General features: G+C 35.5%; 17 protein-coding genes and 2 long non-coding RNA genes across 22 annotated transcripts; 8 read left to right on the top strand and 11 right to left on the bottom strand.

The window, feature by feature from the left end:
* Positions 1 to 449: 449 nt before the first annotated feature.
* Positions 450 to 11,826, bottom strand: Fa2h (Fatty acid 2-hydroxylase). Its single transcript, XM_090101730.1, has 6 exons — positions 11,543 to 11,826; positions 5,360 to 5,582; positions 2,533 to 2,708; positions 2,168 to 2,294; positions 940 to 1,059; positions 450 to 621 (listed from the first exon to the last, which is right to left on the bottom strand). Exons 1-6 carry the CDS (start codon positions 11,816 to 11,818, stop codon positions 536 to 538), a joined length of 1,008 nt encoding a protein of 335 aa, XP_089957856.1. The 5' UTR covers positions 11,819 to 11,826; the 3' UTR covers positions 450 to 535.
* A 6,899-nt stretch (positions 11,827 to 18,725) lies between these two features.
* On the top strand, positions 18,726 to 20,081 carry LOC149908314 (DNA primase large subunit-like). Its single transcript, XM_090102254.1, has one exon. The coding sequence runs from the start codon at positions 18,805 to 18,807 to the stop codon at positions 20,059 to 20,061; it is 1,257 nt and encodes a 418-aa protein (XP_089958380.1). The 5' UTR covers positions 18,726 to 18,804; the 3' UTR covers positions 20,062 to 20,081.
* Positions 20,082 to 20,642: 561 nt separating this feature from the next.
* LOC149908313 (receptor protein serine/threonine kinase put-like) lies at positions 20,643 to 30,234 on the top strand. The gene is made up of 5 exons (XM_090101727.1): positions 20,643 to 20,983; positions 22,970 to 23,865; positions 24,148 to 24,515; positions 24,844 to 24,994; positions 25,916 to 30,234. Exons 1-5 carry the CDS (start codon positions 20,941 to 20,943, stop codon positions 26,081 to 26,083), a joined length of 1,626 nt encoding a protein of 541 aa, XP_089957853.1. The 5' UTR covers positions 20,643 to 20,940; the 3' UTR covers positions 26,084 to 30,234.
* Positions 30,235 to 30,432: 198 nt separating this feature from the next.
* eIF4EHP (eukaryotic translation initiation factor 4E homologous protein) lies at positions 30,433 to 33,899 on the bottom strand. Its single transcript, XM_090101726.1, has 4 exons — positions 33,418 to 33,899; positions 32,470 to 32,634; positions 31,777 to 31,899; positions 30,433 to 31,075 (listed from the first exon to the last, which is right to left on the bottom strand). The coding sequence occupies exons 1-4, from the start codon at positions 33,649 to 33,651 to the stop codon at positions 30,896 to 30,898; spliced, it is 702 nt and encodes a 233-aa protein (XP_089957852.1). The 5' UTR covers positions 33,652 to 33,899; the 3' UTR covers positions 30,433 to 30,895.
* A 429-nt stretch (positions 33,900 to 34,328) lies between these two features.
* Cdc16 (cell division cycle protein 16) lies at positions 34,329 to 42,037 on the top strand. Its single transcript, XM_090102253.1, has 11 exons — positions 34,329 to 34,640; positions 34,848 to 35,008; positions 35,452 to 35,584; positions 36,468 to 36,630; positions 37,303 to 37,436; positions 37,897 to 38,164; positions 38,533 to 38,669; positions 39,217 to 39,345; positions 40,019 to 40,207; positions 40,578 to 40,851; positions 41,244 to 42,037. Exons 1-11 carry the CDS (start codon positions 34,551 to 34,553, stop codon positions 41,369 to 41,371), a joined length of 1,806 nt encoding a protein of 601 aa, XP_089958379.1. The 5' UTR covers positions 34,329 to 34,550; the 3' UTR covers positions 41,372 to 42,037.
* Positions 42,038 to 45,161: 3,124 nt separating this feature from the next.
* orb (polyadenylation element binding protein orb) lies at positions 45,162 to 57,110 on the bottom strand. The gene is made up of 13 exons (XM_090102251.1): positions 57,093 to 57,110; positions 56,282 to 56,398; positions 53,650 to 53,768; positions 52,849 to 52,921; positions 52,118 to 52,213; positions 51,554 to 51,632; positions 50,587 to 50,755; positions 49,860 to 50,025; positions 47,677 to 47,842; positions 47,066 to 47,193; positions 46,610 to 46,701; positions 46,087 to 46,307; positions 45,162 to 45,792 (listed from the first exon to the last, which is right to left on the bottom strand). Exons 1-13 carry the CDS (start codon positions 57,108 to 57,110, stop codon positions 45,710 to 45,712), a joined length of 1,527 nt encoding a protein of 508 aa, XP_089958377.1. The 3' UTR covers positions 45,162 to 45,709.
* Positions 57,111 to 58,861: 1,751 nt separating this feature from the next.
* LOC149908309 (nonsense-mediated mRNA decay factor SMG8) lies at positions 58,862 to 69,763 on the bottom strand. Its single transcript, XM_090101729.1, has 14 exons — positions 69,713 to 69,763; positions 67,193 to 67,430; positions 66,765 to 67,060; positions 66,190 to 66,411; positions 65,488 to 65,737; positions 64,979 to 65,134; positions 64,822 to 64,896; positions 64,148 to 64,305; positions 63,298 to 63,501; positions 62,771 to 62,994; positions 62,020 to 62,236; positions 61,130 to 61,249; positions 60,420 to 60,636; positions 58,862 to 59,059 (listed from the first exon to the last, which is right to left on the bottom strand). The coding sequence occupies exons 2-14, from the start codon at positions 67,328 to 67,330 to the stop codon at positions 58,862 to 58,864; spliced, it is 2,475 nt and encodes an 824-aa protein (XP_089957855.1). The 5' UTR covers positions 67,331 to 67,430; positions 69,713 to 69,763.
* An 840-nt stretch (positions 69,764 to 70,603) lies between these two features.
* LOC149908308 (peroxisomal membrane protein 11C-like) lies at positions 70,604 to 75,742 on the top strand. The gene is made up of 4 exons (XM_090101725.1): positions 70,604 to 70,937; positions 71,352 to 71,516; positions 72,275 to 72,462; positions 73,485 to 75,742. The coding sequence occupies exons 1-4, from the start codon at positions 70,878 to 70,880 to the stop codon at positions 73,759 to 73,761; spliced, it is 690 nt and encodes a 229-aa protein (XP_089957851.1). The 5' UTR covers positions 70,604 to 70,877; the 3' UTR covers positions 73,762 to 75,742.
* Positions 75,743 to 76,894: 1,152 nt separating this feature from the next.
* On the top strand, positions 76,895 to 79,216 carry LOC149908307 (peroxisomal membrane protein 11C-like). The gene is made up of 4 exons (XM_090101630.1): positions 76,895 to 76,951; positions 77,660 to 77,824; positions 78,451 to 78,635; positions 78,863 to 79,216. The coding sequence occupies exons 1-4, from the start codon at positions 76,895 to 76,897 to the stop codon at positions 79,116 to 79,118; spliced, it is 663 nt and encodes a 220-aa protein (XP_089957756.1). The 3' UTR covers positions 79,119 to 79,216.
* A 766-nt stretch (positions 79,217 to 79,982) lies between these two features.
* On the bottom strand, positions 79,983 to 120,966 carry Epg5 (ectopic P-granules autophagy protein 5). The gene is made up of 39 exons (XM_090101724.1): positions 120,770 to 120,966; positions 119,597 to 120,354; positions 118,187 to 118,469; positions 117,567 to 117,772; positions 117,155 to 117,294; positions 116,552 to 116,697; positions 115,296 to 115,483; positions 114,229 to 114,392; positions 111,426 to 111,571; positions 110,805 to 110,940; positions 110,267 to 110,417; positions 109,620 to 109,839; positions 108,816 to 108,943; positions 108,003 to 108,131; positions 106,534 to 106,684; positions 106,017 to 106,205; positions 105,531 to 105,673; positions 104,763 to 105,101; positions 104,471 to 104,564; positions 103,938 to 104,083; positions 102,781 to 102,891; positions 102,343 to 102,487; positions 102,091 to 102,143; positions 101,749 to 101,835; positions 101,356 to 101,479; positions 100,373 to 100,567; positions 99,832 to 99,957; positions 89,937 to 90,098; positions 87,534 to 87,702; positions 86,253 to 86,414; positions 85,746 to 85,927; positions 85,168 to 85,332; positions 84,465 to 84,592; positions 83,837 to 84,015; positions 83,177 to 83,274; positions 82,685 to 82,811; positions 81,926 to 82,109; positions 80,893 to 81,168; positions 79,983 to 80,420 (listed from the first exon to the last, which is right to left on the bottom strand). The coding sequence occupies exons 1-39, from the start codon at positions 120,800 to 120,802 to the stop codon at positions 80,192 to 80,194; spliced, it is 6,792 nt and encodes a 2,263-aa protein (XP_089957850.1). The 5' UTR covers positions 120,803 to 120,966; the 3' UTR covers positions 79,983 to 80,191.
* Positions 120,967 to 121,429: 463 nt separating this feature from the next.
* On the bottom strand, positions 121,430 to 123,221 carry LOC149908305 (uncharacterized). Its single transcript, XM_090102250.1, has 2 exons — positions 122,792 to 123,221; positions 121,430 to 121,984 (listed from the first exon to the last, which is right to left on the bottom strand). Exons 1-2 carry the CDS (start codon positions 123,113 to 123,115, stop codon positions 121,514 to 121,516), a joined length of 795 nt encoding a protein of 264 aa, XP_089958376.1. The 5' UTR covers positions 123,116 to 123,221; the 3' UTR covers positions 121,430 to 121,513.
* Positions 123,222 to 126,512: 3,291 nt separating this feature from the next.
* Positions 126,513 to 128,221, bottom strand: LOC149908304 (uncharacterized). The gene is made up of 3 exons (XR_016456714.1): positions 127,877 to 128,221; positions 127,402 to 127,577; positions 126,513 to 126,997 (listed from the first exon to the last, which is right to left on the bottom strand). It is a non-coding gene; the product is annotated as an uncharacterized LOC149908304 (long non-coding RNA).
* Positions 128,222 to 130,072: 1,851 nt separating this feature from the next.
* Lsd-2 (Lipid storage droplet-2) lies at positions 130,073 to 138,946 on the top strand. Its single transcript, XM_090101723.1, has 6 exons — positions 130,073 to 130,200; positions 130,613 to 130,733; positions 131,434 to 131,666; positions 137,277 to 137,463; positions 137,772 to 137,906; positions 138,512 to 138,946. The coding sequence occupies exons 2-6, from the start codon at positions 130,613 to 130,615 to the stop codon at positions 138,742 to 138,744; spliced, it is 909 nt and encodes a 302-aa protein (XP_089957849.1). The 5' UTR covers positions 130,073 to 130,200; the 3' UTR covers positions 138,745 to 138,946.
* Positions 138,947 to 140,039: 1,093 nt separating this feature from the next.
* On the bottom strand, positions 140,040 to 146,149 carry AP-1sigma (AP-1 complex subunit sigma-2). Of its 2 annotated transcripts, none has more exons than XM_090101720.1 (5): positions 146,046 to 146,149; positions 145,624 to 145,802; positions 145,180 to 145,288; positions 144,719 to 144,856; positions 140,040 to 140,407 (listed from the first exon to the last, which is right to left on the bottom strand). In XM_090101720.1, exons 2-5 carry the CDS (start codon positions 145,800 to 145,802, stop codon positions 140,363 to 140,365), a joined length of 471 nt encoding a protein of 156 aa, XP_089957846.1. In that variant the 5' UTR covers positions 146,046 to 146,149; the 3' UTR covers positions 140,040 to 140,362. The 2 variants fall into 2 exon arrangements, with proteins under 2 accessions (XP_089957846.1, XP_089957848.1); XM_090101722.1 differs by lacking the exon at positions 140,040 to 140,407 and adding an exon at positions 141,256 to 141,965.
* Positions 146,150 to 148,237: 2,088 nt separating this feature from the next.
* On the top strand, positions 148,238 to 165,261 carry LOC149908301 (F-box only protein 9). Of its 3 annotated transcripts, none has more exons than XR_016456712.1 (11): positions 148,238 to 148,386; positions 148,463 to 148,603; positions 149,091 to 149,222; positions 149,648 to 149,798; positions 150,228 to 150,376; positions 151,207 to 151,370; positions 151,960 to 152,154; positions 152,620 to 152,755; positions 153,059 to 153,175; positions 153,498 to 153,738; positions 165,082 to 165,261. XR_016456712.1 is itself a non-coding variant. In XM_090101719.1 (11 exons), the coding sequence occupies exons 1-10, from the start codon at positions 148,384 to 148,386 to the stop codon at positions 153,684 to 153,686; spliced, it is 1,377 nt and encodes a 458-aa protein (XP_089957845.1). In that variant the 5' UTR covers positions 148,238 to 148,383; the 3' UTR covers positions 153,687 to 153,708; positions 165,082 to 165,261. The 3 variants fall into 3 exon arrangements, 1 of the variants encoding a protein (XP_089957845.1); XR_016456713.1 differs by having other exon boundaries at positions 153,498 to 153,768; XM_090101719.1 differs by having other exon boundaries at positions 153,498 to 153,708.
* An 18,967-nt stretch (positions 165,262 to 184,228) lies between these two features.
* Positions 184,229 to 187,629, top strand: LOC149908300 (uncharacterized). Its single transcript, XM_090102192.1, has one exon. It carries the CDS (start codon positions 184,244 to 184,246, stop codon positions 187,331 to 187,333), a length of 3,090 nt encoding a protein of 1,029 aa, XP_089958318.1. The 5' UTR covers positions 184,229 to 184,243; the 3' UTR covers positions 187,334 to 187,629.
* A 5,379-nt stretch (positions 187,630 to 193,008) lies between these two features.
* LOC149908299 (diacylglycerol kinase theta) lies at positions 193,009 to 226,982 on the bottom strand. Its single transcript, XM_090101718.1, has 18 exons — positions 226,830 to 226,982; positions 209,710 to 209,789; positions 207,596 to 207,698; positions 206,320 to 206,531; positions 205,411 to 205,579; positions 203,243 to 203,386; positions 201,939 to 202,191; positions 201,413 to 201,612; positions 200,902 to 201,114; positions 200,441 to 200,575; positions 199,896 to 200,070; positions 198,799 to 198,947; positions 197,956 to 198,138; positions 196,863 to 197,010; positions 196,306 to 196,461; positions 195,646 to 195,802; positions 194,997 to 195,104; positions 193,009 to 193,095 (listed from the first exon to the last, which is right to left on the bottom strand). The coding sequence occupies exons 1-18, from the start codon at positions 226,954 to 226,956 to the stop codon at positions 193,036 to 193,038; spliced, it is 2,772 nt and encodes a 923-aa protein (XP_089957844.1). The 5' UTR covers positions 226,957 to 226,982; the 3' UTR covers positions 193,009 to 193,035.
* A 6-nt stretch (positions 226,983 to 226,988) lies between these two features.
* Positions 226,989 to 234,858, bottom strand: LOC149908298 (uncharacterized). The gene is made up of 4 exons (XM_090102191.1): positions 233,803 to 234,858; positions 232,708 to 233,583; positions 229,644 to 232,590; positions 226,989 to 227,155 (listed from the first exon to the last, which is right to left on the bottom strand). The coding sequence occupies exons 1-4, from the start codon at positions 234,715 to 234,717 to the stop codon at positions 226,989 to 226,991; spliced, it is 4,905 nt and encodes a 1,634-aa protein (XP_089958317.1). The 5' UTR covers positions 234,718 to 234,858.
* An 8,085-nt stretch (positions 234,859 to 242,943) lies between these two features.
* LOC149908297 (uncharacterized) lies at positions 242,944 to 243,535 on the bottom strand. Its single transcript, XR_016456737.1, has 3 exons — positions 243,401 to 243,535; positions 243,213 to 243,274; positions 242,944 to 243,138 (listed from the first exon to the last, which is right to left on the bottom strand). It is a non-coding gene; the product is annotated as an uncharacterized LOC149908297 (long non-coding RNA).
* Between the last annotated feature and the right edge of the window lie 258 nt (positions 243,536 to 243,793).

Raw genomic sequence — 243,793 nt, 5'->3', positions numbered from 1 at the left:
ATGACTAGCGTTTGTGTGCTTTGACATAATGTTTTATTACCAATAAAAATAGATAATTGCAGCGTATTTTATAAACTACCAAAACTAATTTATTTTTTTCTGCAACAGTGCATTATAATACTTACTTATATGTAATATGTCCAAAATATAAGCAAATCAAATATAATATCCTTTGCAACGCGTTAAGTGGATTCCAAGAGTAAATATTTTTATAAGTTAAAAAATTTCAGCTCAAAAAATATTTTTGGTCACAACTTTTTTGATCACACAGTGTTCGGACTTTTTCTCTGTATACATTTTTTTCGGGTTCCTACCACATTTCAATATTAAGACTATGTAACTACATTAATTATAAAGTGCATTGAATTCTAAAAGCAGGTGATAGACGTACACGGTACAAACTTTACAAGACGTACAACAAAAAAATACTTTAATTGGCAACCCTTTAAAATACATTTATCGTTTATAAAAAAATAAACTCTAGGTACTGTTAAAATATTATAACCATTCGCTAAAAATACCTTCATAATACAAACTACCACCTTAAACTTATGCCTAATTTCTTCACTTGAACAAATGTGTTGAACGCCAGATCCCATATTTTACTGCTGATTCCAAATGCTGAAAAGACAAAACAACTATTTATATTGTGTTTTATAGTAGATATTCAAATGTTACAATATTCGAACACTTAAAAGAATACAAAAAAAATTAGTGCGTGTACCTACTAGTGTACACACGTGAGAAGTGAAACTTCTTTATAACCTTATATTTTCAAAAATAATTTACTATATGCAACTTGACAGAAATACGTCGAATCACGCGTAGAACGAAAAAATGTTACACTAAATTTTTTTCCAACCGATAAAGAAGTTTCACTTCAATAATTTTGGGTTGTATGAAAGTAACTATTTCGTTTACAAAACTAACGAATAATACCTTTATCGTGGTTAACAAAATGGTGATTGGAGTGGTATCGCTTCATCGCGTACAGATAACTGCCAGCCCTTGGCGTGCCTTGGTGAACGTAAAAATGAATCATATCGTACGTCAGGTAGCCTGAAAATAGTGAATATTAGTTTATTAGGTACTCATTAGTCAATGATATTTTAAAAAGGGGTAGGTTACTATCACAACATTCTTTACAATGGGCAGCGTTGGCCACAAAAATGATCATCGATACGTATATTTACATGATTTTAAAAGAGCAACTATGGAGTTTCTTGCCGGTTCTTCTCCATAGATACTGCTCTCCGAATCGGTGTTAAATGTTAAAAATATCTAGGTAATGACGATTCGAAGGTGCTTCTAAAAGAAGTCTAACTGAATAAATAAATGTTTGAGTTTGAGTTCGATGTTTGCCGTCATTACGGCGATTATGAATAAACATATGTATACAATCACGGCCGATCATCTAAATTCTAAGACAATTGAGCCCTCTTTACTATCGTGATTGCCTCTACTCGCCCAACGCTGCTTATTTTGAAGAGGGCCCATTCCATCGTCTAAACGGCATACGGCATGATTTAACTATCACGGGTGAAAGAGTAAACTGATGTAAAATGTGGCTAATTATTATCATTCCACTCCCGGAGCACTAATAATCTATTTTAAAAACTCAACATCTACACTCCACTAGACATCTTTTAGAAGCGCAGATCAATCATCAAAATGCAGTAAAATAATAATTTACCACCAGTTTGAAAAGCAGTTTCTACAGAGGAGTTTACAAGAACCCTGTAGTTTTTTTTAATCATGTCCATGTAATATGCTACATTAAAAATCTATATATTAAATAAAACTCGAAGGTGACTGATATAGTGATCTATCAACGCACAGCCCAAACCACTGGACGCATCGAGCTGAAATTTGGCATGCACGTAGATGTCATAACGTAGGCGTCCCCTAAGAAAGGATTTTAGAAATATCATCCCCCAAGGGGATCAAATAGGGGATGAGAGTTTGTACCATGAAAATTTATCTATTCCACGCAGGCGAAGCTGCGGGCAACAGCTAGTATTTAATAATTGCGCTGATATTTTAGCGAGTGATGCCTCTTTACTATATGTGCGTGGTGGTTTACAGAAATTCAGCTTGCGATTTTTCCTTTTCATTAAATGGTGTAAATTCAGGTAGTTACAAGATAAATATTTCTTTGATTTCTTACCTAATAGAACTCCAGGTAATTTAACCAATGGATACGCAAGCAGTAACTTAGCTGGCGCGTATAAGATACACGTGATCACAAACGCAGGAATTGGGGGGAAAACTTGACGTAACTCGTCAAATGGCACCTGAGAAAAAAAAATCTTCTAAAAATGGTATGTATAACGAAACTGATAGTAATGGAGCTATACTCGCTAGAGTTAAGGATATTTTAAATAATCTAATATTTTTACAAAAACGCTATTAGACAGAAGGAGTCCGTAAAGGTTTTGCCAGGATATTTACTCTTATAACATAGGGGCGTACAAAATACAAAACGGTCTCAAATAACGCGCAAAAATCATTAAAATTTGTGACATTAGTTACCTTGTGATGCATTCCATGTATCAGAAAATGTATCTGTATCATTGTGATGGACGACCCTGGGTCATAATGGAACACCCATCTGTGTAGAGAATATTCGAGAAGCGTCCAAATTATGAAACCAAATGCCATGTGCCAGAGAAACTGCATTGTAGTCAGTTTATTTGCAGGACATTGATCTGGAAATTAGATTAAAGAAAGAAGTTAATTATAGGTATATTAATTGATACGATAAATAAATAGCTACACCTACATAAATTTAATTGACATTAACTATAATGTTTCATAGGCTGGTAATATTTCATTCAGTGTTTCCCGACGATTAGTGTCTTTAAAAATGATTTACGAAACGATAAAAGAATTTCGATGAAAAAAAATGTCACGCGTACGGCGTAGGGCAAAAATATTACACTAAATTTTTGTCCAACCCCGATAAAGAAGTTTCACTTCAAAAATGCAATTAGTGATCAGTCAACAAAGATTCGACGTACATACAGATAGATTATGTGTAAATAATAGGGGCATACTTGGGGCTTACTGTGGGGCTTACCCATTACACATAACTTATGTAGGTAATTGTTTTCTGTAATCCATATCTCGATTACTTTCAAAGAGATACATTTTGCTTTTAGCATGGCCTGTGGCATGGCTTTACACGTGAGTCTCAGGTGGTTAAGAGAATCTTATCAAGGTAATGAAATAATCATTTATACTTTTTACAACGATAACTCTTCTACGAAACCATCCACGATTTACAAATCCCCTTCGACACATTTTATAAATGATAAAACTCAAACCGAAGACTTACTACGTGATATTTATATCTTGCATATTGATTATTGATATATATTATATACCTATCATATAATAAATGTTCCGAATATTTCAGAGGGTGTGTAAGTACAGAAACTTAATTTTAAACTACCTACTTATGATTTTAATCAGATTCAATATTTACTTTAGGATGTTAACCTTCAATAAACATATAATTTTTATTTATATTTAAATATTTCTAATTTAAGATAATTATTTAGTCTGTGTCCTACAGATAAAAAAAAATGATAAAAGCCATGTTAAGTATAATAATATTATTCTATACAATTTTTTTTTTAATTTTATAATTAATTGATTAATTGATTATTAAAGTTTTATTATATTACTAGCGGTCCGCCCCGGCTTCGCCCGTGGTACATATTTACGTTTTCTCTACATAAAAACCATCCTCGTACTTCAAGGAATATAATAAAAAAAGAATTATCGAAATCGGTTCAGCCGTTCTCGAGTTATGCGCTTACCAACACATTTTGCGATTCATTTTTATATATAAGAATAACATGGGCATTGCTACCCTATCCCTAGTACAATTACCTATGTAGGTACAATTTTAAAAAGGCAGATTTCTCTTGCCCTGCATTTATTTCAACGTAGGCAAAATTGACTACAAGTTAAAAATGTCCCTAATTTTATTTACAGGAAAGTATTTATCATAATTTCTAAAACATTACGCAAACTATTTCCTACCTTTCCTACCTATGTAACACATGGTAACACCTACATAAGCCTATGTAAATAACAGTCTTTGCGTAAATGTTACAAATTTCACATACGCTCTTATCTTAGATAAAATATCGATAACGGGTGACTAACTGTTAAATATTTGTTGTAGACTGATTCATTCGACACATGGATTGATAATATTGATTTGAGACACGAAAATTCAAGGTAAGAGATAAAGAAGTCAGTTGAAGTCTCTCAAACCGTAAAATGTAGGTAGAGATAAACTACGATAACATGGCGCGCCCCTCCAAAATTCAAAACGTTTGAAAGTATTTGTGAAAGTATTTACAATGCACCACCAAGATTCACAACGCATGTGTGCGTAATGAGACGGCCGTCAAACAAAAACAAATCCACGGATTTGTTGCTCGACTAGTCACGCTCTAATCGCTCATTATTATTAGTAATGGCGCTGCACTGACGTATTCTATGAAAACGACACGTGCGTTGTCTTGGGCGCTCGGCAACTTATGATTAGTTGACCAACAAATCTGGACGTAGTACTAAAGACGAATACATACAACTACATACAAACTCCTTCGTAAGGATGTCACTACACACATTGAAACAGTAATTTGGAGGGGCGCGCCATGTTACCGTAGTTTATCTCTACGCAAATTTCACTTGCAATCAATAAATCATATCAAATACTAGCTGTGCTCCGCGGTTTTACCTGCGTGGCTCTGCACCTGTTGGTCTTAGCGTGATGATTATTATTAGCCTTATTTTATTACTATTAGCCTATAATAGCCTTCCTCGATGAATGGGCTATCTAACACCGAAATAATTTTTCAAATAGGACCAGTAGTTCCTGAGATTAGCGCGTTCAAACAAACAAACAAACTGTTCAGCTTTATAATATTAGTATATAATATAGATAAACAAAAAATATAGTGTTTACTTTTCGCCGGAACTTCCCTTTACTCTATGATTGTACGATTAAGTTTATGATTGATAGTACAAATGCAACAGAATGATAAATGATCCTAGAATAACTGTGATTTAATTTCATATGTGCTGTTAATAAATCAAGCACCTATTATTCTATTGAATAGGGTGAAAAAATTAAAACACTAGAACTTGATTGTTCGACTAAATTTCTGTCAAAACTGCATTATACAATTTTCAACAAACGAACAACGAACAACAATATTCGTATTGCTTGAGAACATCTTCTCCCCAAAAAAGAAGACACCCATAACATTAAACTAGATGTATTTCTTATTTTGTGAATAAACTTTAATAATATAACAATAAAAAGCCCATACTTTACCTCCACAAAAAACATATTCGAAGTACTGCGTACATATCAGGTACAATATGATCGGTACCCAAAAAGCAGGTACCAGGTACCATGGAGTATACGTCATACTCTCAAGGATAGGGCTGGAGAAGAGTCTGCATTTTCTGTACACTGCGCTGTTTACCCATATCTCGTAGTGTGGCGCTATTTTAGGCAGTTGAGACAGTAAGGGTTTTGACCAATCCAATCTGTTCTGAAACAAGGGGTAATGGTTAGAAGCTTACTTATTTAGTTTTGTTGTAGTTACAGTTTCTAAAATACGTAGTAAGTATTAAGTAATATCTATACATACATATAATAAATCTGTAGAAGGGTCAATTCTGTACATTGAAAATATTGAAAAAATAAATAGCAGGGGGTGTTACTGGATCGATACCAAACCCAAATATGTGATTAAAAAATTTTTTGTCTGTCTGTCTGTCTGTATGTGAAGACATCACGTGAAAACTAACGGTTCGATTTCGATGAAACTTGGTATAATTATACCTTATCATCCTGGGCGTAAAATAGGATACTTTTTATCCTGAAAAAATACGAAGAAAAAAAATAATCTTAATTTTTCAGTTTTATCCATAGACGTTGTTCTGTAGAACAGTGAACACACGTTGGGTATTATTATAGGCCTAGCCGTATTTGAGTCCAATAGATATTTATAAGATGTTATTGTCAGAGTTACTCAAAATGGAGATACATATAAACCATCCACGCGAAGACCGACATCCGCGCGGACGGAGTCGCGGGCGGAAGCTAGTGTGATAATAAGTTTATTGTTATCTGAACTGCGACTTCTAACTTCCTGAGTACGGAGCGCAAAGTAAAACTTCACTGTACCTACTGATTGTTTTACAAAGAATTGAAAGAAAATATATAAATATATTATGTATGGAGTCCATAATATTATGCACACAATTTATTTTGAAATAAGTAGTTACAGTTCAATCCAATGATATTCTTATTGCTCTGAAAGATACAAGTGGTTTTTAAATAATAATTTAATACTACCATTTCCTATATTTATTTAGTAATATGTGTCAAGAGCAATCGAAGACAGTGAGAAAGTAGCAGGTGAACAATATGCATTAAGTTCGATTTCTTGATTCATTTGTGGCATTTTCAATCGATATTAATTTGAATTTATTATCAAGTTGTGTTAGTTACTTAAGGTAGGTAATAAAAAGTATCAAGATTTTATGGTCTTCTTATGAAGACTGTATAAAAAGCTGATGAATATATGCTTGTATGTTTTTTATTATTTGAAGCTAGGTTAAAACTTGTCTCCTGTCCCTCGTATTAGAAAATCGTGAAGGTTAGTAAGGCTGAAAGACAAAAATTACCTCCTAGAAAACAAATGTCAAATGGCATCTACATACCTATACCCATCCTATATCCCCTAAAAGGATACCTACAAGACAAACACAGTGTAATTTATGTCAAAGAGCTTTCAACATTTTCAGCAATTGAACCTATCATTAGCCCCGTCAAATCAAGTGTGGCTTATCGTTTTTCCAATGACAAACTTCTCGGTCTTCTCTTCTAACTTCGGTTCAAATAACTATAATTAATATTGTTTGAATTACTGTACTTAAAAGTGAACAGTTAAATCGTACATTCCCCGATGACTGATAAGATCATTGGATAAGATACGGACAGTAAAATAATTGGGTAAACACATGGTAAACATTAAGTATTAACGTATATTTGCCTATAATTATACCTATAATTATAGATTTTATTTTCACGTTATGATACTTAACTAGGTACCTAAGTATCATAACGTGAAAATAAAATCTGATATGCATTTAATATTTATTGAATTAAATAAAGATTTAGAATAATTTCTTAACAGTTTGCTTAAAAAAATTCTTTCACTTGGCAAATTCAATATTAAAGATTAAAGAATAAATGTATCTTCCTGAAACTTGTTGTTTACTTTAGAATTTAGATTATGAGCGTAATGTTCTATTTATAGTAACATTTCCAATTTTAGGAATTACCTAGATATAATATCAAAGCATCGTCTTTGTTTAAATCATGCATAAGTTTTATGGACACGGGTTATAAATAATTTTAAATTGTATTATGCTTTTATGAATAGCGACTCTGATTTTATTGTAGGTATACCTAGAAAATACAATTTATAATTTCAACTTAAATATCTACGTTTTTATTCTTAAAAATCTCTCTATCTTTGGTTGGGAAACTGTTCTGAGTTCTGACTAAACTTCAGTTCTGACTTTGCTTCAAAAATAATAAGTAAGTACCTACCAATAGCCACTTTAAAACATATCCGACAACGAAAAACGTAACCTGACAATAATTTTCTGACCTTACTAAATTTTCTTCCTTTTAAGAAACTGAAATTAGTCTCAAAAGTCAACCTGCACTTATGTAGGTATTAACTACGGTATTAGTAAAATTCATGAACATTGAAAAAGTCCTTGAAACAATAATAATTATAAAAACGATAAGTCAACGATTACGAGACTATTTCATGATTATTCAGAAATAATGGTCTCATAAAACACGTCACTTTCTAGATAACTGGAGTAAAGAATATCAAGTCACTTAATAGTTAAAAATTATTTGTAACACGGTTAAACCAAAATAATAGTTTTTCCCGGAGTTCATTTTGGTAATAGGTATCTTAGCATTGTTCTGTGCAAAGTGTTATATGCGTAAATTGTTTGTTGGGTCTAAATTTACTTATAAATAAATTGTATTTACATAATAAACTAGCGGTCTGCCCCGGCTTCGCCCGTGGTACATGTTTACGTTTTCTCTACATAAGAACCATCCTCGTACTTCAAGGAATATAATAAAAAAAGAATTATCGAAATCGGTTCAGCCGTTCTCGAGTTATGCGCTTACCAACACATTTTGCGATTCATTTTTATATATAAGAAAGAAGAAGATAACCACGTCCATTTTAACACTCTTAATATAATTCCTCTTTTTCGAATTAAGCTCCATAATATAATTGAAACGTAATAAGCATGAGTAAAAATGCACATAACCCAGACCTAAGTATCTGTTGACACACAAAATGAAGATACGCAAAACAATGACAATGAACGTGGAAATTCTTTTATAATCAACAACAAATCCAAAACAGGGTCGACATTCAAGGGCCAGTCAATTCCGTTTTATAGAGATTGTGATCGGGAAAATTAATGATATCTTCGTGCGTTCATACGATGTGTAAATATGTCTGAACTAATTGTAATTAATTGATTTAATCGAGATTGAACACTGCTACCGTATCGTTATCGTTTTTTATATGTATAGATAGACCGTGGATAGACCTATAGTCTAGAAATATTTTGGATTGGTATGGTAAAACTATTTTACCAACAAGGTAGGTACTTTCAAAAGTTCAAAACCTACAAAAAATTATCACCTCTTAATAAAGTTAAACCTTACGAACTTATCACTTTTCAATGTTCATTTACTTTCACCACAAATTTGTTTTCCATGTTCATTTACTTTCGCCACAAAACAGTTGTTGCTCAACAAATGTTTGCTATGAATGGCTTAAGACTATGGTACCAATCAATCAATAATCCAATATGAGTTTTATGTGATATCTGTATTTGGTGACTTATCAGGTGACCCAAATGAAAATAACGTTCGGGTATCATATATAATCGAATTCCATAGATACGTGGTTTATGAGACTTTTGTGCAGTCAGAAAGATCTCTTAAAAATTATTATATTTACTTATGCCAATTTTGGCATCTCAGCATAGTCCTTTGCTAAATAATATTAGATCCAACTACATACAGTGTTCGGTGCGGTGTGTCCCTTAGACACATAAAACTGAAAGAATATAATAAATTCGATTGCTCTGGCGGTTCACGACTCACGAGTGGCTGAGTTGGTCAGGCATCGATGCGGGTTCGAGTCCCGCCTCGTATTTATATTTTATACAACAACATACAGTTTACAATAGCATACTAATTTATTATCATACTATTTGTCACCTGATTAGATCAGTATTATAAAAATACCCTAAAACTTTCTTCGAGGTGATGCAATACTTGATTAACGAAAAAAGAGCCAATTAGTCAGATAATCACAAATACCGTGTAAGTAGCGATAAAAGATCTAGATAGAACCCTAAATATTATGGCTCTAACTGATACTGAAACATATAGAGCCATAGATGTTGATTAACTTGTAGAGGCGTAGCCGCGTAGGTCGTTTTTAGTTTTGCAAATGTTCATAGCCGGTGGTAGCGCTTACCATTCGATGCTCCATCAGCTCCTTTCCAAACAACGACTTAAAAAATTGAGTACCTATATGTAGAGATTTTTTAATCACCGTTTTGAATAATTCAAACTCAAACTCAAACATTTATTTATTCAATTAGACTTCTTCTAGAAGCACTTTGGAATCGTCATTACATTTTTTAAATTTACCTAACTACAACCGATTCGGAAAGCAGTATTTATGGAGAAGAAAAAAATTAATTCTGAATAACCCTGGAACGCCATCACTTACACACATAAATATCTGAGATTTTATAACATTTTACGACTAATATAATATCTATTGTTAATTTTCTTTAGGCTTCTAAAGACGTAATAGCTCGAACTAAAATCGATGACCATTAAATCAAAGCTCGACCGAGAGCCGTAAATACGAGTAATTATGTTAATGGCAAAGTGGAGGAATAACTAATAGACGACTGTCGACCTAATAATTTATTAGGAGCCTCTTGATTAGTATTTTCCTTCGTATTTATGCGCGTTAACTTTTAAGTGAATTAATTGGAAGTGTTCTTATTAATAACTACTAGAACAACTGAAAGCTTCCTTAGTACAGTGCGTAATGCGTAGGTAAGCGTAGACGCTAGAACATTGAGTTTCTGAGTTCGATTCTCAAAAGAAGCAATTAAAGATTTTTCTGCTGGGGTACTAGAATAAGGGTTTATCTATGTTTTTATTTAGCCTGCATACAAAATAAATGATAAATTTAGTGATACCTATGCACTATGCAACGGAGCTATCAGCTACGATAGTGCTACATAAATATCTGGTCCTGAAAATATTTCACGCAACCTACTCGCAAGTTCAGCAAAGCTCTTATATTTCGCAAATAAGCATACTTCACTATCACTACATAGTATAAAACAAAGTCGCTTTCTCTGTCCCTATGTCCCTTTGTATGCTTAAATCTTTAAAACTACGCAACGGATTTTGATGCGGTTTTTTTAATAGATAGGAAGGTTTTTGTATATAATTTATTAGGTTTTAGACAAAGCGGGCGAAGCCGCGGGGGGTAAGCTAGTTTTATATAATCAAATACTATAAAGCATAATACAACACTTTCTATTTGTTTTCAGCTGTGGGGTTCGAACCCGCACCCTCTGGTGCAAAATCCCCTCTAATTTCGCTGATCGTTATCAAATACAACCAGCTCATACATAGTTTTATTTTAAGCAGGTCATCAATAAAAATTTAATTCCGAAACTGCTATGGGGCAGGTAGATTTTTTTATATTTTTTATAGGTAAATTTAAAAGTGACTAGCAAACCGGGCGAACACCGTTCGCCACCAGAGATACCTTTTCTTTGCTATAAACCTCACGGAGCCCGAGACCTTTCCAACGAATGCAAAACCGTGGAGATTGGTTCGTGCGTTCTGGAGATAAAGCGTCAGGAAGGAAAACCCGACTTATTTTTTTATATACATAGTAGATAAAGTTGTTCGTCGAACTAGACTAGCTTTGCGGAAAATGTGGTATGTGCCTACAATATTATAGGGAAATAATGAACACTTCTGACTTAAAACTACTTTTAAAACTAGTTACATTGTTTTGATGAAACTTGCAATAATTCAGTTAAACTATCTGATTAACTGTTGTGTGTAAATTGATAATTTTCAAAATTACTCACAGACATTCTCTTATAAGTATTTGTAAATAGCTACTACTAACTAACAATAATTCTATAAAAAGTGAAAAAACTAACTACATATGTGTATAATTATCTCCTCTACCTTAGGTGGCCTGGAAGAAATCGCTTTTAAGCGATAAGGTCACCTTTTGTACTTTACTTCGCATCTATACAACTATATAATATATACTGTACATTGTAATGTAAAATGGTGTGGTAAATGGTTAAATAAATAAATAAATAAAACTCCTCCTACCTCCAATTCTTCTAAAAACAAGATCTCCTTCTCATCTCTGCCACTATCCTCCTTAGTAATAATCCTACCATTTTCACTAACACTACCAATTAAATTGCCATCAACTTTAAAATCACTTAACATGTGATATGCACTGACACTATGCCCATATTTTACCATAACATCGTTTATAGACCGCCCCTTAAACTTTTCCAATGTGTTCACACCCCCGGGATGATCGTGTAAAAAGTTCTTTATGTCATAATTTTTCCCGCCAAAGCGTACGTTGAAAGCCATGGTGCCGGCTACGGCGTCACACGACGACTGAATTCATGAATATTATCAGTTCACTTTTTGTGAGATATCTGACATGTGTTGTTACCTGAGAATTGAATATAACAATAGTTCGTGTCAATGTTGGAGAAATATTGATGTATTTTTTTATTTTCATAAAAAAATAATTACACGATAAAATTTGAGACAACATTCCGCCCATCCTTGAGAATTTTTTCAGGAAAGTACGGAAAAATGTTTAAGGCAGGGGTTCCCAAACTGTGCGCCGTAGAAAGTTAGAGGAGCGCCGTAAGTCGATTCGCGAGTACTTACCTTTTTTGAACGTTCGAATCGGTAAGAAAAATAGAGTCGTAAAAAGACATACGAGATTTGAAAACTTGCTACGACGATAGGTACCTACTTAAGTCGTCTCTTTAAATTCTTTTAGAATAAAGAAATTGAGTAAATATTTTTTAATTTTTGTTCTTCTCTGCCTAACCTAATTTCTGTTCTTGTATTGTAGGTACCTGTATCTGACTATTTGACTGACCTTTTCAAATAGCTAGGTTGGGTGGGTAGGGCGCCGCGCCGTGACCGTGACAAAAAACTTAACATGAAACTGCGCCGCGAGCTGAAAAAGATTGAGAATCCCTGTAAAGGTTTTCTTTCCTAGCTGGCGGGTCGCTGAAAAATAATGACTCGACTAATAAGTATGATGAGTAGTGTAGGTGTGTTGCAAGGTACAACTTCCATCAAAGTTTGGAAGCCTCATTAAACGATAATATGTTTTTTTTTTATTTTTTAAACGACCTTCCGTAGAATGTTCTAGATGCCAATTTATTATTATCTACCTACCTACTTACGTTTTTCAATTTTCTTGTTTTTATTGTCATTATAAAACTTAATTTATATACGTAGATAAAGGTAAGTAATTTACCTAATACCTAATTGAGGTCGTAATTAATTTTTAAGTTTTAATTTATATGTATAACGTTTTGAAAGTCGTTAAATGTTTTGTTTTGGATTGTTTTTTTATTTATTATTATATGATAATAATAAAAAAAACAATCCGCCCGCGGCTTCGCCCGCATTTTCAAAGATAAACCCGCATAGTTCCCGTTCCCGTGGGATTTCCGGGATAAAAACTAACCCATGTGTTAATCCAAGTTACCCTCTATATGTGTGCTAAAATTCATTGTAATCGGTTCAGTAGTTTTTGCGTGAAAGAGTAACAAACATCCATACAAACTTTCACATTTATAATATTAATAGGATATGTATATGATTAGGTATTACACACATTTAAACATAAATATTTGATTCTTATCAATGTACCCATTGTTAAAAAGTTACAGGAAATTATTTTAATATGTATCAGTAATCCTAATCCATACTAATATTATAAATGCGAAAGTAACTCTGTCTGTCTGTCTGTTACTGAATCACGCCTAAACTACTGAACCAATTTGCATGAAATTTGGTATGGAGATATTTCGATACCCGAGAAAGGACATAGGCTACCTTTTATTGCGAAATATGTACCACGGGCGAAGCCGGGGACCTCTAGTATTATTATAAATGCAAAAGTTTGTGAGGATGATATCGCGAAAAAGGTAATGAACGGATTTGAATGAAACTTAATGTGATAGCATAGACCTACTAAAATAGTAGTCGGCAGTCGCTACATAGGCATATGTAGTATACTATCTGTGCTTCGCGGTTTTACCCGCAGTGCTCCACTCCTGTTGAGATGATATATAGCCTATAGCCTTCCTCGATAAATAGGCTACCTAACACCGAAAGAATTTTTCAAATAGGACTAGTTCCCGAGATTAGCGCGTTCAAACAAGCAAACTCTTCAGCTTTATAATATTTTCAAACTCAGACTCAAACATTTATTTATTCAATTAGACTTCTTCTAAAAGCACTTTTGAAACGTCATTAGGTACATATTTTTAACATTCACCATTTTATTAGGATAGATAAGCGGTTTTTGAATAGATAGGTAGAGCAATTTTGGAGAAAGTTTTTATTGAATATAAGAAGTAGCGTTAGCTACTATTATTCGGTATTCTGTGGACAACGGGTTATGTCGGATCTTTGGAAGATTTCCCCACTTTAAAAAAACGGTATAAAGTAGCATAATATTATAATAAGAACCTAACAACCAAATTTCATACAGATACAATCAGCTTGCGAAAAGTTCGTTTTATCCATTGAGTTAATATGTACTAAGATTTAATCTAAACTCATTAAAGTTTTTCTGTGCACCTTATGCCCACAAACCGCTACAATATGTTTTCACTAGGGATGTAACGATACCGATACCGATACCGATATATCGGTATCGCCGATAATAAATCAACCGATACCGATATTTTTTTATTAAATTCTTTCTTTTCTTTTATGTTTTTGCATTGTATTCATTCATATTGTTTTATTTCTGTTTCTGTAATAGTGTTAAGGAAGAGCGGAACCTCCTGACACAAGCATTTTATTTGCTTACTAGGAGTGTTCTAATCACAAATTTGTTTATGTAAAGGAAAGAAATAAATAATTTTGAATTTTTTTTAATTTTTAACGTGATAACGTTTTTAAAATCGTTTTAGTCGGGTGACATGTTCATAAACTTGTGTCACACCAAAACCTCACGAGCGCGATCGCAGGTATAACGAGAGAGAGACGGACCGATCTCCCGTTTCATCTCGAGCGCTGCCACTGCATTATGTTATCACGTAAACATCTCGATCGTAAACCTACTTTACAAACAACCAATTTTTTTGATATCAAATAATTCAAAAATCCGCGCCCAATGAACGATGCGGGAGGCCGCCCGCGCGTGCGCACTTTGTTTTCTGAAAAAACTCTACCAATTATAGTAAACTTTTATTAGGTACTGATTGTATGTGTATTACTTAAAGTTTAACTTCGTAAAATAATAATACTAAAATAAATGGTTTTGTTGTTTTTTGATTTGGCATTTTTATTTAAAAGAATACGATTAACAGTTGTCTCTGTAAAATGTTGGTAACTTTTTATGCATAATTCACTATTTATTTTTCTACCAAGCCATCGATATCGGTATCGGTATCGGTATCGCCGATACATTACTACAAATATCGGTATCGGTATCGTATCGGCAAAATCATGTATCGTTACATCCCTAGTTTTCACTTTTCATACCTACTTAATGCCTACTTATTGTTAGTTTATAATCCTAATGAGGGACGAGGGTACATATAAAACTTTTAGTAACGAGCGAGTTAATCTAGTATGATTTATCGGCAAATTTATAAACAGCAATGTCGCAGCAAATTTATTGAATACGTGACTCTGCCCACAATTAATAATGGCCGTTACTAGATTGCAGCCAGGCGCCACACTTAGCTAATTGATACAGCTAAATAATTAGCATTCTGCTTCGTTCAATTAAAACACGCTTCACTGATTTCATTGTCATGTAGGTACAAATACGAAGTTGGTTAATAAAAATATAATTCCTTTAAAGTTTTTTATTAGATATATTTAAAGTGAAACTTTTATTACATCGTCTCAAACTTTTTGGTCTGTGTAGCGCATGTCGCGTGACGGTCGGCTGCCGAGTAGGTATAAAGCAGTGTTCGGAAAGTTTCACTTTTACCGTGGTTTCATAAAACCACACAACTTTTTTATTCAATTTTCAAAATACTATGTAGGTATATCATCGTGATATCATCAGATTTCGATAGGTAATCAAAATAGAAGAGTTACATAATATATGATACATATTATATGCATGATATATGATTTTGATGTGCTTAAATTGTATTCTCTAAACTCTAAAGCAATAACTTCATTTGTCCCTAAAAATCGTTACTTAGTAGCTTAAAAATAAAAAAAATGTGTGCGTGTACTAGAGTACTGAGTACACACGTAAGAAGTGAAACTTCTTTTCACCTTATTTTTCAAAAAATAATTTACTAGATATATGCAACTTTACAGAAATATGTCGAATCACGCGTGGTAGGGATAAGAAAAAGATGGCGCGTAACGGAAAAATGTCACGCGTAACGAAAAAATGTTACACTTAATTTTTTTCCAACCCCGATAGAGAAGTTTCATTTCAAAATACATCTATACTTAATATTATAAATGCGAAAGTAACTCTGTCTGTCTGTCTGTTACTCAATCACGCCTTAAAACTACTGAACCAATTTGCATGAAATTTGGTTTAGAGATATTTTGATATCCGAGAAAGGACATAGGCTACTTTTTATCCCGGGAAATAGGATAGGTTTAATCCCGGAAATCCCACGGGAACGGGAACTATGCGGGTTTTTCTTTGACTGCGCGGGCGAAGCTGCGGGTGGAAAGCTAGTAATATTATATAATCTGACGTAGAAGCTGTATATGCGAACAGACAAGCAAATAAAGCCGTTCCCACAGAACAAGTAATTGGCCGTTCCGCGTTAGACAAAGAAAGAATATTATACATCGCAGATTTAAATCCAAAGCCGAAGAGAGTTAGCAATGTGACCGACAACGTAAGCAAACTAAATTAGCTGACTTGAAACGGAACGTTTTTTACGCGTATGCCGCTTCAGCCTCTGTGTATATAATAATTATTATGTATTTTAAGTTTAGTAGTTACTAGTTAGTATGTAAACAATTAACAACCTCGTTTTAATATCCGCCGTTTAATCGATAGGCTATATTATATCGAATAAGAAAAAAAGATAATTAAACGAGCAAGGTCTAAGTTAAATACATTTTGTTTTTTCAGGAAATAAGGAAATTAATGAAATAATTACATATTGTTATATTGCTTAAATTTGTGCAAATCCAAGGTTATTCCTAAAATATAATATGTAGGGACTTTATCTGTCTGAATGTGAATATCCATAACGAGCTGTGATAACGAGTATACCAATATTAATTTATTTCCTTATAAATATTTTTTACAACAAACTACCTATGGTGCCTCCTATTCTCAATGAACTATTAATAGGATGTTCAAATGTTCAATGCATATTCAATGTAACTTTGCTATAAACCAAATATCATCAAATTCAAATTATTAAGTACTCAAAAGTGTAACAAATATGAAATAACCTACTCAAAACAATAGTTTACTATTGATTTACTAAAGGTAATTATTGCACGCCTCATAAGCGAAGCGTTGAGGTGGGTACTACTGTCACTTCGCGCAAAACATCTGATTTTTCAAACTTAAAATGTCTTTATGTATCATACATTGCACTTGTAAGATAATACATACACACACATATTAAGAAAAAACACTATTTTTAACGTTCATGATATTTTTGATGTCATTTTTGTTATTTAAACTAGTTAAAAAACAGTTTAAAAAAGTTCTGTCTTGGACGTCCGTGTGTCTGTATGTGCGGATCCTTTTTCTTGTTAACACGATAGCGACCGAAATACTTTACTAATCGAGTCTTTTTTTTTCTCTTACGCTTGAGTATGCTCAGGAATAGAACCCTTTCATTTTTCAGGGTCTGATTCGATGTGGTTTAATTGTTATTAAATAAACAAAAATAATAATTAATAAATATTTATTAAAAAAAAATTATGAGGCGTGCACTTTTGGATTTTCCAAATTATTTAAAAGAATAGTATACGACGTCTTAATATTACTATTTTTGCGTTTACTCGTCAAAATATTATCGAAACAACATATAGAGCAGGCTCCAAGGAGATGTTCGTTTGCAAAAATCGCGGACCTAAATCTGACTTCTGATATATATTGTATAGATCCCAGACATCCTATAGACAGATGTTGCCAACCAGTTTTGTGGTCCCCCTGCCCGCACCCCGGTAATTAAATATGGCATACAAAGAAAAAAATAAAAATTTCCAAAACATGCCGTGTGGGGTATCAAATGAAAGAACTTATTGAGTAGATCACGAATATATAGCATACTATATACATTTCTTACACTTTCTCTAAGATTTTTTAGAAAATTTACGATAATGGTCCATTTTTGAGTTAACTTTAAACCACTATAGATTGAAAACTCATGAATATATTTTTTAAATTATTATTTTAAATAATTAACAATAGTCCATTGTTTATGATTCAATAGTTCGTAATATAATATAAGTGAGCTATGTGGTGGATTTGATGAAAATAACTATATACTATATGAACTTGAAAATATACTCGCCATCTTTGAATGCTCCCCCCACTACCCCATGCAACTATTTCACTGTACGAAATATTGAATCGTAAACAATGGACTATTGTTAATTATTTAAAATAATAATTTAAAAAATATATTCATGAGTTTTCAATCTATAGTGGTTTAAAGTTAACTCAAAAATGGACCATTTTCGTAAATTTTCTAAAAAATCTTAGAGAAAGTGTAAGAAATGTATATAGTATGCTATATATTCGTGATCTTCTCAATAAGCTCTTTCATTTGATACCCCACACGGCATGTTTTGGAAATTTTTATTTTTTTCTTTGTATGCCATATTTCATTACCGGGGTGCGGGCAGGGGGACCACAAAACTGGTTGGCAACATCTGTCTATAGGATGTCTGGGATCTATACAATATATATCAGAAGTCAGATTTAGGTCCGCGATTTTTGCAAACGAAACTCCACTGAGAGTCCGGTCTAATAATTATTGTGCAGTCGTTGGGTGTGAAAGTCATAAAACAAAAGAAAAGTGTTTTCCAAATGATAATTTATTAAATTTACGCGATTAAGAATATTTTCAACGATATAATTTAGTAACCTAGAATTTGTTATTGTAGCGAAGGTATTTTCAAGGAACTGTATTTGCTAGTATCTAATCTGTGATATAGCATAGTTCTCATTGTCAACGTCATTTGTCATCTTGATTTATTTATGTCACAAAAATGAAGTATTTCAACCATTGTTTACATATTAATATTATTTACTGTCTTTTTACCTCAGCTTTTTACTGTTTACTTTACATTTGTAGATTCTAATTGTTTGTAGTTAATTTATTTGGAATAGAACATGAAATTATTTTAATGAAATGTCTTTTTTTTATTTGTCACCAATAAAAGGGTCAATACCTTTTCATGAATTGGAAGTTATTGTCACAAACAGGTTAGAGTACTTAAATACTATCTTCAGGAATACACCAGTTGAATACAATGAATATGTGATCGAAGGAAGCGTTTATGACAATGTTGGTCATTTTACGTTATGTATAGCAGCTATCCTTGAACGAAATAATGACATAAACAACTTTTTATTGAAGACTGAAGTAGCTCTGTTCAAACACCGACTGTATTCCCTTTCCACTTCTTACGATATCAGATGTTTTGCAAGAAAATTATTGAAAAATATAAGAAAACTCGACAATGCATTCGTAAGCTTTATAAAGCCATTACAAGTTGTATGTCAACATATTTATTTAAAACACATATCACATCATCTTAGCTGCGAATGTAATGAAGATTGTAAATCCTACACTATAGAATTAAGATTTCTTCACTGTTTGGAATTTATATCTAAAAGAACAGTAGAACTAATTAATGGTGTGGCTAAAATACCATGCAGTCAATGGAAAGAATATTTAATTGTATTATTTAGTAGAAATTTAAAACATAAATTGTATGACATTAAATTAAACAATATGACCTGTGATCCAAGAATAAATGAAATTGTAGCAAAAGTAAGAAATATATGTAGAGGCAAGTTATCGTCACCAAATGCTTTATCTAGTCAAGAAGTTGATTTTGCATCCAAAAAGTTTCCACCGTGCATGTTAAACCTGCATTTGCAGCTTAGAAAACGGCATAGACTATCCCATGAACAAAGATTTAATTATAGTTTATTCCTCAAAGATATTGGAATGCCTGTGAATGAGTCTATAGAGTTTTGGAAGATGGAGTACAGTAAAGAAGCTCATGCTCACAGTTGTTGTCATAATTGGGAGAGAGACGAAAAAAAGCTCCTCTATGGTATAAGACATATGTATGGGTTAGAAGGGGGCAGGAAGAATTATTCATGTCGGAACTGTGACCAAATACAGAATATTGGAAATTCATGCTCAGAGGGCGGATGTCCATTTAAATCGTTTGGAGATGCACAAATGCGACAACTTTTAGACTTAAATGAAAATGATTCCCTCTTGTCACAAATTACTGAACTGAAAAATAAAAATCAATATTCAAAAGCATGTGTAATATATTTAGAAAATAAACTCAAAGATTCCATGGACTGTGATAAAGTTAGATTAAATTTAACACCAGTGAGGTATTTTTTGATTGCTTCTGGTAAATAAATCATGAATTCCTATCTAAATTTTATCTTTGTTTCATTTTACCTTTACATAATAATTATGTTATGTTAGGTATTAATACTTGTAAATTGTTAATAATTTATTTGTACAAAAGTATTTGAACTGGTGCCCTTATAATGAGTTGATACAGTTTTTAAATATTATGTGTTCAGTATTATACATTTGTAATCACAAGCTACAACTACAGGTTTTCCTGTCTACGAAGGTATACGGTTATCATACTGCAGGTTATTGTATTCCTTGTTACAAGTACTTCACCCTTAGTTATAATATATTTATTATGCTTTACCTGTTGCATAAAATCTGTGTTGGTCATGCTCACAGGTCATGCTCATGTATAAAAGAGTTTTGTGTATCAGCAGCATTATGAAAATGCCACACAACATTTAGCATAAGCCTTTTATTATCCTTCTTATTATTTTGAAAATAATATACAGTATATAAAACACAATTTATTACAATTACCTTTCTTCATTATTAACAGATTTCTTTTTATAAAAATCGGTAATTATAGAAACCGTTTTAGGTTAGGAATGTGGCACATCTCTTTAAACGTCAAAAAGGGAAGCTTTGGCTTGTGACTTGATTGCTTGTTTGATAAATTATTTTTAAAAAACAAATTGAATCACAGTCAATAACTTAATTAAGAGCTACAGATTCAAGTGTTTAATAGTGCTATTGTAAATTGTGTGGACATTTTGTCTTTTTATGGTTGGGATGTGCGTTGTTTGGTTGACGAATTGACATGTACTTATGTAGGAATCTTAAATAGACTTTTGATGTCGGGGCCGTGTTTAAAAATAACATTGGATTGTCGCGACGAGTCGGGCGGCGGTGATCCCGTCTGCGCCACAAAACACAATGGCTTCTAACATTATATTTTGTATATCACTGATTGTCTTAGGTAAGTGAGCATCTCTGTTTTATTGCATTTTGGTAACTCATCAGATAAATCCTTCGATATAAATAAATGAACGTAAAAAACACATTAATAATTATATGTTTTTGCATGTTATTTACATTAGAATGTCTAGATAAACAATCTGTCAAGTACTGTTTATTCATTCTACAGTCTATCAAAGATTGAAGATTAATAACTCTTATCTGTATATATTGTATGTATCTGTATAAATTTGATGAATTATTCTTTACAGGATACTTATTATTACATTAAACTTAAAAAAGTTGTACATGCATACATTTTTACTGTAAATAGTAATAACAATAATATTTTTTAATCTATTTTTTACAAACCAAACAAAATACACAATGATTGTAACGGTTTTCAGTTTTGGTTTTACTAATAATTTTTTTATATAAAATATTACATTTTGTAATCAATACTCTGTCATTAAAAAACAACTTTGACTGACCGGTTGACACTACCTGCCAAGCCACTGGTCGTGGATTTGATTCCCACCCGGGACAAATATTTGTGTGATGAACATAGATGTTTGCTCTGTGTCTGGGTGTTAATTATCTATATAAGTATTTATAATTATATCTGTATGTTTATCAGCCATCTGGTTTCCATAACACAAGCGGAAGCTTAGCATGGGATCAGATTGTGACGTGTGTGAAAATTGTCCCCAAAAAAAAAACTATATTACTTACAACAATTTCATTTATTGTTTACTAAATACTCTATTATTTACTGCTGACTCAAAACATGTGCAACATGCTCAAATAACAATCCGTGTTTATGTCATCAATTTCAAAGGATAGTCTTATATTACAATAAGAGATAATAATATCACAGGGATAATAATGTATCTGATACAGTAATTTTGTATTTATTTTTAACTATGGTAGAACATTTTACAGAAAATCAGTTTATAAAATAAGTTTATATTGTAGTTCAATTCTCGATGATTTATTAGCATGGAAAAACTAATTATTATAAATTAGTTTCTATTATAAATTCAATTTATTCTAGAACAGTGTCATGCTTTCTGTAGTGCAAGTATTATTTTTCCCTTAAACTGCTACTCTGGATAGTATTGTTGCTAAAGATTATAAAAATTATTAAAGGATTAAAGATTATTAAAGGACTAGCTTTCCGCCCGCGGCTTCGCCCGCTTTGTCTAAAACCTAATAAATTATATACTAAAACCTTCCTCTTGAATTCACTCTATCTATTACAAAAAACCACATCCTAATCCGGTGCGTAGTTTTAAAGATTTAAGCATGCATAGGGACATAGGGACAGAAAAAGCGATAGCATATTAAACTAAAAGGATGCCTTAGCTCTGCTTATGGATATTAAGGAAACAGTTTAAAACAAAAAAATATTTCTGTAATTTAAGTTCTTTGTTCAAAGTATGTTCAGTTTTTATTTATGTAAACTTCTACTTGTATTTATACTTTGTCAAATATAAAAAAAAAATATATGTAGGTATAACCAATTTGTCTTGAACAAGCTTGCATGAGTTTATTAATACTATTTTGTATGCCTTTTATATATTATAGTTTATTAATACCTTGCATTATTGGAACTAATATTATACAAGGTCTCTCAAAAGAAAGTTTATATTTTGTGGATGAATAAAAAAAAGTAAGCGGTGTATTGAAAAAAATGTTTATTAATTATTCAAGTGCATAATATGGGAATTTATTTCTTAAAAATAATATTGTCCAAATGCAGTCCATTGCGTTCACGGCAATCATCCATCCACTGTTTGTCCATTTTACTGTTCGATTAAATGAGTGCCTTGAACGCAATGGACTGCATTTGGACGATATTAATTTTATGAAATAAATTCCCATATTATGCACTTTAATAATTAATAAACATTTTTTTCAATACACCGCTTACTTTTTTTTATTCACTCACAAAATATAAACTTTCTTTTGAGACACCCTGTATTTCCAATATCTTTTAATTCTGTAGGTATCCATGCAGTACCACCAAGCGAGGAAAACCTGCCACCTCGGCCCAAAGAAGGAGGTGTCACTACACGTTATTGTGAATTCTACAATAACACTTTACCTGAACCTTGCGATAGGTCCAAAGACGCGACATGTGTCCCAACAAATATCGTCAAAGAGGAGTGTCAGCCCATAGAGGCTGATAAGAGCAATCACTGCTTTACACTATGGCAGTTTGACAATATAACAAACACGGCAACCGTAAAAGTCAAAGGATGTTTCCTTGACACTGTAGCGTGCAACGACCGTGCGGCAAACTGTCGCCTTCACAACATGAAACTACCTCTTCTCCACTGCTGCTGTGAAGGTGATATGTGCAATGAGAACGCCACTTTCCCGGGACTAGAAGCCGGTATGCCTCTACAAACTGAGATTCCACCACAACGAGTACCTGCGTCACCTCTGCCAACAGCGGAGGATGACACGAAAGCAGTCATCGCGTACACCTTGACACCGTTATTCCTGCTGTTTGCAGTACTTGTTGGTTGCTATTTGTTGTACAGAAGACGTAAAGGTGGATCTTTTGATGAGCTCGGAAATGGCGAGGCGTCGCTATCTCGACCGCCGTCAGCGAGCGCTGGTATGGAAAATGAAGGCGTGAGCTTACTAGGGCAAGTGACGCTTTGTGAGGTTCGGGCAAGAGGCAGGTTCGGAGCAGTGTGGAGAGCGAAGTTAGGCCAACGTGACGTCGCCGTCAAAGTCTTCCCCTTACAGGACAAGCAATCGTGGGTTGCGGAACAGGAAATATATCGGCTGCCGCGAATGGATCATCCAGATATATTGCACTATATAGGAGTCGATAAGAAAGGTGATAATTTGCAAGCGGAGTATTGGTTGATCACTGAATATCATGAAAGGGTGAGTTATATTTCATTTTCTATTTTTGACTTAATTCCAGGTTATACCTACTACGTAAATATACTATATAGGCGTAGTTGAAAGATCTGTTCATAAATGTTGTGAAAGAGCCTGATGAATTACAAATCTTTTCTATTTTCCTTAAACACGTATTTCGCTCATATTTGTATGAATGTTTAGCAACAAAAAACGCATAAACTATAAGCAACAAAAAATACATGCATCTTATAATTTTATTACTATTTTTCGTACTATCCAAATTAATTCCCATAAAATTTTTAGGGCTCCCTATGCGACTACCTCAAAGCGCACACGCTAACCTGGTCAGAAGCGTGGCGCATAGCAGCGTGCGTTGCCCGCGGGCTCGCTCACTTGCACGAAGAGGGCGGCGGGAAACCGGCCATTGCACATCGAGACTTTAAATCCAAGAATGTGTTATTAAAAGCGGATTTAAGCGCTTGCATCGCTGACTTCGGTCTAGCGTTGATATTTGTCTCTGGGCACGGGTGTGGTGATGCGCATGGGCAAGTTGGTACAAGGCGGTATATGGCACCTGAAGTGCTAGATGGCGCTATTAACTTTACCAAGGACGCGTTCTTGAGGATAGATATGTATGCGTGCGCGCTCGTGCTGTGGGAGATTGCTTCGAGGTGAGTGTTTTTATTATTAATTTTAATAATATTATTCATTGTCATAAGGACTTTTCTAACAAAATATGGATGTATAATCCGAATTGAAATAAAAATTATCAATGGCCTTATTTCTCTTCTAAAATTTCTTCCTTAAAAAAACATAGCAATAATTGGCATATTTTACGTATATTTCATAAGCATTAATATTGAACTTGATAACGATTTAAAAATGACGAAAAATATGGCTTTAACTCTGGAATCAAATCTCAATGCTAACAATAATTATTACGGTTATTCTGTTCTATATTTTAAATTAAGCTAATAATAATAAAAATATCCCCTTCAGATGCGAAGAAGGTCGTATCGATCCGACGGCGCAGTACCGTCTCCCACTAGAAGAGGAAGTGGGTTCGCATCCCGGCTTAGAAGAGATGCAAGAAACGGTTGTGCAAAGAAAGATGAGACCACATATCCCGCCGCAGTGGAGAGATCATCCCGTGAGTATTTTGCAGTAAACTAAACAAGTAAAAAAAGTAAACTTCTTTAGGCACATTGGGAGCATAATTTCAAGGTCGCGTATCACAATACCGTCACGTCATGGAGTAAGGCGATGATTTTGGTATCTTTGAATCTTTCCAAAGAAGTTTCACTTCTGACACGTGTGCTCGGCACACATGCATTTTTTCATTATTTGGTTATTTGATTATTTCTAAACCAAATTCCAAATGATTTAATTACTTGCCAATCATACTAATGAGTAATGACCAACTGTAAAAACTTACATTCTGGCAAATAAATGATGATTTGATAATTTGCTCCTTGCGAAAATAGCAAAATCGATATTTAAAATACTTTACAGTCATTGCAGTTCATTTACGATTTTAAACAGTCCATAGCAATAATGTTAATAAATGAAACTATTCGACCCAGTTCAAGTTCTATTGTTATCCAATCGGGTTAACTCGATGCATTTAGAGCATCTATTTGAGACTATTTTAGCGTAAAAATATTACGTGAAGTTTCTAAAAATGATATGAATTTTTGCCCGACTATATTTTGCTAGATGAATTTTTACCGTCTCTTGTCCATAGTAATCATATTCTAAATTTATCAGAATTCGCGTACGAGGTTTTCGCTTCCATATATTTTCTCAGAATCATTGTGAAATTAATATTACTAAAAAATTACCAACCGTTCGCAATAACAGTAATTCTATTCAATCGTATAGCACATACATTTAGACATACAATGAATGATTTTCACGTTAACGATTCACGTGAAGAATTGCCTTGTCTTTATCCCATAACTATTATAGATAGCTGCAAATGTCCATGGGCGTTGGTGATAGCTTACCATCAAGCAACCCTCCTTCGTCATATTTACCAAGAAAACATACCTTTATCAACAAATAATTCCAGGGTATGTCTGTCCTCTGCGACACAATGGAAGAGTGTTGGGATCACGATGCCGAAGCCCGGCTCTCAGCCTCTTGTGTGCTTGAACGAATCGCGGCACAAAGACCAACCACAAACTTTACAGACACCACACCACTTCTTATACACGAACTGAATGAACAGAACTGCTGACCGCTGCTAAATGTGGAGGATCTACCGCTGATCACGCTCTGATGGTGAGTCTGGGAGAAATGATTTAGGGTTAGGTTTCGGAGTATGTAGGGTAGAGGTATGGGGATAATCTTTATAGGGATCAGATGCAGGCAGTATAAAGCAGCCAAAATCTCTCTACTGAAGCGTGAATGCCAGTTCAAAGTAGAAAATTGAGTTTTAAATTGATTGCTGTATTCAAACTTTTGCCTGACCTGTCAATAAGACCACTATTTATGCAAGATATGTATTATGTTTATTTAATTAAACAACTGACGGGAAAACTTTATGACCAAGCAGAAGAGGAAATCCATAATAATTATGGCATTCTTTTATAAAATTACCTCTACAGTAGAGCTTAATATATCAATTATCCTCAAAAACTTCTAAAAGAGATTGTCCTTCTTTCCTCTATTCTACATATTTTTGAAATAAGGTACAAACAGTTGGCGACAGTGATACAAAGAGTACACAAAGTCCTTTCATAAGTTGGGAACACATCTACTAATGTGGATAAATATCATAAGAAAATATATAGCATAAGAGTTGTTCTCAAAAATATTAAATTCAAGGCCTAAGCATTGCTATGGCCAAATAGCAATTGAAATTTCTATGTTAACAATTCATAATTTCACAAAATTAGATAGTCACTTTGGAACCTTAATTTTAAAAGAGAACATAAAATTATTTTAAAATTAATGTTTCAGTTTTACTGTATCACTGGACAATTGGAAAAATGTTTGTTTTGTTTTAATTCTCTAGGAAATTTCAATTAAATATCAAATCTTTGGCAATGTTTACAAAATTTTGGTGTGTAGGTGTGATTGTGATGTAAATTGTCGTAAAATAACATTTCCCTGTAGTTTCGATAAAATAAATATTGGGGCACTGTATTGTACACTAAAAAGAATATGATTTAACTTAGAAAAGTTGCGGTATATTGTTACCTACTATAGTTTTTTGTTTAAAATAATTATTGACTTTAAAATATACAGTGCCCAGATCAACAACGATAAAATTGTATTTAATTTTAAAATATGAGTATGAATGACAGTGTACAAAGTATTGACCCAATTTATCATCTGATGTTGTTTAGATATTGTGGATAAAAAGATCGTTCACAATTAAAGTGATGAAAAGACGCGAAAGGATAAAAATGTTTGCAATATCGTAGGAATTTTAATATCATTGGTATTGAATAAGGTGGAATCAAATATCATAAGTAGGTTTAAAGCAGAGAAAAATCATTTCAAACCTCGATTTATAGAGATAAAATGTAGGCATAATTATAAGTGAGGCATTTTCTGAGGGGAGGGGAGAACGTAAGAAAATGATACAATATTTGAGGGTAATTTTAGAAACTTCTATAATCTTTTATTTTTCGTAGTAAAATTATTTAATTATTCTTTTTGTAAATATCTTTAAATGTTTACTGTATAATAACATAATAATGAAATATTTTATAAAGATTTTGTCCCCCTATACATTTATTTTACATTTTTAAGTGAAATTTATATCATTTACTCCAATATTTAATTTTGTTTACATACTTTTGTAAATATTTTTATTGACGTAACTCCTGCGCATTCAGATTTGTTTTATTAATATTATAACATTTAGTTAAATGTGTTGTAATTATTATTATGTATTTAGTTTTGAAAATAAAGACATTTATTGTGTTTTGGGTCAATTACGAATTCAGAAATGTGATAACTGATAAATCCTTTTTTTGTCTTGTAACCTGATTTTGAATTTTGCGATTATGTATGTCTACAAATATATGAAATAATATATTTTTTTTATTAACAATAAGTTCGTAAATACCCCACTGCACTTATAACATAAAAACAAAATAAAATAGATTATTTTATATTTTTTAGTTGAAAAATGTATCACACTAAACATGTTTGTTATATCGATCTGTTTCTACATTTAACTAAAACAAATGTCCAATTTTACACCTTGTTAGATTTAAGTTTCGAGTATTTATAAACAAGTTAAATGTAAGTTTAAATAATTATACTATCATAATTTATTTTTAGTTGTTGCTTTTTTAATGAAAATTAACGTTGGTGCCAATTATGTTGTCACGAATATTACAAGTTATTTTTACTCATTTTTACATATTTTCATGGAAAAAAATTATAAAAATTGTTTTTCTCAAATATGTTTTGCAATAGATCAAGTATAGAAACGTTATTATTTTGCTACGAACAACATAATTACATTTCAGCTTTATTAAAAGACAGTGGCGGAAAAAATATTAAACACAAAATTATCGGAAAATATATGCATGTTAGAAGCTATTTGATTTTTTCTTTATAACAGGACATGTTGAGATCATGGGTGAAAAATACTAAAATAATTGTATTGTTAAAATGTTATATTAATAATTAATATAACATTTTAACAATACAATTACAATACAATACAACTTTTTTTTTTTGACAGAATAATTATTATTCTGTCAAAAAAAAAAGGTTTTTGCTCCTGCTTATTGATTGTTGGTTTTTTTTGAAAAAATAAATCGTATTTGGAAATAATTAAAATCATATTATACTTTAAATCGAATTTTGCAAGATCGATAATTGTTTTATATATTTTAACATGGGGTTAGTATAAATAATAATCAGCAATAAATGACAATAAAGTTAATTTTCTTGCCTAGTTTTCATAACCCCAGACATAGAAAGACTGTATTTTATTCAAACAGCTTTCATGTACTATTCCTTAAATAGTACAGTAATAAATTGTTGGTAAGATGTTAAATATTTGTTGCCATATAAAGCCTAGTCTTGCTTAAATTATATTTGAAATAGCAATATTTTTTAACTAGTGTCTTTGCATTTGTGCCTTTTACGTTGTGTACAAAATATGTTTATATACTCGTTGTGTTAGTTACGTTTTATTAGCTAATCTGTTGTTACTTCGAGAGTTATACGCTAGATGGAATTGAGGGGGCGGTGTAAATGAAGAGTTCTATAGTAGGTTTCACTTCTGAATGTATAGTATTGAATTGGGCTATAGCCCAGCGCGTGTTTCGTGTATCTCGCTTCTGTCATAATATTTGTAAATTATTATGTCAGTATAATTTTTTTTAGCAATTATTGCCATACTGCAAAAAGACCATAATGAAATATAATGATTATCTATGGCCCGTTTATCGGTATTTTATATAATGTTAATTTCTGCTAACTTGCGGTCGTAAAGATTTATTTATGACTATAATATGTAAATTCCTCCATTAACTTCCACGACGTATATTTAAGGCACCATATATCTAAAACGAACTACAATGTGATTTGAAGCATATGTTTGTAATATATCAACACGGAAATCCAGACTATTTGGTTTCCAACGCCGTGCGCATATCACCATGAATAAATTAAGTTTTGCCAAATGTAAATAGCGTATTTGTAAGTGTAGAAATTTCGATGTCGAATGTAGGTTGTGGACGTGCTGTTAAATTTATTATAACCATACATTACAGTATGGGACATTTATTTTCAAGAATTGTTCCACCTGTTGTATTTAAAAAAACGGCCTACAGTTTCAATACAAGATTCAGAGAAGGTTGATCATTGATGTTTATAAAGATCACTGTGTCCTAAAGGTTATATCACAAGTTTCTCTTCTGTTCTAAAATATTAATAAGGGAGAAGGAATGCCTTGAAGGATACGCATCATTTAAGATGTAGACTACCTGGCAAACTTTCCTGCTTAATGGACGCTGATAAAAGTAGAAAGCGATAGTCTATATTTGATACAAAGCTTGTTTCACAATACTGAGTATTACGAAGCAATAATGAATCTTATCTCTTTCGACATAAAGTTTACATTCCCTGACACTTGTATTGAAATGAAAGTTTACTTCAAGACACGATTCCTATTTTGTAAAATATAGCTGTATATTCTGTGCTCAGTTTTATTTTTATATCATAGGGTAAGTGTCCACAACTCTAGTGGTGTAAGATTTTTAGAATTCTAGAATATTCTATAGCTATTAGGTATTTGAGATTCTTCGTAGTCATATGTGAAGTGTGACGTCAACGATGTTTATCATGTATTTTTATTTTTAATTAACAAACATGGATGTCTGTTGAGAATTGATGTATTAAAATATATTTTCTAGATATGTGCGTTTTTTTATATTGAACCTTAAACATTGATTACTATTGCTATATGAATTGAAATATTTAGTTTCTTATCAATATCAGTAATTACTAATAATATAGTGTAATAATGACTTTACACAATGACACAATAATTATTTATCTCTATATGACTGTCAATTCAACATACAACACTGGGGAAGGCCATAAAAACAAACATTAAAGTATGAAAAATCTGATTTATTATCTGTATAGCAGTTCTTTTCACTGTACAAGTTGTCAGCGGGGTATGGCAATATCTCACAATCTCTGCGTTACTATCTGAACACTTTATGTACACTAATCCTTGTGAGAATCGTACGTCGTACACGGCGCTACCTCACTCAATTTTACACGCATTTTGGAAACGAAACTACCGAAAAAAAATCGCAAATGAAACAACAAATATTTGTGCTATATATCAATCACATAAATGCATCGGACTTAAAACTTTAATACTTTGGTATCGACTACCCTCATTAACAATTTCATGGCGACAACACTTGATCACAAACTCAAAAACTAACCAATACAACGATAAAATGCATAAAGAAAACTGACAAACAAGAAATGTACACTGAAAAACAACAACAGGGTGTTACAAAGAGCACTTGATGTAAAACTGAGTGAGGCGTTCAATGGGCTACGTGCGTTCGGTTGTTTCCTCTGCCCTTGAGGCGGTGGCTCTCAGGCAGTCACCGTGGGCCTTGTATTCTATGGGCACGGTCGCGGGCAGTTGGAGGATACGACGTAAGGCATCTCGTACCCGACCCGCGGCGGCTATGTCAGATGCCGTCCGGTGCCAGACGGCTAGGTGGTCCTCCTGTATTAGATGTAAAACTGTGTTATGAAGGATTTTTTATGTTGTGTACGTAGGTAAGTATACTATAAGCAGGTTTTCAAATATACCGTGTTAATTTGAAATCTAGGTCCTAGTGCCCTAGTTCTTCTTATGAACATTTCTTCATTTTCTCCATAAGAACATTTCATCATAATTTATTTTTATTCAGTACACAGGTACAATTTGTTATTAGCAATTATTAATTGAATTTTACGATTATGATTTTTTAAGAACTGTGGTGGTTGGCTATTTCTTATTAAATGAAAAACTATGTGTATTAACAATTTGAAACACTTTATATGAACATATTATTTAATACTAGCTTTCCACCCGCGGCTTCGCCCGCTATAAATTATAAACTAAAACCTTCTTCTTGAACCACTCTATCTTTTAACAAAAACAGCATCAAAATCCGTTGCATAGTTTAAAAGATTTATAAGCATACATAGGGACATAGGGACAGAGAAAGCGACTTTGTTTTATACTATGTAGTGAAATAAATTAATATATGTTTTAATTAAGAAATATTGTGATTTGCCTGTAATAAAAATACAAATTTGTATGGGTTGCCCAAAACAAAATTATTATCAAAGTTGAAGTTGTCTAAAGTAGTGAATTTTTACTTCTTATTCTGCTCAGTTCCGTCTAAATTCACCACCTATTATTATATGTAGTAGACTCACCTGAAAGCGAACAGAGAGCACTACCCCACAGAGCTCTGCACCAACCATGAACTGTTCCCCCAGCATTGCCATACACAAATCCTCCCAGGCTCTACCAGTTTGCGACTTTCTTAGCCTCACCACCTGCAATTATTTTTTATATCTTTTACACTATAATAAGTAGTAGCCTGAAATGTTTTTAGGGTAATGTACAATAATTAGTTGAGCAAACTAGGTTGTATAGCATATCATCAAGAGAGAGCTTTGGCTTTCAAAAAGTCTTGTAATAGGGTCAGTCTTCAACAGGTGGTTTTAAAGTTAAAATGTGGTTTAAATTGAATACAATGTAACTATATTTCATTTTATGTTCAATCACAAATTTAAAACATCTAGTTTGACAATAAAAGGGGGTGAAAGATTTTCTTTACATTTCCATGAATCAAATTTTATAAAATACTAGCGGTCCGCCCCGGCTTCGCCCGTGGTACATATGAAAAATAGATGTAGGCCGATTCTCAGACTTACCCGATATGCACAGAAAATTTCATGAGAATCGGTCCACCCGTTTCGGAGGAGTATGCAGACTAACATTGTGACACGAGAATTTTATATATAAGATCTAAATCTTATATATAAAATTCTCGTTTTACAAAAATAAAAGATATAATATTACACTTTATTAACAATTCCATATTTTTATTTTAATTAACTTACCCATTTACCACCATTAACATTAGCCGGGTCCTCCCACATGGGTTTGATGCCCAGTTTGAACAGGTGCAGGTCGGAGAGAGGCGGCAGCTCGTGGGGCCTCGCTAAGTGCGTGTACAGACCCCACCATTGTTCCACTGAACCAACACAACCTACCATTCTTAAAGCCTGGAAAAAATGTTTTAATTATTTTAAATGTGAAATTGTATAATAAAAAAAAAACGGGTTGCACTCTGGGAGTGCCGACAGAAGTGAAAATGAGTAGTAGAGAGGGGATAGCTGTCTACTCTCCATCCGTCTTACGCTTTTTCGATCAGGTCACATGTCCTGACGCGAGTTTAAGATTTTATATCCATTACAGAAAAAGTGCTCAACGCCGCTAAAGAAGTTTTCACTTCAAAAATTGTTTAGAGCAATTCATATGCTATGAAATCAAAATTAAACCTATGCAAGTTTAAGTTGTTTTTGTATCTACTTCTATTGGAAACATCATTTATCAAGAAATATAACTTTCTATATGGGCAATTAAATAGTTTTTAGCTTTAATGCATTCTATTATTATGGGCATTGTTACATATCTTATCTGAAAAAATCCCTGTTGTATTTAGTATATTTTTTTTGACTTTTATATTTTTACTAAGCTCAAAAAATAAAAAATTTATGCTTCTTAAAGTTTAATTTAATAAAACTCTGTATTTAATTTAATTAATAGAAATATGTGGATTGCCTTAAAGTTAAAATAGTTGTTTAACATTTATGGTATCCAAAGTTGATTTTTTGATGAAATTAACACAATCTTTAAGTTATTTACAAACAAGATAACTTCTACATTAATTTAAATTTAAAATAACGAACAACAAACAATAATAAACCGGAATACAATCAAAAAGACATAACAAATATGTACATTGCAAGGCTTGGTTTAAATGTATTGCCTTATGTTCAGTTTACCTGTCCATAACCAGTAGTTGTATTCGATAGCTCTCTGGCGGGCGGCCGCCTCGAGAACCACATCCAATAACTATATTCCAACTTATGCTCATTTGGGGGCACGTAAGGCTGCATAGGGTCATCTTGGTTCCTATCATCCTCCTCGTTGCCCCCGTGGTTTTGAAGTCCAATGTCACCAGCGCGTCGTTCAGGCACGTTTAAATTATAGAATTTGCACATTTTCCTTTCTGTCATGTTACGCCAGTAATAACATGATTCCTATAACGGCCTAACCTAGGACACGTTGCTCACTAGTTTAGGTTTCAATTAAAAGGACTGTATTTATAAATTTAACTAATACAATTCGCAATATAATTATACTATTTTAGGAATTATTTAATTAACTTATTCTCTCAATTAATCATAATCAGCCTATTCCCTCTTTTTCTGTATTTAACCTTTTTCTTTCCGTCATCAAAATTCAAACTGTCAGATGACAGCATGGGAAAAATGATTTAAGGCCTAGGGTGTCCCATTTTAGGGACGTTCTATTATTATATTCATGATAGAAATGTAGTTACTGTTAGTCGGTTTTTTTTATATTTAGAGTAAAAATGAAAAACTATATCATAGATTAGTTTCATTTAAAGTTTAGTTCGCGAACTGATTAAATATAAATTACACTTTTTAAGCATACACGTATAAAAATAATATGTAAAATATTATAAGTTCTTTTTGTTATGTACAGTACATACCTATTTTTAATAAAAAATATATTTAAATTATATTTCTATTAACATTATAAAACTTTGTTAAAATAATTAAAAGTAATAGATCGAAGGAACTATTACGAAAATCGATTTTATTTTTTTCATTATGCATCTCTTTATGTCAAAAAAATGTCAGTGTACAAAACAAATCTGAATTGTCAAATAAATCAATTTTTGTCCCAACGAATTTATTTTAGCGCGATAAACAAATTCCATAACTAATCATTTTTGCCCTTTTTTGTGTTAAATTAAAAAGCGTACAAATTATAAAATAGTGGAATAGAGACAGTGTATTTTTAATATAGATAGACCACAGAGAGATAGACTAATAGTTAGGTAGTGGATTAGTGATTGCAGATTTAAGACTATATTACTTTACAAAACATGGCTAAGGCAGAATCGTGTACAAGAAATAATGTAGATTGTTTGAATGTGGACTTTATGCGCTCCCTTGTAAAGCAATACTCTGAATTGGTAAGACAATCCTGTGTCCATAGTTGTAACTTATTACAATTATAAGAATAAACGTAGTATCCTTATTAAAATTATACTTAAAATTCAATTTTATTCAACTGGTATCTATTTGAAATCATAATAATACGTAAGACGTTTGTTAAGTAACTAAAATATCCTTTTCCCACTCCTATTTTCTTATTGTATGTTAACAAATTTTTTTTTCAGGGGCAATGGACGAGTGCGTTCTTCTGGGCAGATGCTGCTGCAGCTTCCAGTGGATTGGATACACCTAGTGGTGATGATATATGGCTGCTGGCCAGTACCTTGTTAGCTAAAGGAGAACTGCATAGAGCAGCACATGCTATCACTTCAAGGGGATTACATACGTAATATTCTATTTAGTTCTTCTATAGCTTAGGGCAAGAGATATTAAGGCCAATAGCATCTCTTGCCTTATGAAGTAATCAAAATGTGAAAACAACTGATAGACAGAGTATTTTACTGTGATAATGTAACATTCCAATTTCCGATTTGAAAAATTCCGATATAAAAAATTCTTTCGGTGTTAGATAGCCCATTTATCGAGGAAGGCTATAGGCTATATATCATTACGCTAAGACCAACAGGAGCAGAGCACTGCGGGTAAAACCGCAGGGCACAGCTAGTGTAGACATAAACCCAGATTATAATAATTTCAAACAACACTTAAATATACTTGTCTAATATACAAATGCTATAAGTTCATTACACTATTTTTTATATTAAGAATTTTGAGTTATTTTAACTTTATATTGACATGTTGGACTTAACCATGGACTTATTTTTGCAGAAATCATTTATTATGCCTCGGAGTGGCGATGAGAGCCTTTATTACAGCCAAAGAACCATCTACGGCACTCAATCTCATGGAGGAATGCTTTCCAGCACTTTTGGAGCCCAGAAACATGGATCAAACTCATAATGTAGGTATAGGTATACATGCAATGGTTTGATGGCTGATTTTTCAATTATTGGTTAAAACTTATTTGATAAATATCTTTTAAACCACCATTTGAAAAATGTGGTACTTTACCTCCTTTTGAAAAAACCGGCCAAGTGCGAGTCGGACTCGCGCACCGAGGGTTCCGTATGTGATGTAACTAAAAATTTATGGTTTTCGTAATTTTTCCTTTATCTATAAGACGTTGCTTCGTACCAAATTTCAAGATTCTGAGTTCACGGGAAGCACCCTGTAGGTTTTGATTCCCTTGCAAGTGTCGAAAATTTGCGGCATAAACGGCTATATCTTTTGATTGCGTTGGCTTAGAAGTTTGATTTTTTCTCAGCTTCAAGGGACAGTAGACCTGAGTAATTGATATAAATTTCAGCTTCATACCTCCACGCGTTCCTGAGAAAAAGGGTCTTGACAGACGGACGGACGGACGGACGGACAGACGGACAACAAAGTGATCCTATAAGGGTTCCGTTTTTTCCTTTTGAGGTACGGAACCCTAAAAAAGGAAAAATCGTCCCAAAACTATGTTGAACTTTCGTTAGTCTAGTTCCTTGTTTTAATAGAAAATATTTTTTTAATATTCTCGAAATCTATACTAATATTATAAAGCTGAAGAGTTTGTTTGTTTGATAGCGCTAATTTCATTTGATTTGAAAAATTCTTTCAAAGTAAGTAGGCCCATTTATCGAGGAAGGCTATATATCATCACGCTAAGACCAACAGAAGCAGAGCCATGCGGGTGAAACCGCGAAGCGCAGCTAGTTAATAATATACAAGGCTCACAATCAGGGTCTTTAATATATATGTGTCAAAAAAATACCCCCAATCAATGAAATATATTATGTTTCCAGAGAGCCCTTGCCGGAGTACTTGTATGGCAGGCAAAAGCACTAACATGTCTAGAAAGGCGAGAAGCTGCTATAGAAGCATTAACATCTGCCCTTCGAGCTGATGTAGCTTGCTTTGAAGCTCTGGATCTGTTGCTGGAACAACATGCGCTTACACCTAGTCAGGGTGAGTTAAATTTATGGTTAATACCTCATATTCTAATGAAATTATGGATATAAAAGAGTATAATATGTACTACGCACTGTATTTCAATAAAAGGATATCACAGTAATTAAATATGTTAACTGTTTTCGCTTTCTTGTGACAGTTATCTGGCATATACATCTTTTAGAGATCTTCCATCTAGAAACAGATAATTTTTTCATTTTATCTAATACAATTTACTTTTAATACTATTAACAGGGAACTCAGTAAAAAAGACATTTTACACAAATTGCAAAACAATGCGAATTTTGTCTATAAACCTGCATCTAAATAGTTGAGTTACTCAGAACAGAGCTCATAAGCATAATACGTACTTGGAATTACGTGTGGAATTTGTGGGTTGAATAAGAATGAGTAAACAAACAATGTTATCTCAGTTACAGAGGTTTATGCATATAAAATTTACTCGCTGTCACAGTTATAGAGGTAACTATGATGATAAATCGAAAGAACAAATCCCAGATATAGAGGTTTACCTCGTCCCACTAACAGAGGTAATTCAGTGCCAAAGTGTTGGGACCTCAGCATGAGTTCCAGTTATGGAGGTTTCTCACTTATCCAGGTCCCACTTAACCAAGTTTCACTGTACTACAACCAAAAAGTCAAATTTTTGTTCAATTTAAAATATTCCAGAGAATGAACTAATAGAATCTCTGCCTATAAACAACCAACTGAACGCAGCGGAGGCAGCGTTGTTGCGAGTCGCGTATCGGGAGCGACTCTTGCGATATGCGCCTATAAAGAATACGCCGACAGAGGGAGACAGTGTGAGTCAATTTTATCTTTTATAGTCTTTAATTCATTGTGATTATTATTTCTTTAGAGATAATAGATAATTATTTGCTAAAAATAAGAGGCTCGAGGCTAACAGAGATATTTTTAAAATCTTTTTTTGATGGTAAACTAATCTTTATCTATCCTAGAAGTGTTTGTTTGTTTGAACGCGCTAATCTCAAGAACTACTGGTCTGATTTGAAAAATTCTTTCGGTGTTGGATAGCCCATTGATTGAGAAAGGCTATAGGCTATATATCATCACGCTAAGACCAACAGAAGCGGAGCCATGCGGGTGAAACCGCGGAGCGCAGCTAGTCGATTAATAACTTAGGCCCCGGAATCACAGACACAATAAAAAATCTATTGTGTCGCGAACCGATCGGACCGTTCGGGGCTCAATGGGTTAATAAAATTGTCAAGTAGAGATTTAACTCCCATAATATGTATTTAGTCACGCACCGTGGTCGAACTGGCCCGTGCCCGCAGTATAACCGGACTAGAAGCTCGTGGGCGTCGTTTAGCCGCGTGTGGGGAGTGGGAACAAGCGCTCAAAGTGTTAGACGGCGCCGGGCCGTGGGCGTGTGCGGACGTGCGTGTCGCGTGTCTCGTGGAGCTCAAGCGCGCGGCCGAACTGTTCGCGTTCGCGCACACGCTTGTGGACGCGTACCCGCTTGTGTGGACCTCGTGGTTCGCGGTCGGCTGCTATTATTATTTGATTGGTGAGTTGTTTTATTGTTATGTTGCATTTTTTACTGGTATTATAAATTTCGATTTGTTATTGAATTGAATTTTGAATTGAAAAATAAAGATGAACCTAATTGAATAAATATTTTGGTTTTATTCATAAATGGTTCATGGACTTGACTCAAACTGAAAGTGAAAGTATCAATTATTGTAGTATCAGTCTATGTCGTTTCCCATTTGTAATCTTAGAATGGTGACATTCTTACTTGTTATTATTGTATTACAAAATGAAATAATATTAATTGCCCCCCGTTTCAAGTAATGAAGTTTTATTTTTTTCCGTCAATTTTGCCAAAATAAATTATTGTATATTGTAATGAGTACAATCTTTTTTAAATAACAGGTAAGAACGAATTCGCCCGTCGCTACCTCAGCAAAGCGTGTTCTTTGGAGCCGAGCGCAGGCTGCGTCTGGCTCACGTACGGACATAGTTTTGCTGCCGATAACGAACATGATCAAGCTATTGCGGCTTATTTTAAGGTATAACCTTTTATAAATATTTAAGGTTTTTCTCTACACACAACTGGTAAATAATTTATTTTTGAAGAGAAAACTTCTTTAGCGGCGTTGAGCACTTTTTCTGTAATGGGTATAAAATCTTAAACTCGCGTCAGGACACGTGACCTGATCGAAAAAGCGTAAGACGGATACCATTCCAAAATATCAAACATGCTCAACGTTAATAATCAAGTTTTCACTTCTGCCGGCACTCCCGGAGTGCGACCCGTCTTTTTTTTTCTATTTTTATCTCCACTTCTTTCTGTTATACTTTTGTTCAAAGCATTCTGCAGTTTAATATTTAGTTTTGTACCATTGAAATGCTTTATAAATGACATTTTTTAAGAAAAGAAAAAATTAATTCGCGAGGCGGGATTCGAGCTCGCGTCTTTTTGCCAATCCGGGGCAACGTCTAGCCTCTAGGCGTCGTGATGGATTTTTTCTATTCTTTAAAAGTCTCATTATTTCAGTTATTTCTTTGCTTTAATAATTATTAGAGGTTTTAATTAAAAAAAATGTTTTGTTTAAGGCGAGTCAACTAATGCCGGGCAGTTATCTACCACCGCTATATGTCGGTGTGGAGTGTTCCTTACTCAATAATATTAACATGTGTGAGCGGTTCTTAACGAGAGCGGCCATATTGCATAGCAATGCTGAAGTGAGTATTATTATGTTTTCTATTTTAAATAAGTATTTATTTATGCACTACCTGTGCCCTGTGATTTTGTCCGCAATTCTCTGCTATAAATAAATATCTTCTCATTCGCCTTCCTCAACAAATGGGCTATCGAATACTGAAAGAATTTTTCAATTGGACCTGATCTGTGTGATGATCTGATCTGATATTATATATTAAATATAATGTAGATTAATAGGTATATATACGCTATTACCTACAATATGAATTAAAATTATATCCATATTTAAATTCACTTATGGTCCTTCGAGCCGGATTCGTTATTCATCAATAACGAATGAGGTTCAAAATAAACGTCCCATTTTTTAATTCAACTCATGGTCCTTCGAGTCAGGTAGTTATTTAACAATAATAAAATGTCTATAGAAATTACATGGACCTTCGAGCCGGATCTGTTATTCACTTCATATAAAAAAATATTATCTTTATTCATAAAAAATTTTTCAATAATGGCCCTATATGCCGGTTCCATGTTTTTTTATCCGCTTCCATTATTTACTTTTTGATCCTTCGAGCCGGATCTATAATTTAATTTTTGTTCCTTTGAGCTGGATCCTTACACATTTCTATCTTTATTTATATTGTTTTTATATTTATATTACTTTGTTATCTACGTTTTTTCTATGTTTTTTAGACCCCCGGTGAGACCGCAATGGACGACTCACAAGTGGACAAAAAGTGTCGTTGGGAGCGGATAAAGCGTTGTGTGACCAGCGCGGCCATCGCGCACGAGGCGGGCGCGGGGGCCTACGCCGCGGGGGACTGCGAGGCCGCGAAGGCCCTGTGGCTGCGGGCCCTGCACCTCGCGGGGCCCGCTGACCAGGTGAGTGTACAGTCTGCACAAGTGTGTTAAATTAAAAATATTTACTTTTATGTTTAAAATTAAAACTAATTTATGTATTCAATCATTTATGTGACAAATTAGGCACATTTTGAGATGACATTTGTAGTATCATTGGTTACAACAGTGCAGTGTTGGATTTGTAGACATCTCGCATTGAATCGCGCAAGCGAAATATTTTCGTTACCGAGCATATAACTTTACAACATCATTCATTCGGGCCTCAACTGGTCTAGGATCCTTCCTTTTCTTTTGGAGAAATTCCACCTTATTTCCTCCATATATTCATATTTTATACATAACACACTTGTTTTTATTTATTTCATTTTATTGCCTACACATTTATTTCCAGCTAAAACCCTGTTGGGCAGCGACCCTCGATGCAATAGGGCACGCAGTCCGAGCACTGGGCTCCCCCAGCGAAGCGGCCACGTGGCACGCGCGAGCCCTAGCGCTCCGTCCCGCTCGGGGGGCTTCGCTTGCGGCTCGGGGGCTCTGCCTCGCGCTCTCTGGGCAAACTGCGCCTGCTGCTGATGCTTTACATGCGGCTTTGGCGAAGGAACCAGATAATGTGGTAGCCGCTGCACTACTAGATGCAGTGGTGGAAAGATTGGATCTGCTTAGTGGTAAGTTAGTAGCTTTTAGTCGAATCTTTGCGTTGCGGTCATGCGGCACTAATTTGCGGTTTGAAGCAGTTACAAATTTATTGTGGCTATGTACGACTAGTTAGTACCGTCAATCAATCTTTAACAGACACTCGCTTCAATTGACACGTTAAATTCATTAAAATATTAATTTTAGCCTATATCGCACAGTAATAATGAAACTATAATTGTTAAAAAAATTTCAAATTCGATCCAAAAGTTTGAGCGTTATTTCGCTACAAAAATTGAAAAAAGAAACATTCCTCTCAATTACATATTTTCTCTCTTTACAACATACACCTACCTCGTTTATTACAATACGAAAATATTAAGTAATAAATTTTTATTTAATATTATATACAATTTTCTTGCAGAGGAGGAAGTCCCCCAATTCCCTTTCCCCCCGGTGACCCTCTCCCTCCCCCCTCCCTCCACCCCGGTGGCCCTCACATCACAGCATGACGTCACCAATACATCCGATATGAGCATGAGCTTCGACTGATCTAATAAGACACGTAAATTGATGGCAACACTGAACGAGAAAAGGCAAGATGTGGCAAGACTGACAGGATTTCATAGACAATTTATTCGTTTTTAGTGAAGTTAAATTTAATATAAACAGTGTTATTTATGTGTACTAAGTATAATTAAACAGTAAGGCAGTATTGATGTGTCCATTCAGTTTTATGTAGCTTGGGTATTGATTACTGAAATCTAAAGAAATTGTAATTTAAATGATCTGATATTGGAATTTTATTATATTCAAATTACCAACTATTTTTGCCAAATATTCTCTTAATTTGTAACAGTTTTTTTACGTTTAAAAATATAAATTATTATGGACTATTTTCACTTTTCATTACTCCACAAACCATCTTATTACAAAACACTTGTTTGTATCTTTCAAAGTAGCAAAAAGAGTGTTCAATTCAATCAATTATTTAAAATCTTTCGTGTATGTATCTTGTCATCAAGTCTTCATATATCATAGTATGGTTGTCTATACTCTATGGTTATATTAACTTAAGTATAGACAACTCTATGATCATTATTAAATGTAACTATCTAGTATAAAAATTCGAAATTGAATTTCGGATTACCTTACACAATCTCAATGTAAATGTTGTATATAAGTACCGTGTATCTGTATTAAGTATGCAATATAAGGTTATATTGAAAAGTGTAGTTTTATTTTTATTATAGATTCCTGTTTTTTTAAGTTTATAATTCCATAATCATTCAAAATGCATTGAATCTTAATAAAACTCGTCAGCATTTTAGACTCAATGAACAAATCTGTGTAATAGGCCCTCATAATAAATCTTCTCTTCTTTATATATAAAAAGTATGTGTCGTTTGTCCGCGATGGACTCCAAAACTACTGAACTGATTTTTAATTTGACTTGCACCACGGGTGCGGATTGATCTAACTTGAAAGATAGGATAGGTTACAGGTTATAGGTTACATCTCAGTTTAAAGTCGCATTGTAATTTCATTTGTCTATTATTTGATACTAGCTGCGCTTCGGTTTCACCCTTGTTGCTTCGCTCCTGTTGATCTTAGCGTAATGTTATATAGCCTATAGACTTCCTCGATAAATGGGCTATCTAACACTGAAAGAATGTTAATCGGACCAATAATAGTTCCTGAGAATAGCGCGTTCAAACAAACAAACTCTTCAGCTTTATAATATTAGTTTTAAGATTAGTTTAGATTCATAGTCGTAACTAAGATGCACGGACAAAGACTGATGGGTCAGCAAATTTGTAAGTATAGTTACTACAAATTTTTGTCAATGGCTCCATAAATAAATAGCATGTAAATATGACATTACGTAGGTAAAATATTACGTAGTAAAAGTATCACTATCCGATATAATAGCTTTGGAAATATGATACATTGAAACACAGTCGACTATAAGTTAGAACATAAGCTGTTCGTCAGAGTGATGATAATATGTAGCCTTCCTCGATGAATGGGCTATCTAACACTGAAATATTTTTTCATTCCCCTCAGTAATTTGAGAATCTTTTAAGAAACTTAACGTGGACACAACATTGACACCCTAACATGTTTGATATTTAGTTTTGGGTTCTTCCTTAGATACATAAAACCGAAAGAGTAGAAGAAATTCGATTGCTCAGTTCACGGGTAGCTCAAGTCAGGCCTCGCCCAAGTATGGCGAAAATGCGAATTCTAATCCGAATAATACTTTTTTTTATTCTTTAAAAATTTCTCATAACAAGGCATGAACCTAAATTCATCCATATAATATGTTTCCCTCAACCATCTTAATTATAATTTATAACAAAACACAGAGAAACTAAGATTCACTATGTAAATGTCTACAAAAAATATTTTCGCGTTTAACCATAGACAAGGACAATAGATAAGGTCAAGTTTAAATCTCTGTACTATAGTTAAACCATGATTTTAAAGCCTCAAGCTTAACCTGGGCTATTTAAGTATTGTAATAAGATGAAGAGTTCAGTTGAATCAGAAAATGCTCATTAGCCGGGTCCACACCGGACGATTCATCGCACATGGAGCGCGCGCTCCAATACGTGCGCATGGATCGCGCGTGGCACGTCCACACCGCCTGCAATCCTGCATCTTTGGATCACGCTCTTATCACGCTCCTGCCGCGTGCAATCGGAGCGCGATGGATCGTCCGGTGTGGACCTGGCTTCTTTGGGCAAATATTACTCATAAGTCATAAGCTATGCTTTAAAAATATGAACATAGAGAAAATTATTAGTCCATTGAATGAGTCCCTCCAAGGGGGGTCTAGAGTGCGTGAGTTAGTAACGTAAGATGTTTCTTCGGAAACATGTCAAGAGTCCCTAGGTAATAAACATACTAAAACCCCGGGACACTAGGAGGAGCCCCGGAGTGGGGGGACGGGGGGAAATGGGTCCATTTTTTCATTTTTCGCTTAAATCTCAAAAACGGTACATGTTAGAGAAAAACTTTCAAGGAAAAATTGAAAGGCCATAAAATTATCTACAAGTTGTACCTCAATCATTTTTTCCTATATCCTACCGTTTCTGAGTTATACACAGTAAAAAATGATTTTGGCTCAAACGATTTCCCCATACTACACATCAATTGATCAAAAAATATTTCTTTCTTCCAAAAAACTCAAATGTGCTACTTGTGACCGGTACTGATAGATTGCTCATAATTAGGTCTATAATTGGTAAAATAAACACATTCCTCCATGGAAGCCTTTAGGAGGAATCGATTGTCAAAATATTATATTAGGGTAGTTTCAGTTACTGAACTTGATCTTTTTATTTTTTTCTTCCAAAAAACTCAAAAGTGCAACTTGTGACCGGTACAGATAAATTGCTCATAATTAGGTCTATCATTGATAAAAATACTAGATTCCACCACGGAGGCGTTTACGGGGAATTGAATTTTATTAGGGTAGTTACGATACTTGAACTTTTTATTTTTTTTCTTCGAAAAAACTCAAAAGTGCAACTTGTGACCGACACCGATAGATTGCTCATAATTAGGTCTATCATTGATAAAAAAACCAGATTCCACCATGGAGGCGTTTAGGAGGTATTGAATTTTATTAGGGTAGTTACGATACTTGAACTTTTTAACTAACTACACTAATAAAATTCAATTCCCCGTAAACGCCTCCATGGTGGAATCTGGTTTTTTTATCAATGATAGACCTAATTATGAGCAATCTATCGGTACCGGTCACAAGTTGCACTTTTGAGTTTTTTGGAAGAAAAAAAATAAAAAGTTCAAGTATCGTAACTTTTCCCTATAGGTTAACCAAATATTTTTGATAGCGAATTTGCAATTCCAATTATGATGATAAAATTTACACGCTTCTACAGTCTGGGAAAGTAAAAAAGTGACTAAATGAGGGATAGTAAATAAAATATACATATTTATCCGGTAATACATTTATTTCTAGAATCATTTTTATGCATTATACATTTATCTTAATAAACAACAACAGATATAAACCAAGGTTGTGAGTTGCATTAGTTAGCAATTTAAATTCTTTTTAGTCCTTTAGATCCACATAAAATTTCTTAAAAATTTCAGATTTACAATGTTATCTATATAATATCTAACTAACAAAAAAAATATAAAGATAAGATGAGATGTTTTTAACATAGCTTGTGTAATATATTTACCATAATTTGTCCGTTTAGACAGCCGTTATTAAAACAAAACTAAAAGACTTTCCCATTGATAAGGTAGGCCTGATAAAGGATAGTAAATAAAAGATGCATATTTTTCATAATATTTATTTGCAGTAACATTTTTATACATAATAAAAAAAGCACTTTAAAATCAGCATATTCGTATAGATCTAAAATTCTATAAAAATCACAATTTATTAAAAGCCATTAAAACTTTAAAACGTTTCAACTGCCTAAACCGATAGGCACCTTAAAATTGTTTAAAATTGCCAAGTTTAGGCAACGCTACGAACGCATGTGCAAATCACTATTCGATACCTGATTGGTACAATTAAAAATCAACAATAATCATTTTTATAACAATAAACAAATAATAATTAATATGTTTAACAAATAAATAATTAACAACGACGTGCGGTTACTAGTGGAATGCATTTGCACGTCAAAACATGGAATCAACCTTAAATCTAAGTTAAAAGCGGATGCTGGCGAAGCGCCCAACTTAATAGCGGCTCGACAACGTGCAACACTGAGTGTCGCGACAAGCTGTGATGGGTTGCGTCGGGTGGTCTGTGACGCCTGTCACTGTCATCTGTCAACATGTCAAACTGACAGGTGTCAAATTTGACAGATGACAGGTGTCTAAGTGACGTCAGTGTGCGAGCTAGTGCAGCGGCCACTCGCCTGCCTCTTCAGTGGCGGGCTCGCTGGAACCGCTCGCTGCACTTGTGGATGGTGATGGCGTCACTGGAATAAAAATTTTCAATTATAGGCTATGTTAACTATTTTGACTTACCTAACATTTTAAAGGACACTTAACATGCTACTACTTAACATTACAATGTAATAACCTATAATACACTCACAATAAATAATTCACAATAAATAATTTTTGAATTTGAAAAGGATAATTTTTCAAGAATAGTCGCCTCGATTTAGTTATTTTACGGATCAACAGAATTTTTTAAAGTGCTAAAATGTTACTAAGTAAGTGCATAAGAATAACCAAACTAAGTACTTATTTTTTAATAATGTACTTACAATCATTAGGAGCCCCGAACCCCCCACTGATGCTGCTATGGTCACTGTGCGGGGATTGCCTTTGTCCGTTTCCGTTATTGCAGTGCATATTTCCGTTGTTCCCATTTCCGTTTCCGTTGCCAATGGTCGCGGTAACGGGTTGATTAGTCTTGAAACTGCGCATCAGGGGCTTGTGGTTGTCTGTCGGATGTTGCCAGGCCCAGCAGGAACGGCAGAAGTATCTGGAATAGGAAAAAAATTACTTACATGATCACTATGTAACAAATAGTCTAAGATCCCACAGCAGAATGAGTTCATTTTTTGCTGAAACTAAAATTTTATGTAGGTATATTTGAGAATATACATCGTCATTAGTTGCCAGTCAAATTTTGGCCGCAAGCATTTTTACCGACTGGCAACCTAGTCGATATATATTCGAACTATAAATATACATAAAATTTTGGTTTTAACAAAAATAACTAATTTTGCTGTGGGATCTCTTACTAAAATTACACACATCAAGTTTTAGCTCTATATCGCTCACCTAAAGCATGAAGGGTCTCTGCAGAAGTAGGGCCCTTGGTGCACATTGCACAGTGAACACATCGAGTCCTCTAGATATGGGTCCACTTGTACCTGCAAAAAAAAAATACATAAGATAAGTCGTCCCACTGCAAAAAGATTACCCAAAATCATTGGTTAGTGGTCTCTACACTTCTAAATTTTATATAGCAGAAAAGTGTATGGAGAATATTAAAGAACGGTCGCTATGAAATTGTAAAAAACATTTTACTTTACACGTATTTATTTATGGATTTAGTTCTATCTTTTTTGAAGGAGAAAAATTACCTTTCAATATAAAATGTTGCCTGGAAGAGACCACTCTTAAGTGATAAGACCGCCTTCTGTGCTGGACTAGTTTTTTAATTTTAAGAATTTATTTGTATGCCAGCACAATAAAGTGTTAATAAATAAATGTTATTTACGACTATTTCCTCACCTTTTTAGTAAACTTGTCTGTGCGTATCTCCACATAGCCCGCAGAGATGGCTCGCACGTACGAGCGCACGTTGTTGAACGTCACGCGACCCGAACCGATCGGGTACTTGTTCTTGTCCGTGTCTAGGCCTGGGGACAGATACGTTTTGTATTTCTGAATCTAGACTATCGCTTCTAGTTTACATACATTTTAGAAAATTGTAAAAAAAATAGGATCTTTTTATTTCTATCATTTTTTGTCCACTTACGATAAAGATCTTACTGTGGTATGTTAAAAGAATTCCCAGCATTCATATTTGTCTAAAATCGGTCAATTCAGCCGGTTACATTTGTATCTGGTCAATGAATTGAATGGGAAACGTTTGTGTGTGTAACTCACCAGCATTAATAACTCCGATGCGAACAGATTGTTCTAGCGGACTCGAACCGCAACCTATGGGTAAAATTTGGGTTTTTTCACGTGTATATGTATGTGTGTGCAAAACTCGCAGACTCGTACGTGTGTACCCATTTATGTATGTATGCTAGATGTGTGTTCAATTGTTTATATGTGTATGTAGACGTGTATGTTGTGCACATGCATGTATGTATATGTGTGTGTATGTAACTTACCCGCATAAACAACTCCCGCGAACAGATCATTCATAATAGTGGCCAGCGCATGCGCAGACAGCATCCCGTGTAGGGCTCCCACGAATACTGTCCTGGTTGGTTCCAACCGCGCTGACCCCCCCCGCACCCAGCTGCTGTCGTGTATACTCCAGGGAATTACTTCTGCCTGTAAAAATTTCATACGTTTAAGAATTTTAAAGGAATGCATGCCTATATCTATGCCTATTAAAAAATTCATAGGTTTAAGAATTAAAAATCCATTTCAGACTGCATCACCCGTATATGAATAATACTTCACAAGAAATCTATAGAGAAAGGGATCACCTTCCCCTGGATATTCCCATTACCTTATGTGATTATTCATAGGTTAGATATTTAAATAAGGCGGGGATTTTCACCTGCGCACAAATATAGCACGATATTTCATTTTTTTATGGAAAAATGCCTACATGCCTCTCCTCGTTGGAGAATTGAGCCATCAACTGAATACAGTTTACTATCTGAACGTCTTAACACGTTCGCTGCATTACGAGATCTATCAGATCCCTTGCAGGACTTTTGTTTTGTGCGTTGAATATAATCGTGTTGTTTCACTCCTTGCGGGAGGATCTAATTTGTAAAGTTCTTTAAGTATGAGTAGGATAAATATACATATTTGCTTCCTACTTAAAGCTGAGTTCAATAACATTAAAAAATAAATTAGAGATGGATTAGGTCCCTAACGCACAGTACTGTAATTATATTCATTCCTTGCGTTAGGAGATATGTTGGTACTCATGGAATCGTAGGCCTCGTAGACGCAAGAGAGGGAGGGTAGGCGGCGCGGGCGCTGCGTGATTCGGCTTAGTGTTGTCCTAGCATCGATGTGGGAGCTCGCTCGTTTTGGAAATAATACTCGCGTATCTAGGTGTTGATTATTTTTTATAAACTAATGAGTTCTTTTAAAAGAAAAAAGTGTAAAAAATCTATTTATTTTGGTGAGATTTCTAACAAACTCAAACTCAAACATTTATTTATTCAATTAGACTTCTTCTAAAAGCACTTTTGAAACGTCATTATACAGGGTGTCCCACTATTGGTATACTAAGCGCGAAGGGACTTGTAGTCTTGCATACACTGATCATGTAAAAAATACTTAAACAACAAAATTAAGTCAAAAAAATTTCGATAAATTATTCCTGAAAATTCATATTTTCTTCTCTAACTTCGCGCAGCCGGCATATACTGCTTCTCTAATGTGAGCATTTTCTCTATGAAAACATAATCTTAATCGATAGCTCACGTGCTGGTGGCAAAGTTGGGCGGGTTGCTTGTTATGGGTGTAGAAATAGAGTTTTAAAAATTCATCTATTTGAAAAAAAATGCGTCTGGAATTTTATAAGTATTTTTTACGTACTCAGCGTATGCAAAAATATGACCTCCTTTGTGCTTAGTATACCAACAGTGGGACACCCTGTATATTTTTAACATTTACCACCGATTCGGAAAGCAGTGCCTATCTACGGAGAAGAACAAAAAATCAAAGCCGGATTATACTGCTGCATCGTCCAGTATAATAAAAATTTTAGAAAATGTTCGGAAAACGAATTGTTACCATATGCGCGCAATGCAAGCAATCAATGTGCTTACCATGTTTTAATGAAAAACACTTTACATAATAATTAATAGCACTATTTCAATCGACAACTGGTATATTATTTTATTCCCATCACTACTTACTACACATATTGAACTATCTTCGGATGCGGTACGAGATACAATCGATATCTAATTTTTTTTTGGTATTTGAAGTTTATTCAAATGTCATAACTGCGTGCGAACCTAGCAAAATATAAAACAATAGACTATCTTTCATCCACAAAAACTTCAAAGTATATGTCATTGTTTTCTGGAAGATATAAATTATTTTCAAAACTGTATCTTTAGGAGACTGATTAGGTCTCAAACGCACCAAAGGGTTGGTAAGTTTCGAGATCTTTTAGGTCTCCAAAGCACCAGCTGAAAGTTCTTTGATAATGATGGCGCAGTGAACGTGTTAAAAAAGATTACTCGTACAATGCGTATTTAACTGGTTTCATTCAATTTTTTTAAGTTAAGCATTCAAATCTACAATTCGACACCGTAGTTACCGCGACAGCAACCTGAAGTCAATATTTTAAAATTATTAAACTGACGTTACACACCTCTTTGGACTTGCACGTCCTGGACGAGATGCGATAGTTCCACTTGTTCCCGTTCCTGCGGGAAGCTGCAAGTAACGCGTGAACACATCTCTCGCTCTCGAACGTGACGTACGCGAACCCGCGCGGCCCGTCCGATACTGTGCCCGTGCGGCCCGGCCATTCCACGCTGGAAAACATTGGAATATTTTGGAAATTAGATGGAAAATATGTAGGAAAAAGAGGTATATTTAGGAATATTAAGGGAAGTTATTAAAAAAATGTTTCTGTATTACATAATTTGGTGTATATCTATCAGATTTTGCTGGAGGTTTCTCGATTCGATACTTCTGAGTTAGTAAATTATTGCCAGGATTATGAGCGATATTATATTGTTCCACGTGATCCAGCGAGTTTTACTTCGGAAATAAATAATTTATGATTATAACTATTTGTGAATCAATACAAAAATAAAACAATTCCACTAGTAGATTCCCTGCTCTACACTAGCAATAGCCAAATATCCAGTCCAGGATATTGCCGCCTTCCAAACTTAAAAAAAGACGGGTTGCCGGCAGAAGTGAAAACTTGATTGTTAACGTTGAGCATGTTTGATATTTTGGAATGGTCTTACGCTTTTTCGATTAGGTCACTTGTCCTGACGCGAGTTTAAGATTTTATACCCATTACAGAAATAGTGCTCAACGCCGCTAAAGAAGTTTTCACTTCAAAAATTGTCCAAAATACCCACCGCACAGGATGAAAGTTCCTCAGCGCTTGCATCAGCGTATGCTCCGAGATATCCCAGGGCAAGCCTCCCAGGAACACTTTGGGCGAATATCCGCCTCCATCCAACGCTCGAGCAGGTAACGGTCCACTCCATACTAGAGCAGTTTCTTCACTACCCCCTACTGCACCACCTGAGGAAGAAAATTTTAATTTAGGGCCGATTTTTCAATGCTTGGATAAAACTTATTCGTCGAATAATGTATAAAACTACCATTTTAAAAACTTATTTTAATTGCCCGTATTTGACAGTTTACGTGACATTTTAAGTATTACGTGTAATACTTTCAGCCCTAAAGAGATTGAAGTTTACAGAAAACATTTTGTTTTATCATGACATTCGAATAAGGTGCCTCTTATGTAATAAAGTTAATCTCGCATATCGATACCGTCGATATCTTAGGCCATGCGCAGACGACAGACTATCCGTGACGCACTTTTTAGTCTGTGAAAATAGAACCTATGAAATTATATGCAGTAACGCACACGACGCGCAAAAAGTCCGGCGCACAAAAAATCCGTGTAATTCGGGCAGACCGCACCGCGCCGCTCCGCACAAAAGTGTGTGAAAAGAATTGAACGTTTGCTTCAACGCGCGCTAACGCAGACGGCGCACACTTTACACGATTTCCATAGCGTCTACGTCCCTACAGCTCTGCCGACAAAATGATCGAAGATGTGCGTCGTGTGCGTTGAGTCTGTGAAAAATCCGCGACCGACTTTTTGCGCGCCATGCAGACTTTTTGTGCGCCGCAGACTCGATCGCACAAAAAGTGTGCCGTCTGCGCAGGGCCTTATGCTTTCAGCCTAAACCGATTTTGAAACAAACAATTTTATAATTCATTACAAATAAGGAAAATTAAATTGAAATTGCTCTATTGATAAGTTTTAATATGGTCACATACTATATACTAAACAGAATCAAAACTTACAAAAAGATGACCGGCGAGGTAGCAGCTCTTTTTTTCGATTAACCGTTTGATTTTGTTCCGAGGACCAATGCGATTCGACCTGTAACAAAATACAATTGAGATTTGGTGAATAAAAACTTATTTTATAAAATATAAAATAGCATGAAAACCGTTTTAGTTTAAGCAAAAGTGGACCCTAGAGCTGATTATCCACAACCCTTTAATTTTTTTTCTTCAAGCCCAATAATTCCTTAAAGTTCTTTTTCTAAGCTAGTGTACTTTTACCTATCCCTGAAACTAACACTGCACCTATCCCTGAGAACACTACACCTAACACTATAAAATTATGTTTTTACGCGCTTTATATTAGCTTCACCTGTATGTTTGTTTGTATCCGACTTCTTTGGGCGCGATTTTGACCCACTTACGGCCAGATTTCTTTCAAACTTTGTAGATTTATTGAGGACCGATGACAATACACTAATTTGATAAAATTTTCTATTTTTTAGTTCGGTTTTCTATAAAAAAGCGTGTTTTTTAGTTTTTTAACTATTATTATTTATATAATAGCTCAAATACACATACCGTAGCATGATACGAAGTAGTAACAGAGGTGTGCAGCGAGTCGCAGCTCCGGCCCGGCGTGTGCGATATGTTCTTGGGGGGCAGCGTCAGAGCCTTCTAGAACATTCCAATCATTTTACCGTTCTTCCTAGCAAATGGTTCAATTTAAACTTACCAACTACACTTTTCAATTTTATGTATTCATTTTCTTACATGTACAATAAATAAAAATAACTTTGCCAACTGACAGACATGGACAAAATTTAAATGGGACCAACCGGGAGGCACTAATAGAAGCTTACAAATGAAAAAAAATGATAAAAATCGATTCAACAGTCCGAGAAAAAAAACAGTAATTGAGAATCATTTTTTGAAGTCATGTTGAAAATATCCAGTTGGAATACATTTCAGAATTGTTTCATGACCTATATTTGGCTTTGCGGAAAAAAAGACCTTCCGGTTTTATAGTGGTCTCCAGGATTGAACCAGAGATTAATTCCATATTAAAAAAATAATGCTAAATAGGGATTTAGCGGTAAACAACTGCATCACTTAAAAAATGAAAATGGAAATAAATACCAGCTTGGAAAATTGACCTGTCGTGTACGTATACCAATTTCACCTTGACTCCTAACTTACTGGCCTAAACAGTAAGATTTTAAAACTTACTAAAGAAGTCTCTCGGGACAGAACTAAGGTAATCAAAACATTAAGAATTATGAACAAATTTGCTATAGGAAATTGGTACTTACCAAGCTAGCGACAAGGTCGGTAATGCCCTGGCTGGAGGGCTCCTCCGCCCAACTGCCGGGCCGCGCACGCTCACTACAACAATTAAACAGAGTAATTCATTTTCAGGTACATGTTATATCACTTAATGTACAAATTAGAGATGTGTGAACTTATTTGAATGTACTGAAACATTTTTAAAATGTAAAGAAAGTTAAGCTGTTTAATGTTAAATTGATTAAAATCAAAAAACTAATGTATAAAATTCTCGTATCGAAGTGTTTGAAGTTAAACTTCTCCGAAACGGCTTGACTGATTTTCATGAAATATTGTATGCTTGTGCACATATGGTTGTTCTCAGAACCAAGACAACGTCTATTTTTCATGACCCTAAATTATATGAATAAGGCAGAACAACGTACTCTGACTAGCATAAATATAAAATTACTATAGTTATTTATAACCTAATTAGTACAGGTAAGCAAAAGTAAACATCAATACATTCCAAGTAAGCCCACTGTCAAAAAAGTGTGGGAGTGGATGTATCCAATGAACAATGTATTGTTACTATACTCTGCCCACGGCTCTGCACGCGTGACGACCTTTAATCCTGATAGAATATTCTTTAGTAATTTTAAATTCATGGAATAGCTTTTTTATAAAAAGCAACATTACAATAAAATTCGTAGCTCTACATAATATAGAGCAACTTACATGGCTCGATTGGCAAGACGAACGTAATACTTTTTTATTAAAACTTTTAATAATACTTTTAATACTTTTTTATTATGTTTATTGTTAATTAGTACAAATAACGTAGTCACCTGTAGCTAGTAAATGCCGTGGGGTGTCGCGGCGGGAAGCAAGCCGACGGCACCAACGAGCGAGGGGTCGGCGCAGCCTCCGGGCTCGCCGGCGTGTCCCAGTGCCATTCTTCGCTTTCCTATATAAACTAGACCTTAGAAACGTTTCCTATGTAGACTTTAGAAATTCTAGACGAATAATGTATTGTTTACAGAATAGAAATATCCTTATGTAAATACTAGCGGTCCGCCCCGGCTTCGCCCGTGGTACCTACATCTATTCTATCTCTCAAGTTGGATCGAACTGCACATGGTGTGCGAATTTTATTATAATCGGTTAAGTGGTTTAGGAGTCCATTGAGGACAAACATTGTGACACGAGATTTATATATATTAAGATAGTGTTGTAAAAATGTTTAATCAATTACGGATGTAGACAAAACAGGAAAAGGAAAAATAGGTTCAAAGTTTTATCGAAATCAAAATATTGCCTTTCGATTACACTAATTTATGATCATTACAAGTATCTACCATTTGCTCTTTGTCAAATGTATAATAATTATTAAAAATTTAGGATGAACTATTATCTTATGATTCCAAACAAAGTTACACGATAAAAACAGCTCAAGATTCGCGTCTAGGAAAATATTTCTTGTTCATAATGATAGTGCGTATGGAAATGAACTGGAGGCCTAGATATTTGAGATTGACATGAAAATCTACGGCCAAGGATCGAGACTAGACGATATACGTTATTGACGTCATTACTAACGATAGAATAGGAAAGACGTTTACGGTAAAATAGATATGGATATAAAATAAAATCCCCATGAAATCCAAGTAAGCTGAAAATATACCAAGACTTGAAATACGCCATAAAATAGAGCTACAAATTCAAATGGAATAATAAAATTTAATGAATGGCGACAACATTTATCATATCGAACATTTTTAGATCGTATTTAAAGCGGCGATGCACCCGACAAGGTCCAAGGAGACATTTTTCCGGGTCGCGTATTCGCGATTAAAACTGCTTCTGCTTGGCATAAGCCTATACAAATAATATTAAATTGCTAGCCCCATGCCAATAGCCGGCGATACTCAGACGTCTGCCAAGTGCACGATTGCGAACTTTTGTAACCGAAAACAGACTATTGTAACGAAAATACACGCTCTATATTATATTCTTAATAGTGCTTAACGTTTAGCCGTTCTTTGAAATGCAATAATTCCAAATTGGGCCCTAAACTATGGGGAGGGCAATCGCGATAATTTATTACATTTATTCAAATTGCTTTCGCGAAACTGAACATACAAAATAAATGTTTATTTTTCCGACAAACTTTACAGAGTTTAGAAAAGCTAAATTTTGATAAAGCACAGGGTTACTCAGAATCTGCGGTTGCGCCAAAAACGAAAAGTTACGATTGCATACATCAGCAAGTAAAATCAGGTAATACGCAAGATTATAAAACTAATTTAACAATTTCAAGAATAGCAGGAAAATTCGCGCATGTTGCAATGTAAAAATTATCCAATTGAATATTTTCTAAGCTAAATCTATTTTATTCATAATCCAAACTACAACGCTATTAAAAATGTATTGGGTCCATTAAATTAAGGCGTCACTGCATTTCAGCCTTAAATGGTGCCGAACATTAAGCGCAGTGCAACTATTTTTAAACTGATTATTGCGGAGTAAATTTAGCACTCCAGCTTTGATATTGATCTGGCTTAAATTTAACCTGCTGAATATTTAACATTTGACCCTATGCGAATGATTTTAATAAAACTAGTATTTCAGGATTGCTAAGTAAAGTTATTTTGTTCTACAGACTAGATAACTGATAAGTAAATTTTGAAACGGACGTTACTAGTTCATTTTACAACGTCCGTTAATTTTTTCATTTTTATATTTTTACGATCTCATTAATTTGAAAGTACCTACATATTATAACTATTATAATTGATATGATATCTTAAATATTTTAATCACGTCAAACGGTGGTTCGTCAAATATACATAAGACTATTCTTGCCCCTTTCATTCTTTACACATGTGATTCGATCAAAACGATACAAGACTAATTTGAAGATAATCCGAAATCTCAAGCTAATGCAAGTGCATAGCTTGGGCCTGCATTATTTGGCACAGGCGAGCCATTAATACGGGCTGCCAGCCACCCTCCTACATTAACTGGCATCAAAACGGATGTCGTACGGTATATTATGAACGGACAATAAAACTACAGTGCTTTGTACTCAAATATTGAGAGTTGAGCCACTGCAGAATGCATTAGGGTGCGCCGTTTTATGATGCACGCGTAGCTTTTCAAATAAACGGCCAACGAATGGGGCAAAGTTAAAAAATATTGCCAATTGCGGGGAAGTTGGCGGTAGTTCGCGGAATACTGCGTTAGTCACGACATTTAAATGCAAAGCGAGATTGAAAATATTTGGCGCCCAACGGTGGCCTTTTGGTTTATCTCGTGTATTGGAAAAAATTTATTTCAATTTATAGAGCAGTTGCAGAAAGTTCACGAAACTGTACAAAATTTACTAAAATATAAGAATAATACGCGCTTTTATCTTTTTAAAAAAATTACCCTCAATAATGTAATAAAATTGGAAAATATATAAAAAAAACTACGTACATTACTGCGCGAGGCCCTTGGGGCCGCTGCTGGTTCTGTGAGCTGAGACGCATCGAATCCCAAAAACTCCGCAAAAGAGCGGCGGTTCTCTCTCGAACCGCCGCCACGACCATTATCCTATAGAAAGTAGAATATTAACGAGAGAACATCTTTGTATGTAGGTTTATGCGGTGTTTACACGGGTGACTAAAGCCGCACGATTTCCGCCGCACGGCGAAAATCGACCGTCTAAATGGCAATTTGGCTTGGCCGCAAGTGACTTAAATCGCAAGCCCCAAAGTAGACTAGCATCCGACTTTTGCCGCGCGGAGACCGGCCGCATGCGGCTGGTGACTAAAATCGACCATGAAAATGCTCATTCGCAGGCGACCGCTTGGTCAGACTGGTTGTCTGCTGATCGACATTTTGATGTCAAATGAACTAGTCACCCGCAATTTTCATCGACTTGTGTAAATCGGGTAGCGATTCGGCTAGGACAGGCGATGCGACTGGTGACTTGCCGCACGGCTAAAATCGACCCGTGTAAATCCCGCATTATATTTGGAAAAAATAAAATAATTTGTAAATTGTTCAAAGATGAACAATTATCGTTCATCTACAATATAAAGCTTCAATAGAAAATTCTGAAATTGGAAGAATAAGGGTAGACGGAAAAATTAAAATAAACGAAGGTAGAAAAAATAAATGAAGCGTTTATTTAAATACGCGCGCGAAATTTAAATTAATTTATAGAATTTAAACTAACCAGACGAAAAAGAAAAGATTCAAGAACGAAAACTATAACTGCCGAACACTTGTAAAAATTACCAACCTGTTGCAGAAGCGGCATGGCGCCGCCGAAAAGTTTCAATTGCCGATGAGTATCAAAACTAGCAGAGTTTCCTGCTGACTTGTTCACGCGTTGGTTCCACTCCGACAACTGCCGGTGACACAGAGCGCAGCGCAGCACGAAGCGCACCCCCCCACCACGCTCCCCACCAATCGTGAAAGGGGTGGTAAACCACGCCTACTTTCATATCAAGTTGATATTTTTTAATTCAAACAAACAAAAACAATACCAAAATTGATTTTATTATTATTAAAAAATCTTTTTATTATAATTTATCAAAACTTGAAAAAAAAAATAACACATATCGAAGATGAAAAATTTGAAAACATTCGAATTGAGTTTCCCGCGCATTTTGTTCTAAAATTTGCCAGCAGAGAGCGCATGCGTCAACATCGCGAAGTTATTTTGGATAGTTCAAATATTGATGAAATCTAATTTTAACTTAGATAATTGGGTGGAATTTTAAATATTATGCTTCTCATGAATACAAAAATAATAATTATCAATGATGAATGAAAAAAAGTAGAAGTGGAGACATCTGTGGAATAAAACTGAAAGGTCGCGCAGTTTAAAAAAAATATACCTTTTTATTGTAAACAAATATAATTATATTATGTTGAATATTATTTGCAAATAATTTTTCTAAACGTTAAAAAAATCATGGGAAATTAAAAAAAAATACACTTCGAAATTCGAACTTATAGCTATCTGTATACCACCTGTATAGTGTATACCTATGTAGGTTTCTGTTTTTGTAAATTCGCGTTATAAACAAGATTTTTATTTGTGTTAAATAAACATAAAATTACCTATTTTTTTTATTTCATAGGTATATGATACACTATACCAATTATGCTGGATTAAGTTGTGTGAACCGGCGGTTAAAGCGAACGAATTCTACTGATAAAAGGTAAATTTATAAATAACTAGCGGTCCGCCCCGGCTTCGCCCGTGGTACATATTTTCGTTTTCTCTACATAAAAACCATCCTCGTACTTCAAGGAATATAATAAAAAAAGAATTATCGAAATCGGTTCAGCCGTTCTCGAGTTATGCGCTTACCAACACATTTTGCGATTCATTTTTATATATAAGATTTCGTAAGAATTGTATTGTCGATTTGCAAAAAGACACAATAATTAAATATGAAACAATGTATTTTTGCTTATTTAAAAAGTTCAAGGTGGTACCTACACAATTAATAGAAAGATACCACGAGCTCCATAACAATCAAATTTATAAAATAAATTAAGCAATTAAAAAAAATGTTTATTCCCACTACAAGCCGATAATCTTTTTGGAGCCGATAAGTTGGCGAATCAAACTACATATGTAGGATTGTAGTTAGGTGAGTTAAAATAAAATTTATTTAAAGTAGTAACTTCCTAGGCTAGCTTGGTATGTTCATTAAAACTTGTATAATACTAGCGGTCCTCCCCGGCTTCGCCCGTGGTACCTACATGTTTAAACTATCCTATCTCTTAAGTTGGATCGAACTGCACATGGTGTGCGAATTTTATTATAATCGGTTAAGTGGTTTAGGAGTCCATTGAAGACAAACATTGTGACACGAGATTCATATATATATTATAAGATTATCTTCTCATACACAACACTAACAGTACCATTTAAAATGAAAGGATAAACATACATTCAAACATCCTTACAAACCTTCTTTAGCGGTAGGATTGAGTGAAACATGTTAAAAATTAGAATATCAGTGAAATAAAACAACCACTATTATTATATTTTTATTCTTGCAACCCAAACAAGGGTGTAAGCATAGTCCCCATGTGGCCAGAAGCTGTCCTAGGCCGTTGTATGGGGCCTCTTTCATCCGCGTATATATAGGGCAGGCGTAGGATCCAGTAAGCTGAAGCACTGAGTTTTATGGGCCCTTCTGAATCTGGCTGAGGTATGAATATCGGCCCAAGGGGTACTGGTTGCACCTGAAATGAAGACTTGTTAATTCACAGTGTTTTAATAACTCAGGCCCCGGAATCACAGACACAATAGAAAATCTATTAGACCGGGAGATACTGACACAAAATTTCGAGTCATTTGTAACAGGATGGCGGTTCTACAGGGGTCTTAGTACGCAATGACAAAAAGAAAAACGATGGTGTGAACAATGGCACCGGCGGCTTAGTCGCGTGGGCGTTAGTCGAACTCGTCGTAAAAATAGCGAAAGTCAAAGGATTTGTAACACAAAAATTTTAGAATTTACCGATAGCCCATAAAAAAGGAGTAGGCGGTAGTGTCATGCCATACTTTTCCGGTGTGACTTACAGCCCGCCATACCGACGCAAATGTGTTGATTTAAAAAAAAACAATTCAACCATTTGTACCAGGCTAACTTTTGCACAGGTAACCATCGTCGTGTAGCCATTTACGAAAATCACCATACCATACTTTTCGGACGATTCCAAATGGTCGCCATACCGCCGAAAATCTGCAAACATTTTTTTTTTCAGGATGGCTCCTGTTACAAATGACTCGAAATTTTGTGTCAGTATCTCCCGGTCTATATTGTGTCGTGGACCGATCGGGCCGTTCGGGGCTCAATGGGTTAAAGGCGTGTTTGAGAAAAGGTATCGTAGTGCGTAGAAATAAATTATATTGCTACGTTTTGTGGTCGTCGAATATGTCGTCCATTACACGAATTTCACTGTGTTCTTTCTATGATAGTCGTAAGTCATAAGACGAACTTCGTGATATTGGTAGATCATATACAATGGATACATAACCAATATGGATCAAGGCTCGAATGTTACATATTTCTTCCCTTTACATGGACACATTTCCAGCCAGCCAGAATTAATCACTTGTAACGATAATTTTGCTTGTTTACCTTTTACCGTGGTTGCCTGGAAGAGATCACTATTAAGTAATAAGGCCGCCAAAATACTTGGACTCTGTCCTATGTGTAAGTAGTTATAAGGTTTCTTAACTGTACAACTATTAAATAAATAAATAATCATATTGGCCAAGAGTAGAGATCCCCAATTACCTTCGGCTGCAGCGTCACATGCACGCTCGCTTTCAGCGTGACCACGTGCAAGTGCATAAGCTGTGCTAGCATGGCACTAGGGCGGCATATGCACGGTGCGAATAGCGGCATGGCACTAGCATCTAGCCGTGCCCCCACCTCCATGGTACATATTACCTATCCCTATGCAATAAGCCCCCCCCCCATAAAAATTTCCTGAGGATTGCACTGGCAGCTAACCCCCGCCGTGCCCCCGCCCCCATGTGACATAGGTAAGCACTATATAGGGCTATCCCCCCCTCCCTCCACCAATAAATTACCTTTGGCTGCAGCGTGACATGCACGCTAGCTTTCGGCGTGACAACATGCAGGCGCATCAATTGTGCCAACATGGCACTGGGGCGGCATATGCACGGTGCGAACAGCGGCATGGCACTAGCAGCGAGTCGTGCCCCCGCCCCCACGCCCGTGGCCCCGGGACCGCCCCACGCTGTACCGCCCCCGTTTACGACTGTGTCCGGGGACGACATCATGAACCTGGGAGGACAAATAAGTATAAATCAAAAATATTAATTCCATATAAAATAAGTTTACAATTTTAACAGTCATTGAGACATCCTTTTAAGCATTTAAATGCTTGTGTTAGAACATCTCGCTCTTCCGAAATTACATTATCTTTTATTGTTACACAAATATAAATACCGGATATAAGAGTATGGAGTGACAAACGCGCATCATAATAGAGAAATTTCATTTGCTTTTGTCATATAAAGATATCGTGTATGCAAAAAATTTGAAATGAAAATAGTTCAAGATCTGCTATCAAGTTTTCGCTACTGTTCTGAAAATAATAATACTTAAATCATTGATGTCATTAACAGATTGATGCTCGCAAGTGTATCCAATTTTATAAATATCACCAGAATATTATGCATTACTGATTAACAAAAAAGATCAAAGACCAAAAAAGAAACCTAATTTTAAATTAAAACTAAAGTTCAATCAATTCCAAAAAATTAAAAATCCTTACCTGTGTCCTCTAGGGCATTCATACTCAAAGCCAATAAATATCTTGACAGTAAGGTTATGAGGTGCGCCGCCCTTACCGCGCCCTCTAGTGGACGTGCGCCATACATTCGCTTGTTCCATGCTGTAAAACAAATGTTATTTAGAAAACTTGTTACTACAGTAATGAAAATAAAATTAACAAATTGATATTTGAACAATGACGAGATATAGATGGAAACTTGAATAAATAGTCAACTGTTTTGTTACCTCAAACCGATGATTTACTAAATAAATAAAGGATTGGAAACATTTAGGGTGCACTCACACACATCAGTCACCGTCACGGCACGTCACCGGACAGGATTAAAAAAAAATATGTATCAATAGTTCTAGTATGACTCTGTGCCCACACGACAGTCGCCGGCACGAAATCTATCAGTGACGTCCCCGGTCAGGCACGTCAAATAATCTTTCCATACATGTATCATACTTTTATCCCCACTCACCCGGTGCCGTCACGTCTCAGTTCAGTCAGCGTCGTGCTACCGTCAATTGCTACATGTTCTCTAGCGTGACACACGTCTAATCACTCACTAACCTGATGTATGTGTTCAATGATTCAGTCAAACCGGCGACGTGACTGACGGACAACATGACGGTGACTGGTGCTTGTGGATACGTACACAAACCGTCACCGATCAGTCATCGGTGACTTGACGGTGACTGATGTGTGTGAGTGCACCCTTAGTGGCAAAACACATATTTTACGAGGCAGTGACCAGGTTTATTATAAAGGTATTAAAAAGTTTATATTCAAGATAAAAATTATGGGTTACTTTCAATAATCTCAGTATAAACATGCAAAAATAAACATTTTTTGGCCACTTCACTAGTTTTCGTCTAGCCACTCACCGCACAGTACAATCCCAGGGTAACAAATAATTAGTATGTGGCAGGAACCCAGGCTGCAAGTGTTCAGGCAGACCCAAGCTATGGGAGTATAGAGACGAAGCTCCCAAACACACCAGAGACCAGCTCGGGAAGGGCGGCAATAGACCAGCCGGGCTTGTCATGTGCAACATGCCGGGTAAGTACTCTGTTGTTGATGGCTGCCGGCTTATTGCTTTCTCTGTGAAAGCGTTTAAAAATAATTGGTTGTCTGTAAAGTCGATTTACTGACGATAGTTGAACGTGACAACGTCTGATTGTGCTTCTTTGTCGCTCGTTCCGCGCTCTCGCTTGCACTTCAAGCCTTACATGGAACGCCTCAGAGCGAGGTAACGCCACATGAATCATGTTTTTTCGTGCGTGCAGCCGGCTCTATCGAATTATAAGACGTTGTCACGTCAAAGATTAAGTATTTTTTAGTTGTATAATTTTAATGGCTTGTTTACTAAATAATACACTGATTATTTAAATTTAATTCACATCAAATAATGTGATATTGGTTTATCTTGCAGTTACACCTATAAGCTATATTTTAGTTAATTTAAAATATCCAGCACTTGGAATGACGCAGCAAATATAAAATAAGACAATTTTAATTAAAATTATATCCAAAGAATGCCAAAAAATTACTTACAATGCTAGTTACACAGTAAAAATGTAGGAGCATTACAATTGCCGGAAGATATCCGACTCGAAGGACCATCAGTAAACCAACCTTTAGCTGTATCTTCTCTGACCGGCATCACATCAATAGCGTCATCACTTTGCAGTTCAACTTCCTCCTCCTCATCTTTTTCAGACCCTGGAGACAGTTCATCCGGTGGAGACCAGCCTTCGGAACGCGGGGGCGAAGCACCCGGTGACTCTGCGGAGTCTTCGTCCACTTGGGACTCCAGTCTTTCTTGGGTTTCTTGTGAAGATCCTTTTAGTGATGCCGCTCTGGAAAATGGTTGAAATAGGCGGTGGAAGTTTATGATAACATTTCGAAGGTAACGTGAATGAAATTTCTTTGTTGAACTCTGTAGCAAAATTAAAATATTAACATAAAATTTATTACTAGTCACCTAACTTCCAATGAGAATGACTAATTTTAAGTGTAATAACGATACAGCTAATTGTATTCTGCTAATAATTTGCTAGTATTCTATCGTTATTTACAATTTATTCGGTGTTTTTGGTACACCAAAAACAAAAACCCTATAATACAAAGCACAGATAATTTGCTTATAACTATCAACTAACCTAAAACTCGGCGTAGACGGTTGGAACACAGGAAATTCCACACTTTGCAGCGTGTTACACACACCACACTCTTCCGCCGCGTAAGTATAGAATGTGTAGTTCGCCATTTTGACCGTGTAAGGGTCGTCCCGGGAACATTTACTGCGACCGCAGTTGCACACGCTTATGTAGCGGACGCCGGATGAGTGGTCTTTGGAACTGTCACTGTGAAATAAATTTTTAGTATGTATAGAGAGGTGTGAATAAGAAGTAAATTTGATAAAAAGTAAAATAGAGGTGTTAAAAGGGGAGTGAATTTCGATGTGAATATTTTCGTGTGTAAAAGATTTCAACCGCCTTCAAAAAAGGAGAAGGTTCTCATTTCGACTGTATTTTTTGGGTTTGTTAACATACCACATACTGTTATATGTGTTGTTTTTTATATTATTTTTATCTACATATGGACAACGCTAAAACACAATATTTCACAGTTTTAATAGATGTTTGGCCAGTAATTATATCCAACTTTTTCGTAATTTGTTCCCGAATATTTTATGGTCCCTAAAGCCTATTTTCCTATATACTCACTGGTCAGGGTTGATACAGGGGTGCGATGTGAGCGAGGGTGCTTCCCACAAGCTCCTCGTCCGCCAGGTGGCAGCACACGCGGTACTCGAGCGATCCTACCTATTGACCCACTTTTTTTTTGGGTTCCTTTTCATTTCCCCATCCTTCCAGAGTTTTACCCAATACAAAAGTCCCTACGACTTTTGTATTTGGCAAAAGTGATTTTTTTTTCAATTTTTTTTTTTTGGATGGATTAGACCCACTTGTGGTAGTATTTGAACCCCCCACATATCTACATACTCACTGGTCAGGGTTGATACAGGGGTGCGAAGTGAGTGAGGGTGCTTCACACAAGCGCCTCGTCCGCCAGGTGGCAGCACACGCGGCACGCAGGCGGGCCCGGGCGCCGCGCGCTAGCGGCCCGCGGGCCATTGCCGCTACTACTCCTAGTGCTACTGTTACCTGGGATATTAAATTGAAACTTTTATTACATCGTCTCAAACTTTTTGGTCTGTGTAGCGCATGTCGCGTGACGGTTGAACCGTACGATAATTATCTGTGTGTGTATCTGAATGTAATATGTGCCTAAGTTTCACTTTTACCGTGGTTTCATAAAACCACACAACATTTTTTTAGTAGTGTTTTACTATTAGCCAACGTACCTTCGAATATTAAGAAAAACGATTCTTTTTTTGCAATTTTTGGTAACTCAATTCCAACTAAAAAGGTTAAGCGGATGGACGTGTAGGCGTAAAATAACTGAACGCGAATTACAACACGAAACGCGAAGGAAACAAGTTGAAAAACAGCATTAAAATATTTAAACCTACATAAATTCGAATTTTAACATGAAAAACGCAAAAATAAATATGAATTAAATAAATTTCCAGTCACCCTCTTACAACTTGAATATGTAATGGTAACTTATACCAACACAAGGATATGTTTAAATTTTAAAACTAATATATTATCACTTGCCTTATGAGCATGATGTTGGCTTGAATAGTGAGATGGTAGACCTTCAGCATAAGATGCTTGAGCTATAGGCAATACCTGTAATAAATAATTAAAATTGATTTCATTCAAATTTCAAATGAAAAGCAACCTTAGTACATACTAATAGAGCACAATTTACCTTGGCACACCTAGCTTGCGAGAATCTAACATCTGTTGCTAAAGCATCAAAGAGGGCTCCGCTTGCTTCCTGGTCTTCGTCGACTTTTGGAGACTCCTTCAAGTAGACTTGAGTTAGAGCTTGAGCGGCCGAACGCCATGAACTTGCGCTTGGAAGCTAGAAGAGAAAATCTATTTATACAATTTTCTACCCCCAAATAAAGTATTAATTTAACTCTCAACCCGCCTAAAGAAGTTTCACTTCAAAAAGTATGGGATAAATGTTTGTTGCTACATACATTTATAAAATACATACATCGATAAAACTAAAATTTTGCTTTAACAATAGGTTTTTTTTCCTTTTTTTGATTGTTAAATCAAAAATCTTGTTTTTGAATTGAAATCACTCAATAAATCATTGTTTATTACACTCTAAGGTATAATAGCAAATGATTTTTCTATTGCCCACCATCAAATAACATGTGAAAACTCGATTCAGCTAAATTCAAATTAAATATCTATTCCAAATACCTCAAAAAACGACGTGCTCATAGCATATTTCCCGACATTATCATCGAAACCTTCTCCAAATGCCACATCGAGGTGTGTCTGTAGAAATTGCCCAAAAGTTGGTCGAGCTGTGTCTTCAGTTTGTGTGCCTGAACATAATTGTACAAGCCCTCGCACTAGAGAACTCATGTCTCTAGCGTTTCCATTGTTTTCTTCAGCACTTATGTATACAAATTCCTCATTTTTGGGTATTGCAAAAAGTGATTTGGCACTGAAATATAAAATTAATAAAGATATTAACATAATTCTTTGTATTGACATGTGTCAAGTAATATTTTCGAAATTTTTAATTTTGATAAATTAAAAAATGTCTGCAAAATTCATTATGTCCTGTGAGCAAGTCAGTCCAAATACTGCTCTAGCAATTTTAATGAATATAAGTACAATATTTTAGGGAAAAAAAAGACGGGTTGCACTCCGGGAGTGCCGGCAGAAGTGAAACTTGACTATTAACATTCAGCATGTTTGATATTTTGGAATGGTATCCGTCTTACACATGGAATATAAGGGCTAAAAAAAAATCCGTCTTACGCTTTTTCGATCAGGCCACGTGTCCTGACGCGAGTTTAAAATTTTATACCCAACGCCGCTAAAGAAGTTTTCACTTCAAAAAATTATTTCAATCATTTATAACTTAATTTAATAACAATCTATAATCCTTACCACACATTCGTTATGATCCTAGCTTTCCTCAAAATAAAGTATATCTGGTCCTCCACAGCATGCTCCAGCCGTTTCAAGCCAGCTGGGTTCTTGCGCAGTGGTGTCGGGGCTCTTCTGAAGTGGAACAGGAGGCGAGGACAGCAGGACCTACCATGGGCCTCCCAAGCTCCAGATACACCAGCATCCAGTAAGGCTGTTGTTGTTAGACCGGTTAACTCATTTCTGTGCATAGAGTGTTAAATTAAAATGTAAGTTTTGCAATTGTGTTTTGTAATTAACTGCTTATTAATTTAATGAATTGAAATATTTACATACAAAATATATGAATAATATCAGAAATTTAATTAAATTGAATATCTATATAATACAGGTGGTAAATGGCAAAAATATGTTATGACATTTCAAAAGTGCTTCTAGAGATAGATTGAATAAATAATATTGAATGTTATTCTTATGTCTTATTGAATAAATAATATTTGAATGTTATTGTATATTTAGTATATTTTAAGCAAAATAAGTTTACTTTACAATTAGATTAATCTTTAATATTAAAATATTTATTCCCAGTAACTTACCTATAAGCATCCACAGCTTTAAACAACTGCAAGTAACCCAAATCAAACACTGGAGTGGGCGACGACAATATAACAATATGACACAAATGAAAAAGCAAGGCTATTGCTTTACAAGAGTCAATCGCCAGTTCGCCAGATGCGACAAGCCAGTGTGCCGCGTCTGCATCTTTGACTGTACTAGTTGAGTTATCATTTAAATCCTCTGCGAGGGCTGTTAACTGTTTCGTGTCGAGATATGTGACTGCGTGAAGGTAGAGTATGCTTTGCCTTTCATCCCAGTGACATTGGATACCATTCTGAAAGTAATTGTGTATGAATCGGGGGCAGTAAACATAAAAGTAACAACATATAACCAAACTTTAAATCAATACAAAAGAGACCGAATATATATAGATGGATTTCAGGAAGATAGTATAAATATGCCTTACTTCTTCCCAAGCAGGTACAGTTACAAGAGGACTAGCTTTATTTGGATATCGATAGGGAGATTTTCCTATTATTCCGACTACAACTATGCGGTCCTTATTGGAAAATTCTGGTATGTCGCTTATAGAAAACGCTTTCATTGTTTGCTTTTTTACGTTCTATATTATATGCCTAACTTAATTGATAGCATTAGTCTTATTGCTAACTAGTATTTATTTAAATAAAAAAGATTTTACAAATGTGTGCGTTACCCAGGCAAAATGTTTTGCTTTAGAGAGATGAGACTTAAACAAATAATTAGTGTATCATGAGGAGCAATTTGTTTACTAATAGCAAAATTTGTTTGAATTGTAGTTTTTAAGTTATTTAAGAAAAACAAATTTTGCTGGAGTAACGTTTGAAACGTTACCCAGGCAAAATCGTCTTTCAAAAATTAGTTTCAGCACGGAACCAAATACATGAATAGGTAGCTTTTGTTGCGTAGTAAATGTTTATAAATAGCAAAATTTGTGTGTGGTATAGTTCTTTAGTTATTTAAGATTTTGCTGCGGTAACGTTTTGGGATTTCCCAGATCTCGAAAACGGCTCAACGCAGAAGTTTGAAAAAAATACCAATAAAAGACCTCAATTTGTTTAAATTTGTTTAATCATTAGTTTTTGTTTTGGTTGACGTAAACCAATGTAATTAAATGGTTTCAAAAATCAGAAGAAACGGGTTTGCAAGTAAACCAATACACTTATAACCAAATAAACAGCTGTAAAAAATACCCGTGGTTCGACGCTTGTTTACATCAGAAATATTAGATTTCATACTTTACACATTAAGAAGATAAAAACAAATTTGATTTATTTTAGACTGGTCGTACTTTAGCGATCAAATACGCAGTTCCCATAACATTAAGAAACATGGCATACTTTAAACAAATTAAAATGATTCCTGAAAATTCCTTCCTGTTAATTGCAGCTTTGAATTACGGCTCTAATGAAAGTTATCTCAAAAACAAGATTTTGTCAGCAATTCTCTAATGAGCCGACCAAATTGAAAAGGTCACATAAAAGCGACCGCACCATACATAAGCGCAACCATCTGAAATGAACAGGATAATATAGATGTTTTGTTAGTACAGTTGAATACAAAAGTTTTCTGGTCAGGTTAGTTAAAATAATAAAATGGTTAAGATTCATTATTTTTATTTAAAAAATCAGTCTCATACAAATTATATGTATTGCTTTGCCTTAGCATCAACATTTTTGAGTTTTGTTACGTGTTACTTAGAGTGAATATTTTAACATTACATGTGACTGCCACAGGTGGATAACCCGTGAACCAATCATTGTCAAAGCGTCGTAACCTTCTTTTAACTTAATGTTGAAATATCCACTCTAAGTAACACGACATAAAGCTCATATTTCAATACCACAGTGTGACTTGAGTTGGAATTGAGTCGGCGTTGTGTGTGTAATGTGCAAATATAGCTACATGTATATATGTTTGTATTGTTTTAAATCACACTATAAATTATACACTATGATATTACACTTTTATTAACTAGTAAAAATTGTGTAATATGGTACTGCACTTAAAAAATATTAAAAAATCGGCTTCACGAATAACGTTTTTCTGCTTAACTGTACAAAACATCGGTTACCAAGCTGCTAATTTGCGAAGATTACCCGTACGTACGGTGCAGTCGCTTTTACGTGACCTTTTCAATTTGGTCGGCTTATTAGAGAATTGCTGACATATTCTTGTTTTTGAGATAACTTTCATTAGAGCCGTAATTCAAGGCTGAAATTAACAGGAAAGAATTTTCATGAATCATTTTAATTTGTTTAAAGTATGCCATGTTTCTTAATGTTATGGGAACTGCGTATTCGATCGCTAAAGTACGACCTGTCTAAAATAAATCAAATTTGTTTTTATCTTCTTAACGTGTAAAGTATGAAATCTAAAATGTCTGCTGTAAACAAGCGTCGAACCACGGGTATTTTTTACAGCTGTTTATTTGGTTATAAGTGTATTGGTTTACATGTAAACCCGCTTCTTCTGATTTTTGAAACCATTTAATTACATTGGTTTACGTCAACCAAATCAAAAACTAATGATTAAACAAATTTAAACAAATTAAGGTCTTTTATTGGTATTTTTTTCAAACTTCTGCGTTGAGCCGTTTTCGAGATCTGGGAAATCCCAAAACGTTACCGCAGCAAAATCTTAAATAACTAAAGAACTATACCACACACAAATTTTGCTATTTATAAACATTTACTACTCAACAAAAGCTATCTATTCATGTATTTGGTTCCGTGCTGAAACTAATTTTTGAAAGACGATTTTGCCTGGGTAACGTTTCAAACGTTACTCCAGCAAAATTTGTTTTTCTTAAATAACTTAAAAACTACAATTCAAACAAATTTTGCTATTAGTAAACAAATTGCTCCTCATGATACACTAATTATTTGTTTAAGTCTCATCTCTCTAAAGCAAAACATTTTGCCTGGGTAACGCACACTTTACAAATTGAACAACTTTTGTGATTGTCAAAATCGTAAACAAAATATGTCAATTGTCAATGCCAAATTGACGTTTTAAAGAATATACAGTATATATAGAAAAGATAAATACCTATTTATCTAGAGATAAATAAGAATTTACCAACCTATGTTAGATCATGATTTTAACTCGACTTCTACAAGAAAATAGATTTTACAAGTATTTTTCTTATTTTTATTAAGGGGTATATGCATAGGCTGTTTTCCAATTACAGAGCAGAATGCGACTCAGTGCCGCACAATGCCGAATTATGCTCATGCTTAATTGGAACGTGAAACGCACCAGCAGGTTGCGCTCGTTCGCACGTTCAGTGTTGAAAAAAAAAATTCATAGAGTTAGCAAGTTTTGCGTCGTGCATTGTGTATGACCTTGTCGGGACGTACGTCAAGATGGACCGTGAATACGACGCTTAACCTCATTAATGTGTAATTAAAGTGGTATACATAATAATTGGTTGAAAAATGTTTACGGTTATTTTAAGTAATTTGGATTGTTTGTTTTTACCTTCATCCATACTTATATTTATTTATTTAACACAATTTGAATTAGCTTTGATTATTTCGAAAAAACTACAATGAAACGAAAGCTTTAATTTTTTTTCCAACAATTAATAATTATATCGATAAATCGATTGCACGCATCAATTCACGCGCATTACTTTTTCTAGTGCTCGATTGTGCGAAGCGTTGCTGTAGTTGGAACATTCAACGTTAAGCGTCATTATGCCGCATAATGCGCTCTAGTGCTGTAATTGGAAAACGGGGATATTTTTCATTTAAAAACGTCGTGTCAGTGCTACGTCATACCAATGTCAAAAATGTCATTTCGCAAAGGCATTTTGACATTTTTCTAATTTGGATTTTGGTATTTGGTGAATGTTGCGGTCGGTTGTATAAATTGTGTTTCTACTGACGACATCGCGTAACATATGTTTGATTGGTTCAATTAGAATGTCGTTCACGTTGAACTTATAATTGAACTCGCGCACCTTTCGAAATCAAGGTCTCGCTTCCACGTGGAGTATGGGAAAATGTTTTATTTATCAAACAGAAGCTCTTATCAATAGACGTGTGCGATTTTTCGCAGGCGATACGTTATCAGTGAATTGATATATCAAATCATATGTTTTAAAAATGTCGACTGTGTTAGAAGATGTGTGCGAACTTTTGGATAGTTACAATGGAAGAGACAAGGTAAAGTATGCGGATATCTTAACTTGTTCACCCTTGATATTTGCAAATTAAACAGGAAATAGTTGTCCCATAGTTCAAACTAGTATCTGCGGTATTATTAGATTTTTACATGCTAAAATGTATGCAACACCTTTACAATTTAAGTTATTCATGTACATATTTAAAAATTTAATTTTATAGTTACTGCAGATTTTTTTTGAACCTGTATATTTTTATTACACACATAAATCAAGGAAAAAAGTTTTGGCCTAGTATGTTAATTAATAAGATAAAAATTATAATTACTAATTATTTAGTAATTACCTATGCTCATTATTAAATATAAGGAACTAATTACAAATTTTATACTTAAGACATTCTAAGCCTAAAGAACTTAAAATTAGAATTAAAGTTGGTATTTCTTTTAAATTTCAGGTAGTCCGTCTAGCATGTTACACATTCAAGTTATATGGATGCATCAAGGGAGACAAGCCATGGCAAACCGCTGGGTCTCGCCTCTCCAATGCAAGGATGATGTTAAGGCTGTTTGACGATATCCCTATGATGAGACACACTTATAACTATGGCTTTGGCAAACATGTAAGTAATAAATTAAAAAACTAAAGTTAAAGTCTAGTATTTTTTTTAATGATATAATTAACATATAATTATTTTAAATTTTTAGTCTAGTATTAATTTGTTAAATGATGGAATTTATGTATAATTATTGTAGATTTAAATTTATATTACAAAAGCAAACATTTACTATCAATAGAATTATACTTTATCATTTAACCGTAATACCGTGTAACTACATATTCGCATAAAACGGTAGCGTAAGTCGGGGTATTATAATAAATAAATATTTCAGGACAATTTTCACACACGGCACAATCTGATCTCATACTAAGCTTTCGCTTGTGTTATGGAAACCAGATGGCTGATAAACAAGCAAACATCTATGTTCATCACACAAATATTTGCCCCGGGTGGGAATCGAACCCACAACCTCTGGCTTGGAAGGCAGGGCCAGTGCCAACCAAGCCAACCAGTCAGTCATATTACTGTGTATTTCTTCTTTATAAATTAAATTTTCTTCCATTATTTAATAAGTCTAGTCACAATAGAATATTAATTATTTAAAACTCCCTAAAAATAAGAGAAACAGAATCATACAGGTCCATATTACGTTGACTTTCATTCATTTGCAAATGCTATAAATAACTGTAATAGTAAAATTTTATTACTTATATTTAATTTTTTATTTATAAATTATCTAACCTTTGCCTCTAATACTGATATTATCATGTTGCAATTACACCTTTGACATCGATAAAAATGATAAAAATTTATTACAGGAGTCATCAAAAATAGCAGCGACTCTTGGGGTGTTAGCAAATTGTGTGGACCAAATGTTTCTCCCAGTGGAGAAAGCGTGTTGGTTACATGATGTGGGGATTCTTAAGCTGACTCCTGATGTAGCGAATAAATTAGAAGTGTTCAGCACGGCTCTGTGGGCTGCTAGCTTGTATATTTCACTAATACAGTAAGTAGTTTTACAAGAAATTTTGAATTGAAACTTCTTTATCGGGGTTGGACAAAAATTCAGTTTAACATTTTTGCGTTACGCCGTACGCGTGACATTTTTGCGTTACGCCATACTCGTGACATTTTTAAGGTCATAAAGTCACGCATACATTTTTTTAATATATTTTGAATTTTTTCTATGGATTACTTAGTAGGTGAGATTGTTGATCGCATGGCAGTATAAGGTGAAAGTTCGACTCGTTCGAATCCTCTCTTGTGTATTTTAAAATTGCATTTAATGCTTAACTTGAAATAATGTATATGTTTTTAGCATGGTATTGAAAAGAATACCTAGTGCATTACACTATGAAGTGTGTAATAAAAATTAAAAACTATTATGTGAATGCATGATTAAATTCGAAAATTATCTTGTTTTTAAAACGATAATATCAGTTTACATTCAGTTTTTTTTTAAGGTTATATTATCTTCTAATTAGTAGTTTTTTATTTGATTATTTCATAAAAGATAATTAGATAATATTTTGATTACTAAAAAGCAATTCATACAATTCTGCAGTTTTGCATTATATCTATTAAGTATTAACATTAATCTAAATAAGCCAAAATGTAACTGTGTTAACTGTGTTCATAATAATTTGAATATTTATAAATGTGGTTTCATAATTGACATGTAATAAACAACTACTTTCAATCATGCTCAAATTTGTCCAAAGCAAAACTCTGCCTACCCGTGTATGAGGAAGAGTTTTTGTTATGTGTTATAAATCCTGCAATAGACTTTGAACATTACTGCCTGGAAATAAGGTTTTAATTTCAGTAAAATATGGTACCAATTTTACAATACCGGTCACCCCTTTTTATGGCGAGATTATGCGATTGTAAGTATTTGTTATTGTGATTCATGCTACAAATCATCTGCTATACCATCTGCTAATTCCGAGATACCGATTTTTCTATCCTTAAAATTTATCAAAAATTCATAAATTGTAAACGAATGAAACACAATATACATTATTTCAGAAACTTCCGTTCACTCCGACATCTCTGGTGGTCTCGGGATTGCCTCCAAAGTACGGAAGACGTCAGCGAAGCGATGCGGAAAGTTGATATACGCCTAGCCCTACAAATAATTACAGCTGGGAAGTTGTTCCTGGATATAACCCATGCGGTTAGCTGTTTACCCGCTGGGTGGTTGTGGGGAGAAAAAATTGGTTCGACTAAAGTAGCAGCAATCGCTACCACCTCTTCTGTGATCGGTATTGCGATGTATTTCGCGAGGAAACGACTGCTCAAATAAATAATTAAAATAGTGAGTGACTGTGAATAGTGAAGTGATAATAATGGTTCTTGCCAGAAAGTGGGGGTTGTAAAGGAGGTTATGACATGAGATTTTAATGTTTAGTTTCTTTGTTTACCAATTCATGGCGGTAACAGGGTTGAGTATTTGCGCACACAAATTTTATTTTGTAAATAGTTTGTGATTATGTTTTGGTGTCATAGTGACAATAAACTGATAATTAATCTGAGTTAAACCTTAAAGTTTTAAATAATTTGAAATTGTATAAATGTTTGAATTGTTTATTTGAAACAAAGAATTTGAGCATTTTGCACTTGTATATACAATTTTATCTGAAAAAGGTATTACGAGGTTGTTATATTTGTAAATATTATATTTATTTGTATCTGTTTTTCAATACATTTAAAAATGACGAAATTATTTTTTTAATGGGCAAATGTTATTGATTTTTACGATTATAGATTAAAAAAACGCTTTTCATCAAACAAACTGGCCTGCATCATTTTCAGCATTGAAACTATTAATAAACTAGACTCATAATCGACTATTAAAACGTCGTCAAAAAATGTACGATCGGCGTTATATAGATATCAATAGTACATTAATTTAAATAAACACTTTATTATGTTGAAAGTCTACGCCTAGGCCGTAGGCAGAGTTTTGCTTGTCGCGGAAGAATTCCAACCAATACCCGCGGCCATCAATAATCATCAGGCCCCGGAATCACAGACACAATAGAAAATCTATTGTGTCGTGGCCCGATCGGGCCGTTCGGGGCTCAATGGGTTAAAGCGGCTCGACGGAACACAGTGGGGTTTTAGTCGGTAAAAATCCTATATAACCCACGGCTTCTTCCCCGGGAGCCGTGGGTACCTGGAAGATTTCCCCACTTATAATAAAAGGCAGAGTTTTGCTTGTCGCGGAAGAATTGCAACCAATACCCGCGGCCCCATCATTAAAGCGGCTCGACGGAACACGGTGTGGGGTTTTAGTCAGTAAGAATCCGACATAACCCACGGCTCCTTCCCCGGGGGCCGTGGGTATCTGGAAGATTTCCCCACTTAAAAAAAGGCAGAGTTTTGCTTGTCGCGGAAGAATTGCAACCAATACCCGCGGCCCCATCATTAAAGCGGCTCGACGGAACACGGTGGGGTTTTAGTCAGTAAGAATCCGACATAACCCACGGCTTCTTCCCCGGGAGCCGTGGGTACCTGGAAGATTTCCCCACTTAAAAAAAAGGCAGAGTTTTGCTTGTCGCGGAAGAATTGCAACCAATACCCGCGGCCTCATCATTAAAGCGGCTCGACGGAACACGGTGGGGTTTTAGTCAGTAAGAATCCGACATAACCCATGGCTCCTTCCCCTGGGGCCGTGGGTATCTGGAAGATTTCCCCACTTAAAAAAAAAGGCAGAGTTTTGCTTCGGATGACTTTTTAATGTGATTGTGAGTCTAGTTGTTTATAGTATGTCAAATCTTTAAAGAATATAAGTGCTGATAGTGATTCAGGTTTGGGATCGTTAGGCATAGTAATCTGCTGGTGTCAGGATAGGAAAAATTTGGGTATAGGAAAGTTCGAGCGGAAATCGAGTTATTATTAAGATGAAATTAACCATAAACAGAAATTCTCAGTATATAATATTCCTTCCATTATCTTATCTTCCAGTAATATACAAAGTATAGAAAAAGGCTTTTTACAAACGCGTAAACAAATATTCGATATAAGGAAGAATGTGGCTTAAACTTAAGGTACTTAATTGTAATATATTATTGTAATGCGGGTTCTATGTATTATATAGATATTTTACCTTAATATATCACAATATGATTACATAATATAGTCGTCAATAACAATATAAAATGTTCCTTATTACGTGTTGTGTATTTCCCATGGTACAAAATTGTATATATATTTATTCCTACAAACTTAATGTATTGAAAGGTACCTGTATGAAACTGATTATAAATAAATTTTTATAATTATTATTTTTTGTGTTTAAATTGCTATAACTGTATGCAGTGTTTGAATGTGCATTTTTATAGTATAAATTGTATACATAAGTTACCCCGAATAAGATGAAAATGTAATTTTTGTTATAATTTTTTTACATTTTAACAAAGTATTCAATTAAAGGAGATATTGATTATAATAAAATTTCTATAATATCTTGAACCAAATGAAATCCAATTGTATTGCACATTGGTTTCAATAATAAATTTGACTTTTCTCACATGTATTCAAATCTTTCTAAGTATTTCATAGTATTTTGACGATATTATCTATTATCACAGAAATATTTAGAACTTTGGGTTAGCCATTAAAATTAATGCAATTACCTACATTCCAAGCCTATGGAAGTGATTTTTTTAAACCGGATATAGAATTTAGAATGTGCGGCCTCACTTCTAAGGAAGTGTAAGTAATATTTATTTATGGTAGATAACTTCAGGGTCACCTCTCTTTATAAGGTCAATAAAAGTCGTATATAAGTATATAACCTGCATTTATTTGCACATACTAGGCGGAAAATTAAACTAACATTTATTCATGAATATGTTCTTTATTATAACTTCAAATGCCAATGTATCAGAACAGATGAATTAATTTGAAAACATTAATTCAGTAGGTATAAAGCTTAGTTATAAAAATAAAGTCTACGGTAGTCTAGAATCATAGAATAATAGGTAGTATGTGCTTATTTTCAAACATCTTAAACGTTATATATAAAAAGCTATTCAAACAGATTACAGAAGTAGGTATCGTTAAAAATACTGAACCGATTTTGGTGGAATCACGATGTTGCAAAGTTGGAGTATCAAGAAAATGTTGGAGAGTAAACAATAACTGACATCCAATATTCAGTATAAGAAAATAAAAATACAATTATATAGAGAGCATACAGAATTACGAAACTGCTTAATTTTTATCACATAATATACTGCAGAGTGCTCCATCGGTGGCAAAATTTAATTAATCCAATGTCATCTAACAAATAACTATACGTCGATATAATGAAATCCTAGTAAAGCATATCACGAATTACTTATGAATTTTTGATAAAAATTCGGCTATCGTTTATTATCTAATCATATTTTGGATAGAGTTAAATTCGCTCAGTGTATCGTGTTGCCGCCATGGATTTGGTCAACGAGCTGTGTGATCTGCTGCAGTCACATGCGAGTCGGGATAAAGTAAGTGACCACCTAAGATGATACCTTTAAAGATTAGGATTTGATTTAACGTTGGAACGAAATGAGTCGAAGTTCTGAATCTGAGTACTTCAATTCTACTTCAATTTATCAATGAATACTACGTTGATATATAACAAACTACAGTACAGATTAGTCTAATACTGTATGAGCATAACATTTCAATCCGAAGCTTAGCCGAAAGGTCAAAAGTAAAAGCTGTCACCCGCGGATTCGCTTGCATTGTCAAAGGAAATTCCTATCTAGCCTCCTAACTATATTTAGGCATAAAAATCATACCTAGTCACTCCATTGTTATGTGAAAGAAATACAAACAAACAAACATTTGAACATATAAGGATAATAATTATGATTTTCAAAAACACTTCCGACAACTTAACGTACGTAACGTTAAGTTGTCGAAATGTAAGATTTTGACTTAGACTTAATATTTGAAGATTACGACTCATAAACGGCTTGACCGATTTTAATGAAACTTATGTCTTTGAGAATTGTTAATTCGACCACGAGCGCAGCCGTGAGCCAGTTATACCTATGTCGAAATTAATTGCAACATTGTAAGATTTACAAGTATAGTTTGAGTAGCCTATTTGCACCTGCAGGTTTATGTTAATAATATCGAGCGTTTGCCATTTCAAATATATTTTACTCAATTATTCACACAATTATTAACTTATTCACTACCATCAGGTAGTAGGTCTAACATGCTACACTCTGAAGCTATGGGGCTCCACTTCGAACAAACAGAGCCTGCTAACCGCGAGCGCTCGACTAGCGTCCGCGCGGGCAACTCTACGGCTCTTTGACGATCCTGCTGCGATTAAAGTTCTTCAAACTTATGGACTTGGAAGACATGTGAGTATAAATGGCTGTATGATTTGGTAAAATAATGAGCAGTTTTCATATTGATATTTTCAGAGACTTGAAAGAATGTCGATACGACTCATAAATCAAAATACCACATAGCCGATTGATAATAATATTGTATGAAGAATTCTGAATGTTCGTACGTAGCCTGTAGGTACTTACATCTTTTATCCAAACATTATTCAATTCTCATAACCAAGATTAAGTTTTATATATATAAACGAATTATCTTAGATGTAGTGGATGAAGATAGAAATCCGGAAGGAGTACGATTCTATAGTTTGAGATCAATCGACAGCTTATCGTTCACTTATCTCAGTCATTATTTTTTTTTTAATGCTCTTGTCTTGAATCTTATCAATACAACGGTAGGACCATAATGTTGAGTGTTATTCGGTACTTCAAATATTTCGAATCATCCAAATAAATGTTCAGGCTATAAGCACAGTTGGCCATTTTAAAAAACGTATTAAATCAATCAATTAATGGCTATTTATTCGAATGCTTTTAATTTTTTTAGATTAAGTTTATATTTTTTAAGATATATTAGGTAACTATCTTAAATAAAAAATACCTACAGAATTCTTATTAGTATGATATTAAACATAAACTAGGAAGGTCCATGGTGGGGAGCACTAGGAGTGACCAACAGCATCTTCACGTTAGCGTATCTACAAGCTGAGAAACTTATGTGGCTGGTGGACACAGGTGTTTTGAAGATCAAAGAAGAATATGCTACGAATATTCGGACAGCGCATAAGCTGTTCTGGTCACTGTCTGCTTTTGTTGGGTTTTTAAGGTATTTTTTTTTATTTAAATAATCTATAAAGAGTCTCTATTCTGGCAACGATTTCTACTCGGGTACTCAGAATAAGCTCAATAAGCTAACATAAGTTAGCTCAAAGACTATCTTTAAGATACAAGTAATTATTTTATAAATTCTATTATATCAGCGTAAATTTACCTTGCAACGAATCGAACTATAGGTACTATCACTTTTAACGTAGATATAAAAAATGTTGCCAGATCAATCCGCGCTCTCCACATAGCGGCGCAAAATTTAAAGACGAAGCGAACAAAGTGTGCCCCAGCGCGTTTCAGACAAGCAACTCTCACGAGCACCAAGTTTGTGCTGGACATCATACATATAGTCAACTGGTTACCGAAGGGCTGGTTGTGGGGAAGTGCCATGAAGACGTCTCATGCTGCAGCGGTGGCTACTGCTTCTGGGGTTATGGCGTTTGTCATACATTATAATGGGAAGAGGTTGCTTCCTCGGTAGAAATTTAGTGTAATGTCTGATTTATTATGTATTCCTATGTAAATAAATTGAGAGTACGTAACAAAATTCAAAGCACGTCGAAATATGTGAGCCAACTGAAAGCATGATCGCACTATGCTCGTTTAGTTTTTATACATAAATACAGAGATTATATGCAAAACGTGCATTTCTTTATTTTACGAAGGTGAAGTTTTTTGTTTCAGAAGTTGTGTATATTATTTATTTATTTAATTTATTAGGGCCGATTTTTCAATCCTTGGATAAAACTTACCCGTCCAATAAAGTATTACACGATAATATTAAAATGTCACCTGTAAACTGTCAAATACGGGCAATTAGAATACCTTTCATAAATGGTAGTTTAATACGTTATTCGAAGGATAAGTTTTAACCAAGTTTTAACCAAGGATTGAAAAATCAGCCCTTAGGTTTTAATAGATAAGTCTATGTTATTATTTTATATATTATAGTATAGTAGTTAATAAGAATTTATAAATAAAAGATCAAGTTTTGTTTTATTTAGTATATAAGGAAAATAATATCCAAAGATCGGAGTGTAACTTGAATTTATGTAAAATGGTTTTATCCTAAGGTTTTATCTAATCTAAATCCTTTTGACATATAGTTTCTTAAGATTTAAGATAAAGAACTTTACGTTGTATAAAATAGTATTTCTTAGATTTACTCTATCCTTGTTGTATATAAAATATTTATATATTTATTTGTATAGCTTAACTTAGCGAACGATGTGTTCGATTCCTTATTTGTAGTTTTTATAATAAGTTAGCCAAATAAATATACTATCATATTTATAATAGAATTCTAGTCATGTATTCATGTTGTGTGAAATAAAACACTGAAATCCAAAATATATTTTATTTATCTTAAAACCTTCCTCTTAAACATATAAAAATCAGTCAACATAATATAAAATTTAACACAAACATACGATATGCCTTTTGCAATGAAAAAAAAAACAATATGCTAAAAATTAACAAAAATATTATATAAATTCGAGACGAAAACTATTATAGTAGGAATATAAAATAAAAAAATTACTAGGAAAAAACAAATTAACTATATTTATCGGCCATTTCCAATTCTTCTTTGAAATAAACTTCTTTCCCTGGATACAACTTATTCGCTAAACGCACTAATTTCTTTAAATCCGGTGTTTTGGCCCACGTGATGACGTCACCGGGATTCGAACCCAGGACTGCGGTTATAGCTGTCTCGTAACTACGCAGTATACTTTCAGAGGGAGATAGAATACATTGTGCGAAACGGCAGAGTGCGCGATGCCTGAAAAAAATAAATGATTTAGACATATTTTGAAGATAATATCAAAACATTTTATAAATTGGCACATAAAGCATTATGTATGAAAGTATTTAAGATTCGAAAGTAATTATGTTTATCTCTTTACACCTTAACCACTGAACAGATTTTGATGAAATTTACAAAACAGTTAGTTTGAGACCTGAGAAAGGACATAGATTTTATTCCAGAAATCGAAAAGGAAAGGGGAATTATACGGGTTTTCCTTTGATGCAAAGGAATGTATGTAATCACTACATAGTATAAAACAAAGTCGCTTTTTCTGTCCCTATGCCCCTTTGTATGCTTAAATCTTTAAAACTACGCAACGGATTTTGATGCGGTTTTTTTTAATAGATAGAGTGAGTCAAGAGGAAGGTTTTAGTATATAGTTTATTAGGTTTTAGACAAAGCGGGCGAAGCTGCGGGTGGTAAGCTAGTAAATAATAATAATCACCTGTGCGTAGGCGCAGGAGTAGACGCCTGTAATGCTACTACTTGTAACAACGATCGTTTCGTATCCAACGCCCATTTATTTATCACCTCCCTCGCAACTCCCCCATACTCCCTTTCCTCCCCACTCCCTTCCACTAAACTGTCTCTTGTCTCTTCTATGTCACTCCTTTCTTCTAAGTCTCTCGAGTCTGTCTTTTCTTTGCCTTCCCCATTTTTGTGTAATGCTAAACGACACGCTACGCATATCCATAACGCAACGATTTCTTCATTTTCAGCACTGGAATAGATAAAAGTATGAACATTAAAGTATTATAAAATACGATATGTATATATATTATATACTAGCTGCGCTACGCGGATTTACCCGCGTGGCTCCGCTCCTGTTAGTCTTAGCGTGATGATATAAGCCTTATAGCCTTCCTCGATAAATGGGCTAAAACAAAAGGTTTCGGTATTTATTGCTTGCAAAGAATTTTTCATTTCGGACCAATAGTTCCCGAGATAAGCGCGTTCAAACAAACAAACTCTTCAGCTTTATAATATTAGTATAGATTGGTCAGGCGTCCGCAATGGATTGTTGGAAAGACACGGATTCGAATCCCGCCTCGTGATCGATTTTTTTATATTCTTTAAAAAATTATAAATACGATATGTTATTAAATCATTGTGTAAATCAAGTTTCTGAACTATGAGCGAATTATAATAGATAATTGAGAGATGAAAATATATAGTCGGTGCAGTGTCATAAAATTTAAAAAATTATAAAAAACTAGATTTCCGCCCGCGGCTTCGCCCGCGTTTGCAAAGGAAAACCCGCATAGTTCCCGTTCCCGTGGGATTTCCGGGATAAAAACTATCCTATGTGTTAATCCAAGTTACCCTCTATATGTGTGCTAAATTTCATTGTAATCGGTTTAGTAGTTTTTACGTGAAAGAGTAACAAACATCCATACATCCATACATCCTTACAAACTTTCGCCTTTATAATATATATTAGATATTAGATACTTTTCATGGTATAAGAATATACTCACAAATGAATCTCCACATTGTTCAACGCCACCATTGTATCGACCAACCGCTCGGGCGTGTGCCTGCCGCGTGTCGCCCGCAGCAGGCCGTAAGCGGCGTGCAAACCGCCGCGTTTTATGCACACGCTCGATTCCCACCACGCGCTGGATGACCAACGTGTCTCTAGTTCTGACCAGCCTGTTGTATCTGTAAAAAAATCATAATTATAAATTATAATTATATCCATACTAATATTATAAATGCGAAAGTAACGCTGTCTGTCTGTTACTCAATCACGCCTAAACTACTGAACCAATTTTCTTGACATTTGGTATGGAGATATTTTGATACCCGAGAAAGGACATAGGCTACTTTTTATCCCGGGAAAATGACGCAATCCCGGAAATCCCACGGGAACGGGAACTATGCGGGTTTTTCTTTGACTGTGCGGGCGAAGCCGCGGGCGGAAAGCTAGTTAGAAAATAAATATTTTAAGGGCCGATTTTTGAATGCTTGGATAAAACTTATTCGTCGAATAATGTATAAAACTACCATTTTAAAAAAGTATTCTAATTGCCCGTATTTGACCGTTTACGTGACATATTAATATTATCGTGTTATACTTTGTTGAACGGATAAGTTTTATCCAAGCATTGAAAAATCGGCCCTAAAAATGATAAATACAATATTTCAATTTCAAAGTTATTTAATATTTTATTGTTTAATCCTGCTTCACGAAAGTTTTATGAAATCTAAAAACCTAAAAAAAACAAAATTCTTACTAGTATCAAGATGTGCTTTAGCCAACCGGTCAGCGAGCGGCAGAAAGTAGTCCAACGCTGTGAGTGTGGCCACTGCACTTAAACTGGCCTTTAGCACGGGTGGTGACGTCATCCATTCTAGGTATACCTGATGATGTACAGGATATTTTAATTGGTTAATTCGTAGTTTACTGAATTACTTATAGGGTGTTCGTGAGACTAGACGATTTAGTAATAATGAACTTTAGTACAGATTGTGAATTTGCTTGTAAAAATGTATATGGCAACATTTGAGGCGTTATAAAATCGAATAAAATAATAAATAGTTGAAAAAAAATATGATGGGGACGTTTTTTATTTATACATATTTGAGAAACATAGAAATCACTTCCTTTTATTTTCCTTATCTGATGGAAATAATACAATAGCTTATCCTATTTTCTTGAAAGAGATTATATTTTTACATTTATCTAATATTTTATTATTTTAAATACTATTAGCGTAAATACTCACCGGGAGAACTATTTTAGCGGCAGGCTCCATACATAATACAACAACAGTTCGACTCAAGATATCTTCTAACTGGCCTTCTTCATTCTCTATGTGAGGAACTGTAAAAAATATATAATTGCATTATATTATTTTTAAATGTACTGATTGATCGGTATACAACAAATAATAAAATAAATACGACCTAAAATAGTTGAATAGAACTGCAAAAGTTTCATACTATGTTACTCTCGTTAGCACAACCTAGTTTACACAAACACATAGAACATTTGTCTAGTGTTAACGAGTGTTTGTATAGAAATACGTCAAAGCCACAGTAACGCAGGGCACTCAAAACGCTGCTGCAACGCGCCGCGTGTGAAGCGCCCTTAGAAGATCCGCTCGATCCATGTAAAATTATCGCTTTAGCACCACAGGACAGTTATCTGGCATGATTATTATTTTTAAATAAGTTAAAAAAAAAATGTCTTCCTGGTTATTCTATGTAGAAACTGCCCGTGGTATTTTACAGTATTTTGACGATTCAAAAGCGCTTCTTAACAAAGTCTAGTTGGATAAATAAACGTTTGAGTTTGTTTTAGTAACAGTGACTATACACACGGTACGCAGTTACCTAGCGCGTGTGAAGTGCCCTTATGTGACTCTACACCAGGACATAGTTACCTAGTTCCGCTACAACTCGCAACAAGCACTTGACAAAGGGCCGCAAGTGCGCGTGTAAGGGCGGCGCCACACCGGCCCGCAGCGCGCACGACACGCCGCTGCAGCGCGCCGAGTGTGAACCGCCCTTATTTTGTAGAGAATTGGGGTAGACGATGAGTTGAGCCGCTGATAGTGCTATGCTGGAAGAGTAAAATAGTACGTTCAAATAACTTTTTTTTTATAGAATAGTATGTTTCTTTATAGAAGTGACTTCCACGCGTCTTGAAGAAAAACAAATTATGTGCTAGGACCTTTTAAAACGTATTTTTTGAAGTGAAACTTCTTTAGTCACTTTAAGAGTAAAATAATTTCAAGGTCGCGTCATTACAGTACCGTCACGTCATGGCGTAAGGAAACGAATTTTTGTAAATTTGAATCTTGGCAAAGAAGTTTCACTTTTGAAACGTGTGCTCGGAATACACGCTCTTTTTTTTAATTTAGTTTTATGTAAAATTTATATTATTTATTATATTTGAAATGATGGTACGTATGCTTAACGTCACTAAATGAAATATAGCTATTAATAAAAAGAAATTTTGTTCCAAAATGAAAATACAAAAAAAACGACAAAACAAAAGTAAATTCTCACCAGAAGTGTGGCAACTCATGGTACGGCATGGCGGGGTTGAAATGCTGCTGGAAGTACTGGTCCAGCAGCTGCTCCAACCCGCTGAGGGGTAATCTCCACCATGGTAACATGCACGCTTGGGAGAGACACTGAAATAAAAGTTTTTGAAGTGAAACTTCTTCATCGGGGTTGGAAAAAAATTTAGTGTAACATTTTTTCGTTACGCGTGACATTTTTACGTTACGCGCCATCTTTTTCTTATCCCTACCACGCGTGATTCGACGTATAATTTTTTTTTTAAATAAGGTCATAAAGAAGTTTCACTTCTTACGTGTGTACACTAGTACACGCACACTTTTTTTTTAATGGAAAGTGAATTATATTGCTTGGATATAAGGTTTACCTTTCTTTGCAAATAATAAAAGTTATAACGAGCGAAAAGGAAATCTGTTGCTTGGACGTAAGGTTTAATTTTTTTTTAATACAGGTTACGATAAGACTAGCGAAAGTAAACTCTGTTACTCCGGTTTAAGGTTTAATTTCCTTTGTAAATAATTAAAGTTAAAACGAGCGAAAGTGAACTCTTTTACTCGGATATAAGGTTTAATGTTCTTTGTTGAATTGAAGTTCGATGTTGGTCATTGTTTCGTTGATAACATATGATGCGTGATTTGTAAAAAATAACAAATATTACTAGACTGTTCGATATCGATATATAACCTACCTCTTGTGAAAACTGCATGTTGTTAGACGTGAACAATGCGAAGAGATTGGCCAACGTTGGCGCCAAGTGTTGGTCCAACACGCCATGCAGCCAAGTGTCAGTGAGCGTGTGATTTAGTGTCACACTACACCATGATGTTATCTCTCTGTCTGATAAAGTGCTTATCTGGAAAAAAGGACATTTCAATCATTTTTATGTTTGATTTTTTACAATAAAGCATGTTGAAATGCGAGTCACAAACGCAAATGTATTTAATTCACAAAATGTAAATATCAATATTTTTTAGATTTTTCCTCTGGCAAGTTCAAGGCAAGCAGTGTTACTACTGTTTATTAACGTACTTTTACTATTCGTTATTACTGCAACCGACTGAACTCTACTGTATTCCGTTGAGCTGTTTTCAGTGGCGCCACGAGATGATAAGAGTATCATCTCGTTCGAAGTGTTGCGGATTGGCAACGCCGCTCACCGTAAAATCTTCTTATTGCTCACTTTCCAAGATAATGTGTTGCGGACTGGCAACGCCGCTCACCGCAAAAGTTTCTTACGGAATGCGACGTTGCCAGTGTTACAGTTACCTGCACGGCCAGCGGCAGACAGGGCGCGCTGTACCACTGGCGCCGCCAGTGCGAGCGGGACAGAGCGCACAGCAGCGCCGACAGCTGCACGCGCGCTTCCTGCGAACTGGCAACGCCGCTCACTGATAGATACGTCTCTATGGACCAGCGCCATACTTCGCTGAGCAACGGTTCCGCAGTACCTGGAATGGAGAAAAGATTTTTTTATAATAATTTTTTATCACGAATTTGTATATCTATATTTCCACGATTGTATAAATTATTAAGTATTAAAATTGGAGAGAAAATGGAAAAAAAATGGATAAATTGCTGTGAGAAAACACCACGAAGGATGGTCAGAAAACCCTGAAAATAGGGTAAGAACATTTTTTTTATAAAATATTAATTTAAAATACACCTAAAGCAATCTTCTTGAAACACACCTAAAAAATTGAACAAAAAAAATTTTGTATTTTTTTTTGTTCATACCCCTTAAAATTCCATCTATACCAGTATTTCCAAACTCACCAGGACAATCCTCCATAACCTGTTGGATACAGGCCACGAACCCCTCCAGCATGAGGGTGTAGACCTCGTCCTCACACGTGGAGGGCAGCAGGGGCGGGAGGGACTGGGGTAGGATCCAGGGTGACCAGGATTCCAGCATGGCTGACCAGGCGTAGAGAGTTACTGCAATTTATAAGTATACTATAGTCCTTTTCATTTAGGATGATTCCTGTGACACTTCATCGTGTTCCGAATTACGTATTTTATGTTTAAAAAGTCAAAATAATTTTAGTGCATAATATTTTTATTTTATGGCGGCATTATTACCAAAAATATAAAAATGAAACATCTTAAGCTTATAAATCAAAAACAGTATTGTTTAGTTTAATATAATGAAAAATAAAATAAAATAACACAAAAATATAATACCTACGCAATTCGTGTACATGAAATGGATCGTTGAAAAATCATAGAGTTGGAAAATCATTTAATCGGCGCCCATCTTGTGATCGTTTGTCAATCGAGTCAATCGTCTGTACGAGTACGTTAGCCTTGTATACAAGTTGCATTTTTATATTGATACTTTACGTGGTATTCTGTTATTTTTACTAATTGTTATTGTTGACTTTTTGTTGCTGTTGTTTGCTAAGTTTCCTTAGTTAATTGTTGGCGAAATGCCGAAAAAACTAATTTTGGTACTTTATTCAAATCGATTTCATTTCCATATAGAATATTATCGATTATCGGAAACAATTGATACGATTTCAGTAACCGACATCTCTACACGTGTCAAAAATCGATGTGTCACAGAACTCATCTTAGGTGGAAAGGACTATAATATTATAAAGCTTAAGAATTTGTTTGTTTGAACGTGCTAATCTCAGTACTGGTCCGATTTGAAAAATTATTTCTGTGTTAGATAGCCCATTTATCGTAATTAGCGGGTAAAACCGTGGGGCACAGCTAGTAGGTATAATCATTAAACAACAGGTCAAAAACTGTTATTTATTTATCGTAACAGAAGAAAAGTGAAACAGAATGATTTGCAAGCATGGTGGCTTATCACGTTGGCATCATTTCACGTTGTATTTTTTTTTATTGTTGCTTATGCATGAGGTTTGTAATTTTTACGCCACAAAAACTTATACGGACGGTCGAATTTCCTACTTTATTCCTGCAACATTTAATTCACATAAACGTATACTTATATAGACGTTCCACAAATTATTAAATAATACTATACTAACTTTCACATTTAGTTTATTTACCCATACATTCAAATTAAATAACAAGTTTATTGACCTCTCTCAGGCGCATAGCTCATATCCACAGCAGCGTTTACAAAGGCCTGTAATAAAGCCGCCAACACGTCGGCCATATGTGTAGCGTAGTGGGGGAACATTTCCCTATTGGTGGAAGTCTTTCTAGCTTCCCACCAGATAACGCCTAGCTCACGGAGGAGGTGACCGATCTGGGAATAAGAAAAAGTAGGTTATCACGGAAAATATTCAATAAGGTTTTTTTTGATGGACAATTGAGTATTTGAATTAAATTTTTTTTTTGTGATAAATGGAAAGATTATATATTAGTTTTATAACAAAACTGTTTTTATTTTTATTTTTTTTGCAATAATTCAAAAGTTATTTCAAAATAAAAATTTAGTCTTTGAATCCAGTACCGAAGACACGCCGACAACTCCCGAAGCGTCACCCGAGCGCGTGTGACGTCATAATGTTAGTTTTCACTCATTGCAGTTGATAGAAAATTAAATATAGTTTGAAAAACTAAACAGGATAAAAAGATAAATTCATGAAATTATTGTATTTTTACCGGGTTTTTATAAGTACAGTAGCACCTCGTTAAGTCGAACCTCGATAAGTCAAAAACCTCCAAATCTCGAAAAAATGTCTTGTTCCCTTCCCTTCAAACCCGAAAACCTCTATTACTTGAAATTTTGTCCCTCTGTTAGTCGAAATAATCACCGAGTCCCTCCAAGCCATTTTGGTACATATTTTCACTCTATACCTCGAAAAATCAAATTTGACCTCTGTATCTCGAACATAGCAACGTTTTATTTTACAACCTTTATAACTTGATGATTTGGAATTTATTACCTCTATTGTTCGAACAAAAATAAGTTACCGACTTTAAGAATTTGCCGACAGTGCAAGTACACTATTGTTTCTTAGAAAAAACCGATACTAATGATTAAGATGACATAGAAGACGTGAATAGTACATGCGCTCCATGGGTTTCCATCAAAGAGACAAGAACCGCATTGAATACCTTACGAAATTTTATAAAGCAAACCAGTATCTTTGAAAAAGAAGAATTTTCTGCTCTTTATAGATTATAAAATGCTAGAGAACAACCAAATTATCTAAAGCAAAAAAAATACTGACTTTTTAATGCCATATTTTTTATTTTAAAATGATTTGAAATAATGTTGATTTTTAATAAAAAAAAAACATGTTTGTGACCTCTGCAAGTTGAATTTTAATTTATTTTACCTCTCTAACTCAAAATTTATAAGAATAAACCTCAAACTCTTTATGTCGAATCAAAATCCGCCTAAGTCGAAATCCTCCATAAGTTGAAAACTCTATAACTCGAATTTTTTGGCGTCTCCCTTGATATTCGACTTATAGAGGTGCTACTGTATACAAAATTTAAATTAAATCCGTCGGTTTATAGTGGGTCTAAATCGAATCGAAAGGAGAATTGGTTACATACAAACATATGTTTTAAGCTGATCCTGGCGATCCTTATCAGGATAAATTTATGATATTATTGTATTGTCATCGGACCTTGATAAGTGTTCAAAATTTGAACAAAATCCGTCGGTTTTAAGTGGGTCAAAATCGAGTCGAAACTTCGAAAGGAGTCGGTTACATACAAACATACAGGTGAAGCTAATAAAAGCGTGTTAATAATAAATACAGTGTTTTGATCTATTTAATTTTGTTGTCATTATTAAATTACATATTAATTATATTAATTGTTAATTATATTATTTAAATTTATATTAAAAATGGCGAACCTCAAAAGTTATCGTTTTGTACCATTATGTACGAATACTACAAAGGCAACTCCTGACAAAAATCGGTGATCATAAATATATCAACATCAAGAATATTATTCGTAACTAACTAACTAATTCGGAACCAACTAACAAATCGTATGTAAACGCTATGTACTGCAGTTAATAATAGCTATAACATTATGACGTCACAACTGTGGTGACCAGTCATGGCGCGTTTTTAGTCACGTGATTCTAACTTAAATTTCATCAATTTTTAATTGCTTATAATTAACGGAATTTTTTTTTGTAAGTTATTTGCATTAAATATCAATATTATTAATAATAAAGTTTTAAAATACATAAAAAAAATCAATAATTTTTTTTAATTCAAATACTCAATTAAATGTGTTATTGGAATTTTAACCCTTAAAAAAAACAATGAAACGATATTAAAGGAATAATAAATATATTTTTTCTTATCATTCAAATACTTCATGCATCAACAAATTTATAAAAAAGCAAAATAATAAAAATAATTTCTTCAAAGTGACTTTTTTTTTTTTAGCTTTTTATCTCATCACTTTCGACTGGGTGGATGGATTTTTAAAAAAATATTTTTATCAATTGATAATTTGACAATTTAGTTTTTTTGCAAAAAAAAAACATATTAATAAACTACCCACTTGATCAAACGTCAACTCGCTGGCTCTGTTCCTTACTACGTTGGCTGCGCAGGCGCAGTACATCGGCGGCAGCGTACAGTGCGCCGCGCGACGCGCAGTTCCACACACGTGCGCGCTCACTTCACGCGCTGTTACTAGTGCGGACGATTGTACGCCTAGCAACTGGTGAAGAATTTGTTTATTGGAAATTTTATTTAGTTATTAAGCTATTGCATAGCTTCTATCGCGGGCCTTGAACGCGGGGACCGAATCCAGAAATTACGTAACGAAAAACCTCACGCTCCCCACGGGGACGGGCGCGGAGGTGTGGCTTGAAGGCATAGCATGCAATAGCTTTACCGCGGCAGTCCCCGAGTGACACACGTCTTTTATTATTATATCATGATACGATATCCAATGACATCTATATCATGGGCCTGTAAGGCAAACAATTATGTAATTCTAGAATATTAAGTGTATTTTCTTGTTGGAAGGATGGGGATAGAATGTTACGTCTATGTTACGGGGAAAAATCGCTGAATAACATAGTAGTTTTATAAGTTCTCTGTCGTGATCGTGGACGATTATCTTAATAAAATTAAATATAATACTTCGCCTTTGTTCAACTAAACTAAATATTATTATCGCAAAGTAAGGATATTCCTGAAATAATTTGGAAAATCCAAAAGTGCACGCCTCATAATTTTTTTTTAATAAATATTTATTAATTATTATTTTTGTTTATTTAATAACAATTAAACCACATCGAATCAGACCCTGAAAAATGAAAGGGTTCTATTCCTGAGCATACTCAAGCGTAAGAGAAAAAAAAAGACTCGATTAGTAAAGTATTTCGGTCGCTATCGTGTTAACAAGAAAAAGGATCCGCACATACAGACACACGGACGTCCAAGACAGAACTTTTTTAAACTGTTTTTTAACTAGTTTAAATAACAAAAATGACATCAAAAATATCATGAACGTTAAAAATAGTGTTTTTTCTTAATATGTGTGTGTATGTATTATCTTACAAGTGCAATGTATGATACATAAAGACATTTTAAGTTTGAAAAATCAGATGTTTTGCGCGAAGTGACAGTAGTACCCACCTCAACGCTTCGCTTATGAGGCGTGCAATAAACCACTTTTAAATTATTCATGAATATATAATATACATATTAAAAAAAATTGGTTGTCTGTAAAGTCGGTTTACTGACGATAGTTGAACGTGACAACGTCTGATTGTGCTTCTTTGTCGCTCGTTCCGCGCTCTCGCTTGCACTTCAAGCCTTACATGGAACGCCTCAAAGCGAGGTAACGCCGCATGAGTCATGTTTTTTCGTGCGTGCAGCCGGCTATCGAATTATAAGACGTTGTCACGTCAATACAACATCCTATCTTAAGGTGATTGCAACGATCTGTTCCCAGCCAATATCCCGCTAGATGGCGCTGAATTCTACATTTCTAGTTTATTTGAGTTTTTGCGTAATTGGAATAGTCATCAAACCTAGGAATAGTCATGGCGGTTACTGAATATTATATTTTATTGAAATATGTTATATCATTGCCTTAAAATCCACCCAATTCGGTAAAATTATGCGTTTTAACATCTGTCATTGCATACAGGGTCGTTTACACACACAGACGTATACAAAAATGATAAAGATTTAACTCTAGATGGCGTGAATGTAAAGCGCGTCACACACGGTGAAGATACTACCTATAATATTTTATCTAATCTAGTAATATTTTATATTACAGTATCTTAAGGTATCCGGTATCAGCGTTCTGACCATCATTTTTCTTTTTTCGCTGTAGAACCGCCATCCTGTTACAAATGACCCACAAAGGAGAATGACCACGGGTGGTATCGGTAAAATTTTAGTTGTGCCACGTATTCGTTATATTGTTAATTCCTATTTGTATTTATAATGATCATATGTATCAATATTAAGTCTTAATTAAACCGGATAAATTGAAATAATAGTAAAAGTAAAAGTTTTTCTTTTGAAACATGTATGACTACGTATGGAATCGGTAAAATACTAGTTGTGTCATGTGTTCGTGATATTGTTAATTCCTATTTGTATTTATAATGATCATATTTATCACTATTAAGTTGTAATTATACCGAATAAATAGAAATAAAAGTAAAAGTTTTGTTTTGACACATACCTATATCTATCTCTCTTGCAAACGTCATATGTCATAGTTTCTATTTGAAATGTCAAATGAATGTGTTCGACGCATTGTTCGATGTTATTTTGAAATAATGTTTAAATTACGATTTACTTTTCACATTTGTCTTGTAAATTAAAATATTACCTATGTAATAAATGTAAAACTTAACGTTCATCGTTAGTTTAAACTCGATTAAGTAGTTTTTTGAAGTGTTGAATAAAACTATTGTTTTATTTTTATTGTCGCGAACTGCGGCTTATTTACATAAAAACTTTAATCATATCTAAAAGTACTAACATCAAGCTTTAAATTGAGCTATATTTCATCTTGACACAATAAGTTTGATTGCGATACCAAGTGCCATAGTCACTTGGGCAATCTCCTGTGGTTTTCATTTTTCTGTATGGGTAGACAAAACTTCAAAACGCCACCTGCTACGGTTTATATTATTATGAACGATTAGCTTTCCGCCCGCATTTTCAAAAAAAAAACCCGTATAGTTCCCGTTCCCGTGGGGTTTCCGGGATAAAACCTATTCAATGTGTCCAAGTTACGTTCTATATGTGTGCTAAATTTCATTGTAATCGGTTCAGTAGTATTTGCGTGAAACACACACATACACATCCTCACAAACTTTCGCATTAGTAGGAAGTAGGATTGTTATAAAAATAAAAGTTATATTTGTTGGCGTAAACTATTTTATTGTAATTTTGGGAAATAAATAATGTCAAAATTGATTACCTACAATAAAACGCAGTTTTATTTTATTACCTACATTACACTATTGTTTTTTTTTATCAAAACATGTATTTGAAGTAGCAAATATGATATTATGCTGATCCAAGCATTTTCACTCAAAACTAATATCACTAATGATTTGTAAAAGTAAATTATTTCAATATACATTTCATAACCAACAAGTAAGAATAATTATTCATACAACAACACTATTTACTATGGAAAAAAAACCAGGAAGGTGAAAAACATATTTACGATTTCGATGCACTCGACTTTTAGTAAAATAATAGGTAAAAATATTATTATGGTTTTGATCACAGACATATCTGTGGTTTTGATTTTAGCTACTAGTATCAGAAAGCTGCGTGTTCAATGCACGTCGGGGTCCCACAACTGTGGAGGAAGGAAGGTAGAATACCTCCATCGAATAAGTGAAGTTTCTCGACATACTCGATTTGCCGGCCGGCCTCAATGAAGATTGTCCGAAAGTTGTATATGTGCTCTGTAACGAAAAAATTTCGCTAGCGCGATTCAGAGTGAGGTGTCGTACAATATACCTAATGAAGTTTTTCATCTTTTTATTTTACTGCAAATACAAAATAAAAATTAAACAATGGTAATGTAAATTCTAAACAAACTACTACCAAAATACAATTAGAACAAAAATCATTTGACTGGTTGATTTCACCCAGAGGCCAGAGGCGGCTCGTGACAAAATTGTATGGGTGTTCACTTGAAATAAAACAACGAAAATACAATAGCGTAGCAGGATAATTTATTACAAAAAAAAATGAGCACCACATTTTATAAATGTCTATAACACTAAAAATTACAAAGTACAGGCTATTTCAAAACGAATTCAATGACTAGGTAGGTATCAATAATTAGTAAATCACCGAATTTGCATTCGCGAGCGTAGGTATCCATAGTGTTTGTCACTGACGGTCACTGACCTCTATAACTTATAGTTATAGAGGTCAGTGGTGTTTGTTGTGTAAACATGTATGTATTTGAGTAGTTAGTAGCATATTATATTCTGAATTTCTGATCCATGCCTATTCACTCAAAACTAATAACACTAATGATTTGTAACAGTAAATTATTTCAATAGGTAGGTATTTGAACATTTCCCAACAAGACGTAAGAATAATTATTCGTAGGTATACAAGATACAATAACAAATCTAATACACTATTTATTATTTTATTATTTACTAGCGGTCCGCCCCGGCTTCGCCCGTGGTACATGTTTAGTGTTTACGTTTTCTCTCCATAAGAAGTAATAGCTAGAGAGCTAGCGCAAAGCTACCTGTATGTATTTGACCAGACCTGGATTTTTGTGTGTTGATTCCCCTATACCTACTATACATGAGATGAGGAGTCACTAAGCCCAGAGTGGTGGACGGGGCGCGCGCTTAGGTAAGACAGGTGGAAATTTTTGGCGAACTTTGAAACCATTTGACCACGTCTGCCATTTTGATATTTGAAAATAGATTATTATTACTATCGGAAAATAACAATGGCAGACCATTATCACGCGGATAACATTCTGGCAGACACTTATGAAAGTGCTGAAAAAAATACAATTTTGAAAGTATTTGACCAGATCTGCCATTCATATATTTTATTTATTAGGGTCTTAAAAACTTATTTTCGAAACGGCAGACATTTTCATTGCGTACAGACTTCAGCAGACAACAAAACTTTACAGACTTCAGCAGTCAACAAGACTTAGCTTCTACATGGTCAGATGTATATATGTATTACGTTCCCTGACCTTACATCAATGATTTACTTTATTAATGTTTTTATGGTCATTTACATTTAATTTTGAAAACTATGGAATAAAATTTATAAATTTGATGATACAAAACTAAATATACATTTGTAAAGAATCTCAAATATAAAGTTGTGTTGCAAATAACAAATCATCATTTAAATATTTAGTTTATTTCTTTATTTAAGAAACAATTAACAATTACAAAACAACATAAAAAAACACGCATGCATTTATTGAAATGTTCATTCATCATCACTATCGTATGGCGTTGTGTGACTCGTCTTCATAATCCATTGAATCGGATTCTGTAAAAGTAAAACGTAAATTATATAATAAAAGAAATGAGTCATTATAAACTTACCTAGTAAGGCAATGCCTTTGATGTCGCACGATGCCGCCGCGCCGCCAGTGTAGGTACTTCTGCTGCTACATGAAAATATGCTAGGGTTGCAACAAATGGGAAATAAAACAATTGTGATTATTACTATTATGATGTAATCATTTATTCATATTATGTACATTCAAAACAATTGCTATTATTAAATCTGATGTAATTATTTTTTCATAAATATATAATTATTATTAATTACATAATATATTGCACTGTGAAATATTTACGTATCACTTTATTTTTGATGTTCTTAATTGTCTTTTATAAAATTTAAGTGACGCATTCGCATTGGGATCAACAATCCGATAAGAAAAGAATGGAGACAACATATACATAGCTTTGATTTCAATTCTACAGATACAAAATATACAATCTATCTAAAATGATACAACGGATGTTTCCTGCGTTTTCTCGTCGAAATACCGAAACAACGTAATTATTGTATAGTAGTTGGGCGTGAAAGTAAAAAAACAAATGAAAAGTGTTTTCCATATGATTATTTATTAAATTTACGCGATTAAGAATAATTTCAACGATACAATTTAGTAACCGAGAATTCAGAGGATTAAAGAAAATACCTGCCTGATCATTTTATCAAACTCTAAAAGAATTATGGTTATTTCGCATCACTCGGTTTATTAGTTTGGTAATAATTATTAAAGGTAGTTACAACCCTAGCCATTGAGTCGAACGGTAGGCAACACAATATCGACTTTGTGCGGGTACATATGGTACATTTCTTCTTGCTGTGAAGCGTAATTATTATTATTAAGATTTTTTAGGCTATTTTGAATCAGCTGTTCTAATTTAATTCTAGAAATTTATTAAAACGTGATTTTTTTAAAAGTATATTATGAGTTTATAAATACCTCAACCAATAGTTATTGTGTCCTATCCTCATTTCTTTATATCTTGGTAGTTAACTAAAGTGTTAAATTTACATAACCTCAACAACAACATTTACACTGCCACTGCACTAAAACTAAACTAACTAGCTCTCTAGCTATAAGAACCATCCTCGTACTTCAAGGGATATAATAAAAAAAGAACTATCGAAATCGGTTCAGCCGTTCTCGAGTTATGCGCTTACCAACACATTTTGCGATTCATTTTTATATATAAGACTAGCGGTCCGCCCCGGCTTCGCCCGTGGTACATGTTTACGTTTTCTCTACATAAGAACCATCCTCGTACTTCAAGGAATATAATAAAAAAAGAATTATCGAAATCGGTTCAGCCGTTCTCGAGTTATGCGCTTACCAACACATTTTGCGATTCATTTATATATATATACTAGCGGTCCGCCCCGGCTTCGCCCGTGGTACATAATATTTACGTTTTCTCTACATAAAAACCATCCTCGTACTTCAAGGAATATAATAAAAAAAGAATGATCGAAATCGGTTCAGCCGTTCTCGAGTTATGCGCTTACCAACACATTTTGCGATTCATTTTTATATATAAGATAAGATTATGTGAAAATAACCAGGAAGGTGAAAAACATATTTACGAAAACATAGTAACATAATATGGCTGTCGCTACAATAATTATATTTCAATTTTATCTTTTTATACCTAGTAGAACTGGCCGACGAATAAAAAAAATCGTATTAGAATAAATACAATAAATTACGGAACAAAAAAAGGATTGTAACTGAATTAGGTATGTTTGTTTCTGGGCGCACCGTTTTCGACGACGCGACGCGCGACGTAAGCGTATAGGTATAGGTACCTACTTTGCTAAAACAAACTAATAAAATTGTGTGTCTGTCTGAAAATTCGGAAAAGCATATTTTGCAAGTTTGTAATTACTTTGATAGTTTACCGATTTATAATAATTGTAATTGTATAATATATAATTTGCAATGTGGTGAAATTTCATAAAAATCACGGGCCAATTTTTTGTTTTGAATCCCACCGAAAATATAATTGCGTTATTAGAATAATTAATTACTATACCTACCCACGATCAATTATTACAATATAGTCTCAAATGCATACTAGAGAAATATTGCAATTTGATTCAATTAAAATGCATAGCATACAAAAATAAATTCACAACACAAGAAATTCCGCGCGCAAATCATAGCGCGTGTCAATGAAATCAAGAATGTTTTATATCAAGCCGACGCGGACGACGACGCGACGCCGAACAAAAGTACCTACGACGGACGACCACGCTTCGAGTTGCCAAACAACATGAGTAATAAATTGTTTACAAAAAAAACAAGTTTTCCATTTTTCTGTATGAGTAGACAGAACTTCAAAACGCCACCTGCTACGGTTTATATTATGAACGATTGTTATAAAAATAAAAGTTATATTTGTTGGTGTAAACTATTTTATCTTCTTATATATAAAAATGAATCGCAAAATGTGTTGGTAAGCGCATAACTCGAGAACGGCTGAACCGATTTCGATAATTCTTTTTTTATTATATTCCTGGAAGTACGAGGATGGTTTTTATGTAGAGAAAACGTAAACATGTACCACGGGCGAAGCCGGGGCGGACCGCTAGTTGATCAATAATTTTGGAATTTAAAATTGTCAACATTGATTACAATAAAACGCAGTTTTATTTTATTACACTATTGTTTTTTTTATCAAAACATGTATTTGAAGTACCATATAATATTATGCTGATCCAAGCATTTTCACTCAAAACTAATATCACTAATGATTTGTAAAAGTAAATTATTTCAATATACATTTCATAACCAACAAGTAAGAATAATTATTATTATTCCTACCTACAAAAACAAACCTAAAACACTATTTACTATGGGAAAATAACCAGGAAGGTGAAAAACATATTATTATTTACGATTTCGACGCACTCGACTTTTAGTAAAATATAGTAGGTAAACATAATATTATGGTTTTGATTTTTGCTACTAGTATAAGAAAACTGCGTGTTCAAACTACTTGTTTGTCTGTCTGAAAATTCGGAAGTACTTTGGTAGTTTACCGATTTATAATAATATTGTATATATCGTTGTTTAAAAAATATTCAAACACAATAAAATATGATATACTGATTTATCACTGGTTTCAGTGATGAACTGATGAGTCAATTATAGCCACTATACTTTCGTCATACGTGTGTATGATTGATGTGATTTGCAACGTGGTGATATTTCAGAAAAATCACGGGTCAAATTGTCCCACCGAAAATATAACTGCGTTATAAGAATAACTATACCTACGATAAATTATACATAATACAATATAGTCTCAAATGCATACTAGTGAAATATTTTATTTGAATCAATAAAATAAAAAAAAAAAATTAAAAATAATAATAATACAAAAATAAATTCACAACACAAGAAAATCCGCGCGCAAATCATAGCGCGTGACAATGAAATCAAGAACTTTCGAGCCGACGCGGACGACGAAGGAGCCTAACAAAAGTACCTACAATCATAGGCGGCTCGTGACAAAATTGTATGGCCGTGTTCACTTGAAATAAAACAACGAAAATAGGTACCTACAATAGCGTTAGCAGTACAAAAAAAAAGAGCACCACATTATAAATGTCTATTTATACACTAAAAATTATAGAGTATTTCAAAACGAATTCAATTATTATTTAGCAATAATTAGAAAATCCCCGAATTTGCATTCGTGATCGTATTCATAGTGTTTGTCTACACTAATATTATAAAGAGGAAAACTTTGTTTGTTTGTTTGATTGTAATGAATAGGCTCATAAACTACTGGACATTTTACCAATGTTTGCAAGTTTGTGATTACTTTGATAGTTTACCGATTTATAATAATTGTATACTTATATCATTGTTTAAAAATATTCAAACACAATATGATATAGGTACTGATTTATCACTGGTTTCAGTGATGAACTGATGAGTCAATGTTAGCCACAATACTAATCACTTTCGTCATACATGTGTATGAACTATGATTGATGTGATTTGCAATGTGGTGAAATTTCATAAAAATCACGGGCCAATTTTTTGTTTTGAATCCCACCGAAAATACATATATTACTAATTGCGTTATTAGAATAATTAATTACTATACCCACGATCAATTATTACAATTTACATTATAGTCTCAAATGCATACTAGAGAAACATTGCAATTTGAATCAATTTAAATGCATAGCATACAAAAATAAATTCACAACACAAGAAATTCCGCGCGCAAATCATAGCGCGTGTCAATGAAATCAAGAATGTAATTTTATATCAAGCCGACGAGCGACGACGCCGAACTAAAGTACCTACAGTACCATTTACCTTCAGTGTACAATACAGTTTACAGACCTACGACGGACGAACAATAATGAGTAATAAATAAAAAAAAACATAGTTTCTAAGGTCATTAGTTTTATTTTATTTTATTGTTATTTTCTTTGAACGATTGGAAATGAAATTACTCAATTTTTACACAGAACTTTGATTTATTAGAATTATGCTCATTATGCAGCATAAGATAACGAACGCGAATGCACGACATCTAGCGCGTCAATGTCTAAACATCGCCTTTCGTTTAGACATTGACGCGCTAGATCTGTAATAAGTATATAGTCTATGCGCTAGATGTCGTGCTTTATGTCGTGTTTCGCTTGGCAAAAGTCACGCACACTACTGTAGAAGTGTCAAATTTTTCCGGTATTTTACTGTTGTTTTTCTAAGTAAATATTGTAAATTATTGATTAAAAAGGTCGAACGCGCACACATTTCATTATAGAGAAGTGATAAAATGATTAGTTTTAAAGAAATAGTGTCTGTGTTAAGTGTTTAGAGGTAATAAAAAATGTATGGAGGGACGGTCGGAACATCAACCTTAACAAAAACTCACTTCAATAAGAACATGATGCTGTTCGTCGGGCTTCGCCCCCCATCTCTGTGCAGCGCCCGTTATCGCCTCCAACACTTGGAGTCGCTGCGATGTATCCGCGGCTTGTGACCAACGTGACATGTCGAACTAAATAAACATTAAATATTGTTAAAATGCAGCATTTTTTATATTAAAAGGTTCCAAAATTGTCTTATATACAGTTAGATTCACGGTAAAATACTCGCAAGATCTTAATTTATGACAAAAATAGACTCTTAATTTGATCAACTATACAGATTACTTATATCCTAAACAAGACCGGTCTACTGGTTGAGTTTAAAATTAAAATTTTAAGGATTCGTTTTTGTATACCAGCACAATAAAGTGTCCATAAATAAAAGAGGCATTACCTAATATATTTTTTTTAAAACCTCAAAATAGTCCCCTGCATACTCACTTTAGACAAATAGCTAAAGGAGGTGAAAATTCATTTAATTGCATGGATGGATGTGTATTGACACATCCATCCAACTAAACAATCGTATCATCAAAATAAACTCACTTTAGACAAATAGCTGAACATCGCATTTGAGGGTAGTTTCGTTTTACACACAGCTATATACACATCAGCCCAGTTTTGTAGCGGCAAGCGAGTGGGAGAGATTAGAGCTCCACATAACATTTGTTGAGTTGGATCACCCTTACTCCAACGGGATAGGACTTCCACTGTACGAGAACTGTCGTGGCATATCCATTTCTGGAAGTTTAGTAAAAATATGTGTTTGTTAAAATAAATTTTAAAATAAATTTTCGACTGACCGGTTGGCTTGGTTGGTAGTGGCCCTGCCTTCCAAGCCAGAGGTCGTGGGTTCGATTCCCACCCGGAGCAAATATTTGTGTGATGAACATAGATGTTTGCTCTGTGTCTGGGCGTTAATTATCTATATAAGTATTTATTAAAAAATTATATATGTATGTTTATCAGCCATCTGGTTTCCATAACACAAGCGAAAGCTTAGTATGGGATCAGATCGTGCCGTGTGTGAAAATTGTCCTGAATATTTATATTTATATATTAATATACTAAGTTTCGCGTGTTTTCTGACGTTTGAAATATTTGCAAATTCATTTTTTTCTGATCTTGTGGTTTAGCGGCAAGCGAATTGTCGTGATCTGAGCTCCACATAGCATTTGCCCGGTTTGTAGTTGCTCCAATGGGATACGAAGGTATTTATCATCTTCTGTGTTTATCCTATATATATGTTTTATTTGGCTTTTGTGGTAAAGCAAAGTTAATTGTCAATAGACATTTTGGTAAATTCTAAAATGATTCCAGAATACCTTGGAATTATTTAACATCTGTGCACTATTGTACTAATAATTTTCAAGAATGAATTTAATTATTTGAACTTTTTGGTTCTATTGAAAATAGATTAATATAATAATGTCAATGTTTTTCAATATTTTGTGATTGTTTAAGAACATTTTAATCCAATATTATAAAACAAATTCTGGTTTTATTTTCTTTCTAAATGTAATTCTTACCTCAGCTAGATCTGTAACAAGATTGGTCAGCAGCTCTTTCGCGTGTGAACACGTGTGAACGAGAGGGATGTATCGCCACACTCTTTCGCACACGTTTACTGCTGTTTCCGCATTTCGAGTTTGTCTGTATCACACATTTATAAAAAAAATAATTAAAATTCAATTGGAAATATTCTGCCAATTGCGTAACGTGGTAATGTTTTAAATGATATACATATAAAGATTTTGATTTCGACATATTGATCGATATAAGGGTAAATGAGTAAGGAGATTGGATGAACATTAAAGATATAATGTCAAACCATCAATGATTTTACAATTTGTGTGCAATAAAGAATATATAACTATACCTATAACTATGATTACTTTGTAAACAATAAAATGTTAACTGACCTCGCACACGTAAGCAAGGCAGCCGCAGTGCGTGCGAAGTGCGGTCTGGCGCGGCACAGGCGCCGCACGCCCGCACGGGACGCACGTCTGTACACAAATAAACCTTTACTTTTTTGTATATTTTAATGTATTTACAAGGTATTTACACAATTATTATAAAGAAAAGTTTCCTAGCTTAAATATTGTTGTGTTTCGACATAGAATATTTAACCGACATAAAAAAGGGGAAGTTCTCTATTCCTCCGGTATATTATTTAAAGGTTATTTTCAAGCGGGAATTCATTAAATCACTACACAAGCTAGTTTTAACTACATAAATTAATGAAAATGCTATAAACTAACCGATTTTCTTGTATTTCACGTTCCACCCCAGTAGATATGCACCATTCGTCTTCCTGAAAAAGAAATGTATTATAAATTAATAATATTTTTTTTTATCAAAGTTTCAACAATTTGCAAAAATTTTTTAATCAGGCTTCCAAATCAGTCAGTCAATTTACAACAATAGGAACTTAATATTGTTTACACTTAAATGCCAAATATTCTCATAAACTCTATTATATTTAAATTGGTCCTTCGAGCCAGGATACTGACCGCAATCCGTATAGTGATGGGTCGACAGTTCTGTGGACACGACTTTTTGACTGGCGGCAACGGCCTGCGCACGCGCAACTTGCTCACTAGCTCCCATAACTTGCTGTCTAGTTGGGAAATACGAGACACTTCTGATGTCCATTCCCTGGTAATAAATAATATTATAGTAATTAATTACTATATTTCAAGAGGATACCTACGATTATAGAAATTATTATTATGACATTTAGTAGAAATGATTTATAACTAAATGTCATAAATACGGAATTCTTTAAAAAATCCGAACAACTAAATGCATAACATAAGTTTTTTTAAACCTATGGGGATACATTTTTTTGTAATCAATGACACATTACTAAACGAATATAATCCTCCTGTTTTTCGATTACTCTATTAATCGATATATTATTAGAGAATAATACACATAAATAAACTTACCGTGCAAAATCAACAACATCGCCTAATCTCTGATCGATCGACTTCAATACAGCGCGCGAGTCCATGAAGTTAACATCTTCAACTAGTGACTTGACAACTAACTTTTTTCTTCTGAAATGGTAATAAAATATTATTTTACTGTTAAGTTAATAAATACAGCTACAATAACACTGACTATTGTAGAGCCATTTTAATAGGCAACATTTGACAGTTCAACAAAATTCAACAACGTAACCTAGTAACCACGACATAGAATAACATGATATTTCGTTTTGTTAGAACTGCACATTTGTTTAACTTTTTTCAATTAAGATTACATATTTATAATAATAATGACCGATAGAAGTAATTTTAGGACTTGATTTTACTGATAAACCATTCTAAACATAATGAACAATTTCTGATTTAAAGAACTGACGTCGCTACAATTTTGTGTCAATAAACCTTTTTTCTTTTTAAATACCAGAGACGTTACTCTAAAAATCGAAATCTGACATCTAGAATCGAATGCATTGATTACTTGGGAATAAAAATTATCATAAATTATTGACATGTGTTTCAAGTTCGATTGACAAATGTTTCAAGTCCGTATCGATTAATTCACTTTAATCGATGTTTTTAAGCAGGTTACCACCCTATGAAGATAAAATTGATAGACGTCAAATGTTGCCTATTAAATTGGCTCTACTATAGTAACTTGAACTATACTTATGAATAAAATAATAATATCGGTGGTAAATGTTAAAAATATATTATGACGATTCAAAAGTGCTTCTTGAAGAAGTCTAATTGAACAAATAAATGTTTGAGTTATAATGCAATAATGCTTCCTGCTGTTTTTTTTTATTTTAAATCTTAACTAATGTTATATGAATGCTTGTCTTTAGCTAGTAATAACTAATAGTTGAACCATATTTGACGAAATTTATTAATAGAGATAGTTAAAATTCCAAGATGAAAAATAGGCAACTTGTACATTACATAATATATGGAAATATATGGTGGTAAATGTTGAAAATATGTAATGACGTTTCAAAAGTGCTTCTATAAGAAGTCTAATTGAATAAATAAATGTTTGAGTTTGAGTATACTCTGTGTATGCAAGCAAATTAGTTCTATAAAGTTTACTTAGTCTCAAATAAAAATCGAATAATCACCTGCGATGTGTCCTATCACTTATTTCCCGTATAGCTTGCAGCGCCATCTCGTGGTGAGTTAGTGGAACTCGCACTGGACAGGGGACTGATTTTCGAGTTTGTTCTATATACTGCGGTACCGACGCTGACCATGCCGATGATAGTACCTGATTGTTTGTATAAAAGGAATCATGATATAACTTGCTATTTATTATGTGTAAACTAGTGTGCTACGAGAACATTTCGCAGGCAAAAGCGAGTATTTCTATAGCTTGTGTTGTTTTGATAAATAAAAGCAACATCCAACTGCGAAGTATCATCAAAATCCGCTCAGAGGTTTTCGCAAGACCGAATAACAATCATCCATACATTCTTAAAAACTTTCGAAATTGTTATATTGCTAGAATAGTTTTGATGTCACTACTAGTATTTTTGACAGAAAATCGAAGCCAATCTTCTGTAAGAGATCGGGATGACTCTGTGGTCGACGGCGACGATACTTTACTAAAGCTATCAAGGAATTACAAATTAAATATTAAATTTTCACAAATAACCTTTTCAGGTATAAACCTAGATATATCAGCATGGTGGGGCCAGGCTCTGACTTTATCACCTTCTTCCAACCAACGGGAATACTCTCGTAGTAATCTATAAAACATAATTATGTATTAAAAGAACATTATACATATTGCAAAAAAGAGCGTGTGTACTTAGCACACGTGTTAGAAGTGAAACTTTAACAAGATTCGATGATCGTCGCCTTACTCCATGACGTGACGTTTAAATTTTACTCTCAACGCGCCTAAAGAAGTTTCACTTCAAAAATATAAATAAAAAAATACATACCTCTCTGCTGCAACATGATAAGCCACTAAACCAGAATTATCATCAACAGCAACCTCGTGTACTTCACCAATATTTTCTTCATCATCATTCGAATCATCACTCGATTGTTCCACCATATCGATAATCGATAGTTGCGGGAACATATCCGAAGTTGGACTCTTCTCGATTGTTCTAATCGATGTATCGGGTGAATCGATACTTTGTTTGTGTTTCAATGCTTCTATTTCGTTGTGATGGTGTGATATTGCGTCTTGGAGGCGTTTTTTTAGTTGTCCTAGTGTTCGAGATTTGATTAATCCACTGAAGAATAAAGGCCCAACTGGTAGTGTTGCTTCGTTGCTAAAACATATTTACTTTTATTAGCTAAATAAAAAAATCCTATTCATTCTATAAACGTCCTATTATTATCCAATTTATTGAACACGTTTTTACACGACAAGCGGTTTTGAAAAGTTAAATTTATATTGGATTAAGTTCGATTCGAAAAAAGTTCGTTTAATTTTAGATTTTGAAGTGAAGATACTTGAGACTTTATGTTTATCAAGTGAAACTTCTTTAGGCGCGTTGAGAGGCAATACGTTACTCCATGGAGCCAAAGAAGTTTCACTTCTGACACGTGTGCTCGATACATACGCTCTTTTTTAACCGACTTCAAAAAAAGTATTTTTTTACATTCATATTTATTTGTTAAAAAAATGGATTTTCCTAAAAATTAATTTCGCCATTTATCTGCTACCTGCCTATACTATTCATGTATGTATGACTCACTTATTAGGCGGTCGTTGCAAATAGAGATGAAAGAACAATCTCCACAAGGTCAGATGCGCTGGGTTTGTGTATGGCGCATACAGTACTGCGGTAGCTGTTTTGTGAATGACTAGATCATCTGATGTTATTGAACTTCCTGCTTGCTGAAATGGAAAAGGTTGGTGTAAAATTGAATATTTTTCGACAAGTAATTTATAGTATTTGAGTTTCAACGTATTTCAACCTTGATACTGATGATAAATATATTTGTGTCAAAATATTAGTGGTGTTTATCCGGAAAGTACCAAAAACTATTTTTTTTATTAATACTTTAGAAAATAACACAAAAGTCAACTAGAAAAAATTTGCTTTATTATAACAGAGGGTTAAATCAACGACTACGGAAAAAAAGTGCAAAATCAAATTTTTTAAAAGGCATTTTGTAAGAATTTTTTGCGGTTTTTTATGTTGGAATGACTACTACCAACTACTACAAACTACTACTACCTTGAGAGCGTGGTCCACGTGCACCCTCCCCCCCTCCCCCCTCTGTGCGTGCAGCAAGTGCAGCAACCTCGCACTGAGCCCACTCGCTAGCTCAGCCCCGAGAGCCCGACGTAATACACTCTCGCACACTTGTGGGGCTGTGTTCGAGTTGCGCACGCATTCGTCTATGTGACGTTTGCTGTTTTTGTCCTGAATAAATATTATATATACATAATTAAAAGTCATATTTTTAAAGTATGTTTTATATTAAAAGTCTCGAAGTTTTGAGAGGAACTATTTTTATGTGGAAAAAGTGATGATAACATGTAAATGTATAGTGAAGTCAAAATGGTAACACTAAGGCATCGTTTACCTAAATATTTGTAACATTTCTTTCTTTTTGTTAAAAATTAATAGTTCTATTCATTTACATTATTTCTTACTTCTTTTCAAAATTTCTATGAAGTTATAAACCATGAAATCAAAATTAATAAAAAAAAATAACAAAAAATAAAAAAATACACATAATTTACCATACCTGTAAAAGCACAGCCACATATCGGTCAAGCGTGTCCCAATCACCCGTAGCTCGTACAGCTGCATCCAAAATGGCGCGACTCGAACCCGAGACCGGCCATAGTGCGTGCATCCACGCTGTTAATAGCGCTGAACGATATTCTACGTGCGATCTGTAGGAATTTGTGACTATGAGTAATGGACTCGATGGACCAACAAATTTTATTAAGAAAATTTGCTTTTTTTATTATAGCAAGACTTGAACCCGAGACTGTCCATAGTGCATGCTGTTAATAACGCTGAACGGTATTCTACGTGTAATCAACAAACATTTTAATAAAAATAAGTAATGGTCTCGAAGGACCAATATTATTTAATAGGAGAATTTGATGCATAATTCCTGTCGAAACCAAGACCATAGTGCGTGCACCCAGGCTGTTAGTAGCGTTGAATTGTACTCTACTTGTAATTACATATTTCTGTAATTATTCTAAAAGACTCGAAGGACCAAAAACTTTTATTAAAAAAGATAGTTGAGGGGTTAATTTGGTACATGATTGTTTGTTTCTTTAAAACATTGATACATAATTTGAAAGAAACAGTTTATAAATAGTCATTTAAAGGCATGTGTTACGTTTTACCCAAAAAAACCTAGTGGTCGGCGATCAACCACGCTCCGTATACCAACGAATTATGTTTGTTATTTATTTTGCTCTGCTACCATAATACAACAATAGTAATATCAAACCTAGGTACATACCTGAGATTACCACGTTGCGTAGAACATAAACTGCACATAATATGTGGTGTGTCGGTTAGTCAAATGTTATAAAAACAATAGGGGCCCCTTGGGGAGGAAAAACTATATTTACGGGAATAATAGATAATAAAAGATAATGCAAAAGAGACAATTTACGATGTGTATAGGTACGTCACCACAGTGCAGCCGCCATTGCCGTCGTCCTTCACTTCACAATAATAACTCGCGTCCGCGCGTGATTACTAATATCAATAAAGAATACACAATATTATGGATATTAAAAACTCTGTGGGCCGAATGCCGAATTTAATAACGCTCCCGATGCGCTCGGCAGATAACTATCTTCCGTGTAGGCCGATGGAACTACAAAAACGACTTATCACGATCAGCGCGGTAGGCAGACACCGATAGAATGCGACAACAATTAATGCGAACCCCGATTCGTCGCCAATTGAATACATCGCATCGCGTTTCCGCTATCAGTGTGACCATTTAATTATTTTATCTATTCCGAACAGCATGCGTTTATGCTTTTTTTTAATGATTAACATTTTTGTCCGTAACAAAAAGGAGACTACACATCAAATATTCTTTGTTAACTAACCATCTTTTCAGCTTGAATTCCTTACATATACATTACATATTTTTTATACAGCACACAAGATTTTTCATCATAAACATAATTCCTACAATCTAATGATATAATAAAATAATATACTACAAAATCTCACTTCATATCATCCAATTGTTGCAAGACGACTCTCTGCAATAACTCAAAACCGCTCAACCCGCCGCGACCTAACGCTCGCTGTACTAGATTGGGACCCCAGTTTAGTATTGATGTTATTGCTTCTGCGAACCTGGAGGGTAGGAAAAAGAGTTAGTTTTAGAACAGACTAGCATACCCGGCGAACTCCGTTTCGCCACCAGAGACACCTTTTCTTTGCTATAAATCTCACGGAGCCCGAGACCTTTCCAATGAATGCAAAACCGTGGAAATCGGTTCGTGCGTTCTGGAGTTATAGCGTCAGGAAGGAAAACCCGACTTATTTTTATATAGTAGATTATAAGTTTTGGAACAGATTATTGTTGTTGGAAATTTCATTTTGAGATTGTTTGCAAAGGTTACGAAAAATGATAAATAGAGTTTTGTAAGATATCTTTACGCGATAATTACTGAACTAAACGATGTGAAATAGGGTTTGATTAAAGTAGTAGAACTATTGCTAAGGCCATAAACCTTTGTGCAGAAAACGTAACTCAAAACAACTACCGAAGTTTGACATTTTTATAGGGTTAAAAAACTCGAGTTCATATAAATTCTTTTTCAAGTATTTTAAGGTAAATAAAAAAAATGTGTGCGTGTACAAGTGTACAGACGTAAGAAGTGAAACTTCTTTATTACCTTACGTCAAATCACGCGTGGTAGGGATAAGAAAAAGATGGCGCGTAACGGAAGAATGTTACGCGTAACGAAAAATTGTTACACCAAATTTTTTTCCAACCCCGATAAAGAAGTTTCACTTCAAAAAAATTACACCTACCGGGGAGTGAGCGAGATGGACTCGGGCGAGCTGGCCAGCACAGTGAGCAGCCGCGACAGGCAGTGCACGGCTTCCACCGGCCGCGATGCTGACAAGCGATATAGCGCATCTGCTGCTGGTCCACATGCCTAAAATAGTGACATATGTGGTCAAAAAGGTGATATTCCTGGAAATTTGAACTCTATCTAGTTGGAAATAGAGAAATCTTTTCACACAGAAATACAGAGGAACTTAACATCTTTACGATATAATATTTCGCCAGACATGACATGAGGATTGATCTTTGGTGAATCCTTTATTATTGACTACTGCGGTAGTATTAACTATTTATTAAAAACGATTCATCAACTGATTTGATAGAAGTGTCATGACATACAGGAAAAAATTAATAAGAATTAAGTTAGAAGAACTGTAATACCCATGTTCACATTCATAATCACTTGATAGTTTCACTTTTTTTTTTTATTATCGACTAGCGGTCCGCCCCGGCTTCGCCCGAGGTACATGTTTACGTTTTCTCTACATAAGAACCATCCTCGTACTTCAAGGAATATAATAAAAAAAGAATTATCGAAATCGGTTCAGCCGTTCTCGAGTTATGCGCTTACCAACACATTTTGCGATTCATTTTTATATATAAGAAAGAATAACTATGACACACCACATCTGAGCTGATCACCTACTTGTCCCTAAAGAAAATCGATCAGTGAAACAGATGTATAATGCATCTGCCCCTTACTCCACTCGGGGACATGGGACTTCACACTTTTATGACACACCACAAAAAATCACTAAATAACTCACCAACGGAACACAGTGCCCCCAATCCGTGGCCAATATAGCGTACATTGCCCCCAACAAGCTCTCCGGGGGCTTATCCAAACCTGGGGCATCCAGGGGCAAGTGCCAATGCGACCGGTGCAGGTGTAGAGACTTCATTATGCCCCATGCCCACTCGGGGGCTTCGGGGACGAAGTTGTACAGCCACCAACCGATGAACAGCTGGCTTTCTAGTGATACGCCGCTGTGTGAATGATGATATTAGTTTGGCCAAATATAGTGGAAGATAAAATAAAAATAGTTTTTTTGAAATCGGATAAAATTGCAGTTATTTACGTAATTAAGAAACATTTTTGTTTCTTGGTCTTTAAAATCAAGCCCTATTATTAATTGAAAAAATAATAATTCGACGAAAATTTAACTGGATAAAAAATAGTTTATTGATAGACACTTTTTAACGATGCTTTTAAATAGGTTTTGATTGACGATTAATATTTTATAGCTGATAAAAAAAACCATGTGCAATTAGACTATTTCATAAAGAAAATCTGAATATTATAAATTAATGTCTCGACTTTTGCACGAGCGTGTGAGGCTTGCACTTTTGGATTTTCCAAACATGTTTCAGTTATTAAAGTCATGAAAATCATAAAAGTATGGCAATATCTAACCTATGTGGCGTATAATCCAAGTCCAATAACAAGTATTGTATCAACTGCGGGCATCGTTCCGTCCAGTTGTCCAAAACAGATCGAATCTCACCCGTTGTGGGCCGCCATTTTGACACGCATAAGTGCTGCACTAGTGGCGCGTCTGATTCTCCTTTAAAATGGGGATTTATTATTATTTTTCTAACGATAAAAGTGCATAAATCTTTGGCGATTAAGTATTTTAATGACTAACTTCAACATAAATAAAACACCAGAATAACTGTTGTCATAACAGCACGTGCTTAATTTTTTGAAGTGAAACTTCTTTAAGCGCGTTGAGAGTAAAATTTCAAGGTCACGTCGTGAAAATACCGTCACGTCACTGAATGTTTGAATCTTGTCAAAGAAGTTTCACTTCGACATGTGTGCTTGGCACACACGCTCTTATTTCTCTTGCCAATTGTGCAGAATCTGGTAATGCATTAAAAACTTCTTAAGTATTGCGAATTAATTACACAAATAATTTACATTTTTATTGATATATATTTTTTATACATACCATGTGTAATATCAGCAAATATATGAAAAGCGATGGTATGTAAATATGGATGTACGTCCAACAACCTCGCTAATTCGGTGCGCGATGATTCTATGCACCCACACTTCATTGTAGAAGGCTTGTGTTTTATACCAGTCTGAAAAAAAAACAAATATCATATTAAAGGAACGTATAATTTTTTATAGCTTATTGTATTAAGGAAAGGTTAACTAACTATATAAGGGAAAGTGGTTTTGACGATAAAATGGTAGATTAGGCATTTTAAAAGCAATTTACAATATTGCAGTTACATTTTCAAACATAACTTTCAATTCAAGATTAAAGACAAATAATTACACACAACACAACAAGACATATAAATATTTTCATTTGTTAAATAATCATTCAAAACAATTTATTTATTAACTTTAATCCATGTCATTGCCCAAAAATTTTTGAAGTGAAACTTCTTTAGGCGCGTTGAGAGTAAAATTTCGAGGTTGTGTTATGGCAATAACGTCACGTCGTGGAGTAAGGCGACGATTCTAGTATCTTTGAACCTTGTTAAAGAAGTTTCACTTCGGACACGTGTGCTTGGCACACACGCTCTTTTTTCTTTTATCCAAGAAAAATATACCCTACCTGAAACAAGAAGTCAAGCACGAGTCTGGCGAGTTCATGGTCGCACTCTCTATCTATCGCGGCTTGTGTCACGATGCGCATGCGCACATCGCACGGTAATACTGGCATTTCAATATTTAGGGCTTCTATTCGTTGTGGCGTTTTGTCTGAAAAGGTTAATAGGCCAGTGGAAATTAACATTAAATTCGCAAAGCACGATGTAGATTTGAATTTTTGGTATGTTGTTTGGATCAGTTAGGGTGATGTAAATCCCAATTTGCAACTTCGAAAAAGTTGTGCTCGCTGCGCACCACGTGATAAACTGCGAAAATTTTGGACTTTTTTCACTTTTTGCTCTAAAAGTCATAAACTATGCGTTTCCGACAAGTATGATTCAGTACATAAATTAAGGTTATTAAATTTGCAACAATTTAAGCCTAACCGCAGCTCTCTAAACCTTATAACGACTAAACTGTGGCCATTCGAAGATGGTTCATTTTTCCGGAAATATTGAAATTTTTAGTTTTGCTCCCGTTTGAAGCAAAATATTGGCAAAAACCGCTCGTTCTATGAGAAGTTCGTATAATAAAGTTGTAGTGCATTTAATTTTCTTTCATAAGAGCATAGAACAAAGTCTGTGAGACAAATATTTCACACACAATATCTGAAAAACAAAAAGAAGGTAGAAATAGATTTTTAAAGAATTGAAACTGAGAGCATATAAAATCATAAAAAGAATAATACTTTTTCATTTGCAGGATAGGTAATTAACAAAATTACAAAATTTGGGAAAGTAGGAAAAAAGATAATACGCAAATAATAAACTGCGAAAATTTTGGACTTTTTTCACTTTTTGCTCTAAAAGTCATAAACTATGCGTTTCCGACAAGTATCATTCAGTACATAAATTAAGGTTATTAAATTTGCAACAATTTAAGTCTAATTAAAGCTCTCTAAATCTTATAGCGACTAAACTGTGGCCATTCGAAGATGGTTCATTTTTCCCGAAATATTGAAATTTTTAGTTTTGCTCCCGTTAGAAGCAAAATATTGGCAAAAACCGCTCGTTCTATGAGAAGGTCGTATAATAAAGTTGTAGTGCATTTAATTTTCTTTCATTAGAGCATAGAACAAAGTCTGTGAGACAAATAGTTCACTCACAATATCTGAAAAACAAAAAGAAGGTAGAAATAGATTTTTAAAGAATTGAAACTGAGGGCATATAAAATCATAAAAAGGATAATACTTTTTCATTTGCAGTATAGGTAATTAACAAAATTACAAAGCTAATTAAATTTGCAACAATTTAAGCCAAACCGCAGCTCTCTAAACCTTATAACAACTAAGCTGTGGCCTTTCAAAGATAGTCAGTTTTTCACGAAAATTTCAAATTTTTAGTTTTGCTCCCGTTTGAACCAAAATATTGGCAAAAACCGCAAGTTCTATGAGAAAGTCGTATAATAAAGTTGTAGTGCATTTAATTTTCTTTCATTAGAGGATAGAACAAAGTCTGTGAGACAAATAGTTCACTCACAATATCTGAAAAACAAAAAGAAGGTAGAAATAGATTTTTAAAGAATTGAAACTGAGGGCATATAAAATCATAAAAAGGATAATACTTTTTCATTTGCAGGATAGGTAATTAACAAAATTAAATTTTCTACTACTTTATTTTATGACCTTCTCATAGAACGAGCGGTTTTGCCAATATTTTGGTTCAAACAAACGGGAGCAAAACTAAAAATTTGAAAATTTCGGGAAAAACTGACTATCTTTGAAAGGCCACAAGCTTAGTTGTTATGAGGTTTAGAGAGCTGCGGTTAGGCTTAAATTGTTGCAAATTTAATTATCTTTGTAATTTTGTTAATTACCTATCCTGCAAATGAAAAAGTATTATCCTTTTTATTATTTTATATGCCCTCAGTTTCAATTCTTTAAAAATCTATTTCTACCTTCTTTTTGTTTTTCAGATATTGTGAGTGAACTATTTGTCTCACAGACTTTGTTCTATGCTCTAATGAAAGAAAATTAAATGCACTACAACTTTATTATACGACTTTCTCATAGAACGAGCGGTTTTTGCCAATATTTTGGTTCAAACGGGAGCAAAACTAAAAATTTCAATATTTCCGGAAAAATGAACCATCTTCGAATGGCCACAGTTTAGTCGTTATAAGGTTTAGAGAGCTGCGGTTAGGCTTAAATTGTTGCAAATTTAATAACCTTAATTTATGTACTGAATCATACTTGTCGGAAACGCATAGTTTATGACTTTTAGAGCAAAAAGTGAAAAAAGTCCAAAATTTTCGCAGTTTATCACGTGGTGCGCAGCGAGCACAACTTTTTCGAAGTTGCAAATTGGGATTCACATCACCCTAACTGATCCAAACAACATACCAAAAATTCAAATCTACATCGTGCTTTGCGAATTTAGGGTTTTTTAGTGTCGATTTCTACTGGCCTATAAGTTAATTTCAATAAAATATGGCAGAAGAAGCGCGGGGTTCGAATTTTTTTTATTACTTAAAAATTTATATCAATAAAATATTCAAGGGTTGCATTTAAAAATGACTATGTTAGTTTTAAACGGATGTAAGAAAATAATTTGTTTAATTAGTAACATCAAGAAGGAATACTTTGGCATAAGTTTAGTGCAGGCGAAACAAAAACTTTAACTGTGAGATCGGGTATATTTATTTTACCGGCTGTTCTAATGCATGTTTTTTTTAAACCACTTTATTTTATAAGTCGACAATCGATTTTATTAATTTCTGAAAGTACTTCCAAGAAAAGAAGATATTATGATGCAGAATACAAAACTCACCATGCAAATTCTGGAAGGCCATACAATATTCTCTAGCTGTATCCTCTGTGAGCAAAGAGGCGGGCAGTCTGTGTAACTCCTCCCCCATTATGGACACACCGGACGCGAAACACGCTTCTAACTCTGATAAGATGCTGGCTTCTAAGTCCCTGCTGTATGTGGGACTGGGAAATAGAAAAAATAAAAGACTTGAGAGGTGTCAAGGGGCACCCGGATGGAACGAAGTTCCTTTCTCGATGAGATAGAGACAGAAAGAGAAACACGCTGCACGGCTTACAACTATAGCAAAAAGTGTCGTTACAACTTTTTGTATAAATTTTTTTCGTCTAGCCCCGTTTCGCAACGCGCGATAAGGAACTTCGTTCCATAAAGATTAAAAAATGTTTGTATTTTTTTTAAAAGAACACGCGGCAAGATCTACCCTGAGTGTTTATGTAAAGCTAATACTTAGACTGTTTATTTCAACGTATCTAGAACGTGTATGGTTATGTAGAGCGTTCTATGAACTGCACGTAGAGTACAATACTATAGAGCGCTCATGTAGAGCTTACGCAAGACACCTAGAGAATGGATGTGAAGTCCCATGTCCCCTAGTGGGGTAAGGGGCAGATGCATTATACATCTGTTTCACTGATCGATTTTCTTTAGGGACAAGTAAGTGATCAGCCTTCTGTGTCCTGCCAGACCGAGACATTTTTTTTTCTTCGTCTCCACCGGGAATCGAACCCAAGACCCCTCGGTTCTACGTTCACGCGTCAACCACTGTACCAAGGACGCGGACGAGAGAATGGATGTAGAGCGTATTAAACAAGAAGCTTATATCTAATACACTGGAGATTTCAGTGTGAACATTAACTTGTAACAAGAAAATATGACGTTGAATGACGCCTGTATGTTTTTTTATCTTTAACTTGCCAAGTTAGGTGTGAAAGGGATAAAAAACATACAGGCGTCATTCAAGGTCATATTTTCTTGTTACAAGTGAATGGTCATAGTGCAATCTCCAGTGTATTAGATATAAGCTTCTTGGTATTAAAGGTAGAGTTGACATATAGAGACACACACACCTGGAGCGCAGGTGCAGCGCGGCGAGTGCCCTCAGCGCGCCCCCCGCCAGCCCGCGCACGCGCGCCCGCAGCCGTTCATATCGCTCCGGCGCGCGGCACACGTGCAGCAGCGCGCGCACGCCACAGCACGCTTTGCGCACACCATGCCCACCAGTAGCATCACCCCATGAGCTACTATCACTTAAATCCTGTCCAAAAAATTGGTTGTCTGTAAAGTCGATTTACTGACGATAGTTGAACGTGACAACGTCCGATTGTGCCTCTTTGTCGCTCGTTCCGCACTCTCGCTCGCACTTAAAGCCTTACATGGAACGCCTCAGAGCGAGGTAACGCCGCTAAGTCATGTTTTTTCGTGCGTGCAGCCGGCTCTATCGAATTATAAGACGTTGTCACGTCAAAAAGAAATCGCTATTTAACGACGACCGCCTTTCGTCCGGATGGAGGATTCGAGGGTTTTCAATATAAACGTTGAGTGATATTAAGTCCAAGAAATTTTAGGTCATCTGTTACTCATTTCGGAATCACAATAGAATATTTACTAAATTGTACATACATTGATTTATTTAAATTAATTTTTAGATTATTTAAAGTCAACCATTCGATAATTTTGTCAACAGTTACATTAATCTCATTTACATGATCTTTTAGCACATTATTTTTCTTTTCAGATGTCACAATTAGTGATACATCATCAGCATATAAAATAGCCTTATGATTTGTTTCATTTAGAATATCATTAATATATAGAGCGAAAAGGATAGGGCCTAGAATACTGCCCTGTAGAACGCCACATTTTGAATATTTGTATTCCGAGTTATAAGTTACAACTTTATTCATTTCACTGATGTTAGAAAATATTAATCACAACACATTGCTGTATATTATATAGATATTATATAGATAAGAAGCTAACCAATTAAATGTTGGACCTCCTATACTAGAATTTTCTAACTTTTCCAGTAAACATTGGTGAGATACAAAATCAAATATTTTTGTTAAGTCAAAGAAAAGTCCTGTTATTTTATTTTTATTGATACTATGCTGCCTCAGAGCGGACTAAGCTGCCTCAGTGCGGACTAAAATGGCGTTACCAAGGTTGACGTAATATCGTAAGATCGGAAATTCTTCCGGTGCGCTCGTGCGAATTCGCAGATAGTTGCGATGCGATGCGAATTCACGGTTTTGTGTGGGAGCCGTAAGCCACCAAGAAAAGTCACATTTCCAACCCTAAAAATATCACACAACTTCAAACTTACCGCTCTCATAAACAGCACGATCCTGGCCACCAGGTCTCTGAGCGGCAAAGCGTTGATCAACATGAGCAGGTCCCTCTCCCTGAGCCTCCCCTCCCCCACCGCTCCACCATCCCCCTTAATGTCCACTTCCTCCCATGCGTCTAAATCTGGACAAATGTACAGAAATACGTTTATGATTACAAATTATATATTATGTATTGTGTAGTAGTAGATATGAAATCGAGTCTTTTTTTTTCACTACTGTTTAACAAATAAATATTTTAATTAAAATTTCCAAACGCGAGAAGAATGAAAAAACATTTCCAGTATAAAAAGTTATTGCTAAGTTTAATTTATTTTTACATTATTGACGTGATAGATTATAGCTTAAACTTTCACAGGAAGGACCCTGCATCTAAAAATACATTGACAGTGATGAGAAATGTTGATGATAAAAGATACAATGTTAATGCTGTTGAAAAAAAATGTGATTGTGTCGAAAATGGTGCTGTTGTTAAAAAAAAAACGCAATTTTTTTATGATAGTGCTTGAAAAAAAACGTTTATTGTTTTGCAACTGTTAAAAATAATGATAATCAAATAATTGCTCATAATGATAACTTACCCTCAGTACACTCCGTAGCATTATCCAGCGAAGGTCTAGAGAGCAGTACGTCTAGAAGGGCCACTAGGGTTGCGGCTGAGCTGGTGTCACTCACGCGCATGCGTATTACTCGCCCCGCCCATTGGACCGAGCGGCTCTGTCTGAAAAAATATACATATTACTCAGAAATCATTTTATCTTATAAATAATTCTTACATGATACTTTTAAAGTGAAAATAAATCCATAATATATTCTAGGCCCATAGCCATAAGCCACTTATTGTCAGAAAATTTTTTATACTTCACGAAGCTAAGGCACCAAAAAATAATAATAATGGGAAATTCGTGTATTATTGGTAATTCTATAATCCATAAGATTTTTTAATCTACAAAACAAAAAAAATCTCCTATCCAACAAATAACCCATAATCACCTAAACAGATGATGCACAACAAACAGCAGCTGCCGCAGATCGCGCTCGTCTACCAACGCATCAGCGAGCACAGCGGCCCAGCGCTGCAGCGCTTCAGGGTACACGCTGACGCCGTCGCTGAGACGCAGCGCTTGAAGGATCAGCGTCAGCGCTTCGCGGATCTCGCTTTTGTTGCTTTTTATTGTTTCCGATATTAGTTCTTCTATCTGGAAGTCAAAGAGTATATAATTACTATGTTTAAATGTGTTTGGAAGTTGTAAAAGTCAATTAAAGCTAGTTTTAAATGAGTTTTGTATTGAGTAAATATTACAAGATTTTGAGAAAATAACAGAATGAAATAGAGAAATAATATAATATTGTAAAGAGGGATAATATTATAAATTTTAATTAGGACTTCACAGAGCATTCATCAAGAGAAAATATTGTTTTCATGTACATCAAATGAAACCATCTACGCCATCTAGTGAGTAAAAGATGTATTACTTTTTGTAACTATGTAGTGAAGTATCCGTTCATTTGTTCTTCCTTAAATTATGTTAACGCACTACCGCGGAAATATTATTTCTTTTACCCTAGACATAGATTAATTCTAATTTCTAATAATCAAAATCTGTACATACCCGAAAATGTGCCAACAAAGCCGCATGTTGGTGATGACAATAACACTCTTGTACATTTCGTAACAACCCTTCAAGCCGTAACTTAGCAACAGGGAGCCTGTCCTTCTGCAGCTCAGCATGATCATACACCGCACGAAGATCTACATTCGCTCCACACGGACATTTCTCTGATATTGTTATACTTTTCTTTTCTATTCTCCACAGTAATTCTCTTCTCTTTTCTTCTTCGGTGAATCCACAGTTTATTGTTATCCTCTCTCGCTCTAAAGCTGATAGCGATGATCTGTTGTATGAAGAAATGTATTGTATGTTTGTATTTAATTTTATGAAAGTTACAGTTATTTTAAGTTCTAATTCTAAACTAAAAAAAAATGTGTGTGCTGAGCACATGTGTCAGAAGTGAAACTTCTTTGGCAAGATTCAAAGATACCAAAATCGTCGCCTTATTCCATGACGTGACGGAATTGCCTTGACGCGACCTTGAAATTTTACTATCAACGCGCCTAGAGAAGTTCCACTTCAAAAATGTCATATTTGATAATGGTCAAAACTGCTATTGTTCAGTAATTATTCAAAGATATTTTGTTTATATTTATAAATTTAAAAACAAACTAAATTATACAATATGATAAGTGAAATAAGTGAGTCACTTTGTTATTTTGCAAAAACCTTTAGTTACAATTGTTTAGTAATTGACCAAAAAGATAAATAACATTCAGATAGTAAAAATATTTATACTTCAAACCATCTAGTTATATCGGGGCCACCCGCAGTACATGTGACGTCGTATTTGTTAACGCGGCATAACTACGGCCACCCTACATCGCCTTAATGCATTTTATAATTCTTAGAACGCAGTTGCAGCATTGCATTTTTATTTAACGATAAGTTTATAGTTTTAAGTTCTCATTCTGGATGTAGAGAGCACATATTATTAAAGACGTTTAAATTAAATCTTGTGTTTTTAAAAAACGTCCTTCGGTCCGTCGAAATTTGAGTATCTATTATGTGTATCTATTACCTTTCAAAAAATATTCAAAATGCATTTATTATTTGTCATTTAATTAAATTTAAGTTTTAAATACTTACTTTAGATATTCAAAAATATAGATACCTATGAATGTGAAATATGTATAAATTGTAATATATTATATTGTATAAAATATGTTGATGCATTTTATATATAATATTTTTCTGATGGACTATATTTCAATCTTTCAATCGCTCTGGCGGGTCACAAGTGGCTGAATTGGTCAGGCATCCGCCCCGGTTTGGCGCGAAAGGATGCGGGTTCGAGTCCCGCCTCGTGATCGAATTTTTTCTATTCTTTTTAAATTTATATTTATAAAGCATTTGAATGCCATTAAACCAAAAATATCAAATTCAATTGATTATATGTTATACACTCACCTAAATGTAGACAGTAGATCAACTAAAGGATGCTCTGGTCCACTCAATGGTCCAGTTTCAACATCCATTTCAGCTTTATCACTCATTGCTTTAACCTCAGCCATTTCTCTCCCTCCAAAAATTCTTATTGCCTCTTCTAAAGGCATACATGCTACTTTGGCCTTTTTCACTATAATTTGATCAACATATGATTCTGTTATTTGTGCTGTTTGTTTTATTTCGGTTACATCAAGTAAGGGGGCAGACGGAACTGTGTTCTCTTCTACATTTTCAATAGCATTTATTTCAACTGGATCTATAGGTTGCTCTTGCACATTATGTATTTCTTGATTTGGTATTTGTATACTTTTCAATCTATTAGTCAAATCATGATATGTATTTCCTATTTCATTAAAACCTAATTCTGAGGCAGTTTTGACATTTAAATTAGATAAAGCTTGAGTTGTATCGCTACTGTCTTCAATGCTTATCTCTTTTTCAACTTCAATTGTATTTTCACAAATTTCTTCTTTAGCTACTTTTGGACTTATATTTTCTAATAAGTTTATTTCTACACTTAAAGTTTTATCTTTATCACTTGCTTCAGGCATAACATTTTCATCTGGTATTGATTCATTTAAATCATCCTGTATTGTGCTGGAAATTTCTAGTAAACTACTTTCTATATCTATATTTACTTCATCTGTAACTTCCCTGAAACATGTCTCAATGTTTTGCTCTTGAGATGCTTTTGCATTTTTCAATTTTGATTTCTTTTTCTGAAATAATAATAAGATGTGGTTGCTTGAAAAATGAGACATTACTCACAACACATGGACTTTTCTCTACATGATCCCAATTTATTATTTAAATATGTTATATTAACACGATATCTAAACTATGTTTTTAACTCAGAATTTTAAACATTTTAAAATCAGTTAAAGTTAATGTTCTACTAATTCTCATTATTTGGCTTATTATTACATTACTTTGCATGAAAATAATCCATTAGTTACAAATTAATAAATACTCACAAACAATATTCAATAGCACATAAAGATCTCAAATCTATCTCTTAAAATATTTTCTTCCTAAATTTAGTCTAAATTTGTATCTTATTATATATTTTCAAACAGTGGTTTCTACGCATTATAATAAGTATTAATACCAAAACAAAGAACGAATTATAAATACCTCTTTTCGTTTATCTTTTACTAAGGTCGCCATTGTATTCCACTAAATTAAAATAATAAGTTGAAATAATTACAAGAATAATAACTTATTGCTAACGCCAGGAAATGTTTGTTAAAATATTCTACGTAAAACAAAACCATTTTCTCAAGTAACTTTGTTTTATTTTGATGAAACATCTGATTTTCAAAACTTCAAAAATCAAATGTCAATATTATGTCAACAGTCAAAGTATAGAATGGGTTGCAAGTATAAAATATAAAAGTAAGTCGTATTTACTCACAGTATATTTACTTGTATGTAGTGTGTACATATTTAGTTCTTGCATAGGTTCTTGTATCATCAAAATATAGTTATACTAGCGGTCCGCCCCGGCTTCGCCCGTGGTACATGTTTACGTTTTCTCTACATAAAAACCATCCTCGTCCTTCAAGGAATATAATAAAAAAAGAATTATCGAAATCGATTCAGCCGTTCTCGAGTTATGCGCTTACCAACACATTTTGCGATTCATTTTTATATATAAGATTAATTATCTTCTTGCCTTATCTTTATCAGAGAAAAAAAAAGTTCTTGTATCAACTTTCAATTATTCATGTTTGAATGAGTTCTCCATGGAACATAAATGTGTGCTGATAAAAATAGGTTAATAAAACAAAAAAATAATGCAAATACACTAAAACTTGTTTAATCTTAGTATATTATATATACAATTTTTAACACGATTCTGAATTAAAGTATGTACTTTCAAGTATCATTTTGTTCCTGATACATTGAATTCTCTTCATCAAACTGGTTATTACCCGTTGGGGTAACAATGAAAATGGGAGATTTTATCTTCCTTGGTTGAGCTGGTGATATAGAATCTGAGTAATTCACGTGCGACGATTCCATTTTTGCGTTAAATATTAGGTTATCTATTTCATGCATAACAACGTCTCGTTGATGCTCGTCCAGCCTTCTTAATTTTTTAGCAAGTAATTGACAATATAAATCACATTCATCAAGTTCTCGTCTATCAAAGTTATAACTTTGTTCATGTGGACTGTCGCTTATTGCTTTCTTTACGTTTAGATTTATTTGATGTTGATGCTTCACTATTGGTTTTCTTAGTGGTGGCTTAGGCTGCTTCACAGTAACCAGTCGCTCAGAAGTGGATGGGTTTGATATAGTTTGTAACGGGTCGCCGGTCTGACTCGTATTGTATGTATCATAGAACTGAAACAAAGATATATTTTAAAAATAAATATATTTTAATAATTCCTTTAGTTCGATAGTTAAGCTTATACTTAATATGTAGGTATCAAAATCGTTATAGTCCCCCTATACAGAATTACATGATCTAGACTCTAGACAGACATGTACCGAGAATGTGTGCCAGTGTGCATCTCGTAAGCACAATGTATCGACTTGTCACTTAATAAATTATTAATAGGATCGACTTCTATTCATTTTACACATAGGGACTTAGTATTAGTGACAAGCACTAAGCACTTAGTTACTACTTACTAAGCCCGTGTAAACTGAGCATTACCCAGGTCACTAATTTGCCTGCGAACTTCGTACAATGAAATACGAATATCGTATTAATCTTATGTCTAGACTCCAGAGACATTAGACAATATTTTAATTAATCATAGGAATTATAGGATTTTATTGCATTAAACTACCTACAATCGCGCTATTTCTTAGAAAGTCGAATCATAAAACCAATAATAAATAAATGTAATAACACATAACAGGTGTAAATTATGATACAATTAGGTATTAATAAATAAATAAAATAAAGCTCTACAGTCTACACTATATGTACATAATATATGATTTAACTAATTGTCTATTATATTTTCTACTTTTTATTAAATAGTAGTAGTATTACTTAAATAATATTATGTATTACTAATATCTTGTAGGTATATACCTAAATTAAAATTAATTAGGCTCATAATTAAATGAATTAAATAGTAGGTAGTGATTTAATTTCTTTTTTAGGCATATCAATTTTATAAATAAGTAATTAATTACCTCTGTTTCACTTTGATGTGTGCTATCACACTCATATCTCCCGCCAAGAAAACTCTCCATTGCCGAAAACGGAAACCACGAAGTCTGGTAGTCGGGATTCTTTCTCTTTCTTTTAATATGGTTCCGAAACGCCGTCATCAAAGATTCTTTTTTCTTTTTTAAATCAACAACAGTACATTCTATACTCATGTTTTCTCGTATACGTTCCCATGCTTCGATAACTTCATTTCTGTTTTTATGCGAAGTGTGTTTTGGATCCCATATAATTTCTTCATTCTTGTATAGTTCCACAAATTCCAAAATGTGGTCATTTGACCAAAACATTACAAATGTTGGACAATTACTCTCAACGCCAATACACAACAACGAGCGGAGTGCGACCAAAGCTCACCCTTTGTAGCGAGTCACTGCCATCGGCCTCGTCACGTGACGTCACTGCGTGCTTTGATTAGCGTCGATTGTGGCGTCGACCAATGGCTTGCTCGCAATCCCAAGCCATTAGCCAACCTTTGTTTACGATTGCGTTGGCCTCGTTCACAACACAAAATATGCGATCGATTCGCCAAGTCGTTTTGACAAATATTAATTATGCATACACTTTCAAAACTAAATTATATAATCTCATATTAGTAATTAGTATTTACTAAATGGTATTCAATATTCGTACTTAATAATCGGCCGTATCATAATTAATTTAATTTATATGAATTCTGAAACACTAACTTTTTTTTTAATTAAGTATGTATTAACTTTTTCAGTTATTCACTCTTTGCTCAGTGGCCAGTACTTTTAGATAATACTTTTTTCTGTTTTCCAAAAATCTACAACGCTATCATATTTTTTTTTTCTTCAAAAAGACCTTACAAAATAAATTTAGGTAAACCGTACCTTTTTAACCGACTTCAAAAAAAAAGGAGGAGGTTATCAATTCGGCCGGTATAATTTTAATTTTAAATCAAACTTTTGTTAGCTCGTAAAAACTAAATCCATCAGTCCCCGGAATCACAGACACAATAGATAATCTATTGTGTCGCGCCCCGATCGGGGCGCTCGGTGGTCAATGGCTTAAAACAAGAATTTTTAACAATAAGTAAGTACCTACATACCTATTAATAATATAATAATTATTGTAATCATTGAGAATAAATTGCGGTAAAAGTTCAAATTCAGTTCATGGACCACGGTATTTTGCCTTCAGAAATAATATAACATACCTAGTTACTTAAATGATTAAATCTATTTCAAACGATTTACCGAAATGGTTTTAGCCTTTAGGAATGTGAATATAGGTATATACTTATGTACCTAACGCGGGACTAGCTAATTAATAATTTATTACTTCGGGTAAACCATGGGTAAACATTCATCATCTGCAGAATCCAGAATCCCAATCCGAGAGCTTCATTATGAATTCCAACTCAAGTCATTTTCACCATCATTAGTTGACAAAAATCTATGTGATTTAAAGTCATAATAGTAACCAAAATAACTGGACATTGGACGCTGTTACCGAGAAAAAAAATGAATAGGGTCCGAATATTGGGATCACAATTGGGATCTACTGTTAGTTGTCTTAGGTAAAGGTTAGTTGTATTGTACCTATTCATAAAATATGTGTCTTCGTCAAGACGTTAGTCCAGTTAAAAGTCCAGTTGATACCAATCGCATGAGCTAATACTAGATAGTAGATAATATATGGATACCTATTGAGTACTGCTGCTAAATTTTAGATATTTATTAGTTACTTAGTTTACTTAGTCAAATAATTGTCTACGATTTTGTAAGGGTAGTCCATATATAGAGTACTTCATAAGTATTGTTAAACGTGAGTAACCTTTGAAAATCCAAATACCTAGACATAACATATTTTTAAACACTAAAGTCATCGCGCTATTTATCGAGAATAATACAAGGTACTCGTATGATTTATTGGGACAGAAAATAGTATTTCCGCTAATAATTATTATTACTGTACTTTGCCCTTTACATTCTATTGCATCATTGTAACCACAAAAAGAGTGATTCTATTATTTCCTCATTATGTAGGTAGTTATGTTTTGAAATACTCCGTCTGTACATATCCGATACTACCTATCAGTTGACAGTTTACTTACACAGACACACATAATATGAAAGTTTCCTGAAAAGGACAATCAGAAAAATAAAAAATATGATGGTTCCTAGGTATGTTCCTATTTAGTTAGTATTAAAGCACATATTACTAACTAGCTTCCGCCCGCGACTCCGTCCGCGCTGATGTCGGTCTTCGCGTGGATGGTTTATTTCTCCATTTTGAGTAACTCTGACAATGACATCTTATAAATATCTATTGGACCCAAATACGGCTGGGCCTATAATAATACGCAACGTGTGTTCGCGGTTCTACAGAACAACGTCTATGGATAAAACTGAAAAATTAAGATTAATTTTTTTTTACGTATTTTTCCAGGATAAAAAGTATCCTATTTTACGCCCAGGATAATAAGGTATAATTATACCAAGTTTCATCGAAATCGAACCAGTAGTTTTCACGTGATGTCTTCACATACAGACAGACAGACAGACAGACAGACAGACAGACAGATAGACAAAAAATTTTTTAATCACATATTTGGGTTTGGTATCGATCCAGTAACACCCCCTGCTATTTATTTTTTCAATATTTTCAATGTACAGAATTGACCCTTCTACAGATTTATTATATGTATAGATTAGTTAGTAGTAATAATAATATTTTTGAAGTGAAACGTCTTTAGGCTACGCGTTGAGAGTAAAATGTCAAGGTCGCGTCATGGCAATACCGTCACGTCATGGAGTAAGGCAACGATTTTGATATCTTTGAATCTTGCCAAAGAAGTTTCACTTCTGATACGTGTGCTCGGCACACGTTCTATTCTGTATTATTTACAAGCTGTGCCCTCGACTTCATCTGATCATAAATTTATAAATAATTTTATTTTTGTGTACCTACTGTGTAGTGTGTAGGTACATTTCATATCCATATTACGCATTTAGCAAAAGAGGGTTAATTCAATTATTATACTAAAAGTCAGTTCATTTTTTTATTTGTAACAAAAGATGATGTGTACAGTGCCACAAACCGTAGAGGGAGAATGTACTAGAGATCACATCGGCGTATACCCGAACGAGATGGCGAATCCTTACGTCAATGTTGCCAACTATTACAAAAACTTTTTATCCGAAAAACTGGCAAAATATCTATAAATGTTTGGGTATTTTTTTGTAAGATAGGTTTATGAAGAAAAAGACAGATTTGAAAAGATTTTGTTATTTATTAACTTAACTAGCGACCCGCCCCGGCTTCGCACGGGTGCAATGCTGATACTAAATAGTAAATACACTACAGAAAAACTGTGAACGTTGTATATAAAAACATAGCGGCCCGCTCCGGCTTCGCACGGGTATAAAATATATAGCCGGGCGGCCGGCCGGTACAAGCGCGGATCCAGGGGGGGGTCATGGGGGTCATGACCCCCCCCTGGGCCATGTGCACGACCTAAGTGGACCACTAATTTAATATTAACTTTTGAAATTAATAAAGTAATATTGTTCAACATGATTTTTTATTAACTTTTGAAACATAAAAGTAATATTATAGAACAATGAAATCAATTTCAAACGGAAGAGAATATAGGTAACAAAAATTAGAGGAAAAGTTATTTACGATCGATCTGAGATCGGGATTAAAAAAAAAACTATAACTGCGGAATAAAGTTTAATGGTAAAGTTGTAGGTATTTAAAATATTTATTACAACTTTTGCTTTTACAAATTACTTCTCGCAATTAACCACAAATATCGAAATATCCCAGTTCATATATTTTTTATAAAAAAACAAGGCTAAAGTTTAGATATCATTTATTTTCAATCAATGGTAAATAATAATAGAAAATACAGTAAAATTAGGACAAAAAAGGTCAAGTGCGAGTCGGACTCGCGCACCGAGGGCTTCGAACAAACCTAATTGTTTTATTATGTTGTATCTTTAAATGTTGCTTGTAGCAATTTTTTCTTTGTCTGTGCTATAGGACGTGGGGAGTACTAATATGCTGAACAGTTCTGCATTCTTTTTCTTTAACCGCCACGCCCAAGTCCTCAATACTGCAATTTTCTTTTTTCTTTGCTCGGCTACACGTTCTTTATTTATTAATTTTTTTCTTAATTTGATTTTTCTCGGTGTTTCCACCTGGAAAAAAAATATTAAGTTATTTTTTGCAAACTAGAAACAGAAATATAGAATAGAAAAAAATCTTTAATTAAAAAGTATTACAATAAAACAGTTTATATATTTGGGGAAATTAAAGCATGTATTATGTAGTTCAAAACTATGTTACAGGCTTTAGATTCCCCTCACAATTTTAGTAGATTTGATACCTTTTCCAACTTAAATAATTTTACAATTTAAAAAAATAGAATTTAAGACCAATTTAAGACCACACAGATGTACCTAAATAAGACAAAATATACCTCTATAAAAATAAATTAATAACTTGTTTTGTTTATTATGTAGACGTAGCAACAAAATCGGTCTATGAATATTTAAACTACACCATTTAAATCCAAACTAAACGCATCTCAAAAATTACTCACTGTTGTAAAAAGTGTTGGAATTGCATTGGGCATCAAATAGGTTTTTTTTTTTCGTTTTTCGAAAATAACGCGACTCAAAATGTATAGAACATATTCTGTGACTTTTTCCTGGTAACCAGTTCTTCCTTCCGGTAGCTCGAATCCATCTGTTTAATGTACTTGTTTGTTTTGGAAACCTAAAAAACATATTTAATATTAAAAAAACATTTCACGATTTTGGGGAAAATTTTACCCTGTACTGGTATCCCTTATGTTAATCACATGATTATACCATAAATTTGAAACTACGTAAAAACAAATGGCGTCCTGAACAACAAGAACACTTCGTAATTTAGTCGGATAACACAAAAAAATGTTTACGTCTATTTCGATGAAAATATTATATATTTGTAGATAATTTCACATTAGAGTTAATGAAAATGTATCAACTATACCCAGTTCTATAAAACAATATACTTCAAATAAGTTTACTTACGTGTGAAAGGTAATATTTGGTAATCTTCGTTCCGGCCGATTTTTACAACCAATCACACTACAACGCACCATATTTTCACTTAAAGTCGGATTAAAACAGATCACTGTCAACGTTTATTAAACTTTGAAGTCACTTAACAGCGAGAAAAAACAGAAAACTAGCAAAACAATGGACTGTAGCCGCTTGTTTGGGACAAACTGCCTTTGTCCCCAACAAAAGAAATCGCATAACATGAGAGAAACAAAAAACAATGTTTCTGTCTCGCTTGCTCTTAGCTTTATAGTCATAAGTGTATTTCTCTCACGCATTACTTGTCATTTTAGTGCCTCCTCTAGTTCATTCTCCCTCTACGCCACAAACTTATCTGACCCGGTGGCAAAAACTGGAACTACGTGCCGCCATTTTGAAATGTCACATTTTCACAGACTTTTCATACGGAATATTTTGTTTATAACCACTCAAGTGCTGAACGACCGGGAGCCGGTCGATCCACATTCAGGGGCTTGTGCGTTGCGACCGGCTCCCGGTCGATCAACAGTCGTGGGTTTTGCGTTCGCTTTATAAAACGGTCTAATAACCTTCCTCTTTCTAACTTATATGACATGTTAAGGAAAGAACAGGCTAGCTATAAATCAAGATAACAACATAACCACATGATTTAAGTGGCCCACTTTTCATGACACATTGAGTAGGTAGTTTTTTGTACAAAAAAATAAACAAGGAATGTGTAAAAAAAATGTATGGGAGGGTATGATGTTTTTATTTTCTCGTAAGAAGAGTGTAACAAAGGATCAATAAATATTAAAATCTCACTGAACAGCTGTTTTAATTTTTTATTAGCAGACAAAATGTAACAAAAATTACAAGGGTACATTTGCTTTGACTTACAAGTTGTTTTTATTTATTTAAATGTTACCATGTTTTGACAAGGCATAGACTATTTTATTATCTATGAATATACATATATACTTGCAAATGTGCTAGATAAAGGAATCTGAGATAATCGACTTTAAAAAAATATTGGACCGCCAAAAACCCCAACTGCGGCGGCACCGGGAGCCGGTTCCGCACAAGACCCGATTTTTGCAAAATGGCTCCCGCACTTGAGTGGATATAAAAGAAAGCGACATCAGTGACACTGTCACCGGGTCAGATAAGTTTGTGGCACTATACATGATGTAAGTAATGTAGGTCAGAAAATAAGTACATACACACATGAACAAGTAGTGTAGTGTGTACGTTGTGTAGAATGTAGAATGTATCAATATTCAATGTAGATGTAGATACGGCCTTAGCGAATGATGAGTTGGTGAACGATATTATGTAGGAACTACGTGACTAAAACCTCGTTCATAATTCTGTAAATGTTGCCAAAGTAGGAATTAAAAAAAGACAAGCTTTTTATTGTACTAACTACTAATTTCTCTGTACTAGTTTTCTACCTATTTAAAAATGCGATGGGTAACAATGTTTATTACAAATACCTATATATCACAATTATTGGAAAGCGGTACCATTGGCACACAGAACTATGCTTTATTTTGATACGGAGTCGTAATACGACGTTCAATTTGTTGTACTAAATAAATAAATTGAGTAAATTTCATCCCGCATAATTACATTATGTTATGCATAGATTTATAAAACAAAAGGGAAAAGTCTAATAATGGCAATTCATTGTATGTATGAGTGAATGACAGATCATTGGATAAGAATTTGCAGAATTAATCCTGACTAGCACTGAGAGCTATGCTAAAAATACAAATAAGTTCAAATAGTTTAGTGTTTCAAAATTAAAATACTGTACGAATTATAATGACTGTATTTATAATTTATTTACTATCATCGGGTACTACTCAAGCTCTGTATAAATTTGTACCTTTAAATAATTTACAGTTTAAACCAATTTTTTTATAAATGAATTAAAAAATACCTAGGTATTTAAAAATCATTAATTTAAGTCATTCGAATGTCCAATAAATTAAAATACCTACAGCCTAAAAACAGAAATCTCGAATTTACGAAAATGTATCGCTCCAGCTGGTTGATGACCTCTAGAACTCATAATCTAATCAACCCTCAGAGGAATTAACCAGGAATAAACCTATGATGATTCAGCGTTCACAGTTCATTCACGATTCACGAACTTTCATGATTATTCATTTCATTTCATTCAGTTTGTGTTCATTTGCGAATTAAGTTGTGTTCTATAAAAACATTTCTGTTAATTTTATTATTCCACAAAGTTTTAATATATTTGCGAGTTCATAAACGACATCCGTAAACTATTTTATTTTTTACAACAATAATTATAATATAACGAGGTAAGTTATTTTGTTACTTCAATGTGACCCCTTGTACATTCTTTCCGGTAATTTTCTAACTATTCATGGGCATAATATTCTGTAACTTGTTTCAAATCTAATTATGTTTCGTACTGCAACAATTTAATTGCATTAAAATGGACGTCGTGATCTGTATAACCGATGTGTTTTTCATAATTACCCTCGAATAAATTATTTATTACAATCGATTCAGTTCATTTCTTATTAGTATTGAAGTCATCCACCATTTTAAATGATTATTAATTTATCATCCTTTATTTTTACTAGGAATTGTATGTTCTTTTTCAATTATTGCATACAACATCAAATACTACCATCATTTGGCATACACTACACATTACTTAGTAATATTCTGAATGATTCGTAAATAATTTTAAAATATATTGTACAGATGGCGACAGAAGTAGGCACCCCTTCGCTGGGACAGTTGCAGTCAGTGCAAAAGGTCATGGCATTACCCACAGTGGGGGCAGCAGTTGGTCAAGTTGGTGCATTATATAGTAGAGTCAAAGGTAATTTAAATGTACATATCTATACTATTATTATAAAGCTGAAGAGTTTGTTTGTTTGAATACGCTAATCTCAGGAACTACTGGTCTGATTTGTAAAATTCTTTCGGTGTTAGATAGCCCATTTATCGAGGAAGGCTATAGGCTATATTTCACCATGCTAAGACCAACAGGAGTGCAGCAATGCAGGTGAAACCGCGGAGCACAGCTAGTTTCTAATATAGTTTGTGCCTATGTGTGTTATAGTTTGTGCCTATGTGATTATCATAATTTGCAGTTACAATTGTGCATTGGTAATTTTTGCTATCAATTTATATTTTTAACTAGGCTAATGATGCTAGAATGTTCCATTGAGATGATTCAATGTAATTTATTTTTAGACTACCTGCATTTATCAGAAGCTAATAAAAAGAGTGCATGGTTTTAGAAATTTCTTATTAAATTGATAATCAACAAATGAACTCTTGAGAAATAAAGTTAAAAGTTAAATAATTATAATGTTGTTAATAGCAAGATTTTCAAAGTGTTTTTAAAGTACTACTGTTTATGTGTGGTTTCATCCAGTTAATTTATAGGACTATTGGTTGTAGCATGATCTCATGTAGCCTAAAAACCTTCTATAAATGGTCACTTGTTCACAAAGTAAGCATATTTATCTAAACAAACTCAACAGTTTGGATTCTAACATGCAATCTGTGTTCAGGGGCACATTCGCTATTAGACTGGGCGCTATCCACCGCAGAAGCGAGTGTGACCCTCGCAGCGAACACAGCAGCTCCCTTTGTCGCTGCACCACTCGCTGCTGGTGACGCAAGAGTAGCTGCAGCTTTAGATCAGCTTGAGAAGCGAGTGCCCATTGTCACTGAGCAGCCGAAAGTTATTGTAGAAACTACAAAACAAGCAGTGCTGTCAAGGATTACTCCACAGTTGAATAAGGTTAGTGTCTATATTGTGCCGTTAATCTCAATATTTTAAGTGAAGACTTTAAGTGTTTACAAATCATTTTAACATGGATTAATATTGACGACTAGCGGTCCGCCCCGGCTTCGCCCGTGGTACATATTTACGTTTTCTCTACATAAAAACCATCCTCGTACTTCAAGGAATATAACAAAAAAAGAATTATCGAAATCGGTTCAGCCGTTCTCGAGTTATGCGCTTACCAACACATTTTGCGATTCATTTTTATATATAAGAAAGAAGAAGAAGAAGAAGATTTAACATCAGTTCATTAAATAATAATCATGATCTTTATTTAGTTCTCAAAATATTGGTTGGTATATATAAACATAGAAAATATGGTAAAAGATAATGTTGTGAGAGACTGGAGTTTGAAAAAGACTTCATTACATGTAAAAAAATAGTTTGAAGTTCATAATGCTATTAGAAAGTTTGTTAACATCAAGATTTAATACCAAATATCAGAATTGTTTAATAATCATCAGATTAAGTTACTCAAACAAAGTTTGCTTATAAATTTGTACAAGTGTGTTCCTTATTTTGCAAGTATTTTGCTTACTAGTTAGTGCTACATGGATAGATTTTTATTGAGTATTAGATAAACATGACCTTAATTAATATGATATAACATTTATTATTTAAATACAGTAGAAGTAATCACTTAAAATGGCTATGCCCTAAATGCAAAAATTGATCCTGTTTATTGCATCTATAAAATATGAATGAATTATTACTGATGCCAATTAATAATTGAAATGAAATGTGAATTATAATCAGCCCATTTTTGCTTTCAAGTTAAATACTTTTACTTATCTAAGCAAAAAAAAAATATAGTTACTTGCTTTGCAGCCACAACTTATTTTAAATACTTGTATCGTAATTATAAATAATTTGGAAAATCCAAAAGTGCACGCCTCATAATTTTTTTTTAATAAATATTTATTAATTATTATTTTTGTTTATTTAATAACAATTAAACCACATCGAATCAGACCCTGAAAAATGAAAGGGTTCTATTCCTGAGCATACTCAAGCGTAAGAGAAAAAAAAAGACTCGATTAGTAAAGTATTTCGGTCGCTATCGTGTTAACAAGAAAAAGGATCCGCACATACAGACACACGGACGTCCAAGACAGAACTTTTTTAAACTGTTTTTTAACTAGTTTAAATAACAAAAATGACATCAAAAATATCATGAACGTTAAAAATAGTGTTTTTTCTTAATATGTGTGTGTATGTATTATCTTACAAGTGCAATGTATGATACATAAAGACATTTTAAGTTTGAAAAATCAGATGTTTTGCGCGAAGTGACAGTAGTACCCACCTCAACGCTTCGCTTATGAGGCGTGCAATATATGTATGTGTCTATTTATCGAAATTCATCCAAAGCCGTTCAGCTTTACACCTAGAAAATGTTGAATACAAAGTACAAACTAACACATTGCTACTTTCACCTTCTGTATTAGGATACAAGTATGAGTAAGCACATGCTCCTTACACAGCATATTATTTTAATTAGCTTATGTACCTACATACATAATATACTATTTAATAAAATTAGATTTTACCTACAGTCCAAAGTCCACTAGGCTTCTGATGCAAGCAATTATTACAGTTGTGCAACTTGTTTTTGGCGCATTATAATATAGAAGTGTAAACAAGTTTACCATATATTATGGAAATGATATTTTAATACATTCTTTTTATTTATAATTCATACATACAGAATAAATAGGTAGGGTCATTGCGCCAGTTCGCGTCCACTTAGTGCAGTTGGTAAGTTTGAAGGAGAAAATAAAAATGTTCCAGAACAAATTTCAACGCAAAATTTATGTAACGTGTTCATTACATAGTCTATTTTAAGATTTACTTTCAATTGTGTTGGAAATATCATGTGGTTTTTATTTATCTAGACAAATAGCAGAATTAGGCGTTTTACCCAGTTCGCGTCCAAAAATTCCAGTTTGCGTCCACCCGTGGACCAGTTCGCGTCCACCAGCTTAGAAAAGGAATTAAGAGTGTATTGGGTGATATTTTATCAGATAAATGCAAATAAAAATTAGATTTTAATAAATTATTTATTTACGAATATAGTTATACAATAAAAACCGGCCAAATGCGAGTGGGACTCGCACACCGAGGGTTCCGTATTAACCTGTTTTTTTTTCATATGTTTTAACTGTAAATGATTATTTTTTCAATGTTTCCCTTATTTGTGCTATAAGACGTTGCTTCGTACCAAACTTCAAGTGTCTGTGTTCACGTAAAGTACCCTGTAGGTTTTGATTCCCTTGCGAATGTCGAAATTTGCAAACATTTGCAACATAAACGGCTGTATCTTTTGATTGCTTTGGCTTATAAGTTTGATTTTTGAACTGCTTCAAGGGACCGTAGACTTGAGTATTCAATATAAATTTCAGCTTTATACCTCCACGCATTACTGATAAAAAGGGTCTTGACAGAAATACAGACCGGCAGACGGACATACAGACGGACGGATATCAAAGTGATCCTACAAGGATTCCGGTTTTTCCTTTTGAGGTTCGGAACCCTAAAATCAACATTATTATTAATATAATTCACTGTAACGAAACTGGAAAAACTTATTTATATTTATCTTCTCATCATTAATAGAACTAAAAATTAACAAAAAACAAAGTTACGTTATGTAAATAAATAATAATCAGTTCTATTAAGATTACCTACCTACCCTATTTTTTAGTTTCTAATGAAATTAGAATTAAATTTCTTTTTTGTTTATATTATTTTCTTAACCACAGACTTATTGACTCTCATTCTCAAAGATACTAGTCTCATTCGTAGAATACCCATTTTAAAATGAAAAAATAGCATAAAAATTTGCTAATTTGAATGAAAATTTAAATTATCAACTTTTAGTCTTAGTCAAAAATTTACAATCTATTTTAAATTGCATATTTTAACAATTGCTACGTAATGAAAAACAATGTGGACGCAATATGTTCTATTGTTATGCACTATAGGTATAGTTTGCGCCCACCGTGGACGCAAAATGGAAGTTGTACAAATTCGGTGTAGTAATTCGCGTCCACCTTATTTTAGCTATTAATTGTAAAAGAAATAAGCAGATTCATAATCCATACTATTCCATGTTTTGTTAGCAAAGTAAAGAAACAGTTACATATTCAAAAATTCACATTTAACAATAAGATACTTACCGTCAAACGCGACGCTGCGCACTATTTTTTTCTCAAAATCCCGCGCATTTTAGCTCTCTCGTTTAATTGCCAAAATTAAATATTTTTTTTAAATAGGATAGGAGGTGCGCAGGCATATTTTGAATATGTGTGCATGTCTCTTATACATTGAGGTATTATCGGAAATTTTTCTTATTACAATTTTACTTAAAGTATACTTATTTTCGTGAATTTTCTAAAAGATATCCGCAAAATGGACGCGAATAGGCATGTGGACGCGAACAGGCGCAATGACCCTATATTACTAGAACAATGGTTTTAAAATAACAAGGTAGTGCGTATATATGTATATTAACGTCATGAGATATAAAGAAATCGAGAAAATTTGCTGTATTGTTAGTATCGAAGATAATATCGATATTTGAAAGTCATTTTTGTTGATTGTACCTAATGATTTTAGATATAAAAATTATCATTGTGACGATATTATAGATATGTAGATAAAGCCTATAGGTAGAGGTAGGTATATTGTAGACGTTAATCGTAATCAGAATACCTTATTTGAATATATCTAAAAGCAAAAATATATTAGGTAGGTAGGTATGTACTGAAGTACTAAAATAAACATTTTATGTATTGATGCAATCAAAAAACTTGTTTCACCATACAAGGTCATAAGAGAGATAAAAATAGAACTACCTATTTATATTTCAAAAGAGGAAAGTTAAAATAGAATATCCATAGAAATTGACATAGAGTTGATCACAAAAAAAAATAATAAAAGTGCTTATTCATCCCGATATTTTTTTTTATTTGCTGTTAATATCTTTAATTCTTCAATGCCTATTTAGATTTTACGGGACTTTCACAGCTGGATACAAGCTAGTCTTCAGTAGGAATTGGTACACAATACATTGTAGACTTAGATAGGTACGTATTGTATAAAATTACCATAAGTTTACATAATGTTTTAACATTTAGTAAAGAATGGCACATACCGTTTCGTTACATATCGTCTCGCTTGCACGACATCGGTTTTTTTTTATATTTTTTAAATATTAGAGACTAGTCATACCTTGAAACAATTTTACATGTATATTTTTGAGCCATATATGGATACAGTGTTAATGAGCATTATGCAAACGAATGTACCAAAAAAGACCGTTTCCAGTTTAGACGTGATTCTCGTCTTATTTCAAACAAAATATCAACAACTGGCACAGATCTAATTTCCACATTCAAAGGTCACGATAAAAAAGTAAAGTCAATAGGATGCATATTATCAGTATTTTTTTCAAACCGTTTTAGTCGATTAGATACCTACATTATACAATGGAAGTGATAAGAGCGCACATTGACCCGGATCGGTGGAACCTTCGAGATATCAGCCCTTTGTGTCCTTTAATATTCAGGGTCTCCCCATGGAAAAATGAATCTATCAATAGAAACAATATAGAAACAAATGAAATCTACACTAATATTACAGAGGAGAAAGATTTTTTGTTTGTATTGAATAAGCTACAAAAGTACTGGACGGATTTTTATGATGTTTTCACAAATAGATAAGAAACATGGGCAATTTTTTACTTCGTGGGTTAGCCCGGGCGGAGCCGGGACGATCCTATACGCGTTGTCCAATATAAAAGTGAATATGGACAGGCATATGGACAACAAAAATCATAATTCTGTATTTATAGGTACTTTGTAGTTATTAAAAACGTCTGCGGTTTTATCGATTCGTAATCGTAATAATCGTGTTTTGAATAAACGCAACGTAACAATTTATCACAATGATATCAAACATTTCTAGAACAAATATAAAACATTGGATTATAAGTTTTATTTTATAATTCTTAGTATAACAATTTACTTGTACCTTAAACCATTACTAACTTGTTAGTTTAACATTAATTTGTTTGTTGACCAGTTTAATTTGAAATTGTACTCATTACATCCTGCCAAGGACAAATTCACAGATTTTTTGTACAAACAACTATTTAAATTGTTTTGCGCAGTTTCTGTTCTTGGTTCGCCGATTATCATTAATTAACGCATAAATTCTACAAATTAACAATATTTGGACACACTAACAAAAAATTTCTAATTATACGTACATAGCTTATGAAAATCTCAAGTTTATCCGATATGACTAAAACGTAGTTTATTTAACCTTCCTTATAAATTGATCAGAAAGAACCCCAAACTAAAGAAACCAGCATCCTTACAACATTATTCCCATACTATCATAACACTTACCTTTTCCTTAGTAGAACCACAGACTAATAATAATATACTACGTATACAAGTAGAACTAACACAAGCCTGTTCTATTGTTCTACCTTTCCCCTAACACTAGTACTAACAATTTACACATACCAATAATTTAAAGGTAAATGTCACCAACCAGGTGTATGGAGCGCGTGATGCGGCAGAACAGCGCGTCAAGTCACTCAAAGAGCTGACCTGGGTGAAGGCAAATGCTCTATTGTCTACGGCATATGGCCAAAAAGCAGTTCAGGGTGTGGACAGTGGTGCAGTGTATGCTATGAGACTGCTGGATCATTATCTACCACCTGCTGTAGATGAAACTCCTGGTAAGAACCTAACTTTATGTTTTTCAAGGAGTATAAAAATATTTTTTTGTAATACTTACAAAGATTTTCTTCAATTGTTAGATTATTGTGCAAAAGTAAAACACTCATTTTTATCCGACTTCATTCTCAATATACACAAAAACAATGTAAGATGCTGTGTCTAAACTTCTTCCATTTCATAATTGTCCAAATTAATTTCCGCCATTCCAAATTTCTCGAATAGTTGAACACCATTCGAACAAAAAGGGAAATTAATAAATAAAAGTGTCTAAAAACATCGAAGAGTTCAATCTAACGATTACTTCCAGCTGGCACCGAAGTGATAGCCTTCGAGAACGACCCCACACTGCACACGGTGCAAACGGTGCGGCGACTCGGCGCAGTAGCCGCGCGCCGTGTGTGGGCCAACCTTGCTGCGAGAGTCACACAACTAAGAGCTAATGGTGAGTGACATATGTAGTGTAAAGTGGGAAGTTATAGGGACATAGACCTTCTAGATAGTTCTTTGAGGAGTAATGGTAAGTGAAGCAAGGGGCATGATGTGCTTGGGAAGCTTGGGAGCAGGTAGAATTTCTTGGGAATTCTTCAGGGATAAACCAATATATAGGAGAGGAATTATGGAGTTTCTAGAGAGTTCTTTGTGGAGTATGGCAAGTGGTATTTAGAAAGACATTACACGGTGCGGCGGCTTGGCGAGGTAGCCGCGTGCCGTTTGTGAGTCAACCTTGCTGCGAGAGTCACACAACTAAGAGCTAATGGTAAGTGTAAGGTATCTTGAAAGATCTTCCTAATCTTTAGGCATAGGACATGTCTATGTCAAAATTTGACAGCCTTATTTATGTTTCAGCATTTCCATGTCCTTGCAAAATTTACTCTATTACTTATGTACCACCATAGATTAGTTGCCTACATGGTGATGACTACATTGGCATTTTATAGTGTTAAATTAATAGTTTTACAGAGTGTCACAAATGTTAGCAGTCTTGTATCCCAAATATCCATTTGGATATTTTACTTACCAATTTCTAAAATTCTATTTACATTACAGGCATCGAACTGGACGTCCGTCGCTACATAATGGCTCTGCTCGCAGCGATACACCTCGCCAAAGTGACAGGCGAGCAGCACTTCAGGGAACAAATCATGGACGAGAAGAAACAGCAAAAGTCTGCGGAACCCGCCAAAAATGTCCCCCCCACTAAAAACGAAACACCCACCGCTCCCCCTACTGCAGAAATTGTAAAATCATCCCCCGAAGCAAAATCAGAGGGAGACCAATGATTCTTATAATCTTTTCTTATTATTTAATAATTATAATTATTATTTAAGTGTAACCACAATGAAGATATTATACTTATCTACATTGTTTTGGTGATATTTTATTACTTATAATGGAAAATGTATTCATATATTATGATGAGACTGATCAGTCTTTGTATGCCTTTATATGTGATCTTTGAAATATAAGCTTTTTTATTTAAAAGGTTCGTTTCAATGAAAATCCCATTTTAAAATAAGTATTTAATAATACCGATATTTCATACATTACTTATTCTATATTTGTTTCACAACAGAATTCATTTAACAATAAGATAAAATGTTGTTCGTTATTATACATAATATAGTTTGGATATTTCTTTAATTATTATTGGCATCCATTACTTGACACTCGTTAATAATACTTCATGAATAATAGCAGCACAAGAATATTTTATTATATAGAATATTTTTAAAAGCTGCCATTTAAATATTAAATAATTATAAAACTGAATTATTATTCGATATTTAGTAAATAACGATAAGTAAGACTTTAAATGCTTAATTTACATACGTCCAAGATTAAAACTTTATCAGTATCAATAATTTAAATGTATTACTAAATTTGTTAAAGTAATACTCGTTATGAATTTCATTTGATAAAAATAATCCATCAAAAGCGATTCTTAATTAACAGATAAGATTAAAAACTAACTGCGCAGTAAAAATTGTATAGAAACCATTTTTATACATTGTATGTCTGCATTATCTATATTTATAATAAATCTGTAGAGAGGCCAATTCTGTACATGAAATATATTTAAAAAAAAACTATGAAGGGGTGATAAGGGATCGCTACTGATGCCAAAAATGCAATCAGTAAAATTTTTGTCTGTCTGTCTGTCTGTCTGTCTGTATATTCGCTATAGAAACAGAAACTACACGACGGATTTTAACCAAATTTGGCACAATTATTCTTCATACTCCTGGGCAGGTTATAGTAAAAGAATCATGTAAATCGGTGTAGAAACACCAAAGTTATACATGAAATACGCAAGTAATCGCGCGTGAATACAGAATCATGCCATAAGGATTATTTTTGTGTATCAGTTGCCGCGTTCGACGCGCTTCGCGGCGGGAGCTATAAAAAGGCGGCGGGTCTGCACCCGTTTCGCGTTGTCACGGCATCACGTGTGAACGGCTGAACCGATTTCGATAATTCTTTTCTATTATATTCCTTGAAGTACGAGGATGGTTCTTATGTAGAGAAAACGTAAATATGTTCCACGGGCGAAGCCGGGGCGGACCTCTAGTAAAAATTATTTTATTACCTACATACAGACTTCTCATAAATCCCTTTCATATAATATGTAACATAACCGTGCCAAAAAAATAAAACCGTGCCTTTTAAACTTTAAGTACATTGAAATAAAAGAAACCAAACGCGTAACGCTACAACTTTGTGCTCAATAAAACATAACATAGCTACCAGAAATTAAGCCAATCACAAAGAGAATAAACACTAACATCTTAAATATAACCAATAATAGCAATAGATAAATGGATTTCTAACAAATTACTGCATGAGATAACCTAAAAGTTCTTTTCGCGCTGCGGCTGCTGTTGCGTAGTCTCCGTAGATTTATCCAAGCCCGTGATCCTCGAAGAAGCCCTGCGGAGTCTCCTCCTGGAACAAGTGTCATCACTGAGCCAGTGTCGCTCGTGGCCGTGTTAAACCGAGCCATCGCTTTTCGGCGGGAAACGCCGTTTCGTGTTCGATTTTTAAATACAATACAGATAATATATTATGACGTGGACCAGAAGGGATAAGTAATATTTATTGTAATAAAGCGTTATTGTGAATTACTAGCTTTCTAGAAGAGTCAAAATGTTGGTAATTAATTTCGTCATAAGGACTTACTTTATACATTTTATCAATGGTGTATTATAATACTAATTTATTATCTGTGATAAGTATACTGTATAGCGTCATAACCAAAGTCAACTTATAATTGAATCAGCTTCATAATCAATATGTAAGTACCTAACTTTTAATAAGGTCATTGACATGTCCGGAGTAGGTAGTTTTTTTCTATTATAATATTGTCCCACCCATATGATGATATTTAAATATTATTACACAATAAGTAACCAAGAAATTATAGATATGGGTACCTAGAATTAATAAATAATTTTCACTATTCTGAAGATTTGAGTGAGTTACAGGTATAAAATCACATCTCTAAAATATTGAGGGGATTGAGAAGAAGTGTACCTCCTTTATTGTGGAACTATTAACTATAGGTAGGTAAGTACTTTAAATAGAAATAAAAAGTCTTTAATTTTAATATGAACGTCGAAAAATTTAAAATACAAGTTAATATTTCATATTTTTTTATTATTTAATGAATAAGTATAAAAGATAGAAATACTATAATAATAGTATGTAAGTAGTTACATTACAATAGTATCAGGTAATTGGAATTTAGCACTACAGGCATACTTAACATTTTCTATATTGTAATACTCATAGAGAGAGAGAGATAGAGAGAAAATATAAATAAATATTAGTTAATGACTTTCTTAAAAATACAAATTAATTGTCATCAAATTATAAGAGTCAATTCATAAAAATTAAAAAGAAATACAATATGTATAGAAGAAAATATAAATTCGATGCATTACAATTTACATAACACAAATAGGTACTTCAAACTAAAACTAATAAAATAAAATCATCTTTAAAAATTAACGTTAAAAATAAATCTATGCGAATGTCAAACAAAACAATAAAACTAAAATTAAATAAACAGCTCTTCTAAACTGTCTTCTAGAGAATGGTCCGCTTTGGCTAAATAATACGTTATTGAATGTGATGTCTGGAATATTTTTATAGTCAAATGACTAAAAATGAATTGCTCACTACAAAAACTTCAGAGAGCTTTTGCACCAATTACACTTAAGAAGGGCAAACTTGCACGCTAACTTATACAAAATCGATACCATGTATCTGAATTCTAAACATTAAGACCCTTCTAGATTTTATCATACTTACGCATGTCCTTACAAAATGGTCACATTAACATTGTACCTATTTCAAACACAACCCGCACACTGTATTTCACATTTATTATTATTTTAGCGTCCTTAAACCATGAAGAGTTTCTCTAGCTGACTCCCTCAGGCGCGGAGGTCGGACCTCAGAGCAGACCGACTTCGCGGAGGGCATCGTCCACCGTCTCGTCCTATCAAATACCACCCAACCAGATTTTGCTTGTAAATCTATTTCGTATATTGCACATGTTTTTAGAGCAAATTTTTAAATGTTTTTAAGGATGGAATAGAAATTTAGTATTGTTAACTAGTACTCTAATATCAATGCCAGTGTTGAAATCTATATATGTATTTATAAAGAACATTGTAATTTTATTGAATCACTAATAAATTAATGTAGGCAATATCCCACACTTAAACATGCTTCCTTCACCACAAGTTAGTTAAATGCAATGCAATGCCCATTAATTGTATTAGCTTATAAATCTGAAGCGTGAGCTTTTAACATGTATGAAACTAATAGACCTATTATTTTAATAATTATTATTAAAAAAAAACCCAAAAGCTCATGCTCAGTTAGGGTTAGGAGCAGGATCATGCAAGAAAAGACGTTTAGTTCTCAACAATATATTTATGACAACCCATTACAATAAATGCAACATCCACGATTAATAGTTGGGTCATTGTTTTACCTTTACCAAGAGCCATGCATGATTATAAAAGCGAACGAATTAATGGATGTATAAAAGAAAATTTATGAAAATATATAAATAATAAACATACAGAAAGCAAGTTATCCCTTTAGGACATTTAACAGTTACGAAATATGGTATTAATACATCAAAGGTATAACAATGTCCACGATACAATACGATAAAACTAAGCTACACAAAATATACCAAGCGCTCGGCCATACACTAACAACTCGACGCTGAATCTTAACAATACTTTAAACATTATATAAATACAATCGATCTAAGACAGAAAGCTCTTCCAAATACATCCGAATACAATAATTAGTATATATAAGCTCGTTTATAACCTGAGTGTGTTAGAATACTATAAACCAAGAATATAATATATTGAAATGAATTAGAATGTAATAACTTAAAACTAACAATATGAGTTTATTAATAAAATTCTAGATAAATGACGAGTTCTACTATGTGTTATGTGGTATATGTATTGAAGTAGATAAAAGTATTATTGAATTATATTGCATTTCTAATATTATTAGCTAAGAAAAATGTACTTTCGTTTATTTCTACATAAGTGCAGACTACAATAGTCTGTGAACTGCTATGAGACTAGTTTTATTATTATTTTATTCGTATTGAAAGTCTATTATTATGATTTAAGCTGAATAAATAAGATGAAATAGATTCATGCAATTTTTTAATAAGCAATGACATCTTGTGTGGTGTAAGTTTTATATGTAAGATAATATTTTAAAGCCCAATGCATGCACGAGTTAAGCCAAAGCCTTTATATATAAACGCTTTTTTCCAATCATATTGAACAATGAACTTATGATAATTGGCGCTGAATGACAACATTCCATGTCTAAACGGGGTTTTGTTAACGATCAGATAAATGATTTTATGTTTTTATGGACTCAAATTGTATTGGAGTAACACCAGACTAAGACAAGGTTTAAGAACAATACAACATTTGTATCTGTACATGTTTTTCGTTGTTTGTAAATATTCGTGAACTAATTATTTGCCTATTCTGTATGGATGCATTGTTTTTAATTATTGAATGTACATATTATATTTTACTTGTATAGATATCAAGTAGTCTTGCTCTTATCCTGGTTTTATTCCAATAGAATCATTCTAAAACATGACCATAAACTTTGATGAAGCATAAACAATCACGATTTCCAAGGCATTTATCTGAGCATTAAAACTACAGACCTAAATTAAAAAAGCGTTTATAACCTTCACAGTTGAGTTAATATTCAGTGCCACAGTCCGTCGATTAAATCCTGACCACCATCGGAGCATGCATACACCACAGAAAATGGGGAAAAATTAGCCGAGTGCAGTGCAATAGAGAAACTAACTTTAGGGCTGCTTTTAATATTTTATAGTTGAAATTACTCTATGTGTTGTATTTACAGATTGTTTAAGTGAAGTCAGTTGTGTTATAAAACAACTTTCAGCTAGCATTTTAAAGAGTAGTTGAAGCCAAAGTGTTGTTTATTTACTGTTTTAGAGTGTTATGTGGACTATTCACTGTTGGGGCATCAAATTTCTTACATATTTTTGGAAAAACACATTACAGTGATACATTATAATATAAAACTCGTAAAGGCAGTGCTCCTACTATAATTAAACATCTACAAGGCACTACGGAGGCCACTCATCAATCACAATGGTCCACATTTTATAAATATCAATTTTATCCTAAAGCAAATTTAATTAACAACTCGCAGATACGTATTGACTAGAGATATGATCAGAAACATTAATGGATATACCAATTTTACATTATAGCCCTATTTGTTTATAATATTACTACTTAATCATTTATTTTTGTTCAAATTGATATGATTCACACCAAGATATGTTGTAAGTTTAAGAGAATTCTTTGAAATTGTATAATATAATATTTACTAGTTAACTAGTCTATAGAACTCAATTTTGGTACTCCATATTATTAAATATTGTTACCACTAATATTACAAATTAATACAAATATAAAACACTGGCTTATTAAAGACACTTTTGGTCCTACCATCTAAAGGGCAACCTATCTATACTTAATTGTAAATTTTAAAAATTTAAAAAACTTCATTTTGTTCACTTAATCAGGTTAAATGAAGTCTGAGCAAAATATACCAAACTAATATTAATATGAACATTGAATACAATAGAAGAGTCCGGAAAGGCAGCATAAAAAAGAGATATTAGACAAGTTCATTATCCTGACTACTGACCTCCTGGAGCAGATCCTGTGCAGCGATGGCCTTCAAGACGTTCTTCTTGCTCGTTTCCTGCAATTCACCGCCAAGTACCAACTCGTCCAGGATGAAGTACGCCTTTTCAAAGTTGAAAATTATATCTAGTTCGCAAACCTGAAAATTTTATAGAACATTCATTAGAAAAAAAAATATTTATATGTATTTAAGATTTACATATAAATCAGTGTAGTTAAACATTTAACCGATAATTTATTTCTCTTTTCTATATCCATATCTTTTTTATATTTTTATATTTATACAGGAAGTTCTTATCAAATCAAAGTTTTACATGTTTGAAGCAGAATGAGGAATATTTAATGTTGTTAAACTGTTGCATATAACTCATTAGTATATTATTAAGGGTGCTTGCACATTGTGAAGCCACATTTAAGGCTATAAGCCTTTTTAAGACATTAATGGTACTAAATATGACTTACACTGCCAAAATACTTGTCAAGTAGCTCAACGTATCTATGAATGAGCTCCAAAGTGAGCAGCTCATTGTCCTCTTGTTCCATAGCACAGCAGAAGTATAATGATGCATATCTGAAATTATAGGTTTGATCAGGTAAACATTATTTATTGTGTCTATTTTAGGTTCCATATTTACAACACTTAAAATAGTATATATTAATATTTTAGGCCTGGTCTCTCTGTTTTTATAATTTTTTAAATGATTCAGTTATTATGAAATTACCACTCAATAATTAAATAAAAGTTATTAATGATAAAGAGCACTATGTGGCTATGACTCATTAAAATATATTTTTACTAGTGAATATATTATTGTTTAATTGAACCATATTAAGTTGCATAAAATAATACGTTCTTAAAAACTAAATTAAAACAACAAATTTAAGATCATAACATGAGAGCCACACCTTTTGTAAACAACCTTAACATCCTTCCATTCCAAGAAGGAACACATCTTTGGCTTTCTGGCTAAAACAGTGGTAATCAATTCTCTGGTGATTTTCTTCTTCAGCTTGTCTGGATGAGCCACATACCATTTCTGTAGTCGTAATTTGCCTTGTCGGCTAAATAGAAGCATAAACTGCATCTGCAAACATTAAATAAGCAATTTGTCGTAAATGTTATTTAATGGCAAAGTAAAGTGATTATACGTTTAGTTATTTGAACATAAATATACTGAGAAATACAGTATTTATGATTAATTATCTCCAAAAACATGATTATTAACTTACCATTGTGGACAAGTAATAATTGTTTCAAAATTTATGGAAATGTTTATACAAACTTCTTTCAATTGGCTTTCATGTTATAAAAATGGATTCAAATTTACCGTAGATAGTTCTTGGAGTAATTTGGTGTTTTTGCTTGTTGCCTGTTGGCAATTTTACTTTGTAATTTCTTTTTTGACGACGGATGGACGATGGATCATTGGGCTGTGGGCAATAGACTAAAGATGTTTAGATGTGCTCAATTTGACGGATATCAAATGACAGCTGATGTTGTCAAATATAGATAATGTATATAGGAAAATGGTAACCACTTGTTTTTACTATTCTGTGGTAAACACAAATTATTAGAGCGAGCGCCCACGAGCAACTTTGTCTCCGCAACAATTTTGTCTCCGCAACTATTTTGTCTCTCCAGCCATGGGCTAGTATGAAAGTGCGCGTACGTAGCGACGCAACTCCCGGGAGACTTTTTTGTCCGCGGGTTCGGAGACAAGCCCGCGACGCAACTGTCGCCCTATCTATTGGTTTCAATGCAAGTGCGCGCACGGCGACAAAAATGTTGCCTGTCGGCGGCCGCCGGCCAGTTGCCGCGTACCGGCGTAGCGATAATACGTATTTATGTCAACGTATTTATTCTCGTACACAGTAGTTTTAACCGACTTCAAAAAAAAGGAGGAGGTTATCAATTCGGCCGGTATATTTTTTGTATGTATGTATACCAATTACTCCAAGGTTTCTGAACCGGTTTACGTGATTCTTTTTTTTTTTTGATGCGAAATGGTGTGGAATTGGTCCCATAAATTTTATTCGGATAAGCCCAGTAGTTTTTATTTTATGAGCATTTTTGTCTGGTCTCGATGACTTAATTGAAATGTAGCAAGTAACTTTGATTCATTTCCAGGTAACCGATTGAGCTGAAATTTTGTATACGCATGTAAATTGGATAACGATGAAACATTATTATGACATAGAGCTGATTTGATGATGGAGTCGGAAGGTGGTCATAGGAACTTAGTAATATATTGACTCAACTTTATCGAGTTTGGGCTCGTTTGATTCGTGTTGAAAAATACACTAAAAAGTATTATATAAAAACTAATTTACTTTTTACAATTACGATTACATATCTATACTAATATTATAAAGAGGAAAGGTTTGTAGGTATGTATGGTTTTCAGTTTTCACGCATAAACTACTGAACCGATTACAATGAAATTTAGCACACATATAGAGAGTAACTTGGATTAACACATAGGATAAGTTTTATCCCGGAAATCTCACGGGAATGGGAACTATGCGGGACAAGAGCACAGACCACAACCGTCTCTTCGAAAACCATGTTGATAAATGAAGAAAATTTTAAAGAAAAAGTTGCGTTGCTGTCGCTTTCGTGAGCGCATCGTTCAAAACTTTGCGAGGAGACAGCGACAGAGACAAAATAGTTGCCGGGCAACTAAGTTGCTCGTGGGCGCTCGCTCTTAATCTATTTTTCTTGCATAGCTGTTATAGTTGAGCCAATCATTTGACGTCTATCAATTTTATCTTCGAAGAGAGGTAACCTGCTTAAAAACATCGATTTAAGTGAATTAATCGATACTGACTTGAAACATTTGTCAATCGAACTTGAAACACATTTATTAATTTATGATGATTTTTATTCACAAGTAATCAATGCATTCGATTCTAGATGTCAGATTTCGATTTTTAGAGTAACGTCTCTGGTATTTAAAAAGAAAAAAAGTTTATTGACACAAAATTGTAGCGACGTCAGTTCTTTAATTCAGAAATTGTTTATTATGTTTAGAATGGTTTATCAGTAATATGAAATCTTAAAATTACTTGTATCGGTCATTATTATTATAAATATGTAATCGTATTTGAAAAAAAGTTAAGCAAATGTGCAGTTCTGACAAAACGAAATATCATGTTATTCTATGTCGTCGTCACTAGGTTACATTGTTGAATTTTGTTGAACTGTCAAATGTTGCCTATTAAAATGGCTCTACTATAGGCTGTTCTATTTTTATTTTCAGTTGAAAAAAATTCAAAAAGCGAAGATAGAAAAACCTGTTTTACGCCAAAAATGCGTCTCTAAGCCTTTATATATATGAATCTTACGAATAATGTATAGTAATTAAAATATTCTTGAACACTCCAGTAGTTGGGGCAACACGGGCAACAGTCTTTATTCTGGCTTTGATTGTTAATATAATCGTAATATCCTCTAAACCAATTTTTCCTGTTCTGTGGTTGGCAAATGTCAATTTTTGCGATCAATCTCAAAAGTCAAATCTGCAATAAACTGTCAAACGTCATAAAAATATTGCCTATCAATAAAAGTTTTAACAAAATTTTAATTACTTTTCCAAATAAAAAAGATAAACAGTTAATGAGCATCAATTTCGTTTTAAAAACTACGATTTGCACAGAACAAGTAAAATGGTATGACAATAAAACCATAGGTTACGTATGTTTATAAACAAGCACCAATGTTATATTTTGTTGCCTTATGTTACAGGCTTCTGCATCAGGCTCAGGAGCAGCCGGTTCAAGTGACTGTGAGGGAGAGGAGCAGGATGACTCTTCTTCTTCTTTTTCCAATGACTTGGCGGAAGTCAACAATAGCTTGAGACAAATCAGCATTGATAATAAAACTGAGGTATGTATGTTCACAAGGCTATAGAATATTAATGAGTTGATTTTGGCATATGGCGGTTATGTAATAATAATCTAATTTGTATGTTGTACATTAGGATAAAAATGATTCTATGTGTTATTTATTGTATGTACAATCAATTTTTTTTAAAACCGTTCAGCGCTTGTGCACTTATAAACCTCCAGACATTGAAATCTATTTCTACAATTTCATGAAATATAGAATGTCATTTGATCTTTTAAAGGGTCAAGAAAGACAAATAATATTAAGTAATATTATAATATTGGTATTTATAAAAAGTATTTGTATTTTTTTGTACTCACTTTTATAGGTTTGTGTTTACTTGAAATGCTATGGTAATAAGATAATGGTACACATTTCACTGGTTTTAATTATTATAAGTTTACTATTTGTGGAGTTGCCATTTGAAATAAAGAAGAAGAAGAAGAATATAACTATTTGTGTAATATAATTCCTAAAATGCTTTTAGAATAAACCTTATGAAGATGAGCTGTCTGCATTTAGACAACAGTGGCAGCGTGAGTTGGAAGGTACTCCATCTCCACAGAGAGAGGCAAAACAAGTACAAGTTGAGGATGTTCCACAAACTGACGAAGAGAAGGTAATTATGTATGGGATTATATTACAATACAATATTATTAAAAAAAAACATTGTTATCAGAGAAAGGCTCAAATGTGTGTGCAGTAAGCAAAAAAATATGTATTTGAATTAAAATTTCATACACATTAGTTGTTTATGATTTATTTATAGTGCTTTCAAAAATACATAATTAATTAAACCTTGTTTGTCTATGAATATCCATTTGACTTGTTTGTTAACAAAAAGTTTTCTTTCATTTGTATGTTTTAGACAAAGCGGGCGAAGCCGCGGGCGGAAAGCTAGTTATTTATATAGCCCTACTACAATTTTTAATAAAGATTTGAGTTATTAATTTGTGGTAGCTCTTCCATACTTGAAATTTTAAAATTGACTCAGTAAAAATATTTTATTTATTCCATAATCACAAATAATATATTTTCTTTCAGGCGAAAGACCTGTTCCTGCGTGGTGTGGAGATGGAGCGCGGTGGCAAGCTATATGAAGCTATACAGCACTATAAGCGAGCTATACAAATTCTGCCTGATGTGGAAAGCAGGCTTTATGATGGGAGTGACATGAGGATGGACACTCCTGTAGGTGTGTAAAATATGTCTTTTTATTTTGTTCTGACATTATTATTAGTCCATTGAAAAGTTACATTTGGGGTTGCATTTTTTAGAGGACTTAATTTTATTTTTTTGATGTGTAGGGGGGGTCAGTGTGAAGCTAAAACCAAGTTTGTGGGGTCGCCACTTTTGTCCGACAGCCGTGGCACGTGGGGTTTCGTAAAGACCCCACAAACTTGGTTTTAGCTTCACACCGAACCCCGCCCATTTGAGGTGTTCTGAAGGTTTGCACCAGGAGATGCAAGAGACTCCAACTTCAGACCTTGGCGCCCCCCAGAATTTGTCACCCTGGGCCAAATTCTGGGGGGCGCCAAGGGGGCGATCCCTCTCGCCTCACCCTAACGCCGGCACTGCATGTAATTTATTTATTTATTTAATAACATAATTATCTTAATCGTAGAGGAATCTGAAACTGAAGAAATATGCAACAATAATGAGGAGGACAGTGATGATGACGATGACGCAGTGGAGGGAGAGGATCTCCATGCTCGGCTGCAGCGAATTGTGGCAAAGAAAGGGTATTTGTGTCAGCCGCAATTTCCTACTAAGGTAAGGACTTTTGTTAATGCAATGCGAAGATTTTCTGGTAATATATCGTAAGTACTCTATTTTGTTAATTTGATTGCGATGGTTTAACATTTTTACTTTTTTGCGTAAATTTATAATTTTTGTTGGTCATTAATGATTTTTGTTTGTATGCCCATCTTCTGTTGCGTTTTGTTGTTGAAGCTTTGACTCTAATTTTAATGTAAATAAGGGCCGTTTTTACATTGCTTGGTTAAAACTTATCCGTCCAATAAAATATTACACGATAATATTAAAATGTCACGTAAACTGTCAAATACGAGCAATTAGAATACGTTTTGAAAATGGTAGTTTTATACATTATTCGACGAATAAGTTTTAACCAAGGATTGAAAAATCAGCCCTAAGATGTGCAAAAAATACTGCTTAATTTTTTTACTAATTGCCAACATGTATATACCTTGCGCAAAAGAGATACATATGTATACCAATGGATGTAACATTTTAAGATTGACTAGCTGTTACCCGATCTAACCCGCATTGCTCCGCTCCTGTTGGTCTTAGCGTGATGATATATAGCGTATAGCCTTCCTCGATAAATGGGCTATCTAACACCGAAATAATTTTTCAAATCGAACCAGTAGTTCCTGAGATTAGCGCGTTCAAACAAACAAACAAAGTCTTCAGCTTTATAATATTAGTATATATTGGTCAGTTTGAAGAAGTTAAAACTTCTGTGACATAGAACAACGCAAACTCAAACACAAACCACTCAACCACTTTTCTTTGTTTACAAAGAAATTTTATAAATTTTATTTTAATTAATTTTATGTGTATTTGGTATCGATATACAGGGTGGTCACATCTCCTGGCTACCATACGAAGTAGTGCAGCTAATACTGCGGTGGGTGGTAAGCGCAGATCTAGACGCAGGCTCACTGGAGCGCGTGTCGGGCGTGTGCCGCGGGCTGTACGTGTGTGCGCGCGAGCAGGACGTGTGGCGGGCTGTGTGCGTGCGGTGAGTGATACAGGGTGTTATCAATAAAAAAAAAAAAATTGCAAAAAAAGTGTTTTTTCGCAACAAGGGCTGCAGTTATGTTTGTTCGTTTGTCGGAAGTAAAATAAAGTGCATTTTACGAATTTACTCCTCTGTTATTTTCATTCAAATTTCAATGTTTGTTCGTTTGTCGGAAGTAAAATAAAATGAATTTAAGGAATTTATTCTCCTGTTATTTTCATTCAAATTTCGACAACAATTTATGTGAAGATAAGTGTCTTTTGAAATGCAACTCACGATCTTCTTGAGCTGGTTTAAAATGTAATATTATATAGTAATATATAATGTGTAAAGTTGTTTCAAGTTTGGATCGAACCAACATCATCACATCAAATCACAAAATAAAGCATGAAGCTTTATTTTTTACTAGCTGCGCCCCGCGGTTCCACCTGCGGCATAGAATGCGGCACCCCGCGTACCCACGGGTTCCCAAACTGGCGGCAAATATTCATAGACCGACCCCGTTTGAACATACTATAATAATAAAACCTCATCATCATCTTATCAACCCTTTCTTCACTCCAACATAAAAAAAAACAAAAAATTCCAGTACTTGGGGCATAGAATGCGGCACCCCGCGTACCCACGGGTTCCCAAACTGGAGACAAATGTTCATAGACCGGCCCCGTCTCAACCTGAACGGGTGCTACATCAGCAAGACGACGTATCTTCGACATGGGGAGAACAGCTTCCAGGACCAGTTCTACCGGCCCTGGTACCTGGTGGACTATTATCGGTACCTGAGGTGAGATTTGGACGAATAACTAATATTTGGGTTTATGTAAGAGCACTAAACAAAAGAGTTTTGGTGGTTACTTTGAACAAAAATGAAAATATATAATCAGCAAAAAAAAGTGGAATAAATATGTAGTGCAGTTAAGTAGGATATATGTGCAATTCATTTGTTTTAAATAGAAATATTTAAAAAAATATTGAAAAATGACCATTTATCTGTCATTGGTTAAAATATGGCACTGTATCTTCAATATGAATTTAATGTATACAGAAAAGATTCCTGGCTAGCTTTTCTATCCTACAAATTGTATTTGCATTGTGAGATAAGTTCCCTCTTGGATCAGGATAAAAAAATAAAAACATGAACATTAAAAAGTTCTGCACCGGTGGAGCTGAGTGAAGCAGCTAGTATAATAAAATAATCTATTCATAAAATATTACGAATTAAACAAAAATCTCATATTTAATATTTCAGGTTTTTCCCAGAAGGCCTAGTGCTATCCTGGACTACAGCAGACGAGCCAGCCCAGTGTGTAGGACACCTAAAGTACAGAACCCCAAAGCATTCGCTGGGCATCGTCGCGGGGCATTATAGGCTCGTGGGTGATAAGGTAGCAAAATAAATTGATTTATATTTTATGGAGCTGTTATTTCAGGGGTCTTAATAGGGATAAAGGTAGGCCAGATGTTATTCCAAGCTGTTATCAAATTTCCATCATTTAATTACGGTTTTTTCTTTCTTTTTAAATATTACCAAAACGTGATTTATTCATAATTAAATTAAACTCCAACATTTTCCAGCGAACTCATGTTTTTTTTAACTACCCCCAAATATTTAAGATTTTTCCATATCTTTATTCATACATTCAGAACCTTATTCTTTTATTTTTAGTAAATTCAAAGCAATGTTCCAGGTGGTGGTAGTTATAAAGAAGACAAACAGCGGTAAGAAAGTGAATCAGCCAAATTATTCGAGGTTCAAGTCACGACGGAAGGAGGCACCTGATGTGCACGAACAGATATTTCATATGGTAACATTATTGGTTTAACTTTTTTATATTTTGACGGTTGCTGGGATTGTTTGTATGTTTGCCCATTTCAAGATCTTAATCAATTTGTGTATGTATACAAATGAAACAAAAAAATTACAAATTGAAAATGTTTATTGTCTCCAAAACTATACACAACAATAATTGACATTTAACATTAACATTATTTCAAATATGATTATTATTCTCATAAAACATGTACATCCTGTGCCTTGGCCACTTATAACACGCACAGGCAAAAAAAAAACAATGTTTACTTTTTTAAGCGTTCTCGTTCGAAATTTAAAATAGTTCCCATGTGTAGGAGTTCGAGTTGCGCAGCGCGCGGTCCCGTCGCAACGCGGTGCTGTCGTGGCTGCACTACGCGGTGCGAGCGCGGGCGCAGTGGAGCACGCTGGAGCTGGCGGCCGGCAAGTTCCCGCCGCTGTGCTTCAGCCGCGTGCGCAACTACACCGCCGAGAGCGACGCGCCGCTGTGCTCGCGCGCCTGCTGACTGTGCTGTACTACGTTGTGCAGTGAGTGTGGCCGCTGCGCTACGTTCTACAGTGAGTGTGGCCGCTGCGCTACGTTCTACAGTGAGTGTGGCCGCTGCGCTACGTTCTACAGTGAGTGTGGCCGCTGTGCTACGTTCTACAGTGAGTGTGGCCGCCGCGCTACGTTCTACAGTCAGTGTGGCTGCTTTACTTCGTTTTACAGTGAGTATGGCGGCTGCACTACGTTCTTCAGTGAGTGTGGCCGCTGCGCTACATTCTACAGTGAGTGTGACTGCTGCTCTACGTTCTACAGTGAGTGTGGCCGCTGCTCTACGTTCTACAGTGAGTGTGGCTGCTTAACTTCGTTCTACAGTGAGTTTGGCCGCTGCTCTACGTTCTACAGTAAGTGTGGCTGTTTTACTTGGTTCTACAGTGAGTGTGGCCGCTGCGCTACATTCTACAGTGAGCGTGACCGCTGCTCTACGTTCTACAGTGAGTGTGGCTGCTTTACTTCGTTCTACATTGAGTTTGGCCGCTGCTCTACGTTCTACAGTGAGTGTGGCTGCTTAACTTCGTTCTACAGTGAGTTTGGCCGCTGCTCTACGTTCTACAGTAAGTGTGGCTGTTTTACTTGGTTCTACAGTGAGTGTGGCCGCTGCGCTACATTCTACAGTGAGCGTGACCGCTGCTCTACGTTCTACAGTGAGTGTGGCTGCTTTACTTCGTTCTACATTGAGTTTGGCCGCTGCTCTACGTTCTACAGTGAGTGTGGCCGCTGCTCTACGTTCTACAGTGAGTGTGGCTGCTTTTCTTCGTTTTACAGTGAGTATGGCGGCTGCACTACGTGCTACAGTGAGTGTGGCCCCTGTAGTTTGTTCTACAGTGAGTGTGGCAGCTGGACTACGTTCAACAGTGAGTGTGGCCGCTGTAGAATGTTCTACAGTGAGTGTGGCCGCTGCGCTACGTTTTACAGTGAGTGTGGCTGCTTTACTTCGTTGTACAGTGAGTATGGCTGCTGCTAGGCTATTCTGTAAAAAACGTGCCCGAACTCGCATCTCACCTGAGTGAGTCGACTCACTTCACTTTCGAACGTTTGAGTTTTTGGTTTCGCATTCTGTAAACATCCGCTCGGCAGAGGCGAAGCGAAGTGAGTCTCACTTCGAAACTCACTTGCCGAGTGAAGGGATCTTATAGATTTGAATTTATCGACATTGTAATTATCTTTAAAATGCGGCAATTTAACACATTTTGAAGACATAATAACACTTTAGTATTGTACCGTGGGTGGAATTAAACTAAAATTGCAATTTAACACTATAAATATAATAAATTCTTTAAAATCAAAATAATTATAGCGTCACTGAAAAAAAAGAACGATTGTCTGTGGTTCGTTTGAAGTTTGTTTATTTCTCAAGTGGTTTTTTGTACCTAATTTTAAAGTGTTTCGTGTTGCATTCTTTCTAAAAGTTTTGTTGGAGTTTTAGTTAATGTTTGAGTTTGGCTTTATTAAGTTGTTGGGTAATTGGTGTTAAACGTGTTGCATAAATTATTTAAAGGAGAAAACTGCAAAAATAACAAGTATGAGGCGAGTAATGTGATTCTTGTATTTAATTAAAATATTATCATATACAACAAGCTTATTGAAATAATATTTAACTTAAAATATTAAACATATAGCTCCTCGGAAAGGTCGTCTCATCCCTCCCGTGCCCAAGTAGAGTATAAAACTTTAATGTCTTCCATCACTTGAGAAACTATTTCTTCCGATAAGCGGTAGCATTCAACAAAATTTTTATTTCGATTAATAATTTGCATTTCCCGAATGCTGGTACTTTGCCGGCGACTTTCTATTATATCCACAGCATTAGCTTCTCGTATTATAACTTAATATAAACTAATATAAAATAACGCGCCATTTTAGTAAAAAAATATATAAAATTTGTATCAAATTTGTTCCACAACCGCTAACTCACTCACGATTCACGAACTCGGCAACTAATAGGCGAGTGAATTGCTGACAGGTGAATTCGTATTTGTAATCACTCGAACTCGACGTTCGAGGTGTAAAATTACCTTACAGAATGCCGAATTCATGCTATAAACGTCAAAAGAACTTACTTAGCACAGTTCGCCTCGTTGCCGCTCTCGACGATGTGGCGCCACTAGTACTGTCGAGTTTTACAGAATACGAAATCGAAAACTCACCGCGGATTCCGCGTTCGAGTTTTTATAATAACCTTACAGAATAGCACTGCTGCTCTACGTTCTACAGTGAGTGTGGCTTCTGCACTTCATTCTACAGTGAGTGTGGCCGCTGCTCTACGTTCTTCAGTGAGTGTGGCCGCTGCTCTACGTTCTACGTAAGTGTGGCCACTAATCTACGTTCTACAGTGAGTGTGGCCGTTGCGCTACGTTATACAGTGAGTGTGGCCGCCGCGCTACGTTCTACAGTCAGTGTGGCTGCTTTACTTCGTCCTACAGTGAGTGTGGCTTCTGCACTACGTTCTACAGTCAGTGTGGCCGCTGCTCTACGTTCTACAGTGAGTGTGGCAGCTGCTCTACGTTCTACAGTAAGTGTGGCCACTAATCTACGTTCAACAGTGAGTGTGGCCGTTGTGCTACGTTATACAGTGAGTGTGGCCGCCGCGCTACGTTCTACAGTCAGTGTGGCTGCTTTACTTCGTTTTACAGTGAGTTTGGCCGCTGCACTACGTTCTACAGTAAGTGTGGCTGTTTTACTTGGTTCTACAGTGAGTGTGGCCGCTGCGCTACGTTCTGCAGTGAGTGTGGCCGCTGCCCTTCGTTCTACAGTGAGTGTGGCAGCTGCTCTACGTTTTACAGTGAGTGAAGCGGCTGCAATACGTTCTAAAGTGAGTGTGGCCGCTGCGCTGTGTTCTACAGTGAGTGTGGCTTCTGCTCTACGTTCTACAGTGAGTTTGGCCGCTGCACTACGTTCTACAGTAAGTGTGGCCGCTTCTCTACGTTCTACAGTGAGTGTGGCTGCTGCACTACGTTCTACAGTGAGTGTGGCCGCTGCTCTACGTTCTACAGTGAGTGTGGCTGCTGCGCTACGTTCTCCAGTGAGTGTGGCCGCTGCTTTACGTTCTAAAGTGAGTATGGCTGCTAGACTTCGTTCTACGGTGAGTTTGGTCCCTGCACTACGTTCTACAGTAAGTGTGGCTTCTGCATAACGATCTAAAGTGAGTGTGGCCGCTGCTCTACGTTCTACAGTGAGTGTGGCTGCTTTTCTTCGTTTTACAGTGAGTGTGGCCGCTGCGCTACGTTCTACAGTGAGTGTGGCCGCTGCTCTACGTTCTACAGTGAGTGTGGCTGCTGCGCTACGTTCTCCAGTGAGTGTGGCCGCTGCTTTACGTTCTAAAGTGAGTATGGCTGCTAGACTTCGTTCTACAGTGAGTTTGGTCCCTGCACTACGTTCTACAGTAAGTGTGGCCGCTTCTATACGTTCTACAGTGATTGTGGCCGCTGCGCTACGTTCTAGAGTGAGTGTGGCCGCTGCCCTACGATCCACAGTGAGTGTGGCGGCTGCACTACGTTCTACAGTGAGTGTGGCCGCTGCACTACGTTTTACAGTGAGTGTGGCCGCTGCGCTACGTTCTGCAGTGAGTGTGGCCGCTGCTCTACGTTCTTAAGTGAGTATGGCTGCTTTTCTTCGTTCTACAGTGAGTGTTGCCGCTGCGCTACGTTCTAGAGTGAGTGTGGCCGCTGCGCTGTGTTCTACAGTGAGTGTGGCTGCTGCTCTACGTTCTACAGCAAGTGTGACCGCTGCTCTACGTTCTACAGTGAGTGTGGCCGCTGCTCTACGTTCTACAGTGAGTTTGGCTGCTTATCTTCGTTTTACAGTGAGTATGGCGGCTGCACTACGTGCTACAGTGAGTGTGGCCGCTGCCCTTCGTTCTACAGTGAGTGTGGCAGCTGCTCTACGTTTTACAGTGAGTGAAGCGGCTGCAATACGTTCTAAAGTGAGTGTGGCCGCTGCGCTACGTTCTACAGTGAGTGTGGCTGCTGCTCTACGTTCTACAGTAAGTGTGACCGCTGCTCTACGTTCTACAGTGAGTGTGGCTTCTGCACTACGTTCTACAGTGAGTGTGGCCGCTGCTCTACGTTCTACAGTGAGTGTGGCCGCTGCTCTACGTTCTACAGTGAGTGTGGCTGCTTTTCTTCGTTTTACAGTGAGTATGGCGGCTGCACTACGTGCTACAGTGAGTGTGGCCGCTGCGCTACGTTCTGCAGTGAGTGTGGCCGCTGCCCTACGTTCTACAGTGAGTGTGGCCGCTGCTCTACGTTCTTAAGTCTGTGTGGCTGCTGTGCTACGTTCTGCAGTGAGTGTGGCCGCTGCTTTACGTTCTACAGTAAGTGTGGCCGCTTCTATACGTTCTTCAGTGAGTGTGGCCGCTGTTGTTTGTTCTTCAGTGAGTGTGGCCGCTGCTCTACGTTCTAGAGTGAGTGTGGCCGCTGCTCTACGTTCTAAAGTGAGTATGGCTGCTTGACTTCGTTCTACAGTGAGTTTGGCCGCTGCACTACGTTCTACAGTGAGTGTGGCCGCTGGTCTTCGTTCTACAGTGAGTTTGGCCGCTTTTCTTCGTTTTACAGTGAGTATGGCGGCTGCACTACGTGCTACAGTGAGTGTGGCCGCTGCGCTACGTTCTGCAGTGAGTGTGGCCGCTGCTCTACGTTTTACAGTGAGTGAAGCGGCTGCAATACGTTCTAAAGTGAGTGTGGCCGCTGCGCTACGTTCTACAGTGAGTGTGGCCGCTGCGCTACGTTTTATAGTGAGTGTGGCTGCTTTACTTCGTTGTACAGTGACTTTGGCCGCTGCACTACGTTCTACAGTGAGTGTGGCCGCTGCTCTACGTTCTACAGTGAGTGTGGCTTCTGCGCTACGTTCTACAGTGAGTGTGGCCGCTGCTCTACGTTCTACAGTTAGTGTGGCCGCTGCTCTACGTTCTACAGTGAGTGTGGCTGCTTGTCTTCGTTTTACAGTGAGTATGGCGGCTGCACTACGTGCTACAGTGAGTGTGGCCGCTGCGCTACGTTCTGAAGTGAGTGTGGCTGCTGCACTACGTTCTACAGTGAGTATGGCCGCTGCGCTACGTTCTACAGTGAGTGTGGCCGCTGCTCTACGTTCTACAGTGAGTGTGGCTGCTACGCTACGTTCTCCAGTGAGTGTGGCTGCTTAACTTCGTTCTACAGTGAGTTTGGCTGCTGCTCTATGTTCTACAGTAAGTGGGGCTGTTTTACTTGGTTCTACAGTGAGTGTGGCCTCTGCGCTACGTTTTACAGTGAGTATTGCCCCTGTAGTTTGTTCTACAGTGATTGTGGCCGCTGTAGAATGTTCTACAGTGAGTGTGGCCGCTGCGCTACGTTTTATAGTGAGTGTGGCTGCTTTACTTCGTTGTACAGTGAGTATGGCTGCTGCTCTACGTTCTACAGTGAGTGTGGCTTCTGCACTTCGTTCTACAGTGAGTGTGGCCGCTGTTGTTTGTTCTTCAGTGAGTGTGGCTGCTGCTCTACGGTCTAGAGTGAGTGTGGCCGCTGCTCTACGTTCTTAAGTGAGTATGGCTGCTTGACTTCGTTCTACAGTGAGTTTGGCCGCTGCACTACGTTCTACAGTGAGTATGGCGGCTGCAATACGTTCTACAGTGAGTGTGGCCGCTGCGCTACGTTCTGCAGTGAGTGTGGCCGCTGCCCTACGTTCTACAGTGAGTGTGGCCGCTGCTCTACGTTCTTAAGTGAGTGTGGCTGCTGTGCTACGTTCTGCAGTGAGTGTGGCCGCTGCTCTACGTTCTACAGTAAGTGTGGCCGCTTCTATACGTTCTACAGTGAGTGTGGCCGCTGCGCTACGTTCTACAGTGAGTGTGGCTGCTGCTCTACGTTCTACAGTGAGTGTGGCTGCTGCTCTACGTTCTACTGTAAGTGTGACCGCTGCTCTACGTTCTACAGTGAGTGTGGCCGCTGCTCTACGTTCTACAGTGAGTGTGGCCGCTGCTCTACGTTCTACAGTGAGTGTGGCTGCTTTTCTTCGTTTTACAGTGAGTATGGCGGCTGCACTACGTGCTACAGTGAGTGTGGCCGCTGCGCTACGTTCTGCAGTGAGTGTGGCCGCTGCTCTACGTTTTACAGTGAGTGAAGCGGCTGCAATACGTTCTAAAGTGAGTGTGGCCGCTGCGCTACGTTCTACAGTGAGTGTGGCCGCTGCGCTACGTTTTATAGTGAGTGTGGCTGCTTTACTTCGTTGTACAGTGACTTTGGCCGCTGCACTACGTTCTACAGTGAGTGTGGCCGCTGCACTACGTTCTACAGTGAGTGTGGCCGCTGCTCTACGTTTTACAGTGAGTGAAGCGGCTGCAATACGTTCTAAAGTGAGTGTGGCCGCTGCGCTACGTTCTACAGTGAGTGTGGCCGCTGCTCTACGTTCTACAGTAAGTGTGACCGCTGCTCTACGTTCTACAGTGAGTGTGGCTTCTGCGCTACGTTCTACAGTGAGTGTGGCCGCTGCTCTACGTTCTACAGTTAGTGTGGCCGCTGCTCTACGTTCTACAGTGAGTGTGGCTGCTTGTCTTCGTTTTACAGTGAGTATGGCGGCTGCACTACGTGCTACAGTGAGTGTGGCCGCTGCGCTACGTTCTGAAGTGAGTGTGGCTGCTGCACTACGTTCTACAGTGAGTATGGCCGCTGCGCTACGTTCTACAGTGAGTGTGGCCGCTGCTCTACGTTCTACAGTGAGTGTGGCTGCTGCGCTACGTTCTCCACTGAGTGTGGCTGCTTTACTTCGTTCTACAGTGAGTTTGGCCGCTGCACTACGTTCTACAGTAAGTGTGGCTGTTTTACTTGGTTCTAAAGTGAGTGTGGCCGCTGCGCTACATTCTACAGTGAGCGTGGCCGCTGCTTTACGTTCTACAGTGAGTGTGGCTGCTTTACTTCGTTTTACAGTGAGTTTGGCCGCTGCATTACGTTCTATAGTAAGTGTGGCTGTTTTACTTGGTTCTACAATGAGTGTGGCCGCTGCGCTACATTCTAAAGTGAGTGTGGCCGCTGCACTACGTTCTACAGTGAGTGTGACCGCTGCTCTACGTTCTACAGTGAGTGTGGCCGCTGCTCTACGTTCTACAGTGAGTGTGGCTGCTTAACTTCGTTCTACAGTGAGTTTGGCTGCTGCTCTACGTTCTACAGTGAGTGTGGCCACTGCACTACGTTCTACAGTGAGTGTGACCGCTGCTCTACGTTCTACAGTGAGTGTGGCCGCTGCTCTACGTTCTACAGTGAGTGTGGCTGCTTAACTTCGTTCTACAGTGAGTTTGGCTGCTGCTCTACGTTCTACAGTGAGTGTGGCTGCTTAACTTCGTTCTACAGTGAGTTTGGCTGCTGCTCTATGTTCTACAGTAAGTGGGGCTGTTTTACTTGGTTCTACAGTGAGTGTGGCCTCTGCGCTACGTTTTACAGTGAGTATTGCCCCTGTAGTTTGTTCTACAGTGATTGTGGCCGCTGTAGAATGTTCTACAGTGAGTGTGGCCGCTGCGCTACGTTTTATAGTGAGTGTGGCTGCTTTACTTCGTTGTACAGTGAGTATGGCTGCTGCTCTACGTTCTACAGTGAGTGTGGCTTCTGCACTTCGTTCTACAGTGAGTGTGGCCGCTGCTCTACGTTCCTCAGTGAGTGTGGCCGCTGTTGTTTGTTCTTCAGTGAGTGTGGCTGCTGCTCTACGGTCTAGAGTGAGTGTGGCCGCTGCTCTACGTTCTTAAGTGAGTATGGCTGCTTGACTTCGTTCTACAGTGAGTTTGGCCGCTGCACTTCGTTCTACAGTGAGTATGGCGGCTGCAATACGTTCTACAGTGAGTGTGGCCGCTGCGCTACGTTCTGCAGTGAGTGTGGCCGCTGCCCTTCGTTCTACAGTGAGTGTGGCCGCTGCTCTACGTTCTTAAGTGAGTGTGGCTGCTGTGCTACGTTCTGCAGTGAGTGTGGCCGCTGCTCTACGTTCTACAGTAAGTGTGGCCGCTTCTATACGTTCTACAGTGAGTGTGGCCGCTGCACTACGTTCTACAGTGAGTGTGGCCGCTGCGCTACGTTCTATAGTGAGTGTGGCCGCTGCTCTACGTTCTACAGTGAGTGTGGCTGCTGCGCTACGTTCTCCAGTGAGTGTGGCTGCTTTACTTGGTTCTACAGTGAGTGTGGCCGCTGCGCTACGTTCTACAGTGAGTGTGGCTGCTTAACTTCGTTCTACAGTGAGTTTTGCTGCTGCTCTACGTTCTACAGTGAGTGTGGCTGCTTAACTTCGTTCTACAGTGAGTTTGGCTGCTGCTCTATGTTCTACAGTAAGTGTGGCTGTTTTACTTGGTTCTACAGTGAGTGTGGCCGCTGCGCTACGTTTTACAGTGAGTGTGGCCCCTGTAGTTTGTTCTACAGTGAGTGTGGCAGCTGGACTACGTTCAACAGTGAGTGTGGCCGCTGTAGAATGTTCTACAGTGAGTGTGGCCGCTGCGCTACGTTTTACAGTGAGTGTGGCTGCTTTACTTCGTTGTACAGTGAGTATGGCTGCTGCTCTACGTTCTACAGTGAGTGTGGCTTCTGCACTTCGTTCTACAGTGAGTGTGGCCGCTGCTCTACGTTCTACAGTGAGTGTGGCCGCTGCTCTACATTCTACGTAAGTGTGGCCACTTATATACGTTCTACAGTGAGTGTGGCCGTTGCGCTACGTTATACAGTGAGTGTGGCAGCCGCGCTACGTTCTACAGTCACTGTGGCTGCTTTTCTTTCTTTTACAGTGAGTATGGCGGCTGCACTACTTTCTTCAGTGAGTGTGGCCGCTGCGCTACATTCTACAGTAAGTGTGACCGCTGCTCTACGTTCTACAGTAAGTGTGACCGCTGCTCTACGTTCTACAGTGAGTGTGGCTTCTGCACTACGTTCTACAGTGAGTGTGGCCGCTGCTCTACGTTCTACAGTGAGTGTTGCCGCTGCTCTACGTTCTACAGTGAGTGTGGCTGCTTTTCTTCGTTTTACAGTGAGTTTGGCCGCTGCACTACGTTCTACAGTAAGTGTGGCCGCTTCTCTACGTTCTAAAGTGAGTATGGCTGCTAGACTTCGTTCTACAGTGAGTTTGGTCCCTGCACTACGTTCTACAGTGAGTGTGGCTGCTGCGCTACGTTCTCCAGTGAGTGTGCTCGCTGCTTTACGTTCTAAAGTGAGTATGGCTGCTAGACTTCGTTCTACAGTGAGTTTGGTCCCTGCACTACGTTCTTCAGTAAGTGTGGCCGCTGCGCTACGTTCTACAGTGAGTGTGGCCGCTGCTCTACGTTCTACAGTAAGTGTGACCGCTGCTCTACGTTCTACAGTGAGTGTGGCTGCTGCTCTACGTTCTACAGTGAGTGTGGCTGCTTTTCTTCGTTTTACAGTGAGTATGGCGGATGCACTACGTGCTACAGTGAGTGTGGCCGTTGCGCTACGTTCTGCAGTGAGTGTGGCCGCTGCCCTACGTTCTACAGTGAGTGTGGCCGCTGCTCTACGTTCTTAAGTCAGTGTGGCTGCTGTGCTACGTTCTGCAGTGAGTGTTGCCGCTGCTTTACGTTCTACAGTAAGTGCGGCCGCTTCTATACGTTCTACAGAGAGTGTGGCCGCTGCGCTACGTTCTTCAGTGAGTGTGGCCGCTGTTGTTTGTTCTTCAGTGAGTGTGGCCGCTGCTCTACGTTCTAGAGTGAGTGTGGCCGCTGCTCTACGTTCTAAAGTGAGTGTGGCCGCTTCTCTACGTTATAAAGTGAGTATGGCTGCTAGACTTCGTTCTACAGTGAGTTTGGTCCCTGCACTACGTTCTACAGTGAGTGTGGCCGCTGCTCTACGTTCTACAGTGAGTTTGGCCGCTGCACTACGTTCTACAGTAAGTGTGGCCGCTTCTCTACGTTCTTAAGTGAGTATGGCTGCTTGACTTCGTTCTACAGTGAGTTTGGCCGCTGCACTACGTTCTACAGTAAGTGTGGCCGCTTCTCTACGTTCTAAAGTGAGTATGGCTGCTAGACTTCGTTCTACAGTGAGTTTGGTCCCTGCACTACGTTCTACAGTGAGTGTGGCTGCTGCGCTACGTTCTCCAGTGAGTGTGCTCGCTGCTTTACGTTCTAAAGTGAGTATGGCTGCTAGACTTCGTTCTACAGTGAGTTTGGTCCCTGCACTACGTTCTTCAGTGAGTTTGGCCGCTTTTCTTCGTTTTACAGTGAGTATGGCGGCTATACTACGTGCTACAGTGAGTGTGGCCGCTGCGCTACGTTCTGCAGTGAGTATGGCTGCTAGACTTCGTTCTACAGTGAGTTTGGTCCCTGAACTACGTTCTACAGTAAGTGTGGCCGCTTCTATACGTTCTACAGTGAGTGTGGCCGCTGCGCTACGTTCTGCAGTGAGTGTGGCGGCTGCACTACGTTCTACAGTGAGTTTGGCCGCTGCACTACGTTCTACAGTGAGTGTGGCCGCTTCTCTACGTTCTACAGTGAGTGTGGCTGCTGCACTTCGTTCTACAGTGAGTGTGGCCGCTGCGCTACGTTCTACAGTGAGTGTGGCCGCTGCTCTACGTTCTACGGTGAGTGTGGCTGCTGCGCTACGTTCTCCAGTGAGTGTGGCCGCTGCTTTACGTTCTAAAGTGAGTATGGCTGCTAGACTTCGTTCTACAGTGAGTTTGGTCCCTGCACTACGTTCTACAGTAAGTGTGGCCGCTTCTTTACGTTCTACAGTGATTGTGGCCGCTGCGCTACGTTCTACAGTGAGTGTGGCCGCTGCTCTACGTTCTAAAGTGAGTATGGCTACTTGACTTCGTTCTTCAGTGAGTTTGGCCGCTGCACTACGTTCTACAGTAAGTGTGTCCGCTTCTATACGTTCTACAGTGAGTGTGGCCGCTGTTGTTTGTTCTACAGTGAGTGTGGCCGCTGCTCTACGTTCTAGAGTGAGTGTGGCCGCTGCTCTACGTTCTACAGTGAGTGTGGCTGCTTATCTTCGTTTTACAGTGAGTATGGTGGCTGCACTACGTGCTACAGTGAGTGTGGCCGCTGCGCTACGTTCTGCAGTGAGTGTGGCCGCTGCCCTTCGTTCTGCAGTGAGTGTGGCCGCTGCTCTACGTTCTACAATGAGTGTGGCCGCTGCTCTCGGTTTTACAGTGAGTGTGGCTGCTGCGCTACGTTCTAAAGTGAGTGTGGCTGCTGCGCTACGTTCTGCAGTGAGTGTGGCCGCTGTAGTTTGTTCTATAGTGAGTGTGGTTACCCTACTTCTTAAATCTAATGGTTTATTCGCTCTTGCAGTATCAATTACACCAATGTTAATTAAAAGATAATATTTAATCGATTTCCATAAGTTATTTCCTAATTTTTATGGAAATTTCTATTATTTTAACAAGTAAATAATTTGATTTTCTTTCTATTACAGATTACGCTTTTCTACCTGCAGCACCCGTGCGAATTCCTTTATGGTTGTTATTTATAATTTAAGTATATTTGCAATATTGTTTTGTAAAAGAAATGCTATTTTTGTGATGTGTAAATAATATAATATAGATATGCCAGTGCAAAATAAATTTGGAAATAAAAAATAATGTTGCACAAAATATATTGTTGTTTTATTTTACATTTATTTAAATGTCTCTACAATACCTATAGCCTCCAATTTCATAATTCCGAATTTATAGCATATTAAAATACTTCATAAGAAATAACATTTTGTTGATTGAATATCATAAATTTTTTAAGCCATAAAAAATTTCTAAATGTTTTATTTTTAAAGTTTATTTCTTTTATTACATCGTCTCAAACTGTTTGGTCTGTGTATCGCATGTCGCGACATGCGCTACACAAAGCAGTGTTCGGAACCGTTCGAACAGTTTCACTTTTACCCATAGAGATAGTATGTACTACTAGAGGGGTTATTCCAAACAAAAACATTACGCGCGGCCGATGTGGTGGGGTACGTGTGGAACGAGCGGGGCGTGGCTTCAAGTTCAAAGATTAAGCAATGCGTGCAGATGCGACACATTGTGCAATCTGTTTACTCGGTACTATCTGGTGGTACTGATACTAGGGAATTAATAAAACGAGGATTTTATATTAAACTATGTATTTTAATTTCCTTTAAATAATATCATTTTAGTAAGCTTTTGTCGTTTTGTGTAGTAATCAATAGTTTTATCAGTTTTTGCTTCATGATGTAATCGAATTTTGGAGTATTGGTTTATAATAGCCCTAATTAAATGGATACGATGATTCAATGTTGATGGCGTTTACGTATAAGAAACTCACATTTTGAAAAATCTCACGTGAGATTCGAGGATGGGGGAGGGGTTGAATAAATTCTCACGACATCTCACCAGGGGGGGAGGGAGGTGCAGAAAATTTAAAAAAACACCTCACGTAATTTATGGACGCCCCCTTACTCGATCACAATTTTTGTAACGAATGTGAAAGACGAAACAATAAATACGCAAAGCGGCTTTTACTATAAACGGAACTACATTTAAAAATATACTTTATTTATTGAGTTATAAGGTTGCTTCCATTCTGTTTATTTACATTCTCAAAAACATCAATCGCCGCAGAGGTGGCTTGCGACAAAGGCGGCTTGTGTCAAAGGCCTCGGCGATATCATTTAAGAACATAATATTATGTACTTTAGGCAAACTTGTAATAAGATCTATTTTACTTTCTTATTATTCCATTTGACAAGGATATTGGGTAAGATACCTATTGGAATAATTTTATTATTATGTATGTACTTATTAAATCCGCGAATAAAAAAAATTTTTAGTCGTGAATATAGAAATTGGGTCGCATTTTTTTAATCCGCGAATAGTGAAAACACGAATAAAGGAAGCGCGATTAAGGAACTTTTACTGTATTAGTTTCTGTGAATGTTGTGTTTATTTGTAATTGTTGTGCATAATAATTTATAAATCCTATTGGAACAACTGTTGATTAACCTTTTTTTAATAAATAAAAATAGGTAAATAAATAAATATTACTTAATATAACCTACCGTTTTACTTTGCGTAGTCGGGTAAAAGTATAAATATTTAGGTACTACACCACGGTAATCTTTCCTAGTATATATACATAGTTAAAAAAATCCAGTTACATTTTTTTAACAGACTCATCGATAGTGTCACGTCTGTACTGTTAGTCTATGAAAAATGGCGCGAAACGCAGAACGCGTGGTGATTTTTCGCAAAATGATAACAATATTAGTAAAATGCATGACTTACTCATAATAAGGAAACTTACTGGTGAAAAGTCACTCCTCGGGCTTTGTTTGTATTATGGGAACTTGTAAAACAATATCTAAGCAAACACGAAGGCATTTTGAACAGAGCAATAACACGTGTTGACGCGGCAAGCGGGGGGCACAGTCCGACACAGACTAAAGAGACTTGTGATTCTTACCTCTAGCTCGTGTTAAAGAGAGTGTAGTAGCGATCGCCTCTCTAGTACGTAGTACATACTATCTCGATGCTTTTACCGTGGTTTCATAAAACCACACAACATTTTTTTTATTAAAGCCCTTGAAGTCATCATGAATGCATTCCTCTATTCACTGTGTTAGAAAAGTCAACATAATATATTTTTAGAAATTTGAGGAAATATAAAATATCCTTTGATTCTCTCGATGTTGCGTAGGTACTTATGTAAAAGGATCGTGTTAGTTGTACCACATATAACTGCTGTTTTTTTTTTTAATTAATGATTGTTATGTTAAAATTAATGGTGATTGCAACGATCTGTTCCCAGCCAATATCCCGCTAGATGGCGCTGAATTCTACATTTCTAGTTTATTTGAGTTTTTGCGTAATTGGAATAGTCATCAAACCTAGGAATAGTCATGGCGGTTACTGAATATTATATTTTATTGAAATATGTTATATCATTGCCTTAAAATCCACCCAATTCGGTAAAATTATGCGTTTTAACATCTGTCATTGCATACAGGGTCGTTTACACACACAGACGTATACAAAAATGATAAAGATTTAACTCTAGATGGCGTGAATGTAAAGCGCGTCACACACGGTGAAGATACTACCTATAATATTTTATCTAATCTAGTAATATTTTATATTACAGTATCTTAAGGTATCCGGTATCAGCGTTCTGACCATCATTTTTCTTTTTTCGCTGTAGAACCGCCATCCTGTTACAAATGACCCACAAAGGAGAATGACCACGGGTGGTATCGGTAAAATTTTAGTTGTGCCACGTATTCGTTATATTGTTAATTCCTATTTGTATTTATAATGATCATATGTATCAATATTAAGTCTTAATTAAACCGGATAAATTGAAATAATAGTAAAAGTAAAAGTTTTTCTTTTGAAACATGTATGAACTTTCGCATTAGTAGGAAGTAGGATTGTTATAAAAATAAAAGTTATATTTGTTGGCGTAAACTATTTTATTGTAATTTTGGGAAATAAATAATGTCAAAATTGATTACCTACAATAAAACGCAGTTTTATTTTATTACCTACATTACACTATTGTTTTTTTTTAATCAAAACATGTATTTGAAGTAGCAAATATGATATTATGCTGATCCAAGCATTTTCACTCAAAACTAATATCAGTAATGATTTGTAAAAGTAAATTATTTCAAAATACATTTCATAACCAACAAGTAAGAATAATTATTCATACAACAACAAATCAAAAACACTATTTACTATGGAAAAAAAACCAGGAAGGTGAAAAACATATTTACGATTTCGATGCACTCGACTTTTAGTAAAATAATAGGTAAAAATATTATTATGGTTTTGATCACAGACATATCTGTGGTTTTGATTTTAGCTACTAGTATCAGAAAGCTGCGTGTTCAATGCACGTCGGGGTCCCACAACTGTGGAGGAAGGAAGGTAGAATACCTCCATCGAATAAGTGAAGTTTCTCGACATACTCGATTTGCCGGCCGGCCTCAATGAAGATTGTCCGAAAGTTGTATATGTGCTCTGTAACGAAAAAATTTCGCTAGCGCGATTCAGAGTGAGGTGTCGTACAATATACCTAATGAAGTTTTTCATCTTTTTATTTTACTGCAAATACAAAATAAAAATTAAACAATGGTAATGTAAATTCTAAACAAACTACTACCAAAATACAATTAGAACAAAAATCATTTGACTTGTTTATTTCACCCAGAGGCCAGAGGCGGCTCGTGACAAAATTGTATACCTAGGTGTTCACTTGAAATAAAACAACGAAAATACAATAGCGTTCGGGATGATTTATTACAAAAAAATGAGCACCACATTTTATAAATGTCTATAACACTAAAAATTACAAAGTACAGGCTATTTCAAAACGAATTCAATGACTAGGTATCAATAATTAGTAAATCACCGAATTTGCATTCGCGAGCGTAGGTATCCATAGTGTTTGTCACTGACGGTCACTGACCTCTATAACTTATAGTTATAGAGGTCAGTGGTGTTTGTTGTGTAAACATGTATGTATTTGAGTAGTTAGTAGCATATTATATTCTGAATTTCTGATCCATGCCTATTCACTCAAAACTAATAACACTAATGATTTGTAACAGTAAATTATTTCAATAGGTAGGTATTTGAACATTTCCCAACAAGACGTAAGAATAATTATTCGTAGGTATACAAGATACAATAACAAATCTAATACACTATTTATTATTTTATTATTTACTAGCGGTCCGCCCCGGCTTCGCCCGTGGTACATGTTTACGTTTTCTCTCCATAAGAAGTAATAGCTAGAGAGCTAGCGCAAAGCTACCTGTATGTATTTGACCAGACCTGGATTTTTGTGTGTTGATTCCCCTATACCTACTATACATGAGATGAGGAGTCACTAAGCCCAGAGTGGTGGACGGGGCGCGCGCTTAGGTAAGACAGGTGGAAATTTTTGGCGAACTTTGAAACCATTTGACCACGTCTGCCATTTTGATATTTGAAAATAGATTATTATTACTATCGGAAAATAACAATGGCAGACCATTATCACGCGGATAACATTCTGGCAGACACTTATGAAAGTGCTGAAAAAAATACAATTTTGAAAGTATTTGACCAGATCTGCCATTATATATACATATATTTTATTTATTAGGGTCTTAAAAACTTATTTTCGAAACGGCAGACATTTTCATTGCGTACAGACTTCAGCAGACAACAAAACTTTACAGACTTCAGCAGTCAACAAGACTTAGCTTCTACATGGTCAGATGTATATATGTATTACGTTCCCTGACCTTACATCAATGATTTACTTTATTAATGTTTTTATGGTCATTTACATTTAATTTTGAAAACTATGGAATAAAATTTATAAATTTGATGATACAAAACTAAATATACATTTGTAAAGAATCTCAAATATAAAGTTGTGTTGCAAATAACAAATCATCATTTAAATATTTAGTTTATTTCTTTATTTAAGAAACAATTAACAATTACAAAACAACATAAAAAAACACGCATGCATTTATTGAAATGTTCATTCATCATCACTATCGTATGGCGTTGTGTGACTCGTCTTCATAATCCATTGAATCGGATTCTGTAAAAGTAAAACGTAAATTATATAATAAAAGAAATGAGTCATTATAAACTTACCTAGTAAGGCAATGCCTTTGATGTCGCACGATGCCGCCGCGCCGCCAGTGTAGGTACTTCTGCTGCTACATGAAGATATGCTAGGGTTGCAACAAATGGGAAATAAAACAATTGTAATTATTACTATTATGATGTAATCATTTATTCATATTATGTACATTCAAAACAATTGCTATTATTAAATCTGATGTAATTATTTTTTCATAAATATATAATTATTATTAATTATATAATATATTGCACTGTGAAATATTTACGTATCACTTTATTTTTGATGTTCTTAATTGTCTTTTATAAAATTTAAGTGACGCATTCGCATTGGGATCAACAATCCGATAAGAAAAGAATGGAGACAACATATACATAGCTTTGATTTCAATTCTACAGATACAAAATATACAATCTATCTAAAATGATACAACGGATGTTTCCTGCGTTTTCTCGTCAAAATACCGAAACAACGTAATTATTGTATAGTAGTTGGGCGTGAAAGTAAAAAAACAAATGAAAAGTGTTTTCCATATGATTATTTATTAAATTTACGCGATTAAGAATAATTTCAACGATACAATTTAGTAACCGAGAATTCAGAGGATTAAAGAAAATACCTGCCTGATCATTTTATCAAACTCTAAAAGAATTATGGTTATTTCGCATCACTCGGTTTATTAGTTTGGTAATAATTATTAAAGGTAGTTACAACCCTAGCCATTGAGTCGAACGGTAGGCAACACAATATCGACTTTGTGCGGGTACATATAGTACATTTCTTCTTGCTGTGAAGCGTAATTATTATTATTAAGATTTTTTAGGCTATTTTGAATCAGCTGTTCTAATTTAATTCTAGAAATTTATTAAAACGTGATTTTTTTAAAAGTATATTATGAGTTTATAAATACCTCAACCAATAGTTATTGTGTCCTATCCTCATTTCTTTATATCTTGGTAGTTAACTAAAGTGTTAAATTTACATAACCTCAACAACAACATTTACACTGCCACTGCACTAAAACTAAACTAACTAGCTCTCTAGCTATAAGAACCATCCTCGTACTTCAAGGGATATAATAAAAAAAGAATTATCGAAATCGGTTCAGCCGTTCTCGAGTTATGCGCTTACCAACACATTTTGCGATTCATTTTTATATATAAGAAGACTAGCGGTCCGCCCCGGCTTCGCCCGTGGTACATGTTTACGTTTTCTCTACATAAGAACCATCCTCGTACTTCAAGGAATATAATAAAAAAAGAATTATCGAAATCGGTTCAGCCGTTCTCGAGTTATGCGCTTACCAACACATTTTGCGATTCATTTATATATATATATACTAGCGGTCCGCCCCGGCTTCGCCCGTGGTACATAATATTTACGTTTTCTCTACATAAAAACCATCCTCGTACTTCAAGGAATATAATAAAAAAAGAATGATCGAAATCGGTTCAGCCGTTCTCGAGTTATGCGCTTACCAACACATTTTGCGATTCATTTTTATATATAAGAAGACTAGCGGTCCGCCCCGGCTTCGCCCGTGGTACATAATATTTACGTTTTCTCTACATAAAAACCATCCTCGTACTTCAAGGAATATAATAAAAAAAGAATGATCGAAATCGGTTCAGCCGTTCTCGAGTTATGCGCTTACCAACACATTTTGCGATTCATTTTTATATATAAGACAAGACTTAGCTTCTACATGGTCAGATGTATATATGTATTACGTTCCCTGACCTTACATCAATGATTTACTTTATTAATGTTTTTATGGTCATTTACATTTAATTTTGAAAACTATGGAATAAAATTTATAAATTTGATGATACAAAACTAAATATACATTTGTAAAGAATCTCAAATATAAAGTTGTGTTGCAAATAACAAATCATCATTTAAATATTTAGTTTATTTCTTTATTTAAGAAACAATTAACAATTACAAAACAACATAAAAAAACACGCATGCATTTATTGAAATGTTCATTCATCATCACTATCGTATGGCGTTGTGTGACTCGTCTTCATAATCCATTGAATCGGATTCTGTAAAAGTAAAACGTAAATTATATAATAAAAGAAATGAGTCATTATAAACTTACCTAGTAAGGCAATGCCTTTGATGTCGCACGATGCCGCCGCGCCGCCAGTGTAGGTACTTCTGCTGCTACATGAAGATATGCTAGGGTTGCAACAAATGGGAAATAAAACAATTGTAATTATTACTATTATGATGTAATCATTTATTCATATTATGTACATTCAAAACAATTGCTATTATTAAATCTGATGTAATTATTTTTTCATAAATATATAATTATTATTAATTATATAATATATTGCACTGTGAAATATTTACGTATCACTTTATTTTTGATGTTCTTAATTGTCTTTTATAAAATTTAAGTGACGCATTCGCATTGGGATCAACAATCCGATAAGAAAAGAATGGAGACAACATATACATAGCTTTGATTTCAATTCTACAGATACAAAATATACAATCTATCTAAAATGATACAACGGATGTTTCCTGCGTTTTCTCGTCAAAATACCGAAACAACGTAATTATTGTATAGTAGTTGGGCGTGAAAGTAAAAAAACAAATGAAAAGTGTTTTCCATATGATTATTTATTAAATTTACGCGATTAAGAATAATTTCAACGATACAATTTAGTAACCGAGAATTCAGAGGATTAAAGAAAATACCTGCCTGATCATTTTATCAAACTCTAAAAGAATTATGGTTATTTCGCATCACTCGGTTTATTAGTTTGGTAATAATTATTAAAGGTAGTTACAACCCTAGCCATTGAGTCGAACGGTAGGCAACACAATATCGACTTTGTGCGGGTACATATAGTACATTTCTTCTTGCTGTGAAGCGTAATTATTATTATTAAGATTTTTTAGGCTATTTTGAATCAGCTGTTCTAATTTAATTCTAGAAATTTATTAAAACGTGATTTTTTTAAAAGTATATTATGAGTTTATAAATACCTCAACCAATAGTTATTGTGTCCTATCCTCATTTCTTTATATCTTGGTAGTTAACTAAAGTGTTAAATTTACATAACCTCAACAACAACATTTACACTGCCACTGCACTAAAACTAAACTAACTAGCTCTCTAGCTATAAGAACCATCCTCGTACTTCAAGGGATATAATAAAAAAAGAATTATCGAAATCGGTTCAGCCGTTCTCGAGTTATGCGCTTACCAACACATTTTGCGATTCATTTTTATATATAAGAAGACTAGCGGTCCGCCCCGGCTTCGCCCGTGGTACATGTTTACGTTTTCTCTACATAAGAACCATCCTCGTACTTCAAGGAATATAATAAAAAAAGAATTATCGAAATCGGTTCAGCCGTTCTCGAGTTATGCGCTTACCAACACATTTTGCGATTCATTTATATATATATATACTAGCGGTCCGCCCCGGCTTCGCCCGTGGTACATAATATTTACGTTTTCTCTACATAAAAACCATCCTCGTACTTCAAGGAATATAATAAAAAAAGAATGATCGAAATCGGTTCAGCCGTTCTCGAGTTATGCGCTTACCAACACATTTTGCGATTCATTTTTATATATAAGAAGACTAGCGGTCCGCCCCGGCTTCGCCCGTGGTACATAATATTTACGTTTTCTCTACATAAAAACCATCCTCGTACTTCAAGGAATATAATAAAAAAAGAATGATCGAAATCGGTTCAGCCGTTCTCGAGTTATGCGCTTACCAACACATTTTGCGATTCATTTTTATATATAAGATAAGATTATGTGAAAATAACCAGGAAGGTGAAAAACATATTTACGAAAACATAGTAACATAATATGGCTGTCGCTACAATAATTATATTTCAATTTTATCTTTTTATACCTAGTAGAACTGGCCGACGAATAAAAAAAATCGTATTAGAATAAATACAATAAATTACGGAACAAAAAAAGGATTGTAACTGAATTAGGTATGTTTGTTTCTGGGCGCACCGTTTTCGACGACGCGACGCGCGACGTAAGCGTATAGGTATAGGTACCTACTTTGCTAAAACAAACTAATAAAATTGTGTGTCTGTCTGAAAATTCGGAAAAGCATATTTTGCAAGTTTGTAATTACTTTGATAGTTTACCGATTTATAATAATTGTAATTGTAATTGTATAATATATAATTTGCAATGTGGTGAAATTTCATAAAAATCACGGGCCAATTTTTTGTTTTGAATCCCACCGAAAATATAATTGCGTTATTAGAATAATTAATTACTATACCTACCCACGATCAATTATTACAATATAGTCTCAAATGCATACTAGAGAAATATTGCAATTTGATTCAATTAAAATGCATAGCATACAAAAATAAATTCACAACACAAGAAATTCCGCGCGCAAATCATAGCGCGTGTCAATGAAATCAAGAATGTTTTATATCAAGCCGACGCGGACGACGACGCGACGCCGAACAAAAGTACCTACGACGGACGACCACGCTTCGAGTTGCCAAACAACATCACTACATAGTATAAAGCAAAGTCGCATTCCCTGTCCCTATGTCCCTATGTCCCTTTGTACGCTTAAATCTTTGAAACTACGCAACGGATTTTGATGCGGTTTTTTTTAATAGATAGAGTGATTCAAGAGGAAGGTTTATATGTATAATAAGATCCATTAAGTAGTGGAGAAGTACTGTTATTTTTGAGGTTTCTAATGTGATGTCGTAAAAAATTACATTTATTCCGCTTACATTGCAAACGCAGGCTGAACCCTACGAGTTTTATCAAAATAATGTACTAAGTATTATACACATTGAAAAGGTCTACAGAAAAGTCCGCGATGGTATATGTCTATCTCTTATGGATAACCCACAATAACTTTTTTTTGTCATTTACTTTTTACGACAAATAATGGCTAATTTTCGAAGCGATTTTAACCAATACAGCATTAATCCTTAACCAATTAAATACCATGGATACATTGTTCATTTAATATAGATCTATATGGCCCTTTACACCGTATGATTTAAGTGAATATTTTCGAAGATATTACAGATTTAAAAATTGCAGGACGTAGCGTTTGCGGCCGCCCGGCTATGTATTTTATACCCGTGCGATGCCGGAGGCCGGAGCGGGCCGCTATATTTTTATACCTATACAACGTTCACAATTTTTCTGTAGTGTATTTAGTATCAGCATTGCACCCGTGCGAAGCCGGGGCGGGTCGCTAGTGAGTAATAAATTGTTTACAAAAAAAACAAGTTTTCCATTTTTCTGTATGAGTAGACAGAACTTCAAAACGCCACCTGCTACGGTTTATATTATGAACGATTGTTATAAAAATAAAAGTTATATTTGTTGGTGTAAACTATTTTATTGATCAATAATTTTGGAATTTAAAATTGTCAACATTGATTACAATAAAACGCAGTTTTATTTTATTACACTATTGTTTTTTTTATCAAAACATGTATTTGAAGTACCATATAATATTATGCTGATCCAAGCATTTTCACTCAAAACTTATATCACTAATGATTTGTAAAAGTAAATTATTTCAATATACATTTCATAACCAACATGTAAGAATAATTATTATTATTCCTACCTACAACAACAAACCTAAAACACTATTTGTTCGCGACAATATAAAAACGTATGTAAAAGTTATTACTTTAAGTTTCATTTATATAGAGTGTTTATTTCGTTTCATAATAGTTTAACTGTGTTATAAGTTCATTTGTTTTACATAACAAGTTTAATCGTTTATAATGTATGTGTAATGTTCTTTTTCATGTATTTAGTTGCGTTAACCTGTATAGAATGTTTTAAGACTGATTTAAATGTGTTATGTTCGTAATTTGTAATAGTATATAAGGGAGAATAGCGTGTGATACATAATAGATAGTAAAAATAGTGTTCGTATAATTCTTATAGTTTATAGATTGTTTGACAAATAAAGTTTATGATTATTGGTGTTGTTATTTTAGCATAAGTAAATAGTATTATAATGTAATAGATATAAGTAAATAATATAATGTAATAGATATAAGAAATTATGAGAAATAAATGAGTACTACGCGAGAGTTTTCCTACCGCACGCATTAACACCTGTAATCGACACATAAATATAACCGCTTTTCGCGCCAAAAGCACGCACGCTCGCATAACTCAGACCACAAAGTACACTCTGCGGTAGAAGACTCGTCGTATAGTAATAAGCAGCATTTGGTCTTTCTCTTCACCAACCCCAGCACAATTATAGGGTGGAAGCCTCCACCGATGTGAGTCTTACAGTCCCTCACATTTTGGTCCATCGATTCCGGATTGTGAAGAAAGAAGAATAGAAAAATAGAAAAAATGCCGCTTACAAGACAGAAGAGCAAGGAAGAAAATAGCGAAGCCGGCGGCCGTGCTGCTCCTACAGAACCCACTACAGAAAATGCAAGCACGACCACCGACACCTCGACGAATGAAGAGTCAACCACCGCATCAGAAACAACAAAAACTGCAAGTTCGCGACGTCGTCAAGATCATAGTACAGAAGAAACCTCCAGCGAGGACGAAACCTACACAGAAGAAAGAAAATCGAAGAAACAAAGATTGGCGAAAGCCAAAAGAGCAGCGCTACGCTTAAAACTCAAATTAATTAAAGAACAAATCAGCGCCATCGAAGCCGAAGATAGTGAAGAAGAAAACCGCAGCGTCATATCGAACGAGCCGCGCCAGAAGGTCGGCCAATGGCTACACACATCGCAGCCACACTTGCTAGCCATTACGCAAGAACCACAGCAAGAAATACCTACGGTCACGTCGCCCCCCCCCGCCGCAGCAACCGACGTGAACATTACGAAAACTGAAAAAAGCAACGCGTCAACAGAGAAGAACTCGTCGAACATCAACATATCAGAGCTCGCGGCGGCCATCACAATCGCCGCGAGAAGCGGCCCTGCAACAACACCGAGGTACATCACCGATCTACCACAGTATACGGGGTCACATCAAGAATGGCTCTCATTCAAAGCAGCGTACAACGAATCTGCACCGGCGTTTACGAAAATAGAAAATACAGCACGCCTTCGCAGAAGTCTTAAAGGGCGAGCAAAAGAAGCAGTCGAGAGTCTCCTCATATACGGCGGGAATCCAGAAGAAATTATGAAGACATTAGAATCAAGATTCGGCCGACCAGACTCAATAGCGTTAGCCGAAATAGATCGGCTACGATCGTTGCCACGCCCAGCCGACACGCCGAGAGATATCTGCGTATTCGCGAGCCGCGTCGCCAACATCACGGCGACACTGAAAGCTCTCAATCGCATACATTATTTGTATAATCCAGAAGCTACGAAGATCACAATAGAAAAATTACCACCAGTAATGAAGTATCGATGGTACGATTTTTCATCGGAGCACGAGACAGAAGAGGCCGACCTACTGAAGCTATCTCGCTTCCTCGAGAGGGAGGCAGAACGATGCGGCCCTTACGCTCAACCTGAAAGCAACATAGAAAATATAGAAAATAGAAGAAAAACTCAGAGAACGTTCAACACGGTCAGCAAGCCACCATCGAAGTGTCCAGTCTGCGAGGAAGAGGGACACAACATATCACAGTGCGAAAAATTCAAGAAAAACGACGTGTCTACGAGATGGGACATAGCTAAATCACAACGGCTATGTTTCCGCTGCCTTCGTTATAGAACAAAGAATCACAATTGCCCCAAGAGAAGATGCAATGAAAATAACTGTGAAAGATCGCATCACAGACTGCTTCACTTCATCCACGCCGAGAAAGAGACAGAAAATCAACAAGAAACGGTCGCATCAACATGGACAAAGAGCGGTACGCGAGCGTATTTGAAGATGCTGCCCGTATGTGTATCCGGACCGGCGGGAGATGTCAACACGTACGCGCTCCTCGACGACGGCTCAACCGTCACACTCATAGACAACGACATAGCGAAGAGGACAGGCGTCACCGGCACTTTCGATCCATTACACATAGAAGCGATCGCCAATACAAAGATAGAAGCAACGAAGTCACGCCGTATCACTCTCACCATTCACGGCGCAACTAAAAATCACAAGATGACTGCGAGAACAATAGAACACCTACAACTGTCGCCGCAAACAATAACAGATGAAGACGTCCGCGGCTGCAAGCATCTTGGCGATTTAGAAAACAGTTTGAAATATTACAACGCGAAGCCCAGAATACTCATCGGTCAAGACAACTGGCACCTGCTCATAGCGTCCGAAGTGCGAAAGGGACAACGACATCAGCCCGTCGCATCCCGCACGCCGTTGGGATGGGTATTACACGGCGCGCACACTCGTTCACTAGGACAACGAGTTAATTTCGTAAACCACATTGTACTGTGCTTACAGTACGTATATATGTAGAATTGCACTGGCTCACCACTACACTCAATAGTGCGGGAACACGTCCATTCCAGTCCGGCATCGGCCGTCGACTGACTAATGACAGCTATAAGCTGTCCCCACCACTGGTGTACGTGAGACAATGTATATATCTATTTCATAGATACACTACATCCCTTCCTTTTTCAAAATTAATTAATTTTCGCTCCAAATAATCACATAATGAAAAATTATAGAATTATACAGTTATCAAGTTATTAAACAATAATTCCCAATAGAACTTTGAAACCTAAGTTAATGAAGAACTCTTAAAATCAGAACATACTTATCAAACCTACTCGTTTGATACTTGATAAACTCATTCCGTACTAGCTTCCACCCCTGCCCTTCCTTTTCAAAAATTTTTTTTTTTTCTATTTTCAAACGAATATTGTATAGAAGTGTATAACATTATCCAACATTTTATAAACAGCGTCTGTCCTTCAAAATGATTAGACATTTTGTAGTATTCGACAGTTCAACAAAGGAGAATGACCACGGGTGGCATCGGCAAAATTTTAGTTGTGCCACGTATTCGCGATATTGTTAATTCCTATTTGCATTTACAATGATCATATGTATCAATATTAAGTCTAAATAATACCGAATAAATAGAAATAAAAGTAAAAGTTTTTGTTTTGACACATATAATATCTATCTCTCTAGCAAGCATCCTGCGTCATATGTCATAGTATCTATTTGAAATGAATGTTGAATGAATGTGTTCGACGCATTGTTTGACGTTCTTTTGAAATAATGTTTATTACGATATGATTACGATTCACTTTTCACATTTGTCTTGTAAATCAAAATATTACCTATGTAATAAATGTAAAACTTAACGTTCATCGTTACTTTAAACTCGATAAATTATTTTTTTAAAGAAAACTTTAATCGTTTCTAAAAGTACCAACATCAAACTTCAAATTGAGCTATATTTCATCTTGACACAACAAGTTTGATTGCGATACCAAGTGCCATAGTCACTTGGGCAATCTCCTTTAGACAATTATAGAAAATATGACATTGTTATCTAAATTTACAAATTTTGGCTTGCTCAAAAAATAGTACAAAACTTATTATTGAACTTCATGTTTTTACTACCTAACATAAGTTTAAAGTATCTGCATATCTTCAAACTTATTAACTTTATTCTTATTCTTATATTTTTTTTTTTTATCAGCAAATTTGTAAGTGGCCAAGATTCCGTACTGATGAGTGTACTTACACCACCAAATTCAATGCTACATGTTTATATTGATTATTACTCAAACTGCAAATGTCTCAATGTTTAGGATTTGCGTTCTGAATTCTAAAGCTACACAATTACCTACTAAAAACGTGTTCAGTTTCTCCTTTAAAACAATTGACTTTATCTGACGATAATATTATTATGTATTATGTATACGCCAATAACCGTGCTATTTTTGTATTTTTTGTGTAAACAATCTAAATATCTTAATCTTCAACAGACCCAAACATTCTTGAGATCTAAGTACCTTTTGTTTGAATTCTAAATTACCTTAAACAATACAATAAATGAACAACCTTCAAAAACCAATTCAAGATACGTATTCTAACCATAAGATTTACGTTATGTCAGCTGCTTATCTAAACACGTAATTATCTGTTACATTTTATTATGAACTGCGTAAATAAGAAAGTATTAAAATATGCGAGTATTAAGTGTTTCGATTTACCTTCTATTCGATTAAATTAAACCTGCCTCTTTTTCATAGTCAATTAGGCACTGTACATCACGTTATTTCATTAAGTAGATATGCATTAAAGTCAAATGGAAACCACGCCATTAATCAAAAGTTACGAAAAACTTATTAAATCTCTTGATGCAGCTATGTACTTAACGCATTACTTTTCATCTTTATTCAAGTAGTTATAAAGCTGTCTTTGCATAGCATGTCATTTCGATTTGTCAAGGGTAAGATCTGTCGACTAGTGCGTACTAACGTGGGTAGTCAAGAAATCAATTCAAAATAATTCGCAAATGGTTTTTCATTATAATATATGGACAAATGAATGTTTATCGTTTACGTTCAATTCAATGACTTTCGTTGCTAGTGTTAAACTTGCTAACTACAAAACCGTTAAGGTATATTTAAATTCATATTATCATCATTATTTGCGGAATGTAATTACAAAGATATTACCTATATACAAGTTATAAGATTCTTAATCCTTCCACTCGTAGTTGAACGAGAAATTATTTATATTTTAAATTACATTAAACAATATTAGGTAGGTATGTCACTAGTGTTATTTCGATACATAACGAAATTACTCTTATAATATTATTATTGCAAATGCATGTCCAATATGATGTCAATAATTAATAAGTAAGTAAGTGAGTAAGTAATTTATCAACCCTGTTTGCAATATATTTATAGGTAGTTGTTTAAAACTGTCTGGTATTTATGAAGGTAGATTGTAATACTTCTAGAATTTAAACTATTTTTGCAGTATAAACTTTACACGTTGCTAATATAGTTTATTCTGATATTATCTGGTCATAATTTGAGTATTTATTCCTCCTTTTTTTCGTGCAATTAATAATATGAAAGACGTGCTTACGCCACAGGATTTATTTTTTTGAAATATGTATCATGAATTACTGATGTAGATCATCAGTAGGTTCCAAACTACGTGAAATACTAGTAATATCACACGAGATAATAATTATATAACTACGTAAAACGTTGGGTTAAATTTAATGTAATAAGAAATAACTACACACTGGTTTTGTACGTTACAACCTACAACAAAATCTGTTCAGTATTACCATCGCATCATTGTGAAGTTACTACAGTTTGAAAACTTACTTTATTTTCTAATTGCACACTCAATGTGAAATTATATTATCTACTGGCCGTTTTATGTGAATGATTGCAATACAGATTAGTTTGGTACCAGTCACCCAGTTATACGTCACCCTGGATTCCGATGAGCACCGGCTGGATGTGTTGACACGTTGCTCGACGTGGTAGCGGACACCAGGCATGGTGTCGCGGACCCAGATGTGATGTCACGGTACCTAGGATATCGTGTTGCGTATCAACGAATGATACTCGATGCATGACGCTCGAAGCTCGACTCCTGCGGTGCACGACGCGATGACATGGCGTTCGAAGCGGTGGTGAGAGCGGCAGCGCCATCCATGCTGCGCAAAGTGAAGTTGCCGGCCTGCTGGCACTTGTCGACCTCGACAGTCGACACCTTACCATTGGCACCAACCAAAGAGTGACACGTAGAATTACTGTTGGATACATTTTCCCATTGAAAACGTTCGAATGTAAAGTAGCCTCGTCCCGATGGCACACTTCCCATTTAAGGAATGTCAATTTCTCCTATTCAAAGGAAATCCATACCTCCTTTTAAAAGGAAATCGATACCTCCTATTTAAAGGAAGTCCAGACCTTCTATTTAAAGGAAATCAATACCTCCTATTTAAGGGAAGTCACTACCTCCTATTTAAAGGAAGTCCATACCTCCTATTTATAGGGAATCAACACCTCCTATTTATAGGGAATCTATACCTCCTATTTATAGGGAATCAATACCTCCTATTCAAAGGAAGTCCCTACCTCCTATTTAAAGGAAGTCCCTACCTCCTATTTAAAGGAAGTCATCTTTCTTTCTTTCTTTCATACCTCCTATATATAGGGAATCAATACCTCCTATTCAAAGGAAGTCCCTACCTCCTATTTAAAGGAAGTCATCTTTCTTTCTTTCTTTCATACCTCCTATATATAGGGAATCAATACCTCCTATTCAAAGGAAGTCCCTACCTCCTATTTAAAGGAAGTCATCTTTCTTTCTTTCTTTCATACCTCCTATATATAGGGAATCAATACCTCCTATTCAAAGGAAGTCCCTACCTCCTATTTAAAGGAAGTCCATACTACCAATTTAATGGAAGTCCATACTTCCAATTTAATGGAAGTCAATACCTCCAATTTAATGGAAGTCCATCTATTTTCATTTCAAATAGAATATGAAATTCAAACGAGTTTACTCGTCGTCGTCGTTTCAGCCATGGAACGTCCACTGCTGGACGGCCTGCATCCAGTGACTCCCAGCCACTCGAACCAGGTCGTCTGTCCATCTTGTGGGAGGTCGTCCCACGCTTAGCCGCCCAATTTACATGTAATGTCATAATAATATAAAATTATAACCATGGCGGTTGCGAGTCCATAATACTTTGTCACATCTTGGTACCTACAGGTTACTACAGGTTACCACTTGTATTTATATTGTGGCTTTTTATGCATTAAACAAACATGGATATATATTAATTTACCCAATCTATTTAAGTATAGTCTAACGACATTTTAAATATTTATTTCTAATTTCTAATTTAACGAAATTAGTTACAGATAAGTAGCAGTCGTGAAAACGTTAAGACACTTAAATAGTTTGCCACTTGAATAATATAATAAAACTAGGTGTGGCTAACACACAGTATTTTAGTGTATGCATTTTTATAATATTATGTATATATTACTCAAACAAGTATTTCAAATATTTTATTTCATATTTATATTCGCATTTAACGAGTCGCAGTATAAGCGTTGTATGCGTTCTGCGGCTAAAATATTCATTAATGTGCGGGTAGTTCTAAAATGTTTCAATACAGTTTAATTCTGTTTAAATTTAAAATCGTTCGTTCTTATTCCTTGTCTATTTGTTTTTATCAGCATTTATTGTTTAATTTCTAATAAGTGTATTATGAATTCAGTGTGTACATAGTAAGTTTATACTTATTTTTTCTCCTTCTGAGTGGAACAAATAAGCGAAATTAAATAGTGAGTGAGTAATTATTTACCAACAACCTAAACACGGTACTGTTCATTAAATATCTATTATCACAGAAGCCTCTAAACTAGGTTTCCTCAATGTGAGTGTGTGACCATATAATTAACTCAAAATAACAAGAAGTTTAACCTCTCCTGATTACATTATATTATGCTCACAGGATGTCTTGAAAATAAATTACTTAAATTCAATAAATTATATTATATTATATATTATTGAATAATTTATTATTCAAACCAAAATAACTGCGTATTCTAATTACTAGATTAAAATTCGAAAGATTTTATTTTTATTTTGTCGTTCTATTTTAACTTGTGAAGGATTTTGGATAAGATTGAAATTGCATTTGTATTTAATATGAACCAACGGACGTAACGGTTATTCTGTCTTTAACATTTCAAAATGAATTCTGGTATGTTACTACATACCCTCTCCCTTTTTTATTAAATTTCTTAAAACTTTTTATTGCACGCGTACTCTTTATAATATTGTAACACTGACCTTTTACCTCGTCGCCACTTGTACTGTGCTTACAGTACGTATATATGTAGAATTGCACTGGCTCACCACTACACTCAATAGTGCGGGAACACGTCCATTCCAGTCCGGCATCGGCCGTCGACTGACTAATGACAGCTATAAGCTGTCCCCACCACTGGTGTACGTGAGACAATGTATATATCTATTTCATAGATACACTACACACATAACAATAGAAGACAACATGGATGAGCAATTGAAAAGATTCTTCGCCATCGAGTCACTCACAATAGAACAGAAGAGGCCAGCGAACGACCCGGAACAGCGCGCTCTCTCTCAACTCAAAGAGCGTGCGACAGAGACAGAAGATGGTCGTTATCAAATGCCGTTATTGTGGAAACAACGAGATTTCAAGATGCCGAATAACTACAGCAATACACTTCGAAGATTGTACAGCATAGAAAATAAATTAGACAGAGACGGAAGACTGAAAGAAAAGTACAACGAACAGATGAACGCTTTAATAGAAAAGGGATACGCCGAGCCCGCGCCGCCACAAAAAAGCGACAATAGAACGTGGTACCTACCACACTTCCCGGTGCTCAATCCCATGAAGCCGAATAAAGTACGTGTGGTACATGATGCAGCAGCCAGAAGCCAGGGGGTCTCACTCAACGATCACCTCCTCTCGGGACCGGACCTCCTTCAATCTCTCCCGGGGGTCCTGATGCGCTTCAGACAACACAGAATAGCAGTGAGCGCCGACATAAGCGAAATGTTTATGCAAGTGAAAGTGAATATAGAAGATAGAGACGCGCTCCGATACCTGTGGCGAGGCAATCGACGTGACGACCAGCCGCCGGAAGAATACAGGATGACGTCACTAATATTCGGAGCCACGTGTTCGCCAGCCATCGCCATCTACGTAAAGAATACAAACGCCGCAAAATATGAACAAGAATATCCGGAAGCGGCGGCAGCGATCGTGAACAATCACTACGTAGATGATTATCTCCATAGCTACAAAACCACAGAAGAGGCGATCAAGATAGCTAAACAAGTTCGTTATATACATAAACAAGCACATTACGAACTCAGGCAATGGGCGTCGAATTCACAACAAGTTATAGAAGCGCTCTGTGAGAACAACACATCGATGACGACGGTCGACATCAACGACGAGTCAAAAATAGAACGAGTTCTGGGTCTCATGTGGAGACCAGCCGCGGACACACTCACGTTCAACCTCGACATGACAAGATTACCAGTGGGCGCGCTCGACATCGAAAAGCCCACTAAGCGTGAGTTATTGAAAACAGTGATGTCCGTGTTCGATCCACTCGGACTCGCCTCGCCGGTCACCATCAATGCCAAGCGGATACTACAAGAAGTATGGCGCCGCGGAATCGGATGGGATGAACAGCTGCCCGAAGACCTCGCATCGAAGTGGAGAAGCTGGACGCAACACCTGAAAGCGCTGAGTAGCATCAACATACCGCGGTGCTATTCACGATATAGTGAAGCTACGTCATTACAACTGCACGTATTCGTCGACGCCAGCGAGTCCACCTACGCAGCAGCGCTCTACTGGCGAGCTACCACAGCCGACGGTGAAACACACGTGTCACTCATCACCGCTAAAGCACGTGTAGCGCCGCTCAAGGTCACCTCCATACCACGACTCGAGTTGCAAGCAGCTGTGATGGGATGTCGCATGGCGGTCACAGTCATCGAAGAACATGATAGAAAACCGGAGTCCATCACATACTGGACCGACAGCCGCACAGTACTCACATGGTTGCAAACAGGTTCCCGCTCGTACAAACCGTTCGTGGCTCATCGCATCGCCGCAATAGAAGAACACAGCGCGGTCAACGAATGGCGCTGGGTACCTACGAAATTAAATGTAGCAGACGACGCCACACGAGACATACCGCATGACTTCAGCAACACCCATCGATGGTACCAGGGCCCCGAATTCCTCAAGTCGGACCCCTCAACATGGTGCATAGAACAGCCGAAGCTGAAGCATGAAACGGGCGAAGAAAAAATCAACAACATAGTCAGCAGACAACCTATCTGCAACCTATCAGAAGCGCTTCCAGAGCCCGCGCGATTTTCAAAATGGGAACGTTTAATACGAACGACCGCAAGAGTACTTCAATTCATCGATTTATGTCGATCGGCGCGCACAGAAAAAGTCAATTACAAGAAAACAAAAGCCAATCAACGCGCCGACGAAAACTGGAATAAAAAAGTTAAAAAACAACAACACAATAGCAAGCGGACGCAAGTACAAGACAATAGAAAATTTAAAACAATAGCGGCGTCACTCATGAAACAAGCTGAAGAATTAATAGTGCGAGCGAGTCAACATAGTTATTTTTCGAACGAGTTAAGCTGTTTAATGAAGAATGTAGCGCCGCCTATCAACAGTAGAACAAAACAATTATCAATTGTTCTTATCAACGGACTGATAAGAGTGAAAACACGCATAGCAAGGACGCGCGACATCACCGATAGTCAAAAACATCCTCCGATACTCGACGGAAATAGTATAGAAGCAAAGCTGTATATAGAATATATACATAGACAGCTACATCACGCCGGCGTCGAAGCTACAATTAACGAGTGCAGACAACACTATTGGATTATTCGATTACGACCGGCGACGAGGATGATAATACATCGATGTCTTGCGTGCAGACGACGACGAGCTATGCCGACCGCGCCACCGACCGGCGACCATCCCGAGTGTCGACTTGCACATCATCAACGTCCGTTCACATATACGGGAATCGACTATTTCGGCCCGCTAACAGTCACAGTGAATAGATCAACACAGAAGAGGTATGTGGCACTCTTCACGTGCCTCACGACGCGAGCGATACATCTCGAGCTGGCGGGTTCACTCACCACCGAATCAGCAGTCATGGCGCTTCGAAGAATGATAGCGCGCCGCGGCTGCCCTACAGAGATTTGGTCTGACAATGGAACCAACCTGATCGGCAGAACAAACTGGAGAGCAGCACAGAGACTAGCGGACATGTTCTGGACACGCTGGGTACAGGAGTACCTACCTGGACTGCAGAACCGGCGGGAGCCCTACGGCAAAGGCGCAGCGCTACGCGTGGGTGACATAGTGCTAATAGTGGACAACACACTCCCACGCAACACATGGCCGCTCGGAATCATCACAGCTACTTACCCGGGAGCAGACGGCATCGTGAGAACAGTGGACGTCCGCACGAAGGGGAGCATACTCCGGCGACCTGCAAAGAAACTCATCGTGCTACCATCGACAGCAGCAGCAGCCGCTCACGCAGGAGACTGAATTGACTCAGAGTCAATTCACGGCGGGAGAATGTTCGCGACAATATAAAAACGTATGTAAAAGTTATTACTTTAAGTTTCATTTATATAGAGTGTTTATTTCGTTTCATAATAGTTTAACTGTGTTATAAGTTCATTTGTTTTACATAACAAGTTTAATCGTTTATAATGTATGTGTAATGTTCTTTTTCATGTATTTAGTTGCGTTAACCTGTATAGAATGTTTTAAGACTGATTTAAATGTGTTATGTTCGTAATTTGTAATAGTATATAAGGGAGAATAGCGTGTGATACATAATAGATAGTAAAAATAGTGTTCGTATAATTCTTATAGTTTATAGATTGTTTGACAAATAAAGTTTATGATTATTGGTGTTGTTATTTTAGCATAAGTAAATAGTATTATAATGTAATAGATATAAGTAAATAATATAATGTAATAGATATAAGAAATTATGAGAAATAAATGAGTAGGTACTACGCGAGAGTTTTCCTACCGCACGCATTAACACCTGTAATCGACACATAAATATAACCGCTTTTCGCGCCAAAAGCACGCACGCTCGCATAACTCAGACCACAAAGTACACTCTGCGGTAGAAGACTCGTCGTATAGTAATAAGCAGCATTTGGTCTTTCTCTTCACCAACCCCAGCACAATTATAGGGTGGAAGCCTCCACCGATGTGAGTCTTACAGTCCCTCACACTATTTACTATGGGAAAATAACCAGGAAGGTGAAAAACATATTATTATTTACGATTTCGACGCACTCGACTTTTAGTAAAATATAGTAGGTAAACATAATATTATGGTTTTGATTTTTGCTACTAGTATAAGAAAACTGCGTGTTCAAACTACTTGTTTGTCTGTCTGAAAATTCGGAAGTACTTTGGTAGTTTACCGATTTATAATAATATTGTATACCTATATCGTTGTTTAAAAAATATTCAAACACAATAAAATATGATATATGTACTGATTTATCACTGGTTTCAGTGATGAACTGATGAGTCAATTATAGCCACTATACTTTCGTCATACGTGTGTATGATTGATGTGATTTGCAACGTGGTGATATTTCAGAAAAATCACGGGTCAAATTGTCCCACCGAAAATATAACTGCGTTATAAGAATAACTATACCTACGATAAATTATACATAATACAATATAGTCTCAAATGCATACTAGTGAAATATTTTATTTGAATCAATAAAATAAAAAAATAAATAAAAAATAATAATAATACAAAAATAAATTCACAACACAAGAAAATCCGCGCGCAAATCATAGCGCGTGACAATGAAATCAAGAACTTTCGAGCCGACGCGGACGACGAAGGAGCCTAACAAAAGTACCTACAATCATAGGCGGCTCGTGACAAAATTGTATGGCCGTGTTCACTTGAAATAAAACAACGAAAATAGGTACCTACAATAGCGTTAGCAGTACAAAAAAAATGAGCACCACATTATAAATGTCTATTTATACACTAAAAATTATAGAGTATTTCAAAACGAATTCAATTATTATTTAGCAATAATTAGAAAATCCCCGAATTTGCATTAGTGATCGTATTCATAGTGTTTGTCTACACTAATATTATAAAGAGGAAAACTTTGTTTGTTTGTTTGATTGTAAATTGTAATGAATAGGCTCATAAACTACTGGACATTTTACCAATGTTTGCAAGTTTGTGATTACTTTGATAGTTTACCGATTTATAATAATTGTATACTTATATCATTGTTTAAAAATATTCAAACACAATATGATATAGGTACTGATTTATCACTGGTTTCAGTGATGAACTGATGAGTCAATGTTAGCCACAATACTAATCACTTTCGTCATACATGTGTATGAACTATGATTGATGTGATTTGCAATGTGGTGAAATTTCATAAAAATCACGGGCCAATTTTTTGTTTTGAATCCCACCGAAAATACATATATTACTAATTGCGTTATTAGAATAATTAATTACTATACCCACGATCAATTATTACAATTTACAATATAGTCTCAAATGCATACTAGAGAAACATTGCAATTTGAATCAATTAAAATGCATAGCATACAAAAATAAATTCACAACACAAGAAATTCCGCGCGCAAATCATAGCGCGTGTCAATGAAATCAAGAATGTAATTTTATATCAAGCCGACGAGCGACGACGCCGAACTAAAGTACCTACAGTACCATTTACCTTCAGTGTACAATACAGTTTACAGACCTACGACGGACGAACAATAATGAGTAATAAATAAAAAAAAACATAGTTTCTAAGGTCATTAGTTTTATTTTATTTTATTGTTATTTTCTTTGAACGATTGGAAATGAAATTACTCAATTTTTACACAGAACTTTGATTTATTAGAATTATGCTCATTATGCATAAGATAACGAACGCGAATGCACGACATCTAGCGCGTCAATGTCTAAACATCGCCTTTCGTTTAGACATTGACGCGCTAGATCTGTAATAAGTATATAGTCTATGCGCTAGATGTCGTGCTTTATGTCGTGTTTCGCTTGGCAAAAGTCACGCACACTACTGTAGAAGTGTCAAATTTTTCCGGTATTTTACTGTTGTTTTTCTAAGTAAATATTGTAAATTATTGATTAAAAAGGTCGAACGCGCACACATTTCATTATAGAGAAGTGATAAAATGATTAGTTTTAAAGAAATAGTGTCTGTGTTAAGTGTTTAGAGGTAATCAAAAATGTATGGAGGGACGGTCGGAACATCAACCTTAAAATTAATGTTTATAATTATTAGTATCAATTTAATTATAGAAACTGAATTTAAAAAGTTATACTTAAGGTTATAGTCGAATTTAACAATAACAGACAACAGTAGAGGTAACTTTTAGAGTGACAGAGAAATGGGTTGCACCAGCATATTTTCTTGCAATTTAAAGATATCAGAGACTCAAGTCAAATGTCATTTCATTTGACGCCTCTGACAGTTATTTAACGTTAACAATAACTTTAACCGGTGAAACACGAGCGGTTATAGTTAGTGTTAAAATTATGACGTCCAACATAAAATTTTTAAATGGTAACTCATATTTTCCCTAACCGTTACTTTAACATGTTTGTTATTGCTAAAATAACATTTTGCCTCAGACTTGAAGAAATTCCATTGTTGGATAGTATTGTAGGTAGGTGGTTTAGCGGTCTTAGAAATAAAGTGTACCTACAGCGACCATAAAGTTCGTGGGTTCGAATCCTGACTTACGATCGTACTTTTTTCTACTTATTTCTTTTTTTTCGTACAAATAATTCATTCTTATCAAACTTTTGGCATTATGGCTTCTAAGGTGTGGTTCTTGTGTGGTTCTTACTCAGTTTATATACCTACCTTGATGGGCGTTTTGCATAACAAAAGTTGATGTGGAGCTCGTTGACACTCTACAGTGTCCTTAGAGTCTACACTTTACAGCATAATCTATCAATATGTTAAAAAAAGAATGTGGTTTTAGTTACGTATGATGAGTAGGTACTCAAAAGTTTCAAGTTTGGCAGAACGGAAATATTATTTGATTTTGATAGACCGAATTTTCTTGAGTTAATGAAAATCTGAATATGTTGTAATGACGTTAAATAAGTATTTCTAACTACTTAACTATTATTAATCTTGGTTTACTGAACAGACTTTACTTTAGGTTGCAATAAAGTTAAACTAGGTACTGTTTAATTTATATGTGTCGCAGTCATTTGGTTGAATCTACTATTTGATCATTCAATTGAATGACGACATTCAATTGAATGACTAAAGGACAACTCGTCAAGTTGTTGATACAATCTTTCAACGTTTTGACGTTGTTAGTTTGAATAAGGGGATGGGTTAGGTTACGTTCATGTTTTTTTAACTACACAGAAATAGTTGCATTGGCGTCGGCTCGCAACTGTCGTCTAGTGGACTTTTGGAATAAGTAAATTTTGTCGTCATTCAATGAACGCGTTAGTCATTCAACAATATGCCGAGCGTTATATCCGCTGTGTTCAAAGGGTTATGTTACAAATTACAATCCGCTAAATACTTTGACTTTGACGTTAACGCTTGACAAATCGACGTTCAGCTTAGTAATTCAATTGAATGTGGTCATTCAATGAACGCGCTAGTCATTCAATCAAAAAGCAGATTTAATCAGATTGTGGTGACATATGCATTTACTAACTTTCCAACTGCGGCTTTGCCTGCGTTTTCAGAGAAAACCCGTATAGTTCTCGTTCCTGTTGAATTTATGGGATAAAAAGTAGCTTTATGTATTATTCTAGGTCTTCAGCTACATACATACCTAATTTAATTGTAATCGGATCAGCAGGCCGAGACGAACGTCAAAACGCCAAGGAATAGAATACGCTATCGATAGAAATTGACATAAGCGTATGATGTTTTGCCTAAGGATTCGGTCACCCTACCAACGACAAAGACGACCACGAAAAAAATTTTCATCCAGTCGCAATTAAATAAAATTGTGCAAAACACAATTAAAAATGAAATTTAAGAATTTCCTGTCGTATTGGTGTTTTGTAAAAAAATCTTTGAGATCAATGGATAAACAAACAGGTTTTTCATAGAAACGGTGGCTCCTAGAAAAAAATGTATTTAACCTTTTTTATAGATAATTAGATGATCTACAATTTTGGTTCAGGTGATTGTATGATAAACTTACCGTCTCGGCGAAAATCGCAAAAAACCTATTTTTTTTTATTAATTGACCTCGAAATTTTTTATTTCCGAGTACTAGAATGACGGGAGATTTTAATTTTGATTTTGAACAAATTTCGGCAAGATTGTAATTTTGGTCGTGGTCGTCGTCGTCTTTGGTAGTGTGAACGAACCATTACCAAAATCTCATGAGCTTATGTCAATAATAATTAGCGTTAGCAGTTTCTATTCCATGGCGTTAGGTACGTTTGTCTAAAGGCCCAGTAGTATTTGCGTGAAAGAGTAACAAACATCCATATATATAATATACTAACTTTCGAATTTATTATTCTAATTAGTAGGATAAGTAACTAGGTAAGTACATTATTTCTTATTGTAAGGTAATTATTTTTATCTTCATCTATCATATACCTAGATAAATAGCGACATAATATTATGATTTATGATATAGTGGTTTACATTGGGAATCGAACCCAGTATCTATTTATTATGATCTATCATGTTTTATGTGTTAAAATATCCCTCAATTATTTTGAAATTCAACTAACTCATCATATACCCAGGGGGCCCAGGCCGAAAACAAAAACACGAATCCATATTTAAATGTTTATTATACATCCGATCTAGAAATGAAACAACGTCTAATGACTATAAATTTATTTTTCAATTATAAGTTATATATTATTTGCGTATTTACATATCCTCTACGGCTACTCGGGACGCGTCCCGGCGAGCGTCTCGGCGGCCTTGAGCCCGAGGCCGCTAGATGAGGCGCTCGCTGAGCCAGATTCAGGAGTCCGGGGGCTGCGGGGGCGGCGGGGGTTGCGCGGGCGGCGGGGGCGGGGGCTGCGGGGGCCCGGCGGGGGTCGCGGGGGGCGCGGGGGGCGCGGGGCCGGGGGTCGCGGGGGGCGCGGCGCCGGGGGCGGCGGGCAGCGCCGGCTCCGTGCTGCGGCGCCGCATCTTGGCGCGCTTCTTCAGCATGGTGGCCTGCGGGACGCGCGCCGCTGAGCCGGGCCGGCGTCACGGGCCCGCCGCGGGGCCCGCGCCCGACCCGCGCTTCGTCTTCTTTAGCATCGTCGCCTGTCACACACACCCGCTCAGCGATGCGCACGCAGGACTTCGCGACTCTACGCCACGCCTCCGATGCGCAAACGCACTCCACTTTTACTTTGGAAAATTCTTTCTTTTCATTATTCTCTTGTGTAATGAAATTGGTAATCATTGAAGATATCTAAAGTTGAGTTGCGTTTGTACAATCGGAATACCATTTGGAACGAGATGTTTATCTATTTGACTATTTAACCATTGGTTTTAATTTAAAGGTAAGTAGCTTATTTAAAGAGCAAAGTCTTTAAAAATAATTTTAAAATATCTCATCCAATTAGAAGTGTAAAGTTAGACGTAGACGACGCAAAGTCCCGTGCTCGGTAATACAGCCAATCAAAGTCGAGAGTACAGTAATTTTGTAACGTATACCAATGAGCGACGACCGCGTTTTCACTGAGCATACACAAACATCGCACGATCAAAGCGAGTCCTTTGAGCAGCGCCGACACGGGGCTGTGACCAGCGACGTGAATTAAACCACATAATACATTCATCTATTTTTACTGAAACCTGATTAAAATTTTAAGGCTCCACGATCTTGACTCTACTTTGATCACCTTTTTTTCCATTTTTACATTAACAACTCGTATTATGTGCTTTAAATCAAATAAACGATACAAGTTATATTTTTATAATGGGGTGTACTAAAAAGGCCGCGTGTGTCGCGGTGCTCCAAAAATGTCGATGAAATTATGTTACTATAAGCAAATGACTTATCATAATGGGGTCATTTTCACGTTTGGACAAAGATATTAAGACATGGCAAAAATTGCAAGTCCCCTGTGTTACAGTAACATAAACAAATTGGGAAGCATTTCGGCGCTGCCTCGACAGTGAAAACGCGAGCGCAGCGTTGTCTCGTGCAAGCGGTTTGTCTCTGGGTAGAACATTAACCATAGACACAAAACCATCGACAAGCAGACCAATAAACGTTTTAGCACATGTCCGCTCGTGTGAAAAGACAGATTCTGATAAAGTCAGCAGAACTATTTCAGAAAATGCCTCGATTGGTACAAGACAAGCGAGCATGCATCCGGGCGTGGCGTGTGATCAAAAGCAATAGCTTCACCATAAAAAGTACTTCATCGTGCACAAATAAAGTTAAATAGTAGTTTACAAGTTAGTTAGTACTATATAGTCAAAGGTGTATATGGTGAAACTATTTTACGAAGAAAGACAGTGAAGACACAGTATCCTAATTAAGTGATTTTAATCTCTATCTTACACAAGATGAAAAGAAGTGGAAATAAAGACAGTATATTTTTGAGATACATAACTAATATTTAAAGTGTTGATCACGATAAACAGTAAATAAGTTAGTAAATACAAAAGCCCTTGGGCAAAAGGGTTAATAGTTAGTAGTAGGTGGAAGTAGTAAGTAGTTGGAAAATACAAAATGCCTTTACTATGAACATGAAATTCTAACTGTAGTTCCACAAGGAACTCCGAACTAAATGGTCCTACCATAGAAATACAGAAGTCAGAACTAGAATGTTCTAATCCTAGGTAAAAAATCAGAAGTCAGAACTAAAATGGTCCTAATGTCCTGATGGAAAGATATAAGTCAGAACTAAACAGTCCTACCATAGAAAGACAGAAGTTAGAACTAAATGAACCTACTAAAAAAGACGGGGTTGCACTCCGGGAGTGCCGGCAGAAGTGAAAACTTGATTATTAACGTTGAGCATGTTTGATATTTTGGAATGGTATCCGTCTTACGCTTTTTCGATCAGGTCACGTGTCCTGACGCGAGTTTAAGATTTTATACCCATTACAGAAAAAGTGCTCAACGCCGCTAAAGAAGTTTTCACTTCAAAAATGTCCTGTAAACAATTCGTGCAACACGTAAGCAAGGCGTTTGAGATGTGTGTTACCTTAAGCGCAGACTTGAGCACGACAACCTCGCTGGGCGCGGCCACCCAGGGCTCGCCGTCCACTTGCACCGGGATCTCGCTCTTCAGGTTGATCTTTATGTGCCCGCCCTGGAACATACATTTGCTATCGAGCGCACCACAAACACTTGTTTTTGTTCGTCTATTACAACAATTAGAACGTGTTGGCAATGATTTTTTTTAAATAATAAAACACTGAGGTAATATTTTTTATCTTTATGTGGTGCCCGATCTGGAAACAAACATGGTTGAGTATAATTATTGTGAGTAGGATAAGGCAGTATTGCAGTTCAATTGGATTTTTTTTAGTCACAGATAATAAGAGAGTACCTAAGTTTAATCTATATGCAAATGCAATCTATCTATCGAGCATATTAGTTGTAAACTTAAAAATGTATTCCGCTATGATTTATTAAACTTCTGATAAAGAATAACACAAACTATCGAGTACAGATTATAGGGTCGTATTTTACAAAAAAATATATAATCGGCAATGATTGACTTCATAAGTTGCTGAAAAAGTTAAGTTGTTGTAAAAAACCTTTTTTGTGTTCAGTTTGATTGCTGTGGGTATAGGTATATGGGTGGGATAATTTCACATTTAGTCCCTTAAATGTGCCTTTAGGTATACCTGTGCGATCCGCATGGCCCCTCGCAGACCGGACTGTATCTGCCCGAGATGCACGACGCCGGTAACTCCGACCACCTCCAGCATCCCGTCCCAGTGGTTGGGCTTGTTGAACTGGTCGTCCTTCTCCGGGCCCCACGGGTTCGCGCCGGAGCCCCAGCTGGAGTTATAGCACTGTTAGGGCTTTGCTAGTGGTATAAGACAATGAATATTGACAAGATACCGCTCAGGAAGCTAAAGTAAGGTGGAAATTTCTACCGAAGACCGACACCGTTTCGTACTTCGAGTGAATTAGTAATGCTAGGCTAGATTCGAAGTTCGTCAATGATTTCTTCCCGGCCGAAAATTTGTAAAATTATTAAGCCCAGCGTATTATTAAGTATGACTGTCAGTTGCACCAATATTGAACTGTGATCTTTAATATACGAAAAAGCTTTTTTGTTACTTGCTTCGGCTCGAAAAATTGCCAGATTATAGCAAAAGTATCTAGAAGAAATAAAATCAGATGGTTGCAAATTTACGTTAGCAGCACCAATTTAGAACAAGTTATGGATGGTGCTGAGTAAGCTAGTCAAACAGCTTACTTAGCACCATCCAACTTTCTTTTTAATTTTCACATAAACACTACAAAAATTTGGCCTATACCTAAAAATCTTGGCTTACCTAAGAATGTTGAGGATGATAATGCCCTCGACAGCAGGAAGGTCGACGGGCTTGCCGTCCACCTCCAGCTTGACCGCCTTGTGCAGGTCCTTGCACATCTTGCGGCCCACCATCTTGCGGAGACCCATCTTCACGTACACGCCCTTGTTGCGTAACCTAAAAGGATTGTTTCAGTTTTGATTGGCTTGATATAGGGCTAGTTATTGATATATTAAGTATTTTATTTTAATAATACATAGGCATTAGGCATATTGATAGAGCTGCCCATTTCTGTAAAAACATTTTACAGGATTTAAGATTTCTATTATGGAAGTTTAGGTAGAAAAGAAAGAAATATAGGTAACATATATTTTATGCACTGGTTTTCTTGGAAAGTGAAAATTGATCAAACTAGCCAACTTATTTTCATAATATTTTACACTTTTGAATCTATATATTAAGTCATTTGCATCATTCACAATTCTTAAAATATGCTACGAAATGATGAAATATATGGACTGATCACTGGAGATACAAGAACAAAACATGGAAAGTCACAATATTTGAGTATTTGTTACCTGCTATTAAACTTATTAGGATTCTCCTCCCTCGCATTATGGAAGTCCAGACAGAGATCAGCGTCGATGCCAATACCGAAATAGTTGTTCATGACCAGGATCTGCGAGTTGTCCTCGCTCTGGGAACCGAGCCCCGCGCATGTGAATACTGCGGATTTTTTATATCTCTATAGTGTTTTTCCAGCTGGGTTACGTAGTAAATCAATTTTTAATGCTCTTTCAAAGCTAAGAGTAACTTATGTACAGAAAAATAGAAGAACTTTATTAATATAATGTGCATTTCGCCTAGATCTTAAAAATTAAAGCATAAGGTTTGATATAAATTATACTTTTCTCATTATTATTTTTTTTATTGTTTCTCTATGTATTGCAATTATACTTTCATTAATTCATTCTGAATCATATTTTTAATTTTTTTTTTGATTGGCCGGTTGGCTTGGTTAGTAGTGACCCTGCTTCCAAGCCGCTGGTCGTGGGTTCGATTCCCACCCGGGGCAAATATTTTTGTGATGAACATAGATGTTTGCTCTGTGGGTGTTAATTATCTATAATATAAGTATTTATTTAAAATTATATATGTATGTTTATCAGCCATCTGGTTTCCATAACACAAGCAAAAGCTTAGTATAGGATCAGATCGTGCCTGTTCTGAAATGTTTATTGATTTAGTTACTTTTATCCCTTTCCCCCCACTTACCGGGCTGCAGCTGCTTGGTGAGCTCCTTGGGCTCGTCCTGCTTGCTGTCCTCCGGGTGGAAGACCACGGTCCAGCGGTCGAGGCGGATCTCCTCCGCGTCGATGACGTCACTTTTCCTTTCCCCCCACTTACCGGGCTGCAGCTGCTTGGTGAGCTCCTTGGGCTCGTCCTGCTTGCTGTCCTCCGGGTGGAAGACCACGGTCCAGCGGTCGAGGCGGATCTCCTCCGCGTCGATGACGTCACTTTTCCTTTCCCCCCACTTACCGGGCTGCAGCTGCTTGGTGAGCTCCTTGGGCTCGTCCTGCTTGCTGTCCTCCGGGTGGAAGACCACGGTCCAGCGGTCGAGGCGGATCTCCTCCGCGTCGATGACGTCACTTTTCCTTTCCCCCCACTTACCGGGCTGCAGCTGCTTGGTGAGCTCCTTGGGCTCGTCCTGCTTGCTGTCCTCCGGGTGGAAGACCACGGTCCAGCGGTCGAGGCGGATCTCCTCCGCGTCGATGACGTCACGCAGCAGGGACAGCGGGTCCTCGCAGCCCGTGTAGCCCGAGCCCCAGCGGAGCACGCGGGCTAGGTCGTTGCCTGGCAACGGGAGATATTGTTTGTTATTACATCTAGCTGTCCTATGATATGAAACTGGATATTATCAAGCTATTGCATAGCTTCTATCGCAGGCCTGGAGCGCGGGGATCGAATCCAGAAATTTAGTAACGAAAAACCTCACGCTCCCTACGGGAACGGGCTCGGAGGTGTGGCTTCAAGGCATAGCATGCAATAGCTTTACCGCGGCAGTCCCCGAGTGCCACACGTCTTTTTTTAGTTTTTCAATCTAGATGTCTTTTGTTATGAGATCGTGCTGTGTTTCATGTGAAAATTATTGAACTAACTGTATTATGATATGAAATATGATATGATAAGGTGCAATGGGATAATTCCGAATGACGGAGTAAATGCAATAATGTTAAATAAATACGTAACTTGATTGATTAAACAAATATGCAAGCTATTATTATTAAACCCATTTATTTTATGTGATAGCTTCACGATACGCACAATAAAACGATGCTCTGAAGTGGCATTCACAATTTTCCGAATTACACGAATGCACTATACTTATCTATTGCATATATTTATACATTTTTTTATAGATTTTTATGAACATCCAACCTCGTATTTCAGTCACATTTAACCTATTCTATCAATACATTTTGTAACATATATCAATACTAAAGCACTACTCACCAGTCCCAAGCGGAACAATAGCACACGGCGGGTTGGAACACTGCGAGTCCTGCCCCACGTTATCGAGGCACTGCAGCACCCAGCCGATGGTACCGTCACCACCACACACCAGGATCTTGTAGTTGGGGATGTGACGGAATACGTATAACCTTTGAGAGAAGAAAATCTGATAAGACGGTGGAATTTTTAGGGTAGGATTGCGAAAAATGCTGAAAATTTGTAGTATGTACGTGTGTCTTGATAAATTTTATATTTTGTAAGTTCTAAAGAGAAATAACCACTTCGAAATATCGTGTGTAGTGTTTTCTTATTATTTGTAAATTATATAATGCCATTGATGTAATGTAAAAATAAAATAGGCCCCAGGACACTTCCTTGAGGTACACCACTCTGGTTATACATGTGTATTCAGATTTGTACGTTACTTTCTCAGTTATATTATTAGTCCGAGTAATGATTACGCTTTGTTTCATATTTATAAGTAGGTAAAATCTGAACCAATTTTACAAAAGTCATGTTTTTTAAAATAATTATTTATGGGATAGTTGATCGAAGGCTTTTGACAAGTCAACGTAATTTATTTAATTGAGAATTATGGATTTATGTTGTTTATTAATCCATACTATAATATTATAAATGCGAAAATAACTCTGTCTGTCTGTCTGTTACTCAATCACGCCTAAACTACTGAACCAATTTGCATGAAATTTGGTATGGAGATATTTTGATACCCGAGAAAGGACATAGGCTACCTTTTATTGCAAAATATGTACCACGGGCGAAGCCGGGGCAGACCTCTGGTGATAATTAATATAAGATCAGATTGGAATAATTTTAAAATGCACATGAGTGACTTCTTATGAAAGCTTTAATTGATTCTTACACTTAATTAAAAAAAATGTTATACAATAACCAATAACTTAACAGACATAGTAGATTTATGTCAATTTTAAGAAATCTAAAATAATGCGAGGTTTTGTATTGTATCCAAGTTAAACTGAGCAATCCCTTTTAGTGATTTTTTATTGCCTTTAGAAAAAGCTATCAAAATATAAATTATTGAACTAATTATTGAATTATTGTGCATGGCAACTTACCCAGGCAAAGGGCCGCCGTTCTCCAGATCGAACACCTGGTAGGGGTTGAGGAGCTTGCGGAAGGAGGAGATCAGCTCGAGCCCCTGGCAGCCCCCGGACTTGACGTTCACGAACACCAGCAGCGGCTTCACGTCCGAGGGCACCATCGCGGGTTCGATGCTTGGGAGTAGCATAACTGTATAGGCAGATTTGATAAATGTTTTATAAAACAACAAGATTGTGGTATTAATTTCAAGGTCGCGTCATGGCAATACCGTCACGTCATGGAGTAAGGCGACGAATTTTGGTATGTTTGCATCTTGCCAAAGAAGTTTCATTTCTAACAAGTGTGCGCGGCATACACGCTCATTCTTATTTAAATTGAAAATATTTATCGAAATGAATGTAAAAATAAAATGTCAATTTTTTTAATTTAAGAATTTTTGCCAACAAACTTCTCATCTCTCAACTTCCTCATCTTCAAATCTTATGTCATCATCAATCATCACCTTTCCCATGTTGAAAGTGATCGCATGTACTTTTATGTTTTCTGTCTAGTGACGTACCTAATAAATGTTTATCTTCATATTTAGCCTCTCTTAGCGCATAGAGCGCACGCACAGCCTTACTTGCGTCTTCATACGTGATCACCATTGATCCATACTCATAATAGATCGGTCCGATTGATGTGAACTTGTTATCTGTAAGAAATGTATTTTTATGGGAACTGTCAAGAAACTATGGAATTTCAGATATAGGTATGTTTAAAATTGACAAAATATTGTGTTTGTACAACTGGAGTTGATCATTTTTATCAGTGATTTTTTTTAATCTGTTAATTTTTTATTTTTTTTTATTGGTTATCACAGGGTGTTTGCGTCACCTCTGGGTTATTATAGTCCAGAGACAATTTTTGCTTTTTTTATTTAAAATCTCCACAACTGTCAACCCCAGTTAATCTTCTTGCCATGAAGAAGAAAAATACCCCAGTTAGGTTTCTAGTTATGTCCGTGTTGTGGCCACTCACCAGCGCCCAGGAACTCGACTAGTATCGTCTCGTATTTCCGCTCGGACAGGCCGGCGGGAAGCGAGGCCACGAACAGCGCGAGCGTGGGCCCGTGCGGGTCGCGGCGCGGCTGCAGGTAGAAGCGCGCCAGCTCCATGCGCCGGACCGAGTCGCGGGCCAAGCGGACCAGTATGCGCCACGGTCGCTCGTCTTCTTCTAATACGCGTTCTGATACTAGAGGGATGGAAGAAGGTTTAGAAAAGGATTGACATACTTGGAAATTAGTTGATGCTTTTGAAATGATCTGGGAAAGCTTTAGAAATTAGTCGTGCTGATAAGACTAACACTAAGACTTTTCATGTGGAGAGACATTCTCGATAATTGTTTGCGTGTCGAGACAAAATTCCGTATTATATAAATGATTCTGAAATGAACTGACCCTGGACATTTTAAATTATTAAAATATCTAATTAAAGGATTGTTTTACAATTAAAAAACACTGAATGAATGAAGTAAATTATCAGTAACTAACCTCCTCGATCGAGCAAGATCTCCGAGCACCGATAGTCCTGCGTGGCCCTAGCTGGATCGAGGCCGAACCGCTCCAAGGCAAACGCCATGAGGTCAGCTACTGAGTCGTCTCCCGAGCAGGTGACGGTGACGAACGCATCTCCCGCGCCGGCAACTCGGCCCGGGTACACGCGGACTTCACCGCCACCTGTTTCTGGCTCCCTAGAGGGGGAAGGTAACAAGGCAATTTTAGAAAAAAAATCTAAAAGCCCCTTTTCACATAGGACTTATAACGTCGGTAGAGAGTACTTGTAAAATTATTTTGGGTAAAATGTAAAAAGTAATGGGAACAAATTTAAGCGTATTTCGTAATTATAATCATTCTTTGCCTGAAAATACTAGTTTCTTTTTTCTTTAAAAGCGATCTTCAGGAATTTTGATGTTTAATATTCGATTTTCGATGAACTTATTGAGCCTAATGGTCAAAATGCATAATATCGCACATAAATCAAATAATTTGTTGAAATATCCCGTTAATTCATACTCACTTAAAGCGTAAGAATAAAGCTGGTCTCTTATTCGGCAAGCGGGTAACTCTTGCTAACGGTGTAGGGTCCTTCAGCGGTGGTTCTTCCCCCGCAAGTGCATCTGTCAACTCAAATTGCTCTGGATCCCGCGCCACGTGGAAGGCTCGAAGGGCCGCGGCCACGAGCTCATGCTCGCTCCAGTTGCGGCCCACAACTACTGGCCGGTACAAGCGACGCGACCACGCTGCTTCCCCGTCGTACACTTTTACGACCTCTGTTGATTAAAGTGGTTTTAACTAATTATATACATATAGTCATTCAATGTATGCTTTGGTATTTTAACTGTAAGTACAATGAATGTTTTAATTAATGAATAAATAAGGTCAGGATTGTGGACCTGTCCTGTCCTAGTGCCATTAGTGGTCAATAATTTTACGGTCACTATCTATAAGAAACAAGGTTATGTCTGCACCGGAAACATTAATTATTAGTATATCTCATAGAAGATCGACTTTATGATGGGATACTTACAATATAACGTTGTGCCAAATGACTGATACTTTCCTACACTATATTTTATTATTTAACGTCTTACAACTGCAATTTTACAGTTTTTACTATATGTAATTTGTCATATTATATGCATTCCTAGTGAGTAATTACTAATTGACCAGTAAAGCATTTTTTTTAATATTCTATAATAAAGTATTATTGACGAATGGACGCAGAAGGCTACCGCTATAATAATATGTGTATTGCACGTGAAATATTCTATACCATTGTATTGAATATTTCAATACTTCAACTAATTAGTTGAAGTAAATTAGAGGTATGGATAAAAGTTTTACTTATAACATGATGACTTGTTTGGACTGCGGAATAGAGTTTATATTATGGACCCAACTTACGGAATTCATTAATATTTATCTAGATGCAATATAGGTACTTATAATAAAACAGTAACTTCTAACCAGACTATGTATGAACATTAAATATATACATATATAAATACTATTTTCAATACAATTTTGCAGTTGTAAAATCCCCAAAACAATGGTCCCAAAAAAAATGATGAAAAATTTTTTTTAACCATTGCTTTTGTTAACCATTGTCTGTATCAACTGAGATTTTTTTTATCGACATAGAAAGGACATGAGCAAACCTTTATTTTGTGGAAACGGAGTACCTATTTGACATAATACTTGAAGAAGTCTATAAAGAACAAGCTATACAGTATACATACAATAGTATTGGATGAATTTTGTTACAGACTTAGGAAAAAATTTAGAGAAATTTCTCGAGTATGAGTTTTCACGTTCACATACCTTCATCTCTATCGTCAGGTGTTCGATCTCTATGTTGTTTATGGTCAGGTCTATGGTCCTGGTCGGCGGGTGCTCCAGTGGAGCCGCCGCCGGAGCCCGAGCGGCCCTCGCAGCCCGAGCTGAACTCCTCGCTCACGCTTCGAGCTGCAACACCCAGAACTTTGCTTTCGCCCCCCAACACCCCGAATAAGATCTCCTAGATCAAAAAGGTGTCCCTTTTGGTCCTCAAATTAGTAAAGCGTAAGTCATATTGATTGGGGAAAACATCATTTTTTTAATGGAAAGATTGCACTAACAAACTATTATTCAAATAAAATTTGAAAGATGTAAGCACATTTGTGTCGCTTCACCCTGTTTTGTGACCAATGTAAGTAAATATATTGGTGGAACAGGTGCCTTCTAAAATAAACGTCCATCTAGTTTCTATAAAATCCCCTAAAATCCCATGCTTACATGCTACTCTCTTCATGTCCTTCTATGATTCTACTGAACATTAAAAGCCGAAAGACTTTTATATTGAACTACATTTAACTCGTGTGTTTAAATAAAGGCTTTAGGTTTTATTTATATAATAGTTTTATGTCAATTTAGAACACCAAAATCTATTGTGTTATTGCTAAATTGAGTCAGTACAAAAATAGCAACACAGTTAGTCATATTGAACACATACAACACCGAAATGTTAACAGCAATGCACATGTGTGTGTGTTACCTTTGCAGTTGGGATACAGAGTACCCTGACCCGTACGCGCCGTGCCAAAATAATTCAAAAATGTAAAGTGGTTCTACTAGTTATAGAGTCTAGTGAATTGAGGACTGAAACGTGATCATGGAAGTAGGAAGTGAGCTAAATAGTTATATAGTTCACTATGATGTGTCAGATAGTACCAACTAATTGAAGTTTCATTCATTTTATTTTAATTTAACTTGCACGATCTTTACTGTAATAACTCAGGCCCCGGAATCACAGACACAATAGAAAATCTATTGTGTCGTGGCTCGTGGGCCGATCGGGCCGTTCGGGGCTAAATGGGTTATTTTTCAAATAAAGTAGAATTGTAATTCACAAGGCATGTATTTGTTTCTATTGAAATGGATTATGACCATGTGATGTGTAAAGGAAAGCTCTAGCGGCATGCAGTCTAGGACAAGTATGAGCAACAAGGATCTAAAGCAGAGCAAAACATGCAGAGGCGACATTTTTAGCTGGCTCCTTGGGAAAATCCTCTTGTTCCAAACCATTACATTAAGGTTAAATTTTACAAAAATATTTATGATCAGCTTTTGTGGACCATCAAAGTTGAATCAATATGGTGAAAAGTTACTGTCTGTTGGTAGCAATTTTTTTGTATGGCAAGCTTGATAAAGCAGGTTGAAATTTTCTCGCTCGAGACGCACCAACAAATTTGCTAATTGTTACTCAACAAATGTTTACCATGAATATGAGGCTTGCACTAACTGGTTAAGTCACACACAGGCAAAACATTTGACTTTGGCTTTTAAATGTCTAGTTATTTTAAGTGCAATGTCACACAGTCTCATTCTCTATGTCCCATCATCATTAGCTATTTGAAAACGGACAAGAGGACAATTTATTCGAGCAGATACCACAATATTGGCAAAAAGAATGTGAGAGTCAGTATTGATTTATTACAATGCGCAGTTAATTTACAATATTAACAATTCAGCTAGTAAAAGTTATGTCGGATTCTCAAGGGCAAGTGCTCACACGGCAAGAGAAGGTGGTTAGTAGTATTTACTATTTAGCTAGTAAAAGTTATGTCGGATTCCCAAGGGCAAGCACACGGCAAGAGAAGGTGGTACCTCTGGAGTAGGGCGGCGAGGCGTTGTGGTGCGGGCTGCAGGCGTTTGGCAGCAGGCGGCGCGCCAGCCGCGCCAGCCGGCCCCGCGCCCAGCGCCGCGCTGCCCAACACAACCTCACCTCACGCACCACCCTCATCATCATCTCGGCCTATATCTGTCACCGCTGGACCAGTGCCGGTGTAAGGGCCACTGACACCCCGGGCCAAAATATTGTGGCGCCCACTTGTTCTGAAGGTTTGCACCAGGAGAGGCAAGAGACTCCAACTTCAGACCTTGGCGCCCCCCCCTAACGCCGGCACTGCGCTGGACATAGGCCGCTTTACCCTCAATAATTAGACACTTACGGCAGCCGAAGTCGCGCTGCGAGGGCGGCGGGCGCACGTGCACGCCGATGATGGCCTCCATCGGCACCTCCGTGCGCGGGATCGACACGGCGGCCGGCGGCAGGAAGATCGGCTGCAGCGTGCCGAAGTTGCACTCCTCCGGGAGCAGCGCGCGGCAGCCGGCGTGGCACTGCGCATATCGATGTTTTATATCAAACCACAGAAGATATTACACGAATTAAATACGTATGTAATTCTACGTAATTTATGTCTTAGTAACTAACACACAGTATATTGTAAAATGAAATAGTTCATACACTTTGCAATTCATTGTTCCTGTGTGCTGTCAACGCTAATTCTAAAACCCTGACCAATAATAATCAGTATATATACTTTTTATGAGCAATACATTGGTAGTATAATGTAAAATGAAATAGTTCATACACTTTGCAATTCATTGTTCCTGTGTGCTGTCAACGCTAATTCTAAAACCCTGACCAATAATCAGTATATACTTTTTATGAGCAATACGTAAGCGCTTGGCCACGATCTCGCCTGAAGTGAAGATATGGCCTAAGATGGAACGCGCTTCCTTCGTAAGTACCTATATTCACCCTAGTTTTGAAGACCCCAGGATACTTTAGCCGTACCATCCATATCGTCACTTTCGGGCCTGCTGATAAGTGAAGATGTGACTTAAAATGGAACGTGCTTCTCTAGAAGGCTAGGAAGGTATGTTCACCCTAGTGTTGAAGAGCAGTGAGTAGTGACCTAAGGTGGAACGCGCTTCCCAAATAAGTACCTATATTCACCTCGTCTTGAAGACCAGGATATTTTGGCCGTACCCTCAAGTAGCACCTGTAAGGGCACTCACCGTGCTGCCGCACCACTCGCAGCGGTACCCCCAACCGCACCTGTAAGCGCACTCACCGTGCTGCCGCACCACTCGCAGCGGTACCCGGTGAGGCACTCCGCGGACCAGCAAGCCCGCCGGCACGCCGCACACTTGGAGTTGGCGGGCAGGTTGCCCTCGCGCCAGTGGTGCACGTGCCGCGGCTCGCTGCCCGCGCAGTACGTCGCGTTCTCCTTGCAGTCCGCTGCCGCGAAGTCCACGCATTCTCCGTGGACGTAGTACTCGCATACTGCACACAGTCATATTGGTCTAAGATCCGAATATAGGTCGACCTGCACCGGCGTGATTTTTTCAGTCAACCCATCTTTAATAGATTTTTTAATAGACTACATTTATTATAAAATTGGTCTCATTCTATTATCACGCCGGTGCAGGTCGACCTATATTCGGATCTTAGACCATATGCTTCGTAAGAGATACAGTTCGATTCAAACTTAAGGGGTTCGCAAGTTAGGTGCAAGTGGGAGTGCGAGTACGCACAGGACCCTTCACGTCCCGCTAATACCTAAATTTGTTTTCTTCGCATAGAATCGTACGATGTTTCGAGCTGCCATTAAGTTTGAATCGTACTATAACACAATGTACTTAACGTACGGAGTACTTCAGCGCAAACATACACATATTATGTACCATAGAGTCAGTTGTATACTAAGTGATAATCACTAGCTCTATATGTTAATTAGATGTGAATGAATTAAACCATTACATGTAACCATTATAATATGTATGTATAGCTTTTTGTTTTTTTAAGTAAGGATTGTTTATAGGTTTTGTAAATAAGTAACTACAAATAAACAGAGCGATATATCATTAGCAAAACATGACGTATACAATAGCGTTTTAAATTTAACTAATCATGGAGAATTAAAAGAATTTTCATAACTACATTAAATTATGTAGGTATTATATAATAATATCTAAGTATAGCATGAAAATAAAAATATTCAAACAATCTAGCAATACGTGTGCGTAAACGTTAAATATTACATGATTAGTTCTCCTTTTCATGCGGGCGATATGTAGAGTTCACAGTTTTCTATAAAAATAATAATAAAATTAAATGAAAATTTGTAAAAATAACTAAGTTGTTTATGAAAATAAGTAATTTCTTTCTTTCTGTTACTTATTGGATGCATCAAAAGTATAAAAAAATAAACTGTGAGCATTATGTAATTTAGAACGACGCTAGAAAGTTGTCAAGTTTCAATCAATAATTATAAATATATTGTATCAAAAACGCTATTTATTAAGTTCATTAATAAATTTACAATGTTATTATATAAATATACTCACTCATACAATGTAGTGCTGGCAATTCATCGAGCCGTTTCCGACACACCGTACAGAACTTGCGCTTGTGGTGCGTCGGCTCTGACCAGCAGTGAGCCACCGGGTTCTGGATAAACATTATTTTAACAATTTTTTTAAGTGAAGTAAATAAAGAAATCATTTTGGTATATATACAGGGTGTAATCGATAAGTGTGCACAGGCGATTATTCCGTAATCATTGCAGATGTCAAAAAACTTTAAACTGATATCGAAAGCTAAAGGTAAAGGGCTAGCCCTTTACCTAATCAGTAAAATTACAATAATAACTTTTAAAAAAATAAAACGGGAAATATCCAAATAAGTTACATTAAACACTCCCTCCCATACATGGAATTTTCCATACATTTTGTGTTCAAAGCAAATGTTCGAAATGACGTCCTCGTTTTGGAATACCATTTAGTATTCCACATCGAGCTCTATTTACAGTTTCTAAATGAATTTTTATTAAAATTTGTGAAGTAATTTAAGCACAAATTAAAAAAAAAGAAACAAAATTTTTCATATTACATGTTTAGGATAGTCATATCTCATACTAAATGTATGGGATGTAATGGGAGTATGTAATGGGAGTGTTTGGTGTAAAATTTTTGGATATTTCCCGTTTTATTTTTAAAATGTTATTATTGTCATTTTACTCATTAGGTAAAGGGCTTTCGATATCAGTTTAAAGTTTTTTGATATCTGCAATAATTTTTAACCGACTTCAAAAAAAAGGAGGAGGTTATCAATTCGGCCGGTATGTTTTTTTTTTTTTTATGTATGTACACCGATTACTCCGTGGTTTCTGAACCGATTTACGTGATTCTTTTTTTGTTCGATGCGGGATGGTGTCGAATTGGTCCCATAAAAATTTTATTCGGATAGGCCCAGTAGTTTTTATTTTATGAGCATTTTTGTCTGTATTTGTAAATGTTGCAAGTGAAGTTTGAAGTCGGTTGTTTTTAACGCAGTTATTGACTTGTATTCCGGAATAATCGCCTGTGCACACTTAACGATAACACCCGGTATTTAGGATATTGTTGAGCTGTTGTGAATATAAGTAGAGTTCTCATGGGTGTCCAACCGATTCCCGCTGTCTGTTTGTCGAAAACTACGCAACATATTTGGATGCGTATTTTTAATAGAATCATGGATAGTGTGTGTTGTGTTCACTTATTTAAGAAATTGTGTATGTATCTTATCAAGCTATTGCATAGCTTCTATCGCGGGCCTTGAGCGCGGGGACCGAATCGAGAAATTCCGTAACGAAAAAACCTCACGCTCCTACTTAATTTCAAGTTGTGTACAATTAAAAAAAAAATACAGTGGTTCTCGTCGAAGAATTCAGGAGATAATTTGATATGTTTTAGACAAAGTTTGAGAAAAAACTAGAGCTAGAGCTCTATATTCATTAATATTACCTACTTGCACTTAGATTTAATAAATTTAATTATGCTTTATACCTACCTACTGCAACTGAAGAAATTTATGAAAAAAGTCAAAGTATTTTGCTCTCTCATTGCGAGTGGTTATCGTCAATTAATTTATACACTAATGAATACCTTTTTGAGTTATCTTTTCGATCAATTAGCTAGAGCATTAACCCTAATATAAATATAACATTAGCATTATTAATGTTTCCATGTCCACCAACAGTCTGCTATCCCTGGAGTGCGTGTTATTCGAAGAGCTATCAATTACATGATGGTTGGTTGAGCATGTGCGGGTATAACAAGGGAATCGTGGCACGCGAACTCATTTTTATTTTGTAACGCTTTGTGTCCAATGAATATTTTATACTGCTTTTAAATTATTATAAGTTATTGTGTTCTATTATCATTTATAATGTACCTAACTAGTTAATTATAGAGAATAAGAATATAAATGTAATTTGTTCATAAAACTGAAGTAGCTGGATTGTAGATTATATTTGGGTAAAATTGTAAATTATCGTAAGTATGTAAGTAAATACACAACCAAACGTGCTTTACAATTTCTCTACATTTTATCGAAAATATATATTTTTGTAGAAAATGGAACAAACGATTGTCTATATCTATGATTGTATCAAGCAAATACATAGTAAATTATACATTACCTTGATGAGGCTCGGCGCCACCCCACAGCACGGCGTCACCACCTGCCCCACGCATCGCTCGTGCACTATGAAGTTGCACACTGAAACATACATTGGGTACATTAGTATGGTGATTAGGATCAATGATATGGGCAGGGAATATTTTGGGTGAACGAAAAAACTAAACATAGTATCGAACTTTTCTTGTAGAGGTGTAAGTACATTCATGTTTAAAGTTGAAAAACGTAAACGTAGTCCTTTTATGGTAAACTAGGTTTCCGCCCGCGGCTTCGCCCGCGCAGTCAAAGAAAACCCCGCATAGTTCCCGTTCCCGTTGGATTTCCGGGATTGCGTCATTTTCCCGGGATAAAAAGTAGCCTATGTCCTTTCTCGGGTATCAAAATATCTCCATACCAAATTTCATGAAAATTGGTTCAGTAGTTTAGGCGTGATTGAGTAACAGACAGACAGACAGAGTTACTTTCGCATTTATAATATTAGTATGGATAAACTGTTGGTATCACTACATTGTATAAAACAAAGTCGCTTTCTCTGTCCCTATGTCCCTATGTATGCTTAAATCTTTAAAACTACGCAACGGATTGTGATGCGGTTTTTTTTTATAGAAAGAGTGATTCAAGAGGAAGGTTTTATAAGGTTTTTTTTAGGTATATAATTTATTATGTTTTAGACAAAGCGGGCGAAGCCGCGGGAGGAAAGCTAGTTTAAGATAAATAAAAAACTAGTGAAACATTATATATAGCTAAATTTAACTTCATCATAATCTTCTTAATATATATAAATCTCGTGTCACAATGTTTGTCCTCAATGGACTCCTAAACCACTTAACCGATTATAATAAAATTCGCACACCATGTGCAGTTCGATCCAACTTGAGAGATAGGATAGTTTAAACATGTAGGTACCACGGGCGAAGCCGGGGCGGACCGCTAGTATTAATTAAAGTAAAGTGAATGGTAAGTAACTTGGTAATTACTTACGTTCACACAGGATGTTTTATAAGAAATTGATTTAGTCATATTTAGAAACAGGATTAGGAATTAGGGATATAATATCTCGTAACAGTTTTGATTAGTAAGCGTTAGGAGTTAGGACTTGCGTAGGTTTCTATTTCGTAGCGTATCGTAGGCTCTACGAAAGATAGAGGTCGAATACATTTATTAGACTATAATATGATAAATTTATCGTTTCATTAATTAATACATTATTTCATTTCTACATATTATAATCAGATGATAGCAAAGAATGTTAACTTCCTTAATAAAAATAAAAACTCCTGTAGATACAGTACAAAACAACAAAAGTAAAACCTAATCAAGAGAAATACACACATAATTTACAGTTACATCTTAATCGAGAGCATAGACAAGATGAGCGCACAAATAAGAGGTGGGTAGTGCGCGGTCATCCCGGAGTTGAGATCAATAGCGGCGCGCATGCCCCGGCCCCAGCCAGTGATCACGCTCGCAATCATTCCATCCAACTAATCGACATTTATTAGCCCCTTGTACAAAGATAGAAGCAACTTTGGAAATTGGAATTGTCTATGGTATATTTTTTTAACTGTTTTTGAAATTACCCTTGAACTTCGAATGTGATCGAGTTATTATTGAATGTTACGTCTTGTTGCATCAATATCGTTATCAGAGATATTACTAAATGTTTTAAGAAAGAAAAAATATTTTTGTTTCAGAGACGAATCTCGACTACGTATAGGTAGGATGTTGTCTCGACAAGACATTTGAAAAAGCTTCTCGACTTTTTAAAACTTTAAGACGCGGGCTTGCAAAAGCACTGTTTTGTATTAACGTTCACTTATTTTTATGTAGCAAATTATAGAAATCCAATTTACAATATTTATCGCGTATATTTATTTACATATTGTATGTTCTACTTTTCGCACGTCACCTATTTCTTATAAGAAGTTGAGCGATATGTACACACATAGAATTGAAACATTTTAATTTGTTACAAAAATACTATTAAGATCAACACAGCGGGACTGTCATAATTGGGAAGTAGAAAAGCGAAGACGTGGTCGGGTGTGTGTGCATTTTTCCTTTGTATAATATTTACAAAATATAGGTACATATTTTAATGTTTTAAGAAGTCCGAAAGGTCGTGATTTGTTCTCTTTTCAAATACAAATTTGCCTTGTCATCGACATAGTTCAGTGCTATAGCATGCTACCTTACCCAACAGGCAACAGTGCCAATAATGAAAGAATAAGCTAAATCAGAGCTTTTGATTTTATTAAGACAAATTTTTGAGGCTATGGAGAGAAATACTACCTAATGTGGCGATTAAAAATCAGTCATTAATAACAAATTGGAGTTGTGACTTTTCTTATCATCCAAACTAAGATATAATAACTACAGGTTACAACTATATGTATTCCTAGAGGCTTTTTGACGATTTTGTTTAAGTCGAAGAAACTCGACATAAAATATATAATAAATAATATGGTTATCACAAAAAAGCTCAGTTATATTTATGTGCCTCGTTTATTAAGTAATTAATTATTAAATCATAATACTACACATTTCGTGTATAAAATTCACGAATAGGAATGATGGGAATGACCGGGTCACTGAAACATAAGGAATTTTGAGGAACCATTCGCTGCCTAGATTCCGATACATTCCAAATAGTGCATCTGAAATCAATGCAACTAAAACAGTTTAATTCATTTCAATATTAATACGATATTTGATGTCTCTACTTTTTACTTACTCTATACTATGGCTCTATGACAACGAATGTAGGTAGATTATATTATATTGAGTATCATTTTTACACTTTTAGGATTGGTTTAACTTCTAACTAATAAATACCCTATTTGATACTTTTTGTATTTGTAATATTTTAATACATTTGACATCTATTATTTAAACTGGTCGATAAGCTAAACAAAACATATTCAGAAGTTGTAAAATCGGCTCATCATCATCGTACACTTCTGAATAAAATGTTTCAAATGAGTTTGTGACAAGGTGACACTGTATTAAAATTAAGTGATGACGTAATTTTCATAAAGCAGATAAAAAGACATTAAAGATGACGTAGCACTCACGTAGCACTAATGAAATTTTTTTAAAATATTTGACGATCACACTTATTTAAATTTATATCACATAGATAATTTATTATTGAAACTGTGACCGTTCAAATATTCATCCAATGTTTTGATTATGTTTCAATTCATGTTTTACATAACAGGCTAATCTTTTTTTATTTTCAACTGTTAATAATTCGAAAAATAAATAATAATAACTAAGTAATGAACAACAAATTAACACCTATTTACGATTGATATGTTATTCTTCTCTTGTTTTTCTTCAATTTAACAAAACAAAACAACGAAAACTAATCCCTACTCTAGATTCATTAAATTACTTAGCTGTAATATTTTATAGCCGAAATGCGATAATGTAGATTACAAGATAAACAGTAAAAATGTATGCAACTTGCAAGACCTTCGCACTATAATGTCTTAATTAACTTCTATTTTGATATGCAATTTCCTTAAATATGTACGTAGTTACTATTCGATAATAGATGACAACTCACACTTATGTGAACACAGCACCCATCCGCCCCTCCGTAGCGCCGAGCAAAATATCGTAGACACTTGAGAAACTAAACTTTCACAGGACATTGTCAATATTTGCACATATCAAACACTGCTTTATTTCCACAAAAACACGACCAAAATAGAAACGATATAGAGCAACACTATGTTTATATTTCGCGCCCTTTCACATCCGTCTCAAAACAAAACAAATAAGGCTATTTTTACCCGCTTGTCAATAAAGACGAGGTTCTTCACGCGGAAGGGCACCGGCGGACGGATCAAGGAAACGTATTAGCGGTGTTCTGACGTTCATACGTCACGAATCGCGATATATTTAAATAGCCTCGGGGCGGGGCCGAGCGGCAACAGACGCCATCGCAGTCCGCGCGGCACCACCTCCTCCATGTTGCCATTTTAAAAATAATAAAAAATCACCACACTTCTCCTTGACAAATCCATTTATCCGGTAATAGTATTACAGGTTTATGACACACGTAACGTAGCACCCCTGCCAAAGTAAACAGATGGAAATAGTCTGAGGGCATTAGCCTATTTGATGATCATCGACGCTCGATGTTTTGAAATGTTAAGTAGTGGAAAAGGTTGAGGTTGTATATTTGCGGGATCTGTGCTTTGGATGACGAGGCGTATTTATTTCAGGATGTCACAACGCGTGCACTCTAAAGCAAATACAAACGCGGACTACAGACGACTTGTCAGGCGGGCGGGGAGCTGCTCACGCGCATCGTGTACGCCTCATTCTAATTTCTGTAGTTTGTTTTGATTTTTTTTATAGTCAGTACTCTGGCGTATCAGGTGCGATTACTACAATTCCAGGAAAAGCGTCTTCATATTATTTTCTTATATTCTCTATAATCACTTTTTATCATTTCTTATAATTTATAGACACCAATCTTATGAATCCTTCATTTTTAAAATATGTACTTAAATTTTCATCCTATGACTTTTCCGAATTATTAAATCACGACTATTGTATTTAAATAGATACCACGATAATTAATTGATATTTAAATATTTTTTTCTATATATTTTGTTTTTCTTATCCTCCAATCCTCTCAACTTCCCCTTATTTTAAATTGAAAACAGTCCGCTCTACAGAATGTCTAATAATACCACCAAAAGCGTAAACTCCAATGAACTTTATCTCTCTTAATAGCTCATAACCATTACCATCAGCGAAACCATTACTCATATAATATGTACAAGGTTTGCTATATTCGTATCCACAAAAATTACGCCTGAATACTTTTTTTTTAATTAAACAAATTAATTATTTAATTCAAATAAAAAGCTTTAAGAAGTAATTAATAGCGAAATAAAAATGCGTAATATGAGAACTGAAAATATTTGGAGAGTCATGCATGATGAATATTGAATGTTTGAACTTTTACTTCCGAGAGTAAAAAAATAGAGTAAATTTTCTTACTAAAAAAAAGGCTAATTACTGAGCACTGTATAATAATAATACTCTAACTCATATTATTTATAATATTACTTAAGGCCAGCCTGAGTTCAAAAATACCTTTAATTTTCTAAACTTTAACATTATAATCATAGATTCTCACAATCCTAAATTTTATATCAACGCGTCATAAACATCGTGGATTTGTTCACAAGTGTATACGGATATGAACTTGATGGTGTGTGAAAATAAGTCTAATTAAGGCAATGATTCAGCAGCTCTAAATAGAGCGGTTAAATATAGGCCGGCAACACGTGAGCCGTGCCCTTATCGAGATGTTATGAATGTCTTCGCTTTTGAGTTAACGAAATTGTTTAGGTTTTTTAAGTTTGTTCTTGTAGGTACATATGTACATATGTGTACATAGTTATTTTTATAAATGTGAATATTTTTGGAATAGATGTGTGGTACGTCTCTGTAAAAGATTGTATATTTCTTGATTGAGATTGTAGCTATCATGTCAACTAACTATTTGTTCGTTCTTTACACGGTCCTGCAGCCAACTTTTTTGGAAAAAAACGTGCAGATATTTAAAAATCACTTTTACCATTAAATACTGCTTGTTCTCTGTTGATTATATTATGCGAATGATGGATTTGCTTTTAAACACTAAAGTAAATTTTACATCTAATATTTTTAATGATTTGTTCCAAATAAAATGTAGTGATAATATTATATTATATTGAGAAACTATTAATAAATGGTTGATGACCGCGACACCGTGAATATGAATAAAAATTACAATAAATTGAGTCATTTTGCATTATCTACTAACAAAACAATTTTGGAAATTGGGCAACCACATTTAATAGGTGGAAACAACATGGAAAGAAGCATAAGATAATTTTTATTTACACAGAAGGATATTAATGAAATCATGCGCTGTATAGCGAGTCGGCTCGACTGCTGGTATGTGAACCACTGCTGCAAACTGTCTGCTTCCTTGATAGCTCTGTAGCGGTGGAGTACATTTCTAGCAGTCATAATAAATTTTATTTTTACTAACATAATTTTTAAGATAATAATTGTTACTAACAAAATGAGTCCTGGTTACTTGAATAAATAAATGAATTATTATTATTATTATATTATAAGATTTTTAAAGCTTAGGTTTAAAGAATCATTGCACATTGCTTTTATTTTTTTATCAATAGATGAAGCTTTCTTAAATCTCATTGTAAGAAATTTGACACAAATCAGCAAATATTTCCCTCCGATTTTTGATGCATGCATGTATATTTAATGTTTACTTTGGAAACATTATTTTAATATGCAAATATATTTAACCATTCGTCGAGAAACATACGTTGCACCTTAATTGGCACGTTTTATTTACCAAATAATTAGGTCAACATGCTAGTGTTATTTTATACACTCAAATTTTGTTATAAAATTAATTTTATTTTAAATTGCCTGCAATATTATAGCAACGTAAATAAAATATGTGTACATACATACTATAGAAATACATAAATTTCCAAAACATAATTATTTCATAGGTAGCTTCGTATGCTACGAAAGCTATTGCTACCTGCATTAACCTACCTATATTAACATATGCAATATGACCATACTTATTCATCCTAATATCTAATTTACAATGTAATAATACAAATAATTTTTCCATCCGAAAATCGAGAATATTTTTTCGAAGCGTGCGGCCTTCGGAGGAGTGCGGGCGGCGGGGGGGCGGCTGAGGTCGGCATTGACGTCACGAGCTCCAGCCAATCGCGCGCTGTACGAATTTTTGACAACCGCGCTTTTATCCCGGTGGCGTTTAGGAATAGGGAATGTTTAACGTGGGGATACACATAATGTTACATTATAGCTTGCTTATAATTTTTATTAATTTTAGCTTCTTGATTATTGTGGATATCCGTAGTTGTCTTATTGTTATTTATTAAACTGTGTCTCAGATAATTTGATTACCTATGGGTACGTCTATTTAATTATAACATTATTTCATTTGGTTACTAGCGGTCCGCCCCGGCTTCGCCCGTGGTACATAATATTCAATAATAATATAATAATTCTAATTTCATATAATTCTCTACATAAGAACTATCCTCGTACTTCAAGGAATATAATAAAAAAAGAATTATCGAAATCGGTTCAGCCGTTCTCGAGTTATGCGCTTACCAACACATTTTGCGATTCATTTTTATATATAAGAAGATCAATCAACCAACATGACTCTACCAAATAAGTATCTACATCGTCGTTATAAGAAGTTCCTAAATACAAGATTCAGAGCTTTTCTTACAAATATTAGATACCTAAATAACTATACGTATCTTGCAAAATATTGACACTCGAGAGCATCGTCTTATTTATTGAATACTAGCGGTCCGCCCCGGCTTCGCCCGTGGTACATATTTACGTTTTCTCTACATAAAAAACCATCCTCGTACTTCAAGGAATATAATAAAAAAAGAATTATCGAAATCGGTTCAGCCGTTCTCGAGATATGCGCTTACCAACACATTTTGCGAGTCATATTTATATATATGAAGATTAATATTTTTTGATTCATTATTGAATCTATGATAAAATGCATCAAATAAACCATAAATTAGCTTTCAACTCTACAATAGATGACCCGCATTTATTCATAAAACCTCATGTTGGGGTCGATTAATCGAATTATAAATTATCATATAATTGATACACATTACAGTTTACACATTAATAGTTTATCAAATTATGAATCCTGTTTAATAAAATTAATTTCAGTTGCATGCTGGTCTGTGAATTGTAATTAATTCAGACTATGTTTTTGTTTTATCGATTTGCAATAAATCTTGAAATAATTTAAGGTTTTTGGTACATAAATATTTAAGACATGAAATGCAATTCTATTTTTATACTGATAATCTTGATTTCCTATGAAATTTAACCAAACATAAATTAAATGGTTTTTTTGAGTGGTTATAACAAAGAAGTTCTTATAACAAGAAAACGTTTATGTTTCAAAGGACTACAGGTAAAGTCGAAACTTACCTTATTGTACCTAAATCTCTTCAAAAAGCTCCCCAGTTAGCATTAAGCTTAAAAAAGCAATTAAAACTATTGCAATACGTTCAAACGGATATAGGAAGTGTACGCACTCGAAATCACTTCAATAGGTAGTTAACACGAAATAAGTGGAACATTAAACTATCGAGTAACATCAAAAGTGTCGAGCCGGAACTGACAGGACACCTGCTTGAGTACAAACAAACTAAATATAGATAACAAAGGAGGGGCCGGCGTAAGCTGCCTTGTGTTTTAGGAAACACTGTTCTTGTTCGTAAAATTCGGTGTTCAATTTAGATTTTTTGGTAATATTGTTGTTTGGATGAACTACAAGATGGCTACATCTTGAACGTCACTTAACTTGATATTTTAAATACACTTTGGTAAATTTATGGGATATTTTGAACATACTGCAACGTACATAAAGTTTATCGTTGTCTCATTTTCAAAGGAAATTTACTATTGATTTTCATTGTATCCTCAACTCATTATAAAAAATATATTTTATTTCTAGGTACCTATTTCGATCATTCTAGTGTTCTACATAAGGTTCTACAGTCTACACCATAGTCTACAAAGATATAAGCCTAATACAAAATACAATGTGTAGTGTCTACAACGTCTACGCAAAGTGCTACGTGGACCTTGCTACGCCGTAGCGGAGTTGCAGTACTTTATTATTATTATTGGTTAATTTTTTCACGGGAAATAAAACATTCCATTAAAAACTATAAACACTGATGAGAGAACAGAGAGAACCAGAACATAAATTTCGATACACTTGAAGATTTTCAAGTGCAACAAGCTTACTGACTGCTTAATAAATTAATACCAATTGTATTTAATTAATTGTGTCAACTTAAAATTAAATTAATCAATAGTTTTAATAGTTTATGAATTACTAGCTTTCCGCCCGCGGCTTCGCCCGCGTTTTCAGAGAAAAACCCGTTCCCGTAGGATTTCCGGGATAAAACCTATCCTATGTCCTTTCTCGGGTGTCAAAATATATCTATACCAAATTTCATGCAAATTGGTTCAGTAGTTCAGGCGTGATTGAGTAACAGACAGACAGACAGAGTTACTTTCGCATTTATAATATTAGTATGGATGCGAATCAATAATATAATTAAAATTCTCCACATTTTTTTATAGAGAACTTTTATATAAAGTGCTTAAAATATTTTGTACGTAGTAATATCATACGAAATCTACATAAAATAACGTTCTTTTACATATCGTGATATTTAGATAGGAGGTATTCAACATTATAATTGAAGTGAAACTTCTTTATCGGGGTTGGAAAAAAATTTAGTGTAACATTTTTTCGTTACGCGTGACATTTTTCCGCTACGCGCCATCTTTGATTCGACGTATTTTTGTAAAGTTGCATAGTATAGTAAATTATTTTTTGAAAAATAAGGTCATAAAGAAGTTTCACTTCTTACGTGTGTACACGCACACATTTTTATTTTTTTAATAATGACCTATTTCTATGACAACACAACAGCTAAATTCCTGTATATGAAGTGAATGAAAAAAAAATACGTGTGGCACTCGAGGACTGCCGCGGTAAAGCGGCATGGCATCGCATCGCTGTGCCGGTTGCAGTGGGGGGTGTTAAGTTTTTTCGTTACGGAATTTTTACATTCGGCCGCCGCGCTCAGTCTGAGATAAAAGCTATGCAATAGCTTTAAAAATGTTAACAACCATTCCAGTTTGAACTTTTTATACCATCACATATTTATAACTAACATTTCACGTATCTTAATTCCCATCTCCTATCACAGCAGTTTATCTGAACATGCACAGCTGCAAAATATTTCGGTGCGGCAACACTGCGCGTTAAAAGGAGAATTACGCATTTATTTCTGTCAGTGTACAGAAATACAGACTATTATTTTAGCTTTACTTGATATAAATAGAGCCATTGTAAATATGTTTTGACCTATATTTACTGCCAAATTCTAGTTCACAACGATTTTCGGTAAAACTAATAATATTCTGTATGGTTTTGTCTCGTTTTGTAGAGTGTTTTTGTCTTGTAGACGCTTTTGCTATTATAAAAAATCTTTCTAAAAATATCTTTATTATTTAAATTAAGCTTTACGAGCACAAAAAATTTTAATTCTCCAAAACAATGAAATTTTTTTAGTCAACATACTCCATTTTATAGAAAACTAGCGGTCCGCCCCGGCTTCGCCCGTGGTACATATTTCGCAATAAAAGGTAGCCTATGTTCTTTCTCACAGTCTAAAGATTATCTGCGCCAATTTTCATCAAAATCGGTCCAGTAGTTTATGAGCCTATTGATTACAATCAAACAAACAAACAAACAAAGTTTTCCTCTTTATGATATTAGTGTAGATATTGTGTAAAAAATATGAGTAATTTATAATAATAAACGGGCTATTAATAAGCTTTCTGTAATTGCCTATTACAGAAAGCTTATTAAGAATCAATACACGATATATCATAATTCATAATTCATAATTCATAATTCATAATTCTTTATTTACGTTAAACATGGTATTTTTAGATGTTACATTTTTACTTATAGTAGGTACAACATGTTTAGCCGTCATTAAAAAACAGCATGCAAATTTTATAATTTTATATAAAACAACATACAAACAATAATCAATATAATATAATTATCTGTGACTCTACTTTATTCAAAATAGCTATTAAATATATCAAATATTTATACACCAAATGTTTGGTAACTTCGTTTATTCTAGTTTCAACTAATTTACTACTATTAAAATGTCTCAAACGTTGATAAATATCCTATCATTTTCCTAAATCCACAACAATTGGCCTATATCGATAGAGATATTTCCTTTGAAATGCCAATAGACAGAAATAAGTTGTAACTTGTAAGGTTAGTTCATGTCGGGGCGTACACGGCATTTATAATGCAACGTGAAGCCAACATGCTTACGTGTCAATAAGTACTGGACTATTGTGTGTTTAATCTACTTAATAACAACTGTAATTGGTTTGTTCAGCTTTTAAATTGACGGTTTTTAATTCGAGCGATGGCTTATAAAAAAAAAAATGTATGCGTGTACTAGAGTACACACGTAAGAAGTGAAACTTCTTTATGACCTTAAAAATGTCACGAGTATGGCGTAACGCAAAAATGTCACGCGTACGGCGTAACGCAAAAATGTCACGCGTACGGCTTAACGCAAAAATGTTACACTAAATTTTTTTCCAACCCCGATAAAGAAGTTTCACTTCAAAAAGTTTGTTAAGACAACTACTCTTAACTAACATTATTTAAGAAGAAAATGATACCGTTACAGTTTAAAAAAGTGACTTGCAATTTTAATCGTAATCTGGCAATTCTATGAGGAAAATTAACACCAAAAACTATAATCTAACGACTAATGACTATGTATCTAAAAAATTCCAAATCTTTCCTCAAAGCATATGTTTATATGTTCACTCATTCAGTTCATTATAATCATTTTTCATTATGACAATACTTAATTTAGCACAGAACATGCACAGAAAAATCCTACTATACAAATTCTATAGTTTTTCCATTATAGGCATTTATATTTGTTTATATTTTTACGACAAATTACATTTCAATTAAGAATGGTCTCATTGAAAGTTTTACAAACTTTCTTTTGTTAATTAAACACAATTGGCACAATAGTGGTTGATAACCTTTGATAGAGTCATTGCCTCTACCTGTTGATGACTGTTAAAATACTGTAATAAAGTAATCAAATTGATTTTACCCAATATATTTTCTTTTAAGTCATGATCAAAGTACATACCTAAGTACCAATATATTCTCACACTTATAAAAGACCTAAAGACACGACGGAATAAAACCAATTATTTATTTATTTATTACCTACTCCATCTTTCAAAATTGTATGTTAAAGTGTGACCCCTTTGGCATTTATATTTTGGCAATTTAAAGATCTACAAAGATAATTTATGCAATTTTAAACATACAATTTTTCTGTCATCAAAATTACGCTTTACGCATTGCACGTAGCGTTATAGTTTTCATATTTTTCATGTATGGCTAATGATTCCGACCCCTCCCATAGACCAGAGGGGAGGGGTACACCATTGACGCGCGTCTGCTTTCAATGGCATAGGAAGTAGGTCACCATCGTGACGTCAGCAGTGGCCTACATAGAGACCCGGGCCCGCGCGGATTACTTGCAAGGGACTCTAAATATAGAGGAAGGATTACAGCCTGATTACAAGATTTTAAACGGTTTAAGTGACATGCTTCAGCTTGGGAAGTTGACGTATTAAATTGCTACAGGAATTTAATTTTCCGTTAAAAAAACAATGACAATAATGCATAATATTATGTCTGTGGAATGCATAGACAGTGCGAGTTGACGATCGGTTGTGAGAAAAAATCGACTTTGTTTATCGTTTTGTCGTTAGCGTTTAAAAAAAAAATTTAATAGGTACTTATGAAAATTGTAATGTTTGCTTTGTGCGTTTGATGTTTATTTGAAAATAAGGAATAATTCATTAATTCTGATACTTCCGCGAAAATGTACGGCCACGTTAGTGAAGTTAAAACAACTTGACGACGTCAATAAAAATGGAAAAATATCCAATTAAATTGAATAGCATCTAATATACAATATTATAAAGGCGAAAGTTTGTAAGGATGTATGGATGTATGGATGTATCGATGTTTGTTACTCTTTCACACAAAAACTACTGAACCGATTACAATGAAATTTAGCACACATATAGAGGGTAACTTGGATTAACACATAGGATAGTTTTTATCCCGGAAATCCCACGGGAACGGGAACTATGCGGGTTTTTCCTTTGCAAACGCGGGCGAAGCCGCGGGCGGAAATCTAGTTTAAAATAAAAATATATTAATCAGTACCATATCTATTAATATACGAATGTAGAGCTATATATAGGTTGAGTCCATTAGTTTAATTATCAGCTTTCCTTAAGGGAAATATGATTGCTATAAATAAAACAAATTACTTTTATAGCCACACTTTTAACTAACACTCAATTAATTGTTTCATATCAAGCCATTAAAATTATTCTAATGAATGACAAGTCTAGACAATTTTGTGTTTTAATTTATTTTTTTTAACTATAGGACAGCCATTTTATTCCTTAATTTGTTCAAGTTAAATAGATAAAACTAAAGGAGCTCTGTATTATTAATGATGTAGTTGTATGAATGAGAATCCATACTAATATTATAAATGCGAAAGTAACTCTGTCTGTCTGTCTGTTACTCAATCACGTCTGAACTATACTGAACCAATTTGCATGAAATTTGGTATAGATATATTTTGATACCCGAGAAAGGATATAGGATAGGTTTTATCCCGGAAATCCTACGGGAACGGGTTTTTCTCTGAAAACGCGGGCGAAGCCACGGGCGGAAAGCTAGTAGTTTATACAAGCAAAATAAACACTAATTTAATGACTCTGTAACTCTGTTACTGTTCGTTGGTAGATATAATTCACGACCCTTAATTGAGGAGCATAGAATTATAGTTTAATACAAACAGTCTATAAAAGGGAATTAAAATTATGGTACGACGAACCTTTCTAGTTTTTATTTACCTATATTTTTGAACCGTATTTGGTAGATGAGATCGACATGCCAAAAATTTGGCTAATCCAATGAATTTAAAATTCCTTAGCGGAATCGCCAATTTCTCTACTCTTTCAGTCAACTTTCAGTATTTACAATCTATTATTTAATCGCTAAATTGAAATTCAATAATTTGTTTTTTTTTGGTTTATTTTTAAAACCTTTTATTGTTCTATCTACAAACTGGAACTGCATAATTCAAAAGTACGAATAATATCCCAATGTATTTCTATTATCTTGCCCGCCTCCTTGGTACAGTGGTTGACGCTTGAACGTAACACCGAGGGGTCCTGGGTTCGCTTCCCGGTGGAGACGAAGAAAAAAAAATGTCTCGGTCTGGCAGGACACAGAAGGCTGATCACCGACTTGTCCCTAAAGAAAATCGATCAGTGAAACAGATGTATAATGCATCTGCCCCTTACCCCACTAGGGGACATGGGACTTCACTTTATTTCTATTATGCCATGAAATGCCTACTGCTGTAAAAACAACGTCAACTTCAGCCCTCATCTGTCGATTCAAGAAAACCGTTACATTATGTCAAATTGAATAGAACGTCACAATGCTACCCACACACGCTTATCAACGCCGCTCTAGTTCGCTCTATTGTCCGTGTTCCATTGTCTATGCGCCGCTTTGTCGGCGTGACGTTGATGTAGGAAGTGGCATAATGAATATTATTGTTACCCCCAGCGAGTCTACGCCCACCTGTGTCCGATGAAAAACTCCATTGATAAATAGAAAGCATGTGTCATGTACATGAAGACAGGTTGCGCTTTGTAACGTAGAGGAAACAAACAAGTTTTCTAGATACTTTTATGTGATAGAAGCTGCTTTGTCTATGGTCTCGTAACATATTATGGACTCTCACATTTATACTACATGAATAGTGGTGCTATTTTAGAAGTATAGCGTGCTGGAAAAACCCATACTTTTTTGGAAAAAGATCGCATCCAAAACAAATTATCATCTAGATCAATTTGTTTAACGATGATTCAAAAAACACATCGAACAAAATTAATAATCTCTTGAAAATTCAATCGAGAAATGCAAAATTAAGTTTAAGCTTTTAAAGCTCCGGATGTGAGGTATTTGTTGTATTTTTGTAAGTTTACATAACGCAGGCTAAATTTTCTATTTATTGTGATAAAAAATGTCTTAAAAAACTTGGAATTAAACATTATTACATCATGTTACAAGTTACTTCTAATAAGTAAAAATAAGGCGAGTGCTACGAAAAGTGCTACGACTTTTATTTAATCACTGATTAACTTAACCAAATGATTAAACTGGCCTATTAGATACAATCATGGATACAATGTTTTAGATAGAAAGGTCACTTCTAGGATTCTGTATATATTTTTCATATTCTGTATACAAAAAAGTTTTTACGATTTAATACAGTTCCTGCTTATAATTTCAGTGCTTGAATTCTATGATAAGATCTACACAGTTAATAAAACTGAGTTAATATTATTCTTATTCCGCCATTATTATGAAATTGTTGATTGAATTGTAGAGTTTTGAGAAAGTAAAGAATTCAGCAAATACATAAAATCTATATAAAAACCCATATTTGGTTTAATGATTTTGGTTTAAATTCAACAACAAGGAAGGAATTATTGCATATTTCAGAACAGGAAAATTGCATTGATATTTATGAATTCAATTATCTTATGTCAAATGGATAGTAATTGCGTATTATAAAATATTCATGAAGTTATTTTGGTTCGTTTGATTTTCTCTTATAAATTTTCCATAATTTGAGGAAGAAAGATGGTTGGAATAATATTATGGTTATAATAATAATGACTGATGAAGAACACTTAAGTTTGATTTAGTTCGGTTGTTCTGAAGTGAAAACTTCTTTAGCGGCGTTGAGCACTTTTTCAGTAATGGGTATAAAATCTTAAACTCGCGTCAGGACATGTGACCCTGATCAAAAAAGCGTAAGACGGATGGATATCAAACATGCTCAACGTTAATAATCAAGTTTTCACTTCTGCCGGCACTCACGGAGTGCAACCCGTCTTTTTTTCTGAAAAGAAAATATGGAAGTAATAATCTCGAATAAACTTTTATAAATTAAAGTTATTAATAGAAGTACCTACCTATGAATTGACTACGAATTTATAAATTATCAATAAAATAAATAGATTACGTGCGTTGTACAAGATTTGGTTATTGTAGCATCGAGCAAAATTCGTATACCATAGATTCAACAATTTCAGGATTTTCACACACGGCACAATCTGATCCTATGCTAAGCTTTTCGCTTGTGTTATCAATATCGTTTAATAATATTTAGATCTTTAATTTATTAATTAACATATAACTTAGCACTTTTTATATTAGACGGCCTACTTCAATTAATATAATGTTGGTCAAATGGGATGTTACTTAGTTACTTAAGTCTCATACTATCTCGGAATGAGAGCTGATTTAACTTTTCTGTTTTTCAATGTCGTACTTTCAGGCTATTTATTTTATTTATAATATGATGGATATTAAACTTAGATTCGTGGTGTTCATGAATTCGGAGGTTTAAAGTTAACTTTCGACCAAAAAACATCTAAACCGTAGCCGTAAACGCGCTTTCTATCTGCTACATTGATTTCTCTCCATTTCTTTAGATTATTTTTTATTTTTTTATTTTATATATACCTAAATAAGAAATGTTACGAATTTAGATTAATGAAATACTAATCATAGTTTATGTTTGCAATGTTTCGTACGTTCTAATTTCTTACATTTGGTTCTCTTCAGTGCGTCACAGGCGCCGAAGATTTTTGAATGCTTGGGGAATTTTATTTCTTGCTATTACACACAAATTACATAAATGGGTACATGTTCTTATAAAACGGTAGAGTAGTGAAATAAGTCATAGTTAGATTATTAATAAAAACAAACACATCATAATTAAGAAAAACTTTCGTAGAGCAAGCAGATTAGCGCGATGGTCCCTTCGTAGCCAAACGTTTGACGAAATTTCACCTGAATGGGAGATTTTCACAAATTCAATGGCAAACGTAGAAAGCATCGCAAATCTGACCTTCATCGGGTCCATGTAAAGTTAACGGTGACTTACCAAACAGAAGGCTAGCTCGCGCCGGGCGGGGTGCGCCCCCGCCCCGCGCCGCTTGGAAAAAAACCTCATACAAAACAGACCGATCGATATCTCACAAGCTTCGCCAACACCATCTTTTCTGCTCCCGGCTCGACCTAGAGGATGACGGGAGAGACCAGGAGAGAGCGTGGCTCGGCCGGGGGGGTTAAGGTCGAGGTCGTGCACTTGGAGCTGGAAGATGGCGGGTTCGGGCTCGAGCTGGTGGCGGAGGGATGAAGGGGTAAGACACGCCCGGGTTGCATAACTGGTCGTGCTTCGCGCGCGGGCGTATCGACGCGCGCGGGGCGCATGCGCGTACCTTCGCAGCCGTAGCCCTGCCCGATGAGCCCCCAGAGCAGATCGGAGCAGTGGTGGCAGTAGGTCGGCTTGTGGAAGGTCTTCTTGGCGAAGGAGTGGGTGCGTTGGGGCGCGCCGGCCTGCGCCATGGCGGGCGCGCGGGCCGGGCCGGTGCGGCGCGCTACTCATGCCGCGGCGCCAAGGGGCGCGCCGCGCTCTCCGAGCGGCTGTCGCGGCCCACCATCGCGGCGCGTCTGCCGCCCGCGCCCGTCCCTCCCCGCGCACGCGCTCGCCCGCCCCGCGCCCCGCACCGCACACCCCGCGCCGCGCCCGCCGCGCCGCGCAACGCTACGCGCACGCAACACGTGTGACCTAAGGATGACGTCCTGCTCCCCAAATCGATCGATGCTTGTTTGTTGGGGAAACAACTTCAATTATGTTTCATTTCAGCTCGTGCGCAAATATAAATTTTTGTAAATTTCAAATTATTAAGTCTCTGTGATCATGGAAATTTTCATGTATCCACAACATACTCAATCAAGCTGTAAGATTTCACTTAGCTGTATCCCACAGCTTTACATGATTGTCCTTAATTTTTCGTTGCTAACACTTATCACTTTTATCCAATTCAAATCCAATTTTCTTAATATCGAAGAAGAAAACGATGAATTGATCGTTAAAAATCCTTGTAGTACTATGTCTACAACTACTGCGTACTATGTATAATATATGACTATTCTTGACTTGAGGATGATTGCTCTTATTAGAAATTGATTGTATTTGTTACAAGGAAATGAAGGAACGCACAGTAAAACTGAAACATCATGTGTCTGCCTCTATATAATGTACCTTATTACCAATGAATTATAGTATTAAAATTTAACCTGAAACCGTACATTAACGGGCTACACAAAGAAGCGTCAACCAAAACCATATTTCAATACTTATAACTTATAAATACTAAAAACAAACGAAACCACAGACAACAACTAGTAAAAAATAATAATCAAAGACGCCTGCACAAGATCACTTACATCCGCGCGTGCGTAGAGCGCCACCAATCGAAACACGGATTGTTTACAATATGAACCGCGCAGCATCCCAGAGGCGCGACCGACCGACGTACACCATAGCACCTATATACACTATATCTATGTATAATAATATATTATATGAATAGTACTGGGGTGCGATTGGACTGAAAAACATCGCACTTCGTATGAATTACAGGTTTTAACGCAAGCTACTTCGTTTTTCATCGTAGTACTGTTATGCGAAAGTTTGTAAGGACGGGTGGATGTTTGCTTGTTTTTCACGCAAATAATACGAGTATAGGATTAATTTGTTGAATTACATACACATTTTAATCTGAAATATAAAATAGGCTTTTATGCAGATATTAGTGTAATTTTGACAAAAACGAGCTAAAGCTCTAAATTTATTATTTTTATAATCAGTATAGGTACACACCGTGCAAAGTATCAACATATTTATATGTTGTTTCTCTATAGAAAGGCTCATATCGTTTACTATTAACAACTTGAGTCCGTAGCTTCTCTCGCGTACGGCGTAGCACCTACATTAAAGTATTTAGAATATGGTCTCTACTCTCTTGCATAAAAAAAACATTGTCCACCCCATTTTTCTTGTACCACGTGAAATAAAAACGAAAACATAATTTTTTGCATATTCTATAATATCTAATCAAATATAAAGCGGAAAAGTTTGTTTGTTTGTTTATTTTGTTGAGCTCAGTAATCTCTAAAACTCATTTCGTTCTCGTCCTTTCTTTTGTTTCGTTGAATTTTTTTTTTTCGGAGTACCTAATCTATTTATTTATACATGAATCTATATAATATCAAGTAATCGATAAGTATTAAAGCAGATCAATGAAAAAATTGCAAAAATGAGAAAAAATATTGCGTGTTCACTAGTTCATTAATAACTACGTGGCTAAAATTATTATGAAGTAGCACGGCTAGGTAGCGCAACAAATTGCTGTTTGTCTGTAAGTATGTCCGGACTAAACTCAAAAAGTACAACATGGATTTACTTAAAATTGCATGAATATTAATAAACAATAACAATAAACAATAAACAATAATCTTTATTTCCAAAAAATATAAGATGCATAGAAATTGAAAACCCTTGCTCCCACACTAGGATTCCCTGTGTCGTGGGAACAAGTATCTTCCAGTGGTACATTTTAATCCTTATGCTAAGAAAATAAACTAAGTATCACATTAAAAATCTTCTATACAAAACAATTTTTTTATTTTTATTAAATACTTAAAAACAATATAAATTCGTTAAAATATAATATAAATTCATGCTAACTACTTGAACAAAAACTCCCTTTTTATGTATCGCTTTCAATTTAATTCCTTCCAACAAAACGTTAAGATGACACAAATGATAATGAGTAATGACAATGCAAATTGCAATTCGTGTGAACAATAAAAATATAACATAAAGTGACGGTAGGTCGAAAACAAACGTCGTAAACATACAGCCCACCAAGGACAAATTTACAAAATTTTCCTTAATACAATTAACCGATCAAAACATAAATACTAACGAAAGTCTTTACACGAATTTAACATCAAATACAGAAAAAATACAAACTAAAATATTACCACATTGCATGCTTTCTTACTAATACGTGCTAATACGAACATAATATGAGGCTCGAGAGCCAACAAAAAAAATCAACATTAGTTGGTAATTGGCAAAAAACACAATTTAGAAACAGGACGTTTAATTACATTGTTTTTACATTTAAGACTGACAACTCGCGTAATTCCGTCCAATCCGGGATGTTTTTCAACTATAATACCATATAACCATCTTCCAGGTGGAAGATCATCCTCCACTACTAACACTAAATCTCCAATTGTAGGTTCAGGAACAATATTGTTCCATTTATAACGATGGTAGAACTGAGTCAAATATTCATTTGACCAACGACGCCAAAAATCTTGTGTCATTTTTTGAGTCATTTGCCACCGTCTGAGATTTGTGATATTGGATGTTTCGTAATTGACATCAGGGGGTAAAACCAGAGGTTCTCCCACCAAAAAGTGTCCTGGAGTCAGTGGGATTGGATTGTCTGGATTCTCAGTAATTTTAGAAATAGGCCGAGAATTCAGACAGGATTCTATTTGACAAAGTAATGTTGTCATTTCTTCGAATGTTAAAGTTGAATTCCCAACAATGCGTCTTAAATGATGTTTCGTCGATTTTACCCCTGCCTCCCATAGTCCTCCAAAATTTGGGGAATGGGGAGGGATAAAATGCCATTCAGTCCCATTTGTAGCCAGTTGATCTGCAATTTCCTGCGCTATACTCGACCTCTCATGAGCATATAAAGATTTGAGTTCTCGTGCTGCACCCACAAAATTTGTCCCATTATCGCTCCATACTTCGGCGCAATGACCACGGCGTGCTATAAAACGCTTAAACGCTGCTAGAAATCCCTGAGCTGTAAGGTCACTTACTGCTTCGAGATGGATAGCGCGTGTGGCCATACAAATGAATAAGCAAATATATCCCTTGAATGACCGATTACCTCTGCCTTTAGAGGTTCTTATATTAATAGGCCCTGCATAGTCTACTCCACTCTTTAAGAAAGGTCGACAAGCAGTAGATCTTTCAACCGGTAGTTGTCCCATCAACTGGTGTCTTGTGCGAGCGGCATATCGTACACAACGAACGCATTTACGAACACACAGTCGTACTAAATCCTTCGCACCTAGTATCCAGTATTTTGATTGCAAATAATTTTGCATCAATTGGGGACCACCGTGAAATGTTCTCTCATGAGCATCCGCAATAATCAAAGTTGTAAACTGTGATTTGCGAGGAAGAATGATAGGATGTTTTCTCTCATCACTAAGGATTGCCTGCTGCAGTCTGCCACCTACTCGTAGAATACCGTCTTCGTCAATTATTGGATTAAGTGAGGTAAGTCTACTTTTTTTATTTATTTCTTTTTTATTTCTTAAATCTGCAAGCTCTTCACCGAAATGTTTTTCTTGGCATCTTTTAATACATACTTTTAAACTTTCTCTTATTTCAAAACTTGTTATCCAATCCTTCTGATCTTCTACTTCCTTTTTTCTCATCCTTTTAATTAGTCTTTTACAGAGTGCAGTAACCCGGAGCAGTCTTCTCAAAGATGAAAACCGTGAATATATTTCTTCTTCGGGATCTGCTTCATCACCGTAAGTATTTATTAAACAAATTTTCATTTTTCTTTCTTCTAGATGTGTATCTTCTATTTGACGTCTTGTAAAATTAATATTCTTTTCTTGCAGCCACTTCGGCCCTTCCTTCCAGAGTTGAACATCCCATTGCGTACCGCCACGCGATGCACAATCTGCAGGATTATCCTTGGTAGATACGTGTTGCCATTGCTGCGGTTCCAACGAAGTAATAATCTCCGACACACGGTTGGCGACAAAGGTTTTCCAACGACTAGGTTGTCCTTGAAGCCAAGCGAGCACAATTTGTGAGTCGGTCCACGCATGAATAGAAGATTTCGCCATACCCATGGCTTGAGACACTTCTAGTAGCAGTCTTGTGAGTAGTAAAGCTCCACAAAGCTCCAATCTCGGAATCGAAACTTGTTTAATGGGCGCTACCTTTGTTTTGGAAGCGATTAATGCAACATTAATTTCCCCATTGGAGTTAACCACTCGCAAGTACACAACTGCCGCAAATGCAACATTTGAAGCATCGCAGAAGCCATGCAATTCGCGAACTGTATCATCATTATTGATGTTAATCCAGCGTGGGATACTAAATTTGGTAAGTGTATCTAATTCACTTCTATACTTGAGCCAGTCCTTCAGTAATTGTGCAGGAAGTTCATCATCCCACTCAATTCCCGAGAGCCATAATTTTTGTATAAAAACTTTGGCTGAAATTATTACTGGTGCAAGCCAACCAACAGGATCAAATAATCGAGAAATTTCTGAAATAACCTTTCTTTTTGTTACAGGAGGAGAGAGTGGTGGAAGGTGTACTACGTATTCAAATTCATCACTTCTTCTGTTCCAGGTAAGTCCTAAAATTTTCATGATTTCATCTATTTTTAGTTTCAGGTTTTCTGCTTGATCTTCAACATCTTCATTAATCTCTTTAAGTATTTCTTCGCTATTACTACTCCATTTTTGCAAGACAAATCCACCTCCTTGTAGAAGTTGTGTTATTTCCTTATAAATTTGCTTACCTTCTTCCACAGAAAAGCAGCCTGACATAAAATCATCCATGTAAAAATCATGAAGTACCCTTTCAGCAGCCAGCGGATACTTTACTCCATCGTCGTGTGCAACTTGCTGTAATGATTTCACAGCGAGATAAGGTGCTGAAGCCGTTCCAAAGGTAACTCGTAAGAGGCGCAGATGCTGCAGTCTTTGATCTGGATCTTCGCGCCACACAAAACGTTGAAAATCTGTATGTAATTCAGATATTTTCACCTGTCTGTACATTTTTATAATGTCAGCGACAAGACAAATTGGATATTGACGCCAACGCATTATAATGTGACGTAAGTCAGGTTGTAGCGATGGGCCTACCATGAGTTCGTCATTCAATGTGATGCCATTGGTTCCTGGACAAGAAGCGTTGAAGACAACTCGGACCTTGGTAGTATCCTTATCCTCTCGGATCACTGCATGGTGAGGTAAGTATACAGCATCAGCTGAATCTTCTTCATGTGATGGCACAGTTTCCACGTGACCTAAATTTTTATATTCTTCTATGACAGCAGCATACTCAGCCTTAAGTTTGGGATTTTTTAATAAATTATTCTCAAGCCGGTTAAATTGTTTTATTGCAATAGCCTTTGAATTACCATATTTGCAATTTGGATCATCGGTTCGAAATGGTAAATTAACTATATAGCGTCCTGAACTATCTCTCCTAGTAGTTGATGTGTATATACTCTCACATTTAATTTCCTCCTCTGTAAGAAGTGATTTATCAGAGGCGAATTGATCCGATTCAAGCTCCCAAAACTTCTTCATAAGTTCGTATTCATCATTTTGATGAATATGATTGCACCAAATAGTGCTGGAGCTCGATCTGGATTGAATTGGACCCGATAGAATCCAGCCCAGCTGTGTATTTTGCGCGATTAATGCACTGGGTGAATCCTTGATCAGACCTTCAAGCAAAATCTGACCATAAACATCTGCTCCAAGGAGCATGTCAATTTTATTTGGTGTTGCAAAGAAAGGATCTGCTAAAACTAATTTAGAAACTTCAGGACTAAGATTATCAACAGCATTCCTTTCCGGAAGTACTGAGGTGAGTTTATTGAGCACAAAAGCTTGGACGCAAATTTTAAAGTTGCAATGGCGTGATTGAATCTCAATTTCTACCCTCGCTTTAGAGGCAACAGAACTTGAGTGGTCACTACCCAAACCAATAATGGAGCTTTTGTGTGGAATCTTTCTTAGCCCAAGAAGTTGAACTGCAGCTTCAGTCAAAAATGAAGCCTGTGATCCTTGATCAATGAGACATCTTAACGTGATCAATGAGCCTGTGTGTGACCTGGCATTAACTAATGCGGTGGCAAGTAAAACTTGTCCACTGAAACGTGAAAAGCAGGCTTTGATATTATTAATATTTTTTACCTGTGTTGATGTAGATGCTGTTGCTTCCTTAGCATCTGATTCTGCCTCACTCATTTGAGGCTCCGACGGAAGCGATATATTTTTGGGATGTAGTAAAGAATGATGTTTCTTCTTGCAAATACGACACCTGGAAGACTGGCGACACGAATATACATTGTGACCTGCACCAAGACAATTAAAACAAAGATTATGGGATTGGACAAAATTCCGTCGAGTATCAGTCATTTCTCTTGAAAAACTTTTACAATTTCTTAAATGATGATCATTAGAACAATAAATACATTTTAAATTTGAAATATGAAACGCTTTCGGAGTAACATTAGTTCTATATTGTTGACTATTTTGTTTAGCTACCTTAGGATCAATAAATTCTAATGAACGTGAGCGGATTTCTAAAAATTCTACAAATTCTTTATATGTTGGTAATAAATTACAATTTTTACTACTTTGCAGTTCCCACTGCTTACGGGACTCGGAATCTAATTTTAAGCTTACAATATAAATAACAATAGTGTCCCAAGTACTTACATCTATTGACAAATTTTTAAGTGCAAACATACATTCATTAGTAGTATCTAATATTTCGCGTAACGCTGTAGCTGATTCAGTTGTTACAGTTTTTTGATTCATAAATTTCTTTAAGATACAATTGGCAAGATACTTTTTGTTGCTGTACCGATCTTCAAGCTGTTTCCAACATAAATTATAATTTTCTGCAGTTATTGGTATGTGTCGCAAGAACTGTTCCGCTTCTCCAGTGAGTTGACATTTTAAATAATGTAAGCGTTGAACATCATCCAATGTAGGGTTACTATGTACCAGTGACAAAAACAGGTCTCGAAAGCTCGTCCATTCTGCATATTTTCCGGAGAAATGTGGAATAGTAATCTTTGGTAATTTAAAACCTTGTTGATTCGAATCTGAAGCTGTGGTGCTGCCATCTGGCGCATGATGTACAGTGGTTGATTTAACCACTAAATTAGCTCGAGCTTCCCGCAACTCATACTTATAATCGATGTATTGTTCTTCGCAATTGCCATATGTATCAGCCTTGACATAAGTAGTAGCATTCAATTTATCACTTTCCGAAACTTGAATAATTTGCGTGTGAGTTTGCAAAAACTGAGACCAAAGTTCTTCAAGCGCATCTAATCTTGTCGATAAATACGCATCATTCGCTAAACGTTCTTTAGGCGATTTCTTAAAATTAGATCTAGCTTTTGTAATTCGATCATATATATTGTTTTGCACTTTAATATAAGATTCCATCTTTCAAATACAAAAACTAACAAACAAAATGAATACACAAACACATTAAACAAAATGAATATACAAAAAACTTTATAAAAATTTATAGGTTAAATATTTGAAATACGTAATCCTATAAATTAATTTATACATTAACTTGATATTAATTATTAACTATAGGAAATCCGACAAAGATTTATAAATATGTACAATATTCATAAACTGTTACGCATTCACAGATTATAATAAGTAGGTATTACTTAACTATAATTATTGTTTTAAGTTTTAGCGAAACACGTAACCTTGACCTATTTAACACGTCAATCTTTAAAGTACAAATCAATTTATTTTGTAATAGCAATTAGCAAGTTTTATACGATTTACTTAAAGTCCCAATATATAAAGTCCAATTATGTATTATGATATCTCGAATGTACTCACGGTTTGTCCACTTATTTACTCACTCACAGCACTTATACACAAAATAACCTCCAGATGCAGATGTGAAGACACGATGATAGAACACCCAACTCGATATCACGCTGACCGTTATAGTTGTATGTACGTACTATTAGTCGTAATCCACCAATAATAATTTCATCGATATTGTCGTAACTCCAAAGCCAGTATTCTCCAGTATCGTTATATATTATATATTATATTATATTATATCCGGCAATCGTAAGGACCATGAACAAAAACTCCCTTTTTATGTATCGCTTTCAATTTAATTCCTTCCAACAAAACGTTAAGATGACACAAATGATAATGAGTAATGACAATGCAAATTGCAATTCGTGTGAACAATAAAAATATAACATAAAGTGACGGTAGGTCGAAAACAAACGTCGTAAACACTACTATAATTAAACTCAATGCAAACTTAAACATGCGAGTGTGTATTCATGTGTGGTGTGTGGTGAGGTGTGTGTGTGTGTGTGTGTGTGTGTGTGTGTGTTTGTGTGTGTGTGTGTGTGTGCGTGTGTGTGTGTGTGTGTGTGTGTACATCAATATTGTAAATAATTTTCTAGTTGTCTCATGCTTCCAATTTCAAAAACTCTTCAGTCTGAATATAGTCAAGGCCTTGCATCCATACTTTAAGGGACTTTTTTAATTTCCATCTAGTCATTTTAAAAATATTTAATTTAATGTTGATTTTAGTATATAAGTAAGGACCCAGGTAAGAGAAGAACTTATGAGCAAAAGATGTGTGAGTGGTAGGAGCTTTCCATGTAAGACGTCTACTTTCCGGATTATTTATGGTTCTAGCAGCTGACTTGTGAAATTTTAAAATGAGCGCCATTAAAAATAGCTTCCGTACACTAAGTTGACCGGTTTCTAGGTACAATTGTTTTGTTGGAAATCGGAAGGGCTTTTTATATGCCACTTTTATTACCGCCCTTTGTGCCCTTTCCACCCTCAGCAGTATGGTTTTACAAGCTGCACCCCATGCACATATTCCATAACACAGAATAGACTGACACAGCGCTGTGTACACAATACGTATCGTTTTTGTATCAGCCACATTTCTTAATAGTTTGAATATGTACATGAGTTTGCGAACTCTGGAGCTTAGGGCACGTGCTTGGTTCTCCCATGTTAGTTTCCTGTCAATTATGACACCGAGATATTTGATTTCATCTACTATTTGGAGATTAGGGCACGAGCATATTGGTGTTCCTACTTTGCAGTGATGGATGGTAAACCTCATATCTACCACAGGTGCCGTTTTTTGTGTTATATGAAAACAAACAACTTTTGTTTTGTCGGTATTCAGGGTAAGTAAGTTACTTTGCAGCCAACTTGCCATTATTTGTAGACCTGCTTGGGCTACATCAACGACTCCAGCCCAGTCGCGCTCGTAGAATATAACAGCAGTATCATCTGCGAAGGCAAAAACTTGAGCCTGAAGCATGTTCAATGAGCAGAAGTCGTTAATGTAGACCAAGAAAAGGGTAGGACCTAAAACACTACCCTGTGGGACACCGAAATTTATAGATTTAAAATCACTACAGTAGTTTTCTACCTTTACCCGCTGTAACCGCTGAGATAGATATGAGGAAAACCATTCCAAAGGTAAGCCTCTAATCCCCGCACACTCAAGTTTCCTGAGTAGAATTTTGCGAGAAACAGTATCAAATGCTTTTGCCAGATCCAGGAAAACGCCAGCACACCTGTAACCACTATCTAATTTACCAACAATAAAATCAACCAATGATGTGATGGCATCCTCCGTGGATCTGGCAGCTCGAAATCCATATTGGTTCGGTGACCATATATTTTCCTTCTCCAGAAAGCGTATCAGTCTGCTGTTTACTATTTTTTCTATAATTTTAGATAGTGAGCTAAGAAGAGAGATTGGCCTATAGTTAGATGGTGTAACAGGGTCACCTTGTTTAAAAATTGGACAGACATTAGCAAGTTTGCAACAGCTAGGAAAAGTACCAGATGAAAGACTTAAGTTTATTATAGAAGAAATGGGTGGTGCAAGAGATAATTTGGAATTTTTAAGAATTGTATTAGTTATGCCATCCATTCCCGGAGCGGAGTTTGTTTTTAAGCAACTGATGACTTTCACTACTTCTGAAGGATCGGAAGGTGTGAAAGCAAGTGAGTTTGATGGACTTTTTGCTAAGTTAGTATAAGTTCGAGCTAGTTCTGTTTCGGATTTATCCAGATTGTCTAAAATTTTAGTGGCCAATTTTTCACCTATTTCTGAAAAGTACTCATTTACTGTATTAAGGGAATCTATAGGATTGTTAGTCTTGATGTTAAGAAGTTCATTATGAGATTTTTTGGTATCATCAATTTTGCATATACGTTTAACAGTTCTCCATAGTTTTTTACTATCCTTACTATTATCTTGAATAGCCTGTCTATCATATTCATCTTTTAAATTTTGTAATAAATTGTTGCAAGTATTTCTGTATTTTTTATACTCATTTTTAAGTGATTCAGAGTCAGGGAATTTTTTTGTGGTCATATGTAAAGCATCACGTTTTTTCATACATTTTAATAAGTTAGGGGTTAACCATGGTTTAAATATTATTTTACGTTTACTAGTAGTTATTTTTGTTGAATTTTGTGAAATGAGATCATTAAGAGAGTCAATAAAAATCTCGGTAGCCATGTCAACATTATCACAGTTATATAAAGTGGACCAGTCCATTTTTTCTATTGACTCTTGCAATTTATTGTGATCAATTTTCGATTTAACTAAAATGTCCGTACTATTCGATAAACACTTATCTGTAGATGTTAGGCTAATTGACAATAAGACAGTATCATGGTCAGTAATATCAGAATGGCAAATAACTGCTTTGCACTGTGATCGTGACTTTATCATACAATGGTCAAGACAGCTCCCCGATCTCGTTGGTACATTATATGCAGGTATATAACCATATATAATAACAGGTCGGGTCATATATTATAATCACGCTAGTAACAACACAACATTTGATCTTCAAAAACTGCACACAAGATTAGACGTCAACGTATGACATGATTCAACCACCGCTATCGTAAGCGAATAAGAAAACAACTGAAGTAAATTGTGGCTAATTAGCTTTATTTCGACTTGCCACTATATATAACATTTAGTGTAAATCGGTTGAATTATGACGGTAGTTGGAGAAATGTCAAAAAAGTAGCGACGCTCTTTTGAGGTACCTAATGTCATAAATTGAAATATTGAATTGAATTGAGGTATACCTTAAGGTTTAAGGTATACTGTATATTAACAAATACAACGCATGCGTCTATCTGATATAAATTTTATGTTAAACAATATTTTTAAGATAAATCGGATTTCGCAATGTAGAAATTTATTATACGCGCAAAAATAATTTCAAGTGATCTCACATTGTGAGATTGCGGGTACCGCAAACGCTCGCGGACGCTCGCGGCGCCGCACTGTTGCCGCACGGAGCGTTTTGTCTGAAAAAGAGGATCGTCCGTGCGTCGTTATACGTCTTAAACGTCGTCGTTAAACGCACCGCTTCGGGGCCGCGATCGCGCTGTGAATTTATAGCTATACTTATTCAGGTCCTAGTTATTAGGGAGACCGGGTTTGGTTGTCTCACGGGTTGGTTGTCACAGCGGTCTTAACACAAAACTGAACTATCGAATAAGTCTGTTGAACAGCGTGGCAAGAGCGATACAGTGAAAACGCTGTCCCAACTTCGCGTCAGACCGCTCCGATCTGTCGTGAGGGCCTCACACGTGTTTATTGTTTTCGCACAGCAAAAGTAAATTTTTGTGCTGCTGTGTCGAACCTCGTAATTATACGTTCTTGTTTTACAGTAATAATCTTTCAGTGCATTTGATGATGATGAAATGTGTTTTATAATATCGTAGTATAGTTTTTTAGATATTCATTGATCGGAATTTATTTTCAATTTTATTTTCCAACGTGTTATGGGGCTCGTTGTCACAAATTTTCGGGGGCTTGTTGTCACATATCAACCAGCCCCCTGTATGCGAGATGACTTTATTTGCGTTTTGAGATTGTTTGTTTTAGCCGTAAATTTTCAATCAACACCGGAAAATCACCCTAACAAATCTGCTGGAAGTCCATCTGTCCTTGATGACTCTATATTGACTCACGATTATTGTTGTTTGCTAAAATTGTGATTGATTAATATTCAGACTGAAATAAAGACCATAGACACGGTTTCATTTGGTTAAGAGTTCTTAATTAAAAACTATTCCGTAAAATTATAAGACCAAAGTGTGACTTTCTATTTATAAATTGCCTGTTATTTAGTATAAGACTATCTACCCTAGGCATTGTGACAACCATCCCTGACCCGGGGTTATAAGTCACATTTTTCTGAAGAGTGAAAATACAAAATATTTCTACAACTGATAATATTACACAAAAATACGTTTATTTCTTTTGTAACAGAATAATTACACTATCTTTTGGTATACAAATATCATTCCTAAACAACGTATTTTGGAAGTTACATAAAAAAAGTTAAAAATGTGACTTCTATTATTATACGCCAACCGACACGGCCGCGGCATATGCAATTACTATATTACTGATGACATTATTACACAATCATTAATTAAAAAAATTAAACCTTATTTCTATTTTGTGTAGTTCAACCCATAGGTACTCCTGAAAAAATATTGACTGACAACCTAGTTTATGAGCATGTTCAAATACAAAAAAAAATGCATTATCGGAAATATATTTAATTACTAGCGGTCCGCCCCGGCTTCGCCCGTGGTACATATGAAAAATAGATGTTGGCCGATTCTCAGCCTTACCCGATATGCACAGAAAATTTCATGAGAATCGGTCCACCCGTTTCGGAGGAGTATGCAGACTAACATTGTGACACGAGAATTTTATATATAAGATTTAAGTCTATTTTTTGAGACAATACCTAAGTGAATTATTCTATTCGTAGCTACCCTCAATTTAGTGCTACGAAAGTTTTTATCCTTTGTCAGGCTTTTAAAATCTTACGTCTTACCAGATCCTTCCCGTTACAGCTTCTACAGCCAAAGCACAACTTGACATTTTTACACATAACCAAGTTACAGAACGTATTAAATCTTCTCTAGCGTTAATGGGTAACAAGTTTGAAGGGAAGTTATAAATAGAGGTGTGGAGCACAGTGTGGAGCGGGCGAGTGAGTTTCCAGCCGATTAGCCTTAGTACCCTCTGGGTTAATCGAGGTTACATGCTTGCTGGTCAGCACTTGCAGGCCCGTGGATACACCGTACGGATTTAGGACGGACCAGAGCGGGTTTTAATAAAATTATAGGAGGTATGTACTATAATATTATGTATGGAGTAACTTTACTGGAAGGTTGTATATAATACTAGCGGTCCGCCCCGGCTTCGCCCGTGGTACATATGAAAAATAGATGTTGGCCGATTCTCAGACTTACCCGATATGCACAGAAAATTTCATGAGAATCGGTCCACCCGTTTCGGAGGAGTATGCAGACTAACATTGTGACACGAGAATTTTATATATAAGAAGATAAGATTATATAGATAAAGATTGGTTAACGTTGAATGTAAATCGGTTGAAATATGACGGCAATTGAAGAAAATGTTGAAAACTTAAGCAGCTCCTGGCTAGCTAGCTGTACTCCCGGTTATATCCGTATTTTTTGCTCCTTTAAGTTTTAGCATGATGATAATTGATATACCTACATAGTATAGCCTTCCTCGATATGAGCTAACAAACACTTAACCATTTTTCATATCGGACTACAAATCCTGACATTAGCGCCTTCAAGCAAACAAGCTCTTCAACTTTGAAGAAATAAAGAGTCTCTTTTCGCTTTTTAAAGGCAAGAAAGTTCGTCTAAGTCGATACCATCCACTGTTAACGGGTCACTTACAACGTACGAATGTTTGTATGTAAGTAATAAGGATGTATTTGTCATAATCGTCCTACACTTGCATATGCATGCATGGGAATGTAAGCAACCGGCATAAAGTCTTCATCGGACCTTTTTTAAATATAATTTTTTGTACACAGTCAAAATATTACTTGTATACGTAGTATATTATTATTAGTCTGTGATATTACCTCTCTTTTTATTCGCACCGTATAGTAAATAAGAAATGTTGGTTAAATGAGAGGATTCACATACCTCCTATAACATTTTACGCTGTAATCCTCCATGCTGGGCAAGCGCGAGTTGGCGATGATATGGCACATGTCGTCCAACTTTGTTTCCTTTTAGAAATTACCTACAATGTTTTCCTTCAAAAATTTCTCTTCAATAGATTCCTGCAAAAGATCATAGTTTTGTAGCGTGGAAATGAATAAATGAGAATTAAAAAATATCATTTAGGAGGTATGATTTAATCTATAGGTACTATAATATTATAAAGCTGAAGGGTTTGTTTGTTTGAACGCGCTAATCTCAGGAACTACTGGTCCGATTTGAAAAATTATTTCGGTGTTAGATAGCCCATTTATCCAGGAAGGCTATAGGCTATAATATATCATCACGCTAAGACCAACAGAAGCGGAGCCACGCGGGTGAAACCGCGGAGCGCAGCTAGTGTTTTATAATCTTAATAGGTTTAATTTTATACAGGTACTAGATTTCCGCCCGCGGCTTCGCCCGCGTTTTCAAAGGAAAACCCGCATAGTTCCCGTTCCCGTGGGATTTCCGGGATAAAACCTATCCTATGTGTTAAGACGATACACAAAAAAAAATCCACTGCTTGGGGGGCGGAGTCTAATAGCTCGCTATCGCGAACGCGGGTGTGCGCGAAGTCATTCTTGCAAACTCGCCGCGCTGCCGCTGGCCGTTTCGGGACAAACATGTATGGAGTCGTCATACAGTTATAAAATTGTTATACTTACATATATTTAATTGTTGATTTATTGGATTTATTTTCTTGCTTATAAACAAATAATCTTCTTTTTAACAACTACTTAGACATTATTAATAATTATTATTATTTCGTAATGTTTACTTTATTAACTACAAAATAATACAGGTTATAAATAATCTTTAAAATAACAAAAAATATTGTTACTCTGAAAAAATGAAATGGTACTCAATAACGCGGACTACTGAATTGATTTAGATAGAATTTGATGCTGACGTAGATATTACATCATGCCCAGAAATGAAAGGTACTATTTCTGAAAGAAGTTATAAACCCTAATTCTTCTCAGTCAAAGTCAAGAGTGGAAGATATCACTAATACAGTAAAACTGATGCGAAACTTTGGATGTTAATTTGTATATTTTTTTGTTAGTTGTTACTTAATCACGTCAAGACTACATTACCAATTTTGATAAAATATAGCTAATTGCCTGGATTTACACATAGGATACTTTTTATCCGAACTGAACACTTCTGTGGGATAAAACAGGATTCACGATATAACCTAATTCCACGCGGGCAAAGCCGCGGTCGGATGATATTTTTTTAAATAAAAAAATTGTTTAAAAAAAAACACAAAATATATTGACGCATGTATTTATTTTTTGCACTCTATTATAATTGTAATTATTCATTACAAATAATCAAAATAAAATAGCCAGAACAAAGTTAGGCCCTGGTAGGGTAGGTAGGCAGGTACAGCAATGTGAGACGAACACTGGCTTATTTATACCAATAATAATGTATTATAAACATTAAATTAAGTTTACTTTCTAACAACAAAAATACATAATATTAGCTAATGTGAAAACGTAAAAACCTGTTTTAGTACTAAGCAATTTCCCGCACAGGTGTAGTAAGTATAAATGAAATAAATATCAACATCAAATTTTTTATACAACATACTTATCTACCACCTACTAAGAAATGTAATTCTTGAAATTATTTCTTATTTTTTTAAATATAATACTACTCCAATGAGCTCCTGTTCCATATTACATTCACCATACTTCCACTAAGTTCACCATGATTTTTTATTTCTTTGCACTTTGTTGCTTTTTGCTAAAAATGGAATCATGCGATAAAACCAGTAGAGCATTGATAACATACATTTTTGACTGAATAAAGGTACTTACGAAGGAGTGGGTTCACATTGTGAACAATCAGTGGGTTTATTTTCCTTCTGGATTCCGGATTTCTGAAAAGATTATCTATGCTATAAAAGAAAAAATCTTACACATTCGTTATGTACTTAAAACAGGGGTACATATCAAACATCGTCTATAATACAATTATCATCAAATTTAAAATAAAACCAACTTACTTCATTAATTTGTTCCAATTGTAAGCATTATTTTTCCTCCAACCTTTATGTTTCTTCTTCTTATTTTCTTTATTGTCCCCATTTGTCTTATCGTGTTGTCACCCTTTGTTACGATTGCGCGAGCGACACAAGTTCCCCGTGTGACGGCCACAGAACAAATATACTCTAGGGAGGTGACGGCCGTAGCGGGAATGACTCGTGCAGCGATCGGGGTAGGAAGGTACAGGGCAGCTCTCGCTATATTGGCTGGTCGCGCGCTAATTTCAAATATTTCTTGTTTATTTCAAAACCATCGCATATTTCAAAATTCTAACTCGGTAGACGTATAGGTTGTATATTTTATAGTTAATATCCAAAAAGTCGTAACTTTACGTTTGTTATTTTGAAGATGCC

Source organism: Colias eurytheme, chromosome 5 (assembly GCF_061535395.1).
Source record: "Colias eurytheme isolate Ceu_HAF_F1 chromosome 5, ilColEury1 Martin Lab GWU primary, whole genome shotgun sequence".
In the NCBI taxonomy this organism is placed as follows: domain Eukaryota; kingdom Metazoa; phylum Arthropoda; class Insecta; order Lepidoptera; family Pieridae; genus Colias; species Colias eurytheme.
Note: the sequence above shows the minus strand (reverse complement) of the source record. Positions and strands in the feature narration are given on the sequence as shown.

Coding starts and splice junctions, on each gene's coding strand:
- Fa2h (XM_090101730.1), bottom strand. CDS start 11,818: ATGGCTTTCAACGTACGCTTTGGCGGGAAAAATTATGACATAAAGAAC. Junction 5,583..11,542: donor TGTTTTTAGAAGAATTGGAG/GTAGGAGGAGTT, acceptor CCCTTGTTTCAG/AACAGATTGGATTGGTCAAA. Junction 1,060..2,167: donor ATTACCTGGAGTTCTATTAG/GTAAGAAATCAA, acceptor CACTATTTTCAG/GCTACCTGACGTACGATATG.
- LOC149908314 (XM_090102254.1), top strand. CDS start 18,805: ATGTCTTTTTTTTATTTGTCACCAATAAAAGGGTCAATACCTTTTCAT.
- LOC149908313 (XM_090101727.1), top strand. CDS start 20,941: ATGGCTTCTAACATTATATTTTGTATATCACTGATTGTCTTAG. Junction 20,984..22,969: donor TATATCACTGATTGTCTTAG/GTAAGTGAGCAT, acceptor TTAATTCTGTAG/GTATCCATGCAGTACCACCA. Junction 23,866..24,147: donor TCACTGAATATCATGAAAGG/GTGAGTTATATT, acceptor TAAAATTTTTAG/GGCTCCCTATGCGACTACCT.
- eIF4EHP (XM_090101726.1), bottom strand. CDS start 33,651: ATGACAGAAAGGAAAATGTGCAAATTCTATAATTTAAACGTGCCTGAA. Junction 32,635..33,417: donor CAACTACTGGTTATGGACAG/GTAAACTGAACA, acceptor CATTTTTTCCAG/GCTTTAAGAATGGTAGGTTG. Junction 31,900..32,469: donor ATGTTAATGGTGGTAAATGG/GTAAGTTAATTA, acceptor AAATAATTGCAG/GTGGTGAGGCTAAGAAAGTC.
- Cdc16 (XM_090102253.1), top strand. CDS start 34,551: ATGGCTAAGGCAGAATCGTGTACAAGAAATAATGTAGATTGTTTGAAT. Junction 35,585..36,467: donor ACATGGATCAAACTCATAAT/GTAGGTATAGGT, acceptor TTATGTTTCCAG/AGAGCCCTTGCCGGAGTACT. Junction 36,631..37,302: donor TGCGCTTACACCTAGTCAGG/GTGAGTTAAATT, acceptor AAAATATTCCAG/AGAATGAACTAATAGAATCT.
- orb (XM_090102251.1), bottom strand. Junction 47,843..49,859: donor GGACGTGCAAGTCCAAAGAG/GTGTGTAACGTC, acceptor AAATTTTTACAG/GCAGAAGTAATTCCCTGGAG. Junction 45,793..46,086: donor GTTCGGGGCTCCTAATGATT/GTAAGTACATTA, acceptor TTTTTATTCCAG/TGACGCCATCACCATCCACA.
- LOC149908309 (XM_090101729.1), bottom strand. CDS start 67,330: ATGAAAGCGTTTTCTATAAGCGACATACCAGAATTTTCCAATAAGGAC. Junction 64,897..64,978: donor CGCAAGCTAGGTGTGCCAAG/GTAAATTGTGCT, acceptor TATTTATTACAG/GTATTGCCTATAGCTCAAGC. Junction 61,250..62,019: donor CCCTGGGATTGTACTGTGCG/GTGAGTGGCTAG, acceptor TTTGTTTTACAG/CATGGAACAAGCGAATGTAT.
- LOC149908308 (XM_090101725.1), top strand. CDS start 70,878: ATGTCGACTGTGTTAGAAGATGTGTGCGAACTTTTGGATAGTTACAAT. Junction 71,517..72,274: donor ACTATGGCTTTGGCAAACAT/GTAAGTAATAAA, acceptor AATTTATTACAG/GAGTCATCAAAAATAGCAGC. Junction 72,463..73,484: donor TTGTATATTTCACTAATACA/GTAAGTAGTTTT, acceptor ACATTATTTCAG/AAACTTCCGTTCACTCCGAC.
- LOC149908307 (XM_090101630.1), top strand. CDS start 76,895: ATGGATTTGGTCAACGAGCTGTGTGATCTGCTGCAGTCACATGCGAGT. Junction 76,952..77,659: donor CACATGCGAGTCGGGATAAA/GTAAGTGACCAC, acceptor CACTACCATCAG/GTAGTAGGTCTAACATGCTA. Junction 77,825..78,450: donor CTTATGGACTTGGAAGACAT/GTGAGTATAAAT, acceptor AACATAAACTAG/GAAGGTCCATGGTGGGGAGC.
- Epg5 (XM_090101724.1), bottom strand. CDS start 120,802: ATGGCGACCTTAGTAAAAGATAAACGAAAAGAG. Junction 116,698..117,154: donor TGCTACGGAGTGTACTGAGG/GTAAGTTATCAT, acceptor ACATTTGTCCAG/ATTTAGACGCATGGGAGGAA. Junction 106,685..108,002: donor CAACAATTGGATGATATGAA/GTGAGATTTTGT, acceptor AAATTCCTACAG/ATCGCACGTAGAATATCGTT.
- LOC149908305 (XM_090102250.1), bottom strand. CDS start 123,115: ATGTTTTGGTCAAATGACCACATTTTGGAATTTGTGGAACTATACAAG. Junction 121,985..122,791: donor CACATCAAAGTGAAACAGAG/GTAATTAATTAC, acceptor TCTTTGTTTCAG/TTCTATGATACATACAATAC.
- Lsd-2 (XM_090101723.1), top strand. CDS start 130,613: ATGGCGACAGAAGTAGGCACCCCTTCGCTGGGACAGTTGCAGTCAGTG. Junction 130,734..131,433: donor ATTATATAGTAGAGTCAAAG/GTAATTTAAATG, acceptor ATCTGTGTTCAG/GGGCACATTCGCTATTAGAC. Junction 137,464..137,771: donor TGCTGTAGATGAAACTCCTG/GTAAGAACCTAA, acceptor GATTACTTCCAG/CTGGCACCGAAGTGATAGCC.
- AP-1sigma (XM_090101720.1), bottom strand. CDS start 145,802: ATGCAGTTTATGCTTCTATTTAGCCGACAAGGCAAATTACGACTACAG. Junction 145,289..145,623: donor GTTAAGGTTGTTTACAAAAG/GTGTGGCTCTCA, acceptor CTATAATTTCAG/ATATGCATCATTATACTTCT. Junction 140,408..144,718: donor CACAGGATCTGCTCCAGGAG/GTCAGTAGTCAG, acceptor CACTTGTTCCAG/GAGGAGACTCCGCAGGGCTT.
- LOC149908301 (XM_090101719.1), top strand. Junction 149,799..150,227: donor GAGGATGGACACTCCTGTAG/GTGTGTAAAATA, acceptor TCTTAATCGTAG/AGGAATCTGAAACTGAAGAA. Junction 152,756..153,058: donor ATAGGCTCGTGGGTGATAAG/GTAGCAAAATAA, acceptor GCAATGTTCCAG/GTGGTGGTAGTTATAAAGAA.
- LOC149908300 (XM_090102192.1), top strand. CDS start 184,244: ATGGATGAGCAATTGAAAAGATTCTTCGCCATCGAGTCACTCACAATA.
- LOC149908299 (XM_090101718.1), bottom strand. CDS start 226,956: ATGGCGCAGGCCGGCGCGCCCCAACGCACCCACTCCTTCGCCAAGAAG. Junction 201,613..201,938: donor GCTTTATTCTTACGCTTTAA/GTGAGTATGAAT, acceptor TTCCCCCTCTAG/GGAGCCAGAAACAGGTGGCG. Junction 201,115..201,412: donor GATCTTGCTCGATCGAGGAG/GTTAGTTACTGA, acceptor CCATCCCTCTAG/TATCAGAACGCGTATTAGAA.
- LOC149908298 (XM_090102191.1), bottom strand. CDS start 234,717: ATGGAATCTTATATTAAAGTGCAAAACAATATATATGATCGAATTACA. Junction 233,584..233,802: donor TAGAATTTATTGATCCTAAG/GTAGCTAAACAA, acceptor TCGTGTCGCCAG/TCTTCCAGGTGTCGTATTTG. Junction 227,156..229,643: donor ACCTGGAAGATGGTTATATG/GTATTATAGTTG, acceptor GCGTGCGCGTAG/CGTTGCGCGGCGCGGCGGGC.